Raw genomic sequence first — 288,358 nt, 5'->3', positions numbered from 1 at the left:
GGAAAGGTTTTATGTGGACAGAAGCCTGAGGACATGGAAAGAATTTCAACTAAAGGAGCAAAATCACTTTGGGAGCGGGGGGGGGGGAATAGCACATAGGGGGCAATTTTCAGGGGAAAAAACAAAATGGAGAAGAACGAACAAGACCCGCCATTGAGAAGCCCACAGTCCAAAGGCAGATGATGGACCCCAAGTGGTTACTCCTCGCCCCTCTTAAAAGAGGGGCTAGCACATCTTTTTAAAAAAGTGCTTTACCTCATAGAGTTTGGTGACCCTACTTTCTCTATTACTATTAGTACTAAGCCCCCCTAGTTTCAAAAAATCACTTTTCTCGTCTTTATTTTCCTGTCAGAATTTGCTAACTCCTTACAACTAAAAAAGCACAGCATCTCAAGATTGCAGGACACGGACCAACAACAGGATTTGAAAATTTAAACCAAGGATGGCAAACCTGTAGCCCTCTCCCAGCTACAGTTCCCACAATTCCTGACCATTGGGATGGATGTGCCTTGTAATCCAACATCTGGAGGACCACAGCCCCCCCCCCCGATGTGCAGAACAGCATGCACAAAAATTTATTAATCTACAGCTCCTTAGCTGATGAACCAAAGTTGTCCAGGACTTTTAAGCAAGTTCCTAGAAGTTTTTTTTAAAGCCAAAACTTGTCCATTTCTTGCTGTTAGTAGTATCCATTCCTTTCAGATCCTGCACTACTCCTTTGCTTGTCCTACAAAATATAGCTTCACAGAAGAATGAGGCTTTGGATCTGAGTCAGGAGATCAGCATGTCTGCTTCACCTGCATTTAATGGGCGTGTATCACTCGCCTGAGGACTTCCTTAATCACAGGTACAGGTTGAGTAACATCAGGGTTAAATTGCACTGTATGTAACACAACCTACATTTTAAAAATAGAAGCTACACATCCTGCAATTGGCCTACTTATCTCACTGATTTTCCCACCCTGCTCTTATAAATTTGTTGCTTCTGAATGAAAATTTCCCATCTTGATTCCTATTAAAAGTTTAAGATAATTCCAAGTCTGTGAAATTATCCTTCTGACAATTTTGATCTTCGAATTGTTCATGTCTAAGCGAGGCAATCCTGGCATCCCTGGGACTTCAAGCTTACTGACATCATCATCATATTTATTTATAATCCGCCTCTTTCCCTGACAGGCTTACAAGTAAGAATCGCTAATAATGTCAATAAAAAGCAATCATTAAAAACAATTAAACATTGATAGAATTAAAATGTGTGTGTATGTTTGTGTGAGTCACACACACACACACACACACACACACACACACACACACAGAGAGAGAGAGAGAGAGAGAGAGAGAAAGAAATATACAGATAATTACAATAAAAACAGCACTGCACTACCCTTTCATTAAAAGCAGTCAGTTCCCAAAAGCCTGTTGGAACAAGAAATTCTTCACCTGCCAGTGGAAGGACAGCAAGCAGGGAGCAAGTCTAGCATCTCAAGAGGGAGTTTCAAAGTCTGGGAGGAGCCACTGAGAAGGGCGTCTCCCATGTCCCTACCAAGGGTGCTGGTAAGGGTGGCAGGACCAATAAAAGAGTCTCCCCAAATATCTCAAAACACAGGCAGGTTAATATGAGAAAGCTAGGGCATAAGCCACATAGATGACAAGGACACAGAAGAGAACAGCCCCACCCAGTCCATCACTTTGTCCTGAATTGTGTTGGAAGATATATCCTGGTGGCAACTGAGGGTGTCAAACGGGGTTTTTTTTCGCTGTTTAAACTATAAAATCAATTCACCAGTTGTATACAAGTATCTGCTCACACAGTGTTGGCTTTCCTACCACTGATACAGTATCTCTGAACACTGTTATCCTTCAATTTTAGGCTGTGCTCCTATATTCACTTACCTGAGAGCAGGTCTCATTGAACTTATTTCTGAGTGGACATGCATTTGGTTGCACTGTTCTTTGAACGCATAGCTTTATTCTTTTCTGCAATTTAATCTCATTGTGTTCCGAACTTGACTTTTTCCATCTTCACACATTTCTGAAATCTGTTATTTTGGATGCTTTATTCTCTCGGTGCACAAGGTATCGGCAGAGAGAACTCCCGTTACCAGCTGCTAATGGGAATTTTGTGCTTAAGTCTCCTGGGTGTTAGAAGTGAGAACGTTCTCTTCCTCTTTGAAAGCAGCTCTCTTCTTTGAGCATTCGCAGAAAGCACAAAACAAATCGATGCCCTGCCTGGCTAGAGACTTCTTTGACTAGCTGAAGTGTCCGATTTTGGTCCCAAACTCTCAGATACGGAACGTCCATTAACAGTCCAGATTAGAATTCTAATAAACTGCAACATGATGGCCTTCCAGAGCTCAATATTCAGAAACCCAAACAGGGAAAAGTTGAATATTTAGAGAAATACCGTATTTTTCACTCTATAAGACACACCAGACCTTAAGACACACCTAGTTTTTGGAGGAGGGAAACAAGAAAATAAATATTCTGAATCTCAGAAGCCAGAACAACAAGAGGGATTGCTGCACAGCGAAAGCAGTGATCCCTCTTGCTGTTCTGGCTTCTGGGATAGCTGCACAGCCTGCATTCGCTCCATAAGACGCACACACATTTCCCCTTACTTTTTAGGAGGGAAAAAGTGAGTCTTATAGAGCAAAAAATACGGTAAGCCATGGGAGTGGGGCTTTTCTGCTTCTCAATCTTAGGAACAGCTGGTTGTGAACTCTTCACATGCCATAGAACAGGCACCCCCAAACTCGGCCCTCCAGATGTTTTGGCCTACAACTCCCATGATCCCTAGCTAACAGGACCAGTGGGCAGGGATGATGGGAATTGTAGTCCAGAACATCTGGAGGGCTGATGGTTGGGGATGCCTGCCATAGAATGAGGTGACTGAATGCTGAGGAAGTGCAGCTGGCACCTCAGACGCCGGCTCTGAAGTTGAGATGTTTTTGAAAGCTCACCTGTGGAGCAATGTAGAAAAACAAACTCAGAAGGGAGAAACTTCTCTCTTTGATGGGCTAGTTTGCTGGTAGTTAGCATCCCACCTGCATCCTGAAAAGGTAAAATCGGGGCCACTTTGTGGCTTGAGGGGCTTCAGTTGCTTTTAGGTGGCTGAAAACCGCCATTTAAATTTCCCACAATGCTCCTGGCAACAGTACGATAGGGTTGCCATAGGAAATCAAAATGGCAGCGGTCCCTCTTACTGTTTTAAAGCAGGGCCCAGGGCAGCTGCCTGAAAGTGCTGTGTATTGACACACATGGTGGCTACAGAGAACAGTCCTGTGGTTGAAGGCGTCTTCTGCTTGAAGTGTTGTCTGGTTCAAATCTGGGTTAAATGCAATGAGCTAAAGGAAAGGAAAGTCTTTGCAGTTCTCCATCAACTGTCGGTATTTGGAAAGTTGACTGAGCTGGGATGCAGGTCACCTGACTGCAGTCATCCCCACAATGGTAAAATGGATTTCTAGTCCCAGGTTCAAATCCACACTCAATCTATGACACTCACCGGGTTACTATGGGCCAGTCACTGCCTCTCAACCTAGCCTATCACACAGGGTTGCTGTGAGGAGAAAATATGTTTGTGTTTGTGGGGTGTGTGTAACCATTTACACCATGCCGAGCCCCTTGGGTTAAAGATGGGATATAAATGTAGTAATAAAAAGTACATTCATACATATAAATTATTCTTATTCTTATTAATTAATTAATTAATTAATTAAATTTGTATACCATCCTATAACCTGCATATCTCAGGGTGGTTCACAACATAAAAATCACAAAATAAAAACACGAAATACATAATAAAAATGGAAGCAAGTGCAACCCAACAATCCCCCCAACAATACCTTTTAAAAAGACATTTATTTTGCATAAAAGTGGTATATGTTTATATCTGAAATGACACAGACACAGACACACACACTTCACTTTTCTCAAGGTAATGGTTTCCTCTTCTGATTTTTCTGCTTGCCTTTGGCTGCTAAATGAAAGAGTTGCTCCCTCTACAGGACACTTCTGAAAGTAATAATCAATTTATTTTAGGGATGAAGTGGGTATACGATTTCTATTCCACTGTAATAGAAATAGGAAATAAGTGTTGTAGCAATTTACATTTATTTGTTTATATTTTTATTTACTTATTTCATAAAATTTATACACCACTTGATAAAAGTTCAATAAAGATGACTGTTTACCACTACCTGTGATGTACTGCCAAATGAGTGAGGATAATTTTCTTACCCCTTTCTTCTGATCATATGCAAAAAGGTGGTAAAGATTTTCCCCCTCTATTTGGCAGAATGCTTCAGATGACTGGCTTGCCATTTAGCTTACCATCTTCAACTATGTAGTGAGAAATGGGCAAAGTGGAGGTCCTGAGTCATCGTAATCTTTCAATCCTTAGAAGATAGGATGGGTTGGAAGCCGGTCTCCAAACCAGACTGAACAGCTCTGGATTCAGAGTACATTAAAGCCTGTACAAAGCATATTGAAGTAATCAATTCTATCCCGTTTCCTCCAGAACTGGGTAGAAAATATCTTGTCTAATGTGTAAATAAACTATCACATTCAGTTCACATTTAAAGGCGTACCTACCTAATTCACAATTTCTGAAACAACACAACTGAAATCCATCCATCCTTCGAAATTCACATTTCCCTAAATTTTGCAGTACTCAAGCTGTGTAATGCATACAGAAATGTATATCTTAGGGTAAATTGTGTATAGAAACACACATATTAGGCAAAATTGCATGTAAACATGGGTATAATGGGAGAAATTTGCATTAACATCCTTATGAATTTTTATGAGAATTTTCAGAAAAATCACAAAATGATGTGGAAATGTGGAGAGTTGTTTTTAAGACTGGGGGGGGGGGAGAGAGAAAGAAAAACTGAACAACTGACAGACTTGCCCATCCCACCTATTTCAGTGGGAAGGAGTAAGTATATGTGTAACTCAACAAGGATCAATGGGACTAGGCCTCAGTTATCTACAAATATTTACCTTTGGCTGAATCATGCCTCTAATCACCTTAAACCCCAATTTTTCATTCCTCATTTTATTGTCCACATGGGGGAACCAAATGTATTGACTTTAGGCAGCTGTATGTAAACAAACACCTATAAAGACTTTGCAGAGTAAAAACCAAACTCCTGACAGAGCCTTCGTTCAGTTTCACAGGCATTGTATTCTAGCAGTAAAAAAAGAAAAGGAAAAATCTGGCATAACAGATTAAAGTGTAAACAGAAAGTCTGCTGAACCTAAAGGACAGGAGAGAGCTATAGCTCTTTATTAACCTGGAGAGATTCATCTATCAAGATTTCACATCTGTCTCTTGCTTCTTCTTCTTAAGACAAAGATTTAATGTTTGCCCTGCCACTCCCCAAGTTTGGATTTAGAGCTTTGACCTTGGATCCCTTCCCATATGCTTTTGGTGTTGTGCTTATTAGCTTAAAAGTACATGCTGTATTTATGTGCTTCAGAGGGTACAGTTGGACTGAAAGGCTGGAGACTTTAGGTGCAACTAGGAGCAAATATTAGAGCAACCGTCCCCCCACCAAATGAAGTTGGTCTAGGGCAGAAGTGGGGAATGTGTACCTCCTTAAGATGTATCTGGACTGCAGCTCCCTGAGTACTGGTCATGCTGACTGGGTCTAATGGGAGTTGGAGTCTTAACAACTGGAAGACCATCTTTGGTTTCGGGGGGAAAGAGACTCAAGATACATTGTCTGTATTAGGCATTGTGGATATTTTCCTCCCACACATGCCAACATTTGTGATCTCTCTTATGTCTCTATCTTCAGATCAAGCTCTAGGAACTCGACGCTGTTCTCTTTTCTTGAGTGAACGCTTTTCTCCCCCCCTCCCTTTTCTCTCCTTTAATTTGTTAGATCCATTTCATTATTTTTTTTCAGGCAGACATCAAGATTTTCATTTTTTTTAAGGGTGCCAGCATGTAATATCAAAATGCAGTTTCCAATACGTACGATATAAGTAAAAGCAACTGTAAAAATAAGTAAAACAATTGTTTAAAATACAACAGACTACAGTGGTACCTCTGGTTACAAACACCTCAGGTTGCAGACTCCACTAACCTGGCAGTAGTACGTCGGGTTAAGAACTTTACCCTCAGGATGAGAACAGAAATCGTGCGCCGGTGGAATGGCGGCAGCAGTGGGAGGCCTCATTAGCTAAAAGTGGTACCTCAGGTTAAGAATGGCTTCAGGTTAAGAACGGACATCCAGAATAAATTAAGTTCATAACCAGAGGTACCACTGTAACAGCAGATAAAGCCTTATCAGCTCAGTTTGTTTGTTTTTGTTTTTTACAGCAGCCTTTCCTTTCCCTTTCTTTTCTTAAATTACAGTTTCAGCAGGAGCCGGGATTCGGACTACAATGGGACTACAATGGGACTACAATGAAGGGGTCATGCTACAGACCTGACAAAAAACTTATTCACAATCAACAGCTCTGGATGGAGACTTGATATTCCACACACACATCCTGAAGCAGAAAAATCACAACTGCTGCATTGCTGCTAAATCACTCATATCTGGAGGCATCCTGGACTTTATATATGAAACAGGTAGTCTACCACTGAGTTATGAACTCAGTCCAAATAGATCCTAAAGCAATCATGTACAAGGCAAAGCGGCAAAGTATCAGACTCTTCAGGGAACTACTCAGCAAACACTGTCAAGTCAAAAGTCTGGATATTTGAATTAGCCTTCTTTTGGGATTCAAAACTCGAGACGCTTTTGCAGTTCCATCCCTTCCTCAATTTGTGCACCATTGTCAATAATAAAATAATTCACCAGACTGGCCTTAATTTTTTCATTAAGAAAACCACATACCCAGTGGACACACGTAAAGCCCAATTAAAATAAAACTAAATCTGCAAAACAAGGCGGCTTAAGTGTTCTTACACGTATTTCAGGCACACGTTATGGCTTGGTTTGTCTCATGAATACCTCAGCACTAATATCCCCAGAGTCTGTTTAAATGAACTGGCTGTACCCAATATGAAAGGGCATGAGTTTCAATCTAGTTCAATTCCAGACAAACTATGTGAAATCAAACAAAGGAAAGCTGGAAGAATTGCTTGCCTCAAATTACACTGTAGATATAAAAGACTTATCCTGAAATAATAGCTTATGGCAGGAATAATAGGCTTTATTAATATATTCAATTACTCATGGCAGTGCCTATACATTGAATTGTATGAATAGTTCACCATTCACACATAATCTTAGAGGGGAAAAAATATTCTGCTTGAGGCTAAGATGGAAATTAATTTGTTTGTTGAAGCTTGCCCTGTTTACAGTTTTAGCTATTGTTTCTGCAGTTGAAAGGGTTGCACTTAGTACTGCCAACAGATTTAATAAAGTTTATTCCCGATGTTAGAGACATCACCTTGCCAACAAAGGTTCGTATAGTAAAAGCTATGGTTTTCTCAGTAGTGATGTATGGAAGTGAGAGCTGGACCATAAAGAAGACTGATCACCGAAGAATTGATGCTTTTGAATTATAGTGCTGGAGGAGACTCTTGAGAGTCCCATGGACTGCAAGAAGATCAAACCTATCCATTCTGAAGGAAATCAGCCCTGAGTGCTCAGTGGAAGGACAGATCGTGAAGCTGAGGCTCCAATACTTTGACCACCTCATGAGAAGAGAAGACTCCCTGGAAAAGACAGTGATGTTGGGAAAGATGGAGGGCACAAGGAGAAGGGGACGACAGATGACGAGATGGTTGGATAGTGTTCTCGAAGCTAGCAGCATGAGTTTGACCAAACTGCGGGAGGCAGTGGAAGACAGGAGTGCCTGGCGTGCTCTGGTCCATGGGGTCACGAAGAGTCGGACACGACTAAACGACTAAACAACAACAATTCCTGATGTTGAAAACTAGGAATACAACTGATTTGCAATATTTGGAGAAGGGGCAAATGTGAAGGAGAGTGATGTTTTGACCTGCACATTAGTCTGGGAGTTGTGGATCAGCTCAGCTCATATTGGAATCCACAAGAATCACATTCCTTTTGCATCTCTAGTCCAGGGTATCTGATGGAGTGCTCTCCTCTGAGTTCTTCCTGTCTCTGAGGTCAGATTTCTAAATCTATGGGACACAACCTTCTCCATAATGACACTCAGATCCTTGAATTCCCTTCCTTAGGAGGTGTGTTTCTTTCGCACACTTTTTCTGTTAAGTGACCATTTTTATTCCCCGATTCTAACGTTTTGTTGCTTTTATTTTGCAACTGGGAGATTTGAATCATTTCTTTCTTGGTTGTATTTGATTAGGTTGTTTACTTCCTTGCAAACACACTCCTTCAGGCTGGAAAGTGGCATGTAAAAATATACAACAACAATTAAGACTTATAGAATACCATGTTGTCATGGTGCCTAGAAAATGCTGAGATCTTCTTCCATGGCCATCAGCAGACCAAGTTGCCACTATAATCCATTATCTGGCCACAATAGGTGGGGGGGGGGGAGTGAACAAAATGGACCCTGGAAACTCATGGGGCTGTTGCATTTGTGATGGGCTTCTGAAGACCCGGCATGAAATAAACCTTTCACCAGACACAATGCTAATAGAGTCATCAGTCTGGCACATCAGTAATGCTGAAAAGAAAGTCTGCTAATCCCCTCTGCAGTCTCCCGCTTTATGCCCTTAGGCTGCAAAGAGACTTGCCAAGTAAAGGGAAATAACTGGCTTCAAATATCTTCTCTCAGCTGTTATCTACTCCATTAAGGATCTAGGTGAGACCAACCTCTGCTGAGGACAATGCTGTACAAAATATCTGCGATTATCCTGCTGACTTTGCTATGAGATTTATAGTCATCCTCATCCCTCTCTCTGCTCAGGTTGAGGGACTGCCCAGGGCTTTCAGATCATGCCATTTACATCTGGAGGAGAGCAGTTCACCATAGAATTAATTCTCTTCAGTTGCAATCCTTAACTCACTTACCTGGGAGTTAGCCCCATTGAACTCCATCAGACTTATTATTATTAATAATTATAATTTATACCCCACCCATCTGTCTGGGTTTCCCAGCCACTCTGGGTGGCTTCCAACACATAAAATAATAATAATAAAACATCAAATAATAATAGTATCAATCTGATCCTATATAAAAAGCCTGGGCAGACATGGTAAGGATCATATTGTTAGTATGGTAGCAGCATCAGTATGCATGCATTATATACCAAGAAATGAATTTCTGCCTGCGAACTGGAAAAAAGGGGTTGTACATTGTTTACAACTGGTAAAATGAACTGACAAATAACATGATTGGAAAAAAGAGTGCTGAGAATTCTATAGGGCAAAAAATAAAAATTGCAGCTCTTCCAGGAAATGATTGTGCATTTTTCTCCCAGTAAAGGACTTCTGTGTAAAAAAGAAAAAAGTACAACATTTATGCTGATACGGAAAGGAAGGGGGGGGCTCCTTTCCCCCTTCCTTCTAGGAACATCCGAGGCCCCGCTTATTCCTATGGCCCCGCTTTAGCCAATCACAGCCATGCATTCGTCCTGCAGAAGCTAGCTCAGGGAGCTCCTGCACGCCTCATTTCACCCCTGACAAGCTGCTGACGGCCCCCCACGGCGAGAACAGTGGATCCGAAACCAGGGACCTCCTGTTACAATGTATCCATTCTGTTTCTGCTTTTGCCCTATAGTACAGAAGGGGTTTGAAATCATTGAAATCTTTAGAAATTGATATAAAATCAACCGTAACTCCGATTTCTTCGCTCTCAGTGTCATTCAACTCAGTTCCCCGTGGACTCCATGATGCTATCCCTACTTCCATAATCCCCAAAGCGGCAGGTCACGTACGCAGGAACTTCTTAATTCGCCAAACCTTCCCTTTAGGCAATATTAGGTGGCAGACGATGCATATCTCTGACCCATTGTCTTGCCACCACCGGTACTCAATAAATGTGTATTTATGTATATTTGCCGCTCCGCATATCCCCCCTCCCTCATCCGAAAATGCTAATTAATGTAATCCCACCTTTTCATAATGTATTCATGACGTGTAAAGTATATTCATGATGTAACTTGTGAAACCCAACCTTCCCATAATGTATTCGTGACGTTTCATGCACTGTATTCTGGGATATGGAGGGAAATTTCAAAAGTTCATGTCACCCCTTTCTCTGGGTTCAATCTCGCCTTGAACCTGTTGCGCAATAAACTTGGATCTTCTGCAGTTTGCTCCTGTGTCCGGCTGAGCTCATTTTCTTCCGCAGGGACCCACGGACTTAGTCCGATGAGCTGGGTGGCAGAGTAACCCCGCACCCAGATTTTAGCCGTAACAGTTGGCGCCCAACGTGGGGCTTGCGGTTCTCCCGAGCTGCTGACTGGGGGCCCCGAAATCTTCAGCCGGCTCCGGGCCATTTTGCCTGGGAAGATCCTTTTGGACCCCCAGCCATCTTCTGGGCGGTAATCGAAAGCCCTAGGAGTTCAGCCGGGGAGCAAAGAGGGATCCAGCCGGCTTATTCATCGATCCCGGGATCATCATAGAAGACGCGTGAGTATAAGGAAAAAGGAAAATCCAGTGCACTGGTGGGAAGGGGGTGGAAGTCTCCTGGCAACTGAATTCTCTGCCCTCCTCTCTATCGCTCCTTCTTGCCTTTCTCTTGGTCCGGTTAGTGAGAGAGACCGTGGACCGCTGCTCAACCCGAAAGGGGGGTTCTGAGCTCTATCTCTTTTCCTTAAAATCTCCAGCCAGCCGCACCAATTGGGAGTCCGAAAGTAAGACGGTGAGACCCGGCTTGGAAAGACAGCTGACTTTCCGCAACGGGCATCCCAGTTGAAAGCAAGGGGTTGGAGCTCTCTTTCCGAACTTCCCGAGCGCCCTTACGGAGGGGGCAGGAAGGGGTCTGGCTTTCTATCCCAATCCCAGCCGCACTGGTCGGTGCCACGTAATCGTGCGTGAGCCCGCTTCCAAAAGCAAGGGGGATTTTCAGTTCGAAATTCTATCCAGGGACCACCTGATCTGGCACTGCATGGTGCGGGCGTCCAGTAGGGCCCCTTTTCCTGAGATGTGACGATAGGTAGGAGGTTGCCAGGAGGGATAGCCCATGAGGAATTGGGCAGGACCGGCAGAGTGGAAAGAGACCCCAGGTTATAGGAAATAAGGAAATAAGGAAATAGGAAATGGAACGCAAGGAACCGGATAGCTAGAGCTCTCTAAAACCCACTAAGGAAGTTGCCAGGCAACTAGAAGCCCCTTCTCCTCTTTACTATACGTCCCTGTACTAAGCGTACCAAACCCCTAGACATACCAATCCTAATCAACCCCTCTTTTTTCCCCTTCTCTATCCCAGACACCCCCCCCAAAAAAAGGAAAAAGCAAAAAAGCAACAACAGCAACGCATGCATCTATAAAGGGGTACCCAGTCAACCAAGCGTTGTGAGCCCTACCAGTCTGATTACCTGGTGGTGTGTTTGAAGAGGCAAGGAGGCTCATAAAACCATGTGGGACCTTCCTACTAATTTCACTTAATGAAGCCAAAGGTAGTGGCCCATCTCCTTGCAATAACCAACTAAAGGATGAGAATATATATGTTTACATGTTGTCTGTTATGTGTGTTGTCTGTTAATACATATATGAGAATATGTATGTTTACATGTTGTCCGTTATGTGTGTTGTCTGTTCCTTCTGTCTCTGGCAGACTGCCTTTCTTAAGTGTGCATAGTTTAAACTGCAAGCTTGCTTCAAAATTTAAATCTAAGGAAGTCATGCTGGATCTTAGCAGTCCTAAATAAGAGAAAATGAGAATGAAGTGTGCAAATGTTTACCCCACCTCTTGCTTTGCCCCAACTTTTGAGATTGCGAGTCTACAGTCTTATTTTGGAAGGTGCTGATAACCTAATGTTTCTGCTGCAAAAGCCTAGTTGAGCCAACTGCTCTCAAGCTAAAATGCAGTGTATGTATTTCATTAAGCATATGCCTATGAAAGTATGGTGTTCCTTCTAAGAAAATATCTGAGTCCAGTTTTAACTTTGATTTGGTTGGACAGAAGAGTTATTGTAAGGCTCCTGATATCAGTCTCTATAAGACTTCCTGGCCTCTTTTCTTAGAAAATGCCCCCCCCTTGTTTCATTCTGTCTCTTTCAGGGTTTTTTTTTTCCCCTCCTTCTCCTTCTTATTCTGTGCCAGGTAAATTTACTCCTGAGTAAGCTTCCTTTAAAGGAAACTGCAAGGGGGGGGGCATAGATTAGGCTTACTATTGCTCTGCAAGTTCAACAAAATTGTCAAATCTATGGCTGTTGTAATTATTTGTGAGTGGTTATATCAATTGAATTAACTTTGCTTTATAAAAGATCCTCTCCCTATCTTAGGAAAAATGTTAACTTCAATCTTCCTTTAAAGATAATTTCTATAGGTATGTGTGTGTTTCTGGTAGTACAAATCTTGCTATGAACCCTGTATTTTAGGGTTGGACTAGATGACCCCAGGTCCCTTTCAACTTTCCCAATTTGTGGCTGATGAGTTGAAATTCAGCCCAGGTTGGCTCTTTGTTTTTTAAAAGGTGTGATGAGAGGTGAAAGCCATGATGTTTGAAGCAGAACTGGTGATATCAAGCATTTAAGTGATTACAGTGTTTATCATTTTGTCTATTATTTACAAAAATCAGACTTAAAAGTCTACTCAAAGTTTAAGCACATACAAATGGATAATCAAGTAGAATTAGCCTTGACCAATCCATTTGTCTGCAAATGGTAAGGCCGAAATGACTGAGAATGTTTAAAAAAAAAAATTCCTATGAATTCTAACTCTCTGGCCATTTTTTACTCATAAATAAGAGAGCGGTTGATTGTTCCGCGAATGGCCAGAGGGATATTAGCTCTTTCCTGTACATAAAGGAAGCAGTCCCGTTTGCTTGGGCCGAAATCGCTAGCTTTGGTAAATACTTAAATTGCTGAGTTTCTCTTTTTTGTTTAAAATCAAACCCTGTTTTCAAAATCTACTCCATACCCTTCCCTTCCCTTATTCAAATGTTAATTTAGCCAAAGGATGCAACATTTTCAATAGTACAAAAGGTTTGCTGAGACATGAACTCTGCACATGCACAGAGGCTAGATCAGCTAAAGAAGAGAGAGAGAGAGGACGGGGGGGGGGACTGTAAGGAGGGAGAGGAGGTTTCTTCCAAATGTAAAAGAAAAGTCAGAACCATTGAGGGAAATCACCCTTAATCTGTCTTTGCTCCAGGGGCTACTTAAGACAAAAGGCTACAAAAAAAAAAAAACTAGCCCATCAAAAGTCAAGAGCTTTCCAGGTTCCAAATCTTAACATGCAAAATTCTTTTCACAGGTAAATATCAAAGCATTCCCCCCTGATTGGGAATTTTAGGAACAGCATTTCCTGACAGGCTTCTCACATGAAATAATTTTCCCTTTTAACAGGATATGTGAACCCCGATAACAAAGTGTTTGTCCCTTTTCCTCCCACAGCAACTTTCTTTCTGTTCTGTGAAACAAGTCTGAATCCCTGCTGTATTAGTGACCTCTATCTCTTTGTGCCTTTGACATTTTTTTAAGTTACAAATAATCTGTTTTCATTTATTTAATCAGTTTCTCCATGATGTCTATGAAGTTAATCGAAGCACAACCAAACATTGTTTGTGGAATGGTACTTGTTTACCTTTGGCCTGAGCATTTCTTACTAATTCTGTCATTTTGGCTAGTGCAAGGTACCTGCACAACTTTAAATTGCCATTCATTTTATTGGTATTAACTCATTTCCCAGTATTCCGCTATTAACATTACAGCTGATGTCACATCAAGAAACACTTTTATTTTCATTTGGGATGTTAGAATGCCAAAACAGATTACTTCAGGTTACTTATTAATTGTGTGTCTTAGCATTTATTTATTTTTGGTTCCTCATAGCTCATTTTTGTGTGTTTGTGTTTTACTTTGGGGGACATGTTCATCACATGTTGAAAGTCAGTCTCATGAAGTTCTTTTATTGAATAGCACATGGTGAATTTTAAGTTTTCCTCATTGTTTTTCCATTTTTTTTCAGTCCAGTAGTAATATGTGTGGTTTTGATAATATCTTTGTACTATTTAATAATAGTTATTTTCTGAATCTGATGTCTTTGTGTCAAGTCCATTTTCATCTAACTGGTAATCTAATTTTTTGCTTTCTTTTTTATTTTTTAACCTTTGTATTTTTTACAGTTCTCTTTCTATACATGTGGAGTAATTTTTTATTTTATAATATGAAAAGAACAACAACAACAAAAATTAAGTGAAGGAAAGCAAACAAACTTAGCAGATAATAACAGTAATTATATGGAAATGTGATAATGAATAAAATGTTTAATCCACTAAGATTTTATTATTTGCAACTTCCAACAGAAACCGAAGGACATCCTTTTCGCCTTTTGCCCCCTCCCTTTTCTAACTGTCTTTAAGCCCCAAAACCCTGCCCCTTACAGGATATCACTTCTACAGATGTGCAAGGATGAAAAGCAGCAACAACCCCTCATGGCTAAGGGGAGGAGTTGAATTGCAAGGACATTTTCTCACTTTTGAACCTTAAGACTGTGCTCCAGGATTCAAAAGATACATGCATAAAAGATCACAATTGTGTCAAGATATGTAACTGATATTTAATTAGTTTGTTTTGTATTATGTGTTATTATGTAAGAATGTTGAAATGTGTCTGACAGTGTGATTTCCACAAAGGGGGGCAATTTTTGTGTGTAATTGTTTTTATGTTTAATGTCTTATTGCTTACACACCAATGGAGAATTCTCATGCATTTTATACTTTCTAATAGCTCACACTATTGTGTAGTCCAATGTTTAGATCAACTTATAACCACATTTAATTGTTCCACCTGGCACCCTGCCAACTTTCCCTATCCATTTTAAAATGTGTTAAACCTCGTTTTGCCAAGGACAAGCTTCTGGATCCATAAAACACCAGGTACATGAAGGTGCATATGCTTTGGTTTAGCAGGAATGATCCCTTATAGAGTTAAATTGACTTATTTGGACAACTGCCCTTGTTAAGAATGGTTTTCTTTTAACAGATTGGTTTGAAGAGTTGAGAACCATGGGGCAAGATAAATTCAAATTGGACTCAGTTTGAATTGGGCACGTGTATCCAGGCTGCAATTAGCCTTTTGGTCCTTTAAGTGCAAGTGAGCAACCCCCATGCGTGCAAAACCACAGCCTATAATGGAATCCTATAGCTAAAGGCCAAGGCGAAGAAATCTCCCTCACGAGATGCCCAAACCTGTGCCAGCTATGGTGAATGCCAGGCAACATGGTTAAATGAAAGCCCCGAGGGGATTCAACAGACAGGATGTGTTGCTGTAGCACTATGTCAGTGTGAGACCACAGAAGAGCTAGCTTGACACCTGAGAAATACACAAAAATGGCGAAGGACAAAACACCAACTGCATTTTTCAGTCAATTAGACCTTCCTGCTAGGTGTAAAGCATAAAACACTATTGAGAATGCCACAAGTAATTTAGCAACAAAATACAAGAGGTGTTCTTTATATAATACCCTATATGCAGCTACCTGCACTGCTATACTTGCAAATGACCGTAAGAGGCATGGCTTGCAAGTCCCTTTCAGGTTTGCATAAAGCCACACATCCCATTCACCGAGATTTAGGGTGCGGAGAAAAGATTTGCAAGTTCTTACAGAATTTTAATGCAAATCTATCTCCGAATGGGGGACTGATACGGAAAGGAAGGGGGGGGCTCCTTTCCCCCTTCCTTCTAGGAACATCCGAGGCCCCGCTTATTCCTATGGCCCCACTTTAGCCAATCACAGCCATGCATTCGTCCTGCAGAAGCTAGCTCAGGGAGCTCCTGCACGCCTCATTTCACCCCTGACAAGCTGCTGACGGCCCCCCACGGCGAGAACAGTGGATCCGAAACCAGGGACCTCCTGTTACAATGTATCCATTCTGTTTCTGCTTTTGCCCTATAGTACAGAAGGGGTTTGAAATCATTGAAATCTTTAGAAATTGATATAAAATCAACCGTAACTCCGATTTCTTCGCTCTCAGTGTCATTCAACTCAGTTCCCCGTGGACTCCATGATGCTATCCCTACTTCCATAATCCCCAAAGCGGCAGGTCACGTACGCAGGAACTTCTTAATTCGCCAAACCTTCCCTTTAGGCAATATTAGGTGGCAGACGATGCATATCTCTGACCCATTGTCTTGCCACCACCGGTACTCAATAAATGTGTATTTATGTATATTTGCCGCTCCGCATATCCCCCCTCCCTCATCCGAAAATGCTAATTAATGTAATCCCACCTTTTCATAATGTATTCATGACGTGTAAAGTATATTCATGATGTAACTTGTGAAACCCAACCTTCCCATAATGTATTCGTGACGTTTCATGCACTGTATTCTGGGATATGGAGGGAAATTTCAAAAGTTCATGTCACCCCTTTCTCTGGGTTCAATCTCGCCTTGAACCTGTTGCGCAATAAACTTGGATCTTCTGCAGTTTGCTCCTGTGTCCGGCTGAGCTCATTTTCTTCCGCAGGGACCCACGGACTTAGTCCGATGAGCTGGGTGGCAGAGTAACCCCGCACCCAGATTTTAGCCGTAACAATGCATAGCAATCATTGCACATGACAAATGCCTAGACAAATGTTTTGCATGTGAGCCGTTTGGTAAACTGCTATGAATGGCAGCTTACACGATGGGCTTTGCAATACTCAGTTTTAGGTACACATATGCATGATAGCCACATGCAACACATAGGTTCCATGCTTTTGCCAGTATGGAAATAATCCCAAGTGTGTAAGAAAAGTGTGATGAGCAAAGTGCCATAAGATAGTCTCCAAAGCAGTTGCTGTTCCACCCCAATTTCTTTACAGTCACTGCAAATACAGTTAAAAGCAAGTAATAATCACAATGGATTGTATCTTAGTCTATTCACTGCCACAAGATGTGGTGAATGCTAGGACAACACCTTTGTGGCATGTGGTTACCACTACTAGGACTGCGCTCATGAGTTAACTAAGGCCCACATCCCAAACTGAATTGGGCTTTGGTAGAGACAGTCAGGCAGGTTTTAAAACCCTGATTACGCATGTGGTTGCGAGGGGGTGTGCATCTCATTTTGCCCCCTTCCAACCACGTTTAATTAGGATTTAAAATCCTAATAAAACATTAGGGCTGGCTCCCAAAATCAATTCAGGACCTCTGTCTGGGTCAAGCCGGCTCTGGATTGTCCCATATCATATTTGTGCCAATCCAAAGTTCTGGTCCCAGATCAGTATTTGTGTGTGCACAGCCATAACTACTACACTGTACAATTGTAGCATCACATGTGTTCCAAACCCCTGGCCTACCTGGCAGCAAGTCAGTAGGCCAAGTCCAAAGTCTGAGGGTCGATTCACACAAGCAAAGTCCAAAGGTCAGGAAATGAGGCACAGGGTCAATGCAAGTAGCCAAGTCTGAAGTCCAACAGCCAGGATACAGTCCAGAGTCAAACCCAAAGCACAGTCCCATGGCGGTCCAGGAACATCCAAGTCACGGTCCCTCAACATGGGCAGTTGAGAAGCCACTGCACCTCACCTCTGCTTCCCTTTTATACTATTCCTGCTGATTGCCTCATCTGGGCTTGATGAGGCAGGTGATTCTCATCTGCTCCAAGCCTACTCCAGCTGAGGAATCACCCAGCTCCTCCCAGAGCTAGTGAGTCACACCTGGCCAGCTAGGGAGCTGGGCTGTGGGCATTTGCCTGCCTCAGCCTCCTAGAGCACCTCACCTGCTGCTCCCTATGCCTCAGAGCCCGCCATATTTGTGGAGACTGGGGCCCCTCTGGCTCTGGTGATGGGTCCTGCTGCTCTGGTTCCTGTGCCCTGACCCTCATCCCCTCACCATCCTCCATCACCCCATGAGTACTTCCTACACCAACCTCCCCTTTCCCACCTCCAGCTTGTCCCGGTGTTTCCCAGTCCTGGCTACAGCCCTTGCTGGTTCATGACAAAATGAATGGAGATGCACATATGCACATTGGGCATGGCTACTTTTGAGGTCCTGAGCATCTCCGGTAATTGCTTGCATGCTTGCTTGTTTATATGATTTCTAACCCACCCATCACCAAGAAGATTCCAGGGTTTTGTGAGACCAAAGCCGCTAAAGGTGGCATCTTTTAATGTCTGCTATGCCTGTTCAGTTTTGAATCACAGGTTTATAATGAAGATATGCTTAGATAGAGCTATATTCTGGCATAGCCTGTGCACTTGGGACAGGGTGGGAAAGATAAATTTATCAAACACGTTCTAGTCAAGTGAAGCCATGTGTTTAAGTCATGGCAGGAGAGCATAGCACAGATTCTTTATTTTCCTCATTAAGTGTTTCTCTCTCCACCTTGCTCAGTGTCTATTCATAATGTGGATGGTCTAGAAGACTCATTTGCATAAAACAGTTACTATGATAGGAGTCCTTAAATATATTTACAAAATGTTCCGGCAGACTGAGTAATACTTTCACTAGCCTCAGGTAAAATGAATCCTATGACTGCAAATAAAACGTGTTAAGTGTGTTTTAAGTGCAAGATACAATGTGACACTAGATAGTGATGGTGAGCCTTTTGGAAAATTCAGTGTGTTTAAAAAAAGAACTTTTTTTAAAAAAGCCTTTTCAGAGTGGTGCTGTGGGTTAAACCACAGAGCCTAGGACTTGCCAATCAGAAGGTCGGTGGTTCGAATCCCTGCGACGGTGTGAACTCCCGTTGCTTGGTCCCTGCTCCTGCCAACCTAGCAGTTCGAAAGAACATCAAAGTGCAAGTAGATAAATAGGTACCGTTCCAGAGGGAAGGTAAATAGCGTTTCCGTGCGCTGCTTTGGTTTGCCAGAAACGGCTTAGTCATGCTGGCCACATGACCCGGAAGCTGTACGCTGGCTCCCTTGGCCAATAAAGCGAGATGAGCGCCGCAACCCCAGCGTCGGCCACGACTGGACCTAGTGGTCAGGAGTCCCTTTACTTTTACCTTAGATTTCACCTCATTTAGCTCATGAACAAGTCATTGGCCAAGACCACACCCCCATTCAGAGGCAGAGCTACCTGCTCCAGCACCCGGAGCCAGCGGCGTAGCGTGAGTTGTCAGCACCCGGGGCAAGGCAAGTAATTTGCGCCCCCTAACCCGGGGCAAGGCAAGTAATTTGCGCCCCCCCTAACCCCTAACCTGCGAGTTGCCGCTGGCGCTGCCGCCCAAACGATGCTGCTTGCCCGGAGGAGGAGGGGGGCAGAGAGGCGAGGAAAATGCAACGGCCCAGCAGCTGCAGCAGCACCGGCGGAGGCGGGGCTGTGAGGAGGGGCTGCCTGGCGCGTCCTCCGCGGCGAGCGCTGAGAGCCGCTGCCTGCCGGGCGCCTTCAGCCTGGACGCGCGCACACCTCGTTGGTTCCGCGAGACGTGCGGCTCTGCTACAGCCTGTGCCCGAGGCTCTTCAGCGACTCCGGAGGCAGCGAGCGCGCCCCCCCAGATGTTGCGCCCGGTGTGGCCTGCCCCCTTGCACCCCCCACGCTACACCACTGCCCGGAGCAGTGCGGGGGTGGGCCTAGCTGGCCCGGGGGTGAGTGTCGGGATGAGCGTCCAGAGGGGTGGTGGTGCTGCTAGCATCTTACTGCCCGCTCCTTACTGCCCGCACGGCGAGTGTCAGGGCAGGGTGCCACCATCTGCCCGTGTAGCCAGCGTCCGGCGGGGGGGGGGGCAAAGCGAGGGTGACCCGGGGCAGACTGCACCCCCTGCACCCCCTTCCTCTGCCAGTGCCCACATTTTAAAGTTACATTTGAAGAGGGGAATACTAAAAATAAAATAAAAAAACGAGACCTATTTTTAACATTTAACATGGCTGAATTTTCCCCAAAAAGCTCTGCTGTTAAAGGAACATTTGTCTTCCTTTACGCTGTGTTTTTCTACTGTAATAACTAGTTGCTACTAATCCATAATTCTTCCAACAGGTGTTTGGCACAATATGGCTTCAGGCACCACTGAGCTAAAAACTCCCTTGCCTGTTTCCCAGCTTTCCCAGTACAAGAAATAAAAAAGTAGACGACGGTTCTTGTGTGATTTGTCAATTCCCATGTGAGATTAGTACGGATGCGGGTGATTAAGTGCCAGCCTCTAAATCCTAGTTGTCCCCCAAGTTCTCAGGCAGGCAGGAAGTGTAAAATGAGGAAGAGAAAGAGGGGGGTGGGGAGGATATTGCATGTTTGCAGCTGATGAAATATGAGTCATTCAAGCTAGGGCGGTGTTAAGCAGGCAGAATATTTTACAAAAAAACTGGTTGATTAAAGAATTCCTGGAGTGAAGTTTGTCAAAAGAAGCTCTGCTGCTGAACTGCAAGTTGCATTCATTTACATGGAATATTTCTAGTGTAACAACTCCTCATTAATTCAGAATCCTTGAACCAGATGTACGTAGCGGGTCGCAGTAACAGGAGCCGGTGACCACTTGGGTATAAAAACTGGATTGCGTAAAGTGGGGGCAGAGCAACCACCAGTTGTACATTTGTGGAAATAAGCATGCCTGCTTATTCACTCAGCCACTCTGTGTGTCAAGGGAGAAGAGGAAGAAGTTGGTTCTTAATGGGCTCAGCTTGTTTAAAAACCGCTTAAAGCCACTTCCTGTGCTATTAAGTCCCTATGCCAGTGTGTGTGTGTGGGGGGGAACAGTGCTGTCCCAACCCCTTCCTCCTCAGTCTCTCAATACATCTCAACAGGGTCTATTTTACATTTTGTTCAATTTAAACAATAAAAAAAGGGGATGCACCACCCGATCACCTCAGCCCTGGAACAACAGTTGCTGCTTGGATGAATTTAATGTGGTAGATTCATTGCTACAATTAAATGACAATTTACTAATAGCAGTGAATTATGGCTTAGGCGCAACTTCCTCTGTATCCAGCTGGTCTATGACACCTGGGCAGGGCAGAGGAGTGGTCAGGGCTTTGTGGACATTGGCCAGTGTGCTGCGTTGCCTCTTCCAGTGTGTCAAAATAGGATCACCCTCACCACCACCTTGCTCCCTCCTAGCATTTCTCACGTAAGCTCTGCGGCTTACAGTGCCAGGAAGACGCCTCCATGGCCTTTTCCCACCACCACGACTTCCACTGGCTTTAGATCATTTATAGACTTTATGTTTCTTTCAAGAAAATTGCGTTCATTTGTATGTAGCACTATGTGTTCAATGTTTTGGATAATTGAAAACTTACAATCTGGCAAAAGTCATAAATAAATACCCTCTCAATAACACTTATCGGTAGATTATTCAGTGTTGCAGTCGGGGTTGTTTTTTTTTTTTTTAAAAAGAAGGCCAGTATTAAGAATGTTACATTATAAAATCAACTTTATTACAATGATAATAAATAAAGAGAGGAGGGGAAAAAATCAGTTCAGAACATAATAGTCAATATTACCAGAAAAAGTACGGAGAACATGTTCTTAGTAAATACTATTAAGCCTGGGGAATCCTCTGAAATATTCATTCACAGCTTGATCCCCCAAATGCTGGTCCAGCACTTCTTGCTGTGAGACGCCTGGGACTTATCGCTATCACAGTTACTGTCTGTTGTTGACAAAACAGCTTGTGTTACGGTTATAGCCAAAGCCAATATATAACTAATGAAAGTAATAATTTGCAAAACAATCTTCCAGACTTTATTCCTGCGTAAACTCTTTCTAATTTCTTTAGGTCATGTACCAAAAGTCTTGTTGGCTTTTTAATCTGGTGCATAGAAGCTCTGTAAAGTGTATAATACCACTTACTGGTTGCTCTTCTTTTTAACCTCCAGTTTCAAAATTATTGTGTAGCAGTGATGTAATTAGAAAAACATTTTTCCCCATTAGCATCATTATTGGGCCTACCTAAGTTGTTGTGGTTTTTTTTTAAACTGTCCGACAGAGCAGTCTTATATGGGTTTAAGTAAGGATCCATTGAGTTTAATGGGATTCACTCCCAGGTAAGTGTGCAGGAGACTGCAGAAAAAGTTCAAGATATAGAGCAGGATGGTTCAGATCAATAAATATAGATTCAAAAAGCAGGACTGTCTGGTAAAAGCTCACACCCATTTGTTCATGCATCTTTTGGGAATCCTGCCCCACGGTTCATGCACTAGATATAATATTGTAGATAAAGACTAATTGAGTTAATCCTAGGAAGGGGAGAATAACTCTTATGTATTATGGGAAACTTATGGATAAACTATTACTGGATGGTAAAAATGCTGCTCAGGGAAGAGTGATTCCCATGTCAGACAATATGCCCCCAAAAAGGGTGAATCTCCAGAGCCAACAGCACAGGAAGTCTTTCATATCAATTCAAACAAACACCAATTTGAGCAACCAAGTCTTGAGACACGAACCTCTGGTTATTTGATGCTGAATGTAAAATTTTAGCCTGAAATCCATGAACTCAAATGATGACTTCAGTTTTCAGAATAGATGAAACAGAAATTTTAAAATCTATGTAAAGTGGGTGTACAAATAAAGGGTGGGATCCAAGACATACCCAGAGTAGACCCATTGAAATTAATGGACAAGAGTAACATGAGTATAATTAGCACTGGACATCAGCCAAAATATATGCATTATAGTGTAGAAATTTTAATTATCATGCCTCATGGCAAGTCTCTGCATAACACTTGGTATGATCCAGAATTTTGGGGAGCTAAAGTAGTCTGCAAATAGGGAAAAATAAGAGACAGATAAGGCATTAAATGGGATACTAGAAACTGTCATTTCAGTTCAGGATTTGAACCTGGGATGGATATCTAATTTTTCTTTGTTGATACCCTATCTGAAAAAAGCTATATATTCTCATCACCGTTCTACCCATGCATACTAGAAATAGGTTGTGTTGTATTCAGTGAATCTTATTCCCAGTAAATGTGCATGTGACTGCAGCCCCAGTTGCTCTCTGAGGAAAAAGACCCACTGAACACAGTGCAATGTACTTTTGAGCATAAGATTGCATCAGGCCTCATTGGAGGTATCTGTAGAACATATTCATTATGGTATGTGCGCATATTATACAACATAACAAATATGTCAAGTTGCATTGATGGGAGATTAAATGAAGCAGCAATACAGAAGATTATCTACATGCAAGCATTACATCAATATTCTTTTCTGTTACCATGATTAAAACAAAATCAATTACCCAAAACTGCAACTCTGTATTCATAATATATAATCATATATAAGTAACACTTATGGCTCCCCTAATACATATTAAATGTAAAGTTAGCCACATTGCCTCATAGCTGATACACAATTAACACAGTGAAACAATAGATCTTTTGAGTAAGTCTCTTAATTCGAATGTCAGAACAAGTTGTCAGTGGTCAGAGCTTCACAGCACACTTCATCATCATCAACACATCCGTCTATTCTTGGAAAAACCACTTAATAAAGCAGTCATTACTGTCAAATATTCTAAACCGTATTCTGTACCTCTATTTGTAATCTTTATTAGATCAGTCAAAAGCTTTTCAAAATCAATTGGCACAAAGACTTTCAATGCTCTGTGAGCCAATGTACTCCCTACAATACCAGCCAGTTCCAACTCCTAGGGGCTGAGGTCCCTTTGTCCCGTCCCCCCCTAAAATATTTGAGCTCCTCCCCAGTTGATGGGCATTGCCATTCAAATGGAATGCATGCACCACATCTTGTGATAAATTTTGTGGGGCGGGGATTATCTCCACACACACCCAAACATTTTATTCAAGTTGGCACCGCTGGTGATAAAGCACTATAAGCTGCACCCCATTCTAAATATTCCTTTGCTGGTGACACAAGTTACACATCAGACTATTGTCTTCATTGACCTCTTTAGAATCAGGGTTAGCTCTACCATTAGGCCCAAGGAGGCAGCTGCCTCAGGTGGCAGATTATGAGGCTGAGGCTCAATGGTGAGATGTTGGAGGATAGAGTTCTGTGTGTCATGTACTACTACTGCCAGTCTGGTCACTTTCAGCACACAGAATACGTGGGTGTACCATTTCGTCCTTCACCTCAAGCAGCAAAATGTATTAGGCCAACTCAGAATTCACACATGCTTTTGTAGATACACACACTCACCCCACACCTACCTGAATCAAATTATTATATACACAGCCACATGGAGATATCTCTTCTTCTATGTGGCTGTATATCCATGTTTATGTTCACTTAAGTGAAGTGAGGGGTTAGTGTTTGTGTATTGGATCAACAGGCACAATGCTCCCATGGTCTGGAAAATGGGTAGGCAAACTAAGGCCTGGGGGGCCGGATTTGGCCCAATCACCTTCTAAATTCGGCCTGCAGACGGTCCAGAAATCAGCATGTTTTACATGAGTAGAATGTGCCCTTTTATTTAAAATGCATCTCTGGGTTATTTGTGGGGCCTGCCTGGTATTTTGACATGAGTAGAATGTGCCCTTTTATTTAAAATGCATCTCTGGATTATTTGTGGGGCATAAGAATTCATTCATTATTTTTTCCCCAAAATATAGTCTGGCACCCCACAAGGTCTGAGGGACAGTGGACCAGCCCCCTGCTGAAAAAGTTTGCTGACTTTTCATATTCAAGTTGGGACTTGAATATGAGTTCAACATTCTGAATGACTGAAAAGGCTTTCTCCATCCCATTTAATATTTCTCGGTGGTGCCTTTTGTAATGCATTACATTGATCAGGTATGACAAGTCCATAGTCTGAACTACAAACCAGTGCAAGATCTTCCACTCTGCATTTTGAAGCTAAGATGGCAGCTGAACACTCAAACATTCTCCAGAAATCAACATGAATTTGGGATTCCAGTGAAACAGAAGAATGGCTATAGATCCATGAAGCAAGAGTAATGTCTGCTAGCACTGTGAACTACTTGCCAGAGACATCTAGGGACACTCAGGTGGAAATGAGAGGTGGGAAATTAGAGAGCACAGAGCAAAAACGGAGGCAGGTCTGAAGTGTCCTCTCTTCTGTGGCTCTTCGAATCAGCAGAGGTGCCAGTAGCAGTACGGCTCTGACTGGGATGCAAATCCCTTCATATTATGCTGAATGCAGGAGCAGCCAGTGAAGAGTAGCAAGGCCACGTGGCTGCTTGTACAGCAGTGGTTCAGCTGCTCCTTAATGGGATGGGGCAGCATGGCAGTCAGGTTGGGCCAATGTCGGAAGGAGACACTGGATTTGCTCTACGGCTGCCTTCACTGCCACCCAGCCCCAGCCCTGCCCCATTGAGCAGCAGCAACACTGCTGTCAGGGGAGCTGGGGCATGTCGCTGCCCCACTGCACTGGCCATTCCTGGTTGAACATTACTGCATTCCCTTCAGTATACATATCTCTTAAGGCTTCATGGAACACAAGAGTGGTTTCCCCCCCTTACATTTGGATTGTCATTTTGCTTCAATTCATTTTGTGCAGACTGTACATTTGAGCGGAGGGGGCTCGAGTCTGAGGCCAGCGTAGGCAGCCCTGTTTCCCCTCCTTGCCACAGTGTCCATTTCTACCCAGTTTGATAAAGCTGGAGAAGGCAATCAAAGTACTCAAAACTGGTCCGAATAAGCCGTGTCCCTCTTAAGACAAGTGGTTTGGTTTCTGAGGTTTGGTTTCAAATGGCATACAGCTGGAAGGCACACCACAAAAGTCTAGATTAGGACAGCCCCTTTATAACAGCCAACAAAAACCACGGTGAAATGCTTGTCCATTCTGTTTACGAGCATTCACTTCTTCCTTTGCAATTACGTTCTACCAAGTCTTTGGTCTGATCCCTTTGTTTGTTTGTTTTGGTAGAAAGATTCACACACCACTGGTTAGGCACTGTCAGGCTGTCATGTCTCTATTCAGTTTTAGGCCGGAAAGTCCCATCTGCGCCTTTTAATATTTTGTCGGCGATGCTCCCCATATTTTTCTTCATAGCTTTCACGGGATTCTCGTGCAGGAGTGTCTGTATCAGATACTTCTCCCGTTTAATTTTGCTTTTGGTTTTCTTTGACACATCGGGAATTATGTGTGAAATAGCAAATGTCACCAAGTAGATGATATGCTGGATGGGGGAGGGGGAGGGAACACAAACAGAGCCAGCTACTCAGAATATACAACCATTATAAAAGAGAGTAATATTGCCCCGTTATTGACTTTTGCCGCAATCTGGAAGTCTGTTGGCCACATCTGCAAAACGCATTTAAAGCGCTGCTACACCACTTTAACTGTCCCAGCTTCTCCCAAAGAATTCTGGGTATTGCAGTTTCTTCAGGGTGCTGAGAATTGTCAGGTTAGGTGACTCCACAGAGCCTAGGACTTGCCGATCAGAAGGTCGGCAGTTGGAATCCCCGCGACGGGGTGAATTCCCGTTGCTCAGTCCCTGCTCCTGCCAACCTAGCAGTTCGAAAGCACGTCAAGTGCAAGTAGATAAATAGGTACCGCTCCAGCGGGAAGGTAAACGGCGTTTCCGTGCGTTGCTCTGGTTCACCAGAAGCGGCTTAGTCATGCTGGCCACATGACCCGGAAGCTGTACGCCGGCTCCCTCGACCAATAAAGCGAGATGAGTGCCGTAACCCCAGAGTCGGTCACGACTGGACCTAATGGTCAGGGGTCCCTTTACATTAACCTTTATTCCCTGCACAGAACCGCAATTCCCAGAATTCCCCGGGAAAGGAGACTGATTGTTATACCACTCTGGCAACTGTGGCAGGGCGATAGAGGTCTCCCAACATTTCTCAGCACCCTTAACAAACTGCAGTTCCCAGGATTGTTTTGGGGGGAGGAAGCCATTACTATTCAAAATGATACAGTAGCACTTTAAATTCATAGTGCAGATATGACCTATGTGCATTCAGATAACAGACGCATGAGGATCTGCACATTCACATTCATTTCAAAGGATCAATCTAATTTGGAGATGCAAAGAAAGAACCTCTAATGCACGGCAAGGGGAAATGTTTCCTTAAGGTTTCCTGCTGGTTGCTAAGAGAGTTTCTGAGAGCATGCCCAGGTGGCAATTTATTTCTCTCTCCGCTCCCTGCTAGGAAAGCGCCAGCCATGCAGCTGTTTATCTCTGCCATCCCAATGTGCTACCTACCATGGAAACCACAGAGCTAGGCACTGTTTGTGCAATATGGACAGAGAAGGACCCTCATTGGAGTCCTCCCTGGGGACAGACTCTGGGGGGACAGCAGCTTCCTAGCTGCCCATTTACCCCCTTTGTGAAGAACCAGTGTTTCCCCGAGCTGAAAGTTCGAATGTATTTTATGTTTTGCACCATCGCTGCCATCCTGCGCATTCAGTGTTGTGGGCCCAAGGCTGTGGGATTCCATCCCAACTGAGATTAGGCAGGTCCCTCCCCTTGCAGACAGATGGGCGGGGTATAATTAATGAAATTATTACTATTATAAAATTATTATTGCTGAACTTCAGGTGCCTGAATCAGACTTTCTTGTTCCAGCCGGCACTTTGAGGTAGTCTAGTTTTGTGATAAACATTTATTGCTTCGTTGTCCAATTTTCTGTGGATTGTTTTGATGTAAAAGGACACTGCTTAGAAGTGTGAATAATTAAGCAATACACAAATGTCTTAAAAAAAATAGTTAATCAAGGGAAGGCGAAAATTGGGATTTTTGTGCAATGGCTCTTTTTTCCTTTTTTTGCAGGCTTTACTTTTAACTCCCAACTAGGGTGGCAGGCAGAGATCTTAGTGGAGTTTAATATCCTTACAGACAGAGTTAAAAATAGCTACTAATAACATATTTTTTTTAATGCATTCACAAACTTTTGTCTTTTTGTCCCCCCCCCCATCTCAGTTTCTAGAAAGGCAGTTTTTTTTTTAAAAAAAAAACCACACACCCCCAAAACAGTATTCAAGATTTGCTCAGTATTTCTCCACCCTCCACCGAAGAGGAGAAAGGGAAGAACTGGTAGCTTTTGTTAAGGCTTGCTTTAGATGGAGGACATTCATGAGGATTTCATTTTGCACAATTTTCATATGTTTTTCTTCCGAAATGTATGGCATTGAGGCAGGCTGCACCAAAACTGCATGGCAAGTTTTGTTTCCATTGAGATTAGAAAAATCTGTTTGCTGATTCCGCCCCCTCTCAACTCCCCCGCTCAAATTTATTGATTTTCATGAGGATCGCACCAGGAAAATTCTGAAAAACATGCCTGAGAAATTTCCACCCCATTGCATGTCTGGGCTGGGCTTACTCAAGGCAGTGGCGTAGCGTGGGTTGTCAGCACCCGGGGCAAGGCAAGTAATTTGCGCCCCTTAACCCGTGGATTTGCGCCCCCTAACCCTAACCCCCAGATGTTGCGCCCGGTGCGGCCGGCCCCCCTGCACCCCCCACGCTACGCCACTGACGCAAGGTATACAAAGGGCACTACTGCAACTTTAGGATGAAGGAATGGAAGACGCATGCTGACATGGTTTTTAATCCAAAATGATGAAGAAACTCCTTTTAGGAGGAAATATACTGACCTCCATGACAATGATGAATGAGAGCTTGGCTGCAATAACATGCCAGTAATAGATATTGTGTTCATATTGATGTTCGTGCCCAGGGGGGTATCGGAAATCCCGGTACCTAACAGTCAAAGACAATGAAGCAATCATTTCAGCAGACTCTGCAATATGGCACTCAGGCCAGAAGGGGGAGCAAAATCCATCCCATTCTCCTGATAAGGCAACACACAAGTTAAGCAGAATGTAATCGTAGAATTGTAGACCCGGAAGGGACCCTGAGGATCATCTAGTCTAACCCCCTGCAGTGCAGGAATATGCAGCTGTCCCATAATGAGAACGAAATGCAGATAAATCACATCTACTGAATTGCATTATTTTGTCGACACTAAAATTATCTTCTCTTTTGACCATTGTTTACTATTACTTTACAATGCTGAGAGGTAAAGTATAAGTGAAGACATGTGTGTATGAGAGAGAGAAAGAGAGAGAGAGAGAGAGAGAGAGAGAATGAATATACAGTCAGACCTTGGAAATCGAACAGAATCCGTTCCAGAAGTTCATTCAACTTCCAAGGTGCCACTTCCAATTGCCAAAGAACGTTTGCAAACTGGAACACTCACTTCTGGGTTTGCGACGTTTGGGAGCCAAAACATTCAACTCGCAAGGCATTACAGAACCAAGGTACAACTGTATATATCCGTGTGTGTGTGTGTGTGTGTGTGTGTGTGTGTGTGTGTGTGTATATATATATATATAGGTTTTGGTGTCTTCGGGTGTCTTCCCGTGTAAGAGTCGGGGTGTCTGTGCGACGTTTCGACGAGGTCTCACTCGTCATCTTCAGGCTGGTGCTTTCGGCTTCTTGTTACTGGAACAGAGCAGAGTCTGGTGTTTGAGTTCCTATAAATACTGTTGAGGGGTGTGGTGTATAGCCTCCAACGTTCTGGGCAAAGAGGAAGTTCCTAGATTAGTGTGCCTTTTCTTCTTTTGTTCCTTAATTACTTGAGGGATATCTTGGGTGATTTCATGAGTGATATTCAGAATATCACTGGGTGGGTCATTAAGTGTAGATTAGTTGCTAAAGCTTTCGTGTCTTGACCTCTTGAGCTTGTGAAGAGTTTTTCTGAGAAGATGGCTGTGCTGCATTTAGTTGTGCTCTGGCTTGGCTTCGTGTATAGGGGCGAGCTATGGTTTTGTGCCTTGTGCCAGCCAGATCTGTGTAGGGATTGCAGACCCAAACCCAGACCCAGACCCAGACCCAAACCCAGACCCTCTCCACAGACATATTACAGACTCCATCCAGTAGCCAAACTATAGTGGCACCTCCGGATGCTGCACCCCCCTGCAATCCCTACACAGATCTGGCTGGCACAAGGCACAAAACCATAGCTCGCCCCTATACACGAAGCCAAGCCAGAGCACAACTAAATGCAGCACAGCCATCTTCTCAGAAAAACTCTTCACAAGCTCAAGAGGTCAAGACACGAAAGCTTTAGCAACTAATCTACACTTAATGACCCACCCAGTGGTATTCAGAATATCACTCATGAAATCACCCAAGATATCCCTCAAGTAATTAAGGAACAAAAGAAGAAAAGGCACACTAATCTAGGAACTTCCTCTTTGCCCAGAACGTTGGAGGCTATACACCACACCCCTCAACAGTATTTATAGGAACTCAAACACCAGACTCTGCTCTGTTCCAGTAACAAGAAGCCGAAAGCACCAGCCTGAAGATGACGAGTGAGACCTCGTCGAAACGTCGCACAGACACCCCGACTCTTACACGGGAAGACACCCGAAGACACCAAAACCTGCATTCCTGTACCCGTGAAAATCTACGAAAGCATATATATATATATATATATATGCAGGTTTTGGTGTCTTCGGGTGTCTTCCCGTGTAAGAGTCGGGGTGTCTGTGCGACGTTTCGACGAGGTCTCACTCGTCATCTTCAGGCTGGTGTTTTCGGCTTCTTGTTACTGGAACAGAGCAGAGTCTGGTGTTTGAGTTCCTATAAATACTGTTGAGGGGTGTGGTGTATAGCCTCCAACGTTCTGGGTAGAGAGGAAGTTCCTAGATTAGTGTGCCTTTTCTTCTTTTGTTCCTTAATTACTTGAGGGATATCTTGGGTGATTTCATGAGTGATATTCTGAATGAAATCACCCAAGATATCCCTCAAGTAATTAAGGAACAAAAGAAGAAAAGGCACACTAATCTAGGAACTTCCTCTCTACCCAGAACGTTGGAGGCTATACACCACACCCCTCAACAGTATTTATAGGAACTCAAACACCAGACTCTGCTCTGTTCCAGTAACAAGAAGCCGAAAACACCAGCCTGAAGATGACGAGTGAGACCTCGTCGAAACGTCGCACAGACACCCCGACTCTTACACGGGAAGACACCCGAAGACACCAAAACCTGCATTCCTATACCCGTGAAAATCTACGAAAGCATATATATATATATATATATATATATATATATATATACACACATATATACACATACAGTGGTACCTCAGGTTTCATACGTTTCAGGTTACATACGCTTCAGGCTACAGACTCCGCTAACCCAGAAATAGTGCTTCAGGTTAAGAACTTTGCTTCAGGATAAAAACAGAAATTGTGCTCCGGCGGCGTGACGGCAGCAGGAGGCCCCATTAGCTAAAGTGCTGCTTCAGGTTAAGAACAGTTTCAGGTTAAGTACGGCCCTCCGGAATGAATTAAGTACTTAACCTGAGGTACCACTGTATGTACATACATACATACATACATGTGTGTGTGTGTGTGTGTGTGTGTATATATATATATATATGCTATTTTTAATGGTAAAATAGACTTGCCTGCATGTTGTCTGGTTGGCAAACATGGGAAGAGCGGCTGGCTTGCTTTCGTTTCTGAAGTCTGACACAGCAAAGACGGAAAGTGTGTTGTTTATGTACCCCTTCATGGAGTAAGTGCTCTGACTTCCATAGGGAGGAACGGAAAATGACCAGTAATACACCAGGCGTGGAATCATATCGGACGTAAAAGCAATTATCATTGCCTGCATTTGAAAAGAGAGGGAAATGGGCAAGATTTAACTGCATCTAGGTAGAATTTTATACAAAGAGGGAGGGAATGTGTATGTGTGTCTGTATCTGTCTGGAAATGGGAAATATATTATTGTACAAAACAGAAGCGCAACACATCCAGATCTCTCCAGTTTCTGGCTGGCAAAAAATCTCAACTCCCTTCCTGTTTCCATTATGATTGTACCCACAACAGGCTATGTGCAATGGTCTGTGTCCCTGGTGAGAGGGTGGGATAAAACATAAGCAGCTTTTCCCTGACAGACGACCACACAATGCATGCAATAAACTGTGGATGTAATACCCTGGTGGCTTTGCAGAAATGATTATAAGAATCAGGTTTATGCATGCTAGTAGGGAACACCCTCTGAGTGATCACAATATTATACCTTTCTAATACTGCCCCCACTTCCCACTTTTCCTATGTATAAGAACACTGAGTTATTGCGAAACGTTATTTGGAATTCAGTGTAACCTATTTGCTCTTTACGCTGCCTTTCTCTCTTCACCCCTCCAGTATTCTTCCCACATAAACTTTCACCTCTTTCAAATGATTTCCAGATGTGCAATAGCAGTGATGACACACACTGGAGAATATATTCTTCTGGATGCTCTGTAAAAATAAACTCCCCACCCCACCATTTGTAGGCTGTTTTTTTAAAAAAAGAGGATCACACACAAAAAAATTCTGATTTCAATGTTCCAAGACGTGATCACTTTTCCTATTACCCCAGAACAAATGAAAACTGGGCTTATGCCTGGCAACTGAATATAGCAATGTCAGCTCTGCTGCATGAACTCTTAAGTGCCAAGGTAGCTTTGTACAATATCCACTTAAAGTTCTGCCAGTTTTGCAGAGTAATCCATAAAGTGGAAAGAAATGGAACTTGCTGTAAAAGAAGCATGGCATCAACTATTTTGGGGATTTTTATTTTTTTATTTTAGAAAGCCTCTGCTGCGGTTATGACAGTCAGGCTTCCTGGGCCACTGTGCATTTTCAGTGGCTATTGTTACTAAGGGTTGCAATCTGTGCTAGTTCTACTCAAGAGTAGACCCACTTGAAATTAATAGCCATGGCAAACTTTGATCCATTAATTTCAATAAGTCAGCTCTCAGTAAAACTTAGGAAGCAATAATTATTTGGCTGTTCTATGATCAAACCACCTGAGTCCATTTGAAAACAATTGAACTTTTTAGATGAAGAAAACATCGACTCAGGAGGAAAACCACACAAGATTTCTTTTTAAGTGACTTACTAGTTAGTGTTGCCAGAGGCATCTCAGAAGATGCATTCCCTCCTCCTGTGTAAAAGAGTAAGGGGAATGCCTCTAGCATGGTGCCAGCTAGCAGTAAATTTTGGACACTAAACCTGGCACCAGCCAGTTTAATTGAGTGGAAACTCCTACCGCAGAGCCTTAGCAAAATTCATTGCAGTAGGGTTTGTTGACCCTGTCCTCAAAGGGAGAAAGAGAAAGCAAAGGGAATATGCTTATTTAATTTATAATATTTATATACCAGCTGTCATCACACATTGTCTTGCAATGGGCCATAACAATTTAAAGCGCAATACAAAATAAGAACAAAATAGAATGTGCAATAAAGTACAACCCAAGATGGTCAGCTTGTATACAAACAGATATCACAAAGGCACCATGAGTCTTAATTGGTATCTCATAAAAAACCAACCAACCAACCATTGGTACCACTGTCGCTGGACTTCTCATTCCTCAAGGAAATGGAGAACATCTAACATGTCAACAATTTCATACTGTTCGAAGGTGCAAATGTGGAGAACGGACATTACAACTGATTGAAGAACACTTCCCCATGGGAAATAACTGTTTGGCATTTCAGATCCAAAATTGTCACTACTTAAAGACTGTACTTACATTGGTCACCACAGCAAGAAGAGCTATTCCTTGCATGATGGGCTGCCATGCTCCTATGTCCTGAGCTTTCTGAGGAACTATGCGCCTGAACTGTGTGGTAATCTTCCAGGCGTCTATACGTATTTCCAGTAAATTGTTCATAAGTGCCAGAAGGGGAGCCAGTGGGAACGAGGCCACAAACAAAGTGACAAATCCAAACTGTATAACTGCCAATGAGAAATGTGACAAACACTGGTGAAATATTAATTAGCATTGTGTGCGCTTTCAAAAGTCAGGCATGCCAAACCCAGTGGCTAAACAGAGCTACTCTAGATCACTTGAAAGAGCTGGGTTCTTGGATCAGAAAAGTATGGGAAAGTTACCCAAAGTCTATGGGTGATATTCAGCTAAGATTTACTCAGACTAGATCCATTGAAACTAATGGACCCATCTTAGTCACCTTCATTAATTCACTCTGAGTAAATTACTTTGAGTAATACTTAGTTCATTTCATTCATTATCTGCACTCTGTAGCCAGCAAGAAACCAACGCCATTGTAAAAAGGAATTTATAATGCCAATCAGGACACAGGGCGTGTAGAAATCACACACACACACACACTTGCAAGAGAGCAACATTAAATAGTACAAATAAAAAAATTCTTTCCAGTAGCACCTTAAAGACCAACTAAGTTAGTTCTTGGTATGAGCTTTCGTGTGCATGCACACTTCTTCAGATACATGCACACGAAAAGCTCATACCAAGAAGTAACTTAGTTGGTCTTTAAGGTGCTACTGGAAGGAATTTTTTTTATTTTGACTATGGCAGACCAACACGGCTACCTATCTGTAATTAAATAGTACAGTTAGAGAACAATCATGTGGTTGTTCACTCCATAGTAAAGCCCCACTGTATTCAGAGGTATTTACTCTCAGGTAAGTGCAACTCTAATGTCTTGTGTACAACCACAGTTAAAAACTCTGTGTTCAGATTTTTTTTTAAAGAAAGGAATAGTCCAGCCAGCCAATCTAGCAGAATCCACCCATTCTGCTTTTATTAATAGAAGGTTAATTATTAAAGAGAATTTTAGCAGCCAGCTTACCCATTTCAAGGTACTCATAAAACAATCCAAGTTTGCCAATGGGTTGCAGGTGGTAGTCCTGTTCCCAGCGAGGGACAACTTTCTCAGACCGTGAAGCTGAACAAAATCTTCCAATCAGGTTCTTAAGCCACCTATGAGTGGAGATCACCAGCTAGATTTATTCTTTATGGTAGAAATCATGCAATTTTTTTGTCCAATATGGAATAGCTAAGTCTGCCTCTTTGCTTTGATAACAATGGGCTCAGTTTTGCCTTTTCTGGCAGATACAGCCAAGGCCAAGCTACATGTTACACTGGGAGAGCCATCCATTAGTTCATCTGTATAGGCTCTGATGGATTTGGCCTGTTTGGATCCTCATTTTTCTACCTTAAAAAAATAATGGAGACAGAACAATAGAGAATAGGGATTCCATTCATGACCTCTTCATGGTTAAAAGCATATGTTGCTGTGTTTTCCATTGATGGAGACTAATGTTTCCGGACCTTGCTTTAATCCTCTGCCACTTGTTTCTTAAAATTTCCAGCATGCCATAGTGTCATAGTTTGAACCAGCCCTACATTTCAGAAAGTAAAATAAGGCACAACTATCACACTGTTCATTAATATTTCCCAAATCTGTAGGATTGGATGAGGCTGTTTCTCACCTCCTATGGAGTCCTCATGAATTTCTGATCATTAAAACAGTTTTTTTTAAAAAAAAAATCAGTTGCAGCTTTTGGTGTTTTAGGGGCTGCCTTCTGCTGTGAGCTCAAAGCAACCAAGAGGTTTAAATTCAGGTTCACTAAAAACAACCACCCTGTATTCAAATTCAGGTTTGGTTTTGACTCCTAGCTATCAACACTATTTACTTACGGAAGAAGCACTTCTTGTATATTATTCCAGATTGCTTTGCCTCCCATTATTATTGTCAGTTGTGTTGTAAGTTCAAGGAGACATCCACCTGGATCACACTAGGATTGGAAGAAGAAGGGGGAGGGTGGACATGAATTTTTCCAGCTCATTAGCTGCAGGGAACGAACTTTCAATTAATGAAAACATATTAAAATATATTCTGTTACTTCAAAAAGACTAGCATAATGTTTTGTTTGGCATCATTCTATTCAGATAACTCTCCAGAAAAATGCACAAACCATCTAACATTGGTGATTATTACTAAAAAAAGTAACACCTTCATTTTTAATAAATTTGCTTCATTTATACCAGACTTTTTCTTCGAAAAGCAAAGAATAGCTTACATATGGCTCCTGTAGTCTTCAGCTCACAGAGTTTAGAAGTTAAACTTGTCTGCAGCAGAACTACATTTACCTTTAACCATAATCTGTGCCCTCCAAAATAATTGATTACCAGTGTGGGGATAAAGGTAAAGGTAAAGGTACCCCTGCCCGAACGGGCCAGTCTTGACAGACTCTGGGGTTTGTGCGCCCATCTCACATCTATTGGCCGGGGGCCAGCGCTGTCCGGAGACACTTCCGGGTCACGTGGCCAGCGTGACAAAGCTGCATCTGGCGAGCCAGCGCAGCACACGGAACGCCGTTTACCTTCCCGCTGGTAAGCGGTACCTATTTATCTACTTGCACCCGGGGGTGCTTTCGAACTGCTAGGTTGGCAGGCGCTGGGACCGAACGACGGGAGCGCACCCCGCCGCGGGGATTCGAACTGCAGACCTTTCGATCGGCAAGCCCTAGGCGCTGAGGCTTTAACCCACAGCGCCACCCGCGTCCCTTAGTGTGGGGATAGCATATAGTTAATCTTGCAGTCAAGGACACTCGCTCAGAAGTCTACTTCCAGAACTCGCCCTGCTTTTAGGCAGTGAAGCAAGAAGTTGGAGGGTTCTGAGTGCCTTGCAGTTGCCTGCCTTGGGTCTAAAAGTTAGCTTGCTGTCCCCAGATATGGTGCAGGTTTGCGTCCTATTGTCAGTGTTGAAAGAAGAATCACAGAGTGAAAGGCACCATATTGCCTTTGTCCTGGGCAGCAAGATGTCTTGGGCTGGCCCTATCTGCTTCTGTCAGTGCCCTGACCTGAATCAGGGCACTTACATTTCTCACACTTTAGTTATGTGGGGTAGTGGTGGGGAGAGTGGAGGAGCTGAAGCAGCCCCAAAGATTCTTTTTACAGGTGTGGAATAGTAACAGCGCCATGTTGTCTATAGTGGTATTGCCATTTGCAGTGTTCACAGCCACTAAGGGAAGTTAGCAAATCACCTTCTATTTCAAGCAACGTTGACCATTTTGTGAGGCCTCTCCATCATCATATTATCATCACCATCATGTTATTATTTCTACCCTGCTCATCTGGCTGGGTTTCCCCAGCCACTCTGGGTGGCTTTCAACAGAACATTAAAAACAGAATAAAACTTCAAACATTAAAAACTTCCCTAAACCATTGTAGCTAAGTTTTTTTTTTGGGGGGGAGGGGGATCAGTGGTGGCTGCAAGAAGCTACGGCACTTGAGGTTTGGTGGAATATGAGCTTGGAGGACTTCGGATTTAGCTCAAAATGGCGGTAGCTGTGAAGCTGAGTTCTTCAGTTTACCATTGCGAGATCGCAATCCCACCAAACCTTAACACCATCACTGCTTCCCATGTATCTCTTGAAACTGATGAAGTGGCCAAGATTCAGGGCCAAACTAGATGTTACACGCATACATGTATAATATTACCACGATGGGCTTTTCAAAAGTCAAATTAAGCTTTTGAAGGGGAAACTGGGAAAAGTGCAGCAGAAGCAGCAGTGTTCATCTTCTGTCTGTTTTCCTACTTTGAAGTTCATGAAAAGCAGTTAGTCAGGAAAGGGTTAAGCATCTGCTTTTCCTTCTGCACAAAAATTCTTTAAAAATGATATTTGGCTAATGTTACTTCCATCTATGTGTAACATCTGGTTTGACCCTAAGACTTCTAGCTGAAAAAAAATTAAAAATGAAGAGAGGACAACCCACTGCAGGTAGTTAATTCATACCTCTTCATTTCTGTATTTCCCCAGCCAATAAACAGGGTCGCCAGGGTAACCTACAAATTTACCCTTAAAGAATGCAATGTAGAAACAAGAAGAATAATAGTTGACAAATTGGAACAAGAACATCTTCATGGTGAGGCTGTTTTCATAATCGGTCTGCGTCCTTGGCAGTTCTGTAGTTTAAGGGGTGAAGGAGAGAGAAATGGTTAACTCGAGAAGAGCTTTCGAGATATGTATGTCGTAGACTTGAATACAATTTACATCTTTATAATTTAGATTATTTGGAGTTCTCTAATATACTGTAGCCAGTATGTTAATTTCATGACAACGTGTTATAAAAAGGGGGGGAAATATGTGCTCTTCCACACAAGAACAAGCAGCGATTCTCAATGCAAAAAGCCTCCAGCAGATTCAATACATAATGAACATAACATTTTGATGTGATGCAAATGAAAGAATATTAAAATGAAGCTACTTTAGATGCGCCAAAATAGGACAGCTCCTTTAATGTAAATGACCTGGATGGGAAGGAAACCAGCAGTGTTTGCTCTGTTTTCGCTATTTACTAAGGCATGAAGGGTTTCAAACAGTGATTCTTTCCCTTTTTATTTACAAGAAAATGACTACGCTATCTATAAACAATACCGAATGTAATTGAATGCATTATGCAGTGCTGATCCATTTTCATAAGGCTGGAATTATTACAGTAATCTTCCGTGCTTTGTCAGTTTCATAAATATACAGCTGTAAACAATTGATCTTTCATGCTGGCTATAGAAGGATTCCTTAGGCAAGGAGCTGAATGTCATTTCTTTGTTAACTGAGAAAGCCTGAACTTTAAAATCTTTAGAAGTCATTGCAAGCAATGGTGGGGAAAGTTCTCAAATACATGGCAGAGGCATCCTGTTTTGCTGAGTTACCCCTTACGAACACAACGTTTTTCTCCATTTACTCTGAAAGGCTTTGTAGCTGGGGCAAGAGATCATCTTACCAAAGTCAGTAATCATGATTGCTACTTTCTCATAGATCATGTTCAGAATCATAATGATGATGAAGCTTATGATGGAAGCAGAAACTGAAGTTGCTGCTTGCGGAGTCAAGTACTTCTGGATGGCTTCAGTGCCATTGATATGCCTTGGGAGCGTTGCGGAAAACACCAGGAAAACAGACAGCCTGTAAACAATTATGCCAATAACCGAGGCGATAATGAGCAGGATCTGAAATCAAATAACATAACTGCTATGAAATAAGTACGGTATGATATATTTTATATGTCACATATATACACATATATATAGTGCGAGCGCACACACACACATTTAATTGATGAATTTATTATATAAACACAGTAACATATATAATTACAGAAAAAGTAAATTAAACTATAAATACAAATATATTAGATTTATACATTATTCAAAAGTGTGTTTAAATGTATCAGTAAGTGTCTATGCAATTGTTAACACCGACTTTCCTTTATGCCACTGATTGACTGTATATAGCAATCAATATACTATTATTCTGATGCATATACCTACAATGCATTTCATTCCTCTCATAATAAAACTTCCTGAACATAATTAAACTCCCAAATCGTAACTCATTTTTCAAGACATTAAATTTTCCCCAACAGTAAATATGGGTTCGCTGAATCTTAGGGCTGCCATATGATCAGATTTTCCTGGACAGTACTGGGATTTCCAAGCTGGAATTGATGTCTGGGGGGAATTTCTGGTGGGAAATTGTCCTGGATCTTACGCAAGTCAACTGAAAAATTGTATTTTGGGGGCTTATCTCAGAAAAAAGCTTGGGTCTTCCTAAAAAAAAGCTCAACAACTTGTTGTCCTGGATTTTACTTCTTGAAAGCTGGCAACCTATGGATTTTCTACTTCATTTCTGGTACAGAAAACATTTCCTACAACAGCATCCACAATATCTATTTGTGCGGGAGAAAACACATAGGTGAGCACTGGGAACTGGAAATGGAGGGTGAAAGGAGAAGTGGAGAAAGGGAGATAGACAGAAACACAAGAATAGCATGCAGTGCAGCACTCTGTAATAAATTTCACCCCTCCAGCCTTGAATATAATTTTAGCTTCCTCCTTTTGCCAGTTGCCTCTGCTCATTGCAATGTCCTTCCTTCTCATAGCCCTGTGGTATGTTCCTTAAGAGGAAGATTACAGTAGCACTTCCATGGCAGTATCTACAGCCGTGCTAATGACAATCCTACCACTGGCATTGGCTAGTGCACATTGGAACTATTTTTGAAACTCTTCCACGATGCCACACATTTCCCCCCATGGCTGCATAGACTTCTTTTAGTTTCTCCTTTGAATTAAGCTGGAATTGGGGTGGGGGTGGGGAGTAAAGGACACCCAGCTTTGCTCTCTTAATCAGATGAAACGGGTAGGAAAAGACAAATTACAGTGGTACCTCTGGTTATGTACTTAATTCGTTCTGGAGGTCCGTTCTTAACCTGAAACTGTTCTTAACCTGAAGCACCACATTAGCTAATGGGGTCTCATGCTGCTGTTGCGCCGCAGCCACACGATTTCTGTTCTCACCCTGAAGCAAAGTTCTTAACCCAAGGTAATATTTCTGGGTTAGCGGAGTCTGTAACCTGAAGCGTATGTAACTTGAAGCGTATGTAACCCGAGGTACCACTGTAATCTGTAACACACTATTGAACCAGATGCCTGGAACAACACGTCCGAAAAAAGTGGCAGGAAAGGTAACGAGGTTTGGACTGACAAAAAACCATTATGTTTTCTCCCAAGTGCCAGGCCAGCCGTTATCTATCTCAGCTCCCTAGAACATAAGTCCTATTATAGAAGCTGCTGGCATCATGTTCTGCTGTGCACATACGTATCATTTGTAGATGTTTTAAAACGTACCTTTGAAATATAACCTGTGAAGGAAATGAGCCAAAGTATCCAAGAACTCAAGCTGATGCACAAGAGGTAAGAAGGGGGTTCAGAAGAGATGGGGGATCAAGATGGGAGTAAGGAGACAGAAATCCAGAAATGGAGCCATCAGGAGAGAAGTCCAGCTAGGCAAAAACACCTGAAATTCAATGCAGGATAGCATAAAAAGAGGGAAAATGGGACAAGGTAAGGGATCAAGCCTGGCATAAGGAAGAAAGATGCTTTCTTGGAGGTGAGGGAGAACAAAGTGAGGAATCCTTGCCATTCTGAGATCCAGTTTAAAGGCACAGTTGCTCGCATGGCTCAATTCTCGCAGTGCCTTGCACTGTCTCCTTTGAAAGGAGAGCTGTTTTTCAAAGTGTTCTTAAGACAAAAATAACCCATGAAAAGCTTTAAAATGTCAGGCTGGAACTTTCTCCAGTATTAGCTTTCCATGTGCAGAAATGTATTAATGTAGCAAGTTGCGTTTTGTTCTCTTTTTAAGAAAAGTCCTGTGCAATTCTGAAGCAGTACAGCCATGAGAAATGAGTCCACCACAGGAACAGCTGTCCTTCAGGAAGGGGCCATAACCATTTAAGCTTTACAGAATCTATCATGCTGACGAAGCTAAATAAATGACAAGCAGCAGTTGTGGAAACTTTACCCAGAATAAAACAGCACTCGTGCAGAAGGTCATCCTCACGCACTTTCCACAAGCTGTGTAGGGGATATGCTCTTCTTGCTGTGAAGAAAGGGGATTGAGAAAGAATTCCCTTTGTTAAAATGCACATTTCTTTTCCACGTAGCCCAGTGTTTCAGGAAAACAGTTCGTTTGTGTTTTTTATGTTTCCAGATTAAAATACTTAGCTTCACATATTGCCCTCAACCTGTCTGAGCATTGTTGAATCTAGTTTTGAGAGGTTCAGTGGGTTATCACGCTAAAATCACATACCCCCCCAAAACATGGGCTTCCCTCAAAAAACTATGCAACTAGTTCCATGCATCTAAAGTAGCTTTGGGTTTCTCAGAACAACAGCTCTCCTAATGTAATTTAGGAAAAGGCTTTTGGAATTGTAAGGAATTTCAAAAGCAGTGCACGATATCCCCCAACACTGGCCCTGCTGTTAGACAGAGAGAGGTTGTTACCTCAGGCGACAGGTTTTGGGTGTCATGGAAGGGCAGCAAATGGTTAACTTATCTAATTTATGATCACCCTATCTTCTCTCTGAAAGTGAAAATAAACTAATCAGCACTGGGTACTTGGCACTATGACATTTGTGTCAGTGTGTGAGTGATGGCAGTGGTGGGAACATTTGCTGTTTTGCCTCAGGCGGCAAAAATGTCTTGGGCTAGCCCTAGATATACGTTGGAGATATGGTCTTCAAAGGAGAAAAGGTTCCGAAGCCCTTGGCCATGCCTAAAGTAATTCTGTGGATCATTTCCAAATGTATGAAAAACATACTGTCTAAAATATATTGACTTCTTTGAATTGCTGTCATGTGACACTGCCCTCTCAGAGTCTGGTTCTACCTCTCCGGCACTTGAATGATCACAAATATTTTCTGCTTTATCCATGGACAATGATTTGTTCCAAGGCAGACATGCCTCTTCTCCTTCCCTGGCACCAGTTTAAAAGTTGCTCTGCCACCTTTTTGATTTTAAGTAAAAGTAAAAAAGCAAAATGTGCTTTTAAGTTTCTGTCAAAGGAAAAGCTTACAATTTGAAGGGATTATAGAAAATTCCCTTTGCTGAAAGCAAAGAGACAGCACTGAGATTTGCTTGAAAATAATGCAGTTTCAAACATCTCACTACTAACATTAGCTATTGTTTAACACAAGATGCAAACAGTTGAGACCCATTCAGGTCAATAATCAGCTGACTTAAAAGTAAAAGTAAATTATACTCGCTGTGCAATAACAAATAGGTATCTGATCACCATAGCATAACCTGAAAGCAGTTTTCCCCTAGGTGAGAGTGGTAGGTGATATGCTTTTTGATGCTATTACAGAAACATTAAAGAATTGGCAACAAAGAACAAAACAGTGAGAAAAACAATTTCATTGCTTTTCAGCACCAAAAATGGAGAATAAAAGATTTTTCTTCAAAGGGCTGAAGCTAGATTTCAATACTGGAGGATAATAATGTTACAATAAAAATATTGTAGGAAAAATGCCACATATTCATAAATGCTAATCTGGAATTCTCCATGTTTGGGAAGATGATATTAGGTGCAAATTAGCTGGCATGCCTTCATGAGTATCAATATTCTTGCTATATTGGACTACAGAATGAAAGAGATAAAGTGCAGGTGAGATATTTATTTAGGTCAATTTAGCAAATTAAATTTAATGCATAGGTGTATAAACATCAATACCAGCTGTGTGTCACAAAAACTCTTAATATCTAAACTATATTCGGTCTTCATAAAATTGAAATTAAAATTGTTTCTTGCCATTCTTCAGCCACATATATATTGTTAAGCTTGACATTTTAGCCACCTTCCAATTTGTTGCTGACCATTCTTTCAGAGTAAGGACAAAGACATCACACTATTTCTTGGTAATGAAACTATTTGCGACAACAAATTCCAGACTCTTTCAGACAACTCAAAGTACTGCATCTGTTGTTTTTGTTTAACCAGTAAAGCCCTGAGTATCTCAGGGAGCTTCTTTCTCCCATACAACTTGCATAGTGTTTCACGTTCCGCCAATAAGTTCTGCTCTAGAGTTTGTCCTTGAGAAGATAAGGATTCAAGGCATCAGGAATTCTGTCCCCTGGAAAGTTCCAACAGTAGTCTCTGCTCAGAACCAGGCAGTGGGAGGTTGTTCCACTAGAGCTAATGGGGCACAGCCCTACCAAGGATAATGGTAAGTGATTACAAAAAATATATAAAATGAAATCAAAACCGCATACTGTTTCACACACATTTAATCCTTCCATTTGAATTCGAGAGAGGCTCTGCAGACATTTCTGTCAATCTACCATTCTCTAGCCAATCAGATCTCTGAACCACTCAGCCAGTCCTTATCCAAAGTATAGCTCAAAGCAAAGAGGTCCCTCTCACGTATCTCTGAGCTGAAAAGCCATGTGAAAGTTGAATATTGCTGGTGAAAGCATTGTTATCCAAAATTAGTTTGAGGTTTCTTACTTTTAAATATATATATATATATATATATAGAGAGAGAGAGAGAGAGAGAGAGAGCTAGCTTTAAATTGCTTTATACTGTAAACATTGGATTTATTTTCATGTGCATGTTTGGTTTTTTTGGAAACCACCTGTGAACACTAAAAACAACAACAAAAAAACACTGGTGCATCAATATTACAATAAATAAATAAACTTCTGTTCACATGGCACCCATTGCAGTCGTAGAGTGATTTTCTTTTTCATCATATAGCTTTAGATTTGTGTTGTAGTATATTATGCAAGCACCTGCCTCATACCCAACATCATATTAAATAGTTCCCCTGCTTTAGAAAATATAAATCAACTCATTTCAGATGGAGGTTATGGGAAGGCATTGTAAACTATCCCCCTTTACTCCATAATCCTCCACGTAAATTACAATCTGCTATGAAATATATCCTTTGAGTCCTAGTTATGGCTGATGACATGAGCCTTATTTATTGACGGCGAGACTTGCCCTCAGAACAGCCTCCTTTCCAGGATGAAATAAAGTTCTAATATGAGAACTTTACTAGGTCATTAGAATAAGTTTGGGTCTTTCCCTCCAGAGCCAAACAATGAATTTAAAATGTGCAGTACTCAGGCAGTGACAAACTTATTATATAATTGAAAACGTAATTGAAATATAACAGAATGAGGGCCAGAGCTCAATCGTGGAGCATATCCTTTAAATGTGTGAGGCTCTTGGGATGAATTCCCAGGCTAGGAAAACTCCTGCCTGAAACCCAGGAGAGCAGCTGCCAGTCTGTGTGAACAGATGGGTTAGCGGTCTGCTTTAAAGTTCGTCCACCCTTCCACACTAGAATGCATGGGTCCGAATGGTTTTCTGCTTGATCCATGCTTTCTTAGGCATGGGACTGAACAGCTTTTCATTTGCCCCAGGGGTGTAGCTTAGGTTGCCAGAGCCCGGGGCCATGCGGAGGGGTGGGAGGGAAGGAAGGAAACGGACAGAACACACTTGTGCATTCAACTGCCTAATAGTGTCCACATCACCCAGGAGATCGCAGCCACTGAGATAAGAAAAGAAGAGCCATTCCATTGCCTGGAGCAGGCACAGGCAAACTCCGGCCCTCCAGATGTTTGGGACTACAATTCCCACCATCCCCAGCTAACATAGGGTTACCAGATGTCCCTGGTTCCCGGGGGCATTCCCAGGATTTGCAAATGTGTCCCGGGACAAATTCCGTCCCTGGAATGTCCCCAGATTTGCAAATCTGTCCCTGGGAAATGTGGCAGCAGCAGCCTCAGCAGCCCGGAGCCAGCCTGTTAGCGCAGTTGGCTCTGGTTGGCTTCAGGAGCTGCTCACTGCCGTGGCACCCATCATTTTTCCTGCACCACGGCAGCAAGCAGTGAGCAGCTCCTGAAGCCAGCCAGAGCCAACTGCACTAACAGGCTGGCCCCTCCTGGATAATGGCCGCCCACCCATGACTCCAGAGCCTCCTCTGATCTGTCAAAACAAAGGGGGAAGGGGGAAGGAGATCAGGGAAGGCTCGGAAGTCACGGGCATTTATGTTTCACAGAGTGCAAAAGAAGGGCTTTGCACCTTTGTACAATATGCATGTGTGCTTGGGCCTAGCGTCTTTTGCCTCACCATCCCCACAACTGACTCCCTGTTGCTACTCAGCTTTAAAAAAAAAGTGTCCCTGGATTCATTGAAAAAATCTGGTACCCATAAGCTAACAGGACCAGTGGTCAGGGATGATGGGAATAGTAGTCCCAAACATCTGGAGGGTCAGAGTTTGCCTATGCCTGGTCTGGAGAGGTCACTTCCTGGTTCACATGGAGAAGCCATTTCCAATAGAGCCCAGCAAAAGAAATGTGCAGCTGTATTAAGGCAGCATTGGGTATTGAAATGTTGTGCTCCTAACAATTTTGTACCTAGGGCAACTGCCCCGTGCCCACCTCCACTATGCCACTGGTATGCCCCACCACTTTCCCTGGGGAATCCCCCTCTTCACTGCTGAATTGGAGCAGACGTCAATCCTTGGGAAACCCAACTAATGTTTGCTCTGAGTCTGTGGTAAAGAGTGGCTTTCCCTGGGGAAGCAGTCAGACAAGAAGAAGTGTGGACGACCCCACAAGTATATGGAACCTCCCTATGCTCCTATGTAAAGCTTCTTTACTGCCGCTCTATTCTCTGTTAGCAAAATCTCTTGGTTAACCAAAGATTATTTTGTTCTCTTAATTTTGAGTAATTCTTGTAGGATTTCAATTGGCAACACATTTGCCAATTTTCGTTACGAAAAGCTGATGGCCTCTGAAGTGGTGAGAATCGATGTAACTGTTAGCAAAGACAAAGATCATCACACCAATTCACTTCACCTAAATGTCTGATCTGACTTTTAAAACAACCCTGTCAGAATTTCTAGGTTTTTAAAAAAATATCTTTATATTTTGAGCATCTTTAAGCATTAATACTGCTGAAAACCAAGACTGGATAACAGGAAGTGGAATAAGACTATAAAAAGCCACTGTATCTCAAAACTAGTGTCTGCTCTCTCCTACTATTGCCAACAGTGATGTGGACTTCAAATTCATCCTTCCAACATTTCTCTGATGAAAATGGGGACATCCTATTCCATACCCTCCAACATTTCTCCAGTGGAAATAGGCATGTCCTAAGGAAAAGTGGGACCTTCCAGGATCAAGTCAGAAACCAGTATAGCTTCTGTAAATCCAGGACTGTCCCTGGAAAATAGCGACACTTGGCGGGTCTGTCAACTCAGTTCTAACTAGGTTATACTCAGAGAAGAACCACTGAAATTAACCAGCCTATGTTAGTCATGTTTGTTCATTTATGCCAAGAATTACTAACAGTGAATACAACCCCAGGTTTCCTGAAGACGCTTTTCCAAGCCTTTCCACCCAAAATTCCTGAGGTTGGAGTTTTATCTATGTAATATTTTATTTTATATATTATTTGCTTAAGGTATTAATACCAAGGGACGCAGGTGGCGCTGTGGGTAAAAGCCTCAGCGCCTAGGGCTTGCCGATCGAAAGGTCGGCGGTTCGAATCCCTGCGGCGGGGTGCGCTCCCGTCGTTCGGTCCCAGCGCCTGCCAACCTAGCAGTTCGAAAGCACCTCCGGGTGCAAGTAGATAAATAGGGACCGCTTACCAGTGGGAAGGTAAACGGCGTTTCCGTGTGCGGCTCTGGCTCGCCAGAGCAGCGATGTCACGCTGGCCACGTGACCCGGAAGTGTCTTCGGACAGCGCTGGCCCACGGCCTCTTGAGTGAGATGGGCGCACAACCCTAGAGTCTGGCAAGACTGGCCCGTACGGGCAGGGGTACCTTTACCTTTACCTTTTATTAATACCAAGGCAGGGTACAACATAAAAAATGCAAGTTAAAACTACCAGTAATCAACAACAACATTCTTTAAAAATACCAGAAAACAAGGGCATAGTAATGCCAAGTTGTGATTCTTTGTCCGTATTACATTATATTCAGCTTAGCTGATATACATTTCTGCAAATCGATCTGGCTCCTGACAAAAATACTGGACTTGATAGAGTCCAAAGAACTTTCCTTATAATATTTCCAAGCACATTAAAAAACAACAACCCATCCTGACCTGTGTTATTTTGTTCACTACGACGCGATGGCATCTCGCTTCATATTCGGGACGTACTTGTTCTTCTTGCTCCAAGAACTCAACAGTGTCCCATTCGTATTCTAGCTCAGCCTGCCGTCTTTTCCAAAACTCCAGAAACAAAGTAACTGATGAAAGAAGGATTAAGCAAGGATAATTTTAGCTGTTGAGGATTATGAATCCAAGGTTTATTAGTTTTCTTTACCAATCTGTGAAGAAATGGAGTCAAATCTTGCCAGTTGATGGAATGGCAACCAGGTGTTTATAACGAAAACAGTGGAAACTATTTTTTTGTTGTTTTTACTTAAATTGTCTTCTTTTTGTTTTTTTATAAGATATTTATTAAGATTTTTTCATACATTACAATAAAAATAGAAAAAGAAAAATGCAAAATAAAAACAGTTAAAAACACATTAATTTTCCATTTCTTATTTTCCTTAAGCTTATTTCCCCAGACCTCCTCATACCCCCTTTTTTGTATTCCACTTAAATTTATTAGTTCAGCAAATCCTTACCATTAAGCTTTTACCCATTTATAGACCTTTGTTTCATATTCTCTTAAAGCATTACAGCTAGAAACCACTTAATTTCTATCCAACATCATTCTAACATTCATTAATTTAAAATTGTCTTCTTTTTGTGATGCATCATTATTTCTATACATGCAGAAAGAACTCACAGCAGCCAGTGTGGCCAATGGTCAGAAATTATGTAAGCTGTACAGTCATATCTCATGTAACGTTTGCTTCATGTTACGTTTTTTCAGGTTGCGCCCCACAGCGACCTGGAAGTACCGGAAAGGGTTACTTCTGGGTTTCACCACATGCGCACAAGCGCCAAATCGCGCCGCGCACCTGCGCAGATACGGTGCTTCAGGTTGCGGGCTTTTCAGGTTGCAAACGGGCCTCCAGAACAGATCCCGTTCACAACCAGAGGTACCACTGTACTTCAATAACATCTGGAAGGCCACAGGTTCCCCACTCCTGACCTAAAACATACTCAAGTCTCCTTTAGAGATACACATTGCAGGAGAAGGTTACCACTGTTTTTCAGGGTCCCTTCTCTGCTGTTACTGTTCTTTTCATTGAGAAAAGGTAAAGGTAAAGGGACCCCTGATCATTAGGTCCAGTCGCGGACAACTCTGGGGTTGTGGTGCTCATCACGCGTTATTGGTCGAGGGAGCCGGTGTACAGCTTCCGGGTCATGTGGCCAGCATGACTAAGCTGCTTCTGGTGAACCAGAGCAGCACATGGAAACGCCATTTACCTTCCCGCCAGAGTGGTACCTATTTATCTACTTGCACTTTGACGTGCTTTTGAACTGCTAGGTTGGCAGGAGCTGGGACAGAGCAACGGGAGCTCACCCCATCTTGGGGATTTGAACCACCGACCTTCTAATCGGCAAGTCCTAGACTCTGTGTTTAACCCACAGCACTACCCGTGTCCCCTGGTAAATTTCAAGCTGCTGGCTTTGGTTTATAAAGCCCTATACAGTTTGGGACCAGGATATCCTCAAGATTGTCTCACACATTATATACCCAAATGATCAAAGTACTGTGCAGATGAGGGCCTTTGCCAGAAGCCAGGAGGTCCTTTCTGCACAATGTAGGAATCAGGCCTACATTGATTACAATGGAGAAAAGAGGAATGCTTCACTAATGTTGCAAAAACTGTACCTTTTGAGCACATAAGGAAGCTGAAGGACTTAAGGAGAGCTGAGCTCCTCTGGACTGGACCAAAGGCCCAGCCAGTCTAGCCCTACATCCTCACAGTGGCCAATTGGATGCCTATAGAAAGCCCCAAAGCAGGCAGGACATGACTGCAACAGCAGCATGTGTCACATACAACAAACAATGCAACTCAATAACAATGCTGGATGATGTGCTTTCTTCTAGCTACACGTTGCCTCAATACACTTTTTTTGTAATCCACAGCTCTTGTTAGAAACTTGAGGATCTCTGTTTTATTTATGAAAGCTGTGGGTAACGTGTGCTCTCTCTCTCTCTCTCTCTCTCTCTCTCTCTCTCTCTCCTGATGCAATGCTAACTCAACCATGGTGTTTTTTATTGAAGATTTCTTAGTTTACAAAAATACGTGCATTGTCTCTTTTTCTAAGTTGTGTTTTCTACAGATCAGTTTCAGTTGTGGTGAGACATTAGTGTTGCATGCAGTGTTGCATGGGAAGAAAACAGGTGGAAGGAGATGGTAATGCTCCTCTTCTTCTACTTAGTGTATGTGTGGGGTTTTATCTCAGCCATGGTTAAGACAAGAACAAGGGCCTGGGACTTACCCCCACCTGTATTTGGTATACATTGCCCCTGCTCACCTTAACCATGATTGGTGCCTACCCTAAGTAGAGTTTTCAGTTAATGAGGATTTGAATCTTGCAGAAGCTATGCTATTATGTCACCACTGTGGGAGGTGTGCATGTCAATATAATGCACTAAAATAATGTGTTGCATCATTGGAAATCCCTGTATTAAATTATAATAGCACCAGAAAGCCATTTTGCATGGTGAAGCAGTTGGCTGTTGGGTGACATGACCCATGGGTACTTCAGTAAGTTGTTCTTCCATTACTGTAATTATTATTGTTAATAAATATTTAAGAATTGTGCATTACTGGCAAGTCTTTTATGTTCAATTTAAATATTGTAGAAAATAGGTAGTTTTGGTCCATTTTAATGTTAAGTGTCGGATGACTAAGTTGCAACATACTTAACATTGAAAGCCTGTTGTTGTCAATTTGTAATATTTGCCTAAAATGTTACAACGGCACCTTTCTGTATATTCACCTTTACAGAGTGCTAATGGTGGCCTAAATGTTACGTGACATACTGTGCAATTAGATTTCAATACAGCACTAATTTTAATCACCAGCAAGCAAGCATGGTGATTAAACAGGGTGGATTAATGCTAGTTATTGTGACCTTGTAAATAGCATATATTCAGTGAAACAAGATGCTTTCTGGGTAAAAAACAACAACCCAAAACTTTACCATGACCATTTAATACGTTTGTTGGTAACAACTGTTGTGTGTATAGAGTCGTAGAATAGAATAGAATAGTTGTAAGGGACCACGAGGGTCATCTAGTCCAACCCCCTACACTGCGGGACTCTTTTACCCAACATGGGGCACAAACACATGACCCTGAGATTAAGAGTCTCCTGCTCTACCGACTGAGCTATCCAGGTGTGCAGGTATTAGTATATGAACTAATAAAATGAGGAAAGAAGCAAACGTTTTCTCACCCACACAAGTGCCTCTTTCCTGATGTAATAGTTTATCACATGCAGGGTTCTTTTTAAAGGGGGAGCACACACAAAAATGAAACCCTTACCTGCAGTCTGAAATGGGACCCTCCAGAAGTCTACCCACAGCAACAAAGCCATACAGTGGTACTTCGGGTTACAGACGCTTCAGTTTACAGACACTTCAGGTTACAGACTCCGCTAACCCAGAAATAGTACCTCGGGCTAAGAACTTTGCTTCAGGGTGAAAACAGAAATCGTGGGAGGCCCCATTAGCTAAAGTGGTACCTCAGGTTAAGAACAGTTTCAGGTTAAGAACGGCCCTCTGGAACAAATTAACCTGAGGTACCACTGTATTTTGGCTTTGGTTTGGATTTAACCCCCCCGGCCCCCCCAACCTCCTGCCTCAAATAATGTATTTGAAATTAGCTTACCCCATACTCCCATAAATACTGCAAACACAAGTGTTCCGAAGCTATCGAAGATACACAGCTTCTGGAAAGCATTCGGAAAAATAGGGGTTAGCATACAATTTTGCATTGTTTTTTGGCACAGCTAAAGAACATAGGCTGTTACACAACACCTAATTTCATAAGAGGGGCTACCTATGCATGGAAACAGATTTCCACATGGCAGACCATCTCTTCTGCCATGGAAATGGAAGCCCCACATAGACATTTGGCATCCTTGCAGTATGCATACAATGCCACAAGAAAAGCATCCCTTATCATTTATGGGGAAGGGCTGAACTCAGACACCTCCTTGCTGCTTTCTTGCCCCACAGCTAATCAGCTGAAGACATTGACCATCTGCTTGCTAGAGGGGAGGAAGCGTTTGCCAACTGGAAGCAATGGCCATGGCACACAGCTTGCTACTGTTTGAGAAGTTGCCTTGATAACAGCCTGCATTTTATAGTTAAATAAAGTTTCCTTTTTTTAGTGTTCTGCCAAGTTTTAGAAAACAGAACTGTAATGCCAATCTAGTCCCACATTATGGAAAACGGCAAAATATGTGATACGTAAGGTTTTTTGTTTTGTTTTGTTTTTAGAGGCAAATCATTTTATAACGCCTACTTATCCTGAAAAGAGAGGCAGAATATGTTTCAGTGTTGGGAATATTAAACGCATACATAAAAACCTGAGCAAACTGAAAACAAATGAAATGTCAAAAAATTATATATTCCCAATGTGATGGCAGCAACCATCAGATGATAATATGGTTGTGTAAAACTAATATCACAGATTAGCAGCTCCAGCTGCTGCATTCTTATCATCATATAAACAAAAGATCTACCAGTGGAAGGCAAACTATAATGTGATAAGCTTATCACATGAAAAGCATGCTAAGTCTAGGTCTATTAAAACACACACACACACACACACACACACACTTAAAATGATTTCATATCTTTGCTCTGTTTATTCAATTTATTTCATTCTCATCTCTATCAGATCCCTTATATTACTCTTCTAAAGTGAGGTTTGGGTCACTCTATTTATGAAGGAGAAGAAAACAGTTTGTGGCCAGGTCTGCCTTGCCATAAGAAGCACCAGACTATCACTCTTGCTCCTTCAAACACAGATGCGCAGGACAAACCACATGTAGACAGGAGCAATTCAAGTTAATGGACTATCCATTTTCCTAAGGATACTTCATAAAGCCAAAACTCATTTACCTGAGCAAACAGATGGGATACTGAAAGACAGTATAGGAACTTGCCTTCAAGTTTCACATCCCAGTCAAATAAAAATAGACACATTTATCTAATGAGCTTTTTCCTGAGGTTGTCTTTTAACTTAACCTTCGCACAAGTTCAATGATTGTAATCAGTAAGTTGCATTCTCCCCTTTTCATTAGTGGTCTCGTATTATTATGTAGTATCCATCCTCTTTTCTTTTCTTTTTTTCTTTTGCATGTATTTCTAACTGCGCTTCAAAATAAAATTTCATGCCCCAGAAAACAATGCCTTTCCATAATCGGCTAGAGTAAATGTTGTTGTTACCTTGGATGATTCACAGGTGATTGTGAGGTTCCAGTATGTACATTCTTGATCACATTGGGGGCACATGATGATTTTACCTCCTATGTTCGGGTCACAGACTTCCTGGCTAAAATTGAAAGGATCCATCTGAGAGGTTGAGTAATTCAATGAACAAATTGCTTAATTCACTGCTTTCATAGTTCTCCCTGCATGCTATACTCCCTTAAGTTTCCACTTTGCAGTTACTTCTATAAGGCCAAAGTAGACTTTACATACAATAGTGCTTTTTACCATAGTGACCCATTTGTACAGAAAAAAACAAGTTATGGAGAAGTGATAACTTCTCCATAACTCCATTCTCTAGGAAAATGATTGAGTGGAGGAACTGCTTAATCTTCTCCCATCTTCTGTTTCTCTTTCCAAAATGCCACCCCTCTAAGTGACTTCTTGCAACTGAGTTCCAAACACATCTTCTGTATGTAAACTGCAGTAACTTATCTTTCATTGTTCTTCGGCTACAATCTTAAAACCCTTTGTGTAGCATAGCCCTGTTGATTTATTTTCCCCCATCACTATTTTGTGTTTTATTTTATTATCGTTAGCACCACAATTTTTAAAATTCATAAATCAAACTAATATTTATACGGGTTTGTGAGTTTCAACAGCAGATTTTCTTCAACTGATTTCAGCTGAGAGTTGTATAAAAAGAACTGCTGAGATTTCCCTCTAAGCCTATGGTATGTCCAGAAGAGAGGATCGTTAAAGATTTGCAAAATATATTACTCTAGAGAACTATGAAACAAAGGAATAAGAGCAGAGGCAAAAAAATAAGTTTGAGAAATTGGTCATAGATGATAGGAGATTTGTGGGGCAATATACTACCACACACTGAAGATTAGCTGGCCTTAGCATACTTTAACCTTTTCACACTGAATGCATACCCTTCAACACTTCAGAGAAGACAGATGTCCCATTCCATAATGATAATTTTACTATTTATACCCCACACAACTTACTGGATTGTCCCAGCCACACTGGGCAGCTTTCAACATATATAAAAACAAAATAAAACATTAAACTTTTTTTTTAAACTTCCCTATACAGGATTGCCTTCAGACAGCTCAGGGGTTCAGATAACGCCATACCCTCCAACATTTAACCAGTGAAAATAGGGACATCCTAAATGAAAATGGGACATTCTGGGATCAAATCAGAAACCAACATGGCTTCTCTAAATCAGGGATGTCCCTGGAAAACAGGGACACTTGGAAAGTCTGTGAATGTGGTTACTCAGTAGCAAAAGGGGTGGCAACTTTTTCTAATCTTTCAAAATATGTTTGAACACTTAAACAATAACTTGACCATTCGTATGTTATTATAAAACAACAAACAGTGCAGTCCTATACGTGCATGCTCATAATTTAGGCTGCGGCCTCAAGCCCACTGACTCAAAAATAGTCCTCATTGAATTCTGAGTTGATAAGTTTGAGATTTCACTGAAAATCTACTGAGTTCTGCTGAACTCTGGAACAACAAATTATTATTTGGGAATGGTCCACTTAATGACATTTGGATCTTTATGCTGGATCATATGTATGTGGGTCATATCCAACATGAACGACATGAACTGGTGCAGGTTACCTCCAAGTGCAGTTGTCCTTCATGAAATAGCCATACAAAAAGCACCCGAGTCCAACAACTGCTGCCAGGAGTAACATCTGAGTATAGAATCCTAGCCAGGCAAAATAGATTCCAATTTTCTCCCCATAATATTTCCTGCAGATAAAAACACATATTTAGAAACTATGGACAAATATATAATTCCTCTCAATCCAATAATTTGGGGAAGCGAGAAACTCCTTACATTTAATGTTGACACACATGGATCATTGTGTACTGCCATCAGTTTTGTGCTTCCAGATTTCTTAAAGCAGGCTTCCTCAACCTTGGCCCTCCAGATGTTTTGAGACTACAATTCCCAGCATCCCTCACCACTGGTCCTGCTAGCTAGGGATCATGGGAGTTGTAGGCCAAAAACATCTGGAGGGCAAGGCTGAGGAAGCCTGCCTTAAAGGAATTGAACCTTGAGGCCTCATTTTATGTGTTTATGAATGATCTCCAAGAGCATTCAGAAGCAGCAATTCCATCTTCTTCTTTTTTGTCCTAGCAAGTTTAACAAGACACTTCCTGGCACAGAGGTACAGAAATAGAAAATACTTTTTGTCTTGTCACACAGATGTTAAGAAACCTTGGGAGCCTTGTCCCAAAGGAACTCTATCAGAGCACCACAATAACAATTTCACTTGTGTTAAAATTTGTATTATATCCACAGTTGGATTCTCTACTAATGTGAAACCTCCTTATTTTGTAATTTTGCTGACGTGCAAGCCTGGTAATTTTTGGTTTAGGGCTGTTTTTATAGCTTTTGCTTAACATTTTTGGGGGTTTTTTAACATATTTATTTCATTTTTTAGAAACCTGGTTTCAAAGATTTCCATTTATGCTACAGTGTTAGGGGTAAGGTCAATTATAAATATCAAGAAACAAATAATTCAGTTGCATGAAAACTGCAATCCAATGCAGTCTTAGACAATGACTCAGGAGTAAGCCCCACTGAATGAGAAGGGGTATACGGTGGATAGACATGCATAGAATTGTGCTGCAAATTACATGGCTTTGAGATAACTTCCAAGTGGGACCTTGGTTTTCTTATTCATTACACAAATATATTTAGGCATCTTGAACATTCTCACAAATATGTAACCAGTAGATGATTATACAAAATCAAACTGTCTCCAAGGAACACCAAGAGAAACAAATTAAGGTGACTTGACTAAGCTACCTGCACTCTGCATGTTTTCTCTAAAAATAATGATTATACATGGAGCAGGGAGGGATCACATTAGAAGAAGACTTTCAGCCTCTCTCATGCTTGTCCATACCTACCTGACAAGATCTAAGGGCTGTAACTTGAAAATATTTCGAGGATGAGCCCATTCTCTGTACAGCAGATACCGTTCATTTGGACAGTTGGGATCCTCTGACTGGTAGTTGAATCTTGACTGTGAAACAGAGTATTGAGTGGATAATTAAAAAATTCCCACCTCCTTGAAGGCACAGTTCATGTCATGCCTTTTTAATGTCAGCTGTTGTTCAGACTCCTGCTCAAAAAAGGAATGGCTTCTCTTGTAGCATTTGCAGTGACTACCAGGAAATGCCTGAGGGTCAAATTACACCATTTTTCATTTAGAGGAAACTACAATCTGATGTTTTATCATCATCATTATTTTTTGTTATGCTGCTGCTGTAACGTGCCGCAGCAGTCATAAATGATTTCCTGGTAGCTGCTGCAATTGACACAGAAGCTTCCCACACTATGCAGAAAAAAAACCACAGAGACGGTTAATGCTGCCCGTTTTGACATGTGAATGTCTGAGGCTATTTCTAGCTTCCTTCGAATGATAAGAGATATTAAGTAGAATAATCTTCTTCAACCTTCAAGCCCTCCAGGAGCTGTTGGACTCTTGAGCTCCCATCAGTCCCACTCAGCATGGCAAACTTTCAGGGATGATGGCATACCCTCCAAGTGGCCTGATTTTCCATGGACAGCCCAGGAATTCCGAAAGCCATCCTGGCTTCTGATTTGATGCTGGAATGTCCCTATTTCCCCCTCCAGTGCTGTTGCTGCTGAGCTCAGGGAGGAGATTGAGCCTGCGCTCAAGCAGTGGTGGCAAGGGAGCATCTCGTTGCCTCTCCATAGTCTTTCCCTGGCTGCTACTGCCAGCCTCCTCTCTTGAGGAGAAGGTGCTGTTGTACCTACGGGACCGCCTCTCCTGATATGCCCCGCGGAGGACCTTAAGGTCCACAAACAACAACACTTTGGAGGTTCCAAGCAGCAAGGTGGTTAGATTGGCCTCAACGAGGGCCAGGGCCTTTTCTGTACTGGCCCGGATTTGGTGGAACGCTCTGTCACAAGAGACTAGGGCCCTGTGGGACTTGACATCTTTCTGCAGGGCCTGCAAGGCAGAGTTGTTCCGCCTGGCCTTTGGTTTGGACTCAGTCTGACCCTTATGTTTCCCTCCCCTTATGGTTTTGATTTATGGACTACTATTAAAATGAGGCTGCATTTTAAATTATATTTTAACCCGTATTTTAACAAACTGGGGGGCTTTTTTGTCCCTCCCCCCATTATGTTTTACTGTAATTTTATTGGTGTTAGCCACCCTGAGCCTGACTCTGGCCAGGGAGGGTGGGGTATAAATATATATATATATGATGATGGTGATTACACTAGTTGCATTTTATTTTTTATATTATATTTATTTATTTTCAAAAAGTGCAAACGTAACCAAAAAAAGAAGGAAAGCGAAGAACAAAACATGTGAATCACAAAACGCCGCAGTCTAGAAGGGCAAAAGCACAAAGACGGATGATAAAGCGTTACCTCACAAAAAGATTCTGTTTACAAATAATAAAGATAAATAAAATTAAGTTTTCTTCACCTTTGAGTGAGCCATCATTACTGAAAATAAAGGTTTCATAATACCAGTTTTATTTCAGCTCAAAGAATAGTTGACAGCCTTGGGAAAGGTGATTGCACTAGTCAAGGGAGAAAGCTCTGCTGTGAGTCTAAGGGGCAAAAGCTACCCGCCACAAGCATGGGTCAAATTGGCATCTCTGAGTTAAAAGAAAGGAGGGAAAATGCACACGGCTAAAGAATAAAACCAACTCAGAGCTCAGAAATTCTATTTCAAAACCAACATGGAAGATATTAAAAAAAATGCTGAAAATAAAGCTTGGGTTTTCATCTTTTGTTGCAACTTGAAAATCCGAGTACTTTTAAAAGGTTCATAATCTTCCTTCATATGACGCTAAACATAATTAGTTTTGTTATTTGGTCCATGGGCCAATATATTCCCCAATACTAGATGGTATTTTGCACAGACCGCTCTAAATATACATAATTCTTGTAAAGACACCGAGGGCAAAAGCCAGGTAGTGACTTTGTTAAAACTGTGTATAAAATATATACTGTATTTTTCTATGTATAAGATTGCATTTTCCCCAAATTTTTAAAGTTTAAAATTGGGGGTCGTCTTATACACGGAATGTTACAATTAAATATTCTTAATTTTGGGCTCAAAAATAGGGGTCGTCTTATACATGGGGCCATCTTATACATGGAAAAATATGGTATATATCACTTAGTGTTTGTCCATTTTGCAGTATTCCAGAAAATGTACTGTTTGTCCACTGAAGTAGCTGCAAAAGAGACAGGCCACAATTTGGCATACAGGGTGCTTCCAGATTGCTATGGTTTTGGGGTGTGATTTTGGGTGTCAATCGCATACTAACATATTCAGGTAGAGCAATTATAATTGCTTTGGTGATGTTGTGCAACAAATTCACTCCCCATCCCCAAATCAGGCTTTTTGTGATAAGTGAAATGCACTGGAAACTGTATGATAATAATTCTTTGATGAAACACCAATATTACCTTCCCACAAACAAATCAGAATGAATGCTCAATACGTAGTTAATGTTTTTTTAGCTTCCCTGCAGTTTTTGCGCAAGCAAATCAGGGTGAATGTTCAACAAACAGCTAAAAGGCCAGCTAGCATTTTCTTATTGGCTTCTATAGAACCTTTTGTATCATTGTTTCTAGGATTATTTCTAGGATCGCAGGGTTGTTTCTTTGGTTTTTCAGAAAGGTACTTTTTAAAAATATTGGACTTACATCATGGAGTGGAAAAGCTGCTTTGTAGATCCCAGAGTCCAGCAGCTTATTGATTCCAAACTTTCTCACGTTGTCTCTTATAGCATATTCCCCACGGCAAAGAATAAAGTGAACCTGAAAAACCCCCAAAGTTCTTTATTAATGAAGAATTGGACCAGAATAAGCTCAGGGGACATCTATCATGTGGTAGGAGTGTCTAAAATTATGCATTGTCTTGATCATTGGCCTCCAACTGGTCCAGATCAAAGACCCACCACCGACTCCCACCCGGCAAAAGGGGACCGACTTTTACAAATTCACTTCTGATGTATACTTAATAGTGCTAATCAGGCACATTATTAATCCTAAAATGGCAGTTCGTGGAGCAATATACATAGTGTTCCTTAAGTATTACTACTAAATGAAAACCACTGAAGTGGGCGGGTAGCCTGAACAGATATTCTGAAATGGGAGGTAGGTTTACGCTGTGAATCAGGGAGAAAGGAAATGGAAGCAGGATCAGTTGAGGCATTTGGAACTTGGCAAATGGATAGAGAGAGGCTTCTCTGCCCAGCAAGGAACTTTCCCCCTGGCTCAGGCCTATTTCAGGTTGCAGTTAGTGAACTAAGGGTGATGTGGCATCCCTGCTCCTTCTAACTCTCACATTCTGCAGCCAGACTCCTGTTGTCACTTGCAGAACTGAGCTACCCACCACAAGTGTCCCGATTTTCCAGGGACAATCCTGGAATTACGAAAGCCATCCTGGATTCTGGTTTTATCTTGGAATATCCCTATTTTCCCCAACAGTTCTACCGCTGCTGAGCTTGGGGAGGAAGATGAGATGGCGCTTGTCCCACAAGACGGTGGTTGTGGCTGCAAGGGAGCGCCCTCCAGATGTTTTGGGACTACAACTCCCATCATCCCTAGTTAACAGGACCAGTGGTCAGGAATGATGGTAGCTGTAGTCCCAAAACATCTGGAGGGCCGAGTTTGCCCTTCTCCAAGCTACAACCCATCCCCAGAGATTGATTGTACGGTGCAAAACATTGTTCGTGCATTGTTTGGCTGGTCTGATGCTCAAAACAGCTAGAAAAAAATAAGTCTAGATATCTACACCAACAGAAAGTAAATTCATCCTTATGTAAATGTTGGGAACTTACTATCCGGCTCCTGGTTGCTGGATTGAAGAAAGTTTCCTTGTCCTGTATGTAAAAGTCTGACAAACGGTCGATTTCAAATGGCGCAGTGAAAAACTCCTGCTCTGGTTTGATGATATTTTCATCCACACTGAAGAATCTGCTAATCCACTTAAATGGTGAGTCACGGGTTTTCAGGTCATTGGGTTGCAGGGGCAATTTGATGTGCATAATTTCAGCGAAGCTGCACAGCAGTTCCCAAGGTGCGTGCACTTTTACAAATATAAGCTTTTCATCCACAACCTGCAGTGAATGGATATTCATAGACAAAATTTCATCACTGTTTTAAGCCATTACCAGCAAAGGGACATTTTTGGACAAACTCAGCTGAGAAGTTCTCCTGCACTTGACATACCGAAAACAGTAGGAGCATCATAAGATTACAACTGGAAAGGTGGTGCTTATTTTTTAAGAGTGCAAGGCTTGCTGGAAGTCATCATCCTCCCCTAACCTGGCATACTATTGGTTCTTCAGGGATTAAAAGTGTGAGTTCAATGAAGAAGTAGCTATTTCCTGAGGGAGAGCCTGGAAATTTCTGCTTGAACATGGCTGCTGGTCTTTCTTACAATACTTCTATCCTTGAGCTTGGGTTGCTGTCTGCTAGGCATTCATGCACACACAGAGAGATGGATGGAGAGGGAAAGAGAAAGAGACCATGCAGTGTCCAATATTGCTTCTCCTTCTGCATCCCTCATCCCTCCAAGTAGGCCTGAGCAGAGGGAAAGGAAGAAGATGCAAAGAGGTCTAGGAGTTTGCAGGTATGCATGTGTTAAGTGTAAGGTAAGTCATGAGGACTTTACTCATCACTCCTTCTGATGATTCAAAGATGATCAGAAGGTATGATAAAGATACCCAGAGGCACTTTTGGCCTTACTGTTGTTTCATTGTTTTGAGGCTGAGACCTGGCACTGAAAGTAGATTTGTGAGTTTAAGCCATGGCACAAACTAAGCTCCAAGGAAAAGGAGATATAGGTTTTCACTGGAGAAAAGTGTCTATTAAAAGGGACAAATAACTGTCTTGTTTTAAGTCAATAAATCCATCAAGCATGTTATAAACAAAGTTGTATAAAGAAATTCTATTACTAGTTGTGATTACAAAATTTACCTCTGAGAGCAAGGTTGCTGTTTCTAAATGTTTTGATTGATGAACAATGCCAGTTGATGACACTAGCATAAAAATGACATACGGTCATAAATATGACCAAGTTGGCTCTAAAGCTTGATTTGCTCTTGATTTTTATCACTTGCCACATGTAATATATGCAGTTGACCTTCATTGTCCACAATATAAAATATCTGGGAATTGGCAGAGGCACTGTAAATTGTGCCGGTTTGAAGAGGGGTAATTTTTCTCTCTTCAGCTTACTATATTTCAGCAATATGGGTGGATGGAAATCTGAAAGAAGGCATGATTGTTGTGCATAAGTGAGAAACTGTGCAATTTTTATCTGATTTTTTCTTTTCTTAAAAAAGGTGGAATAACATAGGGCGTTAGAGAAGCTGAACAATATCACTTCATTTCTAGCAATCGTAGTCATCCCATAATATCCCAGCAAGTGCAGAAACAGAATGAACTTCTAATACTTATGCAGGAACACCAGAAGGAGCAGTTGACAAGACAGAAATACTCTGCAGGCATTACAAATCTACACTATTTCAGATAAAAGCAGATTAACTTGCAGTGGAGAAGGTACACTATGAACCAGAGCACTGACTGTGTTGCAGTGTACAGACAGAACTCTTGTGTAAGCTGCCTTTCCTTTTCCTTTTGGTGGAAGGGACAGCACCATTAAAACGTAACAGAAAAGGCATGGTTCTCCCATGGTGAAAGTGCAGGCACCTCTCTTTGCTGTAACATTTGAGACATTCTTTTGTGCAACTAAACCCACTTCAAACCAAGTGTTCTGAATGTATTGATTTGTCACACACACCTGAGAAATAGAATATATATAACAAAGAGGGAGTTGAGATTCCCCCCTCCCACTATTGCTGGATTAAAGAGAGAATGGTGTGAAAAAATGCAAGCACCTGGATAGATTTCAATGCCACTTCCATACAAATTCATTTTCTCCCCCTTTGATGAAAAAATTCACACTTTGCCAAAAGTACAAAGGAAGCTGGACTCACCGAACTTGTTGCTTCAAGCTGCAAACCACAGTTTATCAAGTTAGACTCATACGCTAGCCTCTTCCTCTGTTGAAATCGATTGAAAAATAGTTCAAGATTTTATTTTTTCCCCCATGAAGAGCATAACAATTCATATTCCCAACAGAAATGCACCAAGGTCTTCGTGCAAAAAGAACAAATCACTGCATTTAACTTATCACCAAGGAGCTTTAGAATCCGGCTTTCTTTGCATCTGTTTCACACATCAAAATATTAAGCTCTACACACAATGTGATGAATCCATACAGCAAACACATGTATATGTTTGAACGTGTGTGTGCTCTACAAGCACACAAGTCAGGGAGCTGGCGCTGGCCATGGTTCTGTGAATGTGCAAGGTGGCAAATATGGGTTTGCCACTGAGTGCGAAGCAGGCGTTTTTCTTACAAACAGACATTGTTCATAAAACAGAACAAAAGTAAATATATAACAATACAGTGGTGCCTCGCAAGACGAAAAGAATCCGTTCTGTGATTCTCTTCGTCTAGCGGTTTTTTCGTCTTGCGAAGCAAGCCCATTGACGGATTAGCGGATTAGCGCTATTAGCGGCTATTAGCGGCTTTTAGCGGCTTATCTGCTGATCGGATCAGCTGATAAGCGGCTTAGAGAAAAGGGGGGTGGGAAGGGAAAAAAACCAGCAGGAACTTGCAAGACATTGTCGTCTTGCGAAGCAAGCCCATAGGAAATTCGTTTTGCGAAGCACCTCCAAAACGGAAAACTCTTTCGTCTAGCGAGTTTTCCGTCTTGCAAGGCATTCGTCTTGCGGGGCACCACTGTACTGAATTTTAAGAAATAATTTCATAAATAACACAGACCACGTTTTCAATTCATAGAGTCTGTTCTACTGGTCAGTTACATTCAGTGTGAGACACTGCTATCATAGGAATTTTGAGTTTGGGGGAGAAAGAGGTGGGGAGAGAGAGGTGGGAGAAAGAAAGGGGTCATGATCTTTCATTCTTTTGCATAATGTATGTGTGGAGTTTTTGCATCAGTGTCACATGGATAGGTTCTTTATTTATTTGTTTGTTTTTGTTGGCAGTGTGAGATACTGGAGTGCCCAGAGCATGGCTCGTTGCATTTGGTTGACTGCAGTGAGGTTTTTCCGTGTGTGCAAGGGGGTGGGGGTTGTTGGGTCAAATTAGTCATACCGATTCACGCTATTGTTTTATAGGACCAGAAAAGAAAGTTTTCTCTTTGCGTTAAAGAAAACTGTTCAAACAACTTCTCAATTTGTCAAGCAGCCAAACTAAATTTGAATTGCTATATTTGAATGGTACAAGTGAGTCAGTAAAAGACTATTTACTTATGAAATCAGGCTCTTCAGGTCCTGGTAAACTGGATGTTCTCTGGTCTGTATCTCATGATAAATCTACAATGTACTGAGCCACTTTGTAGAGTGGTTTGGCTCATGCAGTTCTTCTGTCCTTCATGCAGTCTGTTTCATTAGCTGCATCTTGGTTTGAGGCAAGCCATGGTTTGCAGTGTTATCCAAATCTGGCAAGTGATTTGCAATTATATCCAACCAACCACCCTTCTTTGGAGCGAGGACAAGTGCAAACCATAGGTTGCCAGTTCAGAGATAATGATGGTATATGCCAATGGTATATGCCAAGAAAAAAATACTGTAGCTAATTAGGCTTGCCATGCAAGAGGAAAGAGATAGTGGTGAGAGAGGAATCACAAGCCTGAGGCTTGGTCATGTAATGCCAAACCATGGTTTAGCTTGGTGTTACATGGGATTCAACCCTTTGGTTTTATTTTATTATTATTTTTTATTAGGAGGGCTCCACAAACATTATATGTGGCATTCCTTCCCTGTTGGCAATTTGCTATTAAGTCCAGTTTAGCTACCAGAATTAGAATCAGAATCAGAATTATAGCATCTTAAGAGAATCCAGTGTTAATGGGGCAATGACTACAGTTGTTGCAGTCAAGGGGCAGAGACTGAAATAATAGCCAGTAGAAACTTTTAAGATTCAGCAGCAATGTTCACACAGAGCAGTGAGGAGATTCTCCTCCTTTTATGCTGAGCATTGTAGCCTTTCTGCTGCTGACTTTAGTGCTGAGATAAGCTCCCTACAGTCCTCAGAAGCTGACCTCTCTAGGCAGAAGATGGAGGTGCAAATCTCCCTGCAGTCATCAACAGAACAAAAGAAAGTTTTTTCTGTCCACTACACACACATGCTCCAGATAAGGGGTTCCTTAGCTCCCTATCCCGGACTATCAAAAGTGAGTAATGGTAGTAATTAAAAGATTTGTACAAGAACTGGGGTTGCATATTTTGGAGGACAAATGCAGATCATAGTTTGCTGGTTTAAATGTAAGAGAAAACTATGGGTTGTCTAAAGAGAAAGTACTTAATCAAAACCAGGTATTTGAGGGAAGAAGAGAGAGGAAGAGGAGATGCACATGAGTACAGGACTTGTTCCTCTAGTCCCAAACTGTGTTTCAGTGTTACTTTTGAATGGAGCCTTTGACGTTATGAAGGGTTACTCATTCATTAATCTAAAACTCTTATTAACATAGCTACAAATATGGTGTAGCTAAGCCCTGCGCTACAAACTGGAAATGTGAAAATGGCTCGATTGAGGTTAGAAAGGTCAGGTCAGGATCATGTTTAGTCAATCTAAAGAAAATTGATGTTATTGCCATTTTTATTTTCATTGCACTTTGGGGCTGCTAACACCATAGCTGGCCTGGTTTAGGAGGGCAGTGTGAGATTGCGTAGTCATGTGGGTTATAAATCACCCTACTTGCTTGCATATGGGTGGCCAATGGCTTCATTTCCATGTGGCTGCATATATTTTGCAAGTTCAAAACCCAGAACTAGTCATGGAATACAAAGCATGTGACAGGATATAATGGTTTTGTAATGCAGGCAAAAAGTGAACCAACTTCTGTTTTTTAAAACTTACTGGGAACTTTTAGATAGAAAACTCAGGCATAAATAATAATATTCTTTTAATTGTTCTATTTGGTTATGTATTTTTTATTTTTTAAAAATTGTTAGGACTACTGTTGTTATGATTGTACTTATGTAGTATTTTTATATGTTGAAAACAGCCTTGAGCATGGTTTTAACTTTGGAAAGGTGGCATACAAATAAAATGATTGATTGATGGACTGACTGAACACACAAAAATACAATATGCTAAGACTAAGACATGTCAGCAGATTATGCTGGGAACCAAACAGATAAGTGCTAAAACAAAACAAACCCACAAACTGGCATGTGTGGAAAGCTAGCAAGAACATGGGAACTGCACAGTGTAATCTTAGTTTAATTGAGGAAGGAGATCAGGCAAAATATTCAACAGTTAAACATGGTTGTTAAGAGTCAGTGCAATTCAAAAAGAAGGAAAGAAAGAATTTGAATTCCTGTCACCTAGGAGGAAAATATAAATTATAGGTCATTCAAAGGTAAATAGCATAGTTAAACATTTTAGGTAGTATTTTGAGGTCATTAGGTCCTTAACTGCTCTTGCACTTTTAACAGCTAAGTGACATATTCACATCTAGCAGGGGAAATTTCTTCCAGTGTAGACCTGGAGTGATAGTAAACTGCCGCTATTGAATTCCTGCTTATCATGCAGTGGCACCTATTAGGAAACAATGAGGCAACCAGGGTTCACTAGATTGACCACAAGAGACCTATGAAAAATAGGATGTTGATGCAACTGGCGCCACTTGCTGGTCCCCAAGGCACATTTATGCTATTTATGTCTCTGTTTTTTCATTATTTCCTCTTTTTGGGTTTAATAAGGATTATACCTTATTATATTATATAGTATAGCCTTCCTGGTATTACCTAAATTTGGATAAGGAAATTAGATGGTTGAACAACCCTTCCACCCATTCTAAAGACGCCTTCCTATAGAAAGCTAGCAAGTACAGAAGATAGCTTTCCTGTCTCTCTGATGAGCTGGTTTTCTAAGTGCAAGGAAGGGTGTTTTTGTTTTAATCTGGGTTGCATTCAAAGATTCATTCTGAAGGGGTACTATCCCAAAAGCGCAATACCAAGCTAAAAATTGAACTGTAAAGGTAAAGGGACCCCTGACCATTAGGTCCAGTCGTGACAGATTCTGGGGTTGCGGCGCTCATCTCGCTTTATTGGCCAAGGGAGCCGGCGTACAGCTTCCGGGTCATGTGGCCAGCATGACTAAGCCACTTCTGGCAAACCAGAGCAGTGCATGGAAACGCCGTTTACCTTCCCGCCGGAGCGGTACCTATTTATCTACTTGCACTTTGACGTGCTTTCGAACTGCTAGGTTGGCAGGAGCAGGGACCGAGCAATGGGAGCTCACCCCGTCAATGCGGGGATTTGAACTGCCGACCTTCTGATAGGCAAGTCCTAGGCTTTGTGGTTTAACCCACAGCACCACCCGTGTCCCTGTACGGAACTGTACGGAATGCATAACTTTTAAAAGCTTCCTTTTTTCATTCTTGGCCTCAGTCCTCTCTTTGTGGCAAGCGCTCAGAAAAGTAACCGAGCATGCCAGCACTAAGTACATTTGAATTCAAAGGATAATATAGCTTTCAACTACGAGAAATAAAACCCAACTGGAAAGATCAAGACAAAAAAAAAAAAAAAGGCCAAGGGGAAGAACAGCAAATCCTCTCTTTGTTTGAGATTCTATGAATCAGCTTTGTGGGAAAAGACAAAAGAAAAGAAGTGAAGGTACACCTTTGGAAGCTGCAATCACTAAAAACAGATGCTTCAAATTGCCCATAAAAGAGGAGTCCCCAAAAACAGCAGCATAAAACAAGAAGGCAAGCCATACCATTTGCTTCTTCTGAAAGCTCCTCTTATGTTGCTTTTTGCTCTCATCTTCATATGCTAAAACAAAGTCGATTCTTCTTTGGCCATCATTAAAGTAGAGGGAGTCAGGTTTCAGATTAAACTCTGCCTGTAAGGAACAGATCATACCTTTAACATTACAGCCATCTTTACATACTAGAGTGAAAATTCCAACATGCTATCATACAGAACATACCCAGCACAGCTTTGATAAGAGCCTGTAGACTCTCCTTCCTTGGAGTTTTTTAAGGAGAGGTTGGATGGCCATCTGCCATGGATGCTTTAGCTGAGATTCCTGTATTGCAGGGGGTTGGACTAGATGACCCTGGGGCGGGGACCCCTTTCAACTCTACAATTCTATGATTCTAAGTTCAAGAAAGTGCACATGTATGTTCAATTGGCTCAGCAGAGCTCTGTAGGAAAACGTTTGGATAACATCGCAACATACACGAAAGCTATGTGCCGCCCCACAAGGTGTAAAGATTGAATTTTAATCCAATACATGCTGAAGAAATTGTTTTTTTTATATAATGGAATGAATAGCCTACCAAAGCAAAAGCCAATGGAATGCATAAGCTTGTCGCTGCAGATCTTGGCAAACATTGATCTGAATATTTATCTCAAACGTGCACTGAAGCTTCACCTAGCTATCTCGAATATGCATACCGGCTTGTGTGTCTCTGTTTGCTAATGTGCCATTGGATGGCTTGAGCAAAAGGGTCACGCTATTTCGCTGGAAAGAATTGCTACACATCCTAGACAAGTGGGCAAGCAACTCTTTACAGAGAGGTGTGCACTAGTGGTTCTCACCTGCACAATGGTTTTGCCACTTAATGTTAAGTACCACATCTTTTACAGTGTGTACTTCTAAAAGCATGTCATAATTTGGTTTTGAAATAGCAATTGTTGTCTTATCCTTTTGTCCTCGTACAAATGTGGATCTGATGTTCAAAACAACACTGCTTTGAATGGTGGCTTCTTGATGCCATCACTGCTATTTTATCCCAGAAATCCACCAAATGAAGAGGCTACTTTGCCCATTCCTAAGGGTAGGGCTGGCTCTGATTTATTACGTGCTGTTGTTTTACCCTTACAGGTGGGGAAATGAGACTGGAAGTCATGGCTTTAAAAAGTGAATAAATCTGCAGCTGGAGCCAAGGGATCCATCCACTTAAATGAGCAACCTGGAAAAGAGGAGGCTGAGGAGAGATATGATAGCCATCTTCAAATATCTGAAGGGCTGTCACATGGAGGATGGATCAAGCTTGTTTTCTCCTGCTCTGGAAGGTAGGACTTCAAGTTGCAGGAAAGGAGATTCTGCCTAGACATATGGAAAAACACTCTGACAGTAAGAGCTGTTTGACAGTGGAACAGTCTCCCACGGAAGGTTGTGAACTCTCCTTCTTTTAAGCAGAGGTTGGCTGGCCATCTGTCATGGATGCTTTAGCTGAGATTCCTGCATTGCAGGGGATTAAAGCATATGAGCCTTGGGTACCTTCCAACTCTAAGATTCTGTGATTCTATGATTCTAACCTCATGGTCTGAAGCTGGGAATTGGTCTAGTGAGTTGTTCAGTACTGTGGGTCCTTAGTTCCCACAGAAGAGGTATTATGGGTGTGCAGTGACTAACAAGCAATATGAACCCACTGAACGGGATAGGCCTTTGGTAGGATCCAACAGGGCTCTTCTTAGACTCTCACAGGATTTACCCTTCCTATTATTGCCATATAAAGAGAAATGGTTGCACATCTCATGCTTTCTAAGCAGTTTCAAAACCTGATACCGATAAACACTTGAGTCAGTACAATATTATTTACTAGACAGAGTAAATGTTCAATGTTCAAAGTATCTATGTAACACTAAAAATAAAACAATTCAATCTGTGTAATTGCAGTAAGTGGGACTTCTTCGTAGGCAGAGATCCATACTTCTTGTTTCTGGTTAAGAAGATACCAAGAACTGAAATCATTTTGTACTGTTAGAAATCCAATGAGATGTGTGAAAGGATGGACTAAATCCATAAAATGCATTTAGTGAAGGATGCTGTATAGTGATTTAAGATGTCCGAACTCTCTTACATACTCAGGACCGCCATACCTTAAGGACCATCTCTTATGTAATGATCTCAGGCAGGCAAGCAAGTCCCAATAAGAAGTAATGACTCTCTGGCAGTTTTGTGTTACGTTTATTTACAAAAAAACACATCCAGAGCATGGCTTCTTGCCTGCTTGCATTGACAATAGTTGGTCAGTCTGAATCTCCACCCCTTTCACAGCAGGAAGGACACCAAATTCTCGCTTTTCCCCTCTTGCCCTTCCGTTGTCCTCTGACCTTATCCATTCTCCTAGAATGGGGATTGAGAAGCTGGCCTTCCCCCTCTGCACTTCCACTCAACACACTCTCAGTCGTCTGCTTATCTGCTGATTGCCTAGCAATGCTCTGGCTGCCTCCTAACTCTCCCACTTTTTAAGAGCTGACAGTGTTTTCTTCAGGAAGGGGGGGTCGAACTACGCCTTCTCGGCTCTGTCAGCCAGTTCTTACCTGCAGAGTCTCTCTCTCTCTCACTTAGCTCAGTTTCTGAGTCTGCCTCTTTCCCTGCACTTGGGTGATCCATGTTACTGACACCTTATAGGAATTGACCTTGACCCTGCAACCATCATCTGAGGCCCTTGTTTATGTGCTTCCTCCATGAAAGGTCTGGAGGGTGGCAACACGAGAGCGGGCCTTTTCCGTGGTGGCTCTCCATTTGTGGAAGGCTCTCTCTAGGAAGGCTCACCTGGTGTCTTTGTGGCATATCCTTAGGTGACAGGCAAAAACATTCCTCTTCGCTCAGGCCTTTGGCTAATGAAACTATCTATGGCCTTTTAAACAATTGGGGTGGGTCTTATTGTTTTCACTTGTTACTATGGTATACATTTTTGTGGTTTTATATTGTAAAATGCCCTGTGATCCTTGGGTGGTATAGGAATAATAATAATGCTAATAATATGAAGTTACTTTAAACTCAGCCAAAACCCTAAGGCCTCCTTCCATCTTTCACTTCCATTTCCAACTTGGGCTTATAATGTGCAGCACTTGCTAATTACTCATGTATTATATGAATACAGCCTTACAACAGTTAATTGGCAATGTTACTGGATGAAAAGAGACCACATAATCTGTTCTAAAACTAAAGCACTGCATGTTATTGACATAGTTATTCCTGAATAATTAACCAGCTATTAATTATCCTAAGAACGTAGAATTAGCATGAATGTTGTTGTGTACTTTCCTATGTAGCCCATGGGGGCCTTATAGGGTTGATATTGTGTGGCATAAGCAAAACAAGATAAAACAACAAAGCCTGTTGTGGCACTTTAAAGACTAAGTGGTTTATTGTGGTATAAGCTTTATTGGGCAATGAGGCATTTGGTTTTATTGCGATACATCAACATAGCTAAACCCTGTGAAAGCAAAGCAGTAATTGATCATACAGTACAATTAATTTATTTTTCTTTACGTAATTCTTGCATGTGAGTGTCTCTATTCTCATTTATATTCCTCTTAGTACCATGGTTATCAGTATTTCTGGGATGTTAACTAAGACTCAGAGGTCAAGGGTCAAATACAATTGGGTTCATCTTCAGTCCATTCCTGTCACATCTAATTCCCTAAGCCTGGTAGCACATCCTTCAGAAATGAAGATTCTGAAGTCTCAATATATTCTTCAGTAAAGGGAGATCATAGAACAAATCAAAGTGTCATGTGAGAATGGCCCTGCAAATTCTCCTTCTCTTCAGGCTCCAGACTTCTGAGGGGTCTTGGCACAGTGTCTCCAGTGTCCTTGAAAACTCCAGTGTGACTATGTTTTCCTTTCTTCTGCCACCACTGCCAAAATTGCTGCCACAATAATACTACTTATTGTTCTCCTTGCCAGAACACAAGCACACACACTCCAATATTTCTCTGATGAATATAGAGGTGTCCTATTATTATTATTATTATTACCCCACCCATCTGATTGGGTTGCCCCAGTCACCCTGGACGGCTTCCAACATATATAAAAATGTAATAAAACATTAAACATTTTTTTAAAAAAAATTCCCTACACAGGGCTGCCTTCAGATGTATTCTGAAGGTTGCATAGTTACTTACCTTCTTGGCTTGGCAGTTACATAACTCCATACCCTCCATTCCTCCCATGGAAGGGGGCAATATTCCACAAATAGTGGTGGTGATGGGGCCACCACAGAAAAGGCTTTGGAGAAGAAAGCAAAGATAACAACACTTGTTGAAGTAGCACCTACCCATTCTGGCTTATGCAGTGGTTGCTGGCCGGGCATTGTTCCATAGCTCTGAAAGATATCTTGTTCCACTTCTTCCAAGACTAAAACAATACAGAAGAGATGGTTTAGTTACAGCCTTCAATTTTGTGACATCTTCTTATCTTCTTCATTTTGGGGTGAAATTCTCAGCTTTGCCCTTTCATTCCTACCACTGAGAGTTAATAACATAATATGCTACATTAGGTTCATGAACCCAGATTATGTTCCTACATCAGTCTCAGTTCCCTATAAATATATAAAGCCCAATTTTGCTTTACGCCAGCATGGCCAATAATAAGGGATTATGGGAGCTGTAGTTCAAAACATATGGACAGAACTATGTTGGTTATCCAGTAAACGTAGTTTTAAGAACACAGATGGGCAGTCATCCCCAGGAGACTTTTTTGAACATGGGTGTGCCTTCTGGAAACATTACTGGACTATAAAAAGTGATGTAAAGGTAGATAAAGCACATTTATCTTACAATAAGATTGATGTGAAACCAGTGATATAGTTGTTTCTAACAGGATGAATTTTAAGTTTGGCTGCAGAGTTCAGTGAGCACTCTACTGCTTCATGGTGAAAGTTTGTGGTAAAATAAAGGCTATATTTTAAGCAGTGCTTTTTTCTGGGGGTACGCATACCCCTAAACATTTTTTGAATCTAAGGTTGGCTTCATTGAGGGGCAGTATGAGTAGGAAAATGAGAGTACCCCTAAATATGTATATACGGGGGAAAGCACTGATTTTAAGCATGTGTTCAGTTTAATTCTCATTTGGTATCTTGCTTGAGAAACAGATTCTCTTAACTCTGGGCAAGAGTAAAAGTAATGCTGCTGTTTTTTCTGAACCGTAATTATTTCCAGACGGCTAGTCTTTTGCAGCAAAAACAACTGAGAGTCCAGCAGTACTTTAAATACTTATTGTGGCATAAGCTTTCATGGATCACAGTTCACTTCCTTCTACCTCTTCCCTGCTCTCTCTTTTGTGAATTCCTCATCAGAGTTTTGGTTAATTACTATTGGCTCTGCATTGCACTGGAGAAAATTTCAATTTACTCTTAAATTTCCACTTATTTATTTATATCATCATATGCCATGGAGACAAATGAAGGATAAACAAGAAAATATGCAGATCATTATGTAACAAAACACCCACAGAAGATGGCAAGGTGAGGGTTTAAACAGGCAATTATTAGGAGTATGCACTGGACTGGCATCAAGATTTGGCTTGGGTCCATATTTGGTAAGGGGAGGGGTGCCTCCTAGTCCACCACAAAACTATTCTATGTATCCTACTCAAGAGAGACAAAACTGAGAAAAGAGCAACAAGCATGTGAGTTCAATGTGTTTATTCCCATCAACATCCTTCCCATAAACCACTGTGATTAGACAGCCACAGTGAAATAATTCCCTCTGATTAAATGCCCTGTGTCCTTCACAGTGGGCTATCCTTCTCCTCACGTCTCCCCCCGAGCCCCAGCTGGACCAAGGGCATTTCCTATTAGAATGGTTTTGCTTTTTCGCAAAAGAAAGAAAGAAAAGGTCTGTGGCGTTTTGGTTTTTTTGCAAGCAAGGAGACAAAGTGCCACAAGGCTTAGGGGAATTTGTGGGATAGGGAACTTGCAGAGATCCTATCTCATCTTGGGTAAACCCTCCAAACACTACGAGGCACTCTGATTCAACTCAAGGTTCATATAAAGCATGAGCAATTGAACTTGCTTTCAAAAATACATGCCCTTTGCAACAGGTCAGTGTGTTAGTCTTAGGCTGCAGTTATAAACACCCTTGGGACGCGGGTGGCACTGTGGGTTAAACCACAGAGCCTAGGACTTGCTGATCAGAAGGTCGGCGGTTCAAATCCCCGTGACGGGGTGAGCTCCCGTTGCTTGGTCCCTGCTCCTGCCAACCTAGCAGTTCGAAAGCACGTCAAAGTGCAAGTAGATAAATAGGTACCGCTCCGGTGGGAAGGTAAACGGCGTTTCCGTGCGATGCTCTGGTTGCCAGAAGCGGCTTAGTCATGCTGGCCACATGGCCCGGAAGCTGTACGCTGGCTCCCTTGGCCAATAAAGCGAGATGAGCGCTGCAACCCCAGAGTCAGTCATGACTAGACCTAATGGTCAGGGGTCTCTTTACATTTTACCTTTATAAACACCCTTATGATGGAGTAAGCCCCACTGCACATAATAGGGCATCTGAGAAAACACGTGTAGCAAGGATAAGCAGCAATTTTGCATTCCCTCTTGGACAACCCCCCAGAGGTCACATCTCCATGGTATGTGTGATCAGAACAAGAGGCACACCCCACACTTTCTCTCACACATACACAAAGTGCGCACACGCACAACACATACCCCCCCACATGCACACACATGTCAGGCATGTAAAAGTCTCACTTTCCCCCACCCCAGCAATTAGGGATGGACAAAAGCATTTCAGCGTTTTTCAACATGCACACACACATATCAGGCATGTAAAAGTCTCACTTTCCTCCACCCCAGCAATTAGGGATGGACAAAAGCATTTCAGCGTTTTTCAACCCTACTTGCCAGAGGGAAGTGATGAGGAGATTTCACCCCTCCCATATCCAAGAATCTGCTGATGTGCTCTGCTGATTCTCCAGAGAGGAGGGGCGGTTTCTGCTCTCTACTTATTCCGCTCCAGCCACACATCAAAGTCAGAGAGAGAGAGACTGAGTGTTAGAGAGAGATCGTGTGTATAGATAAGGTTGCTGCTAAGAGCAGCTGCAGACACTCAGCATTTTTCGTTTATACCTCATTTAGCTCTGTACATACTTGTGCATTATAGCTGTAGATAGAATAAAGAACATATTCTACAGAGCTGCTCTCCGAGTTGTTTATATACTCTGCTGTACTCTGCTGTACTCTACTGTGCGACGACTGTCTTTTTGTTGGAGTGAATCTGGTGCTCACAACTCTAAGCTGTGAGTCCACAGCACTTTGACCTGTCCCTGTGCAGAAGGTGGTCTCTGGAAGTGCTACCCAGCTCGCCTAGCCCAGTCGGGGCTGAAGTGTGTGAGTCCAGTTGGTGGCACTGGCTCAAGGGCGATGCTGACAAGTGTGTGTGTGTGATCTTCACAGAGACTGCAAGTAGGGAAGGAAGATCACATCTGTGAAACAATCAGGCTTCAAAAAACCAGCCTACCACTGGCACCCGTAGAAGTCTGTTTTCAAATCCATTTGCAGCACCATTTTTGGTAGGGGAAGATGCTCAAACTGTGGCAGGGAATGAAAGTGTTACCCTTTCCATATACAGCTGTGATCGTCTCCTGAAAATATACCACCACCATTAAACCTGAAAACAGTCTTCTGTTTGCAGTTTCCTACTGCTGGTGCACAGGTGTGCACTGTTAAATATTTGTGTATATTTACCTGCAGCACTGGTGTAACATTATGTAACTTTTCACAGTCATAGTTCTTGATAACACTATGCAATTGCTGTCATAGCATTTGAAAGACTGAGCCACAAGTCACACTTTGTTTTAAAAGAAAGTAATGTAATTATCCATGAAAAATTCAGACGGAGGGACTTCGCATGCAATACATGGGAGTTGTTATGCACTTGCTGGGAGAGTTTCAAATGCCCAAAGGGAATACCTCTGTTGTGGAGATATGAATAGTTCAGTTGGTTAGACAAAGTGCTGATAACACCAAGGTTGCAGGTTCGATCCCTGTATGTGACAGCTGCATATTCCTGCATTTCAGTGGGTTGAACTAGGTATTCTCACAGTCCCTTCCAACTCTACGATTCTATGAAATAGTGTAGCTGGTTTGATATCACTTTTAGTATCCCACATAGGGGTGCCAGGTACTTAAAAGGATCAAAGCATTGACTTAAGACGTAAATTTGCATATGCTAATATATTTGTGTAAATTTAGATTTTTGAAGAAATTACGGTTGTGATTGCCTTGCACTTTCCAGTTTGCCCAGCCTCCCTGTAAGTATTGTGTGTTTTTTTGTAATTAAAAAGGAGGAGGAGGAAATGGCAGAAGATTCAGGGTTCAGGTCCTCTAGATAACAACCTAAAAACATCCCAGTGGACACCCTGTGTACCAAAATGAGCTATGGAGAGGGGAAGATTCCGCCAAAGTTTGCAAACATTTCAAATCATGTTTTAAGTGATATGGCTTTTTGCTGGCCTAGATAAAATTGCTTGAAATTGTGTAGAAACTACTTTGTACAAAGGGATTTGTATAATTAAAAACTTGCCATGCGAACTGGGCAGAAACTATAGCCTAGTATAACTTATAAAACATATCTAGGATTAGAGACGCAAGTTGTGGCAACCTACCCTTCATATTGTTTAAGCTTCTTAACGTTTCTTCCAGAAGTGGATAATTCCATTTCCTGCCTGCTATTCTGGGGGTGGTGTCATATTTGCTCCAGGGAGGGAAACAAGAAAATATTTCAAGCAATTTCCTGCCAACATTAAATTTCAAAAATATGAGTCATAACTTAAAATGTTGGTCCTGTTCAATGATCTCAATTGGTTGGCTCTTAAACCAAGAGTAGAGTTTGGTGCAGATGTGGGAATTATGGTGAGAGCTTTGAAAGTGTAACATTTTAAAAGCCTCCCCCACATCCTAAAAAGGCATTCAAGGAGAAACCTTTGAGTGAGTTTATAATATAAACCATGAATCTTAAAAAGGATCCTTGCAGCACTGCAGAATACCCACAGTATATTTTCCACTAGCACTGTTAAACAATTGCTATCAAGTACTGATTTATTTTTTTTAAGGAAGGTAAACTGCTTCTGTGAAATGTGAAAACTTTTAGACACCTAAAGCAACTTAGGCCACTTTGAAAAAGACATCATTTTACTCCACCCGCCTTCCCAGAAGCAACAGTTGGTAGCTCGTGTTATATATTCAGTGGTCTGTGTTTGCCTGAGCTGGAATCTGGACTAAGGATTCTGAGCTCCTGTGTTCTGATTTGCTACATGTTGTCCAATCACAGAGCATTTCAGGATTTGGGCCTCTGCCATTGGCCCTTGAACTCTGAGTCGGGATTCGCAGTTTGGAAGGTTAGACAGCCAATTACATTGGGAGTGAAAGCTGTAGCTAGATGATCTTGCACCCCTGGCAGATTGCACCCCTTAGCCATGGACAAATTAGCTCTTCTTTTTGCCTCTTCCTCCAACCCCCCTCCAATTATTCAATTCACCCTCTATTTAAAACCTTTTCTTATGAGGCAATAATGAATATTTTTATTTACAGACATATTTGTGGACATATTTTAAAGCCGATTTTGTGGGGGCCCTCGCCTGCGCCCCTGGCAGCGGCCCACCTCACCACCCCCTAGCTATGGCCCTGCTGGGAGTGGGAGTGGCCCAGGCTTTCAGAATTGTATATAAGCAGTTGCTTTGCCTCTGTTTCCCAGTTATGTAGTTCAATATAGGTTCTTGCTGTTATTACTGTGTCTTGCCTCGTGGGAGCCCACCTACTGGATCTCATGCATTTAATCATACCATGTGCCAAATAGCAGGAGGGAAAGCTTAAGTAGTGCAGAGATATGTATCCTAAAGTAACACCAAGGTCCCCTGGGGAAAAGGTGGGAGAAGTTTGGGGGGGCAGCGGATTAAAATAGCAGACCATTCAAGGTGAGTCAGGGCAAAACAGAAATATGTCATCTCCACCATCCCCACCACATTAAAGTGGCCCTTGGGATTTTGTTATTTATGTTATGGCATAACGTTTGGTTTGGCTGTAAGTTTGCACTTGACAAGAATGTTAAACATACATGCCTGGGCCTGCCTCATACCAGAAGCTACTCTCTGAACATGACTCTGAGAGTTCCTACCGCTATTAGATCACAGAAACTGCTACTTTAATTATATCAAACGTGCCAAGAACATGCTTGGAAAGGATGTATGTACTATTAAGCTCCACCCTTGAAGTTCAACAAAGATTGAAAACAATGAAAAGCTACATGGAAACCTCCCTAGATTAGCATTAAGGCATACTTCAAGCAAAAATATACATGTAGAAAAGACAAAAATTGCTTCTTTTTCAGGCTTCCCTTCTTTTTCATGAAACATTGAATATGTCATTGAGGAAGAAGGTCTGCTCTAAACCATGTTGGAAGGGAAATATCTCTTATTGTGTTACAGAATTTTTTTCCCAAATGCAATATGATATTTAACTGAATATTTCTATTTATTATTCAGATGCTATGTGATATGAATTAAGAACTCTGCATTTCTCTACATGACTAGTCTTTCTTTTCTGCATCCTTCTTTCCCAGGCTGTTTCCCTCAGTTCGGCCCCAGTGGTAAGCAGTGTAAATATTGCATGCTTAAATGTATGATTAACAAACACACATGTCAATTATGGCTCACATTATGACTTTTCTGCTGCTTAACTTACTACTGTTACTTCTGCATCTGTGCAGCAAGTTTTGTGAATTCTGGATTGAGTCCCTTCAAAAACCGCTTCCTTCCATATTGTTCTCTGGAAAAATCCCACCACTCCATCCCCTTTGAAACTCCTGCATATAACATAAAAAGGTTTGCTGCCTCTCAATCAAGCATGCACTTTCTTCTTGAGACTTCCGTTCCTTACAGTTCCATTAGCTGTTTTTCTTACCTGGCTGCTGTTCTTCCATGTGGCTCCAGAATTAAGCTCTTTTGGCAGCACTGGGTGGCTGGTGATGTGATTCACTTTTGCCAATTAAGAAGCAGCTACGCAAGCTACACAAGCTGCAGCTGCTCTTTCCTACGCTTGTTACAAGGACAACAATTTCACATTGAAAAGAACTGGTGTTCGTTTGCCCGATCAACGGTGGGAATGCAGGAGGGGAGAATGAAGCAAATTTCCTAAATGGAAATAGCAAGGTGTTTATTCTATCTCAAGAAGCTTTGTACAAATTCTTTCTTAGCGAGCAAAGTGTCCCAACATCTTGAAAAACCTGACTGACTGGATCAACATGGGAATATACCGCTCTACAAGAAACTGGGGGCGGGGAAAAGTGTTCCCAAATTCTTCCTTTTCAGTTACAGAGCTCAGAAGCATTATGATGACAAGACGTAAAGCTGGAAAGTATACAATGTAAACTCTAAATGACAGTGCTCTAATTTGCACCATCTAATCCACATGAAATCAATTAACAGTGGACATAGCATACTCAAAGACCAGTAGTTTTTGTGTGTGGTTTTTTGCTAGCATGTGTAAAAGAACACTTATTCTCTTTTGATTTAAGGTTTTATGCATTTTGGGATTGTTCCCCCCCCGCCAATTTGGACATAAAAAAAATCAAGAGATTATATTTGTAGCATGAAGAAGAGGCCCTCTCTCCAAACAATTTAAGACTTGCAAGCTTTTTCTGCACAAAAAACTGTAACAAACATGGCTGAGTTGGTACCACTTTACAAACGTGACTTGCAAATATTAGTAACACAGTTATGCCATATAGCCAAACAAGTAAGCTACTTTCTTCTTCTGACAATGTAACACTGATGATGTCTTTTTGAGGCTTACATTGTGGTTATGTCCTGTAGTGTTTTTATTTCCAGACAGAAATATTTTGATAGGCTGTTATTTCCCCTATAGGAGACCAGGATTCAAATCCCACTTTATCCACTGACCTATTATGTATAAGCCATTGTGTCTCAACCACAATTTCTTACCTGTAAAATGGGAATCTTACCTAAATTTCTCATATTTGTGAAAAACTATAAGATGAAGAATTACAGAATAAGTTGTTGTTTTTTAGTATATGGATTACAGATTCATTCCCCCCCCCCACTCAAAAAACTCTGCTAGGTTTGTGGGGGCTCCATTCCCTTTCACTTCTTCTCTCTTCCAAACCAACTATGGAGACTGTAAAATTGCATATGGTGGCAAGAATTATTTAATGGTGACAACTCCATATTGTTCTAGTTAGTGCACTTTCAACGCTGTTAATTTTTAACCATGGTCCTTGTTCTAATATACATTTGACTATATAGACGAACACTGGTCAGACTGTTGCATGGCTAATGTATAAACACATCCTGAGTTCTAGAAGCAGTGATGTGCTTCTTCCTCAGTTGCAACCAGAAATAATGAAACACTCTGAGATAAGCTACATAACAGGCTCTGCACTCTGAATGGGGGCATTTGGGGCTATTTGAAGCTGACTATGAGTTTGTACAGTTGACCTGGGGGGAATTGCCATGATTTGAGGAGAATATTTTGATGAATGACACCTCCGTGTCCCACTAGACAGGCTGCTTAGATGGAACAATTCATCATATTTCTCATATGCTACATGCATCATTTTTTATAGGTAGCATTGTATTTGGAAAAGTAAACCTGCCAAAAATAATGATTACAGCTGCAAGCAAACTCAGGGGCATTGTTATGGGAACTATCTCACATTTTAGATCCATTTAAATGGTTATGGGTCAGGAAACTGTTGAATAATGTATCTGTGAAACAGATCTACACTTAGATGCTAACCTGCCAACAGATATATACACAGAGGAAACCACTGCAGCACAAATAAGATGAAACAGCTTTTCTTTCTGCTGTGCTACAGAGCTTGGGATTAGCAGCTGATCTTGACGGACAGCTTCCCTCTGCTCAAGTCCTGTGTTTGCCTGATAGAAGATACAACAGAATCAATAATCAAACCCCCCAATACAAACCCTTTATACAGTCTGCTTGGGATTCACATGTTACTAAATCTATTCCGCAAACCCATGGCAACCTTATAGCATCAAGTACATTGTTTATACTTAATGACATTTTCTCACAATAAAATGGGATATACCCTGTTGCATTGTTTATTTGAAAACAACAACACTTTAGGCCACTTTTGGAGACATTTTCCAGCCAGAGTGGTTTACAATCACGAAACAGCATGAAAAGCAAACAATAATACAAAAAGTTTAAGCTTTAAAAAGCTTAAGGTTCTTAGGGATAACTCTTCATAAAAAAACACCCAAAGCCATCACCCAGCCAGTAAAACATCACTCCTAGAACAACAAATGAAAAAGAGAGGCTTCAATGTCTTCCAAAAACCCTGCAGCATAGTAACTTTGCACAGATCTGATGGAATGGAATTCCAAAGTCTTGCAGGCACCATAGAGAAGAACCTCTCTTTCCTGTCGACTTCCACCTAAACAACCTAAAAGGTGAATATGTCAGGGAGCCTCTGAATCAGATCCTAAAGTGTGGGCAGGATAGTGCAGGTGGTCCAAAAAGGAACTCGGTGCCAAACTGTTTAGGGCTTTCAAAGTAAAAACCAGCACTTTAAATTGAGCCCAGAAACACACCAGTACATAGCACAGTTACATACGCTTCAGGTTACATATGCTTCAGGTTACAGACTCCGCTAACCCAGAAATAGTACCCCGGGTTAAGAACTTTGCTTCAGGATGAGAACAGAAATTGTGCTCTGGTGGCGCAGCAGCAACAGGAGACCCCATTAGCTAAAGTGGTGCTCCAGGTTAAGAACAGTTTCAGGTTAAGAACGGACCGCCAGAACGAATTAAGTACATAACCTGAGGTACCAATGTCTAACAATGATGACTGCCTAGCCTCCATGGATTCTGGCACATTCTGAGTTTCTGAAATGTTTTCAAAGACAGCCCCTTGTGTTGTGCATCATACTGTGGCAAGGTCAGTTCTCTCCAGATAGGGCTGCAGTTTGTGTACCAACTAAAGATGGTGGAAAGCACTGCTGGCCACTGAAACACCACTTGGTTTGAATCCAGCAACACTGCCAAACTACACGTTTGGCCTTTATGGGAGAGTGTCTCAGACATTTACTTGAAGGTCCTGATTTTGATTTTTGTTTTTAAAAGTGGTGAGAGAAGCTAGTAAAATTATGAACGATGGATTAATCACATTCAATTTTTGTATGAGACAAGTTTAATCCCGGTGGCTACAAACAGCTGAGCTTCCACTTTCTGTGTTTTAAACATGCTCATGATGTGCATAGCTCAGTTGGTTAAAGTGTGGTGCCAATAACACCAAGGTTGCAGGTTTGATCCCCATATGAAACAACAAATATTCTTGCATTGCAGGGGGTTGAATTAGATGATCATCAGGGTCCATTCCAACTCTACATACAATCTATGATTCTATGGCAGTGGAAACTTCATTTCATCTTACTCCTTTCGCGTGTTTTTTCTTGCAAAATCTCTGTTCACAAGGTAGGTTTGGCTAAACGCTCCCATACCATCAGTTCTCATGAAAGGGCCAGTTCCTGGACCAAACATAATAATGCTAGAATTAAGGTTTCTAAAAATCATCTCACAGTTATTGTACGTCAAGGGAAAGGCTACGTGTACAGATCTCCTTCTCTTGCCCTCCCTTGGTATATGTTATCACTCTGTTGAAAGAGTTTCACAAGTGTGCTATAGAAACCTGATGAGCATTTGCTATGCTAAGAAGTAATTCAGGTTTCCTTACAGCACCCCTAAGTACTCCTTACTGTTGATGCTGGACCCCACAAATCCTGAAGCCAGCACTGCATGAAGATGCCCTTCTGTGGGAGTGCTGTGGAATGACATCCAGATGGCCCCTTTATCACCTGAAGGTGGTGATTTTAGCCACACTGGAAATAAGGATTACAGTGGTACCTCGGGTTACATACGCTTCAGGTTACACACTCCACTAACCCAGAAATAATGCTTCAGGATAAGAACAGAAATCGGGCTCTGGCGACACGGTGGCAGCAGGACGCCCCATTAGCTAAAGTGGTGCTTCAGGTTAAGAACAGTTTCAGGTTAAGAACGGACCTCCGGAACGAATTAAGTACTTAACCCGAGGTACCACTGTACTGTGTTACTGCAACATCTGAAATGGGACTCAGGTGGCTTTAAAAGGATTAAGACAAATTCATGGATGACTAGGTAAAGAACCCCTGGAAGGTTAAGTCCAGTCAAAAGTGACTATGGGGTTGTGGTGCTAATCTCGCTTTCAGGCTGAGGGAGCCGGCGTTTGTCCACAGACAGATTTCCAGGTCATGTGGCCAGCATGACTAAACCACTTTTGGCACAATGGAACACCGTGATGGAAACCAGAGTACACGGAAATGCCGCTTACCTTCCCGGCGCAGCGGTACCTATTTATCTACTTGCACTGACGTGCTTTCAAACTGCTAGGTTGGCAGGAGCAGGGACCGAGCAATGGGAGCTCACTCCATCACGAGGATTCAAATTGCCGACCTTCTGATCGGCAAGCCCAAGAGGCTCAGTGGTTTAGACCACAGTGCCACCCACGTCCCTTATGAATAGATGTCAAATACAATAATTGAAGTAGCATAAGATGCTGAGAACAAACAACAAAGGAAGGCTACCATCATTATGGCATGGAGGCTTGCTATGGGCATCTCATACTACAGGAGACTGAATGAATGGACCTTTAGTCTGACCATGCCTAGGCAATTGTTACACTCTTAAAAGCTGAATTATAAATGCTGGGTATTAAGAGCTAGATCACAAGGAGCAGTGCATAGCTATTTTTATGACCTAAACCAGACGGAAATGGTGCCGCCAGAAGTTATTCTGTGCTCTTGCTGATTCACACAAGCACTCCTTCCTATGGTCTTTCATATCATATGCAGAATATTAGCGGCATTTGCGGGTGTGAAATGCCCCAGATAATGTTCAATATAAATCAGAGCTGCACTGAATAATAAAAAAGGAACAAGTGTAGTACAGAAGGATTTCCTTTTGTTTGCTTTTTTGGCTCTTGCCTTTGCTTTTTGTGCCAGCAAGTCACTTCAATTAGTATTCTAGCATGAGCCCGGTACTTTAATAGTGTGGCAGAGGAAGTTGCATATTAACCCTTCTCCTGTGCATATGCTGTAGCTTAATATGTTTTGCTTGAACTGCAATTGAATCGCCCTCTTGCCCATCTGCAATTACTCTTTGACAGACATTCATTTTGCATTCGCTGCTGAAGACAAGGGTTGACTGAAATGTTCCTTAATTAATATGTAGCTGGTTACTAAACATACACACAGAAATGAAGAAAAACAGTGACATTACTGAGATAAAACTGGCAGTTTCGGGGAACTTGAGTCCTGCACATGTCCATAAAACACAGATGGAAAATATCTCGGCATGGAAATAAAACAGAAAAAGATGGCAACATAGTTTAAAGGCCAGATGCAGTATTAACTCATCATGTCCAAGATCTAAACTTAGCACAGATAAGACTACGTTTCCTCAGTTAGGTCTTTGGGAGGGGGTCAATATATTTCCTAAAGGCAAGAAACTGCATTTAAGATATCTTTCTTGAGCTGCATATATCTTACTTTTCTATTAACCCTTTCTGATAGAAGTATGGCGTAATAGAAGTTCTGATATGATAAGGTGAATGCCATGCTTCAATTTGTTGCTGCTTCTTTAAGGGTTACTTATATATGCTGCAATAAAGCTGCTGTATCTAAAAACTGACTCTGTTACAGATGTTTCCATGAACCTGGCTGATACACTTTAGTTCCTAACACTTTTTAACGTAATAGCCATTACCCTTAGCCCCTCTTCCCCAGTCAGTCTTGCCACTAGCTACTGTGGACCACCTTTGAGCCAGGCAGTTCTGGTCAGCTCCTTGCTGAATTCTTCTTACTGTCTTCACTGCCCATCTTCAGCTTAAGGTTAATGATTTTTCTCTTTTAAGGCAGACTATTATTTTCAGCTTCCTCCAGCCTGGATAGTCTCTTTCCCATCTGCTTCTGCTTCACCTTTAGCCTCCGGCTTCTTCTTCTCAGCCAGTCTCACCCTCTGTCTTCTTTATATCTGGTCAGCAGTCTTTCTCAATATGAGTAGATTAGGCCCATTTATGTCCCAGCTTGTCTGTCCACTAACCAATCAGATTTGAGAGGCGTAGAGACCTCCCCGCCAATCAGGCCATTTTCCCTGTCCAATGCATAATTAATAATTTCTGCCCAATAAGCCAATCAGAAGTGTAATTTACAATACAGTGGTACCTTGAGTTACAAACGCCTCAGGTTACAAACTCCGCTAACCTGGAAGAGTTACCTTAAGTTGAGAACTTTGCCCCAGGATGAGAACAGAAATTGTGTGCTGGTGGCGCAGCAGCAGCAAGAGGCCCCATTAGTGAAAGCATGCCTCTAGTTAAGAAGTTTCAGGTTAAGAACGGACCTCCGTTAAGAATTAGTGAATTAAGTTCATAACTAGAGGTACCACTGTACTCTCAATATTGCAAAACCAACCAACTAACCAACCACTTTCCAACAGACGAGTTTCAGGTACTTGCATAGTAGCCCTTCTTCTTCTTCTTCTTCTTCTTCTTCTTCTTCTTCTTCTTCTTCTTCTTCGTGGTTAAGAGCAGTAGTCTCGTAATCTGGGGAACCAGGTTCGCGTCTCCGCTCCTCCATATGCAGCTGCTGGGTGACCTTGGGCCAGTCACACTTCTGTGAAGTCTCTCAGCCCCACTCACCTCACAGAGTGTTTGTTGTGGGGGAGGAAGGGAAAGGAGAATGTTAGCTGCTTTGAGACTCCCGAAGGGGAGTGAAAGGCGGGATATCAAATCCAAACTCTTCTTCTTCTTCTTCTTTCACTTGTAGCCGAGTAAGATGGTTTTCCATGAACATGGTCTTAAGAATTCTGCACCCACACGTCCTTCCACAGTGGGGACATAGGTTTCCGAGTGGGAGTTAATCATGGTGACGGTTTGCCAAATGTGCCTTCCTCTTAGCACGTTTTTCCTTTTTGTCCTGAGTTTGAACATCTTCAAAGCCCATGACACCTTTGGTAAAGGCTGTTCTCCAATTGGAGCGCTTGCAGGCCAGTGTTTCCCAATTGTTGGCGTTTATACTACATTTTTAAAGATTTGCCTTGAGAGAGTCTTTGAACCTCTTTTGTTGACCACCGGCATTATGCTTTCCATTTTTAAGTTCTGAATACAGTAGCTGCTTTGGAATACGATAATCAGGCATCCGAGCAACATAACCAGTCCAACAAAGTTGATGTTGAAGAATCGTTGCTTTGGCATTAGTTCACCTGTCTTCCCAAGTGAAGTGTAAATTTTTTTGGAGACACCACTGATGGAATCTTTCAAGGAGTTGGAGATGGCATTTATAAGTGGTTCATGTTACACAAACATACAGTAAGTTTGGTAGTACAATAGCTTTGTAAACAACATTTTGGTTTCCCTGCAAATGTCTCAGTCCTCAAACACTCTGCACTTGCAGAGCTCAGGCGATGCTTTATTCGGCATCAATGTCAGCTCTTGTGGAAAGATAACAGCCCAGGTAGAAGTGAGCGACACTTTCCAACATTACACCATTGAATTGGATTTATGGCACTGCAAAGGGGTTGTTTTGTCCTTGCTGGTGCAGCACTTTGGTTTTTTGGATGTTGAGCAATAGGCCAATCTTTTCATAAGCTTCTGCAAAGATATTTAGGATGACTTGGAAGTCATCCTCTGAGTGTGCACACACTACATTGTCATCAGCATGCCAAAGCTCTGTGACGGAAGTTATGGTAACCTTACTCTTTGCTTTCAGACAAGTCTCAGGTACTTACATAACAGCCAATGACCAGCCATTAACAGGTACTTAGTATTTTCAAAATCAACCATTGCATTATTATTATTTTTAGTATTATTTATTGAATTTGTATAACGCCCTTCATCCACAGATCTCAGGATGGTTCACAAAATAAAATCGTAATATAAAACCACAAAATACACAGTAAAAACAACAACAAACCAATAATTCCTGCCTCCCACAACACTTTTAACAGGACATCAGATGACCCCACATTAAATGACACTACATACACATACACTGTAACTAAATCAAATCCTGCTTGGGTAAGTACATATTTTTTTTTACAAAATGACTTATCAAAACACCCTTTGGAAGCTACAGTGGTACCTCGGGTTAAGTACTTAATTTGTTCCGGAGGTCTGTTCTTAACCTGAAACTGTTCTTAACCTGAAGCACCACTTTAGCCAATGGGGCCTCCTGCTGCCGCCGCGCCGCCGGAGCATGATTTCTGTTCTCATCCTAAAGCAAAGTTCTTAACCCAAGGTACTATGAAGTTAGTGGAGTCTGTAACCTGAAGCGTATGTAACCTGAAGCATAGGTACCACTGTAGTGCAGAATGTAGCAGGACTGCTGTTAACCAGTGTTGGCCCCTTAGAACACATTACACCAGTGCTGAAGGAGTTCCACTGATTAACGGTGAGTTTAGATACAATCTTCAAAGTGCTGCCATAGACCTTCCCATACAGCCTGGCAAGGATATACCAGAGGCTGCTTTTCCCATGATTTTTTTTTCTGAACGTTAGGTTATTCGGTTAGAGCCTACTCCCAATGCCATCTTTATCAGAAATTAGTTTGTCAGCAATTAGGTGTGAAATGTTCTTTCTGGTGGCACTTTCACTTCAGAGTTTCTTTTATCAGAAAGGCCACAGGACTCTTCATCTGTATTTGGAAAACAAATTAAAACTTTCCTGTTCCACTATGCCTTGGGAAAGAACAGGAAGTTTAATATTAGTTATGGTTCTGTTTTTCTTTCCCATTTTGCTTTCTCTATACTGCTTCACTGTTTTATTGTGACACTAATATTTTATTTTATTGTATTATTAATTATTTTATTAGTATTTAGCATTACTGTAAGCTATCATGCAGGCCTATGTGCAGGATATAAATATATTATCATAAAACTATAGGCTAGAGGAAAAAGATGGATCTTCTATTCAGAATCTTAATTAGTATGAGATAAGTTGCTTGAGAACTAAAGCAGACGAGGCTGCTTGCCAAAATACATATTAGATTTTGCCAGTGGGGCATATAAGGAAAGTCTGGTCTTATGGAGGGAGATGGGTAATAAAGACAATTTGGATCATTAGTACAATTTATTTATTCTTGCCCCCCACAATTGCTATAGTAACCAGAACCTTTAATGTATTTATCTTCAAAATATCCCTGTGCTGCTTCAGGAGAAATGTTGAATTTGATTAAACAAAAGAATTAAGGCAGAGAGCAAATGCAGATGGAGAATGGAGAAGTGGCCACAGAAGCTGACTAGCCCTAGATAGCTTCTCTCTTGATTTAGATTACTCAACTCAAATATAGCCTGGACCTCAATTATCTGAACACTAGTAAGAATAGGGAGTTTAGGTGTAGACCAGAAACCCGTGGCCCTCCAGGTGTTATTGGGGTACAGCCCAATAGTAGTGTGCCAAATATTTCTTCCAATATTTTTTGTGACTATTCTCCATCAATTACTGAGAAAAGCAATTACATTTGAAAATTATCAAAGGGGAGGGAAAACTTGGTGGATTTGTCACCCACATTTACTTTACTTTCAACACAGATTCACAGGTTGTGAGTCTCCTCTCTCTCATTCTATAAATCGTCTCTTTGATGGCCTTCAATCTGCAGCCTTCCTGAATCCTTGGCTTCCTGTCTGGAATGGACCCTGACAGCCTACTAAGTTCCCTGCACTTTAGTTAAAGCCCATCACTAGATAAAGACTACCATGAGGCTTTTTTTCATACCAGGGAGTTTGGAGAGGCAGTGAAGTTGCAGAGTGCTGGAGAAATATTTAATGGGATGGTGGGAGACACACGCAACACCCTTGGCCACCTTGCAATGATATAGTAAGCTCGATTTTGCATTCACCTATACACTAAAGTAATTCTAAAGTATGCTGGGGATGAGGCAAAAAGCAGACTAGGTTTTGGCATAGCACTACTTCTTGGATTCAGGTATTAGAATGGACCAAACTATGCAGAAAAACAGTTCCAGACATGAATTGGTCCTGAGACTGCTGCTTGCTGGGAGAACTTGGGCCAGTCACTATGTCTCAGTCCAAAGGTAGCCAGTATTGTTCCTCCAGATGTTATCAAGCTTCAGCCAGGATAACCAATGGTTGGGGTTGGTGGGAGTTTAATCTGACAATATCTGGAGGGCATATGTTGGCTATTTCTGTCTCATCCTAACTTACCTCAACAGGGCTGGAATGAATAAGAACCATATACACTACCCTGAACTTTTTGGAAGAAAGGTAGGAAGTGCAATCCTATAGGCACTTTTTGCCTTTTTGTGTGGGGAAAATTTGATGTCCCACTTTCTGCTTATAAGGAAGGCAACAATTCTAGAAATATCTTATCTTTACTCTCTAGCTGACTAGTTGCGTATCCACCTCCTTGACAGTTAGATAGTAGAAGAAATATCTTTCTTTAGTATGAACATGAAGAAAACAAATATCTGGAAGAGAATACAGCTTGGACTGGTTTAGTTTTAGCATGTAAAACAACACACTGAGTCGTTTCAGAAAAGTCACGGAGAAAGGAATTCTAAATGGGTGTTTTCTTGAAGAAGGCCACGTACATAAAAATATCCAAGAGATAGAGCAAAACCAGGAAAACAACATGACTTAAACTATCCTAGGTAACTGAAGAAGATGCTCTGCTGCATCCTAATGTTATGGGTGTCATATTTCACACACAAAAACTCCTAGGAGTATACTAAAGAAGTTAGCAATTGCTTGTAAAATAAATTTATGTTACGGATAATGGATCATTTTTTTATTGCACCTGTACAGTCGCTGAATAAATAATTTAGGAAGGTGGCAAATTATTAGATTTCTATCCCAGAGAAGCTAGAATGTATTTTGCCAAGTAACCCAGAATTCTGGGGCCTAGAAGCTTGGGAAATTAAAATAAGCGTTCAGACATAAATCTTTTCCCACTTGTTAAAAATGTGGCATTCCTCATTCAACCAGAACCTCAACTCAGGTCAACAAGTGAAGATGTTTATTTAACTGGAATGATCTAGGAACGATCTATTTCACTGGAACTTGTATAGGAAAAAAATACTGTACAACCAGGTACTTGTTAAATTATAGTAAGAATTTTAAAAATATGATCAGCAAGATAAATTTTGAGCCTTGGGGCAGGGAGAGAGAAAGCCACTTGTACTCGCTTTAGTCCTGGCTCAAATGCTCATAACACCCTCTATTAGAGGTATCTCTATCTCCCACTCCTGCCCTGCAGAACTAACAGCAACTTCAATTAACTAGCACCACAGGCCTGATTCAATTGCTTCCCCAACCAATGGCTGCTTTGAAGCTTTGAAGAAAGCATCACTACCACTGATGTCCATCATCTCATCTGGTTGGGCCCTAAGATGGTAAGGGGTAAGTCTTATATACATTTTTACACAAATTTCAGAACGATAGACATCACAACAGAATTCATTATTGATTTTTTGTTGTTGTTCCTTAACTTTTCCATTTTCCTTTCCACATGAGCCACAATTATTTGACATTCTTCCTTGGGAATAAAGGAATAATTCTACCGTTCCACTCATTTCAGCAGTCCCTGTGCCTTTGCCAAGCAGGAGTACCAATCAGCATTGCACAACAGCATCATAGAGACACTGCTCAATGGCTGTATTAGGGAATAGGAGGCGTGGAGAATGGGGCAATGTTCCATCCTAATGAAGCACCTGTCATGCAGTTTTGTGGCTCTGAGTTTTTAATGCCAGGCAGCCTTGTGCCAAGAGCAGTAGTGATGGGGTTCCCCTTACAGTAAGCCACATGAAAGCTAGAGATCTAGCTTAATCTAGGCCCTACTTGCTTTGCATGGCATTCCACTGTTACTGCAGTACAGGTGGATAGTGTCATTATATGATTTAGCCACCAGGTGGCAACTGGACACACACACACGGAGCCAGAAGTTTTCTGTTGCCGTTCTTTTTGGAGGGAGACAAAACTTGCCTAGTTTTTCTTCTTTCTGGTATGTGCGCTAAACCTTCCATGACAAGGCACAAAACTTTTCTTGAGCAACAACAGCTACAGTTATGTCACAGGGTGTGGTGGTCAGTAATCACACAGTCCAAAGTTGGAGTTAACACTTGATGAGCAAAAACACAATCTCCACAGACTTTTCTGAGTGTCAGGCCTAATGAGCAGCAACTTATTCCGGGTGGGTCTTCTTCCAGGAAATAAGTTGCCAAGACTAAAGGTCCCCACCTTCCCACAGCTGTCTATGTCTCCTCCTCTCCAGGGCTTTCCCCAAGCAATTGGAGACTGTGTGTCTGTGTACAGCCAAACTCTCCTTGACCTTTTCATGCCTCTCCTGGTACTGGGAGGGAGCTTGTCACAGCGGCAGGAGGAAACAACCATGACTTTTCACCAGCCTGACTTATCTCTGCCTCTAATTTCAATTTGACCTCACTAAGTTCAGCTTCCATGGACTGCAAGAAGATCAAACCTATCCATTCTGAAGGAAATCAGCCCTGAGTGCTCACTGGAAGGGCAGATCATGAAGCTGAGACTCCAATACTTTGGCCACCTCGTGAGAAGAGAAGACTCCCTGGAAAAGACCCTGATGTTGGGAAAGATGGAGGGCACAAGGAGAAGGGGACGACAGAGGACGAGATGGTTGGATAGTGTTCTCGAAGCTACCAGCATGAGTTTGACCAAACTGCAGGAGGCAGTGGAAGACAGGAGTGTCTGGCGTGCTCTGGTCCATGGGGTCACAAAGAGTCGGACACGACTAAACAACAACAACTTCAGCTTCCAATTCTTGACCTCTCTGCCACAGACTCTCCCTGCTCACTAAGCCCTGCTTCTGCTTCTGCTTCTGACACATCCTCTTTCCAGTCTTCTCCCTCTGACCTCTCATCACTGTCCCACCATCACTCCCTGGGCTCTGAGCTTTCTTGCCTTGGTGGTTCCACAGCTGGTTCCTCCCACCATTCCTTTGTGTCCAACCAGCCCATGACAAGTTGAGGGAAAGAAAGTATCAGTTTGCCTGGTTGCAAACCATGCATTCAAAGACACTGATTTTAATGGGACACTTTCTTTCTGGATTACATCCTGGAGTACATCCTCCAGTACAGGTTGATGTTATAGATTCAACAACAACAGCAGTTGAGAAAGCAATGCAGAAGGGTAGCATAGACATTTTAGAAATAAACAAGTAACAAAATGTCCATGAGTTCACTTTCTCTCTATAGACAGTTTTTAAGAAGACAGCTTGATTCAATTATAAAACCAGAAGACTGACTCAACCCACAAAGAAGGAAGTGATGCCATGCCAACTTAGTTCCTGAAACATACTGTAGCTCTCTGTCTATAGAGAGAAAGTGAACTCATTTTTACATTTCCCTGATCTCTCTATAGCAGGGGTCAGCAAACTTTTCCAGCAGAGGGCAGGTCCACTGTCCCTCAGACCTTGTGGGGGGCCAGACTATATTTTTTTTTTTAAAAGTGAACAAATTCCTACGCCCCACAAATAACCCAGAGATGCATTTTAAATAAAAGCACACATTCTACTCATGTAAAAACACCAGGCAGGCCCCACAAATAACCCAGAGGTGCATTTTAAATAAAAGGACACATTCTACTCATGTAAAAACATGCTAATTTCCAAACCGTCCGCGGGCCGGATTTAGAAGGCGATTGGGCCAGATTCGGCCCCCGGGCCTTAGTTTGCCTACCCATGCTGTATAGAGCCTGAACTGCACACTAAAATCTAACTTCCACCCTATTAATCAACTTCAGTTTGATTAGGGTCAATGATCAGAATGAGCAGAAATGTAATGAACATACAAAGGCAATAAATTTATTTCAGAGGCTATGGAAAATGAACTTGCTCATGTGAACTTCCAAGTACCTGAAGTCTTTTAAAAACCAGGTTGATTGCTTACACATTCAATCTCACTAAAAAAAAAAGTATGTGTTGACATTTACCAAGACTTACGTTTGACACAGATAAACTACAAGACTTCCTGAACACCAATGATAGTTGCTTATATAATTTTGCTACATTTCAACAAATAACGGTACTTGACCTAAGCATAATACAAATGGCAATAGATACAATCACATGTCTATTGACTTTTGCCTTGTTAGAATTTGAAACAAAGATGATAAATAATTCACACACTATCCCTTTGATAAATCTGAACAGCTCCTAATACCCAGTCTCTTCTGATTCCATGCATCACCGGCAAATATCACACACATCAGTTGTTTGTTGTCTTTGCTTCGTTTTATTTCCGTTGACAACTTAGGCAGAAGTAAACGGTTTCATGACTGCAAGGAAGACTCGTGTCAATTACGTAGACAGACCTGCACTATAATTTAGAAGAGTTAAATGCCAGGTTCGTTTTACAAAGTAGAAGGAGAAGATTGGAGTAACATTTTTTTGTGTACTAAATTACAAAAAGCAATGTTTGTGACAATTTTATGGGAAAGAAACATTTGTAACTAAGGCTGGAAAGTTATAAACCACAGTTAAGGGAAAGCAAAGCTTCCAAATTCCTCTTCTTAGGCGTGTGGGAAGCCACAAGGAGGAGAAGGAATAGCTTACAAGCACAGGGAGAGGCTAGGCTCATTTATGTAATGTTAAACAAGGATTTAGCCGTACATCTGAATGCGGCCTCTGCCTATATATGAGGGTATGGTGAATGTGCCTCAGAGGTTGTTCTGGAGTGGTACTCTGCTAGTTTCTCTTTTGTGGCACCTGGATGAGTCCCTCTTTGTATCACCTTTGATGGCAGCAAATGGAATTTTAACATGGAGTATAATTGGTTATGGTTGATCAACGCGACCTTCAATTGGTACTGTTTTGTCTCTCTGGTGAGTCATAGTTTTTACGCAGCTTTAATAGACTGTTTTGTCATTGTTCTGTTCATTTGCTCTTCATTAATCATAGGTCACCTGCAGCAGCAAGGGTTGAATCCACACAGGCAGAGCAATCCTAGCTCCAGCAGTCTTGCCACTCATGGTTGACAGCAAAGGAAAGTGGGAAGGGAATGCAGGTTGTGGGGAGGGTAGGCAGTGCCAGGCTGGCACAGTGACCGGGCCCAGATCAGACCCAATGCCAAATGGCATTAGCTTGGCATATAAGGGTTTGGACTGCAGCCTAAGTCGTGCTTAGAACAAGCCCATTGAAATGGACTTCACACTTGGTAATCCTTAAACCAGTCCCTTTGAAATCAGTGGGGCCTAAGTTAGTCCCTTTGGTTTCAATGGGTTCACTCTTAAGCATGACTTAGGCTGCAATCCAACTCCCAGGTTGTTTGAAAAGACAGTTGATTAAAAATATATAACTTAACAAATAAGCAAACAGCCCTCATGTTTTATCTGTGAGAGACAGTTAACTACTTTCCCCCTTACAGACTGAGAATACAATTTTCTTACTCATCATGCCTTTTCTCTCATGCTTTGGCAGTCAAATTAAAGCATGGCTAAACTGGGAAAGCAGAACCACTTCTTCTTGATGTTGATGCCAGCGGTGAGGTCCAAGCGAGACACAGAGGGTGGCTTTTAACGCAGCAACCAAAGAGACTGAGTTCCCCGCTGGACCTACGGTGGAATGCTGGCTCCATCACTACAGCAAACTGCATCTTTCTCCTACTGTCAGTTCCTGTATGTTGCTTCTTTGTTAAACTTACTTCCATGTCCTTTTCCAGAACAGGACAGCTTAGATTTAATAAAGTACACATTTTATTGCTTTATTTACTGATATAGTTATTTAAAAGAGCAGCAGAGGGTTTGTGACTAACCTAAATCTTCTTTATTTCAGTGGGACTTGCAGCCTGTGTATACACCATACATTTAGAGCACGTTTTCCTCCAAAAATCCTGGAAATTGTAGCCAAGGGTGCTGGGAATTATAGCTCTGTGAGGGGTAAACTACAGTTTCCTCGATTCTAGGGGGCCAGGGTGGGAGGTGTGCTTTAAATGGAGCCATAGGTCTGCAGCCCATCTACTCAGAAGTAAGTCCCGTTGGATTCAGTGGGGCTTACTCCCAGGGAGGTGGGGTTAGGAGGACTAAAGCCTTGGTCGAGACTTTTGCTGGATTGTTACCCTCAACTTATATATCCTAGCAGTATTTTAAAGAATTGCCTTTCGCTCGGGGAGAAAGGTGGCGCTATTTGAGTATTTCCAGATCATCTGTTGCAAAAAACAAACACACACAACCATGCCTTTAGGTCTCATTTATCCTCCCAGCTTATTCTTCCGTCTTCTCTGACTCACATTTCTCTGGAAAAGTGACAAATGATCACTGAACTTTCAACTCCCAGACAAAAATAATAGAAGCAACAACCAAAGATTCCGGAACAACACTGCATTCTTTCCCAAGCCCATCAAAACGCCCATGGCCGTCAGTTTTCTTTGCGGATGTTCCGTTCAAATCTCAGATCAGCATTTTGGAAGCAGGGAGGGGAGCGAGGCGAGCACGGGGGAGAGAATAACGGCGAGGTCTTTCAAAGAAGACTTTTCCCTCCAGGCACAGGACACTATCAGACCCAGCTGAACGGTGCAAGCCAAAGCACACCGCGGAACGGCCTGCAAAGGAGCTGGAAAGAATAGCGGAGCCAAACTTTCCGAGTTAACTTTCTGCTGCCTGCGCCACTGTCCAAGCTGTTGACACGCCGCTTTAAAAACAAAAAAGGGTGAATCAAAGGGCAGCCAGTGAAAGGGGAACCCCCCCTTCCCCCCCTCTCTCTCTCTTTGGGGAGAGACTTTTAAGACGTGATTCAACTCTCCCTGTTGCAAAGCAAGCTCTGTCGCCTTAGCTCGAAAGTGCTGTAGTTGAGACGCGCTTCCTCCGCCGTCTCATTTCAAGCCTATTTCAAGCACGCCTCTCCCCTGGGATCTGTAGCTTGCTGGGAATTGCAGCTCGGCGTGGGGTAAAACTACAGTTCCCAACATTCTTTTCCCTGGAGGGGGGCGCTTTAAATGCACGGGATGTACACGTGTAGACACATACACACACACACCTTACTCACCCATCTCCCCATCTTCTTCTTCTTCCTCCCCCTCTTCTTCCTCGTCATCTTCCTCCAGCTCCAGCAACACACCCTCCTTCTCCGCATTCATCTCCCCAGAAGTCCGTTGCTGCTGCTGCTGCTGCATTCCTCCTTTCCTGCAGATAATAGGGAATAATCTCCAGGAGGAGGAGGAGGAAAGCAGCCCCGGGGCTCCCGCGACCAGAGACCCCGCCTTCCTCTCTCCGAGAGCCGCGGGGAACGGAGAAAGGCGGGGCAGCCTGAGCCAGAGCAGCGGGCAGGGCTGAAGGCGCCGCCCTCTTGGCAGCCCGCCCGGACTGAGAGAAAGAGGCGTGAAAGCGAGAGGGGAGTTTCCTCCGGTTGCCATGGAGACGGGGCTGGGGTGACGGGGCTTCTCCCCACCTCCCGCTTTTTCCTTCAGGGGCGCGTGGTTCCTATCAAGTTACCTCAAGCCAGGGGGCTGGTCGAGCCCGAAGCAGCAGCCAGCCACCCGCTCGAAAGGGGTGGCTCTCGCTCCAATAGGACCTTTAAAAAAATAAATTTAAAATATAACTTTATTGAATATGTAATGCAATCAAATTTCCAGACATCTCTGCAAAAACTCAATTATTTACATATTTGCCACACATAAACTGTGAAAGAAGATAAAGAGTAAGAAGAAACGAAAAAAGAAAAAAAGGAAAAGAAAGAAAGAAAGAAAATGCTGTTTTCCATAAACAGTAATTCCAAAATTACACATTATAAAATCCAAATCTTAATTAAAGTATCTTAAAAGACTTCCACCGCCTAAACCACACTTCTGTTGTTGTTTAATTCTCCTTTGCCTCTGCTCTTCACTTCCATCCCTTTAGATCCCTTAGGATCTTCCATAATCCATTAAATTCTCTATATTCTTTATAGTCCAATAGGACCTTTTGCAGCACTGTCGACTTGGAAGGGACCCTGAGGATCAGAGTCAGGGTTTCCCAACCTTGGGTCGCCAGCTGTTTTGGGGGAACTATAATTCCCATCTCCCTGACAGCAGGTCCCACTAGCTAGGGATGATGGGAGTTGTAGTCCAACAGCAGCTGGAGACCCAAAATCGGGGAACCCCTGGATTCTCGTCCAACTCACTGCAATGCAGGAAAAGGCAACCCCCCCAAATATATCTCAGGATTACTATTTGAACTTCCGCCCCCTATTACAAAAAATGTGCTCTTCTGCTTTGCTCCCAACCAGCTGCTTTCTAAAGAAGAGCCATTTCTGAAGAAATTCTTTGTGAGGGGGAAACCAGAAGTGCACAGAGTTGTCTACAAAAAAACAGGCACATGATAGCTGCACACATGCCTTGAATGTACATTATTATTTCCCCAAGAATCCTGGTAACTGAGGTTTGCCCCTCACAGAGCTGCAGTTCCCGGCACCCTTCACAAACTACAGTTCCCAAGCGTCATCTAGTTCAACTCCTTGCAATGTTTTAAAGTGTATAGTATGTACACAAAAGTTGATGCTGACTCTGGAGCGGTTGGTGCTGATTCTTTACCGCTGCTGATTTTTGCAGCTTTGGGTGTTAGGTTGCTTTTACTGTCCCTCTCTGTGTGTGTCTTATTTCTATTACATATTTGATATTGTGATCTGTCCTGGAGGGTATAAAAACTACGTATCCAATAAACATATGAATACCATGCTGTGTGTTACGTGCTGCTTGCTTTAGCAGGGGTAGACGTTGCAGGAGGCAAAATGTGTCCAGCCTCTACCCTGAAAATGTAACATTAGATTCTAGAGAGTCTACAGAACAGAACAGGTGAACTCCAAGGAATGGCGACTTCAGCAAGTCATGGTAGCAAAAATTAAGCAACAAAGGGACATAAGGACTGATTGTGAATTCTGCTGAGTTCACAGAAAATCAAAAGAGCATTTTTGTTAATCGTTTTCCAGTGGATAAAGCATGATTTCCAAGAGACTGATGAAAAAAACATTCTTGTGACTGGGCCACATTTCCCAGTGTCAGAAACTGATTCCCAGTATTTTCATTGGCACTGCAGCAACGTATTAGAGGAAATTAAAATGACTGTGTATAGAAAAACGTTGTGAAGCAGCCATAACCCAATTTAGCATTGTTTCCAGTTGTGTATAACCCTCCAAGGACTTGTTAATTTTCATGCCTCTGTGCAAGTTCCAGTATGAAATGACGACAGTCTCTTTTGCCCTCTACTGAACTGAACTGGTAATAACAACTGACGATAAAATTTGCTGCTGATCATATAGGGAGAATGCTGAACCAACGTGTACTGTAAAGGTGCATTGCAGGATTTTTGCTTTCATCGTGTGTGTGTGTGTGTGTGTGTGTGTACATCCTATACTTCCAGGTGCATGCTAACACAGCCACAGGGCCAACCCAATGTATTTTGTAGCCTGAGGTGGAGGACAAGACCACACCCTGCAAACCCATCAACAGAAACAGACTAAACTGGCAGCTGACTCTTAGTTCAGCACTGGTGGCAGGACAGCAACCTTACTGCACCTAAAGTTAGCAAGGGGTTGCAAGGCACACACAGCTCTGTCCTCTACCACCTTCCTGCCTCTCCCTGCCTCCCAGCATCTTCAGCCTAAAGCAGCTGTCTCACCATGCCTAGCAGCAGAGCCGGCCCTGTGCAGCCAACTAAGAACCTTTTCTGACACTGCACGGGAGCAATGTCCTCAAACCCAAGAAGCACCCGACATCCACTTAAAATACTGACCTTCTAAATAAATGCAATCATTTTTACAGATAATAGGCCTTGCAGAGTCACACCCATCTAACCCAGGGAACATCTAACCCAGATCCGGCCCTGAAATAAACTAGGGGAAAAAATAATGTTTAATTAGGGGTTGGTTGTTGTTTTTAACTAATTAAACATATAGTCAGGCAGGAGAAGAAGGAGGTGATGTGGACAGATGATCACCACCAACAGAGTTTCAATTCTGTGGGGTGCTGTTTAGCAAGGAAAGGTGCTTGGAAGCAGCACCCTTCAGAACTGAATTCTGAGGGCCAAAGTGTGTGCTCCTTCACAAGCACCTTCATGTAGCTTGAAGTGCTGGTATGCCAGTCAAAGCCCCGCAGGCCCCCGACACAACAGGTACTGCACAATGTGAAAGGAACATTAGAAAATGGATAAGGTAAAGGTAAAGGTGAGGGACGCGGGTGGCGCTGTGGTTTAAACCACTGTGCCACTTGGACTTGCTGATCGGAAGGTCAGCGGTTCAAGGCCCCGAGATGGGGTGAGCTCCCATTGTTCGGTCCTAGTTCCTGCCAACCTAGCAGACTGAAAGCATGCAGTGCAAGTAGATAAATAGGTACTGCTCTGGCGGGAAGGTAAACGGCATTTCCATGCACTGCTCTGGCTTCACCAGAAGTGGTTTAGTCATGCTGGCCACATGACCTGGAAAAACTGCAGAAGCGGACAAACGCTGGCTCCCCCGGCCTGTAAAGTGAGATGAGCGCCACAACCTCAAAATCATTCATGACTGGACTTAACTGTCAGGGGTCCTTTTACCTATTTAAAAGGTAAAGGTAAAGGACCCCTGAATGGTTAAGTCCAGTCAAAGGTGACTATGGGGTTGTGGCGCTCATCTCACTTTCAGGCCGAGGGAGCCGATGTTTGTCCACAGACAGCTTTCCAGGTCATGTGGCCAGCAGGACTAAACCACTTCTGGCACAACGGAACACCGTGATGGAAACCAGAGTGCACAGAAACACTGTTTACCTTCCTGCTGCAGTGGTACCTATTTATCTACTTGTACTGACATGTTTTCAAACTGCTAGGTTGGCAGGAGCTGGGACAGAGCAACTGGAGCTCACCCTATCACAAGGATTCAAATTGCTGACCTTCTGATCAGTAAGCCCAAGAGGCTCAGTGGTTTAGACCACAGTGCCACCCACGTACCTATTAGAAAATGGGGCAGCAGAACTAGCAGCATAACAGGGAAACTAATGCAGTATGTCCCATGTCTAAATGCAATCCAGTCAGATTGGCAGGATATAAATAATACAACTATTATTAGTTGTATTAAATGTAAAAAATGGAGGTTCACTTAAAGAAACTGTGCCCCCAGCAACTTTGTCACTAACCTGTAATAGACAGAACTGTGAAAAGCTGGGATATAAATATTGTGAATCAATAGAACCATCCTGCCAGGACGTTGACCTGAACATTTCAACTTTTGGGTGGTTGCTGCAGCCTTGTTTCACCTGAGTGCAAATGTGTTTCCTCTGCCTTGCGTTTAACTTTTGTCACCGTTCTTCCCTTTGGCTATCAGCCAGCGAATCACCTAGGAAACCCAAGGACTGGTTGCCATGGGCACTCTGCTAAGCATCTGTTCCCTTCCTTGCACAGCACATCAGCACAGGAGGGGAAGGAGGGTTTTCCCAAAGGATCGTGGTACTGAAAGGATAGGTCTTGTCCTCATTTAGCCCACTCGACTTTCTGCAAAACTGGCAGCGTCGTCGTCACACAACAAACACGTACGCCATAGAACTTGTTGTGCTGCGACAACGGAGTTCTAGGAATGTTTTGACCTTACATAACTAGATGAGGCGCTGCCCATAGTTCAGTACAAACCGCTAACAGTGAGCCAAAGAGAGAAAAACTGGGAAATCCTGTTCCTTTCTACATACTGATGATTACACAGCTAGTAGTATAGACAAGGCCCATGTAAGCAAGTCTGCCTTTCTGTACTGTGAAGCCGTATTTTGATCCTGCTGAAGGTTATAAGAAATAGTGCAATGTGATGCATGTGTTTGGAGGCAAATTGTAACTCCTGTTTTTAGGCAGTGCCATTTCTTCCCATTCTTAGTGCTGAGAGCATGTAAACCCTGTTGTTCCGTCTGACCAGTGTGTTTCCCCCTTAACTTCAACATCCGAGCATTTTTCAGTACTTGCAATCCATCATTTGGCCACAGGAGGGCATATTTATACAAGCTTTAACTAAGGAAACATTTTTCTCACCATAAATAAAAAACCTTAACCTTTTTCTTTTCAGAAATACCAGCATGGGCCTTACAAAATATTGAGGTCATATTAAGGAACATTTTCCCAGGCTGGATTATTTTTTCCAGACATGCTCCACTGGTTTGCCAGCATGTTTCATCAATGTCTAATTCCTCCAAATGAAAGAAATCAAAATTCCTCACAGGAGACGACGAGATGAGTAAAACACAGCCTGCGTGTTTCTTTTACGACTTTTCCCCAAGTAAAAAATGGGGGGAAACACTACATAAACAGAAAACAACCCCTCAGAAACAATTTCTCTAAGAGTACTACAATCATAAAACACATTTATAAAATGCTTGATGCATTTTCTGTAGAAATGTCAATATATTATTTGAAGCGTGTCTTAAAGTTTCAATTTACATTTCCCCCTGTGTGCCCCGACAACAAAAGCCCCCGCTAAATAGAATACTTCACCAGACAGAAAATCATTTCCTATAGAAGCCAGAAAAATTGCACCAATTATCCATCTGATGGGAGCAGGGTGCCAGGTCAAACATTGCTGGAAATAACGACTTCTAGTCTAAAATCCCTGCCTTTAAAACCTGACATTTTGGAATAGGATTGCACTTAGTTACTATTCAGTGATGAAAGCAAGCCATTTTCTGCCCTTTCGTTAATTCACATATTATAGAACCGAGTTCCACCATTTACTGCAGATTCCAGGGTTGATTCCCAGTGAACCCTCATTTGGTTTAACGCTCGGCTTTTGTTTGGCACTTTCAAGCACTTCACATGCATTATCTAGGTGTGATTCTTACAACAACTCTACAAGGCAGAATTGGGATTATTTCCCCAGGGAATAAGGCTGAGAGACTGTGCCTTGCCCAAGGCAGCTAGCGATTTTGTGTCAGAGGAAAGATTTGAACCAGGGACTTCCAGGGAGCAGCAGTTTCTTAGCAACCACACAGCACCACCTCTTCCTTGGCAGTTATGTGGCAACCATGTCACCCCAATTAAAAAGATCTTCTACAATCCATGCCCAATGTACATGCTAACAATCACTGGACCAATGCAAACGTTTTGGATATCAGTACTATACAGGCTGTGTGGGACGCGGGTGGCGCTGTGGGCTAAAGCCTCAACGCCTAGGGCTTGCCGATCGAAAGGTCGGCGGTTCGAATCCCCGCGGCGGGGTGCGCTCCCGCTGTTCGGTCCCAGCGCCTGCCCACCTAGCAGTTCGAAAGCACCCCCGGGTGCAAGTAGATAAATAGGTACCGCTTACCAGCGGGAAGGTAAACGGCGTTCCGTGTGCGGCTCTGGCTCGCCAGAGCAGTGATGTCACGCTGGCCACGTGACCCGGAAGTGTCCCCGGACAGCGCTGGCCCCCGGCCAATAGATGTGAGATGGGCGCACAAACCCCAGAGTCTGTCAAGACTGGCCCGTTCGGGCAGGGGTACCTTTACCTTTACTATACAGGCTAGGTGATGATGCCTAGACATCACCTTGCCAACAAAGGTCCGTATAGTTAAAGCTATGGTTTTCCCAGTAGTGATGTATGGAAATGAAAGCTGGACCATAAAGAAGGCTGATTGCCAAGGAATTGATGCTTTTGAATTATGGTGCAGGAGGAGACTCTTGAGAGTCCCATGGACTGCAAGAAGATCAAACCTATCCATTCTGAAGGAGCCCTGAGTGCTCACTGGAAGGACAGATCCTGAAGCTGAGGCTCCAACACTTAGGCCACCTCATGAGAAGAGAAGACTCCCTGGAAAAGACCCTGATGTTGGGAAACATGGAGGGCACAAGGAGAAGGGGGCGACAGAGGACGAGATGGTTGGACAGTGTTCTCGAAGCCACAAACATGAGTCTGACCAAACTGCGGGAGGCAGTGGAAGACAGGAGTGCCTGGTGTGCTCTGGTCCATGGGGTCATGAAGAGTCGGACACAACTAAACGACTAAACAACAACAACAACTATACAGGCTAGCTAACTACCTTCCATTGTGACATTTCCTCCTGGGGCTTTGTCAAATGGGCCAACAATTTTTGTAGCTCAGCTACAAACTTCAGGTCCCCTTGCTCACCTCGGCCTCCTGGAGGCAGTCATGTTTTGGTTTGTGGCCTGAAACAGCAGCTGCTACCACCTAAGCTGCATTTGCAACTGACTAAAAACCCTATGTTCTAGCAACAAGCTTGGTTTGATTTAAGAAGCAATGCTGCGATCCTAATGCAAATTTGTACAACTCCTAGCTTGGAAGGTTTCATTTCGCTCTTACTAGATCTGACATATATACAGTAACACCAAACAAACAGATGTAGAAAATCCCAGATATTTGATTATCTACCAAGCTTTGCGGATGGCGATGAGATCAGAAACTGGAATATTTGTACAGCTGTATGTATACAGAGCTGTTTTCTTCACAAAGCAAGATGGCAAGCAAAGCCTATTTATTCCTGTATTGCAGGAAGATGGACTAGACAGCTCTTGTGGTCCCTTCCAACTCTACAATTCTGTGATTCTGTACAGTCAAATATTTCAGCGCTAAAGATTTAAATTGCAATCAGATTGTTCACTCCTACCTGAATTTATGCTTAAGGTGTTGGAGGAGGCCTTATGTGGGCCAGATCTTATGCAACTGTCTACGTTTATATAAATTCTCACTTTCTTTTTAAAAGCTTTTGCCCTGATTTTATAGTAGATATTAAAAAAGACAGTTCAGCATCAGGACACACAAATTCAAGGTGCAGACATTCAGTTAAACAGAAATCAATGGCTATGATCCAGACTTTAGAAAATCAAAGTAGTCCAGGTTTGGAAGGCCTCCATGCAAGACCATCCAATAGGCTTTGTGTGTGTGTCTGTGTGTGTGTGTGTGTGTGTGTGTGTCTCATTTGCACAATACATTTAACACAGGAACATACAATGATGGCTTCCCCAGTAAATCTTGGTAACTGAAGGTGCTGAGAATTGTTAGGAAACCCCTATTTTCTCCGCAAAACTATAATTCCCAAAGTTTCCTGGGAAGAGACATTGACTGTGAAACTACTCTGAGAATTGTAGTTCTGTGGAGGAAACAGGGGTGTCTCCTAACAACTCTTAGCTCCTTTAACAAACCACAGTTCTCAGGATTAATTGGCTTCAAAATAACGGCAAAGCGAAATAACTCCCATCAGGCCTAGCAAGAATGGCCAATGACCAGGGTTGATGGAAAGCCTTAGTTCAACACCTGGAGTGCCAAAGTTTCCCCACACTTGATCTATATGATTTAGATAAGAATTTGGAGAAGGAAGAGGATGAAATATGATCATTTTACTGCTATTGTTGAAATTGTGCTTTCTTTTTTTTACCTTTGAGTTATTTGTATCTCCCCCCCTTTTAAAAAAATTTATTTATACTTTTCAGATTTATACATTTTTTGGACATTTCAAAACTTGACTTCCTTCCCCCTTTTTCTGTGGTTCCTTAAATTTATTTTTAATATCATATGCATATCCTAATTAACTTAATTTGCTCATTTGCTCATCTTCTTTAAATATATACTCTTATGAAACTGCAGGTTATTACAATAATCCTGTCAATGTTTTTATCTGTAAATATTGAATAAACCATTTTCATTCTTTTATAAAAAGTTTGGTATCTTGATTTCTTATTCTTCTGGTAAGTTTCACCATATCTGCATATTCCATAAGTTTTTGTATCCATTCTTCCTTTGTTGTGACTTCTTCTTTCCATTTTATCAGCAAGAAACATTCTTGCAACTGTAGTTGCACACAGGAATAAGTTTCGATACAGTTTGAGTTATTTGTATCTTTTATTCTTTTAACTTTCTTATGTCAGTTGGTTAGAAAGTTAGAAATATTTTCAAAAAACAAATGCATACATATTTTTATTTGGAAAATTTATCTAGTAACAATTTGGCTTAAGTTCAGAGGCAAGAAACCATGCGCTCTTGGGCAAGAATTTTCTGACTCTTATCCACTCCAGGATGTCTCGCCCAACATTTTTCACACTTGCACTGTTTCCACATTAAAAGTCTTCAGCAGTAATTGGATTTAGCATATTTTTAAAAGACGAGGGAAAGGTCAATCGACAGCAAGCGCTTGTTTCCTTTTGATATTAGTCTGGCACATGAGCTAGCTATCAATGTCAAAAGGGGTGAGATGTAAATGTGCAGAAAGTCAGACAAATCCAGAACTCACATACGCCTTCCTTTCATTCACTTGGATGAAACAGTTACATAACATACTTTTACAGCCACTAGGGAAAAAAAGCCAGATGGCAGCGATTAATCTTTGTTTGCCATGGTGCACCTTGGGTGAAACCTATTGCTCATTAAGTGCTTGCTGGGAAATGTCACTGCAAAAAGACACACAGTGTGCTAATTGTATGATCTTGTTTCATAAACAACAACATGAATATACAGTGGTACCTCTGGTTGTGAATGGGATCAGTTCCGGAGGCCCATTCGCAACATGAAGAGCGCAACCTGCAGCGGCGCGCCTGCACACACACGGGTTGTGATTCGCCGCTTCTGCGCATCCGTGTGATGTCATTTTGCACTTCTGCGCATGTGCGAGTGGCGAAACCGGAAGTAAGCCATTCCGGTACTTCCGGGTTGCTGCGGGATGTAACCTGAAAGAACGTAACATGAAGTGGACGTAACATGAGGTATGACTGTGTGTATGTATGTATATATATATATCAACAGTGTGCAGAAATCAGTTTATTAACGGTGCAATCCTACACACCAGTTGGTAGAGCATGAGACTCTTAATCTCAGGGTCTTTTGCCCCACATTAGGCAAAAGATTCCTGCATTTGCAGGGGGTTGGACTAAATGACCCCCAAGGTCCCTTCCAACTTTACAATTCTATGACCAATTTGATAATAAGCCTCACTGAATTTCAGGGGACTTTAGTATGTATAACCCTTGATTCCTGTACACCATTTTTTTTGCATTGATTTTTTTTATTAAAGATTTTCTTGTTTTACAGAAGTATGTGTAATGTCTCTCGTATTTTTTCCATGTAACATTTTTACAAATCAGTTTCATTTTCCTGTACACCTTTGAAGTTTCCTCTCCTCTTTTTATCTGAAACTGATAAAATGAAAGCTAAGCAGCCTTTTGTCTGTGCATGGGGACGGTCGGCCAGAATTTTTGGCTGCGAACACACAGCGCTACAATTCCCAACACCCTTAACAAACTACAGTTCCCAGGTTTCTTTATGGGCAGGCAAAAAAAATGTACTTCAAATGTATGGTGTGTACACAGCCCTCACTTTTATCATCTTATTGCAATTTTGTATGTTGTATGCTGCCTTGCGGCCTATAAATATTTAAATAAAAAGAAATTCTATAAACACCCTACAAGTAATAAATAAATATGGAAGCATGGTGGGGGAGCACATTAAATGTCAAAGCACAAGAAGTAGCAGGTTATACAAAACATGATCACTGCAAGGGATGGAAACTGAAAGGTTAAGTGAGCGGCACTGTGCAGCCCTAGATATTTTTTTGGGGGGGTTCTTTTTTAAAAAAAAGGCACTACACCTGTTAAATATGCACAATTGGAGGGCTGGGGGAAGATGTTTAATAACAAAGACAATTACTTTTTTTTTAAAAAAGAACTAAATGAGGGTCCTTATAAGGTACCCACAACACGGCTGTTTATGTTGTCATGGCTGAATGAGATTAGTGTGCAAACTATATTTTTCTCTGGAATAATGCAAAGAAAAGCCCCAGGGCAAAATCCTATAAAGGACGATCCTTTCCAGAGTGTGCGTTTTGACACAGGCCTAGTGTTCTGTGGAATAGGTCTAAACAGTTAGCTCTGTTTCTTTTTATATTTTTTTTTATTTAAGCTTCCTAGCATAGCAGGCCCAGCCATGCTCTCATTCCTCTCATATGCAAATATTCTATTGTTTGAGTTCACCCCAGTGGAGGTTTTTGGTTTTGTTTTGTTTTTAACAAAGAGATTCCACACACACACACACACAACCAATTTGAAAGGGGGGGGGACAACAACAACATTACTTATTATTGGCCTGATCCGTACAGAGATGGATATCGCTTACGATGCCGTGCTTGGAAGCAAACGAAGGCCCTTGTTCTTTGCGGGGAGGGCAAATTTGCCAACGTTATTTCATACCTGGGAGATTTCCAAAGTCCTGCTGCGATGACATTGATGTAGTGCTGCTACTCTGTTATCATCTGTGTATATTATCGAGTGTAACAAATACCTCATTCATAGGATGCCCTAAACTTTGCATTTGGTGACATTCTTGCTGCTGTGTTAATATCAGGTCTATTAAGCAGCACCTCATGGTCCATTAACCTTTCTTTAGGCCTGACCCCGTGAAGTTTAGGGGTCTTGAGCACAGTGTGAAAAGGCAACGGGTTTCACTCTCACCCAAGGAGCTCATTAGGACTTTATAGAAAGACACAAAAAAAATACTCGCATAGTACCAACATTTGCAATGAGGAGCACTCACCAGACAAACAGCCTGGTGTCAGGAGGCAGCCATTGTTCTCTTCTTTCCAGCGCTGCACACCAATTTAGCAAGCTAACTAAAGGGAGTGCTCATTTGTAATCCACCATTTCATCCTTTGTCGCCGAGATTCATTTACCAGCATCTCCATTGGTCCTGAAGTTCAGCTTCTTGAAATTCCCGCTTCATTCAGGAATTGAACGGGCTTAAGAGGGAATCACACCTGGCCTTTTCCAATGATGGTGTTTGGGATATCTTCTCTCTCTCTCTCTCTCTCTCTCTCTCTCTTTCTTTCTTTCCTGCAACGCTCCATTTGGGTAGGCTTTGAAAGTTTGTTTGCAAACCCAAACAAAATACATTTCACTTGTTCTTGGGCAGGGGAACTTCCCAGCGGATTGTGCCCTAAGCGTGTTCTGTCCCTGCCAGAATAAGATATTTCTTCCTCTTCTCTGTGCACATTAGACTTTATCATGGAACCATCTGTAATTTTACTTTTCAAATGGAGATGTTATAAACACACAACATTGCATATTTGAAATCATTTTAGCTTAGCATTTTGTGCTTATATTGAATGATGCAAATATACCAAATACAGAATTAGATTTAGGGCCAAAAATATGCTGCTGCTTCCTCTTATTTCAGCCAAGTTGTAGTTGACTAAATTAGGATAAAGTAGTAACTGTAGATGAAAGCAATGTGGTAATTAAATACTACCAAACCATTCACTCCAGCTTTAGTAAAGAGGAAAGAAAGAGGCACTCATTCACAGTTCCACCCACCAGGTCTCCTTAGTTTCTCAAGAAAATGTAACAAGTCATTGGCTTATTTCTAAAGGGAGCAGTTCTGAGGCTCGACCCCTCATGAGAATCATTTTCCCCCACCACCCACCTTTGCTTCTCTTCCTGTTTGCAGGGTGGAATCTACACACATATAAAAACCGTTCTGAAAATGCTTTTTTAAAAGAAGCGTTTTTAAAAATACATTGAATTTTTCATAAGGCTCTCCATTGCCATCTAAGTCACATTGTAAAAAGGTAAAGGGACCCCTGACCATTAGGTCCAGTTGTGGCCGACTCTGGGTTTGCAGCGCTCATCTCGCTTTATTGGTTGAGGGAGCTGCTTCTGGGTCATGTGGCCAGCATGGCTAAGCAGCTTCTGACGAACCAGCGCAGCACACAGAAACGCCGTTTACCTTCCTGCCGGAGCGGTACCTATTTATCTACTTGCACTTTGAAGTGCTTTCGAACTGCTAGGTTGGCAGAAGCAGGGACCGAGCAATGGGAGCTCACCCTGCTGCAGGGATTCGAACCGCTGACCTTCTGATCGGCAAGTCCTAGGCTCGGTGGTTTAACCCACAGCACCACTCGTGTCCCAGAGTCACATTGTATATTGCACTTAAAACACACTTAAAACATTTTATTTGCAGCTGTATAGATGAGTCCCAAGAATGATTTAGAACAGAGGTGGAGTCACTGGCAGAGGAAGGGGAGTGTGGGGGGAGTGCACCGCCCCCGGCAGAGTGATCCCAGTGGGGTGCCATAGTGGCTGCGCCCCCCCCTGCGCTGGGCACCACGCCCCTAGGATGCACGCCCTTCCCCTGGGACATGTGCCAGCCGCACCCCCTGGTGCCAGAGCATGAAGCTCTGCCACTGGGTGGAGTAACCTTTTCAGTCTGGGAGGGCCACATTCCAATCTTGATAGCCTTCCAGGGTCCACGTGCCAGAAGTAGGCAGGGCAGAAGACAAATGAGGGTAGAGCAAGGAATATAATTTTTACCTTCGTACAGTAGGCTGGTTTCCAAGGAGCCAAGAGGCATTATTGAAGTTCAGGGACACATTTCAGCCTGGCAACAGCACTCAAGTGGGGTATGAAGTGCCCTGAGACCTGTAGGTATAAGGTGGCCTACAAATTTAATTAATAATAATATGAAATCAGGCTTCTGAGGGAAGTGGCTGTGAAGGCAGTGTGGCCTGTGGGGAGTCCAACAGAACAAAGAGAGTCACCTGGAAGGTCACATTTGACCTCTGGTTCTGAGGTCCCTGGTGTACGGTAACATTGCCATTATTATTATTAATTGTTATTATTATTATATTACACTTTCATTTTACAGTATGTCAAAAGCTCTTTTACATATGCACTACTGACCAAAGAAAATATATATACACCTATGGATTGATTACACAACTTTTGGTATCTCCTTGTACTGAACCATTAAAGTCCAAAGGGGTTTGTCAGGTAATGCAGTGTGTGTGTGCAGCAATGCAAAATCCAGAGAGAGAGAGAGAGAGAGAGAGAGAGAGAGAGAGATGTTAAAAGAAAAAGTACACCTTGTATCCTTGGCTATACAACAGAGGGCTTTGCAAACATGTTTGGTACTGTAACATTCTAGACTGCATTATGCTTAGCAATACATATTTAATACAATACATGCCTTAGAAAGCTTGCATTCTGTGCTTGCAAACTTCAGCCAAATAAACTAGATAACGTTAAAAAACAGAAAGAATAATCTAATCTGAAAGTAAGCTCTTTACCTCAAAAGTAGACTGAGTTTATGAGAACTTTGGTTTATCGTTGGTGCTCTTCACTTCTCCCTGCAATTTTGTTTGCACTAATCAGAGTGCCTTGATGCTAATTAATTGCTGCCGCTGTGCAAGACACAGAAATAGGACCTTAAAAAGGGCAAAAGCAGTGACTTGATATATTTAAGTCACTGATTTAAGTCAAAATTCGTATGGTACATAAAACAGATAAAGGGAGCTGGTTTACACCCAACTGCCAGTTGGGTAATTTGACATTCTAGACGTAATGGTATTATTGTGGGGTGGGAATGCGCATTAGATGGGAATGTGTACTACTTCAGAATGTGCTAAATCAGATCTCCTGCATTGCTCTCTTGTTCCTTCTGCTACATGGGAAACGGGAATTCTTTCCCAAATCCTGACCCAATAGTACCAAGGACTTTCCTTTTGCCTGCTCACACCAGAGACCTGATGAAAGGGTCCATGTCTACATGCTCTTCCACCAAAGGCCTGTTAGCCTAGCAAGTGTTGACATTGCTTGGACCAACCTGAAGATGAGAGCATATGGTCTTGTGCCCTGTGAAGTTCAGCGGGTTGGGCCCTGCTTAGGCTTGCAACCTGTTCCCTATTTCAAGGAACGCTTGCTTGTTGAATATCAAAATGCGGTAATCTTAAATGGAGAACAGGCGGAAATTATAATCCTGGCAAGGGAGGCCTGTGGTTCTTGTTTTGCCATTTGTCGACAAAGGCAACACAGAACCTGGAATGCAAAAGTCTGAGAACGGCTAGGGTTCCAGCACGTGCTCCATTTCCTGTACGCAGTTACTTTGGAGTAAGATCCACTAAATGCAGTGGGACTTACTTCTGAGTAAACATGCCTAGGATCACAGTGCTAACAAGTCTCAATTTTTGGCATACTTGCCAAATTCCACACAAATGTTAAAATAATTTCCAAGGGGCCATAAACAGATCTTTTTACATACACATTGCTATTTAATTATCCAGCTTTAAATATTCTACCAGCCGGTTATCTACAAAGGCATTCCTGTCTACATGGTTTCTGGCTTAGGTTTATTACCTCCCCCTCCAAAGTCTTTGCTCATTCATCTAAGTGTAAGAATTTAATCGTGAGGCTCTATAATATAGAAGCAGATTGTATTCTTCCTATGTTTTAGGTTTTTAAACAGTAAGAAAAGGCTAAACTCTTCCAAGTGTCTGCTTTCTTCTTCTTTCACAGCTATTTGTCTTTTATTCCTGTGGGAACCTTTGTCTTCAGTGCATTTGCTTCACCTTTTAGGGAAGAGAGAAAAGCCCAGCAAACTCTCTGCTAGTCCCTAATTGTCTTTCCACCTGACAATCAAAAGGAATCTGGGCTTCTGCGAGGAGAAGTCAGGAAACACTTTTGAGCAACAACAAATTGAAACATTTACCCAAGGAAGCAGCTCTTTTGGAAGTGATGGGAAACTTCAAATTTGATTACAAGCAACCTTTGGCTTCCTATCTGTTGAACAATAGGCCCTGGTGTTAAGGGCAATTTCCATGCACAGCATGCGGGTCCCATTTTTTCATCCTTAGACATGGTTGTTTACTGTTCAGAACTGTTTATGCATTTTAATCAGGCTTATTCAGCAAGGCTTAATAAATCACCTCCAAGTGGATGTTCCAAAGCAAGAACTGTTGTGCTTGGTTTCTTGCTTTCACCCTCTCCAGTTCCTTTCTTGCATTCCCAGTATTTAGTGCTTTTGGGGCTTGGTGGATATGAAAATAAAAATCAAAGGTTGATGGAGTCAATGAAATGATCATTAGGTGCATGGCTTTTTAATGCCCTCCCCTCCCACATTTTCTTCCAGTGGCTTTTTCTTAAGCTGCAGGGACCGGACTTTAAATGCAAGAATGATTTCACAATGGGAACCTACCAGGGCCAGATTTAGATGAAGAGAGGCCCTAGGCTACTCTACTTGTGAGGCCCCTCCCCACCCCCCACCCTCACAACTAGAAGAAAATGGAAGAGTGTTATAAACAAAACTGAGTGAAGCCGAGGATGATGACGGGCATTTAAAATTCTACAACTCACAATTTCTCCTCTAAAGGACATAAGATATTATTGTTAAATACCATGGTGATTTTTAAAAATGCATAAATTAACACTGAAAAACTTTTGCAATAACTGAACTTTGTAAACCTTTTGTGGCCTAGCATTTAGCCTTGGCTCAGCATCCTCTGAGGTTAAACTTTGGAACTCTTGGACACCTTAAGGTTCTCAAACCTTCTCTGAGTTACTAACAACAGCTGTATCTGCTTTGACTGTTTTAGCAAACTCTTCAGCATACCTTTAGGGTGGTTTACCCTTTGTGGCCCTTTCGGATCTGCATACTATACACAAGTCTTCCATGCTAGGCTTCTCCTCTTTAGGAGAATGCTGGGTTGTCCTCTTATACACCTGCTGGGATTGACAAGGCATCTGACCCTCACCTGAATCTCATAGCTCTCCTGTAGCTGCCTCTGATTAGTTATCATTTAACTCTTGGGGGAAATAATTAGCATCACACGTCATGTGCATGGAAGTTGCCAGACCAATTAACCAACTAGAAAGATTACTGTTAATAGCACCAGTTTTCCTATAACTTGATATTGCTGGATAGTTTTGATGAACTGCAAAAGCATTTTTAGTATGCTTTCTGTTGCCATCCTGGAACTTTTCTTTATCAGTGCCACTTTATTTGGTATAATTCCTTGCAAATGAAGGAAAACAACTTTTCTGCTTGTGCTTGTTGATGATATAGCTTTGGTTACTGAGGACAAACAAGATTGTACAAAAACAAGGTTGGGTGCAGGCCTGGCCAGGACATAGGTCCCCTGACTGTGACAAAGGTGACCTGTATACTTGCTTGCTTGCTTAACAGCTGTTGGGAACTTCATGGTCTCTGCTCTCCCTTCTTATAGTCTATGTACTGGACCTGGAGACTCCAATAGAGAGCATTCCATGTCAAGAAGGAGGGCAAGTGGGCACTCTATCAAATGACAGGGCAGAAGTTACACGGAGCAGGGCCTTTTCACTGGTGGTGCCCATTGTATGGCTCACTCTTCCCAGACCTGCTCTCTTTTGGCCTGTATTTTGGAGCTTTATAATTTAGGAAGACTTTGGATGAACTGGTTGACAAATCTTATCAGTTGGTGACATATGAGAGGATTTTATTTGCTGCTATTCTGGGCTTCTGGTGCACCAGGGTTTACACCAGTGTAATAGAGTTGGCCAGGATGCCAGAAGGGATACAATTTACGAGCTTTCTCCATTATCTGCACAGCAGGGGGTATTCAGTCAACAGTGCAAAGGCTGAGCTGAAGCATTCCCTGCTGGTTACCTGCTTTCAGCAATAAGGGTCACTGTTTTGTAGTACCCAATTAGTTAGCTGTCAGATTCTAGAGCTCCCTATTGGTGGCTCTTAGGTAATTCATAAAATACAGAGTCCATTCATAAAACACAGTGTTCTTATGCCCTATTGAAATATATATGAAAAGTTAGTCACAACTAACTTGATTCCATCAGCTTCAATGAGACCTAAGGTTGGACAACTTAGCCTGGATCCAAATGGAGGAAGAAAGAATTCTGTGTATAGATAGAGATAGCTGTGTGTAATGTATATTCCAAGAATATTGTGCCCCATAGGCTTCTGCTTTCCACATTTCCTTTCTTGTTGATAGTCTCCATCTCAACAGTACTTCCTTCGAGCTTTAACTTGTGCTTCTGGAAATCTGTGGTTAGCAGTTGTCCAGAATCATTTTCCCTACTAGCTTTCCAAGAAGAAGAAGAAGAAGAAGGGTCTGCAAGACAGGTGTTCCACCAGGCCTTTGGCCAAGGCACAGTCTGACCCCGTCCTTTGGTAATCCTCATAGAACTCTAGCCCAATGGTTGCCATTAATTTGATACTGAATTGATTTTAGAATGTATTTCAATTAATTGATTGTGATTTTATGTAAACTGTGTTACTTTGACTGTTGTTAGCCGCTCTGAGCCCTGCTTCGGCTGGGGAGGGTGGGATATAAATAAAATTTTATTATTATTATTATTATTATTATTATTATTATTATTATTATTATTATTCATAAAGCAGTAACATAAATCTCCATTGCTACATATTGGGTGTATATTTCAGTGGTTGAACGTAGAAGTTTATGGCCATGCTGTAGTGTAGTGCTTATGCAACTATGAATAAAAGGTAGCTGGACTCATTGTCTTGGGGTTTAGCGGGGGAGAGGTGACAAAACAGATTTCCAATAAGTGCCCCCCTTATTTCCATAACAAGTCCTTGAGTCTGTACTCTGAATGGTGACACCAAGGACCTAGAAGGTGCAGGGCTTGTCAGTCCAACCCCTGCACAGTCTCATCAGGGCTGACCTTAAGGCAATTGGAGCAATTTGGCCAAATTGGGCCCTGCGTGCTGCTCCTGGAGCCAGTGTGGTGTAGTGGTTAAGAGCGGTAGTCACGTAATCTGGGAAACCGGGTTCGCGTCTCCGCTCCTCCACATGCAGCTGCTGGGTGACCTTGGGCCAGTCACACTTCTGTGAAGTCTCTCAGCCCCACTCACCTCACAGAGTGTTTGTTGTGGGGGAGGAAGGGAAAGGAGAATGTTAGCCGCTTTGAGACTCCTGAAAGGGAGTGAAAGGCGGGATATCAAATCCAAACTCTTCTTCTTCTTCTTCCTAAGGAAGCCCCCGCACCAGGGCAATCTAGATGGATTTTATTTATATCTATAAGATTTTGCAGACTTTGGCTGTGAACCCTGCCCTTGGGTTTACAATTTTGGGAGAGGGGAAACTGTGGCACTGGGGAGCGGGCTGGCGAGGCCCCCTAGATTTAGAGGCCCAAGTTGCCCTGCCCTCGCATGAAGTTTTGGGGTTGCAATTTTGGGAGAGGGGAGATTGCCCACTGGGGAGCAGGAGGGCTGGTGAGGCCCCCTAGATTTAGAGGCCCTAGGCTTCATCATACTTAGCCTATACATAAATCTGGCACTGGAACCTACCATTAACTCCTGGAACTTCGAGTCTCTTAAATGGGCTGAAAGAGATGGCCTAGTTCCTGCCTGGCGAGTGTTTGCAAAGCTGTCTCTGTAGACAAGCAGTTACAGGTATATCGGTGGAGCATCAAGTAAAGAGTGAGAGGAAGCCAAGGACAAGTGAGTGATGCAAAGTGATTCACGGGACAATTCCAGAAGTGAATAGTAAATTTAATGGCACATAGTTCTCAGGTCTGTATTTGAAAGCGGAAATATTTAAATTTGAAAGCCAGAATAAAAAGATATGCTTCAGCCGACTGCTAACAAGTGTCACATAATACCCGTTCCACATCTGTAAGAATTCAAGTTGTGTAGTGTAGCAGCAACCACTATTTTGGAAATCCCTGCCTATTGAGATCAAGCCGGAGCCTTCAGTGTACAGTGGTACCTCTGGTTACGTACTTAATTTGTTCCAGAGGTCTGTTCTTAAGCTGAAACTGTTCTTAACCTGAAGCACCACTTTAGCTAATGGGGCCTCCTGCTGCTGCCGTGCCGCCAGAGCATGATTTCTGTTCTCATCCTGAAGCAAAGTTCTTAACCTGAAGCACTATATCTGGGTTAGCGGAGTCTGTAACCTGAAGTGTATGTAACCTGAAGGGTATGTAACCTGAAGCGTATGTAACCCAAGGTACCACTGTATACTTTTCAGCGCCTGCTAAAAACATTCTTGTTTAGACAAGGCTACTCAGATGCTTAGAATGTTGAGGTAATCTTCATCACAGAATCATGGAATTATAGACAGAGAGCCTGGAGAAAGGGAATTTCTATAGACCACAGAAACTCACTCTCCCCGACTTTCAAGTCTGCCCTGATGCTGCTCCGGGTACCCAGGTGGGCACGGCTGGGCTGAGACCAACTCCACCCTGCTTACCCACTCGGGTGTCAGTGATGCAGGCCAGTCCCATTGTGTTGAATGGGGCTTACGCCAAGGGAAGCATGCAGCACTGCAGTCAAAATGGAGGATTAGAGAAGAAATAAAGAGTAGGAAAGGGCTGTTTGGTAGCAGACTTTGCAAAAAAAGTGGGATGAGGTATCTGAAGGGGACAGAAACTGTGACAAATTGGAAGGAATTGTAATGCAGAGTAAACTGTTTTAGAGTAGTGTCCCTTAAACTTTAATGCTGAACAGGAAAGAGGGGAAGGTGTATGGGTTTAGCAAGTGGTATGATTACTTGGAGGGACGCGGGTGGCGCTGTGGGTTAAACCACAGAGCCTAGGACTTGCCGATCAGAAGGTCAGCAGTTCGAATCCCCGCGACGGGGTGAGTTCCCGTTGCTCGGTCCCTGCTCCTGCCAACCTAGCAGTTCAAAAGCACATCAAAGTGCAAGTAGATAACTAGGTACCGCTCCGGCGGGAAGGTAAACGGCGTTTCCGTGCGCTGCTCTGGTTCGCCAGAAGCGGCTTAGTCATGCTGGCCACATGACCCGGAAGCTATACGCCGGCTCCCTCGGCCAATAAAGCCAGATGAGCGCCGCAACCCCAGAGTCGGTCACGACTGGACCTAATGGTCAGGGGCCCCTATACCTTTACCTATGATTACTTGGAAAGGAAATGCCTGATCAGTCTCTTACTCTTGTGTCTGTCTGTCTGTGGGTGGGTGGGTGATGCTGCAATGGCCCACTGAGTGGCTTGTTAGCTTGTTGTAACAGCATCCTGCGGTGCTTTTTGAAGGCACATTCACAGCTACATTGCTTTATTCCAATTGGGATCCTGTTATAAAGGGCACTGTCCAATCGTAGGCATGCAGAGGAACCCTGATTTAGTTGGCTCTGTGCGTAAAGGCTGAACTTTCTTTAAACAACAATTTTAAAAGATTGAATAGATGGCATGGTCATGCCCTAGCTCCCTTCTCAGTTTGATATCACTCAACAAGCTCTTTGGGAAAAGCAAAACACCAAAAAAAAGACCTTCTCTGGCAAATTCCTCTTGACGGGCTTTGCAGATTTGGATGACGTGCCGCATTAGCAAAATGCCACGGAATTTGACTGAGGGAACTGAGCTATAAAAAAGCTATAAAAAAGCGGAATTGCTGTGTGTTAGGATGCAATCAGAATTTCAATCTGGACTTAATGCCGAAAACTACCTTCAGTAAAGAGCTGATAGAATAGATGAAATGAGAGTCATATGGTGGTTAGAGTCTCAGACTCGGACCTGAAAGACACGGGTTCAAATCCCCTCTCAGCCATGAAGCTCACTGGGTGACTTTGCTCCAGCTGCTGCCTTTCAGTCTAATCTTCCTCACAGGGGTGTTGTAGGGAATTGAGGAGGAGGGGGCGAACCATGTACACCACATTGTACTCCTTGAAGAAAAGGTAGGATATAAAAGCAATAAATGCAATAAAATAAAATAAAAAAAGTTATTCCTTTCCCTCAACTCCTCCACAAATACAGGCTTTGACTGCGACTAGCTTCTTTTTTTAAATCATATTTTCTAACACATTATTTAAAAACAAGCAAATGTATTTAAAAAAACAAAAACACCACCTAGTTCTCTTACAAAAGCATGATAAGGAGATTATACAGTATCTTACTTTGGTACCCGAGCCCAAACCATAAAATACTTGCACTTTTAAGGAGCAGTGAGATGAAAAAATATATACCACACATCCAGCTTTAAAAAAATAACTGCAACATCTCCTAAATAGTTTTCTCAACAGAAGCGCTTTCAAAAAGTTTTACCTAGTACAGCATAATGATAATTACGTCTGATATTTTCAGAGCAATTTAACCACGGTTAATGTCATCCTTCACAATAGATCAGGTTTGGTTTTTTTAATGCATCAGTGTTGGCAAATAGCACAGAATGTGCAATAGCTAGCACAGATGCCAACGGCAATTCTAATCAGCTTCAAAATTGGGAGCCAGTGATAGCCCATGTTGGAATAAGGGACTTGAAAGTCCTCTGAGGAACCTGGAAGACAGTCAGAATTTGGTTATCGCTTCCCCACAAGCAGACTCAATAAGGAACTGAAGGAACTAATAAACAGATGGGTTTTGTGGTGTTTTTTTTAATGACCATGGAACTGTCCCTTTAGAGATTTGCTAGAATTCTCCCCAATAAAAGGTATTTTTTTTGTGCAACACCTTTTTACATGTGATGACTCCATTGTGCATCCCACAATAAGCTTGGAGCATACACTCGCACTTCTGCGAGACACCCCAGCTCAGCCACAGGGCATTTGCCCCCCCCCCCGGCTGTCCCACACTTTCCCCTCCCTAAATCCGGAGATCCCTTTGACAATATGTCTGGGAGAGAGCTCCACCGATTGCATAGACAATCCGAATACAGGGAAGAGAAAGTGGGGGGCATTAGCAAACGGAGGTGGGCATTAAAGGAGCCCTAAAGGCATGGGTGTAGCCAACGGGGAAGCAGCTGCACCCCCTAAATTAAGTAAGTAAATAAAAATGCTTAACTAAAAGTAGAAATTGTAGATAGATTTTGACAGGTTTTTCTGAGCGTAATTTAAAACAACTGTTGTTGAGTTATTCCATGCTGAATCTGAGAATGGTGACATTTGGGTGTCCTGACTCCTGCCCCCCTTACATGATAAACCCTGGCTACTCCCATGCCTATGGGGTTCACAATCCGCATTAAGCCAAGGTGTGGATGGGCCCAGAGTGGGTGAGAGCAATCAGGGAGTAGTCACAGCTCCCTTTTCCTCACCGGCTCAATCTGGGCAATATCTGGAAGGGGACACAGCCTCTCTGCCAGGGGTGAGCATTGCAGGGGCACGCATAAGGAACCGGGAAGCCCCTTCAGCGCCGGCCAAGAAGGGGGACCCGGAGATCCAATGGTTTCGAGGAGGCTCCATGCCCATCCAATGGCGGAGGGCGCCCCCGCCCAGCTCTTCGCCCCCATCCGCGCTTGCTTTGTCGTCCTTGTCCATCACTCCTTAAGTCTCCTGGACGTAATTAATGAGGCCGGACACACCTTCTCGTCCGCCGCGTCGGATCTCCGCAGAGCGCTAGAGGGACACGTCGATTGCACACGAAAGGAGCACCCCTCTCCCGGACGCCCACCCCCCTCCAAGGACTAGAAAGTGGGTGCGTGGAATGGGGACACGCGCGGCCCCCTCTACGGATCCCGTCTGAGGTCCCGGCAGGAGGCTGATCGTCGGGGGGGTGTGTGTCAAGGCGTCGGATCCGGGCCAGGCTCCCCCTCCTGCCTCCTCCCGTCCCCGGCGATGCTTCCCGGAGCCTTGGCTTGGCCCTGCGGCAGCTCGGCCGGCCTGCTCAGCCTGCCCGCCCCGCCGGGCTTCGGCAACTTCGGCAAAAGTTTCCTGATCGAGAACTTGCTGCGGGCCGGCGGCGGGGCGGCTCCGCACCAGGGCCCTGCCGACCTGCCCGCCGCGCCCGTCCCGCTCAAGCTGTGCCCGGCAGCCGCCGCCGCCCACATCAGCAGCCCCTGGCCCTTCCCCGCTCCAGGCGCCTCGACGGCGGACAGAGAAGGCAGCTTTGCGCCCGCAGCCACAGGTGAGCCAAGCCAGCGGGCGAGCAGGCAGCCAGGCAGGCTTCCCCGCTCCCCAACCCGCTCTCCGCCTAAAGCGATCCCGGCTGCTCAGGATCCCCTTGCTCGATCTTTGCAGATCCACGCGCTTCTTCCTCCTATCTTGCTCATTTCAGGTTCCGCGGCTGGAAGCGGCGCGCGGGAGCGCAAAGCCCGGACTCGAACTTTCGCTTCTTGCTGGCGCAGAATCCGCACTCCCGCTTGCTCGCCCTACGCGAAGTGCAAGCGGCTTGCGCGCTCCCGATCCCCGCCTCACGCTCCGCGTCAGCTGCGCAAGAGCGAAAAGCCGCTCCCTGGATCCGAACCGGATCCGGTTCTCGACTTCGCACTTGTTATGTCTGCGCTCTGAAACGACGCGGAAACGCACCGCCTTAATCGTCTCTTTTTGGCCCCTTCCGTCTTAGAAGATCGATCTCTATCGATCTCTTTGTGTTTTATTGATTTCATAAAATTTATACACCGCTTGATAGAATAAAAGTATTTTTTTAAAAAAGCAGTGTACTTCCTTGGGCTATTTAATCCAACGATTTCACGTAGCTTCAATAAAATAACTATGCCAATAACCACACCCCCTCCCCCAAATATATTTAAAAGCTCAGTAATATTGGCGAACGTGAGTAAGTAATAGGGGGTGGTAGTTGTTCCATATACGTTGGTGGTGAGCACTGGGGTTTAAATGTGTATTATGCCTAGTATTTGTGGGGTGATCTCTTTGGGATGCCATGCAACTTGGGAGCAGCAGGCCTGTCTGAGCCACCTGCTTTCCACCAGTAAGCAGCAACTTTCCCTGCGGATCTACCAGTTTATGGACCCTTCTAGTTTCCCCTTGCTCTAGCTAGTACAGTTGTACCTCAGGTTACAGACCCTTCAGGTTACAGACTCCATTAACCCAGAAATAGTACCTAGGGTTAAGAACTTTGCTTCAGGATGAGAACAGAAATCGCGTGGCAGCAGCTGGAGGCCCCATTAGCCAAAGTGGTACCTCAGGTTAAGAACAGTTTCAGGTTAAGAACGGACCTCCAGAATGAATTAAGGTCTTTAACCCGAGGTACCAACGACTGTATTCAGGACTCTGGTTATTCATTTGGGATGAACACATCCCTACAGAAGTGCTTGCACTAGTCGGCTGGTTTGTGTTTCTTGGGACCAGACCAGGCATGATGTTTTGTCACCTAGATCACCCTAGTCATGGAGATGAGTGGGTTGCAGGGCTGTGCAACAAATCGCCATACCATCCACTGCTGCGGGGAAGGGCAGCACACCCTCCACCGCTGCTGGGAGGCAGGTACGGCGGGACCCTCTGCCACCATTATAATGGCAACATAGAGGGCCTGGAGGGCTTCACCTAGACCTGCAACTCTGCTGTGGAAGTTGTCCTCCACTGAAAGGAATCCAGTGGTAGCTCATTCCACGGCAGGCCACATTTCATAAATGTATTCAGAGGCCCACTTTAAGAGCTGATATGTCAGGAAGCAGCTGTCCGAGTACAAACCTGTCTATCTGGGACAGTTCCAACATAATTTCTTCTGCCTGTTCCTGAGCTTAACTTTTCAGAAGTGCCCACCAGAAAGACTTGGTGGCTGTTGTGGTGATGGATAACAACTGAATCCTTAGCATCCTTTGGTAGAGGCGCTTGGAGAACTGGTGTGTGTGTTTAAATAAGAACAGACTCTCAAGCTTGCGAAAGCCGAAAGGCCCTGTCAGAAGCATCTGTGGAAATGCATGCTCTGCTTCAGGTTTAGTCACTTGGAACTGCGAAATGGCTTTTGGCAGATCTGCTGTATAATAAATGTCATGGGACTTGCAGCCTGTCTTAGTTGTTGATTCTCATCTATTTCTGTTCTCAAGCCTGCAAGCAATTGGCTTCCATGAGAGCCCGACTGCCAATTAGATGAGAGCAGAATGGGCTCTTTGTGGGTGCAGTTTGGGGGAGCGTTTTTTTAAACATTGCCAAGTCTTACCCTGGGTTTTCCACAGGGCATAGCGTACTTTTCAGTGGCCGTGGACTTTCTTTACTCAGTGCATCAGGAGTAGGGAACACAGTGCCCTCCAGGCTGTTGAATCCCCATCAACACCAGCCAGCATGGGCAGTGGTCAGGAATCATGGGACTTCTAGTTCAGCAATATCTGGAGGCAAGCAGCGAAGAAAGCAGGGAGGCCAACAGTAGATGGCGCCAATGACGGGTGGAGCCAACTACTTCTAGTTTTGTTAATGCTCTCCCCCCTGTTGAGTTTTACCAGGTAAGAGCTGAGACTAAGGAGGAGGACACAGATTGCCAGTAAGTAAGTAAGAAGGCAGGCAGGCAGGGGCTGGATGAGGGCAGACTGTGGTTGGTTCAGATAGTGTCCCACTTCTTCCAGTGGACCAGCTCCAACATCTGGAGGGCCACAGGTTCTCCAACTCCTGCTTAAATGAATTTAAATCCATCCATTCTAACTCTTTACCCCATTAAGGAGCTTCACTCCATAAAGGATTTCCACAACTCTCCCCACCCAAGAGATTAGAATCCAGGTCACAAACTCCGGGTCTACTCTTTTGGAATCTGTATAGAGCAAGTTGAGGAAACATGTGGCCATTTGGTGATAGGAGTCCAAGAATGCCTCTGAGGCTACAGGCTTCCCACCATCTTAAAGCTAATGTGAGACGCATGAAGTCAGGGATGGCATTGCATCTGCACCAAAAGGAGTCAGGACATCAGGCTGAGCGCACAGAGGTGTGTTGCATCCATGCGCACACTGGCAGGGGGCAAGGCCAGAAAGGGCTACATGGAAGTCTGCACTGCCATTTTGCCAGCCCTCCCTGGATTGGCTTGACAGCCACCTGCCCAATACAGGGGCTGTGGTACAGGAGCAACCAATTGCTTAAGGGATGTTTCATTTGCAAGGAGGAAGGTTTTGCCCGCAGAACAAATTGATGGAGAGTGACTTGCTCTTCTTCTTGTTTCAGCTCTACACTGGTCCTATCGGAAGGGGAGTTTGAGACAAGGTGGCATTACATAGTGAAGTAGATTGGTCACAGCATCAGTGCAGTGCATGTAGATCATGCTCAGAAGTATCATTATGAAAGGGGGAGGGGTCCTTAGGCTTGCCAATCAGATCTTAGGGCCTGGGTCAGGGAAAGGAACCACTCTGCGGATTGCTGGAAGTAGGCACTAAGGGCGAGCTTTCAAAATTAGCCAGGTGCCAGGCGTATTTTGTGACTGGGGTTTGTCAGAATGTGAGCACTTTGAGAAGTCTTTTCGCCACTTCCCCTGCCACAGCACGAGTCACCCTTGCAAAAAGGGCAAAAGGGCAACTAGTCCTCTTCCTTTTTTCTGCCCACAGGCTAGGTTCCAGGAACCATGCAGCAAATAGCTTTTCTATCCTATGCTCAAGGCTCATCTGCGTGGGATGTAATCCACTGGAAGCAGTCAAATACAACATTTCTTGTTTTCCTAGAGTGGACATGCAAGGGGATGTTGGTCCATCCAGTTGAAACTTCCTGTTCCTCCTGGGCTGGAGCATCCTTCCTTGCATGTGACTAGAGGTGGGTGTGACCTTACCTGTCCAGGTAACAAAAGGACGAGTCAGGCAGCACTCTCTCTCTTTTCCCCTTCCTTCTTCGTTGGACCAGCTTTTTAGCTAGTTGTGCTCTGCTAGCTCTCAGCTATCAGAAGCACTGGGAGTATTCCCCATATAGGGTAGATCCACATGTATATCTTTGTAACTAAGTCTGCCTTCAGGAATCCAACTGTGAACTGATGTGAGTAAACTTATTTTATTGACTTTAAATAAGATTGTCGTATCTTTATTCTTTTAAGAGGGATTAAAGGGAATTTACCAGAAACGCACAATTCAATCTTAGACAGACTGAATTGTATAATAGTGAGAGGCTTACACAAGCCTGCAACCAGCTATCTGCTGTGCATGTAAGAAAGCTACATGAAGGAACTTGCTAGCACAAGTTAGGGAGGATATTAATAAACAATATAGCATCTCCTGCCACCCTGAACATTCCCACAATCTGCATTTCCATTTGTCTCACGATTTCTAGAAACAGGTCTGAGAGGTTTTTCTTTCCCTGGGAAAACCTGCCATTTAGGTTGGCTGTATTGGAACAGACATCAGTCGGGTTTTCTGCAGATTGACACTTGTCCTAGGGGCAGCAGTGGGATTAAATAAAATAATCTCATTCCCATACGTAGAAATCATGGGACGAATGCAAATGTGCATGAGCCCTCCGTGTCCTGAGTCTTGACACTTGGGGTGGGTGGGAAAAGTATTGATTCAAGAAGTCCTCCTTCAGCATCTGAAAGGTGTGGCAGAAGCAGGCAGGGCCAGGTTTGTCCTAAGGATTCCCAAAGGAGATCATAAGGTGGTTCCTGCTTGCTGATAATTCATGCTGGAAATCTCATGCAAATAATGGCTAATAAAGTTATCTGCCCTGGTTTACCTTCACTATGTGCCCTAACTTTTTATTCCAGGTGCATGCACCAATGTTATTTCTTCTATGGAAATTTAGCTTTAAACAACTGCTGGAGTATTTATTTACTGCCAACACAGTCAGCCATAATTCCACTATGCTGATTATTACATTGGTAACAGGCATCTTCCTGAGTGGCTTCTACATGTGTGGCAAAGGGAAGAGGACCAAAATGGGAACTCAAAGCAGCACAACTCAGAGAAGTCACTCTTGGCAAATATCTTGTCAGCTGCCTTCCCACACTGGAGCTCAAACTGCTTTTGAAATGTGGTGAATACAGCGGGGGAGGGTATTTGGAAGAGGCAAGGAAGCACCACTTGTGCTCCTGCAATCCATTCCAACAATTTGGTGCCTCATCCTAAAGCATCCTTATTTTGGGAGTCAGATGAAGGGAAACGCAGTGAGATTTCTGGGCTGGTGCCTGTGAAGCAGCTGAGCGGAGACCCCTTCAATCTGTCTGCAGTGAGCCATTAGCATGCAACGGCTTGCCGTGCAGGTAGGGCAATGGTCCAAGAAAGGCTTGCACTTTGCAGTGCCATGGAGAACATTTCCTGATCCACGTGGCAAGTCACACTGCACAAATGACTGGCATGCAAATAGCCCCTTTCATTGGAGCAAACTATTGTTTCTAGGCATTCTGTATTAGGGTTGAGATTTAAAATGCGCTCGGTGGGTATTCAAACAACCTGTGTGTGGTTGGAGCAACACATTTGCTAACCTACAATGCTGGCATTTTAGAGCCACCAAAATTATTCAGAGTAAATAGCACGGTGGCTTAAAACAGCCGTTGCTTGGCTATTCTGCAAAATTAGTTATCAAACTGGAGATAATGTCAGCCAGTGTTTCCAGAAGTTAGAAGCATTAATGAATCACGGAACTTAACCTAAGCAAGTGTACGATTGACCAAATAACTGCCAGCAAATAAATGTGCATGGAGGGTTCATCTGGTTATATTTTTAAGAATTAATGAGATGAAACGGATTTTGATGAAGTTTATTGCACAAGGAGATGGCTTATCATTTCTCTGTGTTTGCATTTAGGCAGAAAAAAACGCTGCTCCCGTCACAGTGGATGCCTGACGGAATCCACTTTTTACCGAGAAAGTAATGGCGAAACGCTAATTGGCTTTAATAGATTTCTATTGTAGCATTATCTATACTTAAAAGTGTTGTGAATGCCAGCAACATTCATTGGACTCAACCCTGTGTTTGCAGCTCTTCTGAAGCCCTTTTTCTTGAGAGCCCCGCCAGTTTATTCGACGTGCTGCGGTGGGTCCTGTCAACACCCTGCGTCTCCCACTGCTTTTCCAAGTAAGTTTTTATGCTTCATCAGTAATGCTTGAGTTATTCTGTAAACCAAAGCAGCAGGATTTAATGTGCGCTGGGAAGAGGGGAAAAAAAACCCTAATTGGTGATGCAATGGCAAAGAGCTCATGCCTCTGTAAAAATCACAGCAATTCCATTCAGAAGGGTTCCAAAGATTTATCAGACTTCAGTACACTGAGTAATTGTGAGAGATTTTAAACCCCATTGAGAGAAAGTGCCAACCAAGGGAGGCATCTGGCTTTCAGAGAATTGGGAAAAGATCCACAATTTGCTTTCAAGGCCTGAATCAATGGTCATTCGTAAATGGGAAATGCAAAAACAAAATGCCAGTCTTTTTTTTTTATTAAAAAAACAAACAAACAAGCCAAAACCTAACTCTTAGGAAACATAAGGATTCTGTTTTTGAAAAGAGACATCCTTTCCACATTTTAAACTTGGGGTATTATAATGCCAAAGATTTATAAGTCCCACAGTTATCAGTGGAAGAGTTCTACATATGGATAAATCTCCTTATTAAAGTCGGTAGGACTTGAAAATGTATGCATAATACCTTTTTAAAAAGTTTTCTTTCCGTTTGGTCAAATATGAAAACACACAAACAGATGTGTATACAAAATTACAAATTACAGATCACAAAGGTAGCAAAGAAATTTAGAAGAAATATCACACCAAATTAAAATCGTCATCATTACCATGACTGCTTGTACTGTTAGGATTCCTGAAATAGCATGTATTATCAGCAGATAATAGGGTGGAGGTGGAGTAAATGGTCATTTGCTCAGTATAAGAGTTTGTTTCACTCATTTGATTGAATCCCATCCCTATTTCAAAGCTATTCAGATTTTGCTGTTTCTGTTAAGCATTTCCAGTGCTTTAGATATGTGCTTATAGGTAGGTAGTGTTCCTAGAGCTCCCTGTGAAAGGGGTTAATTATTAAACAATTTTGGGAATAGCTGGGCGGGGGAGGGGGGGTCTCCTAAAACTCCAAGCGCCTTTAGCAAACTACAACTCCCAAAATTATTTGAGGAATGCCATGACTATTTGAAGTGGTATCAAATGTATGGTGTGAACATGGCCCATGGTTTTTCTGAAACTATTCCCACATGGTAACTGCAAAAAAACTTGATCGTACTATTCCGCCCCGCCCAAGTCTTTTATCTGAAGAGATATTTTCTATGAGTTTAATTCATTTTATACCACTTTGATGACATAATTTTCAGGCTAGTCCAGTAGATTTAGATCCCGCAAGGTAAAAAGGTAAAGGTAAAGGACTCCTCGATGGTTAAGTCCAGTCAAAGGCAACTATGGGGTTGTGGCACTCATCTCACTTTCAGGCCGAGGGAGCCGCCATTTGTCCACAGATAGCTTTCCGGGTCATGTGGCCAGCAGGACTAAATTGCTTCTGGTGCAATGGAATGGTTTCCGTGATGGAAACCAGAGCACACAGAAACGTTGTTTACCTTCCCGCTGAAGCGGTGCCTATTTATCTACTTGCACTGGTGCACTTTCAAACTGCTAGGTTGGCAGAAGCTGGGGCAGAGCAGCAGGAGCTCACCCCATCAGAGGGATTCGAACCATTGACCTTCCGATCGGCAAGCCCAAGAAGCTAGTCCAGTAGATTTAGGTAGGCTAGTACAGTAGATTTAGGTAGGCTAGTACAGTAGATTTAGGTAGGATTCCCCCTTCTTGACACATCTGTTTAGGTTGCAGATGTTAGGAACCCAAAAGCTTCCATCCTCACAACAACAACAGAAATTCTTGTTGATGGTAACTGGAATATCTGAAGGAAGCGAAACTGGGGTCAAATGCTCTCAAAAAGAATGAATACAGTGAAATAATAACATCAGAGCCCTGCTGGCTCTAGTCCAAAGTCCTATTTTCTCAATTGGAGCTTGCCAGAACTCAGTTCCAGCACCTCTCAGGTGGACACCACTGCCATTATAAGAGAACAAGGGAGAGTGAGTTCCGGCACCTCTTTTTGTAGAAGAATAGCACTGCTATCAGTACTGTGGGTCTGATTCTTTGGCAATCCCTCTTGGATATGATCAGAAAGACCCTCTTCCTGTTGAACTTCAAGGTACTTGACAAAGACCTTCCCTTGTCATTTTAAAGTCAGTTATGCTTTGACTTTTTATGAGGCTGATGCGCTTTCTGTTTGTTTTGAACACTTCTCTGTTTTGATTGATGGATTATTTTACTGATCGCTCTGTAAACTGCTTTGTCACCGCCTATGGTGGAAAGCTGCCCTTGAATATTGAAAATAAATCAAATAAGCCAGATAAATCCAGTTCAACATTCCGATGCCTACGGGAAGACCCCAAGCAATAATCTAAATCCACGCTGGAAGATATGGCTGCTGGAAGGATCTCCTTGTGCTAGTGACAGATTTCTAGGAGGCGGCTGCCTAGGTGGTTGGGGGGGGGGGCGATGGTAGAAGAGGCTTCTTTATGAATGTTTCAGGAGGCCAGTTGCTAAGTCGAATGATTCTTGACAAGTGAGGCAGTAAATGCTGCCAGTTTAATGAGCTGCAAGTTTCAGAGCCTCTCTTTAGGGAGCTGACACTTTCCCACAGAGCGTTTTACATGGGCCCAGCTACCTCACAATGGGCAACAGCGCCGTGACCAATTGCCACTTTCACTTTACTCATCCACACGCGACCTCACCACCATTTTTCACTGTGCCGATGAACTTTAGGAACCATTTTGGGCTGAAAGGGCCGGGCCAGGGGTCACTTGCCCTTTTGTGTGGCCATAAAGCGGGGTTCTGTGCGCAGATCTTTTCTCCTGTCTCACATTCCGCGAGGATTTCTGGACACCATTTAAAGCACTTGACTGAAAAATAAAGCAGTGAATGAAACTGACTTTTATAGACTCATTCTAGCTCATCTTCCCATATAACCCTGTCTACCTGAAAAGGGATTTAGTGAGCTGAGCTGAGCGCATACAGGGACCTACTGAATACACTGGGCCCATTATCAACTGCGGCAATTGTTTATTAACCAGGACTGATACACTACTATTTTGGAAGTGACCTATTAATTGTCCATTTAACTAGAGTGTATTGAATTGCAATGAAAAAAATGGAAACCATGACGAAAGCCTTTACTCGCTCCTTCAAGGTGGTCTCTGCCACAAAGGCAAATGAAGATTGTTCCACAGATTAAGGAGACATTTATCACCATATACTAGAATGCAAAGGAGAAGCTTTCCCCCCCAAAAGTATTTGGTACCATATTAGCGTTTGTGTCAACATGGCATTACATCCTTCAAGGGTGGAGTTCAGCTACACAGGCCTGCAGGCTTGTTGCAGCTGATTTGTCCTGACAAAACCGTTGTGATCTATAGGTGAGCTTATTCTTCTGCCTACAGTAGATCGGGGGTGAGGGGTGGGAATCCATAAAGTTCTTTATCACAATAAGGACATAGCTCAGAATGTAAGATCTGATTTAAACTTGTGGTTTTATTTTATTTTATTGTGGTGGTTAGCTCTATACCTCCTGTTAAAACAGGTTAGATGTTCGGTTTGTCCGAACTAATCGGAACCAATCAGAGATTATAGGAATCTTGTGAGTTATCCAGAGTTTTCTAGAAGACTGTGGCCTAATTCAAATAACTTTACTTGGCCAGCATTCTGATCACACACACTTAGGAAAGGGATGTAACTGAATGGCAGAGCATCTCCTTTCCACATAGAACATCTGGGTTCAATTGCTGTAGAATGAGATGTAATATTTAAGGACAGATATGTTGCATGGGCTTTATCTGCAGCAGTTTATTGTGCTGCAACAGCATCTCTGAAACATAGCGGTATGGGAACTCTTTGAAATCAGCCTGCCAAGTTATATGCAGGATTTCCCCACCCCACCCCCAAAATCTGGCTAACTGGATCAATGACACTAATGTGCGCTGCTCCGTTTTTCTTGCTGCAGGACAGGAAAGTGTTCTGCCTCTTCTAACCCAGGATTCCCAACCCCGGAGAGGCATTTTAAGAAGAGCTGTTTTTTCTGAAGATCAAAGAAAAGCTTTGGAGAAAATGTTCCAGAAGCAGAAATACATCAGCAAAACAGACAGGAAGAAGCTGGCCCTCAATCTGGGTCTCAAAGAGTCACAGGTAACAGAGAGGTTTGGTACCTCGTCAGCTGTGTTCTGAACCTCTGCTCAGTGGCGAAGCTGCATTGCTCTGCTACTGGGGGCGGAGAGAGGGGGCGTGGCTGATGCCCCCGGGGGCATGGCAGCCTTCCGCAAGGGCATAGCATGTTCCGGGGGGGGGTGCAGTGTGTGTCGGGGGGGCCGCCACAATGGCACCCTACCGGAATAGTGGTGCCGGGGGGCGGTCCACTCCCTCCACACTCCCATTCCTCTGCCAGTGCCTCTGCTCTGTTCCTTGTTTGAGCAGAAGGATAACAGGGTTTTGTTAACCTCCTAAAGTAGAGTTCATCTTGGTTCGTAAGGGTGGCTTTTGGTTAGGCTCAGAGAGGGGAATGAAAAACTTAAGGCCTCAGTCCAGTATACCTGAAGGAGCGTCTCTACCCCCATCGTTCTATCTGGACATTGAGGTCCAGCGCCGAGGGCCTTCTGGCGGTTCCCTCACTGCAAGAAGCCAAGTTACAGGGAACCAGGCAGAGGGCCTTCTCGGTAGTGGCACCCACCCTGTGGAACGCCTCCCATCAGATGTCAAAGAGAACAACAACTACCAGACTTTTAGAAGACATCTGAAGGCAGCCCTCTTTAGGGAAGCTTTTAATGTTTGATGTATTACGGTATTTTAATATTTTGTTGGAAGCCGCCCAGAGTTATTATTATATTGTTAAGGTGCGTATGGTAGATGGAATTATCTTAAGAAACCAACAATAATAGTGTTGAATTACCCCACCAACAGGTCAAAATCTGGTTTCAAAATCGAAGGATGAAATGGCGAAACTCCAAAGAAAAAGAAGTGCTGTCAAATAGGTGCCTGCCAGAGGAAGGTCTTCAAGAGACCTACCTTTCCAAATCTTTGAATTTTACCTCCTCGCCATGCCCTGTTTGGGAAATAGCTCAACAGCAGTCAGGTCCAAGATGGCAGAGCCTCCCGGAACATTCTGAGAGACAGAACGGCAGAAGCGGCTTGCAGATACCTACAAGAGCAAACTCCTCCCCCGATACATTACATTTGTATCGAGAACAAGACAGCACAGAGAAGGACATTGTATCATATGGGGTGGGGGGAACTGATGGAGCAAAATGATAACTGACCATTGATTGAGGATGATTCCTCCCACAAGACTAACTGTATTTTATATGGACACTGAATTAGTTTCTATACTCCGCCATTTGCTAAAACAAAAATGTAACACGTTGGCAAAAACTAATGCTATAAGAAAGATTCCCTAGTCAGTCTTCTTCCCTCATATGTGCCTTCTGGCCTTGAACAGTGCTTGTACGTGAAGTAGGAAGGAACTGATGGTAAGTGAACTTTAAAGGTTGAATGTGAAATTCAGAATACATGGTGGTACACACAACATGCAAATGGAGTGTTTGTGGTCATTCTCTCCAGACCAATTAATTCAACCTTTCACAACACTAATGTCTTCTCTAAAGCTGGGATGCTGGGATCTGAGGCCTTCTTTCCATGTGTTGTTGGACTCCAACTCCCATCAGCGCCTGTCAGCATGGCCAGTGATCAAGGATGAGGGGATCTGTAGTCCCAACATCATCAGGACAGCCACAGGTTCCCCATTCCTGTGACAGAGGATCAAATCATTTATAAAGCAGGTGAAAAGTAAAGGTAAAGGACCCCTGGACGGTTAAGTCCAGTCAAAGGCGACTATGGGGTTGCAGCGCTCATCTCGCTTTTCAGGCCATGGGAGCCGGCGTTTGTCCACAGACAGCTTTCTGGGCCATGTAGCCAGCATGACTAAACAGTATCAGGACACTGTGACGGAAACCAGAGCACACAGAAATGCCATTTACCTTCCTGACGCAATAGTACCCAGTTATCTACTTGCACTGGCATGCTTTCGAACTGCTAGGTTGGCAGGAGCTGGGACAGAGCAACAGGAGCTTACCCCGTCGCGGGGATTCAAACCGCCGACCTGATCAGAAAGGGGAAGAGGTTTAGACTACAGAGTGGCAGGAGGTATGGCCCTGGCATTCTCTGCATGTTGAAAAAGTCAGCCATGTTGTGGCTGCCTGTTTTGAGAATGCCTTACTGCACTGCCATATGAGGAGGTCAATTTTATAAGTGCAATATGACCATCTTAGAAGTAGAAGCCGCCATGTGACGAAGTGTTCCATACCCCATACCTCCTCTGGAGGTCGTTAGGGAAGTGATAAAACCTATAGTGCATGATGATATTAGCTCATCGTCTTTACTTGTCATAGATAATGTGGTAGATGTTGTGGGGCTAAGGTGAGAAATGGTGGTAGAATCTGAGTCCTGGCAGTAAACTCAGTCATGGCTAAGAAGATACCAGAGAGTCAAGCAATGGTAGGTGAGACAAAAAACAAAAAAAAAAGGAACCTGAGAGCCTATTCATGCTATAATTTTATATCAGTTTTGTACCAATTTCCTGTCCTGTCTTCCCCAAAGAACCCTGGAAACTGTGGTTTGATGGATACACAGAGGGTCTTCTATAAAGAGATTCCTAACCCTTTAGATCAGAAGAATCTTGCCATTGTAATAAAATAAAATAATAAAATGTACTGAAGATAGAGGTAAAAACTTAACTATACAAAATACATTTTGGAGGTTTACCTAACCTTTTATTAAACCAGCTCCTTGGGATGAAGGAATGTCACTTTTAAGCCAATTTTAGGCTCCAGCCCCAAGCAAGCTCACCTGGCAGCATGTTCCATTGAGTGACACAGAGCTTACTTGCAAGTAAATGAACATTGGATCAGTGGCATATCTGTAGTGGATTTGTGCCCAAGCAAAAAATGAGGCAGAAGCCAAGAAAAACCAAGGAGAGAAAAAGAGAAAAAGACTGTGTAGTAGACCATCATGATGGGCCCTGCACATCCAGCCAAGCTGCCTCTTCCATTGAAGTGAATGAGCAGCCATCGCTCCACCACATCCCTGTGTGTGTTCCACTCTAGGCCAGGAGTGTACTGAAGCAAACCCATTTTTAAACCTTGAAATCAAAGTAAGGAGCTAATCCATTTGATGTTATGGGAAAGAAATACAAGAGAGAGAGAAAGAATACTATTACACACCACCCCAATCTCCGTGCGGTGCGAGAGTCCGGGGGTACTAGGTGTGCTTGCCAGGGTTTATTTCCCCCCCATTTTGGGCAATGAGGTACCATGGAGAAATGTGGTGACTTTATGATCTATAGTTTATTTACACATATATGCAACCTGAGTCTAGCTGGATGGAATTCCCAGCATCACACTTCCAAGAGATTGTCCGCTTCTCCCATAGCTGCAACACCATTTGGCTGCAAAACACAGATATCAGCCATGCGCTCTCTCTGTGTGTTACAGCCTGTCACAGTCAGCCCATAAGGAGTTCTGATCCAGCTTGCAAACTGACCTTCCTGCTAGCTTACATCAGGCCAAACGGAAATCCTAAACCTTTTTCAAACCCTTTTGTCTCTGCCCTTGGTGTCTGGCACTGAATGTCTTGATGGGCTCATATTTTGTTATGTTATTGCTGGTCTTTCAAGGCTGGCCTGGCTCCAGCAGTGTTTGGCACAGCTCACTCAAACCTTGATTAATTCTAACATTTACTATATGGGGAAGATCTAGCACCCAGGAGTTTAGGGGACCCTTGTCCCCCACAAACTTATAATAATCATTATCGAAGAACCAGGTGTGATTCTCCGGCTAGTGATCGTTTTACTAGTTACATGCTCACATTAAAAAAATGAACTATTTAAAATGCAATTTCACGCAGCATTTGATTTGTGAGCTATCACCAAAGTGCATTTTGTCTGCTGTGTCAAGCCACATAGTCATAATTTGTCCTCTTTAATTTTTCAGCCGATTACAATGGAAAAGAAATCGGGGGCAGAGCTATCTGAATCCAGCTTTTCAGTTAATAATTCAATGAGACCGCAGGCATGATAAAGACCTTTATAAATTATTTTGCTCACCGTCCACAGACAATACACAATGCTAGTCCTGGAAACTGCCTTGCCATTGCAGATTTAAAAAATTCAGCAACTATTTGCTGGCACAATCCTACATTTGAGAACTTTTAAGTAGTTTTGTACTTTGTTGGAGTCTCTCCTGAAGCAATGGATAAACTCATAGTCACTCATTAAATTGCCTTCATTATTAATGGATAAACCAGCTGCTTCGGATGATCCCACGCCACTGAGCGAATTGCTGAAAATCCCCATTGATTGCATCTGAATAAAAGAAAGAAAAATGAAATGAAGACAGAATGTACACAAAACCTACAGTCCTGAAAAAAATGATAGGACCAGAGTTAAAAATATCAGAATCAGAGTTCTTGAAATATTCAGTAATGAATAGTTTTAACCAATGTGCTCAGAAATAACTGACATGGCATTATTCTAAACTTTCAAGACTAGAATTTTAGCATTAAACTAGAAATGTGGAAGTAGTACCAGGGATTTACATAGGCTGTGACTGAACTGCACAAGCATAGAATTTTATTTTTGTATTAAAAGAAATACCATGGTAATCTCAGCATCCATTTAAAACAACACAAGTTTCTAGTCCTTACAGATGATAGAAATGGTGGATTGGGCAGGGGGAACTGAGAAGGATTTCCAATAGTTAGGAGGCCAGGATTGCAGCATAGTTCTTTGCCTCTTCTAGTGACCACAGAAGAAGAATAAATATTCATTGAATCCCATGTAAAAATCCATTCATAGCTGATTTTTTAATACTATACTGTACTTCTGCCACTTGGGGCGTTCACTGGAAATTTCAAGGTAGACAAAGCTAGGTTTATAGGATGCTAACTTGGGCTGAAAGCCTCAGAAGTACAGTGGTACCTTGGGTTACATACGCTTCAGGTTACATACGCTTCAGGTTACAGACTCCCCTAACCCAGAAATAGTACCTCGGGTTAACAACTTTGCTTCAGGATGAGAACAGAAATCGGGCTCCGGTGGCACGGCTGCAGCGGGAGGCCCCATTAGCTAAAGTGGTGCTTCAGGTTAAGAACAGGTTCAGGTTAAGAATGGACCTCTGGAACAAATTAAGTACGTAACCAGAGGTACCACTGTAAGTGCTATTGAACTCAGTGGGGCTTGTTCCTAGGTAAGTGATGTCAGGCTTACAGCTAGCGACAAGGAGCATTCTATCTTACAGGGATACTTTAGAAAACTTATACCAATGGGATCTCCTCACTAAGCACCCTTTGCTTCTCTGTTGAGCTCTTGAGATTCTCCTGAGGCTCCACCCCCTCCTTAACCACACCTCGTCTTCCCAGGCCACACCCCTCTCCAGCCTGCTTCGCACTCTCCTTGACTGCTGTTTGCCTGCCTGGAATTTGTCCTTGAACTCTGGTAAGGGCATGTGGCTCTTAAAAGACTTCTTAGAAGGGAATGAGGGCTGGAAAAGGGCTGGAAAAGATCCCTAAGGCCTGTTTCCCGCAGGGCACAACATACAAGTCACAAGCAAAGTTCGGTTCTGCCTGAATTTAACCAAACTAGCCTTCTCCGTGATTTTTTCCACTCCCGTCTCCAGCTCCTGCACCATGTTGCTGATTTCCTTGGCTTTGTGCAGGTTCCCATCCGACAATTTAGGACGATGGACTCTGCTCTGGTCAAAGTGGGACAGAGGCTCTTTCCAGGCTTGCAAAAGCCTTAGGATCAATTGCGTTAGCTCTTCTCTCTGAGTGTACAAGAGAGACAGATAACAGAAGACAAATATCAATTTGCCTTGGCTGTCCTTTCCATCCCTGTTCCCTTCCAGAATATTCAGCATTGTGAGTTGGGTCAAGACTCTCCAGGAGTGAAAAGTCTGCTCATGGGATGCTCTGCTGAAGGAAGCAGAGGAGGTGAGTCCCCCTCCAAGCCCCAATTCCTCCTTCACCTTGCACCTCCCAACGCCACCTCCCATGCTGTTCCAAACGCCTGATCTTCCATGGCAGCTTTTTTGGGGGTGAGGGCACAGGGATGGTGGTCAGTGAAAACTGCTTCCTTCTTCCTCTGGTGCAAGCATGGCCAACATGGTGGCTTCCAGATGTTGGACTGCAATTCCCATCAGCCATAGCCAGCGTTACCAATGGTCAGAGATGATGGGAGTTGCAGTCCGGCAATATCTGGAGGGCACCATACTGACTGACTCTAGTGGGAGAGAAAAAGAGACCGTTTTTGTGACTGAAAGGAGGAAGAGGGCAAGGGAGATGGTAAACAGGAAAGAGGAAGGGATGAGATGAAGAGGAAGGGAGGTTAGAAGGGGACTAGCACAGCCCTGAACTCTTCCAGCTAGACAGAGAAATTATGAAAATTTACAGAGAGCTGCAGGAGGAGAGAGAAGGGAGGTAGAGAAGGGGAAGTAGGGAGAGGAAGAACAAGAGATTAGAGCATATGGCTCTGCGGAAAGACGCAAAGACATGGGCAGAGTGCAAAGAGGAGAGAGGTGGTGGGCCAGGCATCAGCAGAGCATCCAAGGTAGAGGAGAGCCACTGGGGATTCCCAAAGGTTGGTGTAGATCATAGAGGGGCATGTTGGAATACAACTTGACCATGTTAATGGCAGAGAAGGAAGAGGGAGCATAAATTTAATGTGGATGCAGGCAGGCAACTCTTCCTCCATAACATGAGCGGTTTTGGCATTCTGGTGCAATGAATTCACTTACTTAAAAAAACCAACCAACAACCACATTTTGCGATAATGAAAGTGCACTGGAAAGAGTGGGGCATTTGATTGACACAATGTTGTAGAACGTCCCCACTGAATGTTAGACATAGTGTCACCTCGACAAAAGCTTTCTGTAAGCAAATCCAAATGGGTCCCCAATACAACGTGGGCATCTTAGAACCCCCCCCCCCCAAATTGGGCAAACAAATCAAGTTGAATAAGCATTAAAAAGTTGTATGGAAGTGATGTTTGCCAGAGAGACTGTGCTGGAAGGATCCACTGGTTGTCTAGTGGCCAAGTCCCTTGCCCCCAAACTGGGTAACTGGCTACATCAGCAATGTAGAACATGCCCTGTTGCACTTACCGGCATTTTCTGAACATATTCTTTGGCATTGGGAGTCAACAACCAGGAGGTGTGGCATTTGCCAACAGATTTGGTCAGCTCGTTCCCACCAGGTAGAAAATATTTTCCCTGCAAATGAAAGAAGAAGGTCTCAGGAGTTAATTTGCCAGAGCATAGATCTTTTCCACAGTCGACAACTTGAGGAGGCTGCATGGATAGGACAGCACTTAATACTTCCCTGATGGCGCAACAAAACCAGATGTTGTCTGGTACCATGTGCATCCAAAGGTACCGTATTGCCCCTAACAGCTACGGCTGCCAAAATACATATGAGGAAATAGCTATTGAACTCACAGGTTTGAAAGCCATGCACACGTAGGCTTCATGTTCAGGAAGATGGGGTTACGAAATAAAGACTGCTATCCTAGCATTATCCATCCATCCATCTTTACATTTTAATCCCACTTGTCCTCCAAGGAGCTCAAGGCAGTCTACGTAGTTCTTCTCCCCTGCCCTCACTTTAACTCTCACAACAGCCCTGCAAGGTGGGTTAGGCTGGGAAAAAGTAACGTCCCCCTAAACCGCAGCAATGAACTTTAAGTAAGAGTGGCAATTTGAAGCTGGTTCTCTCCCAACCACTACATCACAATGGCTTTTAAACTTCTGAAAGGAAGTATGAGTAGGTATCTATTTGTGTATGTGTATACACACACATATACACAACACCACCACCACCACCACCACCACCACCACCACCACACACATATATATATGGGGTGGGAAAGAATATTTGAATACCGTAAATATGCACACAATTGGGCAGTTAGTCTTCTGTGTTCAACTATTATTATTTATTAATTTTTTATACCTAGTGCTGCCATAAGTCTGGGATTTTCTGGACGTTAACGGGATTTCAAAGGCGGAAGTGACGGCCGGGGTGGAATTTCTGGAAGGCGGAATTTTGGAGATTTCCTGAAAAAATGCACCTCAACAACTTTGGGGGTGTCTGGATTTTTTTTACTTCTTGAAATATGGCAACCCTATAGCCGCAAGTCTCGGGGTGTTTCACACCATAAAATTACAATATAAAAACACATCATACATAATAAAAATATATATAAAAACAAGAGCAACGCCATCATTTCCCCCCTCCTTCCGCCACATATTTTAAAATCAACCCACCGCAGCTCGAGACTGGAAGTAAGGGGGCGCGGAAGTTGGGACAAGCCCAGAAACTCACCACCAGATCTAAGTGGAGGGCTGTGGAGAGCCTGTAGATCCTGTTGGAGTGCAGGATGACCCGGTCGAAGAGATCAGCCACAGCTAAGAAGCGGCAGTCGGCGTCTTCGCCGGCACACTCGGCCGCGGAGCAGCCTCCTCCCAGCGGCTTCTCGAGCGCCCACAGCAAGAGCAGCACCGGCCAAGCGGCACCTGTAGGGAGCAGAGAGAGTGGACGGGCCAATCGCGCAGCGCCGCCGCCGGAGACGCACCAATCGCAGCTCGGCCCGCCCGCCCAGTGCCCGCCTCTTACCTTCCTTGGCGGCGTCCTGCGCGGGCCGCATGCTGCTGCTGCTGCCGACTTGGACGCGGGCGGCGGCGGTCCATTGCGACTCCCTTGCTGGTGGAGAGGCCCTTTATACGGGACGAGCGAGCGGAGCGGAGGTGCCGGGAGGTCGCTTAGTCATTCCTCGCTCTCCCTTTTCCTTCCGTCGGATTTGCAAAGCTGGCAGCGAAGATTTACCCGATCGTGCGGAGCGTTGGCTCCCGGGGAGAGCAAGCAGAGCGGCAGTCCTTAAAGGAACTCTGGGCTGCGCGTAAAAGAAACGCGGGCGAGGGAAAGAGGCACCTCGGAGGTGATCATCTGGTTGCAAAATGCACGCTGAGCAGGGAGGGGGGCCAACTTGATTAAAATATGGACTTGGAAAGCCTTTATAAGGATATAAAGGGGAAGCGAGGAAGTCACTTAACGATGTTAATAAGTGTAATTTTAATAAGGTTATGATTTATGCTTGTGTGTTTTGTTTGTTTATCATTTTGTGAAAATTAATAAAAAAATTGAATAAAATATGGAGGGAGGGGCAGGTAAGCCCCGCCCCGCATAATTAACAACTTAATTAAATTTATTTATTTGATTTTTCAACTTCAAATTTTACAGATCTATCAAACATAAATCATAAAAACAAGATTCAATGGATTCTCCATCCTCCCCTATGTAGGTCTTATCAATCAGTTCCTCCCGCATCTTTTACCATAATCCAAACCCTTTACTTCTTCCATTATGTCCAGAATCAACCTTAAACGACAAGTGCTATTCCAATCCTACTAACGATTTTAACTGTTTACAGTCGTCTTTAAGTTAATTTTCCCCATTCCTCACATAATTGATCTCTTGATGCTGTGCATGCACATTGTTTGAATGGCAATACCCATTAACTTTGAGGAGTTAAATATGGAGTTAAAAAAATATGGGGGGAACCAAAGAGACCCCTCGGCATCCTTATGATGCTAGATATTGTCCTCCATGGGCATAGCCAGGATTTGTGTTAGGGGGGCAGGACACCCACCTGTCAACGTCCTCTGTCTAGCAGATTCAGAATGAAATGTCTCAACAACAGTTGCTTTAAATTACAGTGGTACCTCGGGTTACATACGCTTCAGGTTACATATGCTTCAGGTTACAGTCTCCGCTAACCTGGAAGTAGTACCTCAGGTTAAGAACTTTGCCTCAGGATGAGAACAGAAATTGTGCTCCGGCGGCGTTGCGGCAGCAGGAGGCCCCATTAGCTAAAGTGGTGCTTCAGGTTAAGAACAGTTTCAGGTTAAGAACGGACCTCCGGAATGAATTAGGTACTTAACTCAAGGTACCACTGTACTTTCTTTTGACACCAAGTGTTCAGAAAAACCTGTCAAAACCTTTCTACAATTTCTACTTTTAGTTAAGTATTTTTATTTATTTACTTGCTTTGGTGCACCCCCCCCCGGCTACCCATGTTGCCCTCTCTGTTGATGAGGAAGAACTGCGCACAAACACCCGCATTTTCACATAGACAGCTGCCTTATGTACCATGCCGGATCACTGGTCTATCAAAGTCAGTCTTGTCTACACTGACTGGGAGCTGCTGTCTCTGGTTTCAGGCAAGAGATGTTCCCAGCCCTGTCTGCAGATTCTAGGATTGAACATGGGCTTTTGCATGCAAAACAGTTGCCCTGCCACTAAGCGGAAGCTCTTCCACTAAAGAGGCATTTGATTTGAACTCTTGTTATGAATGTTTATTCAAAACCTGCCAAGGAGTCCAGTTCACTTTGTTGCATCTTCAGATACTTTGTAAAGGGTTCCCATTCATCCTTAAAGTCACAGTTACCCTTGTCCCGTAGCTTATATGTCAGTTTTGCCAATTCTGTATAGTCCATCAGTTTTTCTTGCCATGATTCTTTAGTTGGGGTTTCTTCAGTCTTCCATCCTTGTGCTACCAGAACTCTTGTGGCCCTGGTCGCATATATGAAGATGTTTTTCAGCTTTTTTGGCAGGTCTTTCCCTACAATCCCCTCTTGTTTGTTTATTATGCTTTATCTGCCACCTCTGTTCCCCACCCACAAGGAGTGCAAGTTGCTGTACATGGTTTTTCCTCCCCCAATTTATCATCACAACAGTCCTGTGAAGCAGGTTAGGTTGAGGGACAGTGACTGATCCAAGTCACTTCGTGGCTGAGACGGGATTCAAACCCTGGTCTCCCAAATCATAGTCCAACACTCTAACCACTACAGCACCCTGGCTTTCCATTCTAAATATTTGCAATTAAAAGTACCAGGCACTTAAGAGTGTGATCCTGGGCATTCCCACTTGGAAGTAACTCCCCACAGTGTTCAGTACAATTTAATCCCAGGTAAATTCCACCCTTAGGCTGAAATCCTATTCACTTACCAGGGAACAATTTTCACTGAGATCAGTTGAACTTTCTGCTAAGCAGACATGCATGGAGTAGAGCTCCACGTTAAAAACAACTAACAAAATCAAGCAATCAGATGCTGTTTCAAAATGCTTGCAAAGTATGTGTTAATTATATTCACTAGACATGAGTACAAGGTTGAATGTCTTTTGTTTAGGTGAGTGCAGGTTAAATTTTGGTTAGGATATAGGTCAGGGATGGGGAAAGTGTGGCCCTTTTAACTGATCAGATTTTCGGGGAACATTACTAGAGGGTACCACAAATCCAGGGCAGAGACCTAGTTCCTACTCACAAATCCTTCTCGATGGTCCAAACAGGCAAGAGGTATTATCAGAGTTTAGGACAAATTCCAGCCAGGCAAAAACACTTAGGGTGTGGAGCTGGACCAGCGAGGGGCGTGGCTTGAGGAGAGAGGGCATGGCTTGGGGAGAATTGCAGGAGTCTGATAGGGCTGAAGGGTTACTTTCAGCCTCTGGGATTAAGGTTCCTCATCCCTCGGTTATAGCATACAGGCCTGCCCTGGAGGAGAATGCACTGCACCACCATGGTGGTTCCTTTGTGAAAATGCTATGTTATTTGCAGGTTAGGACAGAAGGAAAAGTACAGTCAGACGTGCTAGTCCCAAGGCAGAATGTGACTCAGTCTCAAAGTCCTTCATCAAGGTCACATCAATCTGCTTCTGACAATCCAGTGTTCCCAAACTGCTTGCATTGCTGTCACCACAGCCAAGTAAGATTTTCAGGGGCGGGGACCCACCAGAGAACACATTGCCCATGGCCCCCTCAAACATGGTTTTTGCTTTCGAAGCCCTTATTGCATTATTGAAATATTATGCCCCATCATTTTGAAACTGCATTTAAATAGCCACTTTTATTTTTATGGCAAGTCTTTTTATCTTTTACCTTTCCATCCTACTTGGGGTATTTGTTTTTAGGTCACTACCATATGCTGCCATTTAGATGCACATGTTGGTGTTGTTTTTAATTCCTTGACTGCCACCAGATGACAACTTGATTGTAGTGAGGAAGCCTCCAGCTTTCTTACAAACCAGTGTTGAAACTGGAATAAATGGACCAAGTTGCCCTCCCTCCCTTAATGTGATGTGCACAGATGACTAACAGAGGCAGCTTTCTCCTAATTTGTTGTCAGTCACATGGATGACAAGTTGGCTTCAAAATGCCCCAAAGCAGTGTGACACATGGATCTGCTTCCACTTCTATCAGTTTTATTTAGCAGTGAGGACAATCAACCAAGCAAGGTGTTAGTAAGTTACCCAAACAACTGGTGCTATAGAAGGAAGTTTGGTGGCAGAGTTTCGCAGGAGCATTGGTGGAGGGTTCCTTGATGTATGTATATATGTTGTTGTTGGCCACTTGCTTGTCTTTAGAGACAATGGAGTGCACTTCCAGGGGTGAAGTCAATTCGCTGCATTAGCAGCACCGAATGACCTCCCCAGGAGACAAGCCTGGGTGTTGTGCATGGTGGTCTTGGGCTGCCCAGACAACAAGACCCCGCTCTTGGCCTTGCTGGTGTGGTCCAAAGGAAAGCAGAGCAATCCATTTGCCACCAGCTTGGCTGCAGGAGTTGCCAGAAGGAGGCATGCATGCCACCATTTAACTGTCTTAGGGACTCCACGCCAGATTTGTGTAGGTTTTACTCAGTGCTTTTTTCTGGGGGAATGCACATACCCCTAAACATTTTGCGAATCTTTGTACGCATACTTCTTGGCCTCTGAATGTCTTCTCAGAATACAGCATAAGGTGGGGGGGGGGGGAGTGAGTGAAACCCTGGTGAAATATGTCAGATATTTGACCTATAGAAGGCATCATTTAGCAATTTAACTTGCCTTGTACTTGTATTTTTGACTGAACATGTTGTCCTTGCTGAGCACTTTTTGTCTCTGTTGAGGTGGCTACTGATTTATTTCTTCTATTATGGCTTTAAACGTGTAAGAGGGCTTAGAGAAAGTAAATGTATCTATATGAGAGACGAAGGGGCTTCATGGTTTTGTACTACATTTGTCAAGAAGAGGTCGCCTGTGTTTCTGCAAGGGCGCTTTGTGATGTAAAAACAAAAATACAGAGGGAAAGTCATTTGGCGAGCTGTATTCCATTTTATCTCAGATCTGGGGACAGACAAACCAAAAGTAATATTGTGAACCGCCCTGAGATGATGGTGGTACACAGATTTAATTACTAACAACAATTACTAACCATTTAGAACTTTCTCATTTGTAGATACCCTTAAGTCTTGAACCTTCTTCAGTAAAACAATCTCTGAGCAGCAAGAAGAGTCTGACGAATTTGCATTTTGCATGTGGATCACAGGTAAAATACTGGCTGGAAGTTTGCTGTGGTCCTATGTTTCCACATATTTTCACTTTCTTTCAACCTACAATGGCAGCATCATGGTCGGATAAATAACTTGATTACTCTTGGAAATGTTGGCATTTATATGCACGCATATATAATTGAGTGGCTCATTTGGGGATCAGGCAGAGCCATAATTGTCTGGTATGCAGAAATAAGCAATCACTGTACATCATCAGATATCAGTAAGCTTTAAGAACAGATGATTCCTATCAGCAGAAATAGCCACAGACTTGTTAATGGAACGAGCCATTAAAGGCAGACTTATTACCAATACTCATTTCTTTAAATTACAGACTGAACATGCTGACGAAGAAACTTAATTGTCAAGAATTATTGAACCAAGTGAGGAGGAGACAAGGCTTTTGTAGGGAAGTATCTCTCTCCCCCCCCCCCGTACTTATTTTGCCTTAGCTATTCTATGCAATCCCTCCACCTTCTGACAATTACAGAAACAATAGCCAGATTTTAAGAAGGCATTTCTCCAACTCAATTTCTTGCTCCTCCTTAATTTCAGTGTGCTTTTTGCTTGGTCATGTTTTAATTTCACTGTGCTTGCTGTTTATTTTATCATTATATTTGGTTCCTACCTTTCCTCCAAGCTGCTCAAGGAAGTGTGAATGTCTCACATTTTATCCTCACACTAACCCTGTGAGGTAATTAGACTATGACATGTCTAAGGTGACCCAGTAAGCTTCACGACTAAGCAGGGATTTGAGTAAGAAAAACACAAAGTCACAGGAACCCAAGCGACAATGAAATGATACCAAATAATTAATTATTTAAACACAAACAACTATACATGTAAACATATGGAATTATATGTAAACACGTGGAATTATATGTATGTATAATACAGTGTTATAAAACATGAATTCTCCAGACTATAGTTACATAAGACACAATGAACGTCTCCAAATAATACAGATAGATGCGATTTACAGTATTACATCTCATTTCATGCTTCTTCAGAATCAAACTGGGGAATTGCTCCTTAGTGCCTCCTTTTTTTCTTCCTTTCAGCAATATGTTAGTCCTGCTAAGTGTGATTCTTCTATATACGCTTAGACATTTGAGTTTGACCCAAAGGTTGCAACTCCAACAGCCACCATCCAAAAGTGAAGAATTTTGTTCAAGTTGTAGGCCAGAAGTGAGTATATCAATATGCATAGCCTCCCCTGCTGCATACCATAATTACCTTGTAATTAAAGGAGGAAATGAATGTGAGAGTAAGTGGACATAACAGCACGTCAATAAACTAGCACCCTGATCCTAAATATGTTTATTCAGAAATGCACACTGATTAAGTCCAAATGTCAGAGTTCTGCTCATTTTGAACTTTCAGCTTTCATATCCCTTGATCACTCTCTGTGCTTGGTGTTCGCTGTACAAATATGGTCTGAAATCTGAGTTTGCTGTTCAACAAGTTAATATTGTCATTTTCACCCATTCGCAAATGTGTGACTCATGGAACAAGTCATTAAAATTCTGCTCCGAGCTGGATGGAGGCATATGTGCAGCTAATTTTTGACTACTAGCCCCACCATGTGATAGGCTTTCAATGTCCAAGAGGCAGAGGCTAGCGGATGTCACAATGCAGTGTAAAATTAAAGACGATTAAAGGTCATTGTAATCAGCTTTAGCAAGTGGGGGGGGACAGGGGGGTCACAGAAGAGGCATGACTATCTCCTATTCAATAAATTGATCTTAACCTTGACCAGATGGATCTGTAGATATTTCAGCTCCTATTCATTAAACTCTGGGACCCCTTTGGTGGCCATGCGGCTCATCCAATATTTGCAGCTACCAAGTATAACAAGTTTAGATGGCTATTCAGGAAGAATAATTAAATGTGCTGTTCAAAACCCTACCCTTAGATAGAGTATATATTTAATAAGAATGGCCCTATCTATCTATCATCTATCTATCTACACACACACACACACACACACACACACAGATGTAAATTTTATGGCAGAGATTTCATTGTAATGGAATCAAACCTGGGCTGGCAGATGTGAGAGACTGGAGCTGAGGTGGGATGAAAGAATGTGATACCTGAACCAGGGTGAAAGTAGCTTTTATTTCACCTGGGTCAAAGACCCAGTTAGGGGAAAATAAAACTTTGCGCATTTGCATACTGTACATACACATACAGGCTTCACCCAGGGCAAAAAACAACAACTGGTATCTACGGCTCTGCCTCAACTCAAGTCCAGGTTGGACAAAGTGAAGACGCTGGTGATTTGAGAACTCCTACTGAGACAGAAAACCAATTAAAGGGTAATATCAGGGCTGGGCTCCACTATGGTCAGCAATCTAAACTGAACCATGAGCAGTGGAAGAAGCCAGCTGGCAGTTGTCACGGTCCGGTTCATGGGCGATCGAAGTCCCGGCTGGGGACATTGGGACCGGGGGCAAGATGGCGGGGTGGGAGCAGGGACAAGAGTCCAGAAGCCAGGAGTCAGGAAGCCAAGAGTCCGAGGGTCAGAGAGCCAGGAGTCAAGAAAGCAAGAGTCTGGGGGTCAAGAAGGAAGGAGTCACGAAGTCATGGGTCCGAGGATCAAGAAGCAAGGAGTCAAGGAGCCAAATGCGACAAGGCAGGGAAAGAGCCGAAGGGAAATGCTGACCTTATATCCCTTCCTGGCTCTTGCCACCAGGTTCTGTGAGTTACCAATTGGCCTCACCTGTGCCTTGCCTCTTCAGAACAAACTTAGGATGGCCCCGGTCCTGCAAAGTCCTACTGGTCATAGGGCCTGGCTCCTGCATGCACTCCTGACAGCAGTGTTATGAAGTGGAGGAATGCCTGTGTTTACTGTGGAAAGAGTTTAATGGAAGATTCCATTGAAGCTAAAGAAGAGCTCTCTTAAGTATCTGGGTGGCTTGATAATTAACCGTTGTTGTTCTCTGCTCTGTCATGCACATGGTGGTGCTGTGGTGTAAACCACTGAGCCTTGGGCTTGCCGATTGGAAGGTCGGAGGTTCGAATCCCTGTGACAGGGTGAGCTCCCATTGCTCAGTCCCAGCTCCTGCCAACCTAGCAGTTTGAAAGCACATCACAGTGCAAGTAGATAAATAGGTACCGCTCCAGCGGGAAGGTAAACAGCATTTCCGTGCACTGCTCTGGTTTCACCAGAAGCGGCTTAGTCATGCTGACCACATGACCTGGAAAAACTGTCTGTGGACAAACACCAGCTCCCTCAGCCAGCAAAGCGAGATGAGCACTGCAACCCCAGAGTCGTTTGCGACTGGACTTAACTGTCAGGGGTCCTTTACCTTTTTTAATGGAATTATTTGGATGCATCTTTGATGTTTTTGTTCTGTTTTGAAGAAAGTTCTGGAAGTAAAGTTTTGAATGACACTGATGGGTCTGGACAATGTTTTATTCCAAAAGGAGTCAGTATTTTATGTACCCAGTTGCTTTGAGTGACGCAATATTAATATTTGCAATTTGAATATCAAGTCAAAACCTTCAACTCCTTGACCTCTCTGTTTTCCTCACCCTTTTCTGGTAAGTGGCAGTGACACACACTACTGCTAGGAGGCTAGTCTTGCACTTCTGCCCCATCAGGAGAAAGGATACTGGAATATGCCGGCACTCAGGAAGATCCTGCTGCTTAAGCAAAACTTAACTTGGGGAGGAAGCCCTCTTATATCCCTTCTTGTCAACAAAGATCCGACGACCATCATTGGTGGAGCAGCAACAGTTCAGGGCATGAGGATACTAAACCACCTGTGTAAAGGCTGTCAAACACAATTCAGTGGCTCATCAAACCTCAAAGGCTTCCAGTTCAAAGTCCAGCAGCTCCTAACAGTTAAGAAGCTGGCATTTCAGTCAAAGGGAATAAGGAAGAAACTGGAACATGGCGTGAGAATGAAAAAAGCAATCAGAGCAGGGCTATAAGCAGAACAGGGGCAAATGAAAAATGGGTGTGGACTACAGAGCTTCTTCCTATGTTACGTTTTGCATGCAGAGGCTCACTTTATTGAAGAGATCTCGGCAGCTGAATACATTACACCCCAAAGAGGCTATTGATCTTACACGGAAGACAAGAGTGCCTTGAGCAAACAGCTTTAGCCTTGCAGCTCAGGTCTCATAGCATGGCAAGTGGCCAATCAATACTTTGTGGGTGGTGTTTGCATCCACTGTGGCTTGAAATTGATGGTTATGGGACTGTTGGAAGAGAGCTGGGTCCATATCTGTTTGGGCAGAGTATTCAGAAATAAACAGCAAGAGAGGCACTTGCTAACAGGCAAAGAAAGGGATAGTGATCTTTTGTCACCTGATACCCAAGGATAAATAGTTACTGTTATTTTATTATTTACATTATTTAAAGGCTAGCTTTTAGGGCCTAATCCTCTGAAAGTGGGATCCAACATAGACATTCACAATACATTGGTACCTCAGGTTACATACGCTTCAGGTTACAGACTTCGCTAACCCAGAAATAGTACCTCGGGTTAAGAACTTTGCTTCAGGATGAGAACAGAAATCGTGCTTCGGCGGCGGCTTCAGGTTAAGAACAGTTTCAGGTTAAGAACGGACCTTCGGAACGAATTAAGTACTAACCTGAGCTACCACTGTATAGAATAATCAATTTAAAGCCCTAAGATGCCATGAACAATAGCATTAATAATAATAATAATAATAAAACTCAGAATAATGCTGATCACAAACAATATCGAGAGGTGGTACACACTTCCACTTGTCCTGTGCCTAGAAGCATGGGCTGGGGTGGTTTTGCCTTTGTCCCACAGCTTTCCCCTGGAAAACCCACTCTTTAGCAATATATTGGAACAAATGGCAATCTGCAGAAAACCTGATTGCTGTTTGTTCCAGTGCAGCACTAAAGATTGGGTTTTCCAGGGGAAAGTAGTGGGGCAAATGGAGGTGTGGATAAGCCCTTAGTCAGTGAGATCAATGAAATCATGTACATAATTACAATTTAAGACACACCCTATCATGTGGCAACACAATATAATCCTGTTTTACATAGGATACAGGTTTTTACAAGTGGGTTTATAGAACCCTCATAAAGGCTTACAGTGATGAATCCGTACATATTTCAACTGGAACAGAGCAGAGATTGAATAATTATTTGAAAGTAAGATGGAAAAGAACAACAAATGCTCATCAGTTCCCATATGAACCTGAACTGAATCAGTTCAGGAATGCCAGACCCATTTCACTGATTTGATTGATTGATTGCTCATTTGCAGAAATGATTGTGGCCTGCTAAACCAGAATATTTTCAATCACTACTGAACCAGAACTACAGCCAACTAATTGTTGTCTTTTGTTTTACTGCTCTGATAGAAGTTCCACTCACGTTGTTTCTGCCTCTAAATGAAAACTGTTCTACTACTTGGCTGTGCAAAATAAAATTCCTTCAGGCTTACACTGCAGACAAACAGCATCATATATATTTTTCTCTGGGTGATGGATCTCTTGGCACGAGTCAAAATTTCATCTTGAAGTGGAAAATGCATTTTCATCATGTAGGTCAGAGTCCTTTCCATCTGCAATAAATGATTCATGACACTCGCATTTTTTAAAAATGGAAAGGATCAACACTCTTAGCCCCTGTGCCTGTTCCCTCAAAAATCTTAGATTAAGGTATCATTTCTGAGAATCTGGTGCCACAGCCATAACAAATCCGACGAGTCCAATCATGTATTCCTGCCGATACTAGAAAGATAAAAAGGTTACATTTAACATTGAAACTGGAAGCCTTTGGGAGGATTAAGAAAGCAGAGGTCAGATGATTGGTTATGAGTTGGAAGAGATGCTAAAATGTAATTTGGGAGACAGACTGTGGAACATTTTAATAAAAGTGTTGATGCTGGCACTGGTTAAGGAAATTACTGGTGAGAATGATAATATTAATATGTATCGAATAGCAAAAGAATCAGATGGAAGGTTGCAGATGTGGAAGAAAAAGATGATGGGGCTATTATTAAGGGTCCTGATATAAATAGAGAGACTAGGCATCCAACCATCTCTTCTCATGATGATAGATTGCTGTAGATTGGGGGGAGATTATTATTTTCAAGGACTTCCAAGGTCCTGGAAACGATAATGAAATGCTATGAATGTGGCATTTTGTCGGTGACCGTGATGGGAGAGGGCCTAATTCTGTCCGAGTTGCTGCTTTTGTCTATATTGCAAATAATATCTCTTCCCATATGAATCATCTGTCATGGCCATCTGTCATGGATGCTTTAGCCTGTCCACGGAGGACCTTAAGGTCCATATATAGCAACACCCTAGTCGTCCCAGGCCCTAAGGAAGTCAGATTAGCCTCAACCAGAGCCAGGGCCTTTTCAACACTGGCTCCAGCCTGGTGGAACGCTCTGTCTCATGAGACCAGGGCCCTGCAGGATCTGATTTCTTTCCGCAGGGCCTGTAAGACAGAGTTGTTCTGCCTGGCCTTTGGCTTGGAATCAACATGATCCCCTCCCCCTCTTTCCTTTTTCCTTTCTCCTTCTGCGATGGAACTCCTTTTGGGGGCTTCCCTGGCTTTTTTCTGGCCCATGTAGGACCATTCTGGATAGTTAGCCTTGGTGAAGACTTGACGTTTTCCTCCCCCAAAAAGTTTTTGATTTGAGTTTCTACTGAAAGGAGGCTGCATTTTAATGTTGTATTTTAATCTTATTTTTAAAGTTGTATTTCAATCAATTGTTTCTATATCTGGTGTTAGCCGCCCTGAGCCCGGTCTTGGCTGGGGAGGGCGGGGGTATAAATAAAATTTATTATTATTATTATCATTATTATCTGGTGGGTGGTGTTTGTGCTTTAGAAATAAAACTGCTTTTCAAGGTACAGACAAAAATGACAAAACTAGATGCTTCTCATGTGGAAAAATAAGACATTTTGCAAGGAATTATACAAAGTGGCACTAATAAAGAAAAGTTTCAGGGTGGCGACAGAAAGCAAATGAAAAATGCTTTCGTAGTTCATCTTAACTATCTAGCAATATCAAGTTATAGGAAAACTGGTGCTATTAACAGTAACCCTTCTAGTTGGTTAATTGATTCTGCAGCTTCCATGCACGTGACGCGTGATGCTAATTTTTTTCAGAGTGTTAAATGAAAACTCATCAGAGCCAGATACAGTTGCAAACAGCAACAAAATATATGTGCAAGGAAAAGGAGCAGGTTTGCTCAGGTGGGTTGCAGGTAGAAATACTGTTTGCAATGAAGTGAGAGATGTAGTTTACTTGCCTGAATTAACAGACAGTTTGCTGAGCGTGCCAACTCTGACCAAGCATGGTTTTAATGTAAATTTTAATCGCAGCAAATGTGCAGTTACCAAAGATGGAGTTTTGTATGCACAAGGTTTTGAAAATAATGGAGTCTTTGTGCTAGATACAGGTGAAGAACGAGTGAATATGGTCAAGAAAAAATCAAGTGCAACCTGTGTTCATCTGTGGCACAGAAGGTTTAGACATAGAGGCTTCAGTTATTTATAAGCAGGCCAAAGAAAGGTTTGGTGAGAGGAATGGAAATGAAGCCTTGTAAAGTTGGCCTGAATAGTGAAATATGTGAAAGTTGTTTGTTGGAGAAGGAAAGCGAGAAAAGTTCAGCAGAGCCTTGGCAACTTATTCAGACTGATATATGTCTCAATTCAACTGATGTCTCATGGAAAAAAGCAACAAAACGGGAGAATAACTTTTCTGCTTGTATATGTTGCTAATGCAATTTTGGTTACTGAGAACAAACAAGATGGTACAAAAATGGTTGCATGTTAAAATAAGAAAGTTTTGAGAATTTACATGCTAGATTAAAATGGACTAATTCAAATCAGGCTCATTGAGAAGGGGATTGTAAGAAAAACACTGGGGCCTAATTTGAATAGTGGAGTGCTTGGTATCTGGTGGGCAAGCTCATCCTTTATTTCCACACTGTGGTTCCAGACTAAATCATCTGTCAGGAGAGCTAAGGCCTGGCCAGGACGCTGGCTGGGGAGAGCATTCCACAGATGGGGAGCCACAGCTGAAAAGACCCTTTCTTGCCACCGCTCTCCAAATCTTCCTCAGATTGGAGACCTGGAAAAGGGCTTCAAAAGAAAATCTAAGGGTCTAAGGTAGGTCCTCCAGAAGGGTCTGGAGAGGTCCTTCAGAAGATACTGGTGTCCAGAGCTGTAAAAATGGAGGTGTTGTGGGATGAATCTTAAAAGGTGAAAGCCTGTCTTTAAGAAGTAGTTCTCAGTGCAGTTGAAAATCCACTAACTCAGTGAGAAGGATTGCACCCAAGATAAGATTTCAGCCCAGAAACAAAGCCTGTTATGTGAGTGATTGTTGAGGTGAAGAAAGAGAGGAAAATCAGGTCTTTTATTTAAATAGGAACGTGGTATAGTGTAGACTGGTGGTCAAGTTCCCACTCAGCTGAGAAGTTTGCTGGGTGATCTTGGGCCAGTCAGCCTAACCAACTCACAGGTTGTTGTGAGAGTAAATTGGGGAGCAAAAGTATGTATACCACCATAAGCTCCTCAGAGGAAAGGTGTAATGGAATAAGTAATAATATTAGTCCCAATGCTTGCCCAAATGTTGCATAGAATATACTTTCAAAGGATTATAATTTTATAGGGCATTATACAAGGTTTGTGATATTTAGTTTCAAACTGTTCTACTTGTTACTTCACTTTGTTCCCTACCATTCATATCATTGCTCATAAAGCCTTCATAGATGACGTTACTTACAATTTTAACATCGGATTTCTCCCACAAGATGGCACTGTAAACCTTTAGATAATAATTATGAAATGGAATCCCATCCCTTGATTTGAAATGAGCTTTTTAGAACCCCTTTAAATACTGGAGGAGATGAGCACCTGTTTTAGAAAACTATGGCAAATCCTGGATAATCAAAGTCTTCTCTCTCTCTCTCTCTCTCTCTCTCTCTCTGTGTGTGTGTGTGTGTGTGTGTACTTGACTTACAGATTTGTCTCCTCAGTCACTGGATATATGCATCAAAGTCATCTTCAAAATAATAGATGAGAGTGTGGTGCTGATAATGACAAGGTTGCAGGTTTGATCCCTGTATGGGACAGCTGCAAATTTTTGCATGGCAGGGAATTGGACTAGATGATCCTCAGGGTCTCTTCCAACTTTACAATTCTATGTTCCTATAAAAATATTGGAAGGAACATTTTTGTGGTGCAATATTGCTCACAGTGGTAGTGTTAGAAAGGAAAAGCCTTGACAATCTAGAATTCCCATATGAATGTATCAGCGGGTGCCAAAGATGGAAGAATATATACTGCTGCAATCATGCACACACCTTTCTGCCCTTCTGTGTATACAGTAGGTTCCACTGAGTTCAATGGAAACTGTGTGCACTTATTTACTTGCAGCAAGATTTAAGCTGGACAGTCAATAAGCTGTTAGGCGAATATGTTATGATTTGCAATAAGGAAATTTCGATATTTCAGTATTTGCCGCTTCCAGATGTTTGAAGAAAATGGATGTAAATGATTTTGCTGTCATGTTGATGGCATGCTTTTGTTGCCGAATTGTTTGCTGCTGTTTTATTTGGTCTATTTTATAGGTTACTGTAGGACTTTTATTGTAATGTATTGTTCTTTTTCTGATTTTATGTTTAAGTATTATGCTCTTAGAACACTGCATGTCACTTGGAGACTATTTATATGGCAAGCGACCAATAAATTTCCCCTACTACTATACTAATGATGATCCAAATGATAGGTAGGTCCACTTTGCAAGACATGGAAAATTGCCAGTAAACAATAATTCAACCCAAACGTCTAAGGTGCTTGTTGAGGCACCTCAAAGGATAAGAGACTTGAAATAAGCTTTTTGTTCCTGACTCATCTCAAGCATTGTCTTCATATGCTTAAGTATGGAAACAACAGCAGGATACAAGGTCACAATAGGCAAGTGGTATATTCTAGGTAGTCTATGGCCATACCACCCTGAACACTCTGGAAGCTAAGCAGGGTCAGGCCTGGTTAGAACTTGGATGGGAGACCACTTGGGAATATCAAGTGTAATAGGCTTTTTGGAGGAGTGTGTATGGAGTGTTAGGGGCAGGGTGGTACCTCTGGTGGGGAACACGTCATGCTCCTGGGGTAGTTTGTCCACCTTTGGTCCCTACCCTGTACTCAGCAATCACTTGTGGCTCCTAGATGCTGACAGCATGTGACAGTGGTCACATCCTGGGAAATGACTTTGACTGGCTGGCTAAACCAGGTGAGGGTAGCCAATGGGTCTCAAACCTTAAGTGAGTTAGGGACTTGCCCTGCATGTGAAGACAGGCTCTGGCAGACCTAGGAGAAGGAAAACACATCAGTGAGAATGGCTTTGCGACTAAACCCCAAGGGAAAACCCATACCCACTGTCTTGCGGCATATCTTCAAGACAAGAAAAGGCTACGGCGTAAACCCTACACAAATCCAAAGTGGAGTCCATAATAATGTACATCTTCTTCTGGTGACTCCTACAGCCAAGCTGTTGACAAAGCTATTGTTCTGCTTTCCTTTGGACCACAATCAGCGAGGCTGGGGGTCTACCTTGTCATCTGGGCAGCCCAGGACCTCCATACACTCTGCCCAGGTTTGCACCCTGGAGATGTTACTTTGATGCCACTAATGCAGCAAAAACAACATGGGAGGCAGCAGTTACAATGCGGTCTCTGCAGCCGCAGTGGGTGCTGTAATTGTTATGTGTTGAAGTTCTCACCCTGGCCACCAGAAGTATTGTGTACAATGGTACCTTGGGTTACAGACGCTTCAGGTTACATATGCTTCAGGTTACAGAGACCGCTAACCCATAAATAGTGCTTCAGGTTAAGAACTTTGCTTCAGGATGAGAACAGAAATTGTGCTCCAGTGGCGAGGCAGCAGCAGGAGGCCCCATTAGCTAAAGTGGTGCTTCAGGTTAAGAACAGTTTCAGGTTAAGAACGGACCTCCGGAACAAATTAAGTACTTAACCCGAGGTACCACTGTATATAGACGGGACGCGGGTGGCGCTGTGGGTTAAAGCCTCAGCGCCTAGGGCTTGCCGATCGAAAGGTCGGCAGTTCGAATCCCCGCGGCGGGGTGCGCTCCCGCTGCTCGGTCCCAGCGCCTGTCAACCTAGCAGTTCGAAAGCACCCCCGGGTGCAAGTAGATAAATAGGTACCGCTTACCAGCGGGAAGGTAAACGGCGTTCCGTGTGCTGCGCTGGCTCGCCAGATGCAGCTTTGTCACGCTGGCCACGTGACCCGGAAGTGTCTCCGGACAGCGCTGGCCCCCGGCCTCTTGAGTGAGATGGGCGCACAAACCCCAGAGTCTGTCAAGACTGGCCCGTTCGGGCAGGGGTACCTTTACCTTTACCTTTACCACTGTATATAGTTTTCACTCAGGTACACGTCAGTTACTTTAGGTGGGAAACCATGGGTTGTTGTTGCTACAATGTTGACAGCCGGCTGCCTATAAAAGCAGGCTGGCTGCAGTTCTGTTCCAGCTTACAAATAAAGAGCTGCTTTGGAGAAATTGCCGTGTCGTCTGCTATGTCTACCCACTATTTAACAGTAATTAGGTTCATTAACCTGCGACCCTGAAATTCAGGATCCCCCCCAATCTGATGCCAACATTTGGAAGCCACAAAACTAGCACAAAACTTTGGCATCAGTTGGGGGGGGGGAATCCTGAATTTTAGGGCCACAGGTTAATAAATTGGCTGTGATTCTGCAGTAGTTTGACTTAACCCCCCAGAAGTACACTCCACTGTCTTTCCAGACAGACAAATGCTAACAGCATAGAAGATTAGCATAGTGATCATCCACTACAATAAGAAGTCATTCCACCCCTGTACTATGAGTAGAGACATTCTCCTACCCTGTCTTCTTCCCCACCTAGCCCCTGAGATATTCACGCACAGAGCTGTGGAAGTTTAGTGAGGATGGTCAAATCACTCCTGTGGTTTTATTGACACTTCTGCAGAAGCAATGTTATCAGCAAAAACAAAACTGTTGAAGCAGTAGAGTTCCTTGACCGTAAGGTACTTTAATCAGTTGGTAATCTCATTTTTAAAAATCTCTTACCCGCCTCAGTACTTGGAACATCCATGGATCAGCTGAATAAGGAATTTCCGTTTGAGTTTATAGCTGATAAACTTTAAGAAGGTCCATGTTTATCACCTTAGTAAAAGCTGCTGCCAAATATGCTCACGTAACCTTTTCGAGCTCTCCAATTGCATTTTCACAGTGAGTCCCAGTAAGCAAACACCATAAAACAAATAATCAAATACCTTCCCTGTTAGAGCAGCATGCATCACTGATCACTTTTCAAGTCACAGATGGTACGAAAAGAGAAGGGCTGTGGGACACGCACACACAAAAATCCAGCAAATAACAGCCTCAACACGGTCAGATTTTCTTGTCCTTTCCCCACCAATTTGCTTACAGTGTGAGCAGATCATGTGAAGACTCTACTGCTGCCCCGAATTGCAACTGGATGTGCCACTAACAAAACCCGCTTGGGGAGAGTTTGCCATACTAACTCATCTTCCACCAGTTGGTAGGTAAACAACATGGCAGCAGAAGAAGGTGGAGCTAGCCTGCTCATCCCCACTGCCCCCCTCTTGTGTTCATGCTTTAAAGCCAGGATGCCTAATCTGTGGCCCTCCAGATGTTGACTACAACTCCCATAATTCCCAACTATTTAAAGGTTGCCATATGTCCTCTTTTTCCAGGACACATCCTCTTTTTAGTGGGTATGTAAAATGAGAGTCGTCATAGCGATCCATAGTTAAAAGTAGAAGTCGGCGAATGTGTCCTCTTTTTTGCTCTTCAAAATATGGCAACTGCTGGCTGGGGCCGCTGGGAGTTGGAGTCCCATAACAATCACAAAGCTACGGATTAGCAACTCCAGAAGAAGGCTTTTCGTTCTTTTCTTTTTTAAAAAGTAATTTTTATTGAATGATTTTATGTTACAAAAACATTACAACCTTACTACCACTAAATATAATTGAGAAATAAAAATTACATACATCAATATTTAGTTTATTTGTTATTTACCGTCTTATTTTCCTCCCAAACATTCCATACAAAAACACACATATCACATATGTACACACACACACACAATGATAATAATGAAAGTAAATATTTTCCCCCTTTTATTTTACAAAATCTTTTCTTCAACTTTGACTTCCTGTCAAGTCCCTTTGCATATATTTTATCTTACAATCGAATGTACACAAAACAATAAACCTTTCTATATAAATTTTCCAATACATTCTGAAAACATAATAAATCCTTAATTGTTGTCCACCTCCTTTTAGTTTAACACTCGAATGCTAGCACGGAGTGAAAACTATTATTGAATTTTTGAACGTATCGTCTATAACTATCCCATTTTTCCTCAGAAGGCTTTCCCTTCTTAAGTCTCTCACTTTTTAAGAGAGCTTGAATTTGCCTTCTGACTAGATGGGCAGCTAGTGCCAGCTTTTAAGCACTGGAGTTATGTGTTGGAAGTAATCTGTCCCCACCCACAATCTAGCCACAATATTTTGCACCAAAGCAAATCTGAGGGTAGCTCCACACAGAGAGCATTTCACAGAATCATTGAACTGTAGAGCTGGAAGGGATCCCCGAGGGTCATCTAGTCCAACCCCTGCAATATTTTGCCCTTGGGGCTCAAATCCACGGCCCTGAGATTAAGAATCTCATGCTCTACTGACTGAGCTTTGCAATAATTGAGTCCTGAGGTCACCCCTGCCCCACATTTCCAGAGTTATTTTCCATTAATGTGGCTTATTCCCACTGAAGTGAATGGAACTAAGATAGTCCCATTCCCAGCCACTGGCTTATAGGTGACAGCTTTAGGCTTTGTTCCCCTTCCCCCTGGGAGGATTTCTGCAAACCCAGATTTCCTTTCCATTACTTTATTATTCCCAAAAAGGCAATTGATTCAATGTACTGTACAAAATTAGGATTGGTACTTTATTATATCGCCAACATGGGCTTTCTTCGTGATGAAAAAGAAGAGGACTTGGAGAGCAGACAGAGATGATGCTTTGTGCTTAACACCTGGAAAGGCGACACCTTTCAGATGCAGAAGGAAAGGTGTTTGCAAAAATGCAGGTGGTCAGGATGCAAAGATTAACAGGGATCATATATACTGGTGCTTATCCTGCCCAGACTGAATACATTAAAAAATATATACTGCTGGCATTAAAAAAGGCTTTGAAACCTATATGTCTAAAAAATGTGCCAGCCAATCCCCCCAAGTGCTTGCAAACTGTAAACAAATGAAACACAGAATCTTCCTCTTGCACCTCACACATTTCAGATGGTGGCTTTCAAGCTGTTAGACGGTTTTGTCAGAAGTTCCTGGTTAAGCGGTATGTGATGAATGCGCTTGGTGGAAAGATAGCTTGCCTGTGCCACTCTCGATGTTCCTTTGCAAAGTGCAGGGGCAGGAGTATGTTGGGTCTTCTAGATATACCTTCCGTTCAAACAAGACAACAAGGAAGCCCCAAACACCTGCTCAGTCAACCCACATGTGCCCTAGAACAGAGGTTTGCAACCTTTTTGAGACTACTGCTCCCTTAACTAACTACATTCTTTCTGTGGCACTCCTGTGGGGCTCAGGAGCCCAGTTATGTCTCTCCTTGCTTGTAGAGCTGACAGCCTATGGCGTTTGCCCTCCTAGGTGTGTGACATCATACTGGGTCATAAGGAAAGGGTTAAGGTAAAGGTAAAGGGACCCCTGACCATTAGGTCCAGTTGTGACCGACTCTGGGGTTGCGGCGCTCATCTTGCTTTATTGGCCAAGGGAACCAGCATACAGCGTCATGTGGCCAGCAGACTAAGCCGCTTCTGGCAAACCAGAGGAGCGCACGGAAATGCTGTTTACCTTCCCGCCGGAGCGGTACCTATTTATCTACTTGCACTTTGACGTGCTTTTGAACTGCTAGGTTGGCAGGAGCTGGGACGGAGCTCACCCCGTCGCTGGGATTCGAACCACTGACCTTCTGGTGTAAAATGACTAACCAATAGGAACCCAAGGGAAGGAGTTAGAGTTAGAGTTAGAGTTGTTAAGAAGTCAGTCTGGAGTTAGAGAAGAGACAGAGAGGATAAGTCTGTGGGTTGGGCCAGACTGATGTGAGAGAGTGAGAGAATCTGTTAAGAGGAGTCAGTCAAACAGTTGATATAATCAGTCAGAAGGTATTAGGAAGGTATAGGCCGGTAAAGAAACTAAAGTTAAGAAACTGACAAGAATATTATCTGAGAAACCATAAACTTGTTAACACTTATAAAATAAACTTGTTTATTTGGTTCAATTTTAATAACTGTCTGGACTCAGTGTGTACCCGAGAGTAACGTGTTGGTGGTAGTGGGGAAGCGAGCACAGTGGTGGCACAGGGATCAATAGACCGTCAAACATCTGGGGACCCTGTGTGATCGCCACACAGCCCCTCACACTTTTTTGAACACCCCTCCTTGGGAAGCGTTCCCTCAGCCTCCTCTCCCCTCTCCTTGGGAGTCCTCCCAGCGGCTGCTGCTACCATCCCTGGTCTCTGAGCTGCAACCCTTGCTGCCCCAAGAGAGGTGTCATTCACCTAGGGAATGTAGCCAGGACTGCTGCAACAAAAAGCTGAGCAGGACTTTGGGAGGGGAGGACACAAGAGGGCATCAGAAGAGGGAGGGAAGGAACCAGGGACAGAGGCCAGTGTTGCCCACAGCACCCCTGGCCATCATTCAAGTCACCCCAGGGTGCCACAGCACTCTGGTTGAAAACCTTAAGGCCTTTTTTGCATGGAGTTATTTCATTTTCGGTGGAGTGCTTTGTTGGGTGGACAGTTCCAGAAATGTGTCACTTGACGTTTGATAATGTAATACCTTAACCAAATTTTAGACAGCCGCATGAAATGCATAATGTATATTAAACGACTAAGACAGTCTTAAAACAACAGCCTGTATTCCTGGAGGAATGTGGAATGCCAACTAAATCCTTGCTTCTCCCCCCCCCCCCACCTGAAAATAATAACTTTATTTCCCCACTTTCTTCTAACCATAAATGATTGATGAAAAAAAAAAAGCATGACGTGCGTATCAGGAAAATGCACGATGACATATTTGCACAGGAAATGTGTTGCACGTTGACAGTTTTTTGTTCGAAAACTGACAGTTTTGGTACAAGCTGTTCCTGCTATGACTATAGGGAACAGATAACAAAGGGAAATGTATCATACTATGCACACTTAAAATGGATCTGTCAGCATACAAGGTGGTTTAGCAGTGCTGGAAACCAAACCCTTTGTCTTTTGAAAACAGGTGTGGGGTTTTTTTGTCCTTTCTTTGGCTAGTATATCCAAATAAGAGGTTGGGTGGGGGTGGGCATGTGAACACCAATATGACTGTCCTCAGCTATTTGCTTTTGTGCTCATAGCTAATAATAATTTTAAAAAAACCTGCCAGAGAACCCATCAATATATTGTTATGGGGGGGGTGAGGTGAGGGGGGGGGAGAGGAAAAGTGGGGTTAGGCTGAATGCCTAAGCCCCCTTCTAATTCTTGGAATAGCCAGGCTAGCTTCCTGGTGAGGTAATGGGTCGTTAAGAGAACAAAGGAAGGGGCTCTGTGTGAGATGGCAAATGGGAAGGGCTGCCTCACTCAATTCAAGGTAGTTAGAAGGACAAAGACAAGAGTTGGGAGCTGAGAGTTGAGTGATGTGAGCTAGAGGTGAGCTGCAGTGATGCTATTCCATAAACACATTTTATAAAGTTTTTTGGCCCCAGCAAGGCCCCCCAAGTGTTTAGTTCATTAACCTGCTACAGATCATCAGTCACAACTTTTTAAATTACTGGAAGGGACACGGGTTAAACCACAGAGCTTAGGGCTCGCCGATCAGAAGGTTGGCAGTTTGAATCCCCGCGATGGGGTGAGCTCCTGTTGCTCGGTCCCTGCTCCTGCCAACCTAGCAGTTCAAAAGCACATCAAAGTGCAAGTAGATAAATAGGTACCGCTCCAGCGGGAAGGTAAATGGTGTTTCTGTGTGCTGCTCTGGTTTGCCAGAAAGCTTAGTCATGCTGGCCACATGACCCAGAAGCTGTATGCCGGCTCCCTCGGCCAATAAAGCAAGATGACTGCCGCAACCCCAGAGTCGTCTGCGACTGGACCTAATGGCCAGGGGTCCCTTTACCTTTACCTTTTAATGTTATCAAAGAGCAATTTATTAAATTGTTGCAGCATGTCTTATCCTTTTCAGTGGCTCTTATGCATACCCGCCCCTGTACTATAGGAGAAACACAAGGGCTGATTGGGAATAAATTATATATGTGTATGCAAAACTACCACCCTGGGTCTCCCATAGTTCTGAATACTTGTTTTCAAGTTGCAGAAAGAGCCACACTATTTTTAGTAAATCAGATGTGTGCTGCATGGGAGATAGACGATTAATTTTAGATGAGAGTGCTTTCCCTCAAATATCCCTCGTTCCATAAAGGCTTGAATAAAAAACCCACAATGTATTTAAATTCAATTCAGGATGCTTTCCTGCATATCTTCTTCCTTTACTGACAATTCATCTCACTGTGCTGTTATTAAATATGCAACAGCCATATTTTAAAGTTTTGGGATTAAAAACACATTCAGAAATTTATCTTCAGATATCTGTCATGACCTCTCAAGATCTGGCTACCTGGACCAAAGTACTGGTGATAATTACATGCTTCTTTGCATTTAGCATGCTGGTTCTCCCCTGCCCCCAACGCAGCTGGGATGTAATTATTGGGATCAGAGAAGGCACTGATAGGAAAGTTGGTCCCTTTCTCCCTAGGGAACATATCCAGAAGATGGTGACAAAGATGTTGAGAGACCTAGAGGCACAGACCTCAGAGGATCAGTTGAAGAAGTTGGGTAAATTTAGCCTTTAGAAGAGACAATTAAAGGGCAACATGGCAATAACGTTATCTAGTTTAAAATTGAATGATCAAATGCATTTTTTGCTCCATAGGTCAGAAACTTATTAGGATCTGCATCACAGGACAAATGTGACAGGTAGGAGGAGCCATCACCAATGATGTCAGGTGCTTTGGTGCTTTGAAGTCTCAAAGCTGGGATTTCAAAGCACCTCACAGATAGCAAGGCACTGTTAAAATGATTCAGCCTCTGCATTTTAGCAGCTGTTTCAAAGCAAACACCTTGACATTATTAAATCAACATTTTAATAAAATGTACATGAATAAGTAACAAAAAGGAAGAAAAGAAATAGTAATGCATTATTTCTTACAGATATATGTGTTTACAGGGACAAATCAGTCTGACTTTAGAGCCCATTCTGAATAAGCCTGATACAGCAGGAAAAGCAACTAGTATACAGGGGCTCTATAAAAGTCTAATTTTTATTTTTTGTTACATCCATATAAGCTCCTATCTTGGTGGTATCAATCTTCAAAACATCGAAGGGTTTTCAAATAGATGGCAGAGAACAATTGTCCCATGTTTCAGAATCTACCACCTTCGAAGGCAGCCTGTTCAATTGCCATACATGGCACATACCATCAGAAAATTCTTCCTGACATTTAGTCTAAGCCCTTTCCCCCCTTTTTGTAGCTTTCACTCCTTGGTTTGGGCCATAACTTCCAGAGCAACAGAAAACTAATGGGTTCAGATTACAAGAAAAGGGGTTTAGACTAAACCAGAAGAAGAACTTCCTGGTGGTTTTAGCTTGAACTTCTTGACAGTAGAACAGATTGTCTCAGAAGATGATGGATGAGGTTGGTCAGCAGAGGCTTGATGGACACCTGTCAGGGAAGATGTAGCATTGGGAGTGGCTTCGCTTATATGCCCTCTGAGTTCCTTTCCAGTTGTACGGTCAAGAGGAAAATTCCTCTCCTAAAGTTTGTATTTTCATTGTTGGAAAATCTCTCATCTCTACTCAGGCTTTTGTACTGATGGATTAGGAGGGGAAGAAGTACCATTTATGCGCCATAAGCAGTTTTGTATGCTATGGGCTGCCATTTCCTCCATTCTTCTTATATTGATGAACACTGCTGGAATAAAAATGGCTCTTTATATTGGATTCATTGCTCTGTGGTTCTTTCTCTCAAGGTTCTGCAAATTTGGTTTGGTGTGGAGGAGACCTATTTCCCTGTGACTTCACTTCACTTCACTCCTTCACACCTGCCCTTGGAGGGCCAGAATGGATACCAGTAGAAAATCCAAACCATTTACCTTGATTTTGCCAATAAATAACAGCTCCTCCCCACTACCAGGGCATGCCTGGAAGAAGCGGACCATTTGGATCCCTTCCAGTCGGGATTCAGGCCTCATCATGGGACTGAAACTGCCTTGGTCGCACTGGTTGATGATCTCCGGCGGGCTAGGGACAAAGGTGAGAGCTGTTTCCTAGTTCTGCTGGATCTCTCAGTGGCATTTGATACCATTGACCATAGCATCCTTCTGGACCATCTTGAGGGGCTGGGAGCTGGGGGCACTGTCATACAGTGGTTCCGCTCCTTCCTCCTGGGCCGTGTTCAGAAAGTGGTGGTGGGGGATGAGTGTTCAGACCCCTGGGCTCTCACTTGTGGGGTGCCTCAGGGTTCTGTCCTCTCCCCCATGCTTTTCAACATCTACATGCGGCCGCTGGGAGAGATCATCAGGAGGTTTGGGCTGGGTGTTCATCAGTATGCGGATGATACCCAGCTCTACCTCTCTTTTAAATCAGAACCAGTGAAGGCGGTGAAGGTCCTGCGTGAGTGTCTGGAGGCGGTTGGAGGATGGATGGCGGCTAACAGATTGAGGTTGAATCCTGACAAGACAGAAGTACTGTTTTTGGGGGACAGGAGGCGGGCAGGTGTGGAGGATTCCCTGGTCCTGAATGGGGTAACTGTGCCCCTGAAGGATCAGGTGCGCAGCCTGGGAGTCATTTTGGACTCACAGCTGTCCATGGAGGCACAGGTCAAATCTGTGTCCAGGGCAGCTGTTTACCAGCTCCATCTGGTACGTAGGCTGAGACCCTATCTGCCTGCGGACTGTCTCACCAGAGTGGTGCATGCTCTGGTTATCTCCCGCTTGGACTACTGCAATGCACTCTACGTGGGGCTACCTTTGAAGGTGACTCGGAAACTACAACTAATCCAGACTGCGGCAGCTAGACTGGTGACTGGGGGCGGCTGCCGAGACCATATAACACTGGTCTTGAAAGACCTACATTGGCTCCCAGTACGTTTCCGAGCACAATTCAAAGTGTTGGTGCTGACCTTTAAAGCCCTAAACGGCCTCGGTCCAGTATACCTGAAGGAGCGTCTCCACCCCCATCATTCTGCCCGGACGCTGAGTTCCAGCGCCGAGGGCCTTCTGGCGGTTCCCTCATTGCGAGAAGCAAAGCTACAGGGAACCAGGCAGAGGGCCTTCTCGGTAGTGGCGCCCGCCCTGTGGAACGCCCTTCCAGCAGATGTCAAAGCGATAAACAACTACCTGACATTCAGAAGACATCTTAAGGCAGCCCTGTTCAGGGAAGTTTTTAACGTGTGATTTTACGGTATTTTTGGTTTTATGGAAGCCGCCCAGAGTGGCTGGGGAGGCCCAGCCAGATGGGCGGGGTATAAATAATAAATTATTATTATTATTATTATTATTATTATTATTATTATTATTATTATTATTATTACCATTTAAAGAGACGCTGAGGAATTTCATAAAAGGCATGTGGTACAGTCCTCTTGGGTCTGCACATCAGAATGTAGATGGGAAATCTGTGTGACTTGAATGTCACAAACTCTCTCATGTGGAAATCTAGTATGTCAGGAGATCATTTTAAGTCTATCCTTCTTTCTAACATGCTTGTTTTCTATGTGGAGAGAAAACTACTGCAATGCGCTCTATGTGGGGCTACCTTTGAAGGTGACCCGGAAACTGCAATTAATCCAGAATGCGGCAGCTAGACTGGTGACTGGAGTGGCCACCGGGACCACATAACACCAGTCCTGAGAGATCTGCATTGGCTCCCAGTACGTTTCCGAGCAGAATTCAGAGTGTTGGTGCTGACCTTTAAAGCCCTAAACGGCCTCGGTCCTGTATACCTGAAGGAGAGTCTCCACCCCCATCGTTCAGCCCAGACACTGAGATCCAGTGCCGAGGGCCTTCTGGCGGTTCCCTCATTGCAAGAAGTGAGGTTACAGGGAACCAGACAGAGGGTCTTCTCAGTAGTGGCGCCCACCCTGTGGAACACCCTCCCTTCAGATGTGAAGGAAACAAGCAGCTATCCTATCTTTAAAAGACATCTGAAGGCAGCCCTGTTTAGGGAAGTTTAATATTTAATGATGTACTGTTTTTAACATTTGAATGGGAGCCGCCCAGAGTGGCTGGGGAAATGGGCGGGGTATAAATAATAAATTATTATTATTATAAAACACACATAAGTTCTCCCACCCAATTCTGAAATTATACCATGTGATTTTCTTCTGTGCTCCAACTCTAATTCATTACGATTTTGGCTTCATGTGACATTCTGTAGTTTATGCTACAATTTATATCATTCGGTAGAGTTTATCATTGCCTCTCATATAGTGTTTTTCATGTCTCTTTAGCACATGCCTGAAGAGCTAAAGTTGCTTCCTTGGTACATTGATATTGAAGATCAATCCTTTGAACTGACTTAGAAGTTGAAGTATGAATCACTGAGAATAAATAAACCGGTGTTATAAATTCTTGATAGTTCAAATTACTGTGTAGGCAGCAAATCTTCAACCAAGTGCTAGCAACTTCCAGCCGCCAACCTCATACTTCAGCTATTCAGGTTTGCTTAATGAGAATGCTTCACAGTTTCGAACCAAACTAGAGCATTAATACTTCTGTCTAAAGTAAAAGCCACATTTGACATTGTAACAAATTTCTGTAACTGTAGGCCAAGTAATATGACCATAATTTAGGGGGCAGAGTCAGCAGTTGACCCAGCTGGGTCATCTGCAGACATTCTGATCCATGATTATACCCCACACAACAGCGGCACCAACTTGGGTCCCATTCTGTGGGTGCCCAGTGTCATGACACTGCAGTGCAACATGACATCACCACCTGGGCACTGGAGCACCAGAGGCAAGGCAGTGGTAGATGGCAGTGGGTAGCTGGTGCATGGGATGGAGAGCGAGAAACTGGGAAGACTGGGGCAGTGAAGACTGGAGCAGCAGGAGGAAAGAGGCTGGGCACCCCCCAAAAAGTGGGGTGCCCAAGCCCCCAGGGCCCTCTGGAGTTGGTGCCCCTGCCTGTATCACTCTTGCAGTCATGTAAAAGGCTTTCAAGGGCTTCATAGAAAAATATTTTGGCAAGCAAATGTATTACATGTAGGACTAGGCAGATTAACCTGAATTTTATATGGTTTTTAATTATTTAAGGTGGGGATGAAAGAAGACCATGTGCTTCCATCTTTTGAAAACACACACACAAACACGGAGAGAGAGAGAGAAAGAGAGAGAGAGAGAACACATATATAGGATGATTCAAAGATTTGCTTGTCCTGCTCACATTTTGAGCTCCTCTTCTCTAAGGCAGGGGTAGAGATGTTGTTGACCTTCAGATGTTTTTGGACAACAGCTCCCATCAGCCCTTGCCAGCATGGCTGGTAGACAGGAATGATGGGAGTTATCTTCCAGCAGTATCTAAGGAATAAAGTTTGGAAGGAGGTCTTTGTGATGCAGCCAATGCTCTGTCTGCAGATAATCCCACATATTGGCTGTATTAGTTCAAAGAATTGCAGGTAGTAGAGCTGGAAAAAAACTCCCCTCCCTAACTCTGTTAGTTTCGCTGTACAGTGGTACCTTGGCTTACAACCATAATCTGTTCCAGAGGTCCGGTTGTAAACCAAAACAGGTTGTAACCCAAGGCATGCTTTCGCCAACAGGGCCTCCCCCCCCCAAATTGGTTGTAATCCCCCCAAAATGGGTTGTAATCAAAAAAAAGGGACACACACTTCCGGGTTTGACATGGTTGTAATCCAAAATGGTTGTAATCCAAAGCAGTTGCAAACCAAGGTACCACTGTAATTAAAACAATTGCTAGTTAAAATAGACATTCCTGGATTAGGTAACTCAATGGCTTGGCTCAGCACAAATAAACTTACAATATTTTAAAGTTCAGTCCTGAAAACTCTTTTGCACGTTGTCTGCTTTTTGCAACGTTACATAATATGCCGGGAGTTCAATCTTTCTGCACAAACTCTTGATTCAATCAAAAGTGACTTCCATATTGTCTTAGCACTTTAATTTATGACACCGACTAGTCTAGAAGACTCTACTGCTGATGAAGACAAATGCAGGCTCTCCGCACAGAGCAAAACCTGTGGTGTTATTTGACGTGGTGGTTTATTCTAAGTAATGTGTTTTCTGACCTTGGAGTCCACATTTATTTTTGAAGAAGCAGTCTCACATTATTGGAACAATAGTTGCACACTACATTTTCTTCCCAGGGCATTGCTTTCAATAGCCACCTGTTCTCCTAGGCACCTCTGCTGTTACATGATTGCACAAGATAAATAACTGTGGCATAAATTCTTCAAAATGGAGTCACTTGCGGTATTGATCCATATAAATGATTCTTACTGCTTTGTAAAAAACAACAACACGCTATCATCGTAAACATTGAGAGAAAGTAGTATATTTGTGATTTTTATGCTCACTTGTGAGATGTGTGTGTGTGTGTGTGTGTGTGTGTATGTGTGGATTTCCAGCACTGCTCATATTTCAGAGGCAAATCCAAAGGGAAGTGCAGCTTTACAAGAAAATCTTATTCAAGGGCAGATTCCTTTCCCTTTCCCTATAGTTAAGTAAGCCCTGGTTCTACACCCCTCTTACTGGATTGAAAATTAGCACCCAAGTGATAGGAGAAGCTGCAACCACAGAAATACTTATTCTGTTGTTGTTTAGTTGTGCCCGACTCTTCATGACCCCATGGACCAGAGCACGCCAGGCACTCCTGTCTTCCACTGCCTCCTGCAGTTTGGTCCAACTCATGCTGGTAGCTTCGAGAACACTGTCCAACCATCTCGTCCTCTGTCGTCCCCTTCTCCTTGTGCCCTCCATCTTTCCCAACATCAGGGTCTTTTCCAGGGAGTCTTCTCTTCTCATGAGGTGGCCAAAGTGTTGGAGCCTCAGCTTCAGGATCTGTCCTTCCAGTGAGTACTCAGGGCTGATTTCCTTCAGAATGGATAGGTTTGATCTTCTTGCAGTCCATGGGACTCTCAAGAGTCTCCTCCAGCACCATAATTCAAAAGCACCAATTCTTCGGCGATCAGCCTTCTTTATGGTCCAGCTCTCACTTCCATACTTCCATACATCACTACTGGATGTATACTTATTCTACACACCTATAAAATGAAGAGGATTCCTGCACCATACAGAATCTGGTACTCCTATGCATATGTAAAACAGCCCAGCCTTTGCTGAGTTTAATTTAAAAGGAAACCTAAAGCTTAGTACCTCAATAGCAAGCATGGAAGGGAAATGTTATTTATAATATGGAGTTTAGGATAAAGAAAAATATCCCCGCTTTCCTTAATCAGTGAGGGGCCTTATTCTATTTATGTATGAATCAGCAGAATGTTAGGCAATCATTTTGTAACAAATGTTTAATAGTTGCATACCGCAGGGTGATATTCATGCCAACAGCGGGTCTTTCATCAGGCTGATTGCTGGCCAGTTTTCATCCTGTTTCTCAGCCTTTATACCCCAAATGTCACCCCAGGTAGCTCTCACATAATAATAAAAAAGGCTACCACAAAGCGAGTAAAATAAAATAAATAAAAATAAAAATAGAAAGAAGCATAGAGAGAGTTTAGCCCCTGCATCTCTGGGGAAAGAGTTCTTTAAAAGGAGATGGGGGAAGGCACCAGCCAAGCACCCGGTTTGGAAGATTATTCTGTAACCATGGGAGGGGCACCGAAAGAAAGGTGGCTGCATCTGCTGGTAGCTAACCTAGATTCAAGTGAGGATGGAATGTCCACCAGGGCCCCCAGATGATAGTGTGACCAGGTTCATATGAGAACAAGTGGTCCCTTCGGGAACCCTAAGCCATTTAGGTCTTTATAGGTAGTGGCGGTGATACCATCTGGAAACTAATTGCGCAGCGATCCCTCTTGCTGTTCTAGCTTCCGGGAAAAGCCCACAAGAGCCGTGCTCCTTTTAAAGAGCCGCACGAAGTGTGTGAGAGGCTCTTGGGGGCTTTTCCTGAGGAGGGAGGAGGGACTGATGGGCTGCCCTTCTCTCTCCTCGGGGAAAAGCCCCCAAGAGCCGCGCACACACTCCACACGGCTCTTTAAAGGGAGCGCTGAGCAGAGCCTCCCGCCTGCATTCACTCCATAAGATGCACAAACATTTCCCCTTACTTTTTAGGATGGGGAAAGTGTGTCTCACGGAGCGAGAAATACGGGGGTTTTTTTGTTTTGTTTTTTAAAGGGCTTGTGCCTTTCTCCTGCCACACTGCAGCACAAATGCAAACTGATAAAATGAACATCTTATCAGAAGAGTGTCTCCTTGTGCAGACATTCCTTCGGTCTGGTCAGCCCAAAATAGAACCCAACATGGTGACAACAGCTATGCTGCAACCTATCTGGTGACTCTCCTGTGGGTCTCTAGGCCTAGCCAGCATCTTCCATAGTGCTCTGTCCAGGGACCTGGCAGCCTCTGCTTTGCCAATCATGGCCTTGCCTTACTAGTTTTGTCTCTGATGCGATCCTGCCTTATCAGACCTAACTTCTCTACCAGTAAGTGCTCCTGCTTCAGCCAGCTTCTCCTGTAGGCACCGAGCTGTGATGGGATAGCACAAGCTCTTGTAGAAGGATGGAGCGACTGATTATCCCCAGCGCACAATTAGAGAAATCCCAGGCATTAAAAAAAATATCCCAAAATAGGTTGAGTTAATGCTGCTGCTTGTTTCTTGAAAAACAAACCCCCTTGTTTTGTGTATTGTTGCCTTTCCTTTTTGTGAGCTGCCAGTGTCTGAATCCATCAATGTGAATTAATAAGATTCTACGGTAATTAACTCACCGCTCATTAGTGTTGCTTACTGGGTTTTAAAACTCAGTTTAGCCTATTGTACAAAATTTGCCCACACTAAATTTAATTTGCCACTCTCTTGCCAGTTTCCCTCCAGCTCCGCCATGAGTATTTACAATCCTCTGAGGGTCTGTCTAATTTAAACATCTTTGGTCGTCAGCAGTTTTGCCTTCTCATTATACACTGCCTCTTGTTGGCCATTAATTAATATACATGGCAAGGGTGGGAAAACAGGTCCTAACAACAGCGATCCTCTGTTAGAGCTGCGGATATCCCTTACACCTTTCTTTGGTCCTCTTTTGACACTGCAAATCTCTTGCAAAGTTTCCATCCAGCATCATGTGAATGATATAATGAAAGCCCTTTAGTCTTTCAGTAAACACACATGCCTGGGTTTTGTCTTTTATGTAAGAATTTCCTAACCCACCATACCATTCTAAGAAGCTAGAGAGGCACAATTTATCTTCACAGATAACAGTATCAGCTCCTCTGTGCTGACTTGCAATTTATTCATACCAGTTTTCCCCCTGTCTATTCTATTTGTGTACTTTGGGAGTTATATGGCTCCCCCACCCCGATTCCCCCCACTATTTTTCTAGCTTCTAAATGAAGGCTCTTTGGTCTTTTAGCTCCCTCAGTTAACCTTAAGAGATGCTTTAAAAGATTGAGAGAAAGCTGGTCACCTTCCACTTACCCAGCAGAACAGCTATTTAAATGATAAATTGCACATCTCCAGTTCTAATGGCAGACAATGCATTGTGCTCCATTCTTTAGATGCACAAGAACTTCCAATTAATACACTCTGGCTTTGTGAGGTACTACAATTTTGACATCTCAAATGGCTTCATCACTAATAGGTTTTATTCAGCTTTATCAACAGCTTCAGCTCCCCTCCCAGACTCTCTGTAATATCTTTAATGTTGCTGAACCATAGAAATAAGTCATTCCACATTATTTTTATTTACTTATTTATTTATAAGCATTATATTTATATACTTGGTCTATTCATTGATAGGACAACCCCAGGACATTTTGCCACCAGAGGTGGACACCTTGATTACATATATAGGAGTCATTTGGAAGCTGAGGTAAAAAGGTAAATACCCCTGGACAGTTAAGTCCAATCAAAGGTGACTATGGGGTTGTGGCATTCATCTCACTTTCAGGCTGAGAGAGCTGGTGTTTTTCCAGACAGTTTTCCGGGTCATATGGCCAGGATGAGTAAACCGCTTCTGGCGCAACGGAACACCGTGACGGAAACCAGAGCACCTTAAGGCCATTTACTTTCCCGCCACAGGGGTACCTATTTATCTACTTGCACTGGTGTGTTTTTCAACTGCTAGGTGGGCAGGAGTTGGGACAGAGCAATGGGAGCTCACCGCGTCATGGGGATTCGAACCGCCGACCTTCTGATCGGCAAGCCCAAGAGGCTCAGTGGTTTAGACCACAGCGCCACCCACTGAATCTCCCTTTAACACTGGTGATGGGACAGCATCTTCCAGCACACCTGAGAATAGTGGGTTAGTTTAAGGAGGATACAGCAGACCACATGCCACCCCAAGCTCTATCCTCAGACACATCAATGCCATTCCCTGCTCCCAACATCTCAGACAGCTGGGTCCTTCCACCTAGGATAATGGGCTTTATGATCAGTCCCTCTGTTTCCAGTGTTCAGGTGTGAGTGCCATGCTGGAACGCATGGAATGCTGACTGACTGCTGGGGTGGAGAACCAGAAAACTATATGGGATGGAGAGTGTAATTAATTACTGTGGATGATGATGATATCATGTTTACTCAGAAATACATCCCACTGTGTTCAGCAGGACTGATTCTTAGTATCACAATATGAAAGCCCCGGTGCATTGCCAAAAGGAAACAAAAGCAGTCTTTTAAATATTAAATGGTTCAAGTCGGAAAACAGCAAGGCAAAATGTTTAAAGAGCTGAGGAATGCTGGCAAATTAGAGGTCCAGCAAAGGGAACACTGGGTGAGAAGTGGAGCTGATGGGGGTTCAGATACATTAGATAATGCGAGAGACTGAAGAAATAGAGGTCCTCATTAAAGACTGAAGAGGCATTTAAACTCAGCACGACTTAGTTCCAAGCACTTTTGTTTAGGATCAGGTGGTAAATGTTTTGAGGTTTATCAAGACAAACACAACTGCTCCTGGGATTTGCTGCTTCAAAGGTGTGACATTAGGAACAGGTGAAAATAGGCTTGGTGGCCTCGCCTTATTGTCGTTTGGGACTTATGTGCACTGCAAAAGATTTACACTTTTTTTTTTCCATACATGGTATTATTCTGCCATGGGGGGGGGGGATCTAGCTGAAGACAGGAAAGGCTGTCAAAGCCCAGAACCACAAGTGCCCATGAGTCATTGTACCTGGACTAATCTTTGATCTAATAAATGCCCTTAACCATCATAAAGCATTAGTTCAGCACAAAGCTGGAGAACATGCTTCTCTGTGACAACGGAACATGGCTTGTACTCTGTTTGAAAACCAAGTCCGTCTATGTTTTACATATCATTTAGGACAGTGCTATCAAAACAATGGGATCAGCTTTGAAAGATGTACACAAAATTTTCAACACAGCTAAAGAGCATCATTTTTTGTTTTATAAGTAGGTCAGTGGTTTGTACTACTTAAAGTTACTTGGAATATCCAGGTTCTGGGTAAGAAATGCATATCTAAAACTACAGCAAATGAAATATTCATGGTTTTCTTTAAAAATAAATAGACTGAGTTAAGATGAAGAAAGAGATGCAGTCTTTGCCTAATGCAATGGATGTCATCATTGGTTTGTTTTAAGAGTGCTTTTCATATTCTTATTCTGGAATCTGATGACCTTGAAGTATTGTCAATCTTTCATGTTTGTCTTTAGCAGCCAAGGGGGAATTGTGCAACTAAATACCAGATCAAAATTCCACATTTGGAAGCAACTTGTTTTGCACCAAGATTTATCCAGACATTTGTTTTTCTATCAAGAAAACTTGTTTATTTATTTAATTTATTTCCTTTCTTCCCAGCTTTGCTCCAACGAACTTTTCTCCAAGCAGTGAGCATTTTTCTTACCTTCATTTTATTGCTACAATCACCAGTGTCTAAATAGGGCTTTGACCCTCTAGTTAGTACACTGGCCATTTCTTATATTTTAACGACACACAGTCTTCCTGCCAATCCCTCCTACTCATTTTTAATGAAAAGCACTTTCAAATATTGGGTAAATCTTGAACAGTTAAGTATGCTTAAGAGTGCAAACCTATTTACATTGGCTCAGATTGAGATCTAGGCAGCAATCCTATGCATACAACCCTGAGAGTAAATTCCCCTGAAAATAGTGGGACTTGCCTTTGAGTAAACATGCTTGGATTGTGCTAGTTTCAGGTACATTATGCATGGTGTGTAGCTTACACCAGGGACTTTTAGTAGACTAGACTCGAGTGTCTAAGTGCCACTTTCAATGTGTGCATGAAATTCTTACATGTGATGTACAAACACACTCTTTAATGGTCACTTGGAGGTTGGGGTGCCATAACAATACTTTGTTTTCTTAAAGTGTCAACTGCCTTGAAAACCTGACTCCAAGTCAAATAAGTGTGGGGTATGTAAAATTAAATATATTAAATATTATGGATTGTCAGATTCCCCCCTAAGATCTGTCCCACTTACTATGCCCCATTTTATCAATTGCTCTAGTATAGTATTAGTATATGTATTGAATAGAAATGGAGACAGGCTGGTAAGAAACCCTTACACTTGCTTTTGATTTCAAAGGTAGAAATAAAATTTACATGCTTCTCAAACACCAGGTACACCCTGAATTCATCTATTGATGGAAGAAGCTTCTGTTCTACCGCTCATGTCAATTTAACATATTTGCCTCGGCAGATCAGAGGAACTGCTGTATCTTGCAAGAGGAAGTATCAGCCTGCTTTGATGGGTCTTGTCATTCTCACTTATTTCCACCAGATCAATACAAGAGTTCATGGAGCTGCCTACAGATACAACGAAAGCTAACCGTTAGAGCAACAATGCAAAGTACTAGCTTCTCCATCATGAGCCTGACTAACCAAATACTAATTTAGGCTTAGGTACTCTGTGGGCCTCCAAAGGTTGATGGACTCAAACTCCCATAATCCCCAGTTAGCATGGCAAATGTTCAGGGGTGACGGAAGCTGATGTTCAGCAATATTTAGAGAGCCACACCCTCCATATTCCTCCCATAAGTTATCATCAGAGGTCCTCCTCTGAGTCCCTCTGCCTTTCCAAACGGGAAAGATAACCGGGGAGTGTACCTTCTCAGTTGTGGTGCCCCATATGTGCAGTTACCTCCCTTGGAAGGATTTCCTGATGCTGAAGTTTGGTGCCAGGCTTTCTGTTAGTACAAATGTTCCTGCACACCATCAAAACTGATGCAACCATCTGTATTAGTGCTACTGATTTATGCTGCTCAACTCAGGTTTTGATTGCTCTGCTGTGTTATGTTTATGTTTGATGTTACAATGGTACCTCGGGTTAAGTACTTACCGTAATTCGTTCCGGAGGTCCGTTCTTAACCTGAAACTGTTCTTAACTTGAAGCACCACTTTAGCTAATGGGGCCTCCTGCTGCCGCTGTGCCACCGGAGCATGATTTCTGTTCTCATCCTGAAGCAAAGTTCTTAACCTGAAGCACTATTTCTGGGTTAGCAGAGTCTGTAACTTGAAGCGTATGTAACCTGAAGCGTATGTAACCCGAGGTACCACTGTATTTGATTCTGGTTTGATCATGAATGTTTATAAGATGCTCCGATAAACTGAAGGACAGCATTAAATTATTATTATTATTATTAGGAAAAGGTAAAAGGTAAAGGTACCCCTGACCATTAGGTCCAGTAGCGGACGACTCTGGGGTTGCGTGCTCATCTCGCTCTATAGGCCGAGGGAGCCGCCGTTTGTCCACGGACAGCTTCTGGGTCATGTGGCCAGCATGACTAGGCCGCTTCTGGAAGACCAGAGCAGCACACAGAAATGCCGTTTACCTTCCCGTTGGAGTGGTACCTATTTATCTACTTGCACTTGACATGGTTTCGAATTGCTAGGTGGGCAGGAGCTGGGACCGAACAACGGGAGCTCACCCCGTTGCGGGGATTCAAAGTGCCGACCTTCCGACTGGCAAGCCCTGGGCTCTGTGGTTTAGACTACAGCGCCACCCTATTATTATTATTATTATTATTATTATCGCCACCATTATCACCATTATCATTGTGTAGGCACATGTATATGTTCTAACATTATTATTATTTTGCCCCAAAGTTAGGCTGAAGGATTGCCTGAAGTTACTTTTAAATTGCCTGATAGACAGTTGACTTGCATGGTAATCTAATCTAATCTGTATCTATTTGTATTTGTCTATATCTTTATGTATCCTCTATGTATCTATGCATCTATTTATCATCTACCAATTCGCACATAGATCTATTGACAGATTGATATATGCATTTCAAAAGCATCTCATGAGTTTGGAACTGTTGAGAGTTCATTCATGGTTTTTGATGGAAATGCACTTGAACTTGGGGAACATCCAAGTCACAGAAGAGCCTACGGCCATACTACCCTGAACACGCCCGATCTCGTCTGAAGACCTAGAATCCTAAAGAGGAGAAAATATTTGCAATGAGAGCATGTACTGGAGAGGGTAGGAGTCAATTTTTTTGCCAAAGTGTATTATTTTATGCAAGCTACTTTGAGGATTCTTTTAAAGGCAGGGCAGAAATCAAATGAATTAATGGATTGGGAGGCAGGGCTGAAATTGCTTTGTATGTTAATCCCCGTTCACTATACAGTGGTACCTCGGGTTAAGTACTTAATTCGTTCCGGAGGTCCGTACTTAACCTGAAACTGTTCTTAACCTGAAGCACCACTTTAGCTAATGGGGCCTCTTGCTGCTGCTGGCTGCCGGAGCACGATTTCTGTTCTTATCTTGAAGCACTATATCTGGGTTAGTGGAGTCTGTAAACTGAAGCGTATGTAACCTGAGGTACCACTGTATGCCACTTGTGTGCAGTTGGCAGCATTGCCAGAGACTTGTGCGCTCCATGTGTGCAGGGAGCCAGTTTGGGCAGTGAATAGTAACCCTGCAAACAGGTGGTTATGTGAATCTACCCCATCAACAAAATACTGCTATCCCCCCCCCTTTTTTAAGTAACAGAACATTGGAAACTTTGAGTCCTGATGTGTGCTTTGATCGACAATATGCGGCATCAAACATTTTATTTATTTCTTGTATTTATACCCTATGTTTTTCTCCTAGGAGCTCAAGATGGTGAACGTGTTTTTTGCCCACCTCATTTAATCCCCACAACCACCCTTTCAGGTAGGTTAGGCTGAGAAGCAGTGACTGGTTCAAGGTCACCCATTGAGCTCCATGGCCAAGTGAGGTTTTGAACCCTGGTTTCCCAGGTCCCAGCCTGATACTGTAATGCCTACACCAATCCAAGTGACAAGAGTAATAAAAGTGCTTACAAATGTATATATCAGCTCTGTAAATGGCCCCTTTCTCCACAGCTGAAAGTTATCACTTAGGAGTTGCTTCCTGATAAATCTGGAAAGAATCTAATCTTGCAGCAACCTGGAGGAGAGTTTACACGAAGACAAAATGTTTGGTGCATTTGCAGCTAAAGTGTCTTTTAGACTCCATGTTGTCTGTGTGCATGTTTAATTTGCTCAGCTTCAGGTTCTACCAGAACCTCCAGCAAATTATATGTTCCAGTGGCAGTCATCTCATACTTAAATATTATGACACCAATTCACAACAGGTGAAACGAATTAAGTGGCAGAGCATGGAGTGCTATCCAACAGAAGGCTGAATGAGTATTTATCTTAGCAAGGGATGATTCTGAGTGATGGGAAGCGATGGCAGGACTCTGATAATCAACACTCAGCAAAGGACTCTCCAGTTGATTTTTTGAAATTAGGAAATCATCTGTGTTGTATGAGGAGTTTCTGCCAGTAGCTAATTTGATAAAGAGTGGTTCCTGGGCTCAGAGTTGTCTCTGGGTCAAACTAGACTGGTATGCTTGGTTTTGAGTCACTAAAAAGCATGGATAGGAGTGGGGATTTAATCCTTTGTCTCTCAATAGAAGCCTGGCTCATAGTAATGGCATACGCTGCACATGTTCAGAAATACTATTGTTCCCTTTGCATATTCTATAATTGAACCTTAGCATTCTCTCTCTCTCTCTTAAAATGAAAACTCCGACCAGGACTGAGCTTAGGTTAAGGACCCCTGACCATTAGGTCCAGTCATGACCGACTCTGGGATTGCGGTGCTCATCTCACTTTATTGGCTAAGGGAGCCGGCATACAGCTTCCAGGTCATGTGGCCAGCATGACTAAGCCGCTTCTGGCGACCAGAGCAGCACACGGAAACACCGTTTACCTTCCCGCTGGAGCGGTACCTATTTATCTACTTGCACTTTGATGTGCTTTTGAACTGCTAGGTTGGCAGGAGCTGGGACTGAGCAACGGGAGCTCACCCTGTCGCGGGGATTCGAACTGCCGAACTTCTGAGCGGCAAGTCCTAGGTTCTGTGGTTTAACCCACAGCACCACCCACGTCCATCTTAGGTTAATCCTGCCACAAATTATGCCGTGTGAGCTGAAAGTTTGTGCTCTTGGACAAAACTCCTTGTGCAGGTCATAACTTGAGTCGAGGTTCATCAGGCTCACTTTCAAACATAGAACCACAGAACTGTAGAGTTGGAAGGGACCTTCAGGATTCACCTAGTCCAACCCCCTGCAATGAAGGAATATGCAGCTGTCCCATATCAAACCTGCAACCTTGGCACTATCGGCACCGTGCTCTAACCGGCTGAGCTATTTTATTGCATTTCTATCACACCTTTTTTCTCCAAGGAGCCGAAGGTGGCATACATGGTTCTCCCCTTTCTCATTCAATCCCCACAACAACCCTGTGTGGCAGGTTAGGCTGAGAGAGGCCCCAAGGTCGCCCAGCCAAGTGGGGGATTTGAACTCTGCTCTCCCAGGGGCACTCTAACCACACGTGCTCTGCTTGCACATACTGAAACTGAGGTTTGAAACAAAACAATGGCCGGTGTGTCCCTTTGAGCGAGCGCTGCTCCTTCTCCATTGGACGACCTCCGAAGGTCTCGCCTATTCTCTTGCAGAGCTGCTTTCAGGAGCTCTCCAAATGCTGATCTCCTGATCAGAGACGATGCCCAAAAGCGCAGGCTGGTGCCTCGCCCTCGTGGCTTGGGAATTACCCCGCATCCCGCAAGCGGGGGCAGGGAGGAGGGCGAAGGGTCCGGCTCTTTTACGCAGTCTCCTGGAGACGGGGGCTAGCAGGGTCTTTCGACATCGCAGCGCGTGAGAAACCGGGGCTCGCTCTTCGCTGGTTTCTCCCTGCTCCTGCTACCGCCTCCTGTTCACCGTTCAATATTTCCTAGGAATGGTGAGATGTCAGTGGACGCGCAAAGCTGGGACTCGGGCGCGTCGGAACAAGCATACCCAAAGGATCGCCCCCTCCCATTTGGGGAATTCTTCGGTTACATGCAAGAACCATTGGGTCTAGGCTGGATCACACGGAGGTCTCTTTCACAAGTGCAAGGAGTCGATTCCGCTTTCGCTCAGGTTGTGCAGGGGGAATTGTATCATTATCGCGCGGTGGCTGACCCTTGCCTGCAGATTACTCCTTCTTTTCCAAATCCCAAACACGTCGGCTTCTTATACACGTGTTCATCTTCTTTCGGGATCCCGCACGAGCTGTTTCCAGGCTTTATTCTGTACGTGGGCGTGGGGAGTGGGAGCGCGACTTCTATCCAGAAGCATACCAAGATGGCATATGCACAGCAATACAATACAGCATGCACGTGTGAACCTGTTACTGCGCATGCTTGGAGGTTTCACAAGGAAGGAAAGTAGGGTACATGCTTGGCATGAAGAAGATCTCAGGTACAATATCTTGGCACCTCCCGGTCGGACTGGCAACTTCTTCTGTCTGAAATTTTGGCGAACTGCTGCCCCTAATACAGAGCCAGAGGGACCAACGATGTGACGCAGTATGAAGCCGCTTCCCACGAGAATCTTTCTACTTTTATGATTACTTCAAAGCTCCCAAGTCACGAAAGTATACGAAAAGTTAAAGACAGCCATGTTGGCCCATAAGAAAACATAAATTCAAAAAAATCCATATTAGCAATACCTTTATTAGGCCAACCAAAATGTCACAGAGCATTCAATCATTTTATTTGTGTGCCGCCTTTCCGAAGTTAACACCATGCTCAAGGCGGCTTTCAACATATAAAAAATTACATAACCACAAATGTAAGAAAAGTTGTCATAAACAATAAAACATCAAAAAGTACAGAACTAAATCGAACAATTTCCACATAAATCATAAGATACAATATATATATATATATATAAAATAACAACACCCACCGCAGCAACAACCTGGCTAAACAATACCCCAACCCAAGATTCGAGTTCCCCGGAAATCTTCACCAGGCTGGATGGCAAAAAAGACCCCGCAAGGGCAGCGGAGGCTGCTGTTCAAAGCATCCTTTTATAATCTGAGAAGGCTTTAAAGATGGAGTGTGGGACCTGGAGGAGACATGCAGAAAAGTCTCTTTCAGGTGGTCTGCAAGTTTCAGGTCGCCCCCAGGCGTTCTGGGGAAGAAAAGCCAGGGAATGGCCACCCCGATCTCTGCAAGAGAATCTAAACCGCGGCTGTGGATTTGCCATTAGCTATTGGATGGGCTTAATTTCAGCCAGCCTTCGTTCCCCAGCGCTGAGCCCCTGAACTCTTGGAAGCACCTCCGTGCTTCTGACCATGGGCAGAGTGCTCCCCCCGCCCCTTCTGAATCAACCTCAGGCAGCTTCTCCTACGCGTTTAGACTCCCGACGGATTTCCATCCAGGTGCGCGCGGAGGGGTGGGGGCAAGTTAAGCGCAGCGGCGGCAGGCGCCCATGGGGATTGGTAGGGCGGAAAGCAGGGAGACCACCAGCAGGGGGCGCCAGAGCCAACGGCAGGCGGCGCCCCCGGATTCCAGGGCTGCCCCCGCGCTCCTCCCTGCTGCTCTCCACAGCCCGCCGCAGTCAGAAGGCAGCCAGCGGCGGCGGCGGCGGCGGAGCCTGGCTGAGGGCAGACTGCGGCTGGCAGGGTTCCGCTCGTCCGAATGGCGTATTCTTCGTCCGCGAGCAACAGCTCTTCTATCTGCCGGGCTTAAGCTTCCTCTTGCTGTAGAGAAACGAAGCCTGAGGAGGAGCAGCCGCAGAGACGCCCCACCAGCCAGAACCGCCGTCGCGTCCCGCCCGGTCTCCAGCCTTTGGCTCCTGTGCCGTCGAGGAGCCTGAGGCGGGGAGGTGTTCGAAGGCGCCTCCTTCCCGCCTCCCGCCGGCGCGTCCTCATTGGCCGCCGCCCGCCGCCTCCCCCACGTCGCCGTCGCGTCCTCACACCCGCCGCCTTCTCTCGCTCTTTTGAGGCTGCCTGCGAGGAGGAGCCGGTGGCAGTGAGCGCCGGCGGCGGGGGCTTGGCGACCGAGGAGCCCTGAGGAGAAAGAAAGAGCCTGTGCGCGCGCGTCGTGTGAGGGAGCGAGCGAGCGAGCGACACCAAGGCTGCCCGCTTCCCCTCCGCCGGGTCGCCTCGCGCCCTCCATTGTCTCTCTCCGCCGGGTTCCCTCCAACAGGTTCTGGGGCTGAGGCGCTTCTCGCGGCTTCCCGCTTTGGCGCCGTTCCGCGCCCTTTTCGCGCCTCCGGGCGGCGGCGGCGGCGGCTGAGGCGCCTCGGAGATGGTGCTGCTGCGGGCTGGGGAGGACTCGACTCGCGGCGCCGCCTCCTCCTCCTCCTCCTTCGCCCGGTGGAGTCTGGCTTTTTGCTGAGGGAGGGAAGAAGAAGAAGAAGAAGGACGCCGAGGGGTGTGTGTGTGTGGAAGAAGACTGGGGCGTTCGGCTGCTTGGCTTCCTTCAGACCCGGCTTCTGCCTCGAGGACTATGGAGTGATTCGGGGCGCCGTCCTCCTCCTCCTCGCGCGCGATGGAGTCCCCGGGCTGCTGCTGGAGCGCCCTGGGCTTCTTCCTCTTCTGCCTGAGCTCAGGTGAGACTCGAGCGGGGCGCTCCAGGCTCCAGCAGTGGCGTAGCGTGGGGGGTGCAGGGGGGGGGCGGCCGCACCGGGCGCAACCTCTGGGGATTAGGGTTAGGGGGCGCAAATCCACGGGCTAGGGGGCGCAAATTACTTGCCTTGCCCCGGGTGCTGACAACCCACGCTACGCCACTGGGCTCCAGCATCTCCTTAAGGCATGGGGGGGGGGAGAGTCTCGGGGTGTGTCTCCCAACCTCCCCCTTTCCCCACCCCGATGGGGAATCGGCTCAGTATGGGGAGGTGGGGAAGAGGGAAGACGGAGGATCCGGGCGGAGAACTTTGCGAAAGGGATGCTGCGAAAGTAGGTCATGTAAATAGGACTGGCTGGTGCGGCTGAGCCGAGGAGGAGATACCTGCGCCTTCCAGAACGGCAGTGGCAGCAGGATCGGGGTGGGAGAAGAAGGGTTGGGGGGGGGGGAGGTGGAGAGGAAAAGTTTAAGGGCGTCGGTAGTAATTTCTCTTTTCTTTCCCCCGCCTGGATCCAGCGGTCGGCTTTGGCGTGGACCCCTCGCTGCAGATCGACGTGCTGGGCGAGTTGCAGCTGGGGGAGTCGGTGGCCGGAGTGGTGCAAGTGCAAGGGCTGCACAACGGGAGCAAAGCTTTCTTCTTCCAAGGTATGGGACTTCCATCCATCCATCCAGGGGTGCCAACTTGAATAAAATGTTGGGTGGGGGAGGGAAGCGCCGCCCCACACAATCTATCACAGGATATGGCACACACACACACTATTTGAATGGCAATTCCCATCAACTTTTTTTTGGGGGGACAGGCCCCCCCTCCAATATTTTATTGTTGGCGGGAGGGACCCCAAAGGGAGCTCTGTCCCTAGGAGTTGGCTCTTATGCATGCATCCATCCTTCCTCATTCTCGCTTTGGCTCCTGGGCTGGCTCTGCGGGCAGGGTCAGCCCAGGCCACCTGAATAATTCCTGAACTTGCTGGCAAATGCATTTGATAGAACTTTTTTGCATTAACGGGATGGCAGGCGATGCTCCTCTGGGCTCGAGATGCGACTTGGTCCATTTGCTGAGCGAGGCTCCTGCCTGCCTGCTCTGCTAAGCCTCGCTGATTCTCCCCCTCCCTCCTTCCACTTTTGTCTCTCTCCCCGTCACTTTTCTGGCCCCTCTTTTGATGGATAGACCCTTAATTAATGGTCAGCAGGAAAGCTGATGGCAGATGGCTTATTTTGCCAGGCGTTGGGAGCTCTGAATAATAAACAGATTCGTCTGGGCTGGCTGAGATTGGTTTATTTGGGAAGACATGCCAGGCTAAGCTCTTGTTCTCGCTGATGGTTAGAGGAGAAGACAAGACTAGGGAGAAAATATGAAACTAAGAGTGTGAAGAAGTGGGGAATGGGGATAACATACTGCATTCCCCCCCCCCCATAAAAAATGTCTGCAGGAAAAATATAGAAGCCCTTGCAAAAAGATTTGTTAACCGGTTATATACCCTTTATCCTTGTTAAATTTTGAACTTTTTTGGGGTGGGTGGGAATTCTTTGTGTACACAATGGGTGGTATAGTCATACTCAGAGTAAACCTATTGAACCTAAGTAACAAATCAACGACTTTCATGAGTCCGTTCTGAGTATGACTTAGTTAGCTAATCACCCACTGATTTTAAGGATTTTTAATAAATCTAAATGTTCCTTCCAAGAATAAGGAGACAGCTGTCTTTTGATTCATTTTTGCATTAATATATTCAAAGACACTTCTAATGTAGTATTCCAAAAAGCAACATTTATTTTGTGCAGTTTATAGTCTATTGTATAAAGGTAAAATATTCTGAGATAAATGCTTTTCTTCATCCCTTGTATATGAAAAAGATTACATACAAAATTAGATTTTTAAATCACAATGCAGAACATTTCTGAAGCTTATCAGACTGTTCATTTAAAAGAGGGCTGATATCATAGTGGTGTTGGGAAGAAAATGGAACAATGTTGTATGTGCATGCTGAACGTTGCTATGTAAAGTTGGAGAACATGGGTCACACGGTGAATTAAGAAGAGTTTTAATTTGCTTCTATATAGCGCATAGTCTATGTGTATCATTTGTTTTCTTAGGAGTTCCAGTTATAGGGTTTTTAAAATTTTCTTTTAGTACAAGAGGCAAAGGGAGGCTTTGCAGAGAAGCTGTAATTTAAGGAAAAATCCAGGCAATGATGTTGGCTTGAACTTCTGAATCAATAAGATCATGTATCAAAAGCTGACTACCTAAGTCACTGGAGGACTCTGTGGAGGGATGTTATTCTACATTCAACCAGAGTGTGTCACTGTGACCATTAACACAGAAAAGTCAGAGCATACACTTTTAAAAAGAGAAATTGACACCTGCTATTTTTAAACAGAAAAAGCCTTCTTTCAACAGGATGTAGACATCTACACGAAAGGGCTCTTGACAGAATAAAAATCTAATATTCCAATTTTGAGGCTGGTAATCTGAACAGTTCAGGACTACACATACAGTGGTACCTCGGTTTAATAACAGTCCTGTTTATGAACTATTCGGTTTAAGAACTCCGCAAAACCAGAAGTAGTGTCCCAGTTTACCTCGGTCTAAGAACAGAAGCCGAAAGGTGGAAGGGCACCGGCAGCTGGAGGCCTCATTAATTAGGGAAAGCGCGCCTCGGTTTAAGAACGGACTTCCAGAATGGATTAAGTTCGTAAACCTGTATCACTGTGTGCATTTTTTTTTAAAAAAAGCAACAAATGCAATTCCAGCAAAGTGAATTTTAAAGTTTGGACGTTTCTATTTCTCCTATTTTTGCTGAGTCTGAAGACTTAGCCTGCATTTCTCTTTTTATTTTCAGGAAAAAAAATGGATGCTCAGCATTCATTTTTTCTTTATACACCTGTAATTGCAGATGCGTTTTAACTTTTCTAAATTTGCTATGCATCTTGTAAAGTGATCTAATTTATAATTTCTTCTCCTTGGAGGAGAGCCAAGCAAGTACAGCAATTCAAAGACTTTACTTTCATTCTGATTCTTGTTGTTGTCTCTTTCTCTTACCATTCCCACCCCTTGGAGTTGAGGCGAGACAGCTTCCCCAGAATTTATAGAGTTGGAAGGGCTCCCAAGGGCCATCTAGTCCAGCCCCCTGCAATGCAGGAATCCTGCCTACAGCTATCCCTGGGTGGGCTCAAACCACCAACCTTCTGGTTAACAGCCAGGTACACTGACCCATTGCCCCACTGGAGACATTAAGTTTATCTAGTCAGGGATGCCATCAAGGTTATACTGCTTGAAAGATGTGGCATATTAAAATTAAATAAAAGTAATTTACAGTGGTGCCTCGCAAGATGAAAATAATCCGTTCCGTGAGTCTCTTCGTTTAGCGGTTTTTTCGTCTTGCGAAGCAACCCTATTAGCGGATTAGCGGCTATTAAAGGCTTAGCAGCTATTAAGGGCTTAGCGGCTAAAAGGCTATTAGCGGATTAGTGGCTTAGGAAAAGGGGGGGGGGAAGCCCATAGGGAAATTCGTCTTGCGAAGCAGCTCAAAAACGGAAAACCCTTTCGTCTAGTGGGTTTTCTGTCTTGCAAGGCATTCGTCTTGCGGGGCACCTCTGTATATAAATTGGGCGAATCTCAACCAGTACTGGCCTTATGCAATTATTTACCCATACAAATCTCCCCAGTCTCTATTTTCTTGGCTTCGCACAATGAACCCAAAGTGCTAACAACTTGGGTGCTTTTCACCTAACTGGCATGCATAAAAACTGTTTGCTCATGGTGCAATATAGTCCACTATGTATTTATGAACCATGTGGACAGAGTTGATTGGATGGATCTTTCTCATCTCATTGGCCCCCAATGAGAGGGAGCATGCAGATTGCATGGGCCTCTTCCACCAAACTTTCCATCTATGTTGTTGCAATAGTTGCACAAGCTTGTGTGTGTGTATGAATGAATGAAGGGGGGGGGGAGGACACAGTTCCCGCAAATGAATATTTACAAGGATAATGTAAAGTGGGAATGAATAACTATAGAGATCACATTGGTCACATGTACATCTATTTCAGCTATGGAAATATATGTGTCTTAGGCTGTAAACTGGCCTTTGAGACATCTCAAGGATGTTTTTAAGACTACTCTGGAGTAAGTTGGCTTAAGCACTAATTTTTCTCAAGCTACAGCATACGGTAGTGAACCCTTTGCCTCTGAAACAGATTTTGCATTAAGATGTTTGCTGGAACACTGAATATTACTAAGAGAGTACTAGTTTGCTGTGAGGTATAGAAAACAAGATGTCCTTGGCCTCATAAGCTGATGCACCTTTTCATGGACTTCTTTTTGATTGAGTTAATGAAAGTTTAAGATAAATATCAACAAAACCATGTCATAATAGATATAAAATGAAAACAGTGATATAGAAATGAAACATATAGATTGATTCCTGGGTTTATATACATTATACCTGACTGAAATGACCTCAAAGAAGCTTCTCTGACTTTGTGAATTTTGCAGAGTGGGTTCTCCTGGGCATTTGTTGAATGGAATGGAATAAAACAGCCAAACAATCAGAAAACATACATAAATAAGCTTCAATATCTTTTATGATTGGTTAATTCTATTACTATGATCCAATGATGTATTTTACCATGTTTGTTTGCAAAACAAGTCAACGTAGGTAAAAAAATAAATGCAAGTTATATGAACACCAGTCATTAACTGCAAAAATCCATATTTTGTTAAATAATCCACCCTCTGTTATAATTATTTCTGGGATGAGTAATAGAAAACATATTGACTAAAAAGGAAATGGACAAAACGCAACACTGTACCATTAGAATTAATGAATACAGCTGTCTACTGACTTTATTTTACAGTGCTTGACATATTGAGGACAATTAATTACGTATTTGATAACTTTAATGCATACTGACCAGCTGAATGAGAGCTGGTGCTCAGTGCTAGAAGATGGGAGACATTCAGAAAAGATGTTCCTTTCTTGTTAGAACAGTTGGCATGTATGTATATAAAGTATGCTTAGTTATTTCAGCAAGCAAATGCATGCACACACCCCACAAGCACCAACAGATGGGGTGGAATTATATGGTGGGTTGTGATAAAGCACACCATGGAACAGAACACCAAAGAGGAGATTTAATCTGTCAGCATGATGCATGAAGGAACTTCACAGTTAGTGGCTCCTCAATGGTTCTTTCTGCTGTCAGAAAACAAAACTAAAACAGGTCAATTTGTACTGTGGTATAGCAATACTATGTAGCTATGTTTAAAACTTGTTATTGTTATGGGGTTACAGTTTTCATGCTAACTTTATTTCTGTCTACATTTTTGGAAACAATGTTTGATGTGACTCAATCATAGCTGATTTTCTCAGGGTGCAAGGCAAACGAAGCAAACTGTTGCTGGTGTAGGGAACTTTGAAAAAGTAGACTTTTTTCAGAATTTGGCTTGAAGACACGGGGGAGAGAGATCTTTTGGCTTTTCATGAGTGTAAGATGAAAGTATGAATGGACTGGAAGCATCCTGCTTTGTCTATAAGCGTATAAGCTATTTCTTTAAGAGATTCTCACTCGGTCCATTCAGGACCTGAGAGATGGAGACTTTTCCTAGCTGATATATGTTAAAAACATAGCATGCCCATTGCATAATGCCTTTCTACAAAGTAACAAAAAACAAGCAGAACTAGTATATGGATTTAAAAGGCATCTTCTGCTGCAGAATGAATAAAGCTGAGATACTTTCCATTCTCTACGCACATCATGCCGCTTCTTATAGCAGAGGGTGGGGTGGGGAGGTCCCCTTTTAGCCCAAGGGCTACTTTCTTTCATGAGCAACCTTCTGGGGACTACATGCCCTTGGTTAGCAGAACCAATGGCCCAAAGAAAAGACAAGACTGACTCTTTACTTTGTACAGCAGGCTACATCCTAGCCATGCAAAACCAGAGATTTCCAATAGACACTTACTTCTCCATCTAGGCAAGCAGGAATATTACAGTTCATGGACACATTCTAACCAGGTATAATAACTCAAGGAGGGTGTGGAATTTTAGGCTGTGTGCATGTCACTCATATACTCCATCTCCAGTGCATTCCCACGACTGGTGTCTAAAGCTGTGCACTTATGAAGCTGGCCACAATCTATATCTATCATTGAGAAATACTGTTGTTTGATGCATTTCCCCCTCGAAACTAGTAATTGTTGTTGTTGTTGTTGTTGTTGTTGTTGCACCCTCTCTATCTGACTGGTTGCCTTAGCCACTCTGGGTGGCTTCCGACAAATATAAAAACATAATAAAAACACCAGACATTAAAAACTTTCCTATACAGGGCTGCCTTCAGATGTCTTCTGAAAGTTGTATAGTTATTCATCTCCTTGACATCTGATGGGAGGATGTTATACAGGATGGGTGCCACTACTGAGAAGACCCTCTGCCTGGTTCTCTGTAACTTCACTTCTGGCTTCGAGGGAACTGCCAGAAGGCCCTCAGTGCTGGACCACAGTGTCCGGGCAGAACGATGGGGGTGGAGATGCTGCTCCAGCTGTACAGGGCCGTTCCTTGTGATTTGAAACTGTAAAGCATATTTGCTTTACTGCTAAGCTGAGGCTTGTGCATTTGAGACAGATGACAGCTTTATGAATAGGAGTGTGTGTGTGTGTGTGTGTGTGTGTGGGAATTGCAGGTGCAGAGAAACTAAGCAGGTAATGAATGTGCATCAGGTGAAGACATCCACACATCGACTTGTCTCATGGGTGAGCCAGCCCTGCCCAAAATAGAATGGAGTCAAACCACATAAACTATTCTACCCAGTGCTTTATTTACGAGAGAGGGGGAAATGCTGAAGTTCTTGTCCAAGTGGAATTATGTCCCTCTGGTCCAGAAACCTTGGTTGCTTGAAGTAACCTAAGATATTGCAAAGTTGTCAATATGATCCCCTGGGCCTTCAGCTTGAAGGGCTCTAAATAATTAGCAGTTATTGCTTGTATGGTAGCCTACAAAACATGAAGCCAACTTAACACCTTAGGGTTGTATCAACTAAGTCTTGTATAGTGTAGGCCCACTGAAATAAGTTGGCATGACTAACTTAAGTTCATAGAGTCTAGTGGGTCTGTTCTGTGTATGACTTAGCTAGAGACAACAACATGTAGCTATGCTTTCAGATATGCAGGAGCACGTTTCCATGTTTGCCTTTGCAGATATTCTATTAGAAGGCAAGAGATAGACTAGATTTGAAAATAATGTAGGGATCCTGCATTATAATCCAAGTTAAAAATCTTTGTCCTTGATTTTGTTTTCCTTCACTGGTTTTGCTACAGTTTCTTGCTTTGAATAATTATAGTATGTTAAGCAATGATTGAGGTGGGTCTTGTATCAATTCTTTATCAGAGCTGGAGAGGGTGGAAGCGTAAAAAAAGACTGTTTAAGTAGCAAGTGCTGCTCAAAATGCCCTTTATTGCTTGCAAGAGTGTATGTTAAGAAAGTACCCTTAGCTAAAGCAATTTTAATAGTTTTTTTAAAAGCAAATTGCTGATACACATTGTTTCCCTGGTTTTGAGGATGATGCTAATTAATAAAATAGGTTACAGAAAAATGCTAACTAGGTAATGTGCTAAATAATAGGGATCAAGTGTGCGTGTGCGTGCATGCGCGCGTGTATGCATGCATGCTGAGAATGAGTGTAGGCCTTGTTTTTAGTAATTGTATTATGCATTTGAAACACTAGTTATAACCCTGCTGAAATTGCTGTGTAGTGAAGAAATAGTTTAAATAAAATCGACAATAATAATATGTTTAAATAAACTTATTTATGGGAAGAGATGGAACTCTGCTTATGGGTGTGATGAAAAAGCTTGTCACAGTTAGATAAATGGGGGGCTTTCAAAGAGCATGAACACATATGCAGTTAACTTATCAGCCACAGACAGGCACAGATGGTAGTTCATGAAATGCTCCCTGGTCAGAATATAATAGATGTAGAATATAATAGATGCAGAAATGCAAAATAGTTTACAGTTGAAGAAAAAAAATAATCTATTTTACAAACAATGCATGTAGACCATAGTTCAGCTAAACTTAATTTACATTTATCAAGGAATAAGCCCTACTGAGCATAATGAGACTTACTGTTGGATAAACATACATAGAGCTGCACTGCACACCACACTGAAACCAATGAAGCAAGTTATTTGTGACTAACCTAATATTTTTCTATTCATATAAAGCCAGTCCAATTAATTTCAGTTGTGCTTACTGCTGGAGAAGGGGGCAAAGGACTGCAGCCTGAGCCTACGCATGCTTGCTCCTCAGGAAGCATGCAAAGTCCCACAGTCTTCAATGGAACTTACACTGCAATCCTGTGCACAATGACTTGAGAGTAGGTTGCAGCTAACTTTAGGGCCAGATCAGGGCCCTAAAACTTAAATACTGCAATAAGGGATATATGAAGTTAAGCAGGCTCCTTTGGAGCCCATCTGATAGTATTTTATATTAAAGTGGTGGGATATTCCTCTGATATTCTAAGCTAGCTCCCTACACAGTCAACATCCATGATGCTATTAAAAAACATGGCTAAATTCTATATGATTTCATTATATCCACTGCTGTGTGTGTGTAAGATACACACAGCGACGCACACACACATATACAGTGTGTCGAGAATGCAAAGGTATAAAACCTCCATTTTGGGCTAGAACTGCGTACAAGTGGCTTCTTGAAATTATCCACCCTATTTGTGAGCAGTTAAATTGGGGGGAGAACCATGTGGTGGGGTAATTCTGCAGAGCGAGAAAGCCATGTAATGAGGTAACAGCTGTTTTGGATCCACTGGATATAAAGCCCGGTTGCTCCTTTAAGAGAGTAGCGCAGGTTTCTCTGTTATGCCAACTTGGAGCTGGCATGACAAAATAACAAATCCACCCCAGCTTCCACGCTTGCTGACATGAGCTGGCAGGGCTTTGGATATAGCTCTGCTACTGCAATGCCCCACCTCTGGAATGACCTGTCAGTCTATAATCCTTCACACATATTCCGTACTTGGCATTGTAACTCACCCTATGACATTCAGGTGAAGGGTGGGGATATAAAGGTTGGAAATAAGTAAACAAACTCCATCAAGCACAGTGTGTTTTCAGTAGATGTGTTCTGTTAACCATTTGTAAACACAGTCAGAATTGTAGTCTAACAGCTCCACCCTAAACATGTTTATGAAGAAGTAAGTTCTATTTATTTCAGTTGGACCTGCTTCAAGTGAGCATGCTAGGGACTAAAGACCCAAGTTTTAGGCTTCAAGGCAAAAATGTGACAATATTTAAAATGGTGCTTGACAGTCTTCTAATTGAAAATTTCTTTTTTGCTCAGCATGGTATGCGTTTTCCATTGGCTTGTGAATTGAATATTTAGGGAAATATGAAAAAAGTGAAGTCTGCATTGAAAGCTGTGACAGTTGTGCTTTTTGTGACAATGCTGTGGTACCTAAAAAGAGCATGATAGAAAAATGCTGATTTAACACACATTTAAGTCAGTGAGAATATAGTGGGCTGCAGTGGCTGTAGAAGTGATTGCAATTACAGTCAATCTCCATAAACCAAATATACTTTTGTTGGAATACGATGTGATTAGACAACAGTGGCTCTGGAGGGTACTTTATGAGGGTACTATTCAGAACAAACTGCAATCAAGTACATCTATAGGATCCTTGACAACACAGGATTGTTATAAAATATATATTCATCTTTAGAGAGATTCAGCACCTATAAGTCCTCACTCAAATTGGCTTAGATTTCTAAGGTTTAACTAAATGGGCTGAGGCTACTGATATTCAGCCTACTTCCCTGTGTTAGGTCTGATCAGTGGTAACCTGGAGGAACCAAAAATTTCAGATAAACTCTGTAGGGGTTATAGGTAAGTGGTCTTCAGATTTTCAGACACCGGCTCCACCTTTAACTATCGCCTTTGATACAAGAACCAGTTTTAACTGGTTTAGGACTCTGTGCAAGAACCTAGCAGCAGGTGCTACTTTAGATATAAGGTTCATGGCTTCTTTGCATCCCTAGCATTTTACAAAAGAAAAAAGACCCAAACTTTTGAAGAATGGTGGCAGCACTGAAGGGTGGCCCACCATAGGTTAGTTTGTGTGTTCCATTTATGTGACATGACCCAGCAGCTGAAGACCACTTTTGTTTTTTTCATTCTGAGAAGCACAATTTGTCTTGCCATAACGCTGCAGCGTAAGAAGGGCTGTATTCACCAAAGGAGCCCCATCCTCTATTGCATTTTGTCATCCTTTGTCTCTTATGCCCTGCCACAATCTGGTGTCTCTTGTACTAATCTGAATGAAAACGTGTGATTAAAAATAGATTTGTGCTTTTGCAGAATCACAGTACTGATGTCTGTCTTTGTAATAAATGTGCTTATGTTCTCATCATGGCCATTGTCAGAGGAGAAGCACGTTGTTGCCTTGGAGAACGTACTTAAAGAGATTCTGACTGTCTGATTGGCTTTTTCTTCTATCACATTTATTAAAAAAGTAGCTGAGTGTGGAAATAGCATTGTAAATAATGAAAGTGAATATCATTGCCAGATATGTATTCTTCTTTCCGGATGTTCTGCAGAACTAAGTCCTCTTCCCAGCCAATCTAGTGAAATCATTAATTTATTGCTGCATCATCATTCTGACACTTCTGGAATGTTTGCAGAGATTAAAGCTCCTTTATCAACATTCCCAAGACTGTGATGTCTAAAGACCTCATCTGTTCACAAGTGGCTGAAATTAAATTCTGACTGTTCAACAAATCTACACTTAAAAATTGATTTATAGCTGAAACAGTTAGAAGATGATTATATGAATACATACTCCAATTTGGTTGAGGAAGTTTTGTCAAAAAGCCTTTTTTGGGGGCTGGGGGTACAAAGTATATGATCCTAGGTATGCTTATTTCCATTGAATGAAGTTTAGAATGAAGTAGTCAATTTTACAACAAGGATGGTAATATAGTATTTTCTTAATAAAATGACTTGAAGGCTTCACTGGCTGAGATTTTAAGCATGGCCAGTGCCACTGAAAAAAGTTTCTATAGAATTAATTTCCATATACCTGTTTAGGAATAGGGCATCAGCACAATATTCTCTCAGTACTTTTCACAGCTTGCTCGCACCAAGCCTTGGTAATAAATTTAATGCCATTATCACCTTTATCAAAGCATGATGTAAATATGAAATGTGTAAATGAAACATCATGTAAGAAAGGGAAGTTTGGAGTCTTTCTTTAATACTTTGGGGGCAACATTACCATATTTCTTGGAGTCTAATGGGATTCAAAAAACATCTGGAAGGCTGTAGGCAGGTGTAATGTTAAGTGTATACATGCTTCTTATACAAACCATATGTTGAGCCTTTGTATCACAGATACTCTTGTGGCAATTTGGTTTGACTGAGACGGTCCAGGAAGCTACTGTATGCCTCAGGAAGCAGTATTTCATATCTGTGGAAGTGTAAGAGCAAGTTGTGGTTATTCACTTGTCAGGTTATACAAATGACAGTTCATTTAAGAAGCATATTATTTTCCAGAACTCCGCCCTGGTAAACCCTGGTTTTGCTTAAGCAACAGTTGTGCAGCATAGCCTCTTTCTCTTAGTTAAGTGGCCAAATGTAGCATAGAAAATGAGGAGATGACATCTTATTACTTGCATTCTTTCTGCTCGTCTGCAGCAGCAACTTCCTCCTAAAGTTCTGCAGGCCGCTAGAGGACTCTCTGTAGTATATTTTGCTGGGCTCAGCAAGAACAGTGGTAACATCCCATCTTTTGGGAAACCTTATTGTGTATCTAATAATCTCACCAATTTAGAATTGTCATAAAGTGGTCATGTTAACTGGGGCTGTGTGAGTTGTTATAGCCAGATGTAAACAGGTATGAGACTTCATTCAGTTTTGATATTACCTATTCCTGTAATGACCAATGTTTAGAAGTGATTTAATTATGTATTTTTTTTAAAATAAGTTAAATTCAGATATAATTAAAGCAGTGCTTCCTGACATCAGTTACATACCCCTTCCACCCACAGGATAAACTTTTATCTATAAAACATTCTCATAGCTAGGAATGTCCAGTTAGTAGCTGCATCAAACTTTCAAATGGGTATCAGGCACCTGAAGCAGTTTCGGGAAACAGTTGTAGGCAACTATATTGGCTTCATGTGGAGGAAGCCATGGCACTGTTCAAGGCTGGCGCACAGCTACAGAGAGTAGTTTCAGTTCTAGAAATAGGTGAATTCAGGTATCAGTAGGAAAGAAGCACGGAAGAGCGAACAGTTCACATTAGGAATGTAGGATGAAGGCATCAGGACCATGGACAGAGCACAGTAGGCTGTATGGAGCCTGGCAGGCAGATGAGCATCTTTCAGAAAGAGTAGCTCACAAATGTAATCTGTCAATACTGATAAGTGTCTTGGAACACTGCTTGTCACTTCTGGGTGTGGTATGGTAATGATGGCAGGATGCTGGGTGCTGCAGAGTTTCTGAAGAGCATTCCTTGCTATTTGAGGCAACTAGAAAGGAAGCAATCCTAGGGATTGGCGATCGTTGTGGGGATTCAAGACGATTCTGTTACTTCTTTAGTGGAGGAATCTGTTCCACTGTGTTTTCTCATTACTGTTATCTGAGATATCCCAGAGACAATAACCTTATGGGTCTTGGAATTATTATTCTTCTCCAAACTTTTGACATGGTACTGAAGCAGTTTCTGCTCCTGCAACTATCTTTTCACTGAGGGAGAAAGTCTTAACCCTCGTTTCACATGAATTTTGGGCTCTTTAATAGATCTCCTTTGAAATTTAATAGACAAATCAGTCTAAATTATATGGGCTCATAGGTTCTGGAACCTATGTTCTAGGCTAGGAAAAGAGAACATTTGACCACCAAGACCCCAACTGCCATGCTCACTGTAACTGATGGGAGCTGGTGTCCAACAGCATCTGGAAAGCAGCAAATTCCTCATCCTTATTCTAAACCATGATTTCTATCAATAGTAAGCCAATAAACTCTGCTTCATCTTGTGTGCTCTTGTGTGTTGGAGATATATTTCCGTATTTGGGATTAAATTTAAGCAAGCTTTGCACAATATAAGTTGCTTATGTAAATTACATTAGACTATAGGTGCCGTATTAATAAACCTTTTAATAACAGTATTCGGGAATTCATACCTTTGAAATATTTCATGAAAGTGTTCATTTTTAGGAAAGTGCTTAGGTTGGAAACATTTTATTAATTCATGAACTATTACTTTAGGAGGCAGGTGTCACAATTAAACTTGCGCTAACAATTTGCTGAAACACAGTGGATAGAACATTTTAAAAATTACTCTGATAGTTCAAGGGCAGCCAGAATAAAAAATGGGTTTGCATTTCAATTATCAGCACATAGACATTTTGCTGAACTTTTGTCCTGGTTCTTCTTCACTGGCACCTATTTGAAGTCTACCTGGTTCATTTTTCATATTCCTCAAGGAAGGGTCAAACAGAACAGGAAGTAATTGGTTTGGGTGAGAAAAACACCTAGAGCTGGGTCAAATTGCAGTAGGCTTAGTTAGGTAAAGTTCCCAGACATTTCATTAGTAAAATGGGTGAAATTCTAGTAAAATCTGTTTAGGTCTGGATGGATATGGGTTTATGAGGTCAGGCCATCCATTGGAGAAGATATTGCAAAAATATTACTTTCTATAAGTATTGCAGAGTAGCCATGACAAGTAAACTGTTTTCATCATCCCTGTGTCTATCAAAAGGTAGCTATCTCTCACCAAATTCAGTTGGTGTTAGAGTTGAAGGAAGTGGCTAAAATATGGTTTAATAATGAAACAGTCTCCATTCCAATTAACACTGGGAACATGCTAATTGAACATTTTGCAATCATTACTGATTTGCTTATTTTTCATTTATCTTGTTTCATTTCTACCAGAATTTAACTTTTCATACTTCTTATTTTCTTCTCTGGCTCTAATTATTTTTTAATACATTTATATATTTTGCGTAAGTTTCTCTCTGAAGCTTTTTATACATGTCATTCATGCAGTACAGCTGCATGGGACTTACTCCTCAATGAGTGAATTTATTATTATATTACAGCTGATTTATTAATTGTCTTCTAAGCCACCATCTCAAGGCAATTCATACCCAAATATTTAAAAATGCAAATACAATGAATGCATTTTTTAAAAAAAGAAAAACAAAACTGAAATCCCAACGAGCAGACACTCATGGTAGAAAACCCATTTACTCAACCGGGACCTAACTGGAGTATCATAATAAAAATATATATGTTCTGAAAATGAAAGAGATAGCCACTGTTCTGGCAGCTGTTTCAGAGAGCTTCTTCCAGAATTTTTTCCCATATCTAATAGTTATAAATCACCTGATAATCATATTAGAGTTACTAGTGGATAGTTTGTAGCTATTAGTCATTGTATCCATTATATTTTAATGTTAAATAATGCCAAACACCTTTGTGTCAATCCCTCTGATTTTTTAAAAATAAATTACAATATCCTCTTTTGGCCTCATTTACTAGCCCACCTATTCTAACCCTGTGTCTGTCCAATACTCATTTTTATATGTCAGATGAAAACTGGAATAAGATAAAACCAGGGAAATTTAACATTTTTTAAACTTTGGAAATCATCACAGTTGTATCTGTTTTCCCAATCAATAGAATGATGGATTTAGCTCATGGGTATGTTATGCTTAGATTGCAACCTCTGGCCATTAGAAAGATATTTTCAAAGCATTTAGAACCTTCCATCGTACCTGAACCAGCAAGCATGGTTTAGAAAGTTTAACACCAATCCAAGGCATGAAATCATGGTGTAATGGGAAAATAATTTCTCTATAAACCTGCATCGTGTGCACAAACCATTGCTGGGCACACATAGAAATAACTGACAACAAGCCTATCTTGTTGGCAGAAAAGCCAGAACTCATTTCCCTTTTAGCAAGTGGTACCCATTGGCATTGAAATCTTAACAGCACACCCAGCTTTAAACCTACCTGTGCAGGGACACATTGAGAATAGGCAATGGGTGAATCAAATCTTTACTAATGCAGCAGACTCCATAATGTAGCCTTTTGATTCTTCTCTTTTAAGAGTTTTCACCAAGGCAAGGGAAGTAAATACAAATTTATTTCCAAAGGTTGGGTGAGTCAGATTTCTTTGCAGATGTTGAGGCAGAGTGAGTTGATCTTTGTGGAAACTGACCCATAACGAAGCTGGGTAGGTACAGGAACTCAAGCACTTTATTATAATAATGCTTTATTGATAGAAAGTTGCAAGGTTTAAAACGGTTTCTAATAACAGCATAAGGTAAAGTAACTTGGAAGCTTAAAAATAGCAAAGCTATCTTTTCTGACTAAGAACCGAACAACCACTTATGCAGCATAGAGAGCATACATTGCGAAGAGAGCTCCATTTAATGACCTAAGCCAGATTCAAGCAAAATGCTGGACCCTATCCCATTACTTCATGTAATCAATCATGATGCTTGATTAAAAGAACCTTCAAAACAGTGCACACTCATCCCTCCCATCTTGAAGGAACAAACACCCCTTCCCATCACAGGTCTTACTTAACTGGTTCTCACTAGCACTGGCCTTGAAGGACCCACACTTGGTGTTAGTGCCTAGGAAATTCAACCTGGAGAGGTTCACAGCATCAACATCCCAAAAGGCTCTTGTTTATCCCATAGCTGCAGCCTTGGGTACAAACACAAATCATGCATTCCTCTCTCTATGCCCTTTTGCTGCTTTGCTTCTAGCTCATGCCACTGAACTCTCAGTTCTTGTCTTTGGTCTTTTTCTAACTACCAGCCAGTTGAGGACCGATTTGCTGTCTCACACAGATCCATTCCTTTGTTCCCCTTAATGGCCCATCACTCAGGTAATCACCTAATCTGTAAACTAGCCTTGTTTATATTTTAACACTAAGCCTGGATCCCAGGGTTAGAAAGTTCTTGGCATACAGCCCTACACCCAAACCCATAACAATATTGTGATGACTTGGGCAGTCCATGCGTAAGGTAGAATACAGCATAATTTAAGAATGACATTCTTCCACAATCTTAATTTCTAACTGCAAAATCACATTCTCCCTTAAATATTTATAAACACTAGTGCTTATTAGAAAACATACTGTTTAAAATTTTAATGCTTTTGATTTGAATTGTGGATTTTATTCTTCATTCTTTGCAAAATGTAAAGTATCATTGTGCTTTGTAGAAGTTTGCTGCATGTTAAGACCTTGAGGTGAAAGACATTTCCCCATGTGTGTTTATCCTTCCGTCCTTTGGGGAATAAATTGTTTATATTGCCAGAAATTGTTAGTGCACTTCAAACCATCATACAGAATACAAAAGCGTGTTACTTGAGTCTGTTAGTATGCCATGGCTAAAAAAGAAAGAACACTGGGAAGTAATTGTATTTGAGTTGCTTCATAATTTATTAAACACTTCCATTAAATGGTAAAGATGTATTGCATTCAAAGAACCATATGAGCCAAAGCAGCAAGGATAATAAAAGTATTCAAAGTTTTTAAACTATCAGTTTTAATTTGATATTCTTTCAAAAATGAAATGCTTAAGTATTCTCAGTTGGGCTAAATACACCCTTGGTGATCTCTAGAAAGAATTGGCTCTCATAAATAGTGCCATTTTATGCTCAGATTTTAACAATAGATTTCTGTGTTAGTCTTTAGAGACTTTAATTGACAGGATAACATTTTATTCTTCAGTATAGGTACAAGACTCTGTGAATCCACACTAAAAGCATGTAATGGTTTGGTCTGAAAGATGGTTGACAGCTTTGTGGGACTGAATTGTCGGTTGAGTAGTTACTGGGCTACATCCAACAGCATTGCTCAGCTTATGTTGAGGTTTCCATCAATGGAAGAATGGGAAAATTAATTCCAGTGATTTCTGTTCTCTTGCACCTCTCTTACACACACCTAAATATAGGGTCCCCCAACACCCTGGAGCAGATCTGGGGAATGCAGAGACTGAAGGCAAGGGTAATTAGCTGGTAATTGCTCCTTCCCCTTTCTGTTGATGGAAGCACTACTGAGATCTGAGTTACATTGTGGAAGACTATACAAACTACTGTTTCAAAGTTTAATCAACTGTAAATATTTGTCTTCATGCTTAGTACTACCGATACATAGAGTACTTTTGGTAAAAAAACCCCAAACAACTCTCATTTTTTGTTTCATTCTAGGTGCTTCGAGAAGTGTAAAAGCATCTCCAGAGAAAGCAGAACTCTTTTTTCAGAAGCTAAGAAATAAACATGAATTCACAATTTTGGTGTCACTCAAACAAACTCGCTTAAATTCAGGTGTTATTTTTTCTGTTCACCACTTAGATCACAGGTAGGTGCAGATACCTAATATTTATTGTTTTCTTTCTGGCATGCTGAAATGTGAAATAAGATTAAAATAAATCAGAAAGAGAAACCTGAGATTAATATGCAGCAGAACCCAATGCATTTATACTCAGAGGTAAATCCCACTGAGTTCAGTGGGACTTACTTCCAGGTAAAAGTGTATAGGACTGCTGCTTTATGCTGTGATACTAAGCATATCTATGTAGAAATGAATTTTGTGGAAGCAGATTGGAGTCACTTTCCACTAATTATATGATTGGAATATTAGCTGACATATATGCAGCACTACTTGGAAATTACTGTGGCTCATATGACTGTGAATAATGTAAATAGATAGAAATTCACAAGTTAAGATGTATCAACAGATTATATAACTAGTATCTATCAACAGCTGTCACCATTTAAATGTCTCCCACTGCTAAGGGCATAAAAAGTTTTTCATTTGCCTGTCACACTACTGTGGATCTCATCCTCATCTAGTGTAAATCAGCCCAACCTCATTGCCTGTAAAAGACCTGTACTATTTCACAGCATCTGTTGTCTTACCTGTGTGCCTTCTTACTATTTGCCTCACTTACTTTCAAACAGTGAAGACTATCCAAGGTTACAGAAATAACAGTGTTAGTAATAAATGGAAAAGCAATGCTGTTTGGTTTAAGGAAAGCAATGCTGTTAGGTTTAAGAGACTAAACTATGTGACCTGAGGGCGTTTGAGAATGATTTCATCATGATACGACAAGAAAATTGTTGTCACAGTTAAAAGAGGTGTTATTAAGATTGTTACGCATCTGCTGCAGCTGCTGAAACAGTCAACATATGACCCTAGCAAAGAATTGTCAACAATGATCCATGAAACTATATGAATTTTCAACTCAAACTTCAAGCTCCTATAGCATCTCATTGAAACAAATGGGTTTTGCTGCCATTAAGTAGCATATGATTGGCAACTGAGCTATCATGCTGTAATAGGGACGTTTTCATTCTTTCTAACAGACAATGGGAAAGTTAAATTATCTTTAACTATGGTAGGAATGGTGTATACCTTTTATGGTATTACTGTTGAACAACTTTATATTGTATCTCACAGGGATAATAATGATTGTTAACATGGTAATTTTAAATTAAGTGTTAAAAGCTCCTTAGAGTGCTTCTTAAATTTATGTTGTCAATTGCATAGGCGAAACAAGAGTAACAATGCCAGAACCTTTCTAACAAGCTGCTTTTGTAAGAATTCAAGTCATTTGAAATTGGTACTGTTGGTTTGGCTAGAACTTTGTACATGCTTACATAAGCAGATGCCTGAAGATATATAAAGTTTTTCATCACAGGTGCCTATCATATTTAATAACATTTTAGCATCTTTCAGATAATGCAATGAGCTAGAAAGGCACACCACACCCAACACAGCTGGGACAATTATAATCCCAGAAATAAGATGGTCATGGTATAGGGATACTTTGGGCTTTAGTGGCACATCCTGAAAATATTATTGGAGTTTTATTGAATCTTTTTGGTGGGTTAAATTTCTCAATTCAATCCCTCAAAGAATTAAAACAAATATTCAGAACATGCTCCTGTAGAGGTTTAGGCACACGATTTGTCTGATTTCTACTCAGAGGTAAGTGTCATTGACCTCAAGGAGGCTTACTCCCAGGTAGGTATGCATAGTAGGAGTAGGGAACCTCAGGCTCAGGGTTGAATGTGGTCCTCCAGGCCTCTCCATCTTGCCACAGGCCACACCACTATGAATCCTTCTCTGTGCCCTCTTTGAATACTTGTACTTGCTTGGAAAGCCACTTGCCGTGTGGATAGAAGATAGAGATGTGCGTGTGTAGAAATCTGTGACTTTTGTTTGTTTGGAATATAGCCTGCTGTACAAAGGTAAAAGTTGGAATAGAAACCAGTATAGCTCACGTACTCCCTACCTGTGAATGTGAGTAACTCCCAGAGCAAAATGTTAGGTCTGCTGCCACCAGCCCTCTCGTTTTCTCTTTGTCCTTGAATCTCTCAAGTCAATGGGAGATTGATTTTATTTAGGGAATTGTGGGAGTTTCCGGTTCCCTTCAGGGATGGGTCCAGGGAATCTAGGCACAGTGGGGAGAACACAGTCATGTGGAGCCACAAATCCACATCAAATGTCAGCAAACCATTTTAAGAGAATTTATGAAGAATAAGGCTAAGAAGACAAAAGGGAAAAGGCAGGACAGCTTATACAACAAAATAAATACACGTTTTTAAATAGAATAGAATTGCTGATGGGGAAGTTGTTTGAAAGTCAGCCTTCAGAACTGCAGTTCTTGCAACACCTACTGTACCCTTTGGGCCCACCCACTTTGACATGCAGCCCCTGGAGACTACATCCAATTTGACCATGCAGCCCATGCCCATGGGTAAATGTGTCCCTTGGCCTAAGAGAGTTTAGCTAGCCTTGCTGTAGAGCTTGTAGACCTGGCTCAGACCTGGCTCAGCCCGCTGTCTAATTATGATAATGTGCTTAAAAAAATATATCTCCCAGTGGCCTTCTTCAGGCTCTTACTGGGCTGGTGCCACAATGTGTATGGTGGAGGTGTGTGCAATGCCTGTTTTACATGGGTATAGTATGAAATGTCAAGTGGGCAGTTCATCTAAGGACAGTATGTTCAACAGCCCATTTTTCTCTGTTTTGGGGTAGGAGCGGGAAAGTGTATAAATCAGACCATAACATGTATGGGCTTTCATGTGCAAACCCATGTCACATGTGATGAAGAGGTGGGACACACCTGCATTCTCCTTCACTATGTGAGTCACAGGACAATTGAAGTAAGGCTCCAAACTGGACCTACATTCCCATGTGCACTAGTGTCATATATGGGACAATTGCAAGCAGTTCAAAATATGGTAGCATAGATGAAAGTTAGAAATTATAATTCAACAAAACAATATTAATATCAACAAATCAGGTTATTAGGACAATGATGGCAAGACTGACTTTCTGCAGATCAAATTCCTTTTCTGTAGTCTAAGTGCAGCTATAACATAAAAACCATGAATACAGCTTCTGATTAATGAAAGCATCTTAAGCTGTGTTGAATGAAATACATTTTATTAGAATCTAACCAAGTACGATCTCTTAATTATATACAAATTAATGATTGCCACCAATTGCTCCTCTATTACACTGAACCATGGAGTGTGAATCTATTATCCATTTTGTGTGATTTCCTCATTAATCTTTCATCTTGTTGTTGATGATAAGAGGTCATCAGTACTAATAAATGTTAATCCCAATGCCCTAAGAAATCTTTGTGGATTTTGGTTTAAATAATGAGCGCAAATGGGTGAAGAACTTTTTCCTTCAGATGAGCAAATAAGAAAATGAGAAATTAGAAAAATTTAAACATAGACTATATGTTTTGAGTTAAATACTTATTTTATTAAATGATGCTAGTCAGAAATAGTGAGCTCATTGAACTGCAACTGTGCTCAACTTATGACTGTGCTTGTACAGTATATTCATATCTACTGAAGGAAAAACTGAAGTAAATACTTGCTTTGGTATTTAGATACATGGTTACAGCAGGAAAAATAAATAAATATGTAAAAGGTTTTGGAGTAAAGTAGGGGGTGGATATCTAACGTGTACAAGACCACTTGCTCCAAAATAAGTAAATAGATTTGGATTTAGAAGTGGGTATGATTTGCCATAGTCCTCATTATTTTCCTGCTGTTTCTGCTTCATTGCCTGATCTCTCATAGTTTACAAGCAACATACCACATCTACTTTATCTATTACTTGAATCTTGTAAGTTCCATCAAAAGAAGTAACAATGACATCAATTTCTTTTTGTCTTTTTCATCTAATATTTTCTTATCACTCAGTTTTAATAGCATAAGCATCAACCAGATTTCTTTAGTCATTTGGGCAACTGTTTGGTCATTCTTGAACATTCTTGACACTGTGAGTAGTAGAAATGTGTTGAAGCAGTTAAAATAAGTATTTGTTTTCTGTTTAACCTTGTCAAGTTGGAATAACCCCAAATATTGGTTATAAAGCAGGTCATTAAATTGATGGATGTCCTGCTATATTTCTCTGGGTTTTTTACCTGGCAGTTAGGCTTCATTTAATTTTTAAACTTCTTGTCAGTGCACAGAATGAATTCTGGCAATATGGTGTAAATTATTCCAGTTTATAAAACTTCCCATGAGCAAACACCTTAATGAGTTATATTTACTGGCCCACCTTGTGTATGAAGGTTCAGAAGTTACTCAGAATTTTCTGATGCAACAAAAATATCATGGGTTCGGGCTAGATTTCACCTCTAGTCATCAGAAAGGCTCTTATTTATAGAAGGCTTTTGATTCAGTAGAGTGGTGTGTATGTGTGTGTGTCTGTGTGTGAAATTTGCTGATCCCGTACTCTCTAACACTGTTCTATGGCACCTAACCCTCTGGAACAGCATGGGAGGTGGTTCTGTGACTCCAGAGGGAAGGGCAAAAGTTATATACCACCTCTGTACCAGCAGGAACATCTGCAGAGAGGAACTCTACTTAGATCATGCTCCCAGTAGTTGAGATATGCCCCCTTTAGCATTGTATTGACATTGTGTTTTTAAAAGAAAGTTTATTTATAAGTATAATTTATGCAAGTCAGACAGGAAGCCAAATTGTAAAATTTCATTCACTGAAATTCTTGCTTAAAATTGTTCTCTAATGGTAGACTCCAGTCACATTTGAGGGTATATTAGAGTTTTGAAAAAGAACATGTAGAATAAAAAAATAGTTCTGTCTGCTAAGCTTGTGAAGATTTGCACACTTTGCCTTCATCAGTTTTTGCCTGCATTGCATGGTTGTTGTTTTTCCAGTAATCTCACTTCTGAACAAATCACCAGTTAGGAGAAATAGAATTCACTATCTGTAGACACTTTTTTTGCCACTTTCTTTCTAGCTTCCATTTTTGTAAAAAGCAGCAGCAGCAGCAAGCAACAGAATAATAATTTGGGGGAAAATTAAAAGCAAGTTTGAAAAATTAAATGAAAATATCAGTCTTTTTAAAAAGGTTCTCTCAAAGCTGAATTTCAGAAATGGAGTTCAAAAAGCTTTGGAAATGCTGGAATATTGCTGAATTTTGGATTTTAAAAATTGAATTTGACTTCTGCTCTAGTATAAAGTTTTGAGCCAATAGAATTTCCATATTAAGCATCCATGAGAAAAAGCAACGCAAGTAAAAGGGAAATGGAAGGTGCAAAAACCTAATCATGTCAAGTAAAAACAGAATAAAGGCTATTTAGGTGTGATTTCTGCATTTCAGGGGTTTGGACCACATTACCATTGGGGTCCCTTCAGACTCTATAATTCAATGATCCTACAAATTATTATTATTATTATTATTATTATTATTATTATTATTATTATTATTATTATTTCCTTTGTGCTTATGCTTGGTGGGGTAGGGAGCTGGATCCAACCGGCTGCCAAATTCTGACTTCTCCAAACCCACCTGATGTTTTACGACCACTACCTCTATCATGGTATCAGGTGAAGTGTTTTCATTTGCCCTTACAGTTTGAAATCAAGCAGCACAGGCAGAGGAAAAGGGTTTTGCAAGTGCTGCTGACCAGTACCTGTGAACTGTGCTTTCGGTAAAGAGCTGCATCTTTACATGCCTGCAAGTGAAATCATATATGATGTTAGGTGTAGAGCATGGGTTGGGGGAAATGGCCTTTGAGATTAACTAGACCAATGGGTAGAAGATTCTGCACTTCTGCTTTAAATAGAAAGATTAGTTCAAGAGTCACTGATACTATTGCACAGCCATGATAATCCATAGATAAGCTATATTCTATTCAAGGGGTATAGGAGCTCATTCACCATTCAGTCAGACTGAGAGGTGCATGTTTTATGCACTGCTCCTGTAGATAATTCACTACTAGTTCATGTGAACACAATTAAAGGGGCTAGATTATTTTGTGGTAATGCCATATCTCTCTTGTTAGCGTTCAGAGTTATGAATAGTTCTGCTTAATTTTGCATTGTTTCACATGTTAATTTTAAGTAAATAGATAATTAAAATGTGAAGAGTGCTTTGGCCTATTCTATCACTGTCTTGTTTTGTTTCATTAAAAATTGCCTTATTTCAATCCTTTTAAGATTGTGGTGATAAAAGAGGTAATTCAATTGGCATATATTCTGTCAACTCTACTATTTTGTTTGCAGATATATATATATATTCAGTTGGTTTTGACTTCTTGCCAGCGCAATAAAAATTGGCCACAGAACAAAGAATTATTGCATGCATAACTTTTGTTGCTGACTTCAGTTAAGTGTTCATTAATACAGAGACTAGAGTGCTTTGAGACACCTTGAATGTTGAAGAGAAAATAAATGCACTTTGCTAGGTGTGGAAAATGAAGTCAGAAATGCCTGAATTTTCCTGTTAGCTGGGAATGTTTCTTTGAAGAGAGAAGTGCAGAAATAAAAGAAAGGCATTTGGTGCTGCTTTTCTAAGGAGATTTTTTTACTATATATGTATAATTCAATAAAGGGAAATACAGTGGTACCTTGGGTTACATACGCTTCAGGTTACATACGCTTCAGGTTACTAACCCAGAAATAGTACCTCGGGTTAAGAACTTTGCTTCAAGATGAGAATAGAAATCGTGTTCCGGCGGCACGGCAGCAGCAGGAAGCCCCATTAGCTAAAGTGGTGCTTCAGCTTAAGATCAGTTTCAGGTTAAGAACGGACCTCCGGAACGAATTATTTAACCTGAGGTACCACTGTACAAATACTGGAATCAACAGGAATGTTGTTCCACAAAATGGGGGCTGTCACACTGAAAGCCTGTTGCGTGGCGATTCCCGCCCCCTCCCACAGATGGAGTAAATAAAGACACCGGACACCAGAATTTAGGTTAATGGGCGAAAAATGGCCACAACAATATTGATTACAGGTAAGAGTGGTATTGGCTTTAGGCATTGGCCCTAACAGACTATCCGGTCTAACCGGGAAGGGTTAAGCACCAACAGGGGGAGCCCCCGAGATGCACATCCCTAAGCGCTCCCCAAGGGGTTACCGCTCGGGAGCGCGCTTTAGGCCCTAGCCTCCGTAGGTTTCGGACGAGGCGACGCCCCCCGGAGTCCTTTAATGAACTACCCTTCAAGATTTGGGGAAGGTGATGGTGTTCCTCCCCCGACTTCATTTGCATAACAATACCCCTGCCAATGCCTACCGCCAAAACTGAGGAGTTGTGACGTTTTGTGATGAGGTAGGCGAAAAAACCAAGTGGCTTCTAAAATCCAGCCAATTAGCCAAATGGAAAAACTCCTACCAGGCCCCTTGCGGCGACCAGCCGAAGCCCATAGCAAAGTCCGAATGCAAACCTAGAGGGTGGGTGGGTGGGAAACTGTAGCTGCTGTAAGGAGAGAAAAGGGGTGAGCCAGGGCTGCCCCGACCTTAAATGCCCTTTAGTAACCCCGTCCCTACCGCCAGCCGATTGGCTGGTGCTGTGGGTAATGACTATTCATGAGAATGGGAATCCCTGAGTCCCGCGGGGCTGGCGCCTGGCCTTAGGTCGGGAGTGGCTTTGTCCGTAAAGAAAACCCAACACATGATCTCTTGCTCATATATAGGGGCTCTGCGTGTTGGAGGCATCTTCATGTATCATAATCATGGCAGAGGCCCTACTCAAAAGCAGGAGCTTGCTCATTGCAGTTTCTTTACAGACAACTGTGCACAATGTGCTGTGGTTGGAGGAAGAAGAAGACATCACATCAGGGAAAGGGCTGAAAGTGGGACCCCCATCCAAGAGGCAACAAAATTATGCCTTAGATGTGAATAATGTATAAATTGGATTTTTTCTCGGTTCTGTTTATAAACCAGTATGAATTCTGTTTCCTCCCTATTAACATTGCTTCATGAATTGATGATCCATTTCTGGTGCAGGTACTTGGAACTAGAAAGCAGCGGCCATAGAAATGAAATTAGATTGCACTACCGTTCAGGAAGCCATCGCTCACATACGGAAGTGTTTCCTTACATATTGGCAGATGACAAGTGGCACAGGCTCTCTTTAGCAATCAGTGCATCACACCTCATTTTGCATGTAGACTGCAATAAGTAAGTGAAGAGTTGTGTTTCAATTACTTGAAACTGCTGCAGCATTATAGATCATCACTGGATAGTATGAAAGTAATTTCTTTTTCTTTTTTTACTTTGCTCCTGTTCTCTCATTTAAAAACAGAATTTATGAGAGAGTGGTGGAAAAGCCTTATCTGGATTTACCTGTTGGCACAACCTTTTGGTTGGGACAAAGGAATAGTGCACATGGTTACTTCAAGGTATGTTTTCCTCCATATACATATATATTTAATTTTAAAGTTAGGATCTTCTACAAAGATTGTAGAAGTTATCTCAAATGAATGTGAACTTGGGGCGCTCGTATCTCTGATTTCAAGATTTGTGCTACACTTCATTTGAACTGGCTGATCATTCAGTTACATTTTGGGGGTTCCATATCAGGCCAAAGAGTGCATTTGTAGCTTTATTGCTCAAGTCAGTACTTGAAAACTATGTTTTTGTTTGTTTGTTTACTAGTGCACTGGTGGTGTTTGTGTTAAATAAGAATTGTTAACATTTTATTTTCCTCTCTGTAAATGTAATATAATGACTGCCAAACATCAATGAGCCCGATCTGGAACTAAAAGTAATTTATTTGGCCAGAAAAACAGTACCTTTGGCAATAGCGTGTATTCAGTGTTGATTGGTTTCACATCTATGCAGCCGTGTGAATATAAGCAATGCAAGAACTAAGATAACATATTGAGTCAGGTCAACAAAATCTAATATGGCATTTTGTATCTGATAATGTGACCAATACAGAAGGGTCAAGGAATATAGAAGAAAGAAGGACAGAACAGGGGAATTTGGAAACTTTTTTTTTTTAATGCTGTACTTCTGTAATGAAAACACTTTTCTCTAATGCATAGGCTCTAGGCACTCATTACTCAGATGTAAGGCATACTCAAGTACAGAATGGGGTATGGCTGCTATGTTAGCAACCCCCACTTTTAAACAATTGCACACAGAACACAATTGTCTGTATAAAAAGGCCAAAGTTTGTCTCCTTGTATGTATGGAATCAGCATGATTGGAATACCTGCACAACCAGGTGTCTTCTATCTGATAGAAGGTGCTCATGCAGTTGCCTTCCTATGCAAACAACCATGTTCAGTGCATGGCTTAAAAACAAACAAACCCCCCAAACTCCCTGACATCAAGTGGGGCTAAAAATGCAGCCCTTTTCCATTATGTGTTTGAGTATGCCTTACACCTGAATAATGTGTGTATAGAGGACTGTAGATCATTCTGCATGTTGAACAGAGGAAAGATGCTGATTGGAGTAGCACATGAAGAGATTGTTGGTTACATCTGGGCATATGTTGAGCCTACAGCTTTCTGTGCAAGAAGCACCATTATTGGCTTTCATATGTTGCTTTGAGAGTAGTACCATAGCCTACATGAAGTGCACTTAATTACTTAATTAATTGACTGCCCTTCACCAACAATTATCCCAGGTTGGCATACAATATTTACAGTAGCATGGCATTATCATCACAAAACAATACATTAAAATGAAAAACAATTGGAAATCATTAAAACACACCAGCAGTCCAAACAGCAGCTCAGGACCTGATCAATTCGGTTTATTTCCAAATGCTTTCACAAATAAATATGTACTCAGACTGGGCAGAAACCAACCATTCATGAGGCAAGCTGAGGGCATTTCAGTGGAATGCCAATGCTGAGAGTGCTCTGATAGGACTCACCATCACATTCAAATTTTGGGTTCCTCAGAATTCTTCTTCAAACTAGATGTTAAGTGAAGGAGGAAAAGAGTAAACAGGATGGGGAAAGCTCCAGACCTGTAGACATCCAGAATTTGTTCTTGTTTTTCCTTAAAGGGTTACTTAGGTTGCAAACCTTAGGACACCGTATTATACGGAAGATTAATTGGACTTACTTCAAAGTACATTTACTTTGGCTTCTGCTGCAATTTGCTCAAGGCACAGCTGCTGGCAAGGCAACTGATATTGTTGGGTTATTTTATTATTATTTTAATTATTTTTCCAATTTCTCAGTTTAGAGATCTGCTCCAAAATAAGTGTAGATTAAATCATGATGGTGAGGTTACCAGCAAGGCCCCCACTACAGATGGCAGATTCCAGGAGAAGTATTTGGTAGGGCTGTGCATGGAACCCTGACCCCATTTGTGGCTAATAGATTAGGGAGACAGGAATAAAACCAGTTATTTGGCAGCTTCACTCATTCATAATTAGCTTCCAAGCCCAGTTCAAGACTCTGGTTCTGACTTTTAAAGTCTTTCATGCTCTGGGTATTATCTCCTTGAGAGAGCACCATTCCTTTATAAGCTCTTTATAAACTATTGAGAAAATATGCATGGACATTGTGTTTCTAAAGCAATCCACGCTAAGTAAACTAGATTATTTCCAGTTGGCATATTTTCATCTCTTAGCAAGCCTTCTGCTACACTAAACCTTGTAAATGTCATTATCTGTATTATTAGTCATTCTTTCAGAACTGGGCAGACTGAATATGAATATTCATAATGTATTTGGGAAGTGCTTATCCTCATAGGCTTTCCACCTTCTTCAGGTGGGTTCTTCCTCCACCATGGACAGTAGGCAGGCACAAGTGATTGAGGGCTTGTCCACACTTCTGCTTGTCCCCCCCCCACTCCCCTTTTACTGCTGAATTGGAGCAAATCCCAATCGGGTTTTTCCACAGATTGACGGTTGCTCAGATTCAGCAGTAAAGAGTGGGTTTCCCCAGGGAAAGTGGTGGGGCAAACCAAAAATCTCTTGGACTCGTGCTTTCTAGGCATGGGATGAGCCAGGACTGCAAAGGAACAGTAATTCCAGCTCAAAAAGAATATCTCAAAGTTGCTGCAGTTAAAAAGCTTTCCATTTCTCCAGTTGTATTACTGTTTGAGAGCAATTGAACTGGGAATTAAAGCTTTTAAGTTTGCCTTTCTATTTCCTTCTGCATCTTTTTCTTTGTTTTCAATTTTTTAGCACACTCTAGTGGCCAGAGATTAAAAATATTCCATTGAGAGAAATGCGACTACAGAGGGTTAGAGACAAGAAGGCTGAAGGCAGCAGCTTTCTCCTTTCATTGGGTTGGACTTGATGTAAGACACTAGAAGCTTTCTCCACTGCACAGAACCAGGAGAGCATTCACCTTGCCTTTCTGCAGAATAGGAAACAGTGTTCAGAGGGAGGAAACACAATAAATATTTAAATGGATTTTTCTTTTCACTGGAAATTCTGAGTATAAACTTATTGGCTGTATCAGGAGAATATGGTCTGTTCATTGCCTTTGGAGGAAGGACTGTTCTTCATCAGTATCCTTTGAACTGGAATTGCAAGGCCTACATGATAGCCAGGGTCTGCTAGGTCCAGAGCAAGTTAATTGATAGTATTGATTGAACTTCCTTTGGCATACTTATGGGTTGCCTTTGACAAGAAGAGATGAAAATTCTAAGAAACCAGAAGAATGATTTATGTCTAGGAATTGATTCACCGCTGGCTTACTTGGGAAAGGGTTCATTGGTTAGGCTATTATTGTTCTGCCCAGAGAAATGGAAAAAACACTTCTTACTGGGTTCGCCTCTGGGTTCTTCACTCCCCTAGGGATGCAATACTATGTTCATCTGGAAATATATAGAAGTTAATTTTGTATGACCACATTTGAGTACATAGTGACCTTTGCTACTCGGCTGGATTACCTGCATATTTTAAAGGTGTAAAAAGTAGCTGAGTGAATTCGCCCTTGAGTCATGGCCCTCATACACTTAACTGCCCAGTCCAACACTCTGGTCACAGCTTTTGTTTCTTTCCATTTCACTTCTATACCTCATTGTTCTGGTTTTTCCATACATGGATATATCTTTCTCCTAGAACTAAAGCCTTGGACTTTTATTTGTTCCTTCTTGATAAACACCAAATTTCACAGATAAAAGCAATGAACATGAAGGGTTTTGTTTTGCTTTGAAGAAAGGGATCTGGGCTTGAGATCTGGGCTGAAATGATAGATTACGTTCACGGAGTTGTAGGATAATATTTTACTATTTTTATGATTATATGCTGTTTTGTGCATGTGAGATCACTTTTTTAAAAAAGAAATGAGACAGCTACTCCTAGCATATATTAAAATAAATCAACAGGCAAACTTGGTAAAGCATATAGGTGAATGGATGTATTAACCATTTAAAATAACTGAAGTATAGAGGGGTAATGACAATGAAAAGATACAGCATAAGTTAAGGTGCCTACTTTTTAGACCTAAATCTCATGCCTCTTTAATGAAATGTCAGATTTTGCAGACTCTATCCCTCCCACCCCAAAACCCAGACAACCTTGTAGAGTGTAGAAAGAATCACAAAACACATATATAGTATGAATTGCACCATCTACTTGCAGTTTTCAGTACCTGCTCGCACAGGGTTTTTTTGTAGCTGATTTATGAAGTTTTGCTAACGAGGTCCTTGATGACTTGGTGCACAATCTAACATAAAAACCTCCTGCTTAAACTACATTGACATGAATGGAAATTTTGCAGTACAATATCATAGTTGTGACTTGTACTCTTGCTTTTCAAATTTTATTTAAATGAGTATCTTAAAACTCAGTGAAAGTACAAATTATTTTAAAATTGTTTTTAAAGGTCACTTGAAAGCTTTCGTTCAGTGACTAAATAAAAGTACCGTAATGGCAAAGTCACGGCAACTAGTTTCTTGCTGCCTAATTACACCTTGACATTTAATCTTAAGTCTCTGAAAATGGTTGAATGCGTATGTATGTATCAGTGTGTACGTGTACAGCTATTTTCTTTCTACTCTACTCTCCTAATGATACAGTGAAGGAGAGCAAGATATAATAATTTTGTGGAAACCGCTTTTTGTGGGTGAAGTATACCTATTTTGTGTGCTAGAATGTTTCACATGGAAATGCTAACTTTCTAATATAATGCTGACAGGCAAAAAATAACATAACCTTTCTCTTCCCCCACCCCCAAATGCGCAGGGCATAATGCAAGATGTGCAATTACTTGTCATGCCTCAAGGATTTATCTCTCAGTGCCCAGATCTTAATCGCAGTAAGTCTGCTACTTCTTCTACCATAAGAAACAATGAGATGCACTACTTTGTTTAATATTTATCCTGCAAGATCTCTCTTGAGATTCAATTGATAATCAATGCATTTTGACAGACTTGGCCTAAGTACAATTTGACAAATTTAGTGTTTGTAATTTCAGCATGCCCAACGTGTAATGACTTCCATGGGCTTGTGCAGAAAATTATGGAGTTGCAAGATATTTTAGCCAAAACCTCTGCAAAGGTAACAAGTTCTTAGGTTGCTGTTATTTTTGCTTTTTTGTGTGTGGGTTGGGGTAAATTGCTGGAACCATTGCTCTTTCTAGGGACTTGTAAATATGAATGCACATATGTATATTTTTATGGACTCTGGTATAACACTTTGCTTAATTTTTATTTGTTTTTTGAATAAAAAACTGAACCAAAATCAATGAAAAATATTCAGATCCACTTACTGGAATACAGTGGTACCTCTACTTATGAGCACCTCTGGTTATGTATCCTTCAGGATACACACATGGCATACCCCGAAGTATTGTTCCGGGTTTTGCTGCATGCACATGTTCAGAAGCGCTCTACCGCACCATGTGCATGCGCAGAACAGGCACCTCCGGTTGTGAAAACCTTGGGATCCAACCGGAGCACTGGAATGGATCCCATCCACAACCGGAGGTACCACTGTATGAAGATTTGTTGTTGAGGTTACCTATGGGATTAGTGGCTGTTAGATTAATATAATTCTAGGTTAATATAATTCTAGTTACTGTCTTATGTATGTTGCTAGCATTGCCAAGTCAATTGCATTTAATGAAACAAGAAACACCTTCAGTATCAAATGTCTTGGAGTTAGTAATTTACTTTATAATTCTTGATTAAGGCAAATGCAATATTAGTATTAGTATTAGTATTATAACATGGGACATGCGCAAAACATTTTCAAGTTGCTCCTGAAACCCTTTGACCTTCTTATATTTTTAGTGCGCAAAACAGCATTCCTGGATGTTGTGTCTATGTTGATGTGATAATAATTTTACTACACATGAAATACCTGCAACCACTTAATTATGTCCTGAAAATTATACATCAAAAGTTTGCTAAGGGCAAAAAGTTTCATTGTGGAGGAAAATTGCTGCTAAAAGTTTTAAAATGAATAAGTGCATATCAATAATAATAATAATAATAATAATAATAATAATAATAATAATAATAATAATATATTAGAGTGTAGGTATTGTCATCACTTCAGGAATGTACAACATTATGGTGCAGTGGTTAGAATGTTGGACTAGGACCCGGTAAGTCAGGGTGCAAATTCTCACTCAGTCATGAAGCTCATTGGGTAACCTTAGTCCATTCAGTGTCTCAGCTTAACCCACCTCACAGCTTTGTTGTGAGGATAAAATGGGAGCTAAGGGAACAATGTATGCCACCTTTAGATTCTTGGAGGAAAGGCGGAATAGAAATGTATTGAAATTATATATATATGCTTGTGGGATCAGGTCAATGGCCCATGGTGTTCAACATCTGTGATATCCTGTTCTCACAGTGGCCTGTGTGAAACATGCCAGCAAGATCTGAGAACAAAACCAGACTCCCCTCCTGTGTTTTCCAGCAACTAGTGTTCAGAAACGCATTGCCTCTGACCATGGAGGCAGAGCATAATCTACATTATGTCTAGTAGCAAGGGATAGACTTGTCCTCCATGATATTTACACTCTAGGCAATCACACCCCCAATGCCAGAGCAGTGAATATATCTCAAACTAACATTGATCACCACAAGCACTATGCATTAAAAACCAGTTGCCACATATGGCTCTGGGTTACTAATTATCATCAACACAATCTATTTATTATCTGTAATCTTCTGAATGCATTCAAATAAAAAACACACATGTGGAGCAATCCTATTCTCAAAGGAAGTATTTTCCATAGAAGAGATCTGTATGCTCATTCCATAGATAGTTCCATTGGAATTAATGGGGCAGCCCGTAAGCACAAGAGATATAAATGCACACATTTATATCTAGACTAAGGCATAAAACACCCAGTCATTCTTACAGCCTTATTCTGAGTTGTTAAGATGAGATGAATTATATTCAAACTTCGCATTTTGGTTCATAAGTGTCTAGATATTTGTTTCCATATTTCACAATTTCCTTTTTTTGGCTTCAGTAGTGCTTGATGATACAGAATGGCTTAAATTGTTGTTATAGTTTTAGGTAAGCCTTTTCACAGTTAACATGTCCCTCTCTGTGCAACATGTACCTAGTTGTCCCGAGCTGAGCAGAGGATGAATAGGTTGGATCAGTGCTATTGTGAAAGAACCTGCACTATGAAGGGTGCAACCTACAGGGAATTTGAATCATGGACCGATGGCTGTAAGAACTGCACTTGCATGGTATGGCTGTAAATTGCGTAGAAATTCAGGGACCTGGTTATGTAGCCTGCTGAAAATGTTTATGCATTTTAGACATGGAAAGCTGTCAGATTAAAAATAAATTTGTGTTGGAATGAATTTACTTACCTACATTGTTCTTTATGCATTATGTTGCATTTTTTTGTAGAAAAATCTGGCTCTTGCCTATGTGGGGGGTGGGGGTGAGCTGTTATGGCCAGCATTGGCAGGTGAAAGGAAGAGTTATGAAGGAAGATTGGCATGGCCAGGCATATCTTGTCTCTGACTGATGTTACACTGTACAGTGGGCTCAAGGCTCAGGTTGTGGCACAATCCAATAGGAAGGCCTATTGCCCATTAGTCTGCTAGGGCTATAATGAGGGGCCCTTGAAAAGGACTCAAATGTGTTCAACTAGGTTAAATTTATGTGGGACAAAATGAGTTTATATATCATGGCTCCGGTGCAAAAGAAATACATAAACTAGGGTCTTTGGATCAGGCAGAAAAGTACATATCCACTTCTGAAGTATAGCGTGTCTGTTTTTAGGGTTCTTTTTTGTTTAATAAAAACATATTTCTGGAAAAGAAACCTCTCATCCAGTTTCGAGCAATTAAAGTATTTGGAAACAGTAAAAAAATGCAGGATGAAGCAGGTATCAAACTTCAGAGAAAGTGGCATATAAACGTGATGTTGAAGTGCAGTACATTAACCACAATCCAAAGCTCTATGCTTTTCATACCAAGTGGGCCACACAATGCCTTGTCATTGGGGGCAAGGGAGTGAGGCCAAAATTGGATGCTCCTCCAGCCCTTGTGCTGCCTTCCCAAAGCCAGCTAAGCAAGGTGCCAGGCTTTGGGAAGGAGACACAAGGATCTGGCAGGGTCCTAGAGCCATCCCACCTCCTTCCCAAAGATGTAAGAGTGCTAAAAGGCTTTGGGAAGGAGGCGGGAGGACTCTGGGACATTGCCAGAGCCTTCAGGCCTGCTTCCCCAAAGCCCAGCACCTTGCTTACCTGGTTTTGGGAAGGCAGCATGAGGGCTGCAGGGTGTGTGTGTGTCAAATGTTGCTGAGTGATGCCAAAAGAGGCCCTTGGGCCATGTGTTGGACCACCCTGCTCTATGCCATTCTCATGTTTGGGAATGCTCTACAGGAGTGGGAAACCTTTGGGCTCAACATATTTGCTGGACTACAACACCCATCATCCCTGTCCATTGGCCATGTTAGGTAGTACTGATGGGAACTGAAGTCCAGCAACTTCTGGAGGGCTCACAGAGTACCAACTATTGCTCTGCGTTTTGTGACTAAAGCATTTCCAAGATTGAAAAGAATAAGGCAGCTTATACAGAACATATCCAACTCACTTTCTTATAAGAATGCCTCATTGCAGGCAACTTTTTTACAGGACTATGATATTATTTTTAAACATGCATAATGGCTGTCTTGTGGAAATTATTGGGAAGGTTTTATTCAATAGGGTTTTTATACTTCAGAGTAATCTTCCAATTTGTTCAACTGGCAGAATGTCAGGATAGCAAATGATAAGTTTTAAGGACAACATTGCATTGCTGTCACTAGATAAAGAACCTGTTATGTGTGCATCAGAAATCTATGTAGATAGAAATATAAAAATATAGATATATAGTATATTGATTCTACCTTCACAATCAAGACAAGAAAAATTGTGTATTCGGTATGAGATGTTATCTTTTTAAAGAAACCTGTAATTTAAAATAGCTATTTATCTGACCATATTCTGTCAAATTATTTCAAAACAACCTTTTGTTGCTTCTAGAATGGTACTATTCAGTGTGAGGCACTGATCTGCTCGCTTTCTGATTGTCCTCTTAATTCTGCTCCTGCATATATTGATGACAAGTGTTGCAAGGAATGCCAACGTAAGTGGTTGTTTTTCATAGATGTTTTGATGTCTCAGCATTATAACATTTCTAAAGCTTACATCCTATGCAGTAGTCTCCAGCTTGGATGGGACCATACTGTAGGCATGATTCATTTAAAGATAAGCATTTGAATACCATTTCTTTCAACAGGTGAATAAAGGTATACGCTTAGCTCTCTATTGAAACCAATGACACTTGCACTAATGGCTAGATTATGACTGTAATTACTTTCTTCATAATTACTTACTACACTGGTTGCCTATCCGCCACCAGACCAAGTTCAAGGTTTTGTTATTGACATATTAAAGCCCCAAACAGCTTGGGACCATGCTGTCTAGCAGGCTGCCTCCCCTACTCTAGTTCATATTGATTTTTATGATCATCAGACGAGACCTTCCTGGCCATAGTGCAGCCAGCAGAGTGCTATCTGGAAACCTCTTGGAAGTGGGCTTTTTCATTTATAGCACCAACCCTGTGGAATACTCTCCCAAAAGAGATTCACAAAGCCCTATCTGTTGAATGCTTGATATTTTTTCCTAAAAAATCAGTTGCTTACCAAGGACTGTTTGGATGTTTGAAAGTACCTATCCTGTTCAGTGGCTGACTTTCTGTTTTACTTATGGCCAGTTAATTTATTGTAATCTGGTTTTCATTTGCATGTCATGTTATTTATATTTTATAAATACAGAATGCTAAGCAAAAATGCCAAAAATGCTAAGCAAGATATACATTTTCTAATAAATGGCCAAATGTAACCAATTTTAGTTTTAAATCTCTGTGCAATCCGTGTGAATTATGGGAAAACATGCATTTCGAGCACAAAGAATTAAATATGACTTTCACAACTAAAAAGTATTTCAGTATGTAAGTGTGTGGGAGGGGGTGGGTGAGTTGCTATTGAAACTGCAGCTAACAGTTTGCAGTGCCAACTCCCTAGAGTTTGCATTAAGTGACAGAGATCAGAGCATTGCTTATTTCAGTTATGCTTCTAGTAGGCAAGTTCTCAAAATGGTCTTTAAAAATGGTTTTGTATTATCTGACATTTTCATTAAGTGTTTAGGTAAGGCTGCTAAATGTATGAATGGATGCAGTGAATGCTGACACTTCCTTAAAGGAAGCAGCCCAGAATCAATTGATAGACTAAACAAAGATGCTTTTCCAGCCATTATCTTTTCATAAGGTCTTCCATGCTTTCCATGGAAAAGGTTCCTGGTTCAGACCATGGTGCTTTAAGGTAGGGCTAGGAATGACTCCTGCCCACTGAATCCCTGAAGATCCACTGTCAGTGTTGACAGGGCTGAGCTTGATGGACGAGGGGTCTCACATAGTATGAGACAGCATCTTCTGTATGTAATATACAATTATATGTACATAATATAATATCCAGCTTCCAGACCTTACAGCTATTGGATTGTACCCAATGTTAGTCCCAACTACTAGAGAAGACCCATTGAAATGAATGGATCAAAGTTAGTCATGTCCATTAATATCAATGCGTTTATTGTGAGTAGGACTAGCAGTGGCTACAGGCTATTGTATTTAGCACACAGTACTCATACATGCATATGCAACATTTATTTTAAATTCCTAGATACTTCAAATGATGTGTCTAACAGTCAATAATGAATAAATAACGAATCATGTAAGTACAGTGGTGCCCCGCAAGACGAACGCCTCGCGAGACAAAAAACTCGCAAGACGAAAGGTTTTTTCGTTTTTGAGTTGCTTCGCAAGACGAATTTCCCTATGGGCTTGCTTCGCAAAACGAAGCTTGCCCCCGCACCCCGGACCTCTTTTGAAGCAAGGGGCGGCGGGAAGAAGATCGCTTCTCCCCATTGCCAGCCCCGCAATCTCCGGACCCCTTTTGAACCAAGGGGCGGCAACGGGGAGAAGCGATTCTCCCCGCTGCCCCTTCCCTTGCTTTAAAACAGGTCCCCTCTGTCCCCGGACGGTCTCCATAGGAACGCATTGATTGATTTTCAATGCATTCCTATGGGAAACCGTGCTTCGCAAGACGAAAAACTCGCAAGAAGAAAAAACTTGCGGAACGAATTAATTTCGTCTTGTGAGGCACCACTGTAAATGTACTATGAGCAGGCTATTAAACTTTATTCTGAGAATTAAGTGGTACATGAACTCCTGAGCATTTATAAGATTCAGATTCCTCCATACTTCAAAAGATGAGCCTTCCTGTGGTGCAATGGGTCAGTGTACCTGGCTGTTAACCAGAAGGTTGGTGGTTCGAGCCCACCCAGGGACAGCTGTGGGAGGTTTTCCTGCATTGCAGAAGCTTGGATTAGATGACCCTTGGGATCCCTTCTAACTCTAAGATTATATGAAATAACTAATAATTAATTGCTATATGAAATAACTAATAATCGTTCTCCAGTGGCAGAGATGCAGTAACTAGATTGAATATAATTACCTAACTGAATGTGATTGGCTTGTTTCTGAATTTCTGAACTAATTTCAAGCTCATATCACTGACGAATCCTTAAATATTTCAATATTTCAGAATTTTTCTTCTAGGTAATCTTTGTTACAGCTGTCAATCTCCTTCCAGAATGCATAGGTTCTTGATTTCATTGCAGTGATGGCAAAGGCAGTGGAATCATACCACAACTCGGAATACAGTAGTCTATAATCATAAAATTCAGTAGCAGATGGGCTTTACTCCTGTGTATGAAAATAGGTATTCATAATCAGCTATAGCTCTAGAATAAAATAAAATTCCCAGTAGCAGTTCTGCGCACTTATGCTGAAATTTATCATATTTGCTGCAATCTTTCAAGCTCACAAGCAGGTGGGCAAGCGAGTCTAGGGGCACTGAGTGCAACATAGTGTTTCAGCAGGTGAACTAGCTGAGAGAATGGGCAATCTAGTCAGACAGGGCTATTCACAGTGGGAGACAACCTCATTGAGCAATGTATATGTGCGAGCCAAAGAAAACAGCAGCTAGAGAGAGGCTGAGGATGACAGAGTAATTGGAAAAATGTAGGTGAAATTAGATGCTTTTGGGAGGCTGCAGGAAGTTCATCGGTTTAAGGATAGAAAACCCAGCAGGCATGTGTTTGCATTGCCTTCTTGTGAGAAGTAGCTGTATGCTTCATTTCTCCTAGAGAAACATTTTAAATAACTGGTTTCAAACCACTAGAGAAGTCCTTAATGCAAGAAGCAAAGGTCCAGTTCATAAAAAGGCATCAGTGGTGTGTTTTATCACAAAACACAGTAAACCCTGACATTTTGCGGTTTGAAATTACACCTGTGAAATGAGGTGGTAGGTGTGTGTTTATTAGGACAGTCTGGTTTTCAGAATGCTTTGTTATCAAATAGCATTACTTCATCCATAAAGTGTTCTCCGAGAACCAAACTATAAAGCTGTGCATTCTGCAAAAGAGGAATGTTAGGAAATTCGGGAGCAAGTATCAAGACTGACAAGAAAAGAATGATCAGTTATTTGAATCAGATATCTCTACTCTAATTTCATAGCCAAAACACACTGTATCCCTCAGTTCACACAAAACAAAATACATTGGATATGGGCTAACCAAAGTTAAGCACTGTAAAGTTGCATTTGAACCAAATGCCTTTTGATTTAAGACTGTTTAGCTCTATTAGACTTCAGTGGACTAAAGTGACACATATTCAAATAATTATGCTTAATTGTATTGTGCACAGTGCTCAGAAGACTGCTTTAGTGATCAATGGAAATAATGGCTAAAAATAATGACCACTTTGGTGAGCTGTGATATGATTAACTCAGTAAAGGAAATGAGCATTTTCTTTTCATATCACTACAAAATGATAGGGAAAAGCAGAAATTATAAAAAGGACTATAAACGATAGGTTAAAATCAGATGAAGAGTTTAGATTAGAACAAAAAGAGAAGTTACGCACACTGGTTGTTTATTTATCACCAGATTTTTGTACAGTTCAGTAGAAAATGTTGCAGATCTGTATGTGAGATTCCTTTTTACAAGGCTGCTTACAGACAAAGCTGCTAGATTTCACTTCCTTCTCTGTGTGTTTCTCATTTATGGCTTTTCAGACTCCCATCTGTAACTAGTCTTGGAAGTGTGAATCTACTGAGTTTTGCAGTGAGACTTTTTTGTTTTGCGGTGCAGCAAAGCCACTGGCATTATCCAGTGCCTTATTTGTGTCAAAAAGAGATGCAGCTGCTTCATTATTCCCCTACTTGTCATCCAAGAATTCAGACTTTCCTGGGCTGCAGTTCTTTGATCAATACTTTACAACAAATCATGATGTCTTTGAGAAAGCCATAATGCAGTCTTGCAATGGAGGCTAGTAAAGTGGAATAGAGCACTCAAGGAAATGTCCATATAAATTAGAACATGTTATAAGAGCAGATTGGATAAGTGAGTGGTAAGACAGCCTTTGAAAATATGAAGTCACACTAAATGTTCAGAAAAATTTAAGTCAGTCACCTGCACATAGATGTGGTATTCCCCTGGGGAAAAAAAAACATTTGCTCTTCCCCTGCTTGCCTCTGCAATGGCTTGCACATCCTACCACTGGTTCAAGAATGTTCAGTGCTAATTGCTTATTACCCAGTTGCTGTGCAAAAGCTACAAAGAATAGCAGTAAACTTGTCAAGCATTCTAACATGGAGAAGTTCCTCCACTGTGGAGATAAAATTGACAAAGGGTTTCAACTCTCTTATCAGATTAAGAGGAAAAAGCAGACAACAGTATAATCCTAATTATGTCTACTCAGAAGTAGGCTTTATTGATTTCAGTGGGTATCACACTTGGGTAAACACATATAGGATTCCAGCATGAACTATGAAGAGACTGTGGCTTGAACGCTGACTACCAGATATAACCTCTATGGTTTTTATATTTGCATAGTCAACTGATCAAACCTACAGTACTTGGTATTGAGTTGACTTGGTCCCATTGTTGTCACAGAATCTCTCCAATGTAATGCCCTAGCTAAATTGGCTAGATCCAATGGCTTAATTATTTATGAACCCTGTTCCCAAATGTGTGCCAAACCTACTTTTGCCCTCCAAATTAATTTGCATCATGACAGTAAACTCAGCATATACTGTACTCCCGGCTACAAGCTTGATTTGGAAACACTACAAGCTTGACTTGGAAGAGAACCAATACGACCATGTAGACAACTAGGATCTTTGCAATCAGGGTAGCCACTCTCTTCTCTCCCCTACCCCTCCTTCTTTTATGCATAGGCATCAAAATGCCTATGGAGCTCAGATTGCTGAAATGTGCTACTGTACTCCCACTATTTTTCATGGCTATACCCGCAGTGCAGTAGTCTACCCTCAAATATATTTGTGACAATTGCTTAGACCCAAATTATATAGAAAATAGGTACTGTATTTTTTGCTCTATAAGACTCACTTTTCCCCTCCTAAAAAGTAAGGGGAAATGTGTGTGCGTCTTATGGAGCGAATGCAGGCTGCGCAGCTGTCCCAGAAGCCAGAACAGCAAGAGGGATTGCTGATTTCACTGCGCAGCGATCCCTCTTGCTGTTCTGGCTTCTGAGATTCAGAATTCCCCCCCTTTTTTTCCTCCTCCAAAAACTAGGTGCGTCTTGTAGTCTGGTGCGTCTTATAGAGCGAAAAATACGGTAGTTTCTGAACCAGTTTAGTTAAAAACAAAATACCTTCCATTAATATACTACTACCACCAACACTTACTCTGAACTAAGGCTTCAAGCTAACTTCCCTTATATTGAGCTATGGAGGGGCTGGATTGAGTGGTGCTCATTTTCTTGCTTTTGCTGGCTCAGCTGGCTGCCACAGATGGAGTGACACAAACTTTCTTTGTGTCACTCCATCTGTGTGTGGAGAATATGTGTGTGGGTAGAAGTCCTGTTTGTGATGTCTCTCCCAGTGGACACTGCTGGAAGATAGTCCCCAAAAGCAGCATTCTGAAGGCTGGACTGTGACAACACAGGATTCATTGGATCCTGAGCCAGTCTCATTGCCAACACTGGGACCAATTAGAATCCAATTGCTTCACCAGCCTGGAGCCAATCTGATTACCCACCACCTCTTTCCCCTGCCAAACGCTGTAACAAGTGGGATGCAGATGCCCCAGTAGGGAGTTAGGATTGGTGTACCACTTTGGCTTCAGCTAAGTCTTGGTATTCTTGAGAAACAGGTAGGAATTGGATAAGATGGTTCAAAAATACATCAAAAATACATTTTAATGTATTTTTAATCTTGGTTGGAAGCCGCCCAGAGTGGATGGGGAAATCTAGCCAGATGGGCGGGGTACAAATAATAACAACAACTCCTCCTCCTTCTTCTCCTCCTATTTTTGTTTGAATGTATCAAAATTTTCAATCCATTCTTAAAGTATTTGCCTTTGAGTACTGGTTCTGGTATCTACAGCAAATACCGTTGTCAGTATGGGAAATTGTGTGAACGTACAGAAAAGATCTTATAATGCTAATTAAATAACTTAGAGTTATTCTGTTTTGCTGCCTAAGGTATAAATAATAAAATAGAAAGTTTAAGGAAATATGAATTCATTAAGACGATGTGGCACACATATATGAAACTTGTCTTCTTTAAGGAGTTAAAGGATCATAATATTTGAAATATTTTGCCAGGGGAGAATTAAAAATATCATCATACAGCAAATGTGCTTTAGGGGTTTTTCTTTGTTTTCTCCTTTTAAAGAATTTATAATTTATTTTATGTCTAGATGTTTAGCTCTTTTCCTCTTCATTTCACCCTCACCAGGGAGTTTGCAGAATACAAAACTCCCTTCAGCTAATTATTACTGTAATTTTGTTTCCTGTGCATAACAATGTTTAAGATGTTTTAAGGGACAGAGTTTTCATATTGACTGGGAAATGTCATTTTAGCAATGCTCTAATGCTGTATTCTTAATGCAGGTTAGTTTACGGTCCTAACCCCCCAGACACACCCCCAGACATGCAAGCACAGATATGCAGCTATTTCAGTATTCCCCAGCAAACATTTATTCATATTCGTGTAGGGAGTTCATATAACTAAAGCTGCTGCATAGACCAAACCCAGAAATGTTGTGACTGGCTGTAAAAGGTAGACAATATACTAATCATTCAGAGTGACTTACAAGTGAAATCAAAATCCAATAATGAAAAGCCCCTGTCAGGATCCTTCCAGCTGGATAGCAGATGACTCTGTGGGAGGAAAGGGATATTTTACACTTTCTATTACCATTTTGTTGAGCTTTCAAGACAAATATATAGTTATTAGGAAGGGAACGAGATAAAGCTGGCCCTGTTCTATGTTCTATACAACAGTTTAGTGATTCTTCTGATCATTATTTACTGGAAGGTATCTGCCCCACCCCTAGAGTGACGCGGGTGGCGCTGTGGGTTAAACCACTAAGCCTAGGACTTGCCAATCAGAAGGTCGGCGGTTCAAATCCCCATGACGGGCTGAGCTCCTTTTGCTCGGTCCCTGCTCCTGCCAACCTAGCAGTTCGAAAGCATGCCAGTGCAAGTAGATAAATAGGTACCGCTCTGGCGGGAAGGTAAACAGCGTTTCCGTGCACTGCTCTGGTTTGCCAGAAGCGGCTTATTCATGCTGGCCACATGACCCGGAAGCTTTACGCCGGCTCCCTCGGCCAGTAAAGCGAGATGAGCGCCGCAACCCCAGAGTCGGTCACGACTGGACCTAATGGTCAGGGGTCCCTTTACCTTTACCTTTATCTGCTCCACCCCATCCCCCAAACTCTAAGGAAATTTGGAACTCCACAAATGGTGACATGTGAATAACTGTTCTGTATAAGGGACAGGATTCCTTCTGCACACATGCAAATGATAATAATAATAATAATAGTAATAATAATAATAACAACCACACACTCAAAAGAGCCTGAAGAAGCATAAATTCTTGCATGGGGCTTTGCTGGTATTTTCTATACCAGCTTACACAAACTTTTTTGTGTTTAGAGAACATTAGCTCAAAGCTGTCATTGACAATTGCATGTTTTTGTTTAAACCTACATATACTGTAAATGGTAGGATTAGTGAAGCAAATTAGTTTCTCAAGCATGATGGTTTTCCATTGCAGCTGTAAAAGGCATCTTACATTGTTCTGAGAAAAAAACCAGTTTTTTTCTGGTTTGCACTTTGGAGCATCTGTTTCCCCCAGTTACCATAGTAAGTGGACAGTTGGACTCTCTGTAGATAGGCAGTGATAAATGGCAGTGATTCACCCTATATAATCACCACCTTTAAAAAGACGTTGGTAGACACTACTAATTCTCAAGCTATGTTTCTAAAATAGAGATGGATTATTATGTACTATGCCTCATGTAGGAAATCACCAGTTAGTTACAGTTTCAAGCTGTAGTCCCTTTTCCTTTGAACAAACATTTTTAATTCATTCCTGGAACTGTAAAAATTTCTTTTCCGAAGTGAGTTTATAGATGTAGCCATTGTTACATCTTTTCAGGCAATTGTTTTGTCATCCAATAAACACACAGCAGTAGCTCAGTCAGTGTGGGGGATCAAAATGTAATTTGGCAGTTATGTTTCAGAGAATGCATTTTTTAAGTGCTCGCATTGTAGAGTCGTACCGAGAGGTCGTGTCAGCTTTCTTCTTTGTAACCCAGTGTATCTGGGGGGGGGGGAAAATCCCACCTAGAGGGTTAGCTCTGCTGAAGCAAAATCTCTGTGCCTGCTTCTTTCCTTGTACCGCAGCCCTACATAACACAGACATTACTTTTCAGGGCCACTCAACCCTCTTGCAAGGATTTTGTTTTTTAAGGGCAATATAGAAGGGAAGAGAAAGTTGAGTTGCATGAATTGCATTCTGGTTGCACAACCATTGAATGTCACTCTTAATATTCACTTATTAAGAAAATACTTTCTCCTTCCTTCCCCAGCACGGAACTGCTATGTGGTGCAGAAATTTTATGCGTGGAATGTGGTTGCATGAATGACAGGAGGCATGATTTTGTCGGTTGGTGTCCTAACTGATATGGGGAGTAGCACACTCCCCATGTCTAACCCACAATACTTTCTAAACCCTTTGATGGCTTGTGTTGGTAGTCTGCTTTCCCACAGGCATACTCAAGGTAGCCAACAAAACTTGGCATTGCTGTCAGCAATTATACCAAATAAGTATATTAAAAATAGAAATGTTAGGATGAAAAAGCCCTAATAGTGCAATAAATAATGGAGGACTGGGTGTTACTGGGAGCTGATAAAGTCCTGGGGCCACAGCATGGATGTCAATTAGACGGTGGACCTTGCCTCTCCCACTTAGCAGTCACAGATATCTGCTATGTCAATAGGAAATATTAGGTTACCTGCTTGGAAGCTGAGTGTTCCAGGCAGATGCTGGATTGTTCATGCAAAGTTTTTGTAACAGAGAAGGGGGAAACCTAGCAATTATCCACAAGGCTATCGTCTTTGCTGATGGAATTCGTTATCATTTGTCTTCCTCAGCACCTTCTTTAGATCTGTTCTTCCTTAATATTATTATTTAAGTGACAGTTGAGTCAATCTCCCTGTGACAAGTTATGTGCCAGATTGGGACTAATGCTTGTGTAACATTAGGAAAGCTTGGGAAAGGGCTGCCTGAAAATACCCCATAATTATTTTTTTTCTTGACATGCTGCAGAAATTCCTTGCCCTAAATGGTGTTTAAATGTGAATGTCAATGGAAACAGGTGTTCTAATTAAAGAACAATGTATAAAGATAATCTCACTGCATGCTAAGTATAGATAGCAACAAAAAACCACCCCACAAAAACCCATTTATAAACCAAAGTTTTCCCCTTTGCAAACAGCTTTTAAAACAGGTGTTATTGTTTTTATATATTTTAAAAAATGATTTAATTGTTGCGGCAATGCATTTGAGACTAAAAATATTGGCTAGTGAGCAATTCCTTAAGTGTTTTATTATATTCTGAGTACCCTGAATATTATGCTATATAGTATTCTAAGAACAATATACAGTATATTCAATCTAACCCCAACAGAGTACACAAGGCTAATTGACAAATACTATTTGAATATTTAGGGATGACCTGTTGCATAGCTATAGGGCACATGCTTAGCTCTGCTGGTTTAATTTTCAAGGTAATGCTGGAAAAGGCTTCAATCTGGAACCCTATTGAGTCTCTGAACACAAAGCTAGATGGGCCATTGGCCTATTTCAGTATAGGTTTGTAAACCACAAACCAGCTAAGCAGGTGAGGTTTGACGTAAGCAAATATATTTTCATTTATAGCTTTAATGGAATGCTTATCTAATTAAGTGGATGTATATCACTTCAACAAGTTTATAGAAACTGTATCTTATTACTAGAAAAACCTGTGTGTCTATAAGGTGTTTGGATATCAAACTCTTTTTGCTTACCTACTATCTACAAAATTCCCCAGGGAAGAGCCTTCAGCAAATATCTGTTGGGAGATTTTGGAAGTGAAATTTCTGGAAGCAAGCCTGCAGCTAGGAGCTGTCACTCATAGTTTTCTCCTCAAAGCACTAGGGCAAGCCTTGTGCCACTGAAGAGAATTAGGGTTGATCCAGTGCAGTGCTTTAGAGCATCAAGTTGTCATGGTCACTTTTAAGAAAAATCAAGAAAATGAGTTATGCTAGACCTTTTCACCAGTAGGGTGGCTAATCCTGTTCAGCTGAATATCAGTGGAACTAGGCAGTAACAGATTGTTGTAATAATTATACTTGTTCTTCATGTTGCTTCTCCCCTCCATATGGATCACACACCACCTGAGATTTCACATATCTATCATGCAGATAGGTGAGAGGTCAGAGGGTTATTCATATGCTGTGAATGTTGTACAGGTCAAGTGCTTGGAATTGATATAATCAAGACATGCCTGTTCCAAGCACATCCATCTAATATAGAGAGCTGCAGTGAGCAGAAGCTGTTTAAATACTCAACAATGGAAATAAGGAAACAGAAATGCAGTACAGTACAATATATAACTATCAGGTTGTTTTTGAAGGGCATGGTAGTGCAATCTGGGCATTTCAGCATATATTCACTTTACAAACTATGCCTAATAAGGTTGCAATGATTTGATAATTAATTTGGCTAGAATCATTAGTCAAAAACACTTTGATTCACTAAAACGTTCCTCACTGATTAGTGCCATGGTTTAATGTGATCTGAACATAGATTTATCGCTGAAAAATATAAACAATGGGTTGGATCCAGATTTGTTATGCAATCCCAAATATGTAAACTCAGAAATAAGCTTCACTGAGTTCAGCAGGACCTACTCTTGGGAAACTGTGTATGGTGTGCTTAAAGTAGATCAACATGCTATGCTCAGTTAAGCTAGATCCACAGCTGAAAATAGTGTATCTGGTGGCCCTCAAAAAACATAGCTGGTCATTTGGATCTTTCAGATCAAATAATTTTAGGTGAGGCATTTCAAGGACAGTAAACCAATTTGCTCTTGCCTAAAACGACATTGCAAATGGGCTATCTCTCACTCAGTGGCTACATTTAAGAAAAGCCCACACTATCCTGTTATTTCTGTGATATTTCAGGAACAGACGTTAAGATGAATGAAGATAAAACAGCCCAATAGGGAGTTATCAGTGACAGAATAAACACATTCACATTCCTAGGAGGGATGCCGACAGGCATAAATGAAATCTTCACTGGACATTGCACTTACATACTTCAGTTCAAGATGACCTGCCTTTCACCCTTATTTCCAAGGTCAAAATACACATCAAAATCCTGTTGGTACAGGAAACTGATACATATAGGCTTGTGAAATTTGCACTTAAGAGGCAGAATACTACAAGTCGGGAATGCTGAATAGAGAATTCCATATCTTGCTTTGGTGGAAAGCAAAATGAATTGGAAATGGAACTTAGTGTAATCCATCACTTGGCATAGATGCATAGCTGTCAACGTTTCCCTTTTTAAAATGGAAATTCCCTTATTCTGAATAGGATTCTTCGCAAGAAAAGGGAAAAGTTGACAGCTATGCATTGATGGTTCCAGTAATGGCACACTGAACAGGAGATGGATGTTGCTTATACTGTACTAGATTTCTCCATACACAAATTATCTGAACAGACCTTCTAAGCATATGGATGCATGTGAATGCATAGACAGTCCCCCAAAAGAAATATGCAACCACAGACAATCACATGTGACCACAGGCAATCACTTATTATGTTGGCATACATGTAGTAGAAAATACAAGAATACTATACTTGCCTGCTCCTTTCCATCTATGCTGGTAGTCTTCTTTGTTACTTACCTTGGATTTATAAGATTTTTTATTTTAACAAAACCCCAAAATGCTTAAAACTTCAACAACAACATTACCACTATTTAATTTGTTTTCAAGAAAAGACTGAAATTCTCAAAGATCTTGGGATTTGGCTTTATTATTAGTATGTACTAAATTTGTATACTGTCCTTCACCTGAAGATTCCAGGGCAGTTCACAACTGAAAAATACAAAATGAGAACACATAATACACAATAAAACGAAAACAAGAAGCAGGCCAATAAGCCCTCTCCCACAAACACATTTAAAAAAGCCATAAAATCAGCCGAGCACCTGGTTGAAGGAAATCGTTTTCACCTGGCGCCTAAAGATATGTAAAGAAGGCGCAAGGTGAGCCTCCCTGGGGAGAGCATTCCCCAAACGGAGCCACCACAGACAAGGCCCTTTCTTGTCTTGCTACCCTCTGGACTTCTCGTGGAGGAGGCACATGAAGACAGATAGGAAGTCCACCTCTAAAGCATCCCATTCATGCTCTGACCTTGAAGCCAGTTATCCCACAACCAGACACTTTTCTATCTAATTTACAGTGTCTATGTTTCTAAGTGGCCATTACATTATGTCTAAGCTTACACGATCTTGCATGCTCTGCCAGTGTCTTAAATATGAAATTTACTTGGGGTATTTGATGTTAAAACTTGTGTACCTAAATCAAACCAAAGTTTTGTACTATTTTCAATTCTGCAGCGATATGTGTGTTTGAAGGCAAAACATACTTCGAAGGTGAAAGAGAAACCGTACGTTCAAACTCAGGGGACTGCATTCTGTTTGAATGCAAGGTAAGATCACTGTTAGCTTATTCTCTTCCTTGTAATGTGCCCTTACCCATAGTTAAACCTGACAAAAAAATATGGTAGCAGTGGCTTTCTAGGTTTGATGTGTTTTGCCAGTTTTTATACCAATCTTAACTGAATATATATATATTTAAAAATGGGGTTCTGTGTAAGTTTAATTCCCTTAGTAGTATGCTTGTTTTGCAAGACAAATGTTTTGGAAAAGTGGGGTGTTATTGAACAAGAGAATGCATAAGGTTGCTGGTAACGTCACTGCACAATATATTGCGCAACAGTTGCACAAACAGTTTTTACCAATGCATCTGCTGCATAGGATTCCTTTGTTGACCATTATTATTAAAACTCATCTGAGACAGCAGGATAGCCCATACCAAGGGTCGGCAAAGTTTTTGTGGCTTGGGCCGGTTCACGGTCCCGCAGATGACACGGTGGGCTGGAGTGTGTGCTTGCACACGCATGCATGCATGTGCAAATGCTATTTTCAGCGCTCCTTCCGGCACAGAGGAGGCGTGCGCAGCTTCCCATTGGCTGCAGGAAGCTCCTGCAGCCAATGGGAAGCTGGCCAGAGTTGCAGGAGGCAGTCCCCGCTCTGCTCTGTGCCGGTTTAGCGCAGCGCATGACTGAGCAGGCAGCGGGGGTCCATGGGCCAGATAAACGACCCCCCATGGGCTGCTTGTGGCCCATGGACCTTAGGTTGCTGACCCCTGGCCCATACACTAGCAGACAGAGGATGTTGGATACGGTCCTGTTTTGTTTTGATTTCTGTTATCTGAGGAGAAAATTGAGAGCAAGTTTCAAGCCTGCACCTTCCACTCTGCCATTTCCCTTATCATTGGTAGAAATGAACAGAATAACCAGTAAGTTCTCATATTTGGGACCTGATCCCTATATATAAAATTCACTTCTTTATAATTATATCTAAATAATAAGCTCTGCACCACCCTAGCCACATTGTGTACAATATTTCACTAACTCTGTAATATTGTTTCATCATATTTATTGAAAGGTTGAGTAATGTGGGATTTTGTTAGTGCTTTTGCTTTTACTTTAAAGCTGAATTTTATACAAAGTTTCTTTCTCCAAACAATACTTTCCTGACATATGGCTATTGACTTTTGTAGAGAGAAAAAAAAGAATATTGATAAAACCGAGATCAGCTTATTTAAGCTTCTGGATTGTTGTGAGAAAGGAACTCTGAAAGAAAAATGAGTTTTGAGTTTCTTCTATCTGTAGCAACCTGCTAGTAATCCATATCAATGAAAGCATCTGTCCTTTAAAAAAAAACTTTTTGAAAACATTTTAGGAAAATTACAGCAATTTGGGGTAGAAGGGAAACTATTCTTAGTATTTTAATTAAACATTTTGATTCATTGCTTCTCTGTGGTTTTGCACCTATGGATTTTGTTATGAAGTTGGATGATGACAAAAAAAACCTGGCTATTGAGTAATTTACACTTTCTAGCTGCATTTTTATTGCATGTTTTAAATCTGCATATGCACTTAATTTTGTTTTTTGTTTAAAGTACATAATGATCGTTCCCCCCCAATAGGACTACAAAATGCAACGTATAGTGAAGTCAGATTGTCCCGCCTTGAACTGTCCAGAATCTCAGCAAATCTCCTTATCTAACAGCTGCTGTAAAGTTTGTAAAGGTAAGGCAATTGAAAGAATTTACTCTTGCAACCACGCAGGGAAATGAACAGCTGAGATACATAGTGTCACTGCTTCCCCCTTTGGGGGGGGGGCTAGCTGGACCTGACCTCCCCTCCGTTCCCCCACTCTCTGATAGAGGCGTGGTCACCCCTGACTCATCTTCTCTCCCTGCTGGAGGAGACGCTGGCCCTGACACATGGGACTCTTCCCCCCCACTACGCTCTGGTGGGGAAGCTGGTCCTGATCTCCCGCTGCTGCTTTGGGAGTCCCCGCTGGCCCCTTGTTTCTGGTGCGTCCCCCCTGGGACCCCCCTTGCCCTGACCATCGGCGCCTCCTTCTGGGAATCTTCCGATCCACTGGAGAAGCTCATGGAATCTCTCGGGTCACTGTCATATTCCCCTACACTGCCCTCAGATTCTTCCCCTTCGCTCTCCATTTCCTTCCTCCCCTGTGCCTCTGTTCCTGAGCCCCTGACACATAGACTGAGTGAACTGGGGCACATTTATATATTTATTCATTTAACCCAAAACCGATCTCCATGTGGAAACCAAGGTGTGGGATCTAATTAATAGAATGTGAGCCAACCTGTGAATGGTTCCTCTACTTTCTCTCTCAAGCATCACCCTCTCAAGTGAGTAAAAAGGCCTACCTGATCCATCCCATCTTTGGGGCCCCAGCAACTCTAGGCAGATGTTACTTGTTGGTACCAAAGGTGCTGCCTAACCATGCCACTGAGCCCCACATTAGGACTACGCCACTTACCCTTAAAGATGCCTGATGTTGCTCACCAAACCTAAACTGTGTCATAACTACCTGCACCTACCTTATAAAGGTAAAGGTAAAGGGACCCCTGACCATTAGGTCCAGTCGCAGACGACTCTGGGGTCGCGGTGCTCATCTTGCTTTATTGGCCGAGGGAGCAGGCATACAGCTTCCGGGTCATGTGGCCAGCATGACTAAGCTGCTTCAGAGCAGCACACGGAAACGCCGTTTACCTTCCTGCTGGAGTGGTACCTATTTATCTACTTGCACTTTGACGTGCTTTCGAACTGCTAGGTTGGCAGGAGCAGGGACCGAGCAATGGGAGCTCACCCCATCATGGGGATTCGAACCACCGACCTTCTGATTGGCAAGCCCTAGGCTCTGTGGTTTAACCCACAGCGCCACCCGTGTCCCTCCCTTATAATGTGGTCAAGTAACCTCTTTAAAGACTATCCCTCCTCTAAGTTCCAGGCTACCACATCAGTACATAGCAGGCAAAACAAGCAGCCCAGCAAGGCCAATCTGCTCACGAGCAAAAAATGCACCCTCAGCGCCCCAAAAACAATTGGCCAATGCCTGTACTGTCTATAGGGAGGGAGGATACGTAGCCAACAGAATGAAGAGGGTGCCAGAAGAATGAGGTGGGCTTAAATAGCCCCACCCACCCACTCCCAGTGTCAGTGTTGCATGTCTCTGCACATGGAAGTCACTTCTCAGGCCTCTACAGTTCCTGAGCAGCTGCAGCAGCTACTTGCCGCCACAACTGCTTCGAGCATGGTGTCCGTGGGAATGCTGGAAAATGAAAAACTTCTCATGTATCTGATAAAACAAGCAAACGTTTAAGCCACAATAGATCTATGAATCTTCAAGGTGCTGCAATACCTGTTCTGTTTTGTTGCTGCCTCAGTATACTAACATAGGTACCCTTTTGAAAAAATCCCTTTGAAAAGTATCAGCCGGTGACGGTCTGAGGATGGAAGGGGAAGAAAGCAATTTGTGGCATTTCTCCCCACACTCCTACAGCACTCTCCAACCCCCTATGTGTGTGGGACACTGGGGCAGATTTAGAGGGGGGGGCTCCAGGAGGGAGGCGGGATTGCTGAAAATGGCATCCTTCCGGGACGAGGGTGGCGCTGTGGTCTAAACCACTGAGCCTAGGGCTTGCCAATCGGAAGGTCGGCGGTTCGAGTCCCCGCGATGGGGTGAGCTCCCGTTGTTTGGTCTCAGCTCCTGCCAACCTAGCAGCTTGAAAGCACATCAAAGTGCAAGTAGATAAATAGGTACCGCTCCGGTGGGAAGGTAAACAGCATTTCCATGCGCTGCTCTGGTTTTTAAAATAAAAACAAAAAGGAAAAAAAAATGGCATCCTTCCATGTAGAAGCAGGACTGTTGCAGTCACCTAAATAGTAGGGAACATATGGATCGCTTCCATGCTGTTCCCACTGGGCTGTGATCGTGGCTGATTGTGCGTACTTCATAATAGCTGTAGTTGCTTTATCAGTTAACATGGTTTGGTTTGCTGATAGAACACCGAATTCCCACTTTAATGTTGTTCACTACGGAGAGTTAAAGGAATACGGAGGATTATAGTCTCACATTTATCACATGGCACTTTGAACAGATGGTGTGTGCCCTGATTTGCAATGCAGGGTAAAAGATAAAGGTATTCTCTGGGGTTTTCTTGTCTGCTGTTCTCATCCAGGGCGATATTGGTTCCTTCAAAGCTGTGAGCAGTTGCATCTCTCTCTCTCTCTCTCTCTCTCTCTCTCTCTCACACACACACACACACACACACTTCTGGTTTTTCTAATAGATAAACCATTTCAAATATGAAACAAGTTCCCAGTCTCCTGGGTTTCACCATATACTTGTGTTTCGAAAAAGAGAGCCACATTCGGTTCCTGGGTTATCCAGGCACCAAGTATGTAATTAGTGAAACCAGACATAAAAATTAGATGAAAGAATATGACAGAAACTGGATAAGATCCTGGCTATCCTATCTATTGAAATAAACTCAAAAGGACATTTTCACGGATGGATTTAAATTATTTAAATGGCTCCGAGGGATATGTTCATTACGATATTTCTTGATTATTCATGGAGACCACACAGGCTTGAGAAGTGTAATTGGCAGGTTTCATGCTTGTTATCAGAACATTCCCATGTCTGTCTGTGTGTGGGGCAGCTTGAATTTGCCCATCAGGAGCTGTCTACAGATCTTATCTCTGAAAGCCTAAATTAGTATATAATTAATCTCCTGTACTTGCTCTCTTATAGTGCCGCATAGCCACAAGGAGCATATTGATCAATAATGAAAATGTAACCGCCATCTCCTGTGATGCTCAGGTTCTGACACAAACTGATAGAAGCCAGGAAAAGTCTAGCCTAAGGCTAATACTTTGTCCTTAACTAGGGCTCCTTTGTGAGGGAAGACAGAACAGGACAAAGGCTGCCATAGGACCAAATACTGCTATTCATAAGCAAATAGAAAAGCCATAAATGCTGAGGGTGACATACAGATTGGGAACAAAGAATGGTTCTTAGTAGACATTCTTGCTTCGGAATTAACTACTAATTAGCTGGCTACCCCTGCTGAGGAGCACAGGAGGTGGCTGGGCAGACAACATACAGTTTCGGAGTCATTTCTGGTAAGCAGTATTATTGTCCCACAATGGCAGCTGACAATTTCTGCTTGTGAATCACTTGCACTGACCATGGCTGTCACATCCTGCTAAGTGTTGAGGACCATTTTACTGAACATTTGAACACAATGAGAAATCCAGGAATGTAAGAGGTGGGAGGAGAGAGAATCCACCACTTAGAAGGATGTTGCAGGTGACATCACATGCATACTGCCCATAAGTGACACCCCCCCATAAATGTTTTCTGCATTTGCCCATAGTGACTTGCCCATGAATGCCCTCAGAGATTTATGGCTGGATAAGGCTTAAAACTGGTGCCTTGCACTTCAAAACACTAAAACTATTACATTTCTCTTTAGCGTTGGCCATTGTCAAGAGGTGGTAACTGTTAATTAAAAACACATAGTTGAATTCACCTATGCTATTTAACTAGATTATATACCTGACGCAGATGGTGCTGTAGTCTAAACCACTGAGCCTCTTGGGCTTGCTGATCAGAAGGTCAGCGGTTTGAATCTGCATGATGGAGTGAGCTCCCATTGCTCTGTCCCAGCTCCTGCCAACCTAACAGCTTGAAAGCATGCCAGTGCAAGTAGATAAATAGGTACTGCTGCGACAGGAAGGTAAACAGAGTTTCCGTGCACTCTGGTTTCTGTCATGGTGTTCTGTTGCACCAGAAGTGGCTTAGTCATGCTGGCCGCATGACCTGGAAACTTGTCTGTGGACAAACACTGGCTCCCTTGGCCTGAAAGTGAGATGAGCGCCACAACCCCATAGTTGCCTTTCACTGGACCTAACTGCCCAGGGGTCCTTTACCTTTTTTACCTATTAGATTATAATGATGATAGCATTGATCTGGGTCAGTTGAACATAAATTTTCCTCTTGATCTTTAGAAGCCTTGGTTTGGTTCCCACAGTGGCAACCACCAGTTCAAGTGTTTTGATAATCATATTCAAGTCAGCCTTTGCCAACCTGTGTAGTTTTTTTTTGGACCATTATTATTATTTATTAAATTTGTATACCGCCCTGTACCTGCAGGTCTCAGTGCTCTGTTAGCTGGGGCTAATGGGAGTTGTGGTCCAGAAAACCTGGAGGCACCATGTTGGCAAACACTGCTCCTAAGTACTTGAAAATGATAGCGGTTGTAAACTATAATGGTTGTTGAGGAAGAAACTACTCACCGGTCCTGCTGATGAGGTGCTAGGCTCTAGGTATCAAGAGCAAAATTCATATACCAGCTGGTGGGGCATTGTTGCTCACTTGACTTCTCAGTGCCATGTCTTGCTGCCAGGTACCAAGAGGGAAAGTGAGAGGAGCGGGAGGCAGTGGGGAGTTTGGTATGGTGTGGAATGGTTCAGCTGCTGCATCTGCACCACACCAAGCTCCCTGCTGCCTCTCTTCCACTCTCAGTACCCAGCAGCAGTGAATGCCATTAGAAAGCCAAGTGAGTAATACTGCCCTGCCCTGGCAGCCACAACCGAATATATATTTGAGAAGTCTTTTTTAAAAATCTGCTCCACTTCCTAGTGGGGAGGAGTTGCGGTGGACAGCGTGGCCACCCACTCCCCACCGGGATGCGGGGGGACTTTGTCTCCCGTTGCCTGGGGATCCCAGCCACGTCAGATCCCGGCTAGCCAATCCGCTGGTCGGTGGCGTGTGGCCGGGACAGTTTAAACCGAGGAGCGAGCCAGAGGACTTCCTCTTTGGCTCGCTTCCTCAATCACCCACCCTTCCTCCCTATTTCACAGGTTAGGCACTGGCCTTGCTATGGATCTCGGTTGGTCGCCTTGGTTGTCCAAGGGGCCTGGTAGGAATTTTTTCCACTTGGCAAATTGGCACTGTCTACTTGGTTTTCGCCTACCTCGTAGCAATCGTCACAACTTTGTTAGGGTTTCGGTTAGGCATTGTTTGACCTTGTGTGGGGGAGGGGAGGTGTGACCATCACCTGCCCCTCCATGCTTAAGGGTATTCTGTTAAAGGAATCCGGGGGTGCTGATCTTGTCCGAAGCCTGGCTGGGGGGCTAGGGCCTTGACATGACCCCAATGGGAACACCAGGGGGAGCTTGAGTTGGTTCACATCGACAGGGCTCCTCCTACCAGTGGTTTACCCTTACCGGACTTCCTGCACATGGGCAGGAGTCAGATATAGTTGGGTCCAAGCCAATATCACTCACATTCTGTAATTCAATAAAGTTGTGGCCAAAATTTGCCCAATAACATAAACCTAATATCTGTGTCCTTGTGTGAGTTATTTCCAATGAGGGGGTGGCTGCGGGGTCTCGACACGCAAATACAGAAATGGCCATGTGGCCCAAGAAAGACAATGAATGGATATACGTAAGCCTCAATCCTAGAAGGTTAAAATTGGTTGGAATTGTGCTGCTGACTTCAGAAGGAACTGAATAGCCTACTTCAGTTTAGCATTTCTAAGCATCATTGTTACTTACTTTTAGGCCATGACTTTTGCTCTGAAGGACACAAGTGCTTGGAGAATTCTTTCTGTAGGAACCTTGAAGACAGGGCTGTCTGTAGCTGCCGAGATGGATTCCGAGCTCTCCGAGAGGACAATGCATACTGTGAAGGTAATGCTTTGTAAATAAATTTGTTTCAGGTATAATAATTAGTGTGGATTACTGCAAAAAGTATGTATTAATTCACAACTTGTCAAAGTGATGGGCTCATTAAATTCAGGGGATTTAATTTAAAGCATATTAATCAGCTGAAGTAATTATCTCTCCAATTAAGGTTCTCCCATTCCTAAAAAATAATAATCTGATCTGTGTCAAAGTAATATGTTAATACAACTGAATTCTTGATTTGGAAATTAATATATTACTACAGTATGTACTTTCCCTCATTCAAATCTCACTCAGATAAGCTAAAATTCAAATATCGTGTCATTTTAATATAACTCCTGAGTTGTTACACCTCTTAATTAATCCCCAGGTATATTTATGTTACCTTAAAGGTTGTATAAAGTAAGCAACAGGAGATAGATTTAAATATCTTGTGGTAAGCATCATTTTACTAACAAACATCCCGTCCAAAAGATGTAGCATTGTCCCCATGGGGGTGGGGAAAGTTGGTTGTTCTCATTGGCCAGCTACAGGCTGATGTGCTGGAAAGCACATTGTTGCTTTTACAGTTTCTTCAAAGTTCCAGGCCAGTTTGTGATCAAGGCCAGATGACACACATTCTAAGGTATTCCAGTTATTGCCTGATGCCTTTTGATGGAATGAGTTCAGCTGTGAGTCAGCAAGTATTGAATATGGAGGATGTGTAGGTGCTTGTACGAACCACCTCTCATATACTTGGCTATCATATGGAGAAACATTATTGCTATGTTTGGCCACCTGAATACTCTGAAACAGAAAAATGCCAAGGCATTGCAATTACGAGAGATATCCATTATCTTCCTTTTCCACCACCATTTCCTCCTGGCAGGGCATGCTGAAGTAGAACAGCATGTAACTAAATATTTCCTTCTCCATTAATTACAAGTCTGTAAGCAATTACTTTGTCAGGTGAAGCTGGAAAATAATTGCATTTGAAAGCTTTATTTGCAAGATCTGTATTAAAATGTAGCTAAGCATGAACAAAATAATTGGTTTTACTTTTCAGGACAAATAAATTAATTATTGGCTTTTATCGTTGCAGTCGGGACGCGGGTGGCGCTGTGGGTTAAACCACAGAGCCTAGGGCTTGCCGATCAGACGGTTGGCGGTTCGAATCCCTGCGACGGGGTGAGCTCCCGTTGCTCGGTCCCTGCTCCTGCCAACCTAGCAGTTCGAAAGCACGTCAAAGTGCAAGTAGATAAATAGGTACCACTCCGGCGGGAAGGTAAACGGCGTTTCCGTGCGCTGCTCTGGTTTGCCAGAAGGGCTTAGTCATACTGGCCATATGACCTGGAAGCTGTACGCCGGCTCCCTTGGCCAGTAAAGAGAGATGAGCGCCGCAACCCCAGAGTTGGTCCCGACTGGACCTAATGGCCAGGGGTCCCTTTACCTTTACCTTTTTATCGTTGCAATCCTGGAATAGGTTGGGTATTTTTATGGCACTTGTAGAAAACCTTTGCGGCCCCCCCCCATGTTGTTGAACACCCTTAATCCATGGTCATTGGTCATGCTTGTTGGCACTGATGGAAGCTGCTGTTCTGCAACATCTGAATTCCCAAAGGGTTCCTCATACCCAGAGGCTGCAGTTGTAGTCACTGTCAAAATGCTTTCTGCACTATAAAGCTGAAGTTCACTTCTGAGTAGAGATACATAGGGCTGCACTGCGTGTGGTCTATATTATACAGTTATAATTGTTTGTGGCTGTTGAGATTGTTAATAAAGGAATGTGCTTGATTGCCAGCCATGAAGGCAAATGGTAAACCTATTTTTCCACTAATGAAGCATTTTCTAAAGATTCAGTGAGAGATGAGAGGTAAATCAAACATGCCAATGAAAACACTGGCAAGACTTGTATCACCTGTAGAGTTGATAATTTAGTCATGGTTTTGAAATGCTTGTTGGCTTTTTAAAAAAGGATTGCATAACAAAATCTCCAAAAATCAGCACATATTTGCATAGGAGCATGTCTTATTTCTTTAAGTGGGAATTTCTCCCAGTAAATTTGGATGATTTGAAGTTGGTATAATAAGTGATATTTACTGCCTTAACTTTCATTAGCTCTAGTTTCTGAATAGAATGGACAAATTGGGCAATTTTGGTTTTCCCCAGTTTCTTATATTTTCAGTGTATATTTTCATATTGCTTTCTTTTCAGTATTTTCTGTTCATTATTTTAATGTACATTTCTGCTAATACACATTTCAATATGCAATCTTACGTATTATATGCATTACATATTATACACCTTTTTGCAAGCAATTTCTCCTAATAGTGTGCATTTGTCTATGTTATTTTCACTAATTACCCATTTTTGTGGAAACTTTCCTCTGACCTATGTACTTTTGTACAATTTCTTTGGCTGGGGTATTTCCTTTCAAAAATTGGAGAACTGTGAATGTCAGAGGATAGCTATGTTTCTGTTCAATTAAATATAAATTGAACCAAATTTCTACTGCATCCCTACTTCTGATTACCTTGTTGAGAGCTCCTTGTTATTAAATGCCCACTTCTGTTTTTCTTGCTGTTAGCTGTCATATCTTCTAAGGCAACATCTGTATTCACCTGCCTCCTTAGCTAATTAGGTGCTGTGAATAAATTTGCCCTTTCCATTTTTTAACAGCTACTTGTAATCTGGCACAATCTCTTGCTTTCTCATACTACAGATCATAAGAAGGTGAATCAAAATCCCATTACGTACACTGCCATCAAGCAATTGTTAATTTGTTGCTATAGTAGCTTGTTTTAGATATTCACAATATTATATCTTAATTAAAAATAAAATAGATAGAAACTCCACTGAAATGTATGGGAATTGAGCCATTAATTTCAGTAGGCATCAGGTGCTCCAACTCTAGGGGGCCGAGGTGTCACCCCTGGAAGGCAATCTCTATGCTGTTCGAAACCGCATTTGTTCTATGTAGTACAGTATGTCTTGACAAATTTGTCCTTTATAATGGGAGGCAGTGTGATTGTTTTACTGATGTCTTTTTAAAGGTTTATGGTGATTCTGAGTACATATTTCTGACAGAATAAACATCATTTTCAGTTGACTGCTGTGCAGAGTTATCTTTTAAAATTTAATGAGGACATTCAACCGGTGGTAAATTTCTGCCCATATCTTCCAAAATTAGGTCAAGTTTTATTTACTAGCTGAAATAAATAGATGGATGGATTTTATTTTATTTTAAAGGCTGGATGTGGAATTGTACTACTTCACAAAAAGCAGTTCTAAGGAGCTCACACTCAGTATTAGTTTGTGATTCCTGATTGATTTAATTTAAAGATTCTTGCAACATGATGCGGTTGGTGATGCCAGGGGTTCTAATAGATGCCTGCAAAGTCTGAAAGCTGGTGCACAATTTGCTCCAGCAGAGTTCAGTTTCCAAAATCCCAGTCCTGTGTTCCTATGCTACACCTAGTTGAGAGGAGAGCAGCCTCCTGGGACATAGACACAGTTCAAAATAACCATGGCTGTCTCACTGAGCATGTATTTCTTCAAAGCTTGGCATTTTGGAAAGGTCAGCTGCTGAAGAGATGAAGAAAGAAGTGGCAAGATATGTATCAGTTTACAGTGGTACCTCTGATTATGTACTTATTTCGTTCCGGAGGTCCGTTCTTAACCTGAAACTGTTCTTAACCTGAAACACCACTTTAGCTAATGGGGCCTCCTGCTGTTGCTGCACCGCCGCTGCACAATTTCTGTTCTCATCCTGAAGCAAAGTTCTTAACCCGAGGTACTATTTCTGGGTTAGCGGAGTCTGTAACCTGAAGCGTATGTAACCCGAGGTACCACTGTACATTTATATTGAGGTATCTTCAAGTGATCAGAGACAGTCCCAGAGAACAATAACCGTTAGTGCCCTATGTGTTGCAGCCACTAGGAACAGAAAGGATGCTTGATATCATGTGAATGGATGAAATCACTCAGAAAGCAGGTTTTCTTCTGCTGCTTTGGCTGGTCCTGCTACACACCCTCTTTGAATGCTTTTATCTAGCCACTGTGTGTCCTTGAACTGTGATAATGTATCTTGCTTGCGAAGGTGGAGTATGGAGGTGTTTGTAGATATCAGGGGCAAGTGACAGGAGCAGTTCAGTAATAACTTACATGACATCACAACTTTTTATTCAAAGAAGCAAACAGCTCAAGAGGTCAGGCCTAGTGAGCACAGCAACTCTTCTTGATAGGTCTTGTCCCAATGAGGCAGTTGTGAGGACTGAAGGTCCCTGCCTTCCCACAGGGAATGCCTAAGCTGCCTCATCTTCCTCTGGGTTCTCCCAAGGCAATCTGAGATTCTGTTGATGCATCTGTCTCTGCTACACCCTCTTCATACATCTTCTGGTCCTGGGAGACCATGTGACCCCTAGAAGATTGCCCATCACAGAATGTGCCACTTAGGCAGAATAAGGTTCCAACCCCTGGCATAAGAGCCTGAGACAGGAGACCCTTGTAAGAGTAGAACACAACAAAAGTCGACAGTGAGTATGTATTAAGGGGCGGGGGGCGGGACAGCCACTATTTACACATGCTGTATTGTTTTTAACACTTGATTGGGAGTCGCCCAGAGTGGCTGGGGAAACTCAGCCAGATGGGTGGGGTATAAATAATAAATTATTATTATTATTATTATTATTATTATTATTATTATTATTATTATTATTATTATTATTATTTTAATGCATTTTGCCTTAATGAATACTCTTCATTATGAAGTATGAAGTAGTGTTAGAAGACCATATTTGATGCTTTAGTTTTTATCTTCTAACTGAAACTCTACAATAGTTTCAACATGTAAATATGTGCTTAATTTTCAGTTCTGTGTCCTCCAGATAAATCAACTGATGCTTTGCTTGATTAATCTGCCAATTAAACTTTTTAAAGTCTACCAATCTAATGTGTGTGCATAGATACCTATATATAAATGACACTAAAACAGCAATAATTATAAAAATAGTTGTATTAAATGTCATTGTTTAGATATGTTTTCCTCCCTTATATTCATAATTATAAAACAAATTTTTAAAGCTTTTGCAAAAGGTAAAGCTGGCTGCACCTATGAATCAATGCATCACAGCTGGTGATTTGGGTTGTTGCAACCTGATCCTATGAGTAATGTAAAAAGCAGAGGCAAACGCTCCAGTGTGCAAGCTGCTTTCTAGTCTGTGTAAATAAAAGGAAACCCCAGCAGAACATGCTCAATTGGCCTCGTTGCTCTGTCCACAGATGCTGATGAATGTGCTGAAGGAAGGCATTACTGTCGGGAAAATACCATGTGTGTAAACACACCAGGATCATTCATGTGCATCTGTAAAACAGGTTACATCAGGATTGATGATTACTCATGTACAGGTAAGAGACAGCAGTTAATCAGTGAAAAGTCTCCATATTTCCAATGTATTGAAAACGCTGCTTTGCTTATGGATAACATCACTTTTAATTCCTGAATGGGAAGCGGCAGAATGGAGTGGTGTCATAGCTGTTCACATCACAAATCCTGCTTTTTAGCCTGGCCACATCAGAAGGTGGGAACACTTTCGTCTTCTTGTTTTGCTGCAAAAACCCCCCAGGCTGGCACAGCTGAAAAGCCCAAACGGCTTTAGATCCAACAGGTTCAAAGTCACCAGTGCCTGCCTTGCCCCAAGACACCCTTTTTTGAGGAGAACAACCAGTAGCCAGGGGTGTACCTAGGGGTTGGCTAGGTTGGCCCCTGCCCAGGGGGATGCAAAATTTGTGCCTCTTAGCTCTGGCTCGGAGTGGCTATGAACCCATCTGCCTGCTTGTGTGGTTCTCAAGCTCTTTCCTCCACTGCTCTGGGTGGCTGGGCAATACATGTAGGCTCCTCTGACAAGGGAACAAGGGATAGAGGATGCCAATTCAGCTCCTTGTGAAGGGTGTAAGGGTGCCTAAGTAGGCTGGTGGTAGCTTCCTGCCTTGTTAGGTGCAGTAGAGTCCACTACAGAGTGTAGCTTAGTGGAGAGCCAGTTCCAGTTTATCCTAATCCCATCTAGTGCACTCACAGGGAAAGCAGACCCTAAGCAGGATCTGCTGGAAGGAAGTAAGAAAGTTAGTTCATTTAAAAAGTTTCCTAAGCGACAGCTACTGTGAATCTAGCCCCAAATCAATTTGGTGGCAGGGCAAATGTTTAATTAGGTTTTTAATTGGGAGGGGGGAGGCAGAAGGAAACACTGCATCTTTTTCCTCTTCCCCTGACTACACTGGAAGTAAGAGGGGTCAATCCTGCTGTGTGCTGTCTCCCCAGAACCTTCTCTGTGGAAACATGCTGGCAATACAGATTCCTGCAACCAGCAGGATTGAGTCCTCCACTCACCAACTGGTGAGCAGATGACTCAATCCTGCTTAGGGTCTGCTTTCCCTGTGAGAGAATACACGGAATCTGTCTTCCTCTCCTTTTTCTCACTGACGGCCCTCCCTCTGACAGCCCCAGGTTTCTCCAGGCAGCCTGATGTGGGGTGATCCAGGGCTGTTTCCACCTAACCCCGGTGAAGCCTGGATCCCACTCTCCCTGTTTAGTATAGGATGTAACAAATCCAATGCACAGCCCTAGTATATGCGCATACTATAGCCTTATCTGGGTTATACCAGATTGTATATCATGCATGTGTGATGATGTCATCATTTAATACCACCATTATGAGGCCTTTATAGGTCTGCCCTGAGGGGCACAGTGGTGTTCCATATAGACTGCAGTTGTGCAGATCATGAGATCAATTAGTAAATTATTTGCATACTTGCTTTTAATTGCATAGATATATGTTTCTGTGATATCACAATTATATGTTGCTGTGGAAAGCTAATAATATATATAACTCATTTACTGGTTTCACAAACCATCAATAAATTGAACCCTATACTTGTTTCCTTTAGACTGCCTAGAAGCAATTATAAGCTGAATTGAATAAGTGACTTGAACTGAAAATAATACAACACTTGAGATGGTAGTTTGTTGGAACTCATTAGAAGTTCCTTAACTCAAACTGAAATATAAATTTGGTTACGAACTGCAAGTTATTTTCATATAAACTATAAATCTTGGTAACACAACAATAAAACTGTTATGGCTGTGAAGAGATTAAATTATAAGAGAAGTTTTTAAGCAGCTATTATGCTGCAATTTGCTTAATGACGACTGAGAGCATTTACAAATACAACCACGATCCATGTTTACAATGATTACTGAAAAGGAAGAGCAGTTCCATTTGAGAGTACCGAATGCCTTTGACCTTATGTTTTGCAGAATACATCAAAGTAGCATTTGCAAAAATGTTACATAAATATACTTCTTCCTCATCAACATATTAAAGTGAATGATGTCAAACCAGATGCACAGTTCTTCATAGTTGAGAACAGGAACAGTTGCAGAGGTGGCCTTTTAGATTGGGCCCAAGCTTGTTGCTATGCTACAAGGTTACCAGAAAAGCTGCAAAAGTCAGCATGCTATACTTGTGAAATCCTGAACATAGAATCTTTGTTAAATTTAGTAGCATTATTAATGGAAAGCAAAGAGGGTGGTTTTTCATACTTCCATTTTTTTAATGAAACCCAAACCTTTTATTTTTTTAAAAAAACCAATGTTTCCTAATTTCATTTTTTCTTCCCAAGCCCAATGCAGCTGGGAGCAGCTGTTTATAGCATCCAATTATAACAGGACCTGTTTCTTTCTTTGTCTTGTTAACACACCTGCTCTCTCTGCCCCCATACCTATTAATCAAGCTGTTCTGGAACCCAGATGCCGTCTTGTTCACTGCCACAGCCAGCTTTAATGCAAGTTTAGGTCTCTAAGGGTTTCTGTCTGGTACTTGCCAAATGAAGGAACACCCTATAAATCTGCACACAATAGGGAAGGTGAGAGCTGTAGAAACCAGCTGTCCCCCAGTGAGGCAAATAATAATAATAATAATAAGTGGGAGAGAAGAGCTTTGAGCAAAGCAGGCAATTTTTTAAAAAGCAGATTTTCCATGTGGGCGCTTGCATAAATTGTGGAGAACAGGAATGAAAAGGGCAAGAATAATACGTTTTAGCCAGTGCAATGATACACTTTTAAGATACAGGACTGAGACATTGTTTAGATTAGTAACTGTTGAATGGATTCTTTAAAAATGGTATTGTTGACCTGCAAGGGAGTAATAATTATCACAATTTACATATGTATGTGTGTGTGTTTGTGTGGAGAGAGAGCCTTTAGCACAAACTGCTGAACTTATGGTTGGTGTCAGCCATGTTTTCGAATGAGTACTTTCACTCAGCAGCCACCCGCATTCTTAGAATCAGTTTGTTTTGCATGGGAACCCCTTAGTTGTGGGGCTGCATACAAAAGTATGATAAGTTTGTCAGTTCTTTGGTTAAGATATTGATACACAGACTGCTTTCATTTGTCAGAAGTGGGGTTTTTATTTTTATTTTTTTGTCCTTTAGAATAAAATTGCAAAGTGACTCTTCAAACTCATATTGAGTGTGTTTGCGCATACAGTTAATGTTAAACAATGCAGCGTTTAAACAATATGGCCTCATTATCTCTGACATCTCTTAATGTCTGTTTTAAATGCCAACAAAGATCACTAGTTGCCTGGTAATTTATTCTGAGTTTCTGGCAAATGTGCTCATCTGACACTTCAAATGCTACTTCACATTCTGCTGCTATAAAACCCCTTACTAATTTCATTATGGTTTCATGTTCATTTAAAAATGGTGTGTGTGTGTGTCATCTCAAGCATTGTAATCCAATGATCATGATGGTGACACATTCCTGTTAATCAGCAGCAGCCCATTTGGGTGTCCCTACTGTTTACAAGGAAGGCAGGATAGTGGCAAGACTGGGACTACATATCCACACTAGTGGAGCTGCTGAAGTTTGTACTTCCTAGCTATCGCAACAGATGGGCTTTTGGACATGTATGCAAGAAAAACAAGCCACTGTGATCTACTTAAGCTGTAGGATGCTCCAAAGGTTCCCTCAGATACCGGTACCCTTTTGTGTAGAAATGTGTCATAACACATAAAACGTAAAATCTGACACTACCATCAGAAAATAGGAAGGTATAATGGAGGTCCATCTGGACTGAGATGAGGGATAGCACAAAGTTGGAATAGATATCGCTCTGGGGCTGCTGTCTAAGGCTGTGAAGGCAGGAGAAGCTGTAGGCAGATAAAATATGTGGCCATTTGTTTACTTACTATACTTTACATCCTGCCTTTCCTCTGAGAAGCTCAAGGTGGAGTACAGGGTTTGCATACCCATCCTTTTATCCTTACATCCCTATATGCAAGCCTGAGAAAATCAGTAACTGCATACCCCTCAACCATCCCACTTGAGTGGGACATCTTGGAATGTCCTGGGTGGTTTTTTTTGGTCCAGTGCTCTGGCACTAGTCAGCTGGTTTGCACCAGAGTACTGGACCAAATGACACTTGTTTTTGGTCTTACGCTCTGGCACAAATTGTAGCCTCATTAGACTTTACCGATTGGTGGGCTCTGCGTTGCTCCCGGACGGGAGGAAGGAAGTCAAATGACACCGAGGGTTGGTTCAGAGAAAGAGTTCTTTATTTCTGCTCTCCGGAGCAGCAGAAAGGCACTTGTGTGGTCAGTCCACAGCAAGTCCAAAGAAATGAGAAGTTTCATGCAGTATATATATCCTCCAGGCACCCTCTCCGCCTTCCCCAGGAATCCAGCCACGTCAGCTTGTACACGCAGGTTGACATCACAGATGTTCCTGCTCTGGAACTCTTAACCATAAAAGGGTTTTCCTTCCTGTACTCCTGACCATAAAAGGGTATTCCTGTTCCATAATCTTATCTTGGAGCAGGAGGTCACCAACTCCAAGAACACACTCTGGCGCTGTTCCCAGACTAGGTCTGTGCGTCTGAGTGTGGTTAGGATGTAAGATAAGACCTAGACGTGTCATCCCTACTCCACTGAAACAGCCAAGGTCATCCATTGCTGTCACAGACTGATAAAGGAGAGAGCTTTGTTTATACAGCTGTGCTCTTGTTATGCATTTGCTCAACAGCTCAAGTTAATGCATTTTAGAAATGCTCCCTTGGAGAAAGAAAAAAAGGGGGTTTTTGGGTCCCGTTTCAAACTGACTGCACAGAAACCCATTCCTTCAAAATCAGCTTGCTCCACGAGAGCTCAGGACCAAAAAATTATGAGTGTCTCAATTGATCAATGGGATGGTGGAAGGTATGTGACTGGCCAAAAATCATCCAGCGAACTTCATGGCTGAGGGGGGAATTTGAACCCTGGCCTCTCAAGTCCTAGTTAAAAACTGTAACCCCCACAACACACTGGCTCTCTGAGGATAAATTTGTTTTGAATATTTTTTGTGCATGTGTGGATTCAGTATAAAGTACTTTGAACATACGTACATTCCAGATTTTGCTAGGTTCCAACTTACATCAGCCTTACCCAGCATGGCCAATAGTCAGGAATGATGGGAGTTGTAGTCCAACAATATCTGAAGGCCAGAGATCCTCCATTCCTGGTATAAATATGTAGAATTTTGTCTGAATTCAATAGCGCTAAGCTAAGAAAGCATGATGAGACAATAAACAATGGTTTGACCTCAATGGAGAGATCATATTTAAAGAGGATTTTTTTCTTATACATAAACATTTGTTTAGCTAATTTCTTTTGGTCTTTACCATTCATTCACATGTAAAGTCTTTGTATTGTTTGTGTTCATAACCCCAATGACATGTCAGATGAAAATAGATGATGGCTAATTAGCTTGCAAATTGATGTTAAAATGATAGGAATTTGTTTGTTTAAAAAGCAGTGAATTTACATGGCTTTCATCAGTATTGGTCTTTAATTAATGGGATTTCAGGAAATCAGTATCCGCATAACGATATTACAAGCACGTTGAGGTTAGGATTGCACTGACAAGATAAGAAGCAGAGTCTCATAAAGTGATCACCAGGGGAAAATATATTGTCAGTAACAGTAATTACAGCAGGTAATTGTGTCATTTGCTCTGTTTCAGTCCACTGAGCAATGAACCTACCAGCTGCAACATGCTTTTCCCCCTTTGATCTTCAGGGTTTTAGAAAATCTCACACAGCTTAGTAATGAAGATAAATGCTAAGAACATCTGACATTGTATAGATAGGTAGATCTCAAATTAATTGGATTGATTCCTTGGAAAAATGACTTTCCTCTTAGATATGTATTTTTAGTCATGCTTTTCATCGCTTAATCAATGTGTATGTTTATTAATAAAACATTGCTTATTGTTTTGGCCAGTGATTTTGTTGAAATGTCATATTAAATAATACCTGGACTGAGAAGAATTAATTTCAGGAAAATTAATTTGGGATCTAATTTAGCCAAAGTTACATACATATTTAATTACTTATATCTACCTACATATTAAAAACATTGTGATAGTGTAGGATTTAGGGGCCTACTGGCTTTCTGGAAGATTGATTGCAGATATCCATGGCTCATCAGGTCTTCAAAGTATCAAACAGGTCTTGCTACAGGTTGCTAGTGAGGCCTACACAATAATTAATGGAAACTTGCAGAATATTCTGGGAATGGAAACTAAAGCTTATAAACAGGTGTCGAAGATTACACCCAAACTCTTAATGGACGGTGCTGGCACTAATTGCGCCCCCGCAAAAGATGGGAGTTGCCCCCCCAATCCCATATCATCCTGACCCAGCCAAAGGACCTCTGTCTTCGAAGGATTTAACTTCAACCGGCTCCCACGTAACCATATGGCCACAGCTTCCAAACATCTGATCAGTGTGTCTGGGGCCGAGTCAGGATGGCTGTCCATCAACAGATAGAGTTGGGTGTCATCAGCATACTGATGGCAGCCCAACCCAAAACTCCAGACAAGCTGAGCGAGGGGGCGCATAAAGATGTTGAAAAGCATTGGGGAGAGTATCACACCCTGCGGTACTCTACACACCAAGGAGTGGCACGACGACAGTCCCCCCCCCAAGTGCCACCCTCTGTCCCCTGAAATTTATCTGAGAGATAGTCAGTAAACCTGATTTAGAAATAATTTGTGGAAATAGCTTGCTTGCTCTTAATGAACATATATGCAAATCCAAACCTGCAAATTATTGCAAATGTCTTGCAGTTTTATTTCTTTGAAGTGTTATAAAAGTGTAATTCAGTGACCACCAAAGCCAATATTGCTTTGCCAAAGTCAGTGTAATGGACACTGAATCAATTTGTAAAAAACCTTAAATCCTAAACTACCAATTCTCCAAAGCAATGCAAACCTAAAATGAATAACACACTTAATGCTGCTGATGTTTTTGATTTATGCTCTTTTAAAACATCTATGAAGGTAACAGAATGTGCATGGCATAATATCTGCAAAATCAAATTAATTCTGGTTTTATTCTTACTTCTCGCTTGAATAGCCAGTGGTTGGTTTTAAGTGTGATTTTTTTCTGATTCGTCACCTAAGCCATGCACAGCATTCTGTCTGCTCCCTTGGAAGAAAAATGGCATGTAAAAATAATCAATGAAGAAGAGCAAATATATCATTTTGTGTATTTAGGCCTTGGTTACAGATGAGTATGAGTTCCTTAAAGCAGTGCTTCTCAAGCAAAATATTGATCTGCACATATGTTTATGGAAAAAAGAAAAGGAATGATACCACTCCTCGATTTTCAAAGGAGTATTGCCAAAGGTTGTCAGTATTGTAGTCTGCTGCTTGTTCCTCTATTAACGATGTAATTGATACAGTTACTGGACTTACAATAATTCTGAGACTAAGGAATTAGATAAATGTGAAAAATAAATATTCTCACACTTCCGCCTTCCTTTTTGAATAAAATTACCGTATTTTTCGCACTATAGGACACACTTTTCCCCCTCCAAAAATGAAGGGGAAATGTATTTGCGTCCTATGGAGCGAATGCAGGCTTTCGCTGAAGCCTGGAGAGTGCACTGACCCCTCTCGCTCTCCAGGCTTCAGGCAGCTATCTGCAAGCCTTCGGAGCACGGCGGGAGTTCCTGGCGGGCTCAGAAGGCTTGCTGATAGCAGCAAGCTCCGGGAGCGAAGGCGAGGTTGCGCGCCACCTCACCCCCGCTCCCTGACCCGTTCTGGGGGCTGGGGTGGGGAAGCTCGGGCTTCCCCCACCCCAGCCCCGCGGCTAAAAAGGAAGCCAAGACAGCGAGTGGGATCCATCCCGCTGGCTATCTTGGCTTCTGCCAAAGCCGCACGCAGCCTCTCCCGGCTGGAGAGGTTGTGCGTGGCTAAAGGTTGTGCGTGGCTAAAGAGGCAGCCAAGACAGCCAGCGGGATGGATCCTGCTGGCTGTCTTGGCTTCTTTGGTCTTTGGGGCTGGGGGGGGAAAAATAATTTCCCCCCTTTATTTCATCCCCCAAAAAACTAGGTGTGCCCTATGGTCCGGTACGCCATATAGAGCGAAAAATACGGTAGATTCATTTTATAAAGATGCCAGAATGTTACATTACTTTAGGTTCAGCGTCTTTATTGCAATAATACCTTCCCATCTGTGCAATGTTCTCTCCAGGGGGGTTCACCTGGTGCCTTCATTATATACCTTTAGGAACCAGGCAGAAATGCTCCTCTTTAGCCAGCCCTTTGGCTGATTGACATCCAGTGCCCTGTGTTGGGGAGAGTGGGGGTTATTGGGTTGCTTTTGTTTTTATTATGTATTTTGTGTTTTTGTATTATGATTTTATGTTGTAACCATCCTGAGACTTGCAGGTATAGGGCTGTATACAAATTTAATAAATAAAAATTATTGTTTTAAACTGTTTTTAATATTGACACTGTGTTTTAATTGTTGTAACCTGTCCTGGGACCTTAGAGTAAGGCAATAAATTGTAATAATAACAATTGCAGCAGCAACAACAACGGCTGCTAACTTGGATGGCTTTAAAACAGGGGTCAGCAAACTTTTTCAGCAGGGGGCCGGTCCACTGTCCCTCAGACCTCGTGGGGGGCCGGACTATATTTTGGGGAAAAAAGGGAACGAATTCCTATGCCCCACAAATAACCCAGAGATGCATTTTAAATAAAAGCACATATTCTACCCATGTAAAAACACCAGGCAGGCCCCACAAATAACCCAGAGATGCATTTTTTAAAAAGGGACACATTCTACTCATGTAAAAACACTGATTCCTGGGCCGTCCGTGGGCTGGATTGAGAAGGCGATTGGACTGGATCCGGCCCCTGGGCCTTAGTTTGCCTATCCATGCTTTAAAAGATTAGGCCAATTTACAGTGTATAGGGCTATGAATGCCTTCTGGTCCTGCTGACTATGTTGTATCTCCACTGTTGGAGGCAGTATGCCTCTGAAGAGCAATTACTGGGAACCACAAGTGGTGAAAGTGCTGTTGCACTCAGGTCTAGCTTGCAAGCCTCCCATTGGCATCTGGTTATCCACTGTGAGAACAAGATGTTGGACTATAAATGACCTTTGCTTTGATCCAGTAGGGTGGTTCTTAAGTTCACAGTCACAGGCAAGGCTTATAGACGCTGAGCAACAGGGAGTTAGCTTGTAAAGGTAACCTTTCCACCTGTCAAAAATAGTGGCTGGTTATCTGACCCAAAGGTGAACTCCCCCTTTTCACATCTAATTGCCCCTGGGTTCCTTTTGAATTCACCAAAATATGCTTTTGAAATAGAGATACAGTCTTGTGTTCCTTAGAGAGGCAATGACAAAGAGCCTCTTTACTGAGAGTTCCTGATTAGTTCTGAAAAAAGAAAGAAAATAAATGTGCTTTAGAGGCAACTGAGTATAGGGAGGGTTGAAGCAGGAAAAGGGTTTACCTAAAGCAGTGATGAGTAACCTCTGTCTCACAGGACAAATTTGGCCTGCCTGGCCTCCCCATTTGGACTGCCATTTGTTGGCGAGATATGTTCAGAGGTGCAAGATTGGATATCTGTATGCTAAGCTCTTGGTCCAGTAAATTTCAGGATCAGATCTTACCAATATATACAATCTTTGTTTGGAAATAATGTCCTTGGTCACCTGAACAGCTTTCTCAGAAGCGATGTGGAAAGCACATTAGGTGCATCATTCAAAGTGCATGCCGTGAAGCAAATGCAGAGTGCAGTTTGTATTAGACATTTAATGGAAACACAACCACTTCATTAACTTTGCAGTATTATTATGTGCTCTATATCATTATGTGATCCAAATAGGCTGTCAACAAGCATTACGTTTTAAGCAGTTTTAATTTAAATGTGACCTTTGCTTTAAATTTAGACAATGCCTTCAGGAATCCATATCATCACTCAGTGATAAAGCTAATTATTTCTTCATGTAAGCATCGAAATATACCTATATGTGGCAGAAATTTAAATCAGCCCTTTGCTCATTGTCCCCATCCATCCCTGAATTAGCAATACCTTAAGTGTGACTCTGTTAGGGACATGATATATTGTACCAATATACTAGTAAAAGCACCGTGCACCCAATAATTGTGGCCTGGAAAAACAATGTTGGCTATTTTTGTGGCAATAAAGCTATTGCATCTGACTGTCTACTCAACCTGAAATCTTTAAGAAAGCATCTTTCTCCTGAGAATTCCATTACAGCAGTATAGTAAAAAATGGATGGGCTCCCTTCCCAGAGCACTGCAGCATTAAAAAAAAGAGAGAGTCTCTTCTCTCTTTTCCCTCTCTGTTGCATTATTTAGCTGTTAGAGTGGTTGCTTCGATGGTGGTGTATATTTTGAGGAAAATTCCATTTTAAAAGCTGTGAATGCCTAACCCTTTTTATGCCAAGGCTGAGAATCACTGAAAAACGTATTATTTGTTAGGAAGAAATAAACCATACTTGATCTTCTTGAATGCTGTAGTTCGTAGGAAGCAATTTAGGTGCAAGTTCTATTTCTATGCATGTAACTAAAGGTCAAGCTAGATGTGTGCATTAGTTCCTAGCCCCTGTGTTTAGCCCAAATCAATAACAAGGAAGTAATGTTTTGTCCAGTTATGTTGGAAGAATTTCAGTTAGTTCAAGGATGCGGACAAGGTACATAGATAGGTGCAGGCAGACACTTGCATTCCCGACCCATAGCCCTGGTAAATTGTCCAGGCACATAGTACTACTGAAAGCTGGCCAAGTAATTTAGGCATTCAAGGCAGGGAATCACTTTGCCTAATGGTAGGGCCAGCTCTGTCTGCTTATCTAAAAAAAGCTTCACCTGTTTAAGTAATGCACATATGGCAGTTAGATGCATGGCAGCAAGGAGAATGTAAAAGCTGGAAGTGAGTAGTTTTGATTGCTTCAAGACACAGTCCTATGCATTCTTACCAAGAAGAACATGGATAGGCTTTGGCCACTCTAGCATAACCCTCTGAATGCTGGCTTAGAAGGAAGCCCTCTGCAATATTCAATGGCTGTTACTCCCAAGCAAGATTTCAGCCTCCCTCCCAGATAAATAAGTTTAGAATTGCAGCCCACTAGGAAGCAAGTCTTGGGACGTGGGTGGTGCTGTGGGTTAAACCACAGAGCCCAGGACTTGCTGATCAGAAGGTCGGCGGTTTGAATCCCCGCGATGGGGTGAGCTCCCGTTGCTCAGTCCCTGCTCCTGCCAACCTAGCAGTTCAAAAGCACATCAAAGTGCAAGTAGATAAATAGGTACCGCTGTGGCGGAAAGTTAAACGGCGTTTCAATGCACTGCTCTGGTTTGCCGCAATCCCAGAGTCAGTCACGACTGGACCTAATGATCAGGGGTCCCTTTACCTTTACCTTTAGGAAGCAAGTCTAAATTAACTAAGTGGGACTTACTTCAAAGTAAGCATATGCCAACTAGTTTTGCAATCTTCTCATTTATTGATAAGATCCCTCCTGCCCCTGTAAAGTGCATCATGTTGGTCTTCTCAGGTTGTTATTTAAGCTAGTGAATGATTGCTGGGGCATGGCAGCCCAGTGCTGAATGGAACTCACCTTAAATCTCACACTATTTGCTCTCCTAAGCAAGCCATAAAAACAAAAACAAGGACAGTAAAAGGTAGGGGAGGAGAGTCATTAGTCTTTAATCCACCACATCTCATTTTCATTCACACACCCCTCTTCTGAGGTTTGTAGTGGAGATGGAGGACAACATTTCAATGCAGAGTGACAGGAATGAAAATGCCTTTAACAAAATTAATAGCCTTTCCCTTTTACCTTGGACACCCCAGTGAACTACCTGCACTCCCTGTCTCATTTCCAGTTTTACTTCTTTACTTACAATGTTTTTTTTTCAGGCAGGAAATTCCATAATTGAAGTGCATCCATAAAAAGGCCCTGTGTCTGATACCAAACAAGTCTGATGTAAAGGGAGACTAGATAACAGAGCCTGGGAAGGTTAGGGAAGTTCATATGGGCAAAGGTGCCCCTTTGAATAACCTCTAAATTTGGGCAAAGGCGGTCCTTTTAAGATTATGATCATTGTGAGCAGAAGCTTATAGATTTGGCTTTTCCTGAGTTGCCATGGTCCAGTAACGCTATAGGATTACAGCTCCCCAGGCACCAGGGGGGTGGAAGAGAACAGCTGAGAATTGAATCAGCTGAGCTTAAAATATGATTGAATTTCAAAGCTGCCATTTCTAGCTCAAGGCCTTTGCCTTGCAATAAATATATTAAAGACCACCTGCAATTCTGTGCTCCTCCATGTCTTTGCACATCTAAACAAGACAGTATGGCAAGGGAAGAAAAGGTAACAAAATTTCACCAGGCCAACTAGTCCACCGAATGGGATATAGTACATGAAAAGAGAACCCAGCTAGATTTCAATAACCTTAAGATGATGATAAAAAGTAGCCAAGCTCATCTGTTTAATTCTGTAGCATAGCCAATGTCCATAGCCCTCATTGTCAAAGTTGTGACTTCTCTTTCTTTCCTAATAGCTTGATCCTATATAAACACTTCTTTTTCCTGCACAGAGGCAGCCTGTGGAGTTCATGGCTGCTGGAGGTCACCAAGTCATATAGTGAAACAAGATTACTAAGGTAGCTAGGTAATTTTATGAATAGTAATATAGTTATACATGCTGAGGTGAAAGTAATTAAACTGTGTACTTCAGGAATCAAAAACAGGAGTTCTTTAATATAGTTTGCTGAAGACTAAATAAAGGCTTGTAAGTCCAAATTATGATCTGAAGCAGATGACAATGAAGCAGTTGCACAATGACCAACTGCAGACAACCTTTTCTAATTTTCCAAACTATTGTTTGGACCACTGAGAACTTACTGTGTGAGAACTTACTTTCCCTGCCTCCTCCTCTGGAAGATTTCTAGCTTCGTTTTCTTGTTGGTTATAACCATAGTTTCCTGTGATATCAAAATCAGCCCAAACTATGTAACTAGGATTGCCTCAAAACCATGGTTTGCAAAACCAACCCATACATAATTTCAAGTTATGTGTTGGGGGAATCCTCTCAGCTGAGCCACTCAGTGCTACGAAGTCGTGAACCACAACCCAAAAAGAGGTGCTACTTCCATACTGCAAATTGATGAGATATTTGCATACGTTATACAGTTTTAACTATTAATTAAAACCAGTTTCAAACTTGCATCCTTCAGATCATTTTTTTCATATCTATCAAACAGCCAAGGAGCCTCTGGTACATTTGTCATATAATCCTTGCACATTGTAGACAATTTGGGGGCACATTTCCAGGTCCATAGTTCACAAAAAGTGGTTGCCGGAGGCTTTATTGGACTTCGATTTTGCCCTGCAGTGTATATCCCAGTACACACTCCGTACCCTGTGGCAGCACACTGTGGGAAAAGACCAATAGCAGTAGGCAAGCTGTCTTTTAATGAAGTTTGTCTGGTATAACTGATCTTTTCTTTCAAGTACCTCTGATAAGCTTCAGAGGAACTCCAGGGTTCCCTGAAACACAGTTTGAAACCTACCAATCCAAAGCATCAAAAGAGGCTGATGTGATGTATCTCAGGTATCTGAAATTATATTTCTAAAAAGAAAAGGTGTCTAGCTAGCACCTAGGCAGTAACCTGAAGTTCAGATGGGCGTGCAGTCCCAAACTGATTAGCCTTGCTTAAAGGACTAGCTCCACAAAATTACTGCTTTATTCCCATAAGCTTAGAAAATGAGTGACTATAGTTCAAGAGACCTGGGGAAGTTTTCAGAAGAATTAGTGTTAAATTCAGGAGTTCTTGACTTCAATCTCTGTTGTTAAATGGGACAGAAATAAGGAAGCACGGTAGCAATAAGCAGTGAGCATAGAACTCTGGACATTTTGATGGACAAGATTCTGAGAAATGTTTGTTGAGCAATTGTTCTGTGATGGTTAGAGGGTAAAATTCGAATCTGAGGAGGCTCAGGTGTAAATCCCAGCTCAGCCACAAAGTTTCTTGGATGATTTTGGGCCTCCCACTCTTTCTGGGCCTAATCAACCTCACAGGGTTGTTGAGAGAGTAAAATGGGTGACTTGTATTGAACTCTTTGAAGAAAAGGCGTGGTAAAACTCTTAATAAAAATAAAATAAAATGCTGGTTTAATTCTATGCATCAGTTGCGGTCGGTATGAAACTTTAAATTATATCGATCTTCTCACAAAAGAGCAAAACATTTATTTCTGCCATTTTAGAATTGTATGTGAGAATGGAAGCACAATTATTAAGATTGTGGAGTACTTCTGTTATTTTTATTACATTGATTTGTGGAGACAATGATGGCAAAACTCCCACTGATTTAATGGTTTTGGACTGTGTACTCTGTTTTGAGTGATCATAAGAGAGTTATACCACATTATTGTTATTGTTATTATACATTGCTTTCCCCCCTGATTGGACTCAAGGCAGCTTACAGATAAAAATAAGGACTGCTAAAAACAATTAGGGAAAAAACAACATTTAAAACAATTAAATGTTGATAGAAATAAAACTATATACATACATAAAATTTATTAAAACCATACCAGTAATTAAAATAAAAACAGCACAGTGCCATCCCTTTCATTAAAAGCAGTCAGTTCCCAAAAATGTGTTGGGATTCCTACTGTTTCAGCACCCAAGCTTTGAAACAAAATATCAATTTTATTTCTTACAAAGCTTTTTGAGTAAATAAGCATGAACCACTCCTACAACTTTCAGCTTCTTAGCATCAGAAATATAGTCGTTGTTGCTGTTCTAAATAGCATTGTTTCACCTTCTAGAACATGATGAATGTCTCACAAACCAACACAGCTGTGATGAAAATGCACTCTGCTTCAATACCGTGGGAGGACATAACTGTGTTTGCAAGCCAGGTTTTACTGGAAATGGCACTGTATGCAAAGGTAAGGTATCAGAACAAAAACCAAATTGTTTATTGTCTTGCTGGATTTTACCTTTTCATTGATAAATGCTAAAGCTGCCTTTGTACCTGGAAGACGAATAATTCAGGCCCAACAACTTTAAGCAGAACCAATAGAAACCTAGTCAATTCATTTTAGCATATACTCTTCTTATAAATAATATGCTGCTTCACACCAGACAAAGCAGCGATTTCATGTTTACGACTAAACGCAGTGGAGAATTGTGAGCAATTACAACTCCCTGGAATATGCATTGATGTAAAACATTCAGTGATAAATGCACTGCCAGTGTGTTGTGTCAATATCTGCTTTGTGTTTCATATAAGTGTTTGTATTTCATATAATCATAGCATTTGTAGAGTTGGGAGGAACCATGAGGATCATCTAGCCCAAGCTCCTGCGAAGCAGGAATATTTTGCCCAATGTGGGGCTTGAACCCACAACCCTGAGATTAAGAGACTTGTGTTCTACCATCTGAGCTATCCCAGCTGTCGTTTGTTGGTCTTCTTTTGCCCAGAATGTTGGAGAGGCTGTGATGGACAGGCTCTGGGTCAGCCTCCTGTTCATCCAGCAACCAGTGAGAGCTGGGGAGACTAACAGCCAATCAGGAGCCAGGGGCAGGGAGTTAAAGTTGGAAGCTTACAGTTTCATGGCCAGATAGGGAATTGACTCTCAGTGAGGACTATTTGTTAAGATAGGTGGGCGCTAGCTGCCATTGTGGGCAGTTGGGGGTTTGGGCTATTTGAGTGGGGTTACCTACTCAAGGCAACACATTTGTTGGATGAGTGAGTGTTGCTGGATAGGAACATAGATAGCCATTCTAAATGGGGAAAATCTACCTGAGATTTGGTTTGGGAAAGGGTTCTGTTTAACAATTATCTGCAAAGGGTGTGCATCTTAAACTAGGTTTTGTGCATCAGTTATGAAACAATAAACCCTCATAGGGTGAAATTAAATAAACCCTTAGTTTTGTTCCAGAAGTCCCTCCTTAAACTTTGAACTTCTGGGTGGGGAGTGAATAGACATTGGGCTATCTTTAAAGAGTTGCAAAGGTATTAAACTTATGTAATCTTGAATGCTATTAGTTATTTCTAGACCCCTCCTGTATGAATAGCAGAAAGAGTTTTATCCATCAGCACACCCACCAAATCAGTCATGTTTCCCAGCCCCCATCTTCAGGTATGGCATCTGTCACAGAGACAAGCAAACTTTGTTATCGGCTGAGTTTTAGAAACTTCCAAAGTCTGTAATTGAAGGCCTTTGCTTCCTGCCAAGGGAGTGACAGTCGTTAGCTGAATAAGCATTCATGCAACATTTAAAAACACACCAAACATAGACAGAGCCATTTGTATGGCTCTGGCTCCCTCCCTTCTAGCAGGATGTCAATTTTCTTGAGAAGATCGCAGCAAATGACCCCACCCCCCAATGTTTTTGAGGCTTAAAATGTCAAAACACCATTGAATGAAGGCTGTGCATCCATGGAAAAGGGCCTACCATAGCACTCCTGCAAAGTTCAAAGAAGACCTCAGGCTGATGTAATTAAGCTCATCAGATTTATCACTGGCAATGTGACAAGCATCACATTAGACACTTCCTAACTTTTTAAGATCATGGATCAAAACATGATGGGCTGGAAGATTACAGTGTGTAATACATGAGCAAGTGAGGCTCAAAATCCTTCCTAGTCAGGCATGTAGGAAAGTACCTTTGCCCTTTGACTCAGTACAATTGAAGGCTACCACATTGATTTAAAACATTCACAGTGTGTTAATTTAAGATATTTATAGTGCTTTCATTTTTTGGTATTTGCAGTTCATGTCAACTCTCAGGTAAGTGGGTATAAGATTGTTTCCTTAATATTTTGTTTTTTACAATAGTATTGTGAGATCCTTTCATTTTTCTTTTTTTATGGTTTCAGCTTTCTGCAAAGACGGTTGTAGAAATGGTGGAGCCTGTATCGCTTCTAATGTCTGTGCCTGCCCACAAGGATTCACAGGCCCAAGCTGTGAAACTGGTGAGAAATCCTCTTGTTGACTTGCAAAGTCAGTCTTACATTCTTACACAAAGTCATACAAAAAAACAAAACAAAAACCTCTTTGCTAACATGTATCTAAAATTAAAATTAAATTAATTAATTAAAAATAAGTGCAGCTGTGGAAGGATAACTAGATCATTTGCTCCGTGTTTCCTTTCAGTAAATTCTTCTGCATCAAATGTAGTCATGGAATATATATTTTGCATCACTGTTTTTGGTACATAGATTTTGGTACATAGAATTGTTACTGCGTGTATGTGGGCATTATTTTAGTTTTAATTGTGATTGTTTTCAGTCATTGCTACAACCTAGAGTGGAGTTGCACAGATCTTGAATTTGTTTATCTCAAGTTGAAGCAAATAAGTATCTTTCTGCAGCATAGATATATATAGATATATTGAAATATTATCTAAAGCTAGGTAATGACAATATTAGCAATGCAGCGAATCATAAGTACATTATATTGTAGCAGTAAGCCCTGCTGAGTTCATTAGAAATTATTTCTATCTTATGGCTATGATCAAATTAAACTACTTATGCGTGGCTTACAGTGTACTGGGGCAACAAGAGGGAAAGTCTGGGTTTTGAAATTTATGCAAAAAGCTTTCCGGTTGTTTAGTTTTTATTTGTATAACCCTGTTTGTCTATGTCCACTTTCACATCCGTGCTGCAAGTTACATAGATTACAGGACTACTACTGATCCATGAGCAGAAAGCTTTATATATATATGATCTCTGATTGAAAAATGAAATTAGAAGTTTAGCATTTTGGCTAAAATCTGAAAATTGCCTTGCGTTCTGTCAGAACTGCCTCCCATGATCTTTCTTTGGTTGTCATTCTAATGCCAAGGAATGTATTCAAACTTCAGTGTAGTCCAGTCTTTGTTGTGAACAATCTTACCTGTTCAGTCATAAGCTAAACAGTATTTGTACAAAACATCTGAAAGGAAGATGCTATAAAGAGATACAGGATAATCAAGTCATAGTTCTATCAAAAAGATTTTCAAACAGCTGTCAGGTCTGTGTGTGATGTTATCAAGCTCTAAACAGCAATGGTCTACCTGAGAAGTGAAAAATAATCTTGTTGTTCTTAGGTAGAAACTGCCATTGTAGTAACAGTTTCATCTAGAAAGAATACATCTTTCTCTGCAAATGGATGGGGCTATTTTCAAACATTACTTGGGGGCAAATAATGCATATAGGTTTGTTTTGCTTTGGGTGGTATCCAACAGTGTCACTCAGCTGATGGTAAGGCTTCTAAGGATCTCAAGGTGGCGTTTATGATTATCTTCCTTCTTATTTAATCCCCCACAACAGCCCTGTGAGGTGGGTTAGATCGTGAGGCAGTGACTAGTCCAAGGTCACCCAATGAGCTTCATGACCAATAATACATCATTTCTCTGTTTTATAACTTCATTTGCATACCTGAGGTTTGGAAGATTTAAATTCAACTCAGGTTAGAGGCTTGCCCAGGTAATTGCTATAGATTAGATCTCTCTAGAGTTACGTGTCACATTCTGTGGAAGCTAAACATTTTGCATGTATGACTGCTGCTCTTCACTGCAACTTTAAATTAATTTGTTCAGGTGCACTGGCCATGATAATAGAAAGATTTAGATTATGACTGTTCCTAGGGGAGGCTTGCATAAAATCCTTTTAATTCCGGTACTCATGGTTTCTTAGAAAAATAGTTTTACTACTACTCAGAATATAATTTATTGTCAAAGCTGCCACAAAGCTTGTTAAGTGTGCTGATACTGCTAAAGCTGCTGGAGTATTTAGCACTTCAGATATACTGCTGTGTTCAGATAACAGTAGTCACAATGAACCCATACCCACTTGATTTGTAAGATCGCTAACTGGATTTGGTCTGAGCAATTATATAGGACTCCAGGTGACCCTAACCAAATTCTAATCAAGAAGGTTTGTCCACCTTTTTCCTCAACTCTCAGGAGAGAAGTAACACTTCATTTTCCCTTCTCTGGTTTCTTTTCGTTTCTTCCTTTGCCCATCCCACTGAATGGGTAGGCAGGTAGCAGAAGGACAAGAACTTGCCTCTTCGTGCTTCATCTCTGGCAAGGCAACGAACAGATTCACTCACTGAAAAGGAAGCGAAATCTATGGTTCCCGATAGGTTGCTGATCAGCCCTCAACAAATATGTAGATATATCAGCCTTGTACCTGGCACTGCTCAGGAATTGTTGTTGTTTAGTCGTTTAGTCATGTCCGACTCTTCATGACCCCATGGACCAGAGCACGCCAGGCACTTCTGTCTTCCACTGCCTCCCGCAGTTTGGTCAAACTCATGCTGGTAGCTTCGAGAACACTGTCCAACCATCTCGTCCTCTGTCGTCCCCTTCTCCTTGTGCCCTCCATCTTTCCCAGAATCAGGGTCTTTTCCAGGGAGTCTTCTCTTCTCATGAGGTAGCCAAAGTATTGGAGCCTCAGCTTCAGGATCTGTCCTTCCAGTGAGCACTCAGGGCTGATTTCCTTAAGAATGGATAGGTTTGATCTTCTTGCAGTCCATGGGACTCTCAAGAGTCTCCTGCAGCACCATAATTCAAAAGCATCAATTGTTCGTCGATCAGCCTTCTTTATGTTCCAGCTCTCACTTCCATACATCACTACTGGGAATTCTAAGAAACCCAAAAGTCAGAGCAGTTTTGAAAGGTTCAGCCCACCATCTTGATTCAAAATGGACTCCAATTGTATCCAGTCTTAGACAAAAACCAGCTCTGTGATGTCAGGAACCATTATTTAAAGTTTGGTTATGGCATATTGAGCAAACAACTTTCTGAAGTATACAGTAGATACAATCTAAAGAAAGAGAATATAACCCAATGATATTTTACATTCTGTGTGCATCCTAGCCCTATTTCCATAAATCAATCTTTTGCCCTCCTTTAATTGGTATTCAGGATGAATGTCTGTTTCTACAGATATAAAGATAAAATAGGTCACCATTAAAGTTTGTACTTTTCACTAAGTAAGAAGTGTGCCAGGATTTAATAAGTCAGACTGGGGTCAATTTCCCTAGCTCCTTTTATGCCATAAAGAAATGCATTGTGGTTCATTTTTTCCTAGCAACTTAAATGTTATACAAAATAGAATTTTCCTGTCAAGTTAATCATGCAGCTCATAAAGCACTTTGAGGAGTGTGAAAGGAAGAAGAAAATTGCTTAGTCTCTGCTCAGACTAAGGTTCTCTTTCTTTTATTTGCTGCTTTTATTTTATATTTTAGTTAAGGGATCCCCTGCACTTCTACAGGAAAGAGGAATAATAATTGTGTATTTTGATAATTGCCTTCGTATCTCCTTGGAAAAATTAAAGCCTTCTTTTACAACAACAGTGTTAACATGTTGCTAAACATGTGTCAATAGAACATAGCTGTCAAGTGTCCCTTATTTGAAGGGACAGTCCCTTATTCCAGCGCCATGTCCCGCTGCTGTCTCTTATTGATGGATGTCCCTTAAATGATGTCCCTTAAATGATGTCCCTTAAATTTCAAAGGAAGCAGCTCCTCTCCCTCCCTCCCTGCTGGCCAGGGAGGAGGGAGGCTCCAACTGTGTTGCTTGGCTGTGTTGCTCACCCAATAAGAAGTCTAAGAATGACTGGGGGTGGAGCTTGCATGCCTTGTGTGTGGCTAGTTAATGCAAGCTGAGGGGTTTTTTGAATGCTGGACGCCATTTTGTTGCAAGTGCTGCTGCAAACTTTGCAGTGCAAAGCCAGGCCAGGGAGCCATCTTAAGTTGAGGCTGCATAGGCCTTGTGGTGCATGTGATTCAGATTCTATTCAGTTGAACCTCTGGTTACAAAGTTGGTTGGACAGTGTTCTCGAAGCTACCAGCATGAGTTTGACCAGACTGCAGGAGGACAGGAAGACTGGAGTACCTGGAACAGGTGTGGCTGCAGGTCCCTTATTTTGGCTGCTGGTCCCTTATTTTCAAATCTGTAAGTTGACAGCTATGAAATAGAAGTTCACAAATATTGTCTTGGTTTGTTAGCTAGCTATTATTTCTTCACTCATTTGCGTTAGGGGGTGTAGAAGGCAAGAAACAGCAAGAGTCTCCACTGTTGCTCATTGAAGAGATTACCTTCTACAAACTCTGCCAAAAAGAATCCTACTTACTAGACAGCCAAGGGGACTGGCCTTGGTGAGCTGGCAAGTTGATTTGCGGGTCTCTGGGTATAGTACCACAAAGGACCAATTTGTGTGACCACAATGGAAGCTTTGTAGAGCAGCAGCCTCTACAAAGAAAATGAAAAGAAAATGAATGCGTGTTGCAGCTTGGGTTGTCTCCTGACTTGGCCACTGCAACCTTCTCTCCCTAGCCTTTCATTATTTCTTTATCGCTATTACATCTCCATTCACAACTCTGCTACCCAGAAAGGTTCACCTTCCTTCTTATTACTAAGACGACATGCAGCCCCGTCTTTAATCCCTACACTGGTATCCTCTCTACCCACAGTGTCACCACAAGCTCTTCATCCTTCAAAGCTTTTCTCCATCCTCTTAACTAAACTTCAGTATGTGGAATTGAAATGAACATAGAATAATTCAGTGCATTCTTATGTACACTGGGTTAAACGAGACATATTCCCAGGTAAGTGTGCATAGGATTGCACGTGATACTTCAAGGTCCTATATACCCACCCCCTTTCTGTATTGCCTGCTTATATATGGTTCTTATAACTATATCTGGTTTGATGTTGTGTTTTATTTTGGGGTTTTTCTTATTATTATTTTGGGGTGTTCCTTATTATTATACATTTTTTTTCTGGACTCCCTTGGGAGGAAGAGCAATTCATAAATGCAATAAATAAATAAATCCATTGTGTTGAATTGCAGATTGCAAGCTCCAAGGGGTGGTAGGAGTCTGCCTTCATGTTTATTTTCCATAAAGCACCCTGAACACTGATTGTGTGCTGCATAAATAACAAATTAATTTGGGGCTTTCCTGAATATTTATCTTGCTTTGGTTTTACTAGGAGATCTTTGAAATGGAAAGGTTTAATTCTGTTTGCTTCAGGATACAATGCTAATGTATAAAGGAGTGGCCAGGAGAGACTGTCATCACTACCTTATCATGTTGAGTCAGTCCCCTTTGATCTGTCAAGACATGTGAGGAGGTGGGTTGGGGGCAGGGATAGAGGAAGACCTCCCATTCTCTGTCACAAATGTGTGTAACCCTACACAAGGCTAAGGAGAGAGGGAAAACAGAACTCTATTATTTCTTACAGCAGTCTTTCATTGCAGAGGTGCTATGCTTGGGTGGACTGGATCAAATCCTTAGTTCTTAAATTTATAGTGTGGCATAAATAAAACATGAAAAGGAAGTTTCAGCAATACGTTATAAATATAATTTCTTTCCACATATGAAGAGAATAAAGAATGACCTTCATTACTCACTCCAAGCTCTTTCCTTTATGAATTATGGTCCATTATATTATTATAGGAAATAAAGTGAATAATGACAACAGCCAATTTCCCCCACCCTTTTATTATCCCTTTTCCTGTGTTCATTTTAGAGGTGGCAACAGTGTTCATATTTAGTACAATATACATATGGCCTACTTTCAGCCCAAGCCTGTATTATCACTAAAACATTGTTTTAAATAGATTCACAAAATGTATGCTTTCCCATGGGCACGTGAATCCAAACTAAAAGAACAATACATTATCCATATGAAAAGAGCAACATGGTACAATGAATCAGCAACAGGTAAATGCTACTGTTATCAGGCTTAAATCCTGGTCCAGAAAAGAGAAGAAAGTTTGTGAATGTGTATTTCTTTGAAGGATTGCAGTTGTTGCAGATCACATGCATAAGGGACAGAAAGCCATTCCATACACCTGCCTTCCATTGGGCAGATGGGAAGGTGCATTTCATTGGCCTTGCAAGGCTGGCGCCTATACATCCATGAACTCAAGCACTAGGCATGTGCAACATCATGACAAGGCTAGGAGCTTGGACTACATATATCCAGATTTTACTTTTCACCCTAAGCCATGGTAAGCCATGTGCGACAGGTCCCACCTCTGTATAACTCCATAACGACCAAGGGTTATCTTCAGGTTTTGGAAATGTTAATTTAATATACGTGCAGAAATTGATTGATGGATAGTTGTTTGAAAAGGATTTAAGTTAAAGAGTAAATATATTGTAATGACAGCCTTGGCTATGTATACCTGAAGGAGCATCTCCACCTACATGGTTTAGCTCAGACGCAGAGGTCCAGCTTCCAGGGCCTTTTGGCATTTCCCTCACTGTGAGAAGTGAGATTATAGGGAACCAAGCAGAGAGCCTTCTCAATAGTGGTGCCCACCCTGTGGAATGCCCTCCCATCAGATGTCAAGGAGATAAACAACTGTGTGGCTTTTAGAATACATCTGAAGGCAGCCCTATATAAGGAACTTTTTAATGTTTGAAGTTGCCCATAGTGGCTGGGGCAATGCAGTCGGGTGGGTGGGGTCCATCTATCTATCTATCTATCTATCTATCTATCTATCTATCTATCTATCTATCATCTATCTATCTATCTATCTATCTATCTATCTATCTTGCTTCATTTTACTCTCTTGGACTCACTCCCTAGCAAGTTGCCCCTGGATTGAAGCCTAAAGAATGGAAGGAAAGGAATGGAATTAGGAAAGATTCCTGATGACATTCTGTTTACCCTTTTTAAAGTGGGCAGCTGAAAATACTCTTTCTGATACTATCAGGGAGTTAGATGCATCATCATCATCACCAATTTTCAAATTTTCATATATTTCAAAACTATGAAGGTCATAGGAAAACCAGTTTTAATTTAGAGGATGAGTTAAGAGAGAGGCACAGAAAGTAGATGGACCTAAAGATTCTGTCTGAGTCAGTATCTAAATATAGTAATACAGTATTTTCAATTAGCCTGTCTCTTTAATGGGCAGTGACATAGCCAAAGGCATACATCCCAGTAGACAAAAAATATATTTCCCCTTTTTAAAGTATTCAAGCATGCACTCAATTCATCATGCCTAATTAGGTGCTATGAATTATCATCTTCAATTGTTACAAGTGTCATATCTTTTGATGCTATTGGCTGCCTAATGAGAAACTATCGTAGCCTCGGTTGTCGGTAGGGTCTGTGATTGATCAATTTCTGACAACAAAGAAATGTTAACAAGGCCACATGGTGAAGCATTCACTGGAAAAAAACCCACACCTTTCATAATGTTTCTATCTAATTTTGGAGCACTGCCGCTGCCACACATGAAATAACAACAGGACTGAATTTCCTTTCACTGGCATTTAGCAGGACTTATAGGGGTGTGCAGAAAAATCAATGGGGGATCAGGAGTGTGGGAAATTACATACTTGAAGAATTAATGAACTATAATTCCATACTACATTCTCAATCACATTTTGCTTCCTTCTCATTAATGGAACTAAATTAGTTTTCCGTGGACAGGGTACTTTAAAAAAAAACACAAAATACCACAGCCATGCTCTTGCAAGGCTACAAAAAGCCCTGATATGTCGTAGAAATAAGTTTGCTCTTTCACACAACATGACAGCAGAAATATTGCACTGAAGAACTGCATTAATTCAACCTGTTGAAACAGTTCGGAAATGGATTTGCTGTAACCAATTTCCTCCTCTTTGTGAGAGATTAATACTTTAAGATAATTCATGTAACATTTTTGCTGGGTTCTCGCTTTCAGCATTACAGGAGCAGAATATCCACTACTCTTCAGAGGGAAAATGGGCAAATTTGTCATACACCGGGCCAGTCCCCCCCCCCCACAAATGAATAATTACTGAGCATTTATTAGTTATAACATATTCTAGGTATGCAATGTCCTCCATAGAAATGCTTGTTGTCTAAGATGTTGCCAATCTGGCACCAAGTAAAGACCTAGTTTTATCCTATTAACTGTGTTTTGGCTTTTTAAATAGTGAATTACCTTGATACAAAATGTGATAGTTCAGGCACCTTTTACTGTTGAGCCAGACCACATCAGTTGGTAAAATGGAACCTTGCTTGCTTTATCTATTTCTGTTCCTCTGCAGGATGCTTATGCTATGTGTTGTTGTGCTATGGCAGTATAGGAAACCAAAAGACTGATAGCTTGTTTAAATATGGAAATAGCTGCCATATATCAAAATACTTCCAGGCTGTTATGTTTCCCAAATGGGGTCTAAGATCCATGCACAATCTCAAATAAAATATGTGACTGAGGACTGTGGTGTGCTCGAGTATGCTAAAACTGTACTGCATGCTCTTTTTGTTTGTTGAATATAAAACACCGGTAGGCCTTGCAGCATTAAAATAAAACCTTTTATATCCATTCCCAAAAGTTTAACAAAGAGAGCCAAGAAGATATTGATGGATTTTTTTCAGGTAGGTTTGGTCTTGCTAGTAGATATGGAAATGCTCAAGATAGGTATACCAAAAGCAGCTTTGAGATACTTCTTACAACCCTACCAATCTGAAGTAGACATTGATGGTCAACATATAGATTCATAGCTGAAAGGGTCAGCTCACAAAAGAAGTCCCTGGTTCAACTAAAGTTAGTAACATTGCAATGCATGGAGCCTGTTGGTTGTAAGTCATTTATTTTCTTGATTTTGAAAGGATTTAACAATCAAATTTAGAATTATTAAGGCCAAAAAGTTTACTTTTCACATCTGTGGCAAAACATTATGCATGCCTGTGAATAAGTAATCCATTTCCCTCCTTCTCCTATCAAACCTGAATGCATCAAATGACTTACATTTTTCTGAAATTCAGTAATTTCTTGATTTTGAAAGGATTTAACAATCAAATTTAGAATTATTAAGGCCAAAAAGTTTACTTTTCACATCTGTGGCAAAACATTATGCATGCCTGTGAATAAGTAATCCATTTCCCTCCTTCTCCTATCAAACCTGAATGCATCAAATGACTTACATTTTTCTGAAATTCAGTAATTATCAAGAGTGTGGAATTTGTTTGTCTGAAAAATTATATATCAGGGATGTCACCTGCATTTTTGAACTGGATTAGGGCATGCTATTTTCCATTCTATTTCCTGTTCTTTCCCTTCCCTCCTTTTTTGATCAAACCTTTTGGTAAAGCACATCTAATTATTAGGGGGTATGCAGTAAGCATGAAATTTTGCTTGAACTCCCAATTCAGCTGCTTGGAAGTAAGCCTGATTTGCTTCTGAGGACATCTGCTTCACCTCAGGTTTGAATGGGAACCTGTGAAGCTTTGTGTCTCCACATTCACTGTCATGGGGAAACAATAAAGCAGTTTTAATGCCGTTAACTTTTGGTGACATTCGATGGAATTTGTGTGCTTAGTAGCCCCTGTGGAGCCTGCCAAATTTCAGACAAATATTTGTAGGGGCATTTTTGCTGGTCACTTTTCTCATTTAGAAGAGAGAGCAGAGTCCATATAACTTTTTTTTTCTGGCAGAATTGCATGAAAATTGAAGGGACTCTGATAGCCCCTCCTGTGGGGGTGAATACTGCTAAATTTCAGAAGGGCAGGTGCAGGGGTAAAGTGCAGCCTTTACCATTTTGAGTTGTTGAAAAGGATTGGCCATGATGAATATGTTCTGCCTCCACTGTTGGAGAAAGCATGTATCTGAATGGCAGTTGCTGAGAATCACAAGTGGAGAGAGAGAGAGGGAAGTTGTGCTTGTTTTCTTCTTGTGAACCAGGCATCTGGTTGCTCACTATGGGAGACTGGAGTTGTTGGGCCATTAGCCTGATCCAGCCAGCCATTCTTATCTCCTTGTGATTTACTGTTGTTTTGTGGGCAATTTTCAAGAAAACAACAAACATCAAAGAGGTGCTCTTGATAAAGAAGCCAGCGAAATTTCAGAAGCATTCATGTGAGTATAAGGAATAAGAAAACAGTTCGTGGTTCTTCCTAGGCTTGTTTTCTGTCCAATTGACAATGAGCAAATTCATTCCTTCTGCATCCTTTCCCAGGCCACTGTGATTTACAATAAAACGGAGAGTCCTGGAAAAGCTATTCTCTGTTTAGAAGCTAGAGTTGACAGTCAAGAAACTTCACCTCTCATCTTCCTCCTACAATTGCCCTTGTCCTTAAATGGGAAAATGTAACGATTTGAAAAACACAGTCTGAGCCTGTCCAAGTTCTCTGGGACCTCCAAAGCAGTCTAAATGCTTCAGAAGCAGCCTGATTCAGTTTGGGACACCTCAAAGGATACTCACTTGATCTCAGGAGAGCCTCATATCTCTCTGAAACTGCCATTTTTATTTTCAAGTTTTGGGATTCATCAGAATCAAATGCATGCCCCCTGATATTTATAGTAGTAATGTTATACTAGACACTAGTATAAATATCTCATGTCTCCCTGAAGACCCTTAAGTCGATTCATTTTCAACAAACTCTTGCTGTTAGAATTGGGTCTTCCTGATTCTTTAGGATAAGAACCCAGTCTTGCTTCCCAACTGTGAACAATGACCACAGTCTTATGCACACTTACTAGGAAGTAACACCCGTTGATTTTAGAAGGTCTTACTTTTGAATAAAAGGAATTAGGGTTGCACTCCTCCTAGGATTGTACTCCTGGTAACTGTCTCAGATGCCCCCGATACTGGTCCAGAAATGATCTGATTTATCATCATCATCACCATCATCAAATGTGCTAATTTCCTAAGCCAATGGAAGGGGCTTGGCAAATGAAGCACACCCACTCACCAGCTCTGCACCCCTAAAATGACCAACCACATCCTCTTTGTTTACCTGCAAGCAGGGATGCTTGCAGTAGCAGCATCAGAATATTTTTCTTCTCTCTGCCCCACCCCCTTACTTATTGATGTACTTAAACAGCAGAGGCCTTTGGAACTGCAAGTCTTCTAAAGGGCTACTACTGCAATAAAACTGCTTCTTGTAGCCTTAGGGAGCCTTTACATCAAAATCTATTGCCATTGCCATGTACTGTCTTGGGGATAAAGGTCTTCTGCAATTTACAGCTGATCAAAACTCAACTTTGGGAGTCCAGAGAGCTATGTTAAATTATTGTTTTAAAAGGTTAATCCTGGCACCACATTCTTCTAAGTAAATAAAGGTCAAACTTCCCACAGCAAATGCTACTCACCATCTCTACATCTGTGTTTGGGATGAGTAAAAAAAAGCAAAGGTTTTCAGTTTTCAGACCAATAAATGCAGTTGCCCATTTGCAATTGTCCATAATTTTCAGATACATGGAAATGCTATTTCATTGAGAGTGACTTGTGTTTTGCTTCTTTATTGAAACATGCTTTCATTCAAGGAAAACAAAAATAAACAATGGAATCTAACAGCTTATAAAGGAAAGCATAGAAAGTGATAGGACAGAGGTGTGTGAAATCAAGATTGCTATGGAAATGTATTATGAAAATCTTATTTAAACTTCAGCATAATAAAACCCACTGGTAGAATGATTAAAAAGAAGGAGAAGTATTTGGCTGGCTTGTGGAATTTTTTCCCTTGATGAAGAGAAACATTAATAGTCTGATAACTAACAATACAAGGCCTTTATTATTATTATTATTATTATTATTATTATTATTATTATTATTATTATTATTATTAAAAAGCTATTACACGATCTAACAGATGGATGTAACTTTATGTCAAGTTGCAATAGGAACTTGTGGTGCTTCAAGTGTTGTTGGACTCCAGTTCTAATCAGTCCCAGGCAATATGGCCAATAGTCAGGAATGATGGGAGTTGGAGTCCATCCTTGTCCCAATAAAACTTGAAATTGGCTGACAGGGGAATGCAGCAGGGCATCTCAGTGGTTTCCTAGCAACTGCTCTGTGCAGTTTTGCCCCAGAGCTAATCAAGAGACCCAATGGGAGACATTTTTGTTGCTGGCCAGAAGCTGTTGTGTAAAAAGTGAAGAAAATGGCTCCTGATGATTAATTGGGAATGACCTGAGATTAAAAGTGAGAGCACACATTTGGTGAGAAGAAACCCACTGGAACTCCTTTGCTTTGGACCGCTAAGAAGAATCTGGCACAAGTTGAGTTGGGAAGGCCAGCTTCACATTTAATTATGTACAATTGCAAGTGTCTGAAAACACGCCTGCCTTAAACTGCCACTAAATGGCATGCCTATTAAATAGACATGGGATCCATTTGATCACAATTATTGAGTAATAATCTTATACAGTGCCAACTAGTAGAGGCTCCATAGGATAGTCAGGTAATGAGCTAGACAGATTTTCATGCCTCTTGCTATAAATTGGCTTCCCAGTAGCATGAAGATTTGTCATTGCCTTTAAAAGTCACTATCTTCCTGTGAAGAAAGCGCATACTTTGCACAATACCTCATTGTGTCACATTGGTCTTCACTGGGTTTTTTTTTCTAGATCGCAAAGGCATATATTCCTATGTTAGAGTCAGCTTTCTAATGTTTAACCTGTTCAGTGTTAAATTGGCCTTCATTAGGAGTGTCACTTCTTCTCAGAGCTCAGAGCTGCTAGATAAGCAAAACTTTTCAGTGAGCCACTAATTAACCATCAAATCACATCACAATATAAATCCACTGGAAAAGGAAAGGAAGAATATTCCACACAAAGAGTAATAGCTCAGACTAATACTAAGCATAGTGTACTATTGTACTATTGTCAAATTACTGGTGTGCTACTCAAAACTCGTGAGTCTTCTGTTTTTCTGGGGTACCGTGATGTTAGCATCAGCAAAGAGAACCAGTATGAAATAGTGGTTAGCCAGCCTTTCTCAATCTTGGACCCCCAGATGTTGTTAGAGTACAACCCCCATCGTTCCTAGCTAGCAGGACCAGTGGTCAGGGATGATGGGAGTTGTAGTCCAGCAACATCTGGGAACCCAAGGTTGAGAAAACCTGGATTAGACAGTTCATCTAGGTCTGGAGAGTCAGCTATGAAGGTCACTGGATGACCCTGCGCTTATCATTCTTAGCCTGATCTACCTTGAGTTCCTTGGAGGAAAGGTGGTGAAACAAAATGAGTAAACAAATCACACAAATGTTTGCATGAATTAGGACAAGGGGTACCCACATTACCCACTTTGCATGATTATTTTTTATTCAACATGTTTAGCTAATCCACTGCTACATCTGGAGTTGAGAAGAAGGCAAAATAAAGCTGTGTCAAAACCTCCAGATCAGTGTCCCCTGGCAATGTCTCCTGGATTTTAAACAACATTGGAGACAAGAGCTGAGAATTTTCGTTTTGTTTGTTATCTTACATATGCATTGTATGCTATGGTTTTTAGTGTGGAACCTGCCCTGGAATCCCTGTGTGATGAAGGGTGGGGTAGAAATTGAACAAATAAAACCTTTGCAACACGTGCTAAAGAACTGCCACGGGTTCCAGCTGGAGAAAAAAACCCTAGCTCCACCCATCATTGGTTTTCCCTCCAGCGACTGTTGGCATGTTTGCTTGGTCTCCACCTACAGATTATCCCTGAGGACATGTAGACCTTGGCAGAAACAAAGGTTGTCCATCCCTTGCCTAAAGGGATGGGCTGCAGCCGCAGCTTTAGACCTCTAGTTTAGAGGGTAATAGAATACTATTCAGCATTGACTGACTGCAGGCATTTTCAGCGGAATTGGTTGTTAGCAGACAATCTGTCATTTCCTAGAGACCAGCAGAATTCTTCCATCAGCATATTAATGGCAGACAGTCCTACACAGCTCCATTCAACAACTTTGCATTCTGACATAAGGAAATGAGAGGAGAGTATTTCTTTCTTTATTGGCATATGTAAAAGCATTTCATCCGAAGTAATATTTCTTGTGATATTGGTTTGTCGGTTTTTTGGAAAATAAATACAGAATAGTTATTTTGGCTGTCAGTTTACCAATACTGACATGTCAATCAAGAGTTGTCCCCCCCCGCCCCACACTTTTGAATAATCAGTAAGAGTGCTTATAAAAATGCATAATGCCTCTAACTATGATGCTCTGTTCATAATTAGGAAATTTACAGTGTCACAGTGTTGTTCTGAAGAGAGGAGTAAAAAATTTGTTTAATTCATTAATACACCTTTGACTTAACTTGTGTGTTTTCTTTCCTGTTGTTCTCAGTAAATGAATCCAATCTCTCAGCAAGAGAGAAATCTGTCTTTCAGTATATTTTGAATGCATGTTGCTAAGTAGTGGCTATAATTCTAAATGCAAACTCTCTCCTTACCTCCCTTTGCAACAAAGACTGCATTCAACATTTTAATGGTTTTGGCTTGGAGATTTTCCCTATTCCTAAACCATCAAGAATTCTGTATGACAGCCACTGTAGCCTTTAATTCAATGGCTTAGTTCAGACATCATGATAAACTATGGTTTATTGTGATGTGAACCTTAGCCTCTCCCTGGACTCACCAGCAGTTTTACCACACTTCTCCAATTTAGTTGTAGGAAAGAAACTGGAAGTTTTTGCTTTCAGTTTTGATTAGTCACAACTTAGTGTTACATCCAAACTCCAAACTAGTTAATTTTAACTATGGTTTGTTTTAAACCAGTCTGTTCCTAAATTATGGCTTGAAGTTTTGTTTTAAACAAGTCATTGTTAAAATTAACCAGTGTGTTACCGTAAGTGGTGTTGACAGGGCAAACTGGGGTTGATCAGAAATTGTAGCCGAAACTTCCAGACTCCTCTTTGTGGCCATGTCAGGAGTTTGCAAAACCAGAGGAAGCTATGCTAGTTCCCATCATGATAATCCATGGATTCTCAAGGCATTCAGATTTGGCCAATATGTACTAGCAGGCATTGATAGCATCCAAGGTATCAGATGAGCAGGAGGAAACATGCAAGGCCAGGCTGAAGCTAGGCTCATTCCCATCACAATAAGTCGTGTTCTACTATGATGTCCAACATGGCCAATATGTGGTAGTTGGCATGAAAGCATCAGAGCAATCATTTCCAAGGAACACAGTGAGGTTTCTGATGATAGGCTTTCATTTTTCCTTGTGTGTTGTATAGCACATCCAAATGCATTCTTCCTGCCAACAGAAAAAGGTTCATTCCCTCCAAATCAACACAATTCTCATTGATATCTTCATCTCATCTCCCTCCGCTACCCAATATCTCACTTACAACTTCTTTCCAAGAGCAAGCAAAGGCAGAGGCAGAAGGGAAGTTGGGCTTAAATTTGCAATTAGTTTCCTAAGCATAGTTTGTTTTATTGGCACCTAGGGATTCGTTACAGAACTGGAAGGTCTGGTGTAGATTTTCTTCTGTAGCTGCAAAAACATTTGGGAGGGAGGGTGTGAGAAGCTGTAAGTAAAAGCGCTGGGTTTGGATTTGCTGCTTAATAATATAAAAGGGTAGCCAGAAGGAGGCTTAATGGTCTAATGTGTATAACTGACAAAAGGAAATGAACTCTGGGAATATATTTTAAGTCATATCACAAAGTAGATGGTAACCTGAGTACACAACATTGTAGCATGCAATTTACTTCATTAATTACCCAATTTTTGCATTATGTAGACTGGGATGGGGTCCAACCCTAGTCTTAGTTTGTCGTAACTGGGAATATCAATATTGCTAAACAAGATAGATTTCAAATTAAGCATTTTCCCCAAGCTATAATGAAATACTATGGTTTTTTTGAGAGAGCTGGATCAATTGTTCCTATGTGGGTTTTTGTTTGTTTGTTTGTTTGGTTTTTAATACACTAGCTGCTGTCTTTCCTATTTCTGGAACTAATTTGTAGAGAACTGTTCACTACTTACTCTTTATTACTTTAGCAAACTCTAGACATAGATTTGCTTTACTTCTCTCTTTATTTTTTTTTGGTTCCATTTCTCAGAGAAGTACTAAACAGCATCTGCAGAGATTTGGTACAATCGCTTGTGTGGCTTGAAAGTTCTACCTTTTCACATTCTCTGGGAAAACAATGTGTAGGTCCAGGAAAATTGGTTGTTACAGCTCAAAAAGCCTTCTAATTATTAAGAATCAAATGGTGTGATTCATATTCAAAAATGTGTTTAGGACTATCCTCTCTCTTCTATCAGCAGTCTTTGCAGTCATTCCCAGCAGCATTAGCTCCTAGATAATGGGAGTTAGGATTTAATGTCTTGACATTCTACAGAAATAGATAATCTTGGTTTACATGAGACAGCCTGGTGTAAGGATTGCCGGGAGGAGATAATGGCTAGAAATATAACTATTGCTGGAATCATATTTTCCCCCGCTTGCCATGGTCAGTTGAAACACAAAGCAGTCTGTTTATCATTTGTCTTCATTGAATGAATTAGAAATGTTTAAACAATACAGAGTATAATTTAATGTTGTTTTGTTTATGGTTCTCATTTATTTTTCATTTCACATTTTTTTTCAAGAAGGCTTGTGAAGTTCTAGTTCCTATTAGATTTATTGCATACTAGGATATGGAGTTTAAACACTTCTGCTTAGAAACATTCATATATCCTGATCATGAATGGATCATGAATGGCGGCTAACAGATTGAGGTTGAATCCTGACAAGACAGAAGTACTGTTTTTGGGGGACAGGAGGCGGGCAGGTGTGGAGGATTCCCTGGTCCTGAATGGGGTAACTGTGCCCCTGAAGGACCAGGTGCGCAGCCTGGGAGTCATTTTGGACTCACAGCTGTCCATGGAGGCACAGGTTAAATCTGTGTCCAGGGCGGCTGTTTACCAGCTCCATCTGGTACGTAGGCTGAGACCCTATCTGCCTGCGGACTGTCTCGCCAGAGTGGTGCATGCTTTGGTTATCTCCCGCTTGGACTACTGCAATGCACTCTACGTGGGGCTACCTTTGAAGGTGACTCGGAAACTACAACTAATCCAGAATGCGGCAGCTAGACTGGTGACTGGGAGCGGCCGCCGAGACCATATAACACCGGTCTTGAAAGACCTGCATTGGCTCCCAGTACGTTTCCGAGCACAATTCAAAGTGTTGGTGCTGACCTTTAAAGCCCTAAACGGCCTCGGTCCAGTATACCTGAAGGAGCGTCTCCACCCCCATCATTCTGCCCGGACGCTGAGGTCCAGCGCCGAGGGCCTTCTGGCGGTTCCCTCATTGCGAGAAGCAAAGCTACAGGGAACCAGGCAGAGGGCCTTCTCGGTAGTGGCGCCCGCCCTGTGGAACGCCCTTCCAGCAGATGTCAAAGCGATAAACAACTACCTGACATTCAGGAGACATCTTAAGGCAGCCCTGTTCAGGGAAGTTTTTAACGTGTGATATTTTATTGTATTTTTGGTTTTTATGGAAGCCGCCCAGAGTGGCTGGGGAGGCCCAGCCAGATGGGCGGGGTATAAATAATAAATTATTATTATTATTATTATTATTATTATTATTATTATTATTATGAATGCATCAGTTTCTATTGTGTGTCCACAAACAGCAGCTTATGCTACTTTATGTTACAGTCTTGTTGCTGTTTTCCCTTTTCTGTTTGATGAACAGACATTGATGAATGTTCAGATGGCTTTGTTCAGTGCGACAGCCGGGCCACCTGTATTAACCTCCCTGGATGGTACCACTGTGAGTGCAGGGATGGCTACCATGATAATGGCATGTTTTCACCAAGTGGAGAGTCATGTGAAGGTCAGTAAAGGGGTAGCATAATTTATGTGCTTTTGCTATGCTTTTGTGTTTGAGTCATGCTTGGTGCGGCTGACTTTAGCCTGTTTTCCACAACACTCTAAGCCAGACTTGGGCTTTGCTCAGTGTGGTGTAATAATAATAATAATAATAATAATAAGTTTTATTTATATCCCGCCCTCCCCAGCTGAGCCGGGCTCAGGGCGGCTAACAACAATCAAATAGGACTAAAAGGACTAAAGTGGCTGCAAAATCCTCTCTAAGAGCTCACACTTTTGCATGGCCTTGCATGTTGTGCAAACCAGGCCCCAGACTGAATTCATTGTGCTTGGGCCATCTTCAAATGTAAGCTTCAGGGTACTTTCTGACCCAGGGAACTTAAATTCTTTGATGACCTAAACAGACAAAGGGAATTATTTTTAAAAATAATATTACCAGTAATCTGCAGTTAATCAATTGGTACACAGACAGATAGATAGATGATAGATAGATGATAGATAGATAGATAGATGATAGATAGATAGATAGATAGATAGATAGATTTCTCCAGAAAACTCAGGATTTCTGTGACTGAGGATTTTTCCAGCACTGTGAATTACTCAGAGCAGACCCACTGAAATTAATTATCAGGACAAAGTTAGGTCCGTAAACATCAAAGGTTCTAATCAGATTAGAACTTAGTTGAATACCACCCTATATCACTTCCAGAAACCTATCACACCCAGACCAGAAGAGCAGCCTGATCCATAACCAAGTAAACAAGAGATTCATTTTCTCACAGATCAGTCTTGATTTGCTTCTCCTTCACAACTCAAAGAATCAGGAGGCTCCCAGCACTCAGTGGTACATATTCATGTCAAAAAAAGGCACTGCACACTATAGCTTGGCTACAAAGCTAAATCCATGGAAGGAAAGAGGCGTACAAGGCGTCATCCTACTGTCTTAGGGACTGTACTCCAGATTTGTGTAGGGTTTACTCCTTAGTCTTTTCTTCTCCTAAAGATGTTTCACAAGGCAGCGGGTATGGATTTTTCCTCAAGGTTTACTCCCCAAGCCTTTCTCACAGATGTGTATGGCAGCAAGGCAGTGGAGGTTTCCTTCTCCTAGATGTGGCAGTGGGATGTTGTTGTGCAAGAGAATACAAAAATAAGCATGTCGCTGGTAACTTTTGTTGCTCAATAGATTGTGCAGCTTTAAAACTCACCTACCCACTAAGCTCAAGAGAGTGTTGGATGCAGCCCTTAGTTCTATCTAGTGCTGAACCAGAAATGCCAGCCGGTTCCTATCAGCCATTCAGAACTATGGAACTGGGCAGAAATTCAACAATTTCCTCAGGTGTGGGAGATAGGAGGAATTCTAAAAATGGTGCAGAATGGTGGGCTCAGGCTTATTAGAATAATTGGCAGAGGTCTTGTTGTGTTGTTTTTCTTCTTTTTAAAAACAGCTTATTGTTTCCATCAGTGCTGGAGCTGCAAATGACACTCAGCGAGCTGCCATGTTCTGTTACAGTGCCTCCTTGGGAACGACATATTATGATGTACTGTAGTCCCATTCCAGGCTAGAACTGGGGAAAGAAAGATGGTGGCTACCAATGACTTGCCCCATCTCTGCTGCTGTCTCCAGATAGCTACAGTATGCAGGACTGTATGTTCAAATACAGTCTGAAGGAATGAAATGCATGACCAAGCTCAGATTATGTAGTAAGAATCCCTGATAAAAAAATCTGGGAGCCGATGAAGTAAGCCAGGCATAGGCAAACTCGGCCCTCCAGATGTTTTGGGACTACAACTCCCATCATCCCTAGCTAACAGGACCAGTGGTCAGGGATGATGGGAGTTGTAGTCCCAAAACATCTGGAGGGCCGAGGTTGCCTATGCCTGAAGTAAACTGTGCAGGCTATTTTGTGCACATGGACCCTATTAAAATGTAATGCCTCCATTGGAAGGTGCACTGTTCATTCTACTGTCTATGTGCATTTAGGGTGTATCTGAAGAACTGTACCTCTAAAAGGCAAGGAAGGCATTAACTTGTGATCTCTGTTTAACCATAATGCTGAAGGTATGGTTCACCTCTTCCACTGCTGACTTCTCAGTCTGAGACAGAAAGAGAGAAGTAGATTGCAGATGCAATGCTAGCCATATAATCACTCCCAAATTTTACTGGTTTCTGAGTAAAAACCCATCTAGTTTTATGTACTTCCTCTTTTGCTGTAAATAATAAATATACATTTTAAGGAAACCTTTTATCGCACAGTGAAACTCCTGCCACCCGTGGGGTAATATTATGCTGCTTTTGCAGCTTGTAGAAACTACTGCATTTAGCAAAAAGCAATTTGAGCAACAGTATTTCAAGCTTAGAAACACAGCGATCGTTGGATGCTGTGGCAAATGGCATTACATGGAACAGCAGGTTAGTGGGCATGCAGTTATTTTAAGCTGCTGCTCTTCTAAAACAAAACATCCAGTCGTATTTATTTATAAGCTTTGGGTTGAAATGTATTTGAAGGAAGACAACACAGCATGTTCAGTTATGGTCTGTTAAAACCAAATTATTGGGGGGGGGGTCATTTTCTCTAAATCTAAATTTGAAAAATTCTCTTAACTTTTTTTTTTTGTATCATTGACGGTCCAGATTCTGTACATAATCATACAGAAGGAAAATTAATCTTTGAAGGTCTACCAGTGGATTTTTCCCCTCTTCTCGGATATTCTTTTTTCCTTCAAAGTCAGAATGAAGCAATGTCTGTTATGTATCTTCTTCTGGTGAAGGTTAATTTTCAGGCAGAAGGGATAAGCAGGGCTATCACACATATCCAGATTCAAGACGTTGGATTGTTTGCATCATGGGATAGCAATGGGGCAAAACCTGATAGCAGCCAGCTTTACTTTCAAGCAACGATTGTAAAGCTAGGGCTGGGGTGCAAAATATTGCCCCCATATTATATAAAAATAACACAGAGAAACAAATTGGCTGGCACATTATACACATATAGTCTGTTAATACAGAGGGGGAAAAATAAGGCTAAATGTTCTACATAGCATGGCAGTACATAATGAAACACAGCACAGTTCCGTGAGGTGGAAGCTGCAATGCATTTATATAATGTATCATTTTAAAATGACATGGGAGTGATAATAGTGACATACCACCTGGTGCCTGGAATTAACGATAACTCCAAGCTCCGACTCCCACTCTCTCCCTTCCTTTTGCTGTGTGCAGCAATAATTGACACTCTGTTTGGTCCCTCCATTCTCAGTATTTTATGGGGCTTGGTGTTCCTGTTACAGCTGTAAACAAAATGTCAACCACATAACTCACTCTTTATGGTGGTTTGCTACCAGTCCAAAATCAAAGCGTAGAGCAAGATTTTTGCAGGGATGGATGATTTGTGGTGCAACACTTTTGCAGATAACGGTTGAAAGTTTGATGCTGCTAAATAATGCAGATGTGTATTTCATTTGTGCAGGCTTCATGTCTATTTCCTTGCTTTTTTTGGTTGTTGCCGATTTTCATAATATTTATTTCCAGAATGCCGTAGGCACATGGCAACCCAGTCTGCCTGCACAACAAAAACAAAAACCAAGTATTACGCAGCAGCTTGCAAAATATTAAAGTTAAACAATTAGAATTTAAAACAATACTAATACATATTAAAACATAACATTTAGGAAATGTAGCACACACTCCATGCCTGCAACCCAAAGGCTTTCCTGAATGCTAGTTTAAGGAAATTTTAATGTTGCTTACCACTCTTCTCTTTTAGACAAAATTGCAAGCAATGAATGCAACCAGGGAGATCCCAAGATCTTGCTGATTTCAGGATGTAGCCAGTATTAGCTTTACTAAGAGTAGACCCACTGACACTAATGAACATGAGTAACTTAGGGCAGTTGATTTCAATGGGTTTACTTTGAATAAAACTTAATTGGATACAATTCACTTTCTGTAACTTTGTGAACTCAAAGTTGGACCACCTCTAGAGAGCAAATGACAGCATGTGTGAGAGAATATATAGGCACATTAATTTGTAAATACATGGATATCCTGCTACTAGTTTAGCCAGGCCTGTGCAGAGCTTATATGGGGCCTGGTGTGTGAGTCTTGTTTATGAGATGTGCCACTGCCTCATTTGAACTGGCAGTGACACAGGTCTGGATTTTACTATCAAATCCTTGTAAGTGCATACATTTTGCACATGGCCATTCCACCCATTAGGTCCCCAGTCAGCTTGGAGGAACAGGGTATTCTTGGCATGACAGCATAAATCTGCTAGGCCTCTGGCGGAGGCCCCCTGCCAGCTTAGCCTTCTGAGGTGTGGGGCAAATGTACTCGGCTGCTCCCACACGAGAGTCTGATTTTAGCTCTAAAGGATTCAGCATATTTATTACCCATAGTCCATATTTGTTATATCACCTTTAAAATCTGTTTTTTTATGTTTTGGCTTAATATGTTTAGTTGTGAGATCTTGTCTTGCTTGCTTTTTTTTAAAAAAAAAACTAAAACAAAATCTACTTAAATAAACTTGATATACAGTTTAATCAGCAAACAAAGTTCTCTCTTTATTGCTCTGCCACCCTGAAAATGCCACTTTTTACAGCTGTAATTAAAAGACCTGATGCTGTAGTAGAGAGTCTGAGTTGTCCTCAGGCTTCCAGTAAGAACAGACACTAGCTTGTCCCTAAAGTTGAGACTCAACAAGGCAGGAGTTGATGGAAAAGTTAGATGAAGTAAACTTAAAATATAACAAGGAAGAGCTTGGTGCTGATCACATCTAACAATGTCCTTGAAGTCCATCTTGTTCTTGCTTAAATAGTCCATAACCCATAAAAGCATAACCCGTGTACCTGAGTGCATCTGAGGATGGTTCCAAGTTGCAAGCCACCCTGGAGCCAATGCTGGCAAAGCTGGCATCCATATCGGGTTGTTGCATGATGAAAATGAGGCTAGCTGACAGGCATAGCAGCACCCATTCTCTTCTCACATGCCTTACTCACCCAGCTTGAGCAAGGTGTATATCAGGATTGGGGAAGCTTTGGCCCTTCAGATGGTCGCTGACTATTGGCCATGCAGCCTGGGGCTGACTGGAAATGTGGCCAAGGGCCAAGGTTCTCCATCCCTGGTGAATGTTGTGATGCAGTGAAGGTATGCCAACTGTCGATTGCACCTGCAAGGCAGAGAGAGCTCAGTCTGTGTCTACAGGTCACATGCAAACTTAAGACTTGAATACTTGGCGGTTCTGCTTTTTCCAGTGCCACATGGGTCCTCAATTCTGCGATGTAGGTTGGGGCTGCCTAGAAGAACTCTCAACAGTTCTTCTTCTCATATGGGTCCCAACATCCCCACATATTGGGCTAGCAATCAAGTAGCCCTTTGGCCTGGCCCAGTCAACTTCAAGGCACCCATGAACTCGAACCTCAGCAGGTTGGAATCCAAGGGTACAATAGATTGAATCAGAATACTGCCCCAGTACTTAAAGCTAATATCTGGAAGTTCATATAAGAATTTCCTTGCTTAATATACAGTAAGTAAGGCTCTGCACAGTTATTTCACTTGAACTTCCACTCACGTAATTAATGGTGTGTAAATTGTAATATGAAGAATTTAGACTTGAATGCATATTACTATGGAACTGAGGCTTAATGGCGAAGGACAATTTCTATCATCTATAGTCAGGCCAGTTTTTGTTAGTGTCTTTAGTTTAAAATCAGTCCATGGCTGTTTCTTTGCAGACATTGATGAATGTGCGACAGGAAGGCACAGTTGTGCCAATGACACCATTTGCTTTAACTTGGATGGTGGCTATGACTGCCGGTGTCCTCATGGGAAGAACTGCACAGGTGACTGTGTCCACGAAGGCAAAATTAAACACAATGGGCAGATTTGGGTTTTGGAGAACGATAGGTGCTCTGTCTGCTCCTGCCAGGTAAGTCTGATCAGCATCAGCAGGGGGTTCTTTGAGGGCTGGGAGAAGGTGAAGCAGCAAAGGAGGAAACTGAAGATAGAATAGTTTGTCTCCCCCCCCCCCCCAGGGATGAAGATGGTATGCTTAAGTCACCGCTGCCGATTTACTGAGGCAGAAAAATAATCAATTTAGCCCAAATTTCCTGTTTCCAACACATGGCAAGGTGGGAGGAGCTGTCGGCAAAACTCATGTGCCACAATCTGCACCAACAGTAGCTCTTTCTGCTAGAGCAAAGTCACAGCTGGATCCAACCCAGCAAAGTCACAGCTGGATTCAAAGAACATAGCCCATCCTTATTTGAACCATTATATTGTCAATTGAGTACAATATTACAAATTTTAAATCCTTTCCTTCATTTTAAATTAGCTTTGAGAATTTAAGTAGAGCCCTGCAGACTTACACGAAAGACTTATCTAGTTGCATGCAACAGCAGACTCCTCACTTGCGACTGTTGCTCTGAGGCAGTGGAGGTAGAACTTAGCCTTACCTTCAGTGAATTAGTCTAATCCTGTTCTAAACCAAATCTTGTGGAAGTGCTTTCAATAGTTTAACTATGAACTGTGTGGAGAACCATTTCCTCCTTTTGACTTCCCTGACTCTCCCATTCTTAAACTAGTCCTGTAGCTTTGCAAACTGTTACTTATTCACTTCCCTCACCATAGTTATGCAAGCTGATTCTAATTTTTACTGCATGCTGCTCTGTCTTGCAACGGTAGAGTGGATACGTGATGTGTCGGCGAATGGTATGTGATTGTGAGAACCCCACAGTTGACTTATTCTGCTGCCCTGAATGTGATCCAAGGCTCAGCAGTCAGTGTCTACATCAAAGCGGTGAGATCTTATACAACAGTGGAGACACCTGGGTTCAAAATTGTCAACAATGCCGCTGTTTGGTAAGTCCTCCTCCTACAATAGACAATTAAATCAAAACCATTTGCAATCATTATAAGTTACAGCTGCCTTAATTGTTCTTTTATTGTGCATGTTTGTTTCAATCAGTTTTTAAAAAATGAAATTAAAATTTTCTATTGCTCAATTGATCGGAGACTGAAAATTTCAGGCTGTAGATAGAATCATGGAATTCTAGAGTTGGAAGGGACACCAAGGGCCATCTAGTCCAGCCACCTGCAATGCAGGAATATCAGCCAAAGCATCCATGATAGATGGCCATCCAACCTCTGCTTAAGAAACTTCAAGGAAGGAAGAGACCACAACCTCTCAAGGGAGACTATTCCACTGTCAAACAGCTCTTACTGTCAGAAAGTTTTCCCCCATGATGTTTAGTTGGGATCTCCTTTTTTTGTAACTTGAAGATACATCTAATCACAACACGAAAATCGATTGTTCATATTTGACTGTAAAAAAAAATGGATCTAGGGAATAGAAATAATGCCTCATTACCAATCATGGTTGAAAGAGCAGCTTGAAATAATTGAAACCCAAGGAGTACGCTGCAGATATTTATTGAAAGTGAGTCCTTATCAGAGAAAGAAGTACCCCCCCCAGCACAGGGTGCAATTCAAAACACACTTGACACCTTTTGAGATCCATGGAGCTACATGAACAATTCACTACTTAACTCTGTTTAAATCAATGTGACTTTAGCATGCCCAGTTTTCTCAGAGCTAGATCCTTAATCATTCAGTTTCCATTGCTTGCCTTAAGTAACTGCAAACAAATCCACATCACACACCTCTGCCATTTTTTTTGTTAGAAGTCCCACTGTGTTCAATGGGGCTTCTGGCAGGTTAGTGGGAAAATACACCCCCAGCAGCACTCAGCCTGAACAAGCTTCCCTGTCCCTTTTTATGATGGTATAATAGTGTCTTAACATAATATGAATGATGATGATATAACAATGTAGAATTAATGCTCCTTTGTCCATTTTTTTAAAAAAACCAGCAGGGTGAAGTGGACTGTTGGCCCTTGCCTTGTCCAGATATGGAGTGTGAATTCAGCACCCTCCCTGAGAATGAATGTTGCCCTCACTGCGTCACTGACCCCTGTCAAGCAGATACCATTAGGAACGATATCACCAAGACTTGTCTGGATGAAACTAATGTGGTTCGCTTCACCGGGTCCTCTTGGATCAAGCATGGCACAGAATGCACCCTCTGCCAGTGCAAGGTACTGAAGAGCTAAATCGTGCTGTAGAAGGGTCTTTTCTAGTTGGCCTTACGGTTTATAAATATTGATGCATCTCATCTAGTCACTGGGATGTCTCTTTCCACACTTGCAACATAAATCATTCAGTGTTGTTGACATCATTCTTTTCTGCCAGGGGGACAGGAGCATTCAAGAGTCTGGATAATGGTTTAGATGTACCAGCAAGGCAAAATTCTCAAAGTCCACGCACTGTCTGACCTTGAAGCGATCTAGCCCTCTATGCATCTACATATGGTATACTTTTTATGGAAATATATTTGCTCAGCTGTGATTGCTGATCTTGCTGTTATCAGTTTTTTGGGGGCATTTTGAAGACATTTAAACTATCAAACGATTTCTCGTATAGGCTATAACCTTCTACACCTCCCCTCCCCCCCAAAAAAATATTTTCTTTCAAGAGAAGAAAATTACCCAAGACAATCTTGAAGCTTTGCGGTGATCAAACACTTTTTCATGTTCTGTCGTGGCCATAATGGAAATAGAGCCATTGCTTCCTTGTTTTTATAAAGTGAAGGGAACAGAATCCACATGATAATTTGGGTCTTTAGTATTCCTCAGGGTCAACAAGAAACACTTATCTGAAGAAGAAGGGCGCACAGTGATATGCTGACATGACTCTTGCAGCCTCTAAAAATAGTTAAGAAAAAGGGACTGGAATAAACTGTTCTCATTTATACAAGTGATGTAAAGTGCATTTCCTACTTTTCTCACTGAACCCAAACAAGTACTCTACCTGCTACACCCCACCCCACCTTTAGGGCTCTTCAGTTTAGAGAAAAGGTGTATAAGGTTCTTCATGGTGCAGACAAAGTGGATAGAGAAAAGTTTTTTCTCCATCTCTCATAACTATAAAACTCTGGGACTTCCAATGAAGCTGAATATGTGAAGATGTAGGGTAGACAAAATTGCACAGCATGTAGTTAAAGTATGGAAGAAGCTCCCACAGGAGGTTGTGGTGTTTATCACCTTGGATAGCTTAAAAAAGAAGATTATGAATGGTAAGGCTACTAGCCGTCATGGCCATGTTGTGCCTTCATGGTTGGAGGGAGGATGCCTTGGAATACCATTTGCTGGGAATCACAAATGAGGAAAAGGTTGCAGTCAAGTCCTGCTTGCAGGTTTCTCATAGGCATCTGATTGTCCGCTATGAAAGCAGCATGCTAGAGTAGATGGGTTATTGCCTCATCCAGCGGGGTCTTCCTGTGTTCTTAACTCATACCTATAAACTGAGCAGAAATAGCTAAATTGAACATTTACCACCTCCTCTTCCCAACATCCACAGTCTTATTATGTCATCCATATGATCCATGCCTGCACAGCTTTACTTGAAAGTAGCTCACGTGCATTCAGTGGGGTTGGCTCCAAGTAATGGGTTACAGGATCACAACCCAACAGTGTAATCCTTTACATGCTTATTTTGAAGTAACTCCTACTGGCTTCAATGGAGCTGATTTCCAGGTAACTGTCTATAGGATTGCAGCTTAGTGGATGAAAAGAAAACTCAGCTGTAATTTTAGGACAGTGCACAACTCCCTGATCCACCGTTGGGGGGTGCTCATCTGTGGCCCCCCATGTTGTGACCCAGGGACTACCCATCCCATATCTGTTCCCAAATAAATTTAGGGGTGGACTAATTGGTTTTTTTTGTTTACCCTATGGATTTATCAGCATACATCCAGATTTTATTTTTCCTTGTAACCACATACACAGGGGAATGGCTGGGGAAGAATATGTGAAATGAAAGAGCAGCTGGGTGTTTTTTTATGTTGATGCACTGGAAATCATAATATACCACTTTATCCTTGAAACAGAATCTGTGCTTTACTTCTTGCCTAACATATGGTATAAGCATTTTGGCACCTGAATTTTAAAACAATCCAAAAAGGTCATTCAAATTAGACTAATAGTACGGTATACTGTGTATACAGTAAAAAATGAAACATTAATGCTCTGTACATTAATAGAATGCATCTCACAGAAGGTCAGAGCTGCAGGATAAGCCTCTGTAGCCAAGCTACAACAAAATAGGTTTACATAAAATCATTTAAGAATTCAGAAAAGCTGAGCATCGGCTGAAGCAGCTTTAAGCACAAAACCATTTTAAAACTGCAAGTGGAAAAAGTGAGCAGCAGGATTGCTGTCATGGTTTTCTAGGACCCCGTCATACAGCAAGCCAAGAAAATAAAATAACAAATTGCCCAAATGCAATTCTAAGCAAACGTGTACCCTGAATACACCCAATCTCGTCTGATTTCGGAAGCTAAGCAGGGTCAGGCCTGGTTAGTACTTGTATGGGAGACCACCTGGGTATACCAGGTGCCGTAGGCTAAACTTGTTTATAAAGGCAGTAAGTATGTGATGTTCTTAACATGGGACTGCCACCAGAACTGGCAACCTGCTGTAATGTCTAAGCACACCTCAGTGTTCTGGCATTATGGAGTCTGTCTTTCCACACAGTCACCACTAGCAGAAAGCAGAGAAATGCATAACTTGAAAATGTCACTATACAGGGAGGGGTAGATCTGCTGCTAAAATGGTGAAGCTTAAGCTTCAGGGTCCCTAATCCTGGAGAGGCTCCAGAAGTGACTTAAGTCCACACTGCTTAAAACTTTTGGGTCTAGTAGACCCAATTTGAGTCACAAGACTCAAATGGATTACTTCTTTGTTGTATATATTTCAACAATCCCAAAGTCTGAGAGTCAGTAGCACAGATGATGTAATGGTGTGGTGAACTGTCATGGAACAACCCCATTGAGTAACAGTGGTTAGCCAGACCTTGTTGCTGGTTGTGAAAAGGCCCCCATAACCGTTCAAGCTTCAGGGCCACAAAAATGTAGGTCCGCCACTGTACACAGCTAAATGTGCCAAAATATTACAGAGAGACAATTTGCTTCTCTCTTCGCTTGCATCCCAATAGGAAGATAAACATGTAGTTCCCACCAAACATCTACTGAAAGCAAGTAAATATAGTCAGAATTGACATGAAATTGCATTTAGTCTTTTCAAGTGTGGAACTTTATCAAAATGGGTTTGCTTTTGTTTTGGTATTGTTTTTCTGAATGATCACCTTCTGTACTGTAAGAGACCCAAACTGGGAAAGGGAAGGAGAAACAATTTTATCCTCCCTTTCTTGAATAGTTTAAGTTTATTCAATCACATCTTTCCCTCTGTTCACGGGAAATGTGTGTCAGATGAAGAAACGTAAGTTAAGTTTGAGTTTTGGGGTCCAAAAGCGCCACAAATCCATGTTTGCAAATTTATCTATTTAGTGCCTTAATATTCTGCCTTTCTTCCATCATGAAACTCAAGGTTGCATACAATAGATGGGCCATCTAGATGCCGCCTTGACCCATATCTGCTTAGCTGCAGCAAGGTGTGGAGGCATTGTGGGCCTAGGCTTTATAATTGGGAGAAATCAGGCCCCATCCACAAGCCATTTAAACCAAGTTACATGGGGGAAAGCTTATTTAGTGCTGCTTCCTAGAACATACAGTCCAATTTAAACCAAAGCAAACGGATTTAAGCTAATTTACAATCTTAATACCTCAATTTAATTAGCTTCTGGGCATGGTTATCCATCTCGTGTGCATCAGTACGTTATAGCTAAAATGAATTGTGGAAACTTGCGAAAGTTATTTCTCCAGTTTCATTCACCTAACAATTCAATTTAATGGAAACACTGCTTTAAGTTAGGCTTGTAAAGTGCTTCTGGATAAGTTACTTCTGGCCAGTGCTTTTTTCCTCCTCTAGAAAAATAGGTGCCATGAAGTTGTTACAGTAAGGGCCACACTTTTTAACAAAGACTCTCCTCCCTGCAAGAGAGGGGAGTGGTTGTGGCCGGGAGCCGGACTCCGCCTCAAGCAGGGGGCGTTTGCCCCCTGCCTCCCACTCACCTGGCTGGTGCCCACACCCTCGGCCAGGCACCCAACCAGGTGCCTTCAGGGGGGGGGCGTGTATAGCAGCCTAAATTGCTGCGGCGCCAGCCTCCAGCCCTCACTTTTCGTTGTCCCGTCGTGAGTCAACAGGTCTAACCTCCTTGCTGTCTGCAGAAGCCAGGGAAGTATTTCGCAAGGCTTAGAGTGGGGGGGGGGGCTGTTTATTGCTATCGGAGCTAATTCCTTGTGATTGGAGTACTGGGAGAGTTTGGATCTTTGCTTGGATGTAAATTGCTCCAGTTTACTTTTCGTTGGGCTAACTTCCCTACAACTTCATGGTGAGTACCGGCACCTATTTTTCTAGAGGAGGAAAAAAGCACTGGCCAGAAGTAACTTATCCAGAAGCACTTTACAAGCCTAACTTAAAGTGAGTTTCCTGGTTTTCGAGACGAGGCATGCGTTGGGAAGAGCTTATGCCATTGCTGAGAGGGAGAGTTGCCGCGTTTGGCCCTCCTGACATCCTTATCCTTCAATTAGGGGGAAATGACCTTGTTAGCAGAAGAAGTGTGGACTTGTTGTGGCACATAAAAAGAGATTTGGATGAGATTGCTGCCTTGTGTCCCGGAACAACGGTGGTCTGGTCCTCCTTCCTGAAGAGAATTGTGTGACGCGGTGCGCAGAACTATATGGCCATTGAAAAATCCAGGAAACTCTTGCAATAGCCCGTTGGGTGCATTTTATGTATGGCTGAGTCATCTCTCATGACCGTATCCGGATTAGCGACCAAGCCTTGTACCGGAATGATGGGGTTCATCTTTCAGACCAAGGGAATGACATTTGGTTAACTAGCATCAGCAGCAGCATCAGGGATTGGTTACAGCTGTGAGGGTATGGGCGACAAGCCCCTTTTGGGCTCGGGTGGCGGTTAGGCATTGGAATAATGTGTTGTGGTGTCAAAGGGCTAGGTGTGGCCATCGCCTGCGCCTTTAATTTTGGGGTATTCCGTTAAAGGAATCCGGCGGTCGTGTATTCTGTCCGATGCCTGCGTGGCGGGAGGCCATGGCACGACCCTCGGTGACATCAGGGGAGAGCTTATAGTTGGATTAGCAACAACAGAATAACCCCCCCTTGTTTTTTAGACTCACCCCTCTCCGAGTGGGTGGAGTCAGCTGACGTAATCCAATGCCTAAGCCAATACCTTTTCACTTGCTGTAATCAATAAAGTTGTGGCCTTTTCTTGCCCATTAACCTTATATCACGTGTCCTTGTGTTTCATTCCACTGTGCGGGGTATGGGTCCTCGAACCAAAAGTTCAACCCTTGAGTATCTCCTGAAAAAAGCACTGCTTCTGGCTAGTAAAACAGGTGAAAAGGAAGGAAGGCTACTGTAAGCTACAAAAAAAATTGAGTGTTATTTTTTCATGCAGTCCTTTCTTGACATTAGTGAAGAGTGTTGGCTCGTGTGGCAGTTTCCTCCTTGGAACTGCTGACCATTCATGAAAGCAGCATTTGCCTCACTCTGCACTGTGCAAATGTGTGGTTGCTGACAGCATGGCTCAGCAGTGGAATCTGCCTCTGCCATGCAAATACACTGGATGACTGCCTGATGGGAACTCAAACTGCTCTCTTTATGTTGACATTCAGAAGTAAAAAAGCCACTAAGTTAATTTTCACCGGAACATCAGAAAGAATTTAATGCAGATTTACTAGATAGCAAATGCTGGTATTTCAGCACGTGTCCAAGCAGTCATTAAACAGAGCTTATGCTCTGTTTAAACAAAGTTGTTTGCATGAATGTAAATCACTTTCTCTTGTTTTTCTTTGTCTTCTCTAGAATGGGCATGTTTGTTGTTCGGTGGATCCACATTGCCTTCAGGAACTGTGAAGCTAATGACCATGTATCACAGGCAGGCAGTTTCTGGCTATAGAATTTTTTCCTTCGCAAAAGACTTACAGACCAAAAATTGTATAAAGCCAAAACTGGAGCAAGACCCAGTCCCCCCCCCCCCCAATTAAAGTGCAGAAATGCTATGATTGAATGAGCTGTCACTTTCCTCATTCTGGGTGAAACGTGTAAGACTAGTAATGACTTCTGTGTTTGGGTGTGAGGTTCAACTTCTGGTCCAGTCTGTGTTTGACATCATTATGTAAGATACTGGACTAGAGGAAAATTGACATGTCGTGCGTATAAAGGTATCAGAATCCTCAAGAATGTAAAAAGCTTTCTGGAGTTTTGAAAATACACCTCATCCATGGCCACAGATTTATTTATTTTGTAGCCTAATGATATTTGAATCTACATCATCATTATTTTTTATTGCTCACTACAGAATTTGCCAGAAATCTTTTTTAAAAGGAAGATATCTTTTGGAAACACTGAATGTTGCAACAACATATGTACAGCTCTGAGAAACTGATTCAAGTTATTGTAAAAATATAGTAATGATGCACAGGCATGACTACTTAATATTGTCTGATGGGAGAAGTCATCTATATTTCCTCGTTCGACTGCACTTAGTTCTTGATTAAATTTGTTCAGTATAAGCTCGTTCTTGTGCAAAATTTAAATAAATATTTCTCTTACCTTATACTGTTGAGTTTCTGTCATTGTTGCGGGCTACAGAATGCATTCTTTCATTGCTTCTCTTCTTTTGCTAACATTGTTGTAAGTAAATTTTCCCATTTGGCAAGTTTTATCTGACATAGTGCAGTCTGCCAGCTCTTACCTCTGCAGCCGTTACTTCAACTGGTTTTAATGCGGCTTTTGCAGTGGAGGTTCGATAGCAGCTGTGTTTGATAGACAAATCAAAACTCTGTGGAGGAAACCAGCAGAATCC

At 42.2% G+C, this 288,358-nt stretch overlaps 4 protein-coding genes across 6 annotated transcripts; 2 read left to right on the top strand and 2 right to left on the bottom strand.

Moving 5' to 3' along the window:
• Positions 1-24,606: 24,606 nt before the first annotated feature.
• On the bottom strand, positions 24,607-94,515 carry ANO6 (anoctamin 6). Of its 2 annotated transcripts, none has more exons than XM_082239564.1 (20): positions 94,265-94,515; positions 70,505-70,584; positions 66,202-66,327; positions 61,382-61,447; positions 59,219-59,497; positions 58,080-58,193; positions 55,289-55,404; positions 53,984-54,118; positions 52,364-52,469; positions 50,796-50,856; positions 47,093-47,238; positions 40,997-41,074; positions 38,421-38,646; positions 37,433-37,602; positions 35,331-35,428; positions 34,480-34,610; positions 33,399-33,604; positions 31,282-31,484; positions 28,452-28,557; positions 24,607-26,028 (listed from the first exon to the last, which is right to left on the bottom strand). In XM_082239564.1, the coding sequence occupies exons 1-20, from the start codon at positions 94,389-94,391 to the stop codon at positions 25,822-25,824; spliced, it is 2,781 nt and encodes a 926-aa protein (XP_082095690.1). In that variant the 5' UTR covers positions 94,392-94,515; the 3' UTR covers positions 24,607-25,821. The 2 variants fall into 2 exon arrangements, with proteins under 2 accessions (XP_082095690.1, XP_082095691.1); XM_082239565.1 differs by lacking the exon at positions 94,265-94,515 and adding an exon at positions 77,126-77,448.
• A 21,549-nt stretch (positions 94,516-116,064) lies between these two features.
• On the top strand, positions 116,065-129,070 carry DBX2 (developing brain homeobox 2). Its single transcript, XM_082239867.1, has 4 exons — positions 116,065-117,747; positions 123,458-123,553; positions 127,497-127,678; positions 128,447-129,070. The coding sequence occupies exons 1-4, from the start codon at positions 117,459-117,461 to the stop codon at positions 128,792-128,794; spliced, it is 915 nt and encodes a 304-aa protein (XP_082095993.1). The 5' UTR covers positions 116,065-117,458; the 3' UTR covers positions 128,795-129,070.
• Positions 129,071-130,740: 1,670 nt separating this feature from the next.
• On the bottom strand, positions 130,741-136,251 carry LOC309541705 (prolactin-like). Its single transcript, XM_082239877.1, has 5 exons — positions 136,205-136,251; positions 135,914-136,104; positions 134,695-134,802; positions 133,180-133,359; positions 130,741-131,900 (listed from the first exon to the last, which is right to left on the bottom strand). Exons 1-5 carry the CDS (start codon positions 136,233-136,235, stop codon positions 131,706-131,708), a joined length of 705 nt encoding a protein of 234 aa, XP_082096003.1. The 5' UTR covers positions 136,236-136,251; the 3' UTR covers positions 130,741-131,705.
• Positions 136,252-177,082: 40,831 nt separating this feature from the next.
• On the top strand, positions 177,083-288,109 carry NELL2 (neural EGFL like 2). Of its 2 annotated transcripts, XM_082239606.1 has the most exons (20): positions 177,084-178,084; positions 178,615-178,743; positions 195,342-195,492; positions 203,425-203,598; positions 203,723-203,819; positions 208,584-208,656; positions 208,816-208,898; positions 210,926-211,054; positions 212,845-212,947; positions 225,909-226,000; positions 227,566-227,668; positions 233,528-233,656; positions 238,910-239,035; positions 253,812-253,934; positions 255,871-255,966; positions 273,382-273,522; positions 279,249-279,442; positions 280,198-280,374; positions 281,384-281,608; positions 287,356-288,109. In XM_082239606.1, the coding sequence occupies exons 1-20, from the start codon at positions 178,024-178,026 to the stop codon at positions 287,404-287,406; spliced, it is 2,457 nt and encodes an 818-aa protein (XP_082095732.1). In that variant the 5' UTR covers positions 177,084-178,023; the 3' UTR covers positions 287,407-288,109. The 2 variants fall into 2 exon arrangements, with proteins under 2 accessions (XP_082095733.1, XP_082095732.1); XM_082239607.1 differs by lacking the exon at positions 273,382-273,522 and having other exon boundaries at positions 177,083-178,084.
• Positions 288,110-288,358: the final 249 nt, after the last annotated feature.

The sequence above is a fragment of the Podarcis vaucheri genome (genome assembly GCF_965113315.1).
Source record: "Podarcis vaucheri genome assembly, chromosome: 10".
Classification (NCBI taxonomy): domain Eukaryota; kingdom Metazoa; phylum Chordata; class Lepidosauria; order Squamata; family Lacertidae; genus Podarcis; species Podarcis vaucheri.
This window is presented reverse-complemented; position numbering and strand designations above follow the sequence as displayed.

What these genes read in the sequence shown, in the direction of transcription:
- ANO6 (XM_082239564.1), bottom strand. Translation starts at nt 94,391, where the DNA reads ATGCAGCAGCAGCAGCAGCAACGGACTTCTGGGGAGATGAATGCGGAG. An exon ending in CAGCCCTTAGATCTTGTCAG is followed by an intron (nt 54,119 to 55,288) that starts GTAGGTATGGAC and finishes TTTTATCTGCAG; the next exon opens with GAAATATTATGGGGAGAAAA. An exon ending in AGTATTTATGGGAGTATGGG is followed by an intron (nt 47,239 to 50,795) that starts GTAAGCTAATTT and finishes TTCTTTCATCAG; the next exon opens with TTACTTTGTTTCTGGAGTTT.
- DBX2 (XM_082239867.1), top strand. Translation starts at nt 117,459, where the DNA reads ATGCTTCCCGGAGCCTTGGCTTGGCCCTGCGGCAGCTCGGCCGGCCTG. An exon ending in CTTTGCGCCCGCAGCCACAG is followed by an intron (nt 117,748 to 123,457) that starts GTGAGCCAAGCC and finishes CTGTGTTTGCAG; the next exon opens with CTCTTCTGAAGCCCTTTTTC. An exon ending in TGGGTCTCAAAGAGTCACAG is followed by an intron (nt 127,679 to 128,446) that starts GTAACAGAGAGG and finishes CCCCACCAACAG; the next exon opens with GTCAAAATCTGGTTTCAAAA.
- LOC309541705 (XM_082239877.1), bottom strand. Translation starts at nt 136,235, where the DNA reads ATGCGGCCCGCGCAGGACGCCGCCAAGGAAG. An exon ending in AATATGTTCAGAAAATGCCG is followed by an intron (nt 133,360 to 134,694) that starts GTAAGTGCAACA and finishes TTGTACACTCAG; the next exon opens with AGAGAAGAGCTAACGCAATT. An exon ending in TGGAAAAAATCACGGAGAAG is followed by an intron (nt 131,901 to 133,179) that starts GCTAGTTTGGTT and finishes TCTTTTATTCAG; the next exon opens with ATGCAATCAATGGGGATTTT.
- NELL2 (XM_082239606.1), top strand. Translation starts at nt 178,024, where the DNA reads ATGGAGTCCCCGGGCTGCTGCTGGAGCGCCCTGGGCTTCTTCCTCTTC. An exon ending in GTGTTGCAAGGAATGCCAAC is followed by an intron (nt 212,948 to 225,908) that starts GTAAGTGGTTGT and finishes TCAATTCTGCAG; the next exon opens with CGATATGTGTGTTTGAAGGC. An exon ending in TGATGATTACTCATGTACAG is followed by an intron (nt 239,036 to 253,811) that starts GTAAGAGACAGC and finishes TTCACCTTCTAG; the next exon opens with AACATGATGAATGTCTCACA.